At 44.7% G+C, this 288,358-nt stretch overlaps 3 protein-coding genes across 5 annotated transcripts; 2 read left to right on the forward strand and 1 right to left on the reverse strand.

Moving 5' to 3' along the window:
* Nucleotides 1–34,316: 34,316 nt before the first annotated feature.
* OMA1 (OMA1 zinc metallopeptidase) lies at nucleotides 34,317–160,340 on the reverse strand. Its single transcript, XM_068239412.1, has 8 exons — nucleotides 159,897–160,340; nucleotides 123,817–124,045; nucleotides 111,895–112,068; nucleotides 109,167–109,274; nucleotides 99,732–99,860; nucleotides 95,999–96,073; nucleotides 77,704–77,853; nucleotides 34,317–36,277 (listed from the first exon to the last, which is right to left on the reverse strand). The coding sequence occupies exons 1-8, from the start codon at nucleotides 160,328–160,330 to the stop codon at nucleotides 36,086–36,088; spliced, it is 1,491 nt and encodes a 496-aa protein (XP_068095513.1). The 5' UTR covers nucleotides 160,331–160,340; the 3' UTR covers nucleotides 34,317–36,085.
* LOC137522441 (protein kinase C delta type-like) lies at nucleotides 128,164–142,324 on the forward strand. Of its 3 annotated transcripts, none has more exons than XM_068242502.1 (9): nucleotides 128,164–128,341; nucleotides 132,196–132,434; nucleotides 132,516–132,607; nucleotides 137,196–137,258; nucleotides 139,810–140,074; nucleotides 140,165–140,293; nucleotides 140,367–140,579; nucleotides 140,672–140,761; nucleotides 141,375–142,324. In XM_068242502.1, exons 1-8 carry the CDS (start codon nucleotides 128,257–128,259, stop codon nucleotides 140,705–140,707), a joined length of 1,122 nt encoding a protein of 373 aa, XP_068098603.1. In that variant the 5' UTR covers nucleotides 128,164–128,256; the 3' UTR covers nucleotides 140,708–140,761; nucleotides 141,375–142,324. The 3 variants fall into 3 exon arrangements, with proteins under 3 accessions (XP_068098603.1, XP_068098604.1, XP_068098605.1); XM_068242503.1 differs by having other exon boundaries at nucleotides 139,810–140,005; XM_068242504.1 differs by lacking the exons at nucleotides 128,164–128,341; nucleotides 132,196–132,434; nucleotides 132,516–132,607 and adding an exon at nucleotides 135,160–135,351.
* Nucleotides 160,341–172,792: 12,452 nt separating the features above from the next.
* Nucleotides 172,793–256,091, forward strand: MYSM1 (Myb like, SWIRM and MPN domains 1). The gene is made up of 17 exons (XM_068242065.1): nucleotides 172,793–172,887; nucleotides 187,847–187,925; nucleotides 191,144–191,214; nucleotides 193,053–193,130; nucleotides 195,997–196,026; nucleotides 196,934–197,012; nucleotides 198,619–198,717; nucleotides 200,889–201,583; nucleotides 204,736–204,866; nucleotides 204,957–205,060; nucleotides 217,329–217,400; nucleotides 232,628–233,662; nucleotides 241,739–241,821; nucleotides 244,328–244,382; nucleotides 245,080–245,130; nucleotides 245,208–245,282; nucleotides 255,897–256,091. The coding sequence occupies exons 1-17, from the start codon at nucleotides 172,832–172,834 to the stop codon at nucleotides 256,089–256,091; spliced, it is 2,988 nt and encodes a 995-aa protein (XP_068098166.1). The 5' UTR covers nucleotides 172,793–172,831.
* The last annotated feature ends 32,267 nt before the right edge of the window (nucleotides 256,092–288,358 follow it).

A 288,358-nucleotide genomic window follows, 5' to 3' on the forward strand; every position in this document is an offset into this window, starting at 1 on the left:
TGATCGTGTCTTAAACGCGTTCTCTGTTGCGAATGAGTGCGGAGTTCGCGTTTAGCTAGCGTTTGTTTTTTTCCTTACTTTCTTATTTTACTGTGTGTTCCTCTATTCCTTTCTTGCTGTTTCTGTCTGTCTCTGTCTATTTGTGTTCATTTGTATTACTTGTTGTAGTTAGGGTGGCACGCTTGTCACTGGGCGACTAACGCGCGGTGATCGTGTCTTAAACGCGTTCTCTGTTGCGAATGAGTGCGGAGTTCGCGTTTAGCTAGCGTTTGTTTTTTTCCTTACTTTCTTATTTTACTGTGTGTTCCTCTATTCCTTTCTTGCTGTTTCTGTCTGTCTCTGTCTATTTGTGTTCATTTGTATTACTTGTTGTAGTTAGGGTGGCACGCTTGTCACTGGGCGACTAACGCGCGGTGATCGTGTCTTAAACGCGTTCTCTGTTGCGAATGAGTGCGGAGTTCGCCTTTAGCTAGCGTTTGTTTTTTTCCTTACTTTGTTATTTTACTGTGTGTTCCTCTATTCCTTTCTTGCTGTTTCTGTCTGTCTCTGTCTATTTGTGTTCATTTGTATTACTTGTTGTAGTTAGGGTGGCACGCTTGTCACTGGGCGACTAACGCGCGGTGATCGTGTCTTAAACGCGTTCTCTGTTGCGAATGAGTGCGGAGTTCGCGTTTAGCTAGCGTTTGTTTTTTTCCTTACTTTGTTATTTTACTGTGTGTTCCTCTATTCCTTTCTTGCTGTTTCTGTCTGTCTCTGTCTATTTGTGTTGATTTGTATTACTTGTTATAGTTAGGGTGGCACGCTTGTCACTGGGCGACTAACGCGCGGTGATCGTGTCTTAAACGCGTTCTTTGTTGCGAATGAGTGCGGAGTTCGCGTTTAGCTAGCGTTTGTTTTTTTCCTTACTTTGTTATTTTACTGTGTGTTCCTCTATTCCTTTCTTGCTGTTTCTGTCTGTCTCTGTCTATTTGTGTTCATTTGTATTACTTGTTGTAGTTAGGGTGGCACGCTTGTCACTGGGCGACTAACGCGCGGTGATCGTGTCTTAAACGCGTTCTCTGTTGCGAATGAGTGCGGAGTTCGCGTTTAGCTAGCGTTTGTTTTTTTCCTTACTTTGTTATTTTACTGTGTGTTCCTCTATTCCTTTCTTGCTGTTTCTGTCTGTCTCTGTCTATTTGTGTTCATTTGTATTACTTGTTGTAGTTAGGGTGGCACGCTTGTCACTGGGCGACTAACGCGCGGTGATCGTGTCTTAAACGCGTTCTCTGTTGCGAATGAGTGCGGAGTTCGCCTTTAGCTAGCGTTTGTTTTTTTCCTTACTTTGTTATTTTACTGTGTGTTCCTCTATTCCTTTCTTGCTGTTTCTGTCTGTCTCTGTCTATTTGTGTTCATTTGTATTACTTGTTGTAGTTAGGGTGGCACGCTTGTCACTGGGCGACTAACGCGCGGTGATCGTGTCTTAAACGCGTTCTCTGTTGCGAATGAGTGCGGAGTTCGCCTTTAGCTAGCGTTTGTTTTTTTCCTTACTTTGTTATTTTACTGTGTGTTCCTCTATTCCTTTCTTGCTGTTTCTGTCTGTCTCTGTCTATTTGTGTTCATTTGTATTACTTGTTGTAGTTAGGGTGGCACGCTTGTCACTGGGCGACTAACGCGCGGTGATCGTGTCTTAAACGCGTTCTCTGTTGCGAATGAGTGCGGAGTTCGCCTTTAGCTAGCGTTTGTTTTTTTCCTTACTTTGTTATTTTACTGTGTGTTCCTCTATTCCTTTCTTGCTGTTTCTGTCTGTCTCTGTCTATTTGTGTTCATTTGTATTTCTTGTTGTAGTTAGGGTGGCACGCTTGTCACTGGGCGACTAACGCGCGGTGATCGTGTCTTAAACGCGTTCTCTGTTGCGAATGAGTGCGGAGTTCGCGTTTAGCTAGCGTTTGTTTTTTTCCTTACTTTGTTATTTTACTGTGTGTTCCTCTATTCCTTTCTTGCTGTTTCTGTCTGTCTCTGTCTATTTGTGTTCATTTGTATTAGTTGTTGTAGTTAGGGTGGCACGCTTGTCACTGGGCGACTAACGCGCGGTGATCCTGTCTTAAACGCGTTCTCTGTTGCGAATGAGTGCGGAGTTTGTGTTTAGCTAGTGTTTGTTTTTTTCCTTACTTTGTTATTTTACTGTGTGTTCCTCTATTCCTTTCTTGCTGTTTCGTCCTGTTCTGTTTATCTGTCTGCTATCACGGTTCTTGCGATTAGCTATCTCGTTTTATCTGTTCTGCTCTTGAATGGGTGGCGACTAGATTGGCGGACATTCACCCAGTACCGCGCTTGCGCACGATCTCCTCTGTGTCAGCGTGCGCATTGCACACTGACTGTGGAGATTATCCCGCAAGCGTCACACCTTCAACCCGGAAGGAGGAAGTGTATGTAGTCACGTGACCGCCGCGTGGACCGCATCGTGGTAGGCGCCAAGGACGGACAAAGAAGATGTCAGACAGGTAAGATTGAAACACAGGTTTAATAAGAGATGTCCGGACAACAACTATCCGGGTGTCTCCCGAATGTGGATTTGAGCATCACTGGTGAGGATTGGCATGGCTGTAGGGGAGGAGGCGGCCATACTTAGGCGGCATAGTTAAATAATTTTAAATATGCCCCGCAGTAGTTTTCTGCAAGTTGCCACATTTGGTGACGATTAGTGATGCTCAAATCCGGATCCCGGAGACACCCGTATAGTTTCCATCCAGATATCTCCCAGTAAACCTGTGCTGGGTGGGCGGTGGGCTCAATATTACCTGTCTGACGTCTTGTTTGTCCATCCCTGGCACCTCCAATGATGCAGTTCATGCGCATCACTTGACTACAAACACTTCCTCCTTCAACCCAGAAGGAGGAAGTGTTTGTAGTCTCGAGACCGCCACAAGCACCGCATCATGGCAGGCGCCAGGGACGGACGAAGAAGACGTCAGACAGGTAATATTGATCCACCCACCGCGCACAGGTTTACTAAGAGATATCTGGATAGCAACTAACCGTGTGTCTCCCGGATCCGGATTCTAGCATCACTGGTGAGGATTGGCTTGGCTGTAGGGGAGGAGGAGGCCATACTTGGGCGGCATATTTAAATCATTTTAAATACGCCCCTGAGTGGTACTCTGCAGATTGCCACATTTGGTGAGGATTGGCATGGCTGTAGGGGAGGAGGAGGCCATACTTAGGCGGTATGTTTAAATCATTTTAACTATGCCCGAGTGGTACTCTGCAGATTGCCACATTTGGTGAGGATAAGCATGGCTGTAGGGGAGGAGGAGATCATTCTTAGGTGGCATATTTAAATAATTTTAAATATTCCCCGCAATGGTTTTCTGCAAGTTGCCACATTTGGTGACGATTAGTGATGCTCAAATCCGGATCCCGGAGACACCCGGATAGTTGCTATCCGGATATCTCCCAGTAAACCTGTGCAGGGTGGGCGGGGGGGGGGGGGGGGGGGTGTGAATCCTACCTGCCTGACGTCTTCTTCGTCCATCCCTGCTGCCTCCAACAATGCGGTTCATGCACATCACATAACTACAAAAACTTCCTCCTTCTGTCAGGATCATGTCCTGTCATGATCATGTTTGTGACTTATCCTGCTGGCCACGATGTTTCTGCGCCTGCTGTTGCCTGGTGTTAGGCAACCGATTAGCAAGTGTTTACGCTATCTGTTTGTCTGTGTTGATCGCTTGCTCTCGCAAGCGTTCATTCTGTCTGTCTCTGTCTATTTGTGTTCATTTGTATTACTTGTTGTAGTTAGGGTGGCACGCTTGTCACTGGGCAACTAATGCGCGGTGATCGTGTCTTAAACGCGTTCTCTGTTGCGAATGAGTGCGGAGTTCGCGTTTAGCTAGCGTTTGTTTTTTTCCTTACTTTGTTATTTTACTGTGTGTTCCTCTATTCCTTTCTTGCTGTTTCGTCCTGTTCTGTTTATCTGTCTGCTATTGCGGTTCTTGCGATTAGCTATCTCGTTCTATCTGTCCTGCTCTTGAATGGGTGGCGACTAGATTGGCGGACATTCACCCAGTCTGTCCTTGCTCTTTTCTGAGTTGCGCAGGTTACGCACTGCGCTGTGTTTGCACCGTGCAGCCATTGTTCATTGGGATTTGTGGGTCGCACAGAGGCACGTTTGCTTTGTGCTCCACAACTCCCCCTTGCGTCTGTTTCTGCTCCTCCACTATATTAGGGGAAATCCCTATTTCTCGTACAGCGCTTGCGCACAATCTCCTCTGTGTCATCGTGCGCATTGCACACTGACTGTGGAAATTATCCCGCAAGCGTCAAACCTTCAACCCGGAAGGAGGAAGTGCATGTAGTCACGTGACCGCTGTGTGGACCGCATCGTGGTAGGCGCCAAGGCTGGACGAAGAAGACGTCAGACAGGTAACATTGACACCCCCCCCCCCCCCGCGCCCACCCCACACTGGTTTACTAAGTGATATCCAGACAGCAACTATCCGGGTGTCTCCCGAATGTGGATTTGAGCATCACTGGTGAGGATTGGCATGGCTGTAGGGGAGGAGGAGGCCATGCTTAGGCGGCATAGTTAAATAATTTTAAATATTCCCCGCAGTGGTTTTCTGCAAGTTGCCACATTTGGTGACGATTAGTGATGCTCAAATCCGGATCCCGGAGACACCCATATAGTTGCCATCCGGATGTCTCCCAGTAGATCTGTGCGGGGTTGGCGGGGGGCTCAATCTTACCTGTCTGACGTCTTTTTTGTGCATCCCTGGCGCCTCCAACGATGCGGTTCATGCGCATCACTTGACTACAAACACTTCCTCCTTCAACCCAGAAGGAGGAAGTGTTTGTAGTCACGTAACCGCCACAAGGACCGCATCATGGGAGGCGCCAGGGACGGACGAAGAAGACATCAAACAGGTAATATTGACCCCCCACCCACCGCGCACAGGTTTACTAAGAGATATCTGGATAGCAACTATCTGTGTGTCTCCCGGATTCGGATTTGAGCATCACTGGTGAGGATTGGCTTGGCTGTAGGGGAGGAGGAGGCCATACTTGGGCGGCATATTTAAATCATTTTAAATACGCCCCTGAGTGGTACTCTGCAAATTGCCACATTTGGTGAGGATTGGCATGGCTGTAGGGAAGGAGGAGGCCATTCTTAGGTGGCATATTTACATAATTTTAAATATGCCCCGCAGTGGTTCTCTGCAAGTTGCCACATTTGGAGACGATTAGTTATGCTCAAATCCGGATCCCGGAGACACCCGTACAGTTGCCATCCGGATATCTCCCAGTAAACCTGTGCGGGGTGGGCGGGGGGCTCAATCTTACCTGTCTGACGTCTTCTTTGTCCATCCCTGGCGCCTCCAACGATGCGGTTCATGCGCATAACTTGACTACAAACACTTCCTTCTTCAACCCGGAAGGAGGAAGTGTTTGTAGTCACGAGACCGCCACAAGGACCGCATCGTGGCAGGTGCCAGGGACGGATGAAGAAGACGTCAGACAGGTAATATTGATCCACCCACCCACCGCGCACAGGTTTACTAAGAGATATCTGGATAGCAACTATCCGTGTGTCTCCCGGATCCGGATTTGAGCATCACTGGTGAGGATTGGCTTGGCTGTAGGGGAGGAGGAGGCCATACTTGGGCGGCATATTTAAATCATTTTAAATACGCCCCTGAGTGGTACTCTGCAGATTGCCACATTTGGTAAGGATTGGCATGGCTGTTGGGGAGGAGGAGGCCATACTTAGGCGGCATGTTTAAATCATTTTAACTACGCCCGAGTGGTACTCTGCAGATTACCACATTTGGTGAGGATTGGTTTGGCTGTAGGGGAGGAGGAGGCCATTCTTAGTTGGCATATTTAAATAATTTTAAATATGCCCCGGAGCGGTTTTCTGCAAGTTGCCACATTTGGTGACGATTAGTGATGCTCAAATCCGGATCCCGCAGACACCCGGATAGTTGCTATCCGGATATCTCCCAGTAAACCTGGGCGGGGGGGGTGTGAATCTTACCTGCCCGACGTCTTCTTCGTCCATCCCTGCCGCCTCCAACGATGCGGTTCATGCGCATCACGTAACTACAAACACTTCCTCCTTCTGTCAGGATCATGTCCTGTCATGATCATGTTTGTGACTTATCCTGCTGGCCGCGATATTTCTGCGCCTGCTGTTGCCTGGTGTTAGGCAACCGATTAGCAAGTGTTTACGCTATCTGTTTGTCTGTGTTGATCGCTTGCTCTCGCAAGCGTTCATTCTGTCCGTCTCTGTCTATTTGTGTTCATTTGTATTACTTGTTGTAGTTAGGGTGGCACTCTTGTCACTGGGTGACTAACGCGCGGTGATCGTGTCTTAAACGCGTTCTCTGTTGCGAATGAGTGCGGAGTTCGCGTTTAGCTAGCGTTTGTTTTTTTCCTTACGTTGCTATTTTACTGTGTGTTCCTCTATCCCTTTCTTGCTGTTTTTCATCCTGTTCTGTTTATCTGTCTGCTATCGCGGTTCTTGCGATTAGCTATCTCGTTCTATCTGTCCTGCTCTTGAATGGGTGGCGACTAGATTGGCGGACATTCACCCAGTCTGTCCTTGCTCTTTTCTGAGTTGCGCAGGTTACGCGCTGCGCTGTGTTTGCACCGTGCAGCCATTGTTCATTGGCATTGTGGGTCGCACAGAGGCACCGTTGCTCTGTGCTCCACAACTCCCCCTTGTGTCTGTTTCCGCTCCTCCACTATATTTGGGGAAATCCCTATTTCTCGTACAGCGCTTGCGCACGATCTCCTCTGTGTCATCGTGCGCATTGCACACTGACTGTGGAGATTATCCCGCAAGCGTCACACCTTCAACCCGGAAGGAGGAAGTGTATGTAGTCACGTGACCGCCGCGTGGACCGCATCGTGGTAGGCGCCAAGGACGGACGAAGTAGACGTCAGACAGGTAAGATTGACCCCCCCCCCCCGCCCCCCGCCCACCCCACACAGGTTTACTAAGAGCAACTGTCCGGGTGTCTCTCGAATGTGGATTTGAGCATCACTGGTGAAGATTGGCATGGCTGTAGGGGAGGAGGAGGCCATACTTAGGCGGCATAGTAAATAATTTTAAATATGCCCCACAGTGGTTTTCTGCAAGTTTCCACATTTGGTGACGATTAGTGATGCTCAAATCCGGATCCCAGAGACACCCGTATAGTTGCTATCCGGATATCTCCCAGTAAACCTGTGCGGGGTGGGCGGGGGGCTCAATATTACCTGTCTGACGTCTTCCTTGTCCATCCCTGGCACCTCCAATGATGCGCATCACTTGACTACAAACACTTCCTCCTTCAACCCAGAAGGAGGAAGTGTTTGTAGTCACGAAACAGCCACAAGGACCGCATCATGGGAGGTGCCAGGGACGGACAAAGAAGACGTCAGACAGGTAATATTGACCCCCCACCCACCGCGCACAGGTTTACTAAGAGATATCTGGATAGCAACTATCTGTGTGTCTCCCGGATTCGGATTTGAGCATCACTGGTGAGGATTGGCTTGGCTGTAGGGGAGGAGGAGGCCATACTTGGGCGGCATATTTAAATCATTTTAAATACGCCCCTGCGTGGTACTCTGCAGATTGCCACATTTGGTGAGGATTGGCATGGCTGTAGGGGAGGAGGAGGCCATACTTAGGCGGCATATTTAAATCATTTTAACTACGCCCGAGTGGTACTCTGCAGATTGCCACATTTGGTGAGGATTGGCATAGCTGTAGGGGAGGAGGAGGCCATTCTTAGGTGGCATATTTAAATAATTTTAAATATTCCCCGCAATGGTTTTCTGCAAGTTGCCACATTTGGTGACGATTAGTGATGCTCAAATCCGGATTCCGGAGACACCCGTATAGTTGCAATCCGGATATCTCCCAGTAAACCTGTGCGGGGTGGGCGGGGGGCTCAATCTTACCTGTCTGACGTCTTCTTTGTCCATCCCTGGCGCCTCCAACGATGCGGTCCATGCGCATCACGTAACTACAAACACTTCCTCCTTCTGTCAGGACCATGTCCTGTCATGATCATGTTTGTGACTTATCCTGCTGGCAAGGATGTTTCTGCGCCTGCTGTTGCCTGGTGTTAGGCAACCGATTAGCAAGTGTTTACGCTATCTGTTTGTCTGTGTTGATCGCTTGCTGTCGCAAGCGTTCATTCTGTCTGTCTCTGTCTATTTGTGTTCATTTGTATTACGTGTTGTAGTTAGGGTGGCACGCTTGTCACTGGGCGACTAATGCGCGGTGATCGTGTCTTAAACGCGTTCTCTGTTGCGAATGAGTGCGGAGTTCGCGTTTAGCTAGCGTTTCTTTTTTTCCTTACTTTGTTATTTTACTGTGTGTTCCTCTATTCCTTTCTTGCTGTTTCGTCCTGTTCTGTTTATCTGTCTGCTATCGAGGTTCTTGCAATTAGCTATCTCGTTCTATCTGTCCTGCTCTTGAATGGGTGGCGACTAGATTGGCGGACATTCACACAGTCTGTCCTTGCTCTTTTCTGAGTTGCGTAGGTTAAGCGCTGCGCTGTGTTTGCACCGTGCAGCCATTGTTCATTGGAATTTGTGGGTCGCACAGAGGCACGGTTGCTTTGTGCTCTACAACTCCCCCTTGCGTCTGTTTCTGCTCCTCCACTATATTTCCCTATTTCTCGTACAGCGCTTGTACACGATCTCCTCTGTGTCAGCATGCGCATTGCACACTGACTGTGGAGATTATCCCGCAAGCGTCAAACCTTCAACCCGGAAGGAGGAAGTGTATGTAGTCACGTGACCGCCGTGTGGACCGCATCATGGTAGGCGCCAAGGCTGGACGAAGAAGAAGTCAGACAGGTAAGATTGACCCCCCCCGCGCCCACCCCATACAGGTTTACTAAGTGATATCCGGACAGCAACTATCCGGGTGTCTCCCGAATGTGGATTTGAGCATCACTGGTGAGGATTGGCATGGCTGTAGGGGAGGAGGAGGCCATACTTAGGCGGCATAGTTAAATAATTTTAAATATGCCCCGCAGTGGTTTTCTGCAAGTTGCCACATTTGGTGACGATTAGTGATGCTCAAATCCGGATCCCGGAGACACCCATATAGTTTCCATCCGGATGTCTCCCAGTAGACCTGTGCGGGGTGGGCGGGGGGCTCAATCTTACCTGTCTGACGTCTTCTTTGTGCATTCCTGGCGCCTCCAATGATCAACCCGGAAGGAGGAAGTGTTTGTAGTCACGTGACCGCCAAAAGGACCGCATCATGGGAGGCGCCAGGGACGGACGAAGAAGACGTCATACAGGTAATATTGACCCCCCCCCCACCCTCCGCGCACAGGTTTACTAAGAGATATCTGGATAGCAACTATCCGGGTGTCTCCCGGATCCGGATTTGAGCATCACTGGTGAGGATTGGCTTGGCTTTAGGGGAGGAGGAGGCCATACTTGGGCGGCATATTTAAATCATTTTAAATACGCCCCTGAGTTGTACTCTGCAGATTGCCACATTTGGTGAGGTTTGACATGGCTGTAGGGGAGGAGGAGGCCATACTTAGGCGGCATATTTAAATCATTTTAACTACACCCGAGTGGTACTCTGCAGATTGCCACATTTGGTGAGGATTGGCATGGCTGTAGGGGAGGAGGAGGCCATTCTTAGGTGGCATATTTAAATAATTTTAAATATGCCCCGCAGTGGTTTTCTGCAAGTTGCCACATTTGGTGACGATTAGTGATGCTCAAATCCGGATCCCGGAAACACCCGTATAGTTGCTATCCGTATATCGCTTACATCCGAAAATGGCGCCTGAGAATAATGGCGCACGGTGTTGCCGCTAATCCGTTTGCCGCTTATCGCTATTTAACGTTAAAGCCTTATTGTTATTTAGCGTTAAAGCATTATTGTTATTTAGCGTTAACACACAAAACCCTCTCTGTACCTACCCCTAACCCATAAACCCCCCTGGTGGTGCCTAACCCTAACCACCCCCCTGGTGGTGTCAAACCCTAACCACCACCCTGGTGGTGCCTAACCCTAACCACCCCCCTGGTGGTGCCTAACCCTAACCACCCCCCTGGTGGTGTATATTGTACTGTAACTATACCTAACCCTACTCTCACACAGAACCCTCCCTTTACCTATCCCTAATCCTAAGACCCCTCTGGTGGTTCCTAACCCTAAGACCCCCCTGGTGGTGCCTAACCCTAATACCTCCTGGTGGTGCCTACTGCCTAACCCTAAGACCCCCCTGATGGTGCCTAACTCTAAGACCCACCCCCCGGTGGTGCCTAACCCTAACCTTGACAGTGTTACATTAAATCCATTCACCGTTTTGCAGTTAAATAACGTCTGCAGTTTGGCTTATGTAGGGCGCTATTGATAAATAATGTTAGTGTGTGCCACTATTGATAAATAACGTTAGTGTGTGCCACTATTGATAAATAACGTTAGTGTGTGCCGTTTTTTCTTCTTTTTTCCCTGTGTGCCATTATTATGCAGTACTAACGATAAATAGCGATAAGCGTATCTTTTTAATGTGGCGCCATTTTTATGCATAGGTGCTGTGCGCCATTATTCACTGATTCGTATCTCTTCACTGAAGTTAATACGCCTTTAAGCCCAATTCCTGCAGCGTTTGATACAGTCTGCAGCCGCTCCCCTGTCACCGGCGACCGCTCGCGGAAGGGCTGTGTTTGCTTTGCATTGGTAAACGTCTCACATGGGAAGGCTCCTGAGACTTCATCCATCATTTTAAAGCATTGCATCGTCTACAACTGCGAAGAAGAGAAAAAAAATCCCGCCAAACATTTTCATTTAAGCGTTAGACCTGTGTAAACTCTGCACGCTTGTCAAATTCTGCAACACTCCGCTAACAGTAAACTATGATAGATCTGCTGGCTGGCGGTGCCATGCATCAAATCTATTTATAATTAGCTGAGGAGCACAGAAGGTGGCAGAACTGGTAGTCCGCTGCATGAAGCACCCATTCATCTCCCTGGATGTCACAGCTTCCCACTGCGCCTCACAGCCGGCCACTTCACAGATAATTTGGGCCATTCAGAACTGAGTTCTTAAAACTCCCAGTTCAGGCTTGTGTTTTGTAATTGGCACTGCATATTGTGTGGAATTTAACATAAAGTGCAATATGCCAACTTTTGTGTATTTTTTTTCCTTATCTGGTGGGTTGGGTTTGCAAAACTGACTTCCTGTCCTAATGTCAGATGCTGCTTGGCTGAACTGAACAGCAGTTTGCGTTCTGTCTAAACGCCTCCCCTATCCAATCATCACCCACTGGAGAAAGTCAAGGAGGAGGTGGGAGGGAGCACCAGTCACTCTTTCCCTGTTAACACAGAGTTGACTTTGCACCCAGGAGCAAGCAGAGGGAGGAGGTGGGCACAGTCAGGTGATGCAGAGAAACTGCTGGCAGCTCTATACTTAGAGCACAGATTTAATTTGCCTCCCCGTGGTGACCTTCACAGCCTGGAGGCCCTTCTTGCAAGGGGCATAAAACAAATGTGGCCATCAGGATCTTCACACCCATAACAAGTGTAGCCTTAAGAACACCTGATCTGAAGGATGGACCCCTTTATCAGAGAGAGTAAAGTAGTAGTTGGAGCCCTCCTGCAGTCGCAGGGGCTGCTCCCCTGTAGTTACACCCATGTATGCTAGATGGTGGTTCTCTCAAGCCAGCTACAATCAGAATCAATTTATCTGGCCAAGTAAGTTACAAGGAATTTGACTTTGCAGTTGCTTAACAGACACAAACAAAACAATACAAGGATAGACTATATATAATATATATATATACACATACACATACACATACACATACAGGTCCTTCTCAAAAAATTAGCTTATTGTGATAAAGTTCATTATTTTCTGTAATGTACTGATAAACATTAGACTTTCATATATTTTAGATTCAAATACACACAACTGAAGTAGTTTAAGCCTTTTATTGTTTTAATACTGATGATTTTGGCATACAGCTCATGAAAACCCACATTTCCTATCTCAAAAAATTAGCATATTTCATCCGACCAATAAAAGAAAAGTGTTTTTAAAACAAAAAAAGTCAACCTTCAAATAATTATGTTCAGTTATGCACTCAATACTTGGTCGGGAATCCTTTTGCAGAAATAACTGCTTCAATGCGGCGTGGCATGGAGGCAATCAGCCTGTGGCACTGCTCAGGTGTTATGGAGGCCCAGGATGCTTCGATAGCGGCCTTAAGCTCATCCAGAGTGTTGGGTCTTGCATCTCTCAACTTTCTCTTCACAATATCCCACAGATTCTCTATGGGGTTCAGGTCAGGAGAGTTGGCAGGCCAATTGAGCAAAGTAATACCATGGTCAGTAAACCATTTACCAGTGGTTTTGGCACTGTGAGCAGGTGCCAGGTCGTGCTGAAAAATGAAATCTTCATCTCCATAAAGCTTTTCAGCAGATGGAAGCATGAAGTGCTCCAAAATCTCCTGATAGCTAGCTGCATTGACGCTGGCCTTGATAAAACACAGTGGACCAACACCAGCAGCTGACATGGCACCCCAGACCATCACTGACTGTGGGTACTTGACACTGGACTTCAGGCATTTTCGCATTTCCCTCTCCCCAGTCTTGACATGCAAAAGTTGCTTTCATCCGAAAAAAGTACTTTGGACCACTGAGCAACAGTCCAGTGCTGCTTCTCTGTAGCCCAGGTCAGGCGCTTCTGCCACTGTTTCTGGTTCAAAAGTGGCTTGACCTGGGGAATGCGGCACCTGTAGCCCATTTCCTGCACACGCCTGTACACGGTGGCTCTGGATGTTTCTACTCCAGACTCAGTCCACTGCTTCCACAGGTCCCCCAAAGTCTGAATTCGGTCCTTCTCCACAATCTTCCTCAGGATCCGGTCACCTCTTCTCGTTGTGCAGCGTTTTCTGCCACACTTTTTCATTCCCACAGACTTCCCACTGAGGTGCCTTGATACAGCACTCTGGGAACAGCCTATTCGTTCAGAAATTTCTTTCTGTGTCTTACCCTCTTGCTTGAGGGTGTCAATGATGGCCTTCTGTACAGCAGTCAGGTCGGCAGTCTTACCCATGATTGCGGTTTTGAGTAATGAACCAGGCTGGGAGTTTTTAAAAGCCTCAGGAATCTTTTGCAGGTGTTTAGAGTTAATTAGTTGATTCAGATGATTAGGTTAATAGCTCGTTTAGAGAACCTTTTCATGATATGCAAATTTTTTGAGATAGGAATTTTGGGTTTTCATGAGCTGTACGCCAAAATCATCAATATTAAAATAATAAAAGGCTTGAACTACTTCAGTTGTGTGTAATGAATCTAAAATATATGAAAGCCTAATGTTTATCAGTACATTACAGAAAATAATGAACTTTAACACAATATGCTAATTTTTTGAGAAGGACGTGTGTGTGTGTGTGTGTGTGTGTGTGTGTGTGTGTGTGTGTGTGTGTGTGTGTGTGTGTGTGTGTGTATATATACTGTATATATATATATATATATATATATATACAGTGCTGGCCATAATTATTCATACCCCTGGCAAATTTTGACTTAAAAGTTACATTTATTGAACCAGCAAGTAGTTTTTTGATGGGAAATGACATAGGTGTCTCCAAAAAGATAATAAGGGCCTGCACACACTGCTGCGCTTGCGCTGCATTTTTAAAATCTTTAAATCGCAAAGCCTTCATGAAAATAGAAAAATCACATCACACCAGTGTGTACAGGTCTTCATGATTTTCAAAAGACCTTGCGACTAATCTCCCTGGCGGTAAGCCCAAGCTATGCTCGGGCTAGCCGCCGCAGGGGATCACATGGCCCTGGGAGGTTTTTAAAAAAAATAAAAATGGTTGTATTTTGTTAAGCTAGCACTTCGCTAGCTAACCATGTCACATGTGGCCCAAGTCCCTCCGGTCCCCACCGATCGCCGTTATACGTACCCCCCAGGGATCCCGCAATGGTGCAGCCTCCCAATCAGCTCCAGGCTTCGCTATGTGGTGGATCGGGATTGCGCATGATGTCATGTCCGATCGTCGCCATAGCGACGAGTGAAGCTCATTGGTGAAGCTGCGGCTCTCCCGGGATCGCGGACGGGTAAATATTGCCGGCGGCGATCGGGGGGTCTTTGGGTTAGTGAGGTGCCGTGGGACTTGGGGCACATAGTTAGCTAGCGAAGTGCTAGCTAACAAATAAAAAAACACGGTTTATTTTAAAAAAATCCCTCCCGCGGACACAGCCACTGAACCTGCATACCGCCAGGAGGGTTAAAAAACGCATGAGATTTTAAAGGCACAGCGCAAGCACAGCAGTGTGTACAGGCCCTTAGACGATGTACAAGAGGCATTATTGTGGGGGAAAAAAATTATCAGCTTTTATTTACATTTGAGCAAAACATGTCCAGTTGAAAATTATTCATACCCTTCAAAAACTGTCACAGTCTTTTGGAAAATCCAAAGTGCTATACCATTCTAAATAGTCCAAGCTGTTCTAAAGCATCACAATTACCCTGATTAACTCAACAGGTGAAAAACGGAAGCTCTCTGAAGTTGGTTTGTGGACAGTCATGGCTAAGACAAAGGAGCTCAGTGAGGACCTGCGGCTGCACATCGTGGTTGCTCACAAGTCAAAAAAGGGCTATAAGGTCATTTCTAAATGTTTTCAAGTTCCAGTGGCTACAGTGCAAAGTATTATTAAAAAAATACAAGCTGTTCCGCACTATGGAAAATCTCAGGGGATGTGGTCTAAAGCCAAAAGTAACATCTGTGCTGGCCAGGACGTTAGTGAGAGAGGTGAAAAAGAATTCAAGGATCGCCACCAAGACCACCCTGGTGAATCTGGGCTCTGCTGGTGGCAATGTTTAAAGGCAGACAATCCAACGGACACTGCACACTGCTGGATTCCATGGATGCAGACTAAGGAGGATGCAGACCGAGGAGGACGCCACTTCTCCAGTTAAGGCACACAAAAGCTTGCCTTTGCAAATGTTCACAAAATTAATCACAATATCAACATGTTTGTAACTTATTTGAGTAGTTTACAATAAAAATTTAATAAAATGTAAATTGATTGAGAAATTATATAATCCCCTATTCACCTTTACACGCAATAAACAAATCTGGGAAAGTGAACTGAGGCTTTAAATCTGAAAACAAGTTGAAAACATAATTGAATCTTTTACGCTCAGCATGAACTAAGAAATGCAGGAAAATCTCCCCAGTAGAGACAAAGATAATAGGAATTATAAGCCTTACTCACTTCAGTCAAAACTAGTAAACATAATACTGTAATAATAAATTAACGGTTTCACCTACCCAGATGCTTATGTTTAGGGCTCGTTTTCACTAGGGGCAATTCAGAGCTATTACTCAGAGAATCACAGCCCATTGAAATCAATAGGCTGCTTCTATATTCCCATGTAGGAAAAAAAGATGACTGGCTGCATTTTTACACTATAAAGATTATCTTTCTATACAGCTGGTGAAATTTCCTTTACTCCATACACAGTTCATGTCCTCTTGTTTTTTGTAGAAACCTGGGGATAAAAAGCTAATTTGTCAAGCTCTTTTATTGCCCTTGAATTAATTTATGCATATTAATTAGACTGCCTCTTAAGGCTCATACACACATCAGACCATAGTCTTTGGAAAATGAAAGATCACAGACCAATTTTACCCCCCCTCCATGTAGTATGAGAGCCATACCTACACAGTCTATTCTATGGAGCTGAACTCCCCATCAGACAGAAATCTTTGCAAGATGCTGCACACACAGATGCTGTAGACATTCAAAAGATCAGTTCCTGCAAAAGATCAGTTCCTGCAAAAGATCAGTTCCTGCAAAATGCATTCATAGTCTATGATATCTGCAGTTCCTCATACACACCTTGTTTAACAGATATTCATCTGCAGATCAGATCCATCAGGATGGATTTTCAGATCTGCAGATGATTGTCTGATCTGCAGATGAATGTCAGTTAAACAAGGTGTGTATGATGATCTGCAGATCTCATAGACTATGAATGTAATTTGCAGGAACGGATCTTTGGCAGGAACGGATCTTTGGCAGATACTGATCTTTTGTGTTTGTACAGCATCTGTGTGTGCAGCATCTTGCAAAGATTTTTATCTGATGGGGAGTTCAGCTCCATAGAATAGACTGAGCAGGTATGGCTCTCATACTACATGAAGGGTGGTAAGATTGGTCTGTGATCTTTCATTTTCCAAAGACTATAGTCTGATGTGTGTATGAGCCTTTATGGTGTGTACACACTTGAAAGATAAATGAAAGATCTTAGACCAATTTTGCCACCTTCTATGTAGTATGAGAGCCATACTCTACACAGTCTATTCTATTGAGCTGAACTCCCCATCAGATAAAAATCTTCGCAGGATGCTCTACACCAGGCAAGGCCAAACTTTGCCCTCCAGCTGTTAAGGAACAACAAGTCCCACAATGCATTGCAGGAGTATGACAGCCACAGTCATGACTCATAAAGGCAAATGCATTGTGGGACTTGTAGTTCCGTAACAGCTGGAGGGCCAAGTTTGCCCATGCCTGCTCTACACAAAGATGCTGTACACACTCAACAGATCAGTATCTGCAAAAGATCTGTTCCTGCAAAAGATCCGTTCCTGCAAAATGCATTCATAGTCTATGATATCTGCAGATCCTCATACACACCTTTTTTAACAGACATGAATGGATCTTTTTGCAGGAACAGATATTTTGCAGATACTGATCTTTTGAATGTGTGCAGCATCTTGCAAAGATTTTTATCTGATGTGGAGTTCAGCTCCATAGAATAGACTGTGTAGCGTATGGCTCTCATACTACATGGAAGGGGGTAAAATTAGTCTAAGATCTTTCATTTATCTTTTAAAGGGACTCTGTAACAAAAATGTCATTGTGTTTTCTACCATCCTACAGGTTCCTAAGCCTATTATAATGTGCTCTGGCTTACTGGAGCACTTTATACTATCACCATCTCTGTAATAAATCAGCTTATCTTTCCCCTGTTGGACTTGTCATCCTGTGTCTGGAAGGCTGCCAACTCTTCAGTGTGATCTGCTATGCATGCCCCCTCTATGCACACTCCCCTGTGTGTGTGTGTTATTTACATTAGCCAGCTTTCCTCTGCTCTCTTATCTTTTGCAAGCTGGATAAATCCTCTGTTCACATACTGATGAGTCACATACTGCAGAATTACAGACAACCTGGCAGAGCTGTCTGCAAGAGTAAACAAACAATCAGCTTGCAACTCTTCAGTGAGATGGAGGGGGAAAGAAACAGACAAATGATCTCTTGAGATTCAAAAGGAAGGCTGTATACAGCCTGATTGTGTATGGATGTATTTTCTATGTGTGGACATACTGTACATCAACCTACTTCCTGTTTTGGTGGCCATTTTGTTTGTTTACAAACAAACTTTTTAAAACTGTTTTTGACTACTTTTAATGCGGCGGGGAGCGGCGAAATTGTGACAGAGGGTAATAGGAGATGTCCCCTAACACACTGGTATGTTTACTTTTGTGTGATTTTAACAATACAGATTCTCTTTAAGTGTGTACACACCATAAGTCATCTTTTCTCCATGCTAAATAACCCCCGTTTGTCTAACCTGTCTTGGTAAGTGACTTTTAATAGCTTTAATTAACTTGCGGGGTTTTTTTGTGTGTTTTCTATCTTTCCTGTAAGGAGGTGCCCAAAAAATATATAACATGTTCCAGAAGTGGCTTCACAAGTTAGTAGTAGTTTTTTTTTTAGCATCTTGTGTTTTATTTCCTTTTTATGCCTACAGTATTTTATTTGCTGCAGCTACTGTTCTTCGTTCTCATCTTGGAAAGTTTAGAGGTAAGTTATCCATCTGCTCGGAAAACTACTACTATAGTCTGCTGTCGCATCTTCATAGCTGGTGAATAGAGATGGCCAATAAGAAGGAAATTATTCCAACTTGCATGCAAATTTAATAGACAGCTTGGAATAAGGCCAATCCAAATCTATGCTAGACTGGTGCAACTGCAGGGGCATAACAATAGACCCTGCAAGGGATGCCTCCGCAGGGGGGCCCAGAAGCTTCAGGGGGCCCCGTGGGGGAAAAAGTTTGAGAGACTGACAAGCAACTAAGGGCATGGAGAGAAAACGTATTCTAATCTCATACCATTGTTATGTTGACTGCATGTCTCTTCCACACAGATAAGGAATCACACACACTTTGGAATTTGTACACTGTCCCTGCTCCCTAGGGTTCATAAAAAACATCTGTCTCACACTGCAGCAGTTCTGATGACTTCATGTACAACTTTACAAACAAAGGAGTCACAGGTTGAAAAAAAGTTGTAGACTGTAATGATCTGTATCAAGAGGACCGGGAAATTTGGGGGAAAGGACAGACAAATAATTTCAATTCCCTATTTTCACTTGGTATTTTACAACCCAACCGCCACAATTGTATATCAATTAATAAGCCGTGACCTAGTTGACGTGAAAAAAGGTATAAATATATTTATTGTATGTGACCCATCAAAGCATAAAAATGGTGTACAAGACACAATTAAAACCAACAGCGCTGTTGTACACACATGTGTCGGGGCGCCCACCAGACTCACCACACAATGTGCTAACACACACACTAGCCAACCTGAGGGCATAAAGGAAGGATTAGCAGTAAAGCATATTCACCCATATAGGATCAATGAGCTCAAGCATTGGCAACTTGATGTCGGCAGCATGCATCACAATAAGTCCTGCGCCATGCAGAAAGGCTTGTAAGATGGTAAAGCAATGATGTAAGCAAGCACATGCAAGGCAGTCCCGTCCCCTAAACTGCAGTTATAGGACTCATTGCATACTCAGCGCTGCGTAATATGTTGGCGCTTTATAAATACAACAAATAAATAATAATAATACTCACGACTCCATAGTCCACATCAGATTCCTGAGGGTAATGAAATCCCATCCTTATATATGCGCACATCAGGGGCCCCTGTGTAGTCCACACACTTAGTCTCCTCTCTTCATACGACCTCCCAGCAGTTAGAATTACAATCCCTGATCTGTGAAACGCACTGCCAGCTGCTTGAACTGTTCAAACTTCCGGGCACAGGAGCACAGACTGCCCCTGTACATCCACCATCACCAGAAATGTGGATCCGGTTTTCAGCTTCACCAGCAAGCCTGTGGGTTAAACATACAGGCAGGCGGGCGAGCTAATTCGCCTTCAACATCTAACCATGTCACACTCCGTAAGCTGGGGGACCCAGAGAGGGACTCGTGGTAAGTCCGAGGAGCGGCAGGATGCAGTTGAGCCGACTAGTTTCGACCGGTGCTTCCGGTCTTTATCAGGGCGTGGCTTACTTGCGGGGGGCTGAGAATAAGTATCCCTCTAGCTCCACCCGTTGCACGCTAGTTGGTGAAGGTGTTGCCGACATATTTGTCCGGGCTGGAAACCCTGACTGAGCTTTTCCATTCCACTGTAGCATTGACATCATAAGGCACAGTAAACTAGCTTCTAGAGGTAAACAGTAAAACGGGACAATCTCCAACAGACAGCACCAGGCACCCGCTGCGAGTATCCCTTCCAGAGACAGAGTGTACATCTTTGAGTAAATATAGCCTTTTCAGTTTGTATTCAGACTGTAATGATCTGCTCAGCTGCTCAGCTGTCTGCACGGGCAGACAGCTGTTTGTCCATTCTTTAGGTCTGAGTGCTGCAGGTCTCTGGAAAAGAGATCTGTCTTCACTTTGCAAGTTTCAGAGTTGCTCTGCTGGTGAGGAATTTGCATACACTTGTCATGCAAATTGCTTAGCTGCTTCCTTTGATGGCTTGCAGTATAAATACCTTTTGCTCCCAGAATTCCTTGCTGGTCATAATGGTTTGTTCCTGCTAACTCACCTGGAGTATCAGCCTTTGCTATCGTTTGCTAAGATTATTTTAGAGTAATTCCTTGGGACTGCACTAGGCATCCCTTCTAGCACAGTCAGGTTGTATTACCTGTTTTGTCTTGTACTGTCTATCTGTTGCGATTGTCTTGTCACCAGCGGCGGTCGACAGGAAATCGGTCTGTCTGTACTCCGTCTTAGGGGTGCAAGCCAGAGCAGCGGTTGCTACTGGTTGACTCATCTGTTTGTCTGTCTGGATCGCATCCGCTCTAGCGGTAGTGGCGGTGGTTCCTTCTGTGTTCTGTCTGGGAGTGTAGGCCAGAGCTGCGGTTGCTGCTGGCTACTCCTTCTCTCTGTCTTGTCTGGTATGAACGCGTTCTCTATTTCGTGTTTGTGTTACATTGGTTAGTTAGGGTGGCACGCTTATCACTGGGCGCCTAACGCGCAGTGATCGTGTCTTTAACGCGTTCGCTGTTGTGAATGAGTGCGGAGTTCGCGTTTAGCTAGCGTTTGTTATTTTCTTTGACGTTCTGATCATTGTTATTTGCTATGTCTTTCTTGCTACACTTGTGCTCTGTCTGATTCGGTCTTGTGTCACTATTGGCAATCGCCACTCTTGCGATTGCGTTCCCACTTCGTTTCCGCTGTTGTGTGTTCACCGTCGCTGGGTGGCGACTAGATTGGTGGACACACATACATTCTGTCTCTGTGCTCTCTCTCTCTAAGGGCTATCTTGCCCTGCATTGCTTAAACTCGTTCAATTCCCATCTGGCATCTGTGGCAGGGCAGAGGCTGTGTTTCCTCTGCACTCCACAGTTCCATCTGCTGATAGGAATTTCCCTCTACAGGTGCATAGCACCATAGCTGGGTTCTGTTAAATTACACGCTTGTGGAGGATTTCATCTTGTGCGCTGACCACGGAAATAATTCCACAATCGTTACATAGACCTTCCCTTAGAAGAGATTCCTAGATTCTTATCACACACACACACAAACAGTGACCTTATGGTGTCTGATTACTGGACACAGTGGAATGGGAAAGATTGATGTCTGACTGTTGCTGCCTCATTGAGAGCTTGTTGTCTCACAAGGAGTACCAGATCCTGTAATAACAGTATCAACAGTGGCGTAGCTAAGGAGCTGTGGGCCCCGATGCAAATTTTACAATGGGGCCTCACAAGCACTCTATACATAACAATTGATACGGCACACCAAAACCTGCCAATGGCAACTACAGTGTCAGAGGTGCAAGAAGGAGATGGGGAACAGCTTGTTAATGATTACCACCATTCAAAGCATCTATAGAAGTGATTATTATGAGCGCAGGACCAATAGAGAGCTAATACTGTAGTTGAAGGAGGGCCCTTCGGGGCCCCTCTGGCCCAAGGGCCCCGATGCGGTCGCTACCTCTGCAACTCCTATTGCTACGCCCCTGAGTATCAATCAGTGACATCCTGAATGCTTTGCCAAAGTTACAGTGAATATATCTTATGTTCAGCATGTCAGTGTTGTTCCTCCATATAGCATGTGCTCTCATATAGTAAAATAATACGGCTGTGTGTGTATGTATACTGGGAGCAGAGCTGCAACGAGGGACTTGTCGGTTGCAAGGGGCTGGAGAAAGCGCACGGTAAGTAGATCTTGGAGTAGCATAGAATGCCTGACATTTCCTTTAAGTCTAAAGGTGGCCATACATGGTACAATTTTTCTTTTTTTTCGATTAGATAATTTAGTTTGATTATTCCGTTAGATCGAATATAAAGATTTTTCCAGCATATCCGATCTGATTTTTCTTGAAAAAACGGGATAATCGTTCAAATTTCTTGATAAAAAAAAATATTTTCAACTTTCATTTGATTCGATCATTTAGATCGAATAAACGATAATCGAACGTTTTTATTGTACCATGTATTGGCTACCATAAGTTTTTTTCTCTGCGTGGGGAAAACACATTGGTCCTCAGTTTTCCTGTGCAGAAAGCGAGGGGGGTGGGGGGGCCCCTTCCAACGTTTCGCAGGGGGGCCCAGTGATGTCTAGTTATGCCCCTGTAACTGCATTCAATTTACATAAAATTTGCATGCATGCGTCTCATTGGCACGTGGGAGGAGGTGAAGGCACATGGAAGCTGCAGAGGCAGACTGTACTAGAAGAGCACCACTCACATGGATGCCAGGTTAATGCAGCGAGTAATTATTCACTCGCATATTACTTTGCAACAGAGCTGAAATTCGGCATCACGACAATTATACTCACAGTTCATTATCAGCTCTGGAATTTCTGATTAGTCCGACAGGCCTTGGGAAACTTCCCCAGCCGAACACTTGCCTAAATAACTTGCTCGGCGATCGCCATAATTAGTGCACAATTTAGAGACACTTTTCTCTGACACGTAACCTTGCGTGAAGGATCCAAAGTCTAATGAAGGTCCAGGATGGACAGGAGTGGAATTTATGATTGATGGTTCCTGTGAATATTCATGCCATGTCCTCTTCATGAATATTGATCAAATAAACTGTCTTATGTAACGGGGGGGGGGGAGGGGGGGTAGAGCTGGGGACCAGAGAAATAATTATTAATAGGCCTCATGGAGGTGGCGATGTGCGTCTTGGTCTCGTGACTATCCATCATGTTGTCGGATGAGATGCTGGGTCTTAACGAGTCGCTCTGGGATTACGCAGAGGGTCTGATTATGTTCAGCGTTGGCTGCAACCATTCCCGTTTCTGTTTGAACCTTGAATTTTCAGCGTGCTGGAATTTTGTAAAAGCAAAGAATATATGGAAGCTGTTTGTTAGAGGATAACGGTAATCGTCTAAAGCATTATCCAGCAGCATTAAAGCAGCTTCTGTTTAGATATGTAAACATGGTGATTAAAAAAAGTGTTTTCTTCTTGATTTCCCCTTTTATTGCATATTTTTTATTTTTCATTCTTAAAGCAGACCAGAACTTCCTCTCTGCTCTAAAAGATAAGCAACATCATAACATTTCTTTGTTACACCTGATACAGATCCTGCAATAAACCTGCAGTGTCTACTTCCCGCTTTCATGGAAGCAGACATAGGGTCAACAGCCTGTGTTTTCAAATTAGCTGCTCAGGCAGCCAACTGACACAGCTAAGAGATCAAAGTCCAGTTGTGATTACTTGTAGATGAGGGGGAATTTGACAGTATAAACTCTCTAAATAAACACAGGGTGCATTTCTCTTTGTTTTCCTTCTGTCCTATGCAAGAGTTCAGGTACACTTTAAAGAACACCTGAACTGAGAGGGATAAGGAGGCTGTCATATTTGTTTTCTTTTAAAGGACAACTGAAGCAAGAGGAATACGGAGGCTGCCATCATTATTTCCTTTTAAGCAATACCAGTTGCCTGGCTATCCTGCTGATCCTCTGCCTCTAATACTTTTAGCTATAGACCCTGAACAAGCGTTCAGCAGATCAGGCGTTTGACATTTTTGACAAATCTGTCAAGATTAACTGCATGCAGGGGGCGGAGCCGGCCATGGAAGAGTGAGGACGCATGCAAGTTGAGCTCCCGTCCCTATGTGCTCGATATAGCCTGATAATCCCATAAATTTTAGCGAAAACTCACCCTAAGGGGTATGAGGAGAGCTGGGAAGCAGACCTCTACGGATCGGTGCCAGAAATCCTTGCCGCAGAGACCGCTGACCCGATACTTCCAGGCCCAAAGCCGAACCGAGTCTCCCAAGATGGCGGAACCTGGAGAACATGTGGACCAGGCCGCAACATCCTCCTCCATGAAGTCAGGACCCTCGGCGCTCTGTAATTTGGAGGACATTTGGCGCTACCTCCGCAGTCTGCCCACCAAGCAAGACTTAGACGAACAGACGGAGAGGATAGTCACATCCACCAAAACCGAGATTGCTGCCATCCACGCGGACATCACAGGCCTCTCGGAGCGTGTCTCTACAGCTGAAGCCGACATAGTTGCACTCAAAGCTGAGGTGGCGTCTCTCCGCGCGGCAGGAGAAAAGCAACTAGCAAGATCGCAATCCTTTCGTTGGCAGCTGGAGGACCTTCAAAACAGAGGGCGGAGGAATAATATTAGGGTCCGCGGCGTACCGGAATCGGCACAAACGGAGGACATTATACCTACGCTGTGTTCCATATTTAATGATGTCCTCAATAGGCCGGATGATCAGAGGATAAAGTTTGACCGTGCGCATAGAGCCTTACGGCTGTGCCTTTCGCCCAGGAACCGCCGAGAGACATCATTTGCCGCCTCCATAACTATAAAGAAAAAGAAGAAATAATGGCGGCCGCCCGAGGAAGAGAACATCTGAGCTGGCAGGGCTCCTCCGTTTCGCTCTACCAGGACCTGGCACCTTCCACTCTGGCCCAGCGTTGGGCCCTTCGTCCGCTGATTAAAGCCCTGCAACAGGCTGGTGCCACTTATCACTGGGGGTTCCCCTTTCAGCTTGTGGTTCAGAAGGGCTCGAAGACAGCCATCCTACGCCATCCCCGCAAGCTTACCACTTTCTTTGAGGATATCTCCTTACCCTCGGTGGATCTTCCGGAATGGGACCCGGACTCTTTCGATCCCTCTCAACAACCGAAGGGCCGTAGGCCCAGGCGCCAGTAGTGTGAGTACTTTGCGGTTTTGAGCCTTCCGTGCCCCCACCGCCTCCCCCCTGGGAATCTGTGGCAGACATTTCTTTCCCTCTGAGTCTACTTGGCTCGGTTTCCCCCTCAAGACTGTTAACTTAGCAGCCGGTGACTCGATTGGCTAGGCCTTCCTGGCATATGCCCCCTGACTGTATGATGATGGCCCTCACCTAGGGGAGTGTATGAAAACCATCCAGGACTCCCTCTGTTATTGAGCCCAAAGGGAAGGACGCGATGGAGGGGTCTGGCTGTGGTGGGGCCCTGTGTCTCGGCCCTGCGCCCCCGCTTTCCCTGCAGTGATAATGGTACCCCGAACCCCCCTCCCAGTACGATCTCCCGTTGCCCATGCTCTAATCCTCAGGATGTGTTTAAATGTTGTTTATACATGCTCTAACTGAATATCTCACTGAACAGACTCTGGGGAATAGTATGCCTTCTTAATCCTACGCTATATGGGGGTGACGTCTGGCCTGGGGGGTGTGGAGGGAGGTGCCTAGCTCGTGGGGGTGGGGGGGGGAGGACGGGGGGCTCTGCTGGGGCCTGATCTTCTTTGTGTCTGGAGGAAAATTTAGGAAACCATGAACTCCATATAGGTGCTGTTCCTGATACTCCGCTGCATCCTTTACATAGGCCCTCAGGCCGCTTTGGAGGACATGGGTGGAGCTGATAGCAGTCTAGCTGCTTGAATCCATCACAGACTCATGGGGGTCTAGTTCTGCTATAGGGGGGGGGGAGGGAGTTTCGATTGATCAGGGTTTGGGACCGGGTCAGTACTCTTTTTTGCATTCTGGCACAGTACTTAGATCTTTGTTTTAGTTAGCCACTGTTCAGGTTTTCTACATGTATGCTTCCCTCTCATAGAAGGGGTATTTATCTTAAGAAGGGTTGTACATGGGGCCACGGGGGCAGCGACTTCACTTCTCTCCATGGAGTGGACTCTCTTACCCCAGGGCATTTTGCCACCCCGATTCCGTAAGTCATTCGGGCTTTCGGAAAGAATGGCTTGGTATTTCCACGTTAAGGCCAGTTTCCGGCCAAATGTTTGGGAGTTATGGCCACCCATATCTCCTAAGAAATTTCTGTGGTGTGTTACACAATCATTTAAACTGTATTTTCTTCTTCTTTCTGTTCACTTTTTCTTTCTCTCCTGTTCTCTTCTTCTAAGGGGTTGTTGGTTGCGGTGGGGGCTTGGGTGGTTTGTGGGGCCCCCTGGGTCACATCCATATGTTCAATCAGACTCTTAAGGTGCTCTCCCTGAACGCTAGGGGATTAAATGTACCAGAAAAGCGGTCGGCTGTTTTGTGTCTGTGCCGTAAAGAGCGAGCCAACTTCATATGCCTGCAAGAGACCCATTTCAAGGGCCCCTTGGCACCTAAGCTATTTAATAAATATTACAAAACCGCCTTCTACAGTATCCCACAGGATACAAAAACCAAAGGAACGGCTATCCTAATCGCTAAAGATACCCCATTCACTCTCATAGAGGAATTTCGTGACAAACTGGGTCGGTTTAATCTGATCAAAGGTATACTCTACAACCAAAAAGTAACGATTGGCTCATTTTACGCCCCTAACTCTCAGCAGACCTCTTTCCTCCAAAGTTTCCTATCCAAATTAAGTAATTTTGCTGAAGGAAGTATTATCCTGGGGGGGGACTTAAACTTGACCCTGGAGCCCTCCCTTGACTCGTCCTCCCAGAGGTTCCCTATCTCGAAAAAACTCCTCCGCAAGTGCAAAACTCTGCTGCATGACATGCAGCTGGTGGATGTCTGGAGACTACACAACCCTACGCAAAAGGACTACACTTTTTTTCTCTTTCCCTCACAACTCCTATACTAGGATATATTATATATTCATATCGCATAATCTACTGTCCACTTCTACTTCCCCAGGTATTGGCAATATTACTCTGTCGGACCATGCGCCGATATGGGTTGATTTAGCCCTGGAAGACAATAGAGCCAGACCTCCCACGTGGAGAATCAATAACTCTCTATTACAAGATGAGAAAATATTCCAAAAACTTAAAACTGAGATAGAGGAGTTCTTTCAGATGAACGTGACTGAGGACATGTCTCCCATGACCATTTGGGAAACTCACAAATGCTTCGTCCGGGGTTTACTGATACGGGAGGGGGCACGTCGCAAAAGAGAGCGGGAAAAAGACGTCCAAGAATCCCTTAAGCTAATAAAAGAACTTGAGAGCAAACATAAGGGGGACCTGTCCTCAGACACGATGTCTGCCCTCACAAGGGAGAGAGAACGACTTAAATCTCTACTGTTCCACAAGGCAAAATTTGCTGCGGAACGGTGCAGACGCACATTTTATGAATGGGGAAACAAGTGTGGTTCCATGCTAGCAAGGGCTTTGAGATCTCAGCAGTCTTCCAACTACATCTCTTGCATTAAGGATAGGTCATCCACCCTACACTACAAATACAAAGATATATCAAACATCTTTCAAGACTACTACTCGGGTCTATACAACCTCCCTTCATCCTTGCCCAATAATTCATTGGCCAATAGACGTGAGTTGATTAAATCCTATCTGAAAGATTCACAGATGCCCCAACTGCCGCAGACTGACTCCCAAAATTTAGAGGAGCCTTTCACGGGGGATGAGTTGAGGATGGCTCTGTCCCAAATGCCCTCAGGTAAAGCCCCAGGCCCAGATGGTTACTCCACAGAATATTACAAAAAGTTCAGACAGTTACTTTCACCCCACTTGTTAAAATCCTTTAATACAATCACAGATATGCCACTCAACCAGCACTGGTTCCCGTCTCAGATGCTTGAATCCCATATCACAGTTATACATAAGGAGGGAAAAGACCCGGCCCAATGCCAGAGCTATCACCCAATTTCTCTCTTAAACGTGGACCTTAAGATATACTCCAAAATGTTAGCTAATAGGCTTGCCCCTTTACTGCATAAGCTAATCCACTTAGACCAAGTGGGATTCATTCCGGGTCGCGAGGCAAGAGACAACACCATCCGCACCCTGAATGTCCTGCACTGGGTGAGGTCCCGGTCCACCCCCACTTTGCTTCTTTCTACCGATGCAGAGAAGGCTTTTGATAGGGTGGACTGGGACTTCATCGAAGGCACTTTACGCCATATTGGGCTAGGGGGGATGATGCGTAAGAGAATTCTGGCGTTATACAATGGCCCCAACGCAAAAGTTAAAGCAAACGGTGTCCTGTCAGAATCTTTTAATATTCAGAACGGTACCCGTCAGGGGTGCCCGCTGTCCCCGCTCATTTTTGCTCTGTCCCTGGAACCCTTTCTCTGCACAATCCGCAACAATATAGACATTAGAGGGGTGGACTTCCCGAAATCCCATCATAAAGTTGCCGCCTATGCGGACGATATGCTTTTTTATCTGACTAATCCGCATATCTCTCTGCCTATCCTCCTCTCAGAATTCCAAAAATATGGGCGCCTCTCAAATTTATCGATCAATTATGATAAAAGCGAGGCCTTGGGAGTCCTTCTCCCGAATCCTCTCAAAATCACCATCCAAAGCAATTTCCCATTCCGCTGGCCCCCAAGGTCGCTGAAATACCTGGGCATACAAATCACTCCTGACCCAAAAGACCTAGTGTATAGCAATTTCACTCCAGCATTGAACAGAATTAAACAAGACCCACAGAACTGGAACAAACCTCAGTTCTCTTGGTTTGGCAGAGCCAACATTATAAAAATGACAATTATGCCACGCTTGTTATATCTTTTCCAGACCATGCCTATCCATATCCCTGCTACGTTCTTTAAAGCAGTTTCCCAGTCCTTCTCCAAATTTATCTGGAATGGCCGAAAGCCTAGATTAAAATATCAGATCCAGACAGCTCCCAAGGAATTGGGGGGAATGGCGGTACCTAACCCCAGATTGTATCATGCAGCAGCGGTCCTTATCCGCATCATAGACTGGCATAGGCACGCAGAACTTAAAAGGTGGGTGGGGATGGGAGAGGAACTTTCACAGAGTAGCACCAAATCCATCCCCTGGGCCACTCAATCTTTGAAAATTGTAGATCCAGCAGCATCCCTAATTGCCTACACGGCTCGTACTTTTGCCAAATATAGAAAACTATCTCAGGTGTCCCCCTGGCCAACACCACTCCTCCCCATTTTGGACAATCCTGCCTTCCCTCCAGGCCTCTCCCCCAGAAGCTACATGCACTGGCGTGGGGGCACGACACTTCGAGCACAGCACCTTCTCGAGGGTGGGAATTGGGTTCATCTCCACACGTTGAGTGGACTCATAGGCTCTCAGAACCTGGACCACTGGAGCTGGGCTCAGTTCAAGCACTTCCTGGTGTCCCAGGGCTCCAAAACAAGCTTTAATAGGTCCCTTACCGTATTCAAGAAAACCTGTCAGGGGGAAGGCCAGATAAGGGGAACAATATCTCTGATGTACTCTTTATTGAATGAAGCTGAATCCCCGACAGCTCCACTTAAATACAAATGGGAACAGGAGCTAGGCACTACATTTAGCAATAAGCAATGGGATAAAATTTTGGTGTTCGCCCACAAATCTTCTATAACTTCCAAGACCCAGGAGTCGGGATACAAGTTGCTCACCAGATGGTACTTGACTCCCTCCCGCCTACATGCCATGTTTCCTAACACCTCTGACCAATGCTGGAGATGTGAGCAGGAGGTAGGCACTATGCTGCACATTTTCTGGTCCTGTGATAAGCTTACCCAGTTTTGGCTAGATGTAAGAAATATTATGCACGAATTGACCGATTTTCTTCCTCCTGATTCGCCAGCATTTTTTTTGCTCCATCATAATTCATGGTCCATCAGAAGGTACAAGAAAACGCTTACCAGACACTTAGTCAATGCGGCTAGGTCACTAGTCGCAAGGCACTGGAGATCGGTGAATCCTCCTACAATTGGGGAATGGCTCAGGCTGATAAACCAAACACAAAAGATGGAAGACCTCACTGCTACCTTACAGAATAGACACGAACAATATTGGAAAACTTGGTTTGGATGGTTTGAATTCCAAGAGACGCAACGCTACCGAGCACTCTTGATTAGTTAATCGGTAGTCACAAATTACAACCTAAGTCGGGTGGAGAGATGTCTTGATAATATCTCTCCCCTGGCGGGTGGGGAGCACTATTGATAATGTGCCCGTGGGTCCCCTTACTGAGCTGCTCGAGATCCCCTCTGTGACCACTCTTACCCCTCTTCCTCTATTCTTTTCTCTCTCTCGCTTCCTTTCCTTACTCTTTATCTCTTTCACATAATTTGGTTATTCAGTCAGGAGGGTTTATGTATGTATGGGCCCCTCGGCCATGATCCTCATCTAAACATGCTTCGGGTCCTCGATCGGTGGGTGTGGCGCGCTTGATGAGTCCGTCCATTATTATCTTTATAGGCTCCCTGGTGTATGTTCCCTCTGGGCCCAGGGTAGCATTGATACTTCTACAACGGGCTGATCTGGTGTGCGGCGCCCGCTTTTCGTCACACCCTGTTGCTGACTACAGATTGGCTATATATTGTCTTAGACTGATGCGTTATATTTCTTGACATATATGCAATTCCCATCTAGTCAATTGAATGTATAATATTGCACTAATATGACAATCGCGATTCCTGTTACAATTTTTATGCTGATCCTGACAAATAGACTTGTAATCCTGTGTTATATTTTCTTATAAAATAAAAGAATCTTTAAAAAAAAAAGATTAACTGCATGCTTGTTTCTAGTGTGATTCAATTTCAGCCAAAACGACCAGCAGGGCTGCCAGGCAGGGGCGCCTCTAGGCATAGGCAGTACAGGCCATTGCCTGGAGTGCCATTGGTCCTGGGGGCGCCATGTTGCTGGATTAAGCCACGCCCCTGTATGAAGCCACGCCCCCTGACTAAGCCCCACCTCCACGGGTGTTCTATTACTTGTTTCTGCTGCATCTGCTTAGCGTAAGTTGCTGGCAGCTGCCACTGTGTCCCTCTGTGCCTTGTACATCATTTCCCCCCTCCCTTTGTGCCTCCTTCTGTCCCTTTTGTGCCTCCTTCTGTCTCCTTGTGCCCCCTTCAGTCCCTTGTGCCATGTTTAACCCCCTGTTTGTCCTTCTGTCTCTTTTTATGCCTCCTGTCTCCCTTTTTGATCCATATGCCTCTTTCAGTCCCCCTGTGCCTCCTTCTGTCCCCCTGTGCCTCCTTATGTCCCCTTGTGCCTTTCTTTGTTCCCTTGTGCTATCTCTGCCCCCCTGTTCATCCTTCAGTCCCACTCTGCCTCCTTCTGTGCTCATGTGCCTCCTTCTGTCACCATGTGCCTCTTCAGTCCCCATGTGCCACCTCTGTCCCCTGCGTCTTCCTCTGTCCCCCTGTGCCTCCTTCTGTGCTTTCTTCTGTCTCCCTGTGGCTCTGTCTGTCCCCCTCTGCCTCCTGTCTCCCTGTGCCTCCTTACATCCCCCTCTGCCTTCTTCTGTCAACCTTTTGTAGCTCCTTCTGTCCTCCTTTGTGCATCCTTCGGTTCCCCTTTGTGCATGCTTCTGTTTCCCTTTGTGCCTCCTACTGTTTCCCTGTGCCTCCTTCTGCCCCTTGTGCTTTTTTCTGTCCCCCATCGTGCCTCCTCCTTTCCCCTGTGTGCCTCCTTTAGTCCACCTGTGTCTCCTTCTTTCCTCCTGTGCCTCAATCTGTCCCCCTGTGTGCCTCCTTTAGTCCCCCTGTGCCTCCTTCTGGCCCTCATGTCATTTGTTGTGCCTCCTTCTGGCCCTCATGCCTTCTTCTGTCCCCTTGTACCGCCCACTGACCCTTTTTGTACCTCCTTCCGCCCTCCTGTGCCTCCTTCTGTCCTCCTTTGTGTTTCATTCTGTCCCCCATTGTGCCTCCTTTTTTTGCCCATTGTGCCTTCTTTTGTCCGCTTTGTGCCTCCTTCTGTACTCCTTTGTGACTTCTTCTGACCCTTCTTATGTCGCTCTGTGTGCCTTATTCAATCCCCCTGTGCCTCCTTCTGTCCCCCTTTTTGCCTCATGAAAGTGGAGCCCTGCCTATGTGTATTTTCTGTTGAAACGCTGCTGCAATAAGTGTCATTTCTGATGAAACGCTGCCGCATTATGATTATTTTTCTGGTGAAACATTGCCGCATTACGATTATATTCTGGTGAAACGCTGCTGCAATACGATTATTTTCTGGTGAAACACTTCCGCAGTACGTGTATTTGCTGGTGAAACACTGCCGCATTACGATTATTTTCATGGGGGACGGGGGGTTGGGGGAGGCGCCATAGGTTTTCTCGTCTGGAGTGACAAAATGGCTAGAGGCGCCCCTGCTGCCAGGCAACTGGTATTGCCTAAAAGGAAATAAATATGGCAGCCTCCAGATCCCTCTCACTTCAGTTGTCCTTTAAAGAGTAACTGTCAGGCTGCAAAAGCTAATTTAAACCTCTATTCTCCTGTGTTAAACAGTTTAGAAGGAAGCCAAAAAAGCAATACTGAAGTTAAAAATCTCTTACTTTTGATGTGTGTATTCCCAAGCCCTTAAAAAGGACGAGGGGCCGCATACCATACTGCAAAGCATTCTGCCCCCCCCCCCCCTCGGCTGCTATTGAGAAGTTACAGGCTCAAGTTACAACAGCGTGTAACGCAGTCCAGCTCACAGCACTGAAAAATCACAGGGCAGAGTATACTGCATGAGTCCGCTATTGTTCCTAGCCACATGGCTAATTAATATTCACTGCACAGTAGTGTTGTCCATTAGGACATTTTTTGTGAGTCGAATCATCAGGAAGCAGGGAGGACATGACAACACAATTGGCTTTATAGGAGACAGACAAACATGGAACCTGCCATGAGCTGTCAGGAGCATCATTCTCTGCAAATACTATATACAAATTCTGTGAAATCCAAACGTGGACAGTGAAATGCATATGTAATGTAAGTACAGCCAATATTTAGCTACTGATATATGTGTTTTTTCTCTCTGAGACCCTTTACCTAACAGCTCCTCTTTAAGTCGTCTATGGCTCCTTCTAATCCCAAATAGTGTATACACATACAAACATATAGAGGGTCTTAGGCTTACTAGAAATTGCAAATTACAATCGAAAGCGCTTTTGTAGTGATTCTTGCAGTGTTTTCCAGAGCGATTTCTGCCAATTTTGAAGCATTTTTTTTTTTTTTTTTTACAAATTTAGTGCTAGAGATTTGTATAGGGAATACACTTTTCCATTAGCACAAGGCTTTACGGGTACAGCAAGTGGTTTTCGATAGTGAAGTCGCTTCAGATTTGCTTTGAACAACGTTTGCAAAGAGATTTTGCATTGATCCTATACTTTGTATGGAATTGCAAATGCTCCAAACGCTATAGCGATAAATGTAAAGTGCTCTTGTGGGTCCCAGGCCATAGTACTGATGGCATAAAAATTAAAGGTGTGTACCAGGTTTAAAGTGTACCCGAGGCAGCACAGGGGGGCAGATAGGACACAGAGGCATGTTCCCTGCTCCATGACATGCCTGTGTCTCCCCCCCCCTGGCCACTCTCTGCACCCCCCCCCTCCCCCAGCGACATGCTGTCTACCCCCGAAACTGGTTTACAAGCAGCCTGTCGGCAGATAACAGCGGCGTCCCTTGCAGTAGAGGCGTTCCTTAAAAAAGCCCTCTGTGGCATTAGGAACGCCCCTTTCCCAGCTCTGAGTGGGTAGCTCTGCCTCTCCCCTGCCTCCCTGCACAGCACAAGGCTGAGACAAACAGAGCCAGAGCTGCTGCGTCATGACCCCAGGGGTCACAGTCATGTTTTTTTTGCTGGAAAATCTGTGATTGTTGGACGTAGGAGCGTCAGTTATTGACACTACTTGATCCCATGAATCAGGTAGCATTTAAAAAAAATTAAAAATAAAGATCCACCTCAGGTTTGCTTTACTGCTACTGCCGCAGGCAGGGACATGATAGTCACGTCCGTGCTGCTTGGGGGGCTGTGCAGGCGATCGTGGGGCAGATGCCTGCGATCTCACTGTTACCAGCAACAGGGGGGCATTGGCTGCAGGGTATAAAAGTCCCCTGAGCCAATGCGTACATGTCCACCGAGAATGAACACTGTTTTAGTTCAAAAACAGTGTTCATTCTTAAATAGAGCCGCCACGCTTCCTCCCGCTGCCGATCGTTACATTTATGAATGGGAACAAAGTTCCCATTCATTTATCTCACCTCTAGGTTGTTTGCAGGCACCCATTGATGCCTGTGTCACTTCCTTAGTTACAATGTAGCAACACATTAATTCCTATTGCGTACTTATACTTATTGTACGCAAATAGGAAGTACTCAGTGGGGACATCTTGTGGCCAAACAGTAAAATTACACCTATTGACTTTGGGGAAATAATTTTTTTTAATATGTATGTCAAGAGGGCATTTTATTAGTAAATTATGGGAAACAATTTAGTGATGGATGTGAAACTGAAAAAATGCACCTTTATTTCCAAATAAATTATTGTTACCACACATTATACTAGGGATATAATTTTAACTTTGCAATAACCCGGGACAAATGGCCAAAAAAAATGTGTAGATTTTAATAACGGTAACATGTATTATTTTAAAACTATAATGGCTGAAAATTGAGAAAGAATGACTTTTTTCATCTTATTATTCCCATTATAATGCATTTAGAATAAAATAATTCTTAGCATAATGTACCACCCAAAGAAATCCTAATTGGTGGTGGATAAAACAAGGTTAGATCATTTCATTGTGATAAGTGTTGATAAAGTTATTGGGGAATGAAAGGGAGGATCGCTGAAATGTGAAAATTCCTCTTGTCCATAAGGTGAAAAATACTCGTGGGCTGAAATGGTTAAAGAGAAACAGAGACGAAGCACCCTCATGTATTTTATTACATGTATCAGTGGAAACATGACAGTAAACACCCTGCTTTTTGTTTCATTCTTCTCTGCTAAATCTGCCTGTTATCAGCTCTGATAAGAATCCCTGACTGAGCGTTCAGTCTAGGTTTGACCTGGAATCCTTATAGCTGAGTCAGTCTTCAGTGAAGTCTTTTCAAGCCCACATCCGCACCCTCTTGGCTCTGCTTTCCTGCTTTGCATGCTCAGAGCTCTGATGACTGGGAGGAGCTGCTCCTGCCAAAAAAGAAGCTCTGAAACAACAGACAAGTGTGGCTGTGTGCACTGACTGTGCAGTCATCATTATTATCTATGCAGTTTCATTCCCATGAGAGACACTTCCTACAGGCAGCTGCACAGCATACCTGAATAATGGAAGCACACAGATGAAAGGCTGCAGCTGCAGCCCTGCTTGTCTATAGTCTCATAGAGCCTAGACAGCACATCCAGAACAGCTCATAACCTGGCAGCAGAATGGGTATGAGCCGGCAGCCATATTGGATTTTTCCTGGAGCAATAATGGATAAAAAAACACTCAAAAAGGCACACCAGAGTGGCAAAATTATCAGGTAGAGCATTTATTCTTTACAAGCTTTTGACTGATGTTTATTTTGTGTGAAACGTTCATCTCTGGCTCCCTTTAAGTGTCACCAGGTTAATGTAATGCATCAGAAAGGGGTTAAAATTGGGTTTATGGGTTAGATGTCAGGAAGGGGTTAACCTTCCTGGCGGTAAGCCCGAGCTGAGCTCGGGCTATGCCACGCAGGAGGAGATCTCAGCCCCTGGTGGGGCGATTTGCACCATTTAAAGTGCTGTACGCGCAGCTAGCACTTTGCTAGCCGCGCGTACAGCTTGATCGCCGCCGCTCTGCGTCGATCGCCCCGCACGCAGCGGCGGAAGAGGGCCCCCCCGCCAGAGCCCTGCGCTGCCCCGACCAATGAGTTCCGGGCAGCGCTATGGGCTGGATCGGAGGCGTCTGACGTCAGCTGACGTCCATGACGTCATTCCGATCGTCGCCATGGCGACAGGAGAAGCCAAACAGGGGAGCGCGTTATATACGCGTTCCCCTGTTTGCTATTGATGCCGGCGACAATCGAACTAGAGGGACACATGCGCCCTCCAGTGGCGTTTCATGTAGCTACCACTCTGGTAGCTTTACATGAAACATAATAAAAAAAAATTGGATTTCTGCAATTTTTGCAGAAAAAATAAACCGCCAGGAAGGTTAATAATAGTGGGGTGAGGTTATGGTTTGGCACCAAAAATGTGTTCACATTGGGATGTTAAATATCCCTGTATATATATATATATATATATATATATATATATATATACTGCATTATTCATGTTTCTCCTTTATCAATACTTTTATAAACACTGCCATTCCTGATAGTTGTGGGAAGGTAGGTGGAGCACCAACCTATCTGTATGTGCAGGTACATTCAGGGCACAGCAATCACGTTAATGTGAAGTCACAACAAACAGGACTTTTAGGCAACACATAATAGCCCTTTAAAAACGCTCAACTGCTTCGCTACAAAATTGTCCTGTGTTCACTGTATTAAAGCTGGAAATGTAGCAACCTTTTTATAAAAGAAATGACTAGAAATCTGAGCAGAGCTCTGGCTTGTGAATGTTCAGACATGATTAGGCTCCGGGTGTCTGGGAAGGGATCCGGTCTGCGCTGCAGAATACTGTCACTTTCCAGAATGGATGCGGAAGGCTGTGTAATGCTGAATAATAGGCTATGTCGCTCTGATTGCCGTAGTGAGGAGGGCACTGTCATCCACGGAGACAGGCGGGAGGCCACCTTTTATTGCTTTGTCATCCTGCTCTTCAGAGGCCTTCAGAAGATGCTTCTTAGTCATCTCAAACACTAATCTGGGGTCAGGATAGGGGAGAGCAGGACAATCACAGGACTCTCTCAGCTTCAGGGCCTAAAGGAATACAGAGAAGAACAAGGTTAGTGCTGAGCAGGAGAAGAGTGTGACCAGCAGCAGTCCTACTAATGAATAACGTCCCGTCATGCAGAGAAGAACTGCAAAAAACATTCTCTTCAAGGGATATGAGCACTAAAATCACAAAGTATATAAACCAAACCTAAGAGGACCATTGGGGGAGGGGGGGGGGGGGGGGTGTCGAGCAACTATCATGGCTAATCTTGCATACATCAGAGTGTCATGACTACTCTTTAGAATTCAGTCTTAAAAATTCAGATCTTAAAGTGAAAATTAAAATATGAGCCTCTGTTCCATGTTGCTAATGTCCCATTTACGATTTGTACCACACATACAATTAATAACTTCCTACGCTTATATTCAGTTCAGGTTTGCTTTATTTATACTGATATACCACCCTCGCTATAATATTAAGATATGTTCCATCACGATTTGCCATCTAGTAGCAGACCATAAAAAAAAAAGCAGGCCAGGTTTGCTGGGTCACACGTCCCCCCATGGTTTCCAACCCAGAAGGACCTAAGAAAAACCAGCCCCGATGTGAATGGGATGAACGCACAAGCTGAAGGGATGAGCACATGGATTTCACGGGGTTCCAAATTATGACTTTATCACAGAAATTTCACTATTTTGAGTCAGAATTCAGGAATTCAAATGTCTAAATTCTGAACGTTATGCAAACTTTTTTGCACAGTTAGCGAAAATGTCTACCGAGCATGTTCAAGGAACACGAATTAAGAAGTTTTATGTGATAAAGCGAACATTCTAAGCAAAATTGTAAGCTTTTGTGAACATTTTTTTTTTTTTTTTGCAAATTTGCACTAACAATCTCATGCTAATGCAAAAATGTATTCACAATACATTGCATTTTGAAATGCAAACTCAAAATTCGCTAAATTTGGAGCTCAATCGGATTTCCATGCAAAATTATGTAGGTAGGAAAAACAAAGTTTAAAAATTGCAACATTTTGGAATTTCGTTTGATTCGGATTTGGCAATTACAACCATCCTTACAAAAGGAGGCTCTAATACATACAATCACTGTTCACTTTATTAGGTGTCCCTTGCTAGTACCGTGTTGGACCCACTTTTGCCCTCAGAACTGCCTTTATTCTTTGTTGTGTAGATTCAACAAGGTGTTGGAACCATTTTTCAGACACTTTGGCCCATATTGACATAACAGCATCGTACAGTTGCTGCAGGTTTGTCGAGTGGACATGATGCGAATATCCAGTCCCACCACATCACAAAGGTGCGCTATTGGATTGAGATCTGGTGACTGTGGAGACTTTGGAGGCTATTGGAGCACAGTGTAACTCATTGTTATGTTCCAGAAACCAGTGTAGGATGATGTGAGCTTTATGACATTGTGCATTATGCTGCTGGAAGTGGCCATCAGAAGACAGGTACACTGTGGTCATAAATGGATGGACATGGTCACCAACAATACTCAGGCTGTGGTGTTTAAATGATGCTTAAAGGAATACTTAAGTCAAACTGAAAAAAATGACTTTTACTCACCTGGCTAACACGGTACAACACTTTACTGCTTCTACTCACCTGGGGCATCCCTCAGCCCCCCGAAGCAGGATGGTGCCCTCGCAGTCCCGCTCCGATCGTCCTATCCCCGCTGGCGGCTACTTCCGGGTTCGGCGACAGCCGCCAACAGGCTGGGAACGCGGCTGATTTTCCGCGTTCCCAGCCGCTATTATCACCCTCTATGTTGCTATAGCGTATATATATATGAAATACATATAAAATGCGCAGAGAAAATGTCCTCCAAACCATTACACAACCAGCCTGTCAAAAGACAGGATTGAACCATGCTTCTAAGTTGTTTATGTCAATCTTGGTTAACCCTGGGAAGCGCTGTATCATAGTGGTGAGCACTCTTGAGTTTGTATATTCTCCCGTGTCTGTTTCCTCTGGGCACTAGACTACGATACATACACTGCATGATATACTGTATACATAGACATATGACTATGGTTGTGATTAGACTGTGAGCCGCTCTGAGGGACAGTTAAGCAGCAAGACAATATACTCTGTACAGCGCTGCAGAAGATGTCGGCGTTATATACAGTAAATACTAAATAATAATTGTTAATATAAAAGATTATTGCTTGAGATAGCGCAATCATCTTAACAAATTGACACACAAGTACGGGAGCATAACAATACAGTATATAAACAACGCAAAGGTTGCAATGATTATTGTAATTGAGCGATATAAAAAGGGCACATAAAACTTACCTAGAGTTACACAAACTACGTAACACATGTTATGTAAATGCATGCCTATGAATGGGCCACCTGGAGATTTGGGCACAGGGTAACGCCGATAAACATCTCACCCTGCTCATGTCCGGGCGGCATTAATCAGTATTCCCCCTCCAGTCCGCCATGGATAGTGGGGGTAAGATGTAATTGGGTTTCCAGCTATTGCTGGCGGACGAATTAGTGTTTTTGTAGCAATTTGCGCTCCGTCCTTTGACGGCACCCAAATCACTCCCTGAGCGCTGCTATAGCCGTAACTCCTATTACAGCCTCTGGTGGCGCCGGCTGTGCCAAAATCTCCTGCGCTGTTTTCACAGCTTTTGATGTAAACAGCATAACTGAGGATTATACAAGCAGCATATACGCAACAGAGTAAGTATGCTTTGTGAAACAACCCCTTTGCTTTTTTTCTTAATTCTATAAATTTAAACATGTATAACACAAGAGCCCTTGAGCTAAAGTAAAATTGTTGTTAACCGTATAGCCGACACTGCCGCTTATATCATAACATGGTTTATTTAGGTGCATTCATCCACTTTGGGAAGTCCACTTATTCTGTTGGATTCTCCATGTTGGATTATAACAACTGTTGCCAGACTGTAGCACTCGATCACAAAATTCCTTCCATCGCAGCCCCCCCCAAGCAGAGGATGCCATTAGGAGGTTTTACTATCTAAAATTCACCAAATACCGAAATATCAAACTAAGGGTGTTCTAATCTTTTAGGCGGCTGATGATAACATTTGTGAGTCTCTGTATCAGATGTGAGATTTCTGCAATCAAATGAACTGTAAAATTGCCGCCAGTTTGCGCAAACACGAACGTCCTTCAAGGCTTTGCAGCTTCTGCGCCGCCATGGATGAAATGGCGATGTAGTCGGATAATTCATCCCTCTGCCGCGGCCGTTAGAGGTGGTGATAAAGCACGTTAATGGCGATTAATAAACACTCAGCGCGTCAATCAGCAAAACATATATTGTGTGCAATAAAATATGACCAGATGGGCTTTGAAAATGTGATATTCCCAGTTCACTGTCCCCGGGGATATTTGTGGGGTCTTAAATGTACAATTTACAGCAAAATCCCCTCCAGACAGAGAAAAGGGAGGAGGTGAGGGGAGTCGCGTTGTTACTATAATTCTGTTATCGAATAGGACACGCCACATTAAACTGTACAAACCAGCTACAAGGCGGATCTTATCTGTACACTCAGTCGCTGAATGCACCCACTGGCCTTGCTCATTTAAGGGTCTGAACAACAAACAGTTTAAAGGACATCTGAGGTAGTGATGGGCTCATGGGTAGAAAACTATCCGAATCTGTGATTCGTATTCGCGGCAGGTGTGTGCATGGAGGACAGGGGATTAATTACCCAGATGTCCTTGCACTTCTATGCGTATCACATGGTCGCACGTGTCCAATGGAACGCGTTCCACAGCTCAATACCGCGCACCTCCTCCTTCGGCTGGAAGGAGAAAGTTTGCGGTATTGAGTCGTGGAGCGTGTCCCATTGGACACGTGTGATCGTGTGCTACACATAGAAGCGCAAGGACATCTGGGTAATTAACCCCCTGTCCCCCATGCACACACCTGCCGCAGTTAAGCTTCATTAGAATCACGGATTCGGATAGTTTTCTACCCATGAGCCCATCACTAATCTGAGAGGAAAATAAACTGATGGGATAAACAATTGTATGTATCCTCCTGCGTACACACCTTTGACTTGTGTTGCCTGTCAGGGATTCGGACCCAGCCCCCTTGGGAGATATCAGATTCGCGTCAGCTGTATAGCTGACGACAGGTACCGTTGCTCTGCGGTCGGGCAGAGATACGACAGAGCAGAACGTGCGTGATGTAATGCAACAGGGAGCAGCGTCTTCAAAGAATTTGTCCGCCTGTCGTCGGAAGGATTGCTTATGAGTTGGGGGCTGCCGTACACATGCTTGATCATCGCGGTTGTTATCGGCCACTTCAGCGCACTTTAGTCAAGCGTTTGTATGAGCCTTAAAAATGACTTTTTTTCAGATATCCTACAGTTTTATTTTATAATTAAATCTACTTTTTAAGAGCTTACTATTTCATTGTATACGCTTAACGGCACATTGATGTTTGCCAGAGTTAAAACCTATGAACTAATGACCCTTTCTTTCCTTTCCTGCTCTCAGAAGCCATTTTCTGGTAGGAATGTGTTTTATGGCTGTAATTCCTTATCGGTGAGTGTTACGCTATAGTCCGCTCAGGTCCCAACTAGACAGAAACAGTCACTTGTATTCCTGATGCTTAACTCTTTCAGGCAGAAAAAAAAAAGAATGCATCATAGTTATTTGTGTGCTTGGCACTGCACATACACGTCTATCTCATCATGTTACATGTCACCTCGGGTATCCTATATGCCCCAGTTCAAGCTATTTCCTGAATGACAAGGACCTATAGCAGAGGAACCAGGAGGCGGAAAGTGAGGGAGCGATTAGCCTGAAGGGGTTTGTAGGAAGCCCCAGGCATGTATAATTTTTATAATTTTTTTTTCATCTCAAGTACACTTTAAGGCTAGTTGCTGGTAGAACCAATTAATGATATTTTTAGGATGTGGGAGGAAACCAGAGTGCCTGCAGGAAATCCATGCCAACACAGGGCGAACATACAAGCTACATGCAGATTGTCTATAAGAACAGTGGCACCCAATATATAGTAGATAAGTTACTAAAAGAATGTTTTTTAGAAAAGAGGTAAGTGTTGGCTTACAGAGGGGGGCGCACAGAGGAGGTACAGGAAACAGAGATGGCACAGTGTTCCAACTAAAGAACAGATTCAGGTTAAGAATGAACCTGCAGTCCCTATATCGTTCATTAACAGGGGACTAGCTTTATATAGAATATAGGTGTACCTGTATAGAATATAGGTAGAATATAGGTACACACCCTATCTAAGATAAATAGGATTAAAAAAAAAATCTCAAATAAGGATTCTTTCCTCAGTAGATGAAACAGAAGAGATTTGTTCCACACACTAACAAGATAACACTTGGCTGTTCGAATCCCCAATTCTGAGAAGCGGCCCCTGAAAATGTCTCTTCCACAACTATTTTGGGAACTCTCCGGTTGCCAAGAGACGGGTCCTGTGTTTAACTACTACCAAGGCAACTGGAGTGCCCCCCATGCCATTAAAGATGCAGTGCACAAAAGCGGGATTAAAAGGTTTTCTACGTCGCACATCAAGACAAGGAGGAGGAAATACAGGAAAAACAGTGGAAACATGTATCAGGAAGCTGTAACAAGATGTGATTGATGTGACACCAGCATGATGGGGAATGGAAAGGGAGGGGACAGAGGAAAAGGTTATACGAGGTACGAAAAGAAAGAAGTTTCACTTGGCGTAATCACACTGAAGAACTATGAGGTGCAATTACAGGGAATCTGAGAAATCAAAATGGAGGTATTGCTAATGGCAACAGAAGGGTAAAGAGAGGTAACTGCAGAGAGATCTTCCAGGCAAACATAAGAAAGAAAAATCACCATTTAATCCAGTTAAATTAAAGTGAACCTCCAGACTAAAAATCTACTCAGCAGCACTGAAAAGGCTTGGTGTTTCTTTACCAGTTTCACAGCATCAGAACTTTGTTTTTCTTACCAAAGCCTTATTTTTAGCTGCACAGAAGATGAGCTCCGCCCCATCTCACCTTGGGTTCCCTTTAAAGGACAACTGTAATGAGATATATTTATTTCCTTTTAAGCAATACTAGTTGCTTGGCAGCCATAATAGTCTATTTGGCTGCAGTAGTGTCTACTGATAGTGTCTACTGATCTGCTGCATGTTCAGGGTCTATGGCTAAAAGTATTAGAGGCAGAGGATCAGCGGGAATGCCAGGCAACTGGTATTGCTTAAAAGGAAATACATATGGCTGCATGCATAGCCTTCTCACTTTAGGTGTCCTTTAAAGCATACCTGAAGTGAAGAAAAAAAATAGTCCAAAGGTTTCTCCGATGTTCTTACGCACCTCCGATCCTATGCTGGGTCCCTCTGAAAATATTTACCCTCTTTACATACATATTAAAAAAAAGTTCAGTGCCTAAGGTAAATTGTATTTTTTTTTTTATTTGTAAAATTGTTTAATATGGTAGCTAATGGGGAGTGTGGGAGGTCAGGGGTTAATTTTAAATCTAAAAATATGGTCAAAATATGTCCTTTATTGAAACACAAAATATAGATGTAATTTTACTTTTTGGCCACAAGATGTCCTCGCCACACACTTTCTCATGCTTTGTAATACACATAGAGGAAGTGATGCGTTGACGGTCTTTGTGGATGGCGGAGCAGTCTCGGCTGCGGTCATTCACACGAGGACTTGAATAAATGAATGGGAGGGGATGAGCGGAGAACATGCGTCGGGGAGGGACGTAGTAGCTATGCCATTTTTCAGGGACATAGTTACTCGTCCCGGGGGAGGGGAAGTGGTTAAAAGGAAATAACTATGGCAGCTTCATAGGTCTCACAGCTCGGGTTCCTTTTAAAACAATCACTGACTGAACTGCAAAAATGATTTCTGTCTTGAAGAAAAACAAAAGTTTGCTTTCCTAAAACAGAAAGAATTTGCAATAATTCAGGTTAGAGTGAGCTTGAGATGTCTCCCAGGCACCACTGCTGAATATATGCAAATTAACCATTGTACCCTTAGAAGCTAAACACACCTCCAGAACCGCTGTTGGTCCTACAATGGTCCTTACACACCCCAATGAGTTCTGGGTCACCATGAGCTTGCTGGTTAGTCTGTGCCTCTTGGATTTACAAGCCCTACTCCATAGAGCCAAATTAATCCATGCCATGCACTGATGAGGATCAAACAATCCGAAACAGTCTGTATGCATGTTGGATTATTATGGCTCTGTACACATTAACAAGCTGACACATCATTGCATTCCAGCGGTTCTGGAGGTGTGTTTAGCTTCTAAGGGTGCAATGGTTAATTTGCATATATTCAGCAGTGGTGCCTGGGAGACATCTCAAGCTCACTCTAACCTGAATTATTGCAAATTCTTTCTGTTTTAGGAAAGCAAACTTTTGTTTTTCTTAACATCTTAGTAAGGGGGCTTTTAGGACCATTGTAGTCCCTTACACACCCCAATGAGTTCTGGGTCACCATGAGCTTGCTGGTTAGTCTGTGTCTTGAAGAAGTAACACAACTGATACAAGAGTACATTTTTTATCCATTTGCCTGGAGTTGCCCTTTAAGATCTCTGACTCATAATAGCTGGTATTGAAAACGCGACTTGGAACCTTTTAATGTGACTGCGGAGCGTGAATGTTTGTGCGCGTTTAAGCTCAGCGAGTGGAAGGAGTGTGACGGTCTGCAGCTATCAAGATTAGCAGCATCTGCGAGCAATTTATTTACATGCGGGCGCACATCATAAGTGGATGGCCAGCGTCACATCAATTGAAGCGGAGCCACGTGTATACCCAATTATATCTGTATTCCCAGGCATTACTCGCTTCAGCCACAAGGAAAACCACTCAAAGGAACGAGATGCTTCTGTGTGTTATTATTAGCCTGTTTGACTGCTTTGCCAAAAAAATAAACAAATGTTTGCAGTGGAAAAATTTCCTTGTTCGGAATGTCTATTTTTATACGGTTGTTTTGTTCCCACGTTCAGATAGAAAGGAAGGTGTTAAAGTGACCCTGTAGCGAGTACAAGCATGTGCATGTAGGTACTGAAGCGTGTTAGGTAGGCCTGAACGATTTTAGGAAAAGATTAATTTGCACAATTTCGGTGAGAAATTGCGATTTCGGTTCGATTCACAATTTTCAATACACAACGATGGATCAGCACACTGATGGTGAGTATGAGTTCCCCCAGTATAAGTAGCCAAATATAGGTGCCCCCAGGATAGTTTAGCCAACTATAGGTGCCCTAGGAAAGGTTAGCTAGCTATAGATGCACCAGTATAGGTAAGCCAGCTATAGGTGCCGCAGTACAGGTTAGCCAGTATGGGTGCCGCAGTATAGGTTAGCCAGTCAAGGTGTCACACTAGAGATTAGCCAGTATAGGTGCAGCAGGATGGGTTAGCCAGTGTATAGGTGCCGTAGTACAGGTTAGCCAGTGTATAGGTGCTGCAGTACAGGTTAGCCAGTGTATAGGTGCCGCAGTACAGGTTAGCCATCCAAATCCCTCTTCTCTTTGTGCATATAGGCAGATCCCCTCGTGTATATAGGCAGATCCCCCTCGTGTATATAGGCAGATCCCCCTCGTGTATATAGACAGATCCCCCTCGTGCATATAGACAGATCCCCCTTCCTGTATATAAGCAGATCCCCCTCCTGTATATAGGCAGAACCCTCCTACCTACTTTGCTCTTGGCCTTCCCCTCCTCTCCCGGCCCTCTCCTCCGGTAAAATTTTAATTCCAATCGGCCGCACCACATTGCATAGCTGCAGGGGGAGCCGCGATGAAGAGCGAACGAGTGCTCGCACATCACTTCCTGGCGGCCAGCGTTACTAGGCAACGCTCGCCGCCTCTTCACCGCGGTGCAATGCGGTGCAGCCGATTGGAATTGAAATTTTACCGGAGGAGGGGGCCGGGAGGGGAAGGCCAAGATCACAGTAGGTAACAGCGGCGGCAAAAAACGCCATTTTGACGATCTGAAGATAGTCTTGAGCCTGATCACGATTCTCGTTTTAAAACCGAAAATCGTTCAGCCCTAGTGTTAGGGCACTTCTGACTCAGCGTCCCGCAATGTAGGGAGTGTGAACTCCCCCAATAGACTAAAGGGCTGTGGTACAGCACCGTCTCAGTTTGGAAGGGCCTTCAGAAACACCCATGAAGAGATGGACTAATCCAAAACCAGTCGGTTCTGTCAGATTTCTAGTACTTACTTTAAAGGATACCCACGGTGACATGTGACATGAGGAGATAGACGTGTATATACAGTGCCTAGCACACCAATAACTTTGCTGTGTTAGGACTGGGTCAGACTACAGTGTGACCCTCACTGATAAGAAATTACAACTATAAAACACTTTCCTTGCAGAAAATGGCTTCTGAGGGCAGGAAAGAGATAAAAAGGGTCAATAGTTCATAGATTTTAACTCTGGCATACTTCAAAGAATGTGTCATTGAGCAAAATTAATTAAACAGTAAACACTTAAACAGTAGCTTTAAATATAAAATAAAACTCTGGAATTTCTTAAAAATACATTTTTAGGAGAAGGAGGATAGATACAATTGTTTATTTCATTCGATTATTTTCACCTCGGGGGTACTTTAAGTGACAGCACCATAGGAGACAAGTAATTTATGGTTCATTTTACTCAGAAATGCACTTCTTATTTGTATGTGATTACATGTATTTTACAATTTTTTATGACAGTGGTCCTTTAAGAAACATTATATTCATTTTATATTAGACACACTAGCTTCTGATCATTTCTCTGCATAATCACCTTCTTTAATTAAGCATTAATTATATATTTTACAAGGTTTTAATTCCTTTTTTATAATAAGAAAAATCCCACTTGTTTTCCAGCTTGGTCACCTCCTCTCTCGCATTTAGGACTTCTCACGCGTGTCACCTCTACCTTTGGTTCTCTCTCCCACAGCCAATCAGTCATGCTCCGAAGTTTTCAAACATACCCTCAAGATAGCTTTTCAGACAAGCTATAATTGGCTTCAGCTAGAATTTAAAGCTCACTACCTTATCTGCTAACCCCTTTGTCTACTCCCCCAGTGTGTCAACCTAACTACCCTCTAGATCAGGCATGGGAAAACTCGGCCCTCCAGCTGTTACGGAACTACAAGTCCCACAATGCATTTGCCTTTATGAGTCATGACTGTGGCTCTCAGACTCCTGCAATGCATTGTGGGACTTGTAGTTCCGTAACAGCTGGAGGGCCGAGTTTGCCGATGCCTGCTCTAGATTGTAAGCTTGCAAGGGCAGGGACTTCCCCATTTTTGTTTCCTGTTTCTGTGCAATTTATCAAATGAACATCTGTCAGTATTGGTGATGGTATTCAAACTACACATCAATTGTATAGTATCAGTACTTGTGTCACTGGCTGTCCTGACTGCACAGTAGGTTGACCTGCTCATGCATCTATGCTCCCCATTGTTGTAGGATATGCACATTGTACAGTGCTACAGTATATGCTGGCGTTTTCTAAATAAAAATAATAATAGTAGTATCACATTCCTCACTTAAGGGTAGGATGATTTGACAAGGGGGCATGTTAATGCTGCTGAACAAACAGGTACCAGCTTTCCACAGTCATGTGGCAAGCGGTACAGGGAGAGAAGGGGTTAAATTAACAGATGCAATTTAAATTGCACAGAAAGAATACATTAGGGTTGAATCACTATAACAAATAGCATGCCTTATCAGAGTTAACATGCCTTATCAGAGTTAAAGAGCCTTATTAGAGTTAGTGTGCCTTACCAGAGTAGCATAGCTTCAAACTTATGCCTAATTGGCGATGACGAGAACTCCACTCGTCCTGCCCTGAACCCCTGCAGGTCCAATCATTATCCCCACATTATGATTGGCCCAATAGGCTGCCTGTCAAATTTACTGTCAATTGCCAGGCAGCCTATTGGGCCAAAGTGCGGGGATAATGTCCTTTAAAGTGATTGGACCCGCAGGGGCTCAGGGCAGGACGAGTGGAGTTCTCGTCATCGCCAATTAAGCATAAGTTCGAAACGCTCGCTATGCTACTCTGGTAAGGCACGCTAACTCTAATAAGGCTCTTTAACTCTGATAAGGCATGTTAACTCTGAACTCTGATAAGGCATGTTAACTCTAACTGCGGAAGTTTGGCATGGCGCAGGAGATCCTTACTTGTTTCTACTCTGCCACCATTGAATCAATCATCTGTTCCGCCATCTTGGTCTGGTATGCAGGAGCCACTGCCAGCGACAGGCACAAACTACAGAGGACCATCAGGTCGGCAGAGAGAATCATTGGGAGACCTCTGCCTCCACTTGACTTTCTGTACAATACAAGACTGCGTGCCAGGGCACTGAGGATCGCAAGTGACCCCTCACACCCGGGCTACTGCTTTTTCACCCCACTTCCATTGGGCCGGAGACTCCGGGCTATCCCCATCAAGACCACCAGACACAAGAACTCTTTCTTCCCTAGGGCCGTTAGCCTCCTAAACTCCCTTAATATTCTCCCACCCTCCATCAGTGCCCTACCACCTGCATAGCAACGAACTGGAAAATATCCGGCACCTTTGGTAGACTTCGGCAGCGTTTCCTTGAAAGGCGCATACGGATGTGAATGCATATTTTGATTTGATGTTGATTGTTTATCTGTGTAGGTAAATATTGTCTTGCTTATTCTGACGCTTTGTCCTGCCTTTCTGTCTATGTACTGCTCAGTATTGTGCCAAACCCAGTTCCGGGCATGACCCAGTCATGCTTGGCGAAATAAAACGATTCTGATTCTGATTCTATTTGTTATAGTGAATCAACCCCCTTGTGTGGTACATAAAAGCAAATAGCTGTTACTTTCTGACATAGAGTATGTAGGCAAGTTGGATTTTGTATAGATGTTGCGGTAAGTAAGAAGATTAATGATGCATGTGGTGTCGGAGTGAGGGTTTCTGGGGTATGTAAGTAGGTGCATAAGGATATGTGGCACTGTTGAAAGGGGGTGGTATATAGGATGGTGAGAATAAAGGGGTGGGGAGGTGGTATCTGGGAAAAGGAAAATAGAAAGGGAAGGTAGTGGAGATATTTAAAGTAGGGGTTATTAGAAGTACTGTATATATCACTAGACAAGTAGGCCGATACGCAATTTACTTTTTCTCTTGAGTTTTCTCCTAGGTGATATTTTCACAACTTGTCATAAAATGCCTTTTAAGCCACCAGCAAGCAAAACAAAAAAAAATACAAAATAAATACTTAAAATAAATTTGATAGTACTTTTTAACCATTCTCCCTCCCCCGGGACGAGTAACAAATTCCCTTTTCCTCTTTTAGGGACGTATCTACTCCCGCTTGCCCCCCCAATCCCCTCCACCCATTACACGGGAGATGAGTGAATGGGGATACCCATTCATTAACATGTTGTGGCCAAATAGTAAAAATACACCTACACACATTTAATTATAAAAAGATTAATTTTAAATTAACACATTACCTCCCACACTATCCCATAATTGCCAAATTTTTATAGATACCGTAAACAATAGGAATAGCCAAACAAAATTGGTGTATTTTTATCTACAGCAGCGCTTTTTATTTTTAAACTGGAATTGGTATAACTGAGAAATGTGTTTTTTTTTTTTTTCAAATTTTTCCTCTTTTCCCATTAAAATGCATAGAAATCAAAATTGTTTGAGGTAAAAAATGCCGTACAATGAAAGCCTAGTTTGTCCAGAAAAAAAATGATATATATTTAATTTAGTTGTCATATGTAGGGATAAAGTTATTGCTGGTTAAATAGAGACATAGCTAAAGGGTCAAAACGGCTCTGGTCCATAAGGGGTAAATAAGGTCTGGATGAGAAGTAGTTAAAGAGCTGAAAAGTATCTCCAAGGAGATGACTCCGGTGAAAAAGTTAATGTAAGAGACTTAAGGCTAGTACACACTAGCAATTTTGATTGACCAATGATTGCTCAATTTTACCACCTCCATGTAGTATGAGGGCCAAACAGATTTTCAATTCTATGCAGATTATATAGGTAAATGGTAATACTACATGGAGGTGGTAAAATTGAGCAATCATTGGTCAATCAAAATTGCTAGTGTGTACTAGCCTTCAGGGCCATATGAAATGAACGGGCGCTGGAACCGATGATGGACAGGGAAGAGGACCTGTCTGTATACAGAGATACAGGTGACACTAATAAGACACTGTGTATACAGACATGCAGATCTATGTACGCAGAAAAATAGTTCTAGTGCCCGTTAATGTAATGGGCTTAAAGCAGCAGGGACAGTTGCAGGGACAGTTATACTAGCCTAGGAAAAAAGACAGGGCTGTGGAGTCGGTCCAAAAATCCACCGACTCCGACTCCTCAGTTTAGGATTCCACCGACTCCGACTCCACGACTCCGACTCCTCTAATTTGCATATTACAATTTTGTTGATTAAAAGTATGTAACATGAAAATCGTCTCTTAACTGCCAACGCTTAGGAATTTTACAAGACAACTGAAGTGAGAAGGATATGTAGACTACTATATTTATTCCCATTAGACTAAAACTAGTCCTTGGTAAGAGTACTTGTAAAAGGTACAAACCGGAACAAAGAACATCTATCAGGCCCTAGGCAGTGTAAGTGTGGGTACATGTAAGAATGATGTGCAGGTGCTCTGCAGGGGAATGAGGAGATTGTAAACAGACAACACCTCTGTGTTCAATGTGCACAGCATTCTCAGTGGATTCCCTGCAGCTCTGTGGGGAGTGCATATGTAGAGTATAGTACTACTGTGTAACAAAGTAAACCTGAGACAGATGAAATTAAAGTTTTATACATACCTGGGGCTTCCTCCAGCCGCCTTCAGGATAATCAGTCCCTCGTTGTCCTCCTTCGCCACCTGGATCTTCTGCTATGAGTCCAGGTACTTGAGCCAGTCAGGCGTAATGCGCATGCACACACTCCGCCGCCAGGAGCATATTGTATACCTGTGCAGCACTATTGCGCAGGTGCAGAATGTTCCTGGCTGTGGGAGCGGCATGCGGCCGGACAGCGCTGACTGGCTGAATTACCAGGACTCATAGCAGAAGATCCGGGTGGTGGAGGACAGCGAGGGACTGATTAGCCTGAAGGGGGCTGGAGGAAGCCCCAGGTATGTATAAAAAAAACTTTACTTTTCATCCGTCTCAGTTACCCTTTAATTTGTAGTCACCAAACCAAATTTTAATAACATATCAAATTATTTGATTTCATCAGCAAAGGGAGTGCGTACATTTGCATAAATCAGCATCAATGCGGAATTATTTCCATCTCGTTGACCATCTCTATTAGTGACACAGCTACACATCAGGCTTTATTCTTACAGCATAGATGTTATTTAGTATATATAAGAGATTCCTGTGTACACATTATATATAGTCACAATCAGATATGTATATCTGACCTTAAAAATACGGGGACTGCTTTATTGAAGCAGCACAAGTAACTAATTTTGATTGGTTTATTTCATTTTTGTGGACTAAGCACAGCTATTACTGTATATATACATTATTTTTAATGACTATTATCTGAGAAATAGAACATTTTAACATATTTTCTATTTTAATTACAGTTACAAATTCATTAGGAGTCGGAGTCGGTGCATTTTTTCCCGACTCCGACTCCAGGCACCCAAAATTGCCCGACTCCACGACTCCGACTCCACGACTCCGACTCCACAGCCCTGAAAAAAAATCCATATATAAGTAGATAACTACTTGTTCTACTTACATAGTAAACATATTGTAATGTCCACATTTTGATTTCAGTGAATTGTATATAGTAAATACAGAGAATTCTGTTCCTGGAATTTTCCATCTTGAATCCCTCTGACTGACGCCAATCCTGATGTCATTTCGTCCCCTCCCACATCCCTGCTCCTCACTGATTGGGTGAGGGCAGTTCAGTGTGAAGCTGCTGAAATCTGATCTATGCTGTATTCTCAGTCTTTTACAAAGCAAGCTAGATATGACAGTGCATTTTCTAGGAGGGAAAAAAAGTAAGGGAGGAAATTACATCAGGATTGGCTTCAGTCAGGAGGAATTAAGATGGAAAATGCCAGGAACAGTTTTCTCTTTATTTACTAAATAAAATTCACTATATAAAGCTGGCATCGCTCTTATACTGGCCTTGAGTGCTGCCCGAGCTTGATGCAAATCTATCTTATTTTACTTCATTATTATTTCAATGGAACTGGCCAAGTTCAATACAAAGTCAAGTTCAGGCAAAACATCTCGCTCAATACTACTCAGCTAAATGAGCCGGGAAAATAATACCTGACCAGTAAGCCAGGGGCAATTCATGGTATTTAATATAGCAAAGCATAATTACTGAAAAAATAATGCAGTTAACCTTCAAAACAGCATGGAAAGCAGGTACAGCCTCCTCTGAGTTTTACTGCAGTCTGTGTCCCTATTAAAAAAGATCTTCCTTCATTTCCTGTACCTGGAATCTGCATGGAATCCTGCCTGTGGTGTGGACCAGTGTTTTGAACATGTCATGGGTATGTACCCCTTCTGAAAGCCTGTGCTGGCCAACTACCCTGTGGTATGGTAAAGATTTACCCTTTGAGAGAAACATAAGACCTGATCTCTGAACTTCCTCTGTGCTCTAAAAGATAAGCAACAGCATAATAACCTTTAAAGAAAAACATTTATTTGTTACTGCTGATACAAATACTGCAATAAGTGTTCAGTGTATCTACTTCCTGCTTTCATGAAAGCAGACATACTGTATTGTTAACATCCTGTGCTTTCAAATTAGCATCTTTGCCATGGCTGAGAGATCAAAAAACAACTTCTGATTAATCACAGATAATAAGGAATTAGATAATAGGCTAAACTCCCTAAATACATACAGGGTGTATTTCTCTAGGTTTCCCTTCTGTCCTGTGCAATAGTTCAGCTCCACTTTAACTGTAGTACATGGCAATTGTTTCTAAACAGTTTCCAAGCAACTAGTATTGATTTTAATTATTGTAGCTAAAATACTAGATTGGTGTTATTTATATAGCATTTATTATTTTTTGAAACTCTAAGGCCTCTTTTCCACAGACTGTTGGCAGGCAGTGAAATGCCTCTCAAACTCTCACAACTGCTTGCTGCTACTTGGTAACTGCTAACTGCTGCCTGGTAACTGCTTGCTGAACACACAATGCAACTGCTCGTGGAAAAGAGGCCTCAATGTGTTAAACTTTATTAAATATATTATGCCCAGTACACCCTGGACCCATCAGAAAGAACCCCTTGGGGTATGCGTACCCCACGTTGAGAACCTAGGGTGTGGACATTAGTGTCATAGCCTCAGACCGGAGGACCCCGATGCAGAATTGCTAGCCAATGCTGCGAAGCTGGGAGTGTCACCCTCATGTGAGGGTGCTGCCCTTCTGGGGGCGGGGCTTTGTGTGTCCTGTACGGAAGCCATCATCCTTGTGAAGGGAGAAGGGGATGCAGTGGAAATGGGGCAGAGCATTCAGGGAGCAGGGGTTGGGTACAGGACCTAACAGAAGCACAGGCCCAGGAGTAATAGCGATCGCTGCAACCCCTGCTCTGACGCCAGGAACAGAACATGTCATGGGTGTTAACAGGAGATGGTAAGTGAGGTGCACATAAATCTCGAAAAAGGTGGCCACTAATGATCCAATCTTTTCCATCCAATTTTACCAAATCTATGTAGTATAAAGGTAAATTGAGTGAATGTATTCAATGGATAATGTAGCCGATCCCTTATATTACATAGAAATGGTAAGATTGGATCATTAGTGGCCCCCATTATATGCAAGTTACATTAAGTTTGCATGCAAATTGGAATTATTAGTATCTAATTGACCATCTCTAGTAAAAAAGAAAATAAATTACCGGTACAGTATTCCAGATATTTACCCACTTCCTCTCAGGAGATGACATAAGGAAAGTATTTGTATAAGGGGACACAAACAACAACAATAAGAACTCAAAAAGACCTAGTCCTTTTCCACACTATCCAAAATAAAGGGAAAACATAGTTGCTTTAAGAGAAACCGTAACCAAGAATTGAACTTCATCCCAATCAGTAGCTGATACCCCCTTTCCCATGAGAAATCTTTACCTTTTCTCAAACGGATCATCAGGGGGCTGATGTATGGCTGATATTGTGGTGAAACTCCTCCCACAATGTGATGTTGGCGCCTCACAGCACTGAGGTGCTGACATCACACTGCGAGAGCCTTGTTGCATAGCGGGAAATATTAGCGATTTCCAACTGCTTAAAAAACCAAGCAGCATCTCCTTCCACTGACGTCACCTGCCAGCAGTAAAAATGTCAGCATGTGATACATTTCATAATGTAAATCAGGGAGAGGAAAGATTTTACAATGGGCAAACACTGACAATCATTTATACATAATTATTGTAAAAATTAAGCACTTTTTTCATTACGTTATTTTTACTGGAGTTCCTCTTTAACCACTTAAGTACCAGCGATCTCTGCCCCCTTAAGGACCAGAGACCGCTGGTACCAGCAACGGCGGAAACCCGACACATCGCCATACGTCGGGAACCTGGGCCACCCACTCTCCAGTCTCTTAGACGGCAGAGTTCCTGTGAGCCGGTCAGGAGCCGCTTTCATTGGCTCCTGACCGTGTCTATCAATGTAAGCCAATGGGAGCGGCTTACATTGAAAGACTGACCTGCTCACAGGGCTCTGCCATCTTAGAGACAGGCAGAGCCAGTGTGATGCGGCGAGAGACTTCGGGTTTGAGCGGCGCGATCGGCTGGAGCGGCGGAAACCGCTGATGCGCGCAGCGGCGGCTAATTAAAATCTACGCCCTGCCAGCCAGGAGCCCACCAAAACAGGGCGTAGATTTCAATTAGCTCGGTCCAAAAGTAGTTAAAAAGACCACTATCATGAAAAATTGTAAAATTCAAAGAGAGTCTGAAGCCATCTAAAATTCTTCTTTCTACTGTTTTATCTTTAGCAATATGAGCATAGGTGAAACGCCGCATTCCCACGGCAGAACGCTGTATTTAAGCCCCCCAAATCCCGAGGCAAAAATCCATGACTTTCCAGGTCGTGGATTTTGCTGCCTGGGGAGGCGGAGCTTTGTGCTGTAGCTCTGCCTCTGCTAGAGTCAATCCTCCGCTGATCTCCGCCTCTCCCAGTGAAAGAAGACAGAGGGGCGGGGAGAGGCGGCGATCAGCAGATGTAGAGCTTCAGCATAAAGCTCTGCCTCTGGGATTTGGGGGGTTTAAATACAGCGTTCTTCTGCGGGAATGCAGCGTTTCATCTAGGCTCATATTGCTAAAGATAAATGAACAGTAAAAAGAAGAATTTTGGATGGCTTCAGACTCCCTTTAACATGCAGGAAAACACATACCGGTAAATTAAAAGTACTTTTCTCTCAGAGTAAAATGAGCCATAAATTACTTTTCTCCTATGTTGCTGTCACTTACAGTAGGTAAAAGAAATCTGACAGGTTTTGGACTAGTCCATTTCCTCAAGGAGATTCTCAAGTTTTCTTTATTTCCAAAAGCACTTAGTGAATGGCAGTTGCTCAGTCCAACTGCCAGAATATTGTGCAAACAGGTATGGGGCAGCCTGCATCTTTGTATAGATCCTTTCCAGGGACTGCTTTTGTAAAGAAGAAATAAAATACTGAGAAACCCCCCCCCCCCCCATAAAGAGATAGACTAGTCTAAAACCTGTCTGTTCTGTCAAATTTCTTCAATTACTGTAAGTGATCGCAAAAGAGGAGAAGAGTAATTTATAACTCATTTTACTCTGAAAGACATATGCTTCATGTTTGTATGCGTTTACATGTATTTAAAATTTGACAATTTTCTTGCGATAGTGGTCCTTTAAGTTCTGCTTTAAAAATAAAAATAAGTCAGCCAACAAATCATAAAGTGATTAAAATAAATCTATCGTGCTCCAGAAGAAAAAGAGCAGAGGGGAAGCAGCTCATTAAAATGTGGGCCGGCTGCCCCGGGATGCATTAGCCCAGAGAACGAGGAATGTTGGCTCCAGGAGGGAGATGGCACTTTGCCTTCTGGAGCGGGTGTGAGCCAGTGTGACCGCAGGGACCGGGGCACAATGCAGCTCAGGGAGGCTGGGGTCCCGTGATCAGGACGGGGGAAGGCTTGTATCTCGCTGCATGGACTGTCTGCTGTTATCAGAAAGCTACAGGAGAATCGGCTCTGCGCAGAGGGAGAAGGCTGTCAGCACAGCCTAAGTGGTGGTAAAATGCAGTCCAGTGAGACTGACAGCAAACAGCGCCAGCTGATGGCATAATATGGTAATGCACTCATGCCACAAAATACAGATTTAATATGATATAAACAGGCAGAAAAATTGCTACTGTTATTCAGAGAAACAGAATTGCGGCAAAAAAATGTAATGCTGGCGACTTTAATACAAGATTGCCGCTTTTATTGTTGTTTTTATCAATGGCAGATCCCAATGGTTTCTACTTTATTGCTTACCGTGGTTGTCATGGAAAATGTCGGGAAGAATATAGAGGCTGACACATTCATTTCCTTTTAAACAATACCAGTTGCCTGACAGCCCTGCTGGTTTATGTAGCTTCAGTAGTGTCTGAATCACACCAGAAACATGCATGCAGCTAATCTTGTCATATCTGACAATGTCAGAAACATCTGATCTGCTGCATGCTTGTTCAGGCTCTCTGGCTAATAGTATTATGCTTCATACACACTTGAGATAAAAGTCTTTGGAAAAGGCCAGATCACAGACCAATTTTACCCCCTTCCATGTAGTATGAGAGCCATACTCTACACAGTCTATTCTATGGAGCTGAACTCCTCATCAGATAGAAATATTTGCAAGATGCTGCACACACAGATGCTGTACACATTCAAAAGATCATTATCTGCAAAAGATCTGTTCCTGCAAAACGCATTCATAGTCTATGATATCTGCAGATCCTCATACATACCTTGTTTAACAGACATTTAGGTTAGTAGGGAGGCTGGCTGGTATCTAATGCTGGGCATAGACAGTACAATTATGTGCTGGAATCGAGCCAGCGGCTCGATGCCGACGTGTCACCGCTCGCCCGCGGATCGATTCCCGCTTGTCCCCGCGGGCACTTCCTTATCAGCGCTTCGTTTTTGCCCATTGTCCGCTCGCGGGGATCGAGCCAGGAATTGATCTACGCGGTGATCGGACACGTCGGAAATTATCAATCGAGCCATCAGCGGCTCGATTGATAACAAAAAAAACGTACCGTCTATGCCCAGCATAATTATTTTGGCAGTTAAATTGCTGTTCTGGATAATGCTATTGAAAACAAAGAAAATCCCTGTATGCACAGCCGCATCCTCCCTCACCTTCAGACATTAAATCCTTTCTAGACTCGGTCCCACTCCCACAAATTCCTATGGACTCTATAGAATCCCTTAATGGAGATATAACATTGGACGAAATACTGGAAGCCATTAAAACAATCAAAACCTCTAAAACCCCAGGGCCTGATGGCTTCTCTGGCTTATTCTACCAAAAATTTGCCACAGCACTGGGACCTCTCCTAGTCTCACTTTTTAATGCCTATAAGAGAGGCCAGACCCCTCATATTAGTTCCCTGCAAGCTGACATAGCAATGCTTCCTAAGACGGAGCAGGAGCCTCTAGATCTCCAACAATTCAGACCTATATCCCTGCTGAATATAGACAATAAATTACTGGGAAAGGTTCTGGCCACCCGAATAAATAAGTTTTTAGCAAACATAATCCATAAAGACCAAACCGGTTTTGTACCAGGGCGCCAGGCCTCTGATGCTACGTTACGAGCACTCCAAGTATTTGAGTTATTACAATCCAGGAAAATTGAGGGCATGTGTCTATCCCTTGATATTTACAAGGCCTTCGACACAGTCTCTTGGGAATACTTATTTGCAGTGTTGAATAAGTGGGGGCTAGATGGCTCTTTCTCTTCTTGGGTAAGAATTTTGTATTCCAATCCCTCAGCCAGCATTCATTACGCAGGTCAAACCTCTCCTCTCTTTCAAATAAATAGAGGTACTAGACAAGGGTGCCCGCTGTCCCCTATCCTTTTCATCATGGCCATGGAGCCCTTGGCAACTGCCATCCGACAGAACAATGGAATTTCAGGGGTAGAACTGACAGGTATCCACCACAAACTCAACCTATTTGCGGATGATTTATTAATATTTGTCACTAAACCAGAATCTTCTCTCCCAGAACTTATGTCCTTATTATCCAGATTCTCCGAGGTCTCAGGGCTCCAGGTCAACGCCGCCAAATCTAAACTCCTCAATATCACCTTATCTCCCAGCACAAGTGAATCCTTAACCAGCTGAGCGGTCTGGACGAGCTCAGCTCGTCCAACACCGCCAGCGGCTGCCGCTCAGGCCCTGCTGGGCCGATTTTAACGAAATAAAAAGCAGCACACGCAGCCGGCACTTTGCCAGCCGCGTGTGCTGCCTGATCGCCGCCGCTCTGCGGCGATTCGCCGCGAGCAGCGGCGAAAGAGGGCCCCCTAGCCGCCTGAGCCCAGCGTAGCCGGAACAAAAAGTTCCGGCCAGCGCTAAGGGCTGGATCGGAGGCGGCTGACGTCAGGACGTCGGCTGACGTCGATGACGTCACTCCGCTCGTCGCTATGGCGACGATATAAGCAAAACAAGGAAGGCCGCTCATTGCGGCCTTCCTTGTTTATTCTGGGCGCCAGAGGCGATCGGAAGATCGCCTCCGGAGCGCCCTCTAGTGGGCTTTCATGCAGCCAACTTTCAGTTGGCTGCATGAAATAGTTTTTTTTTTTATTTAAAAAAAACCCTCCCGCAGCCACCCTGGCGATTTAATCAGAACGCCAGGGTGGTTAAATACTCAGTTCCCCTTCTCATGGTCAGATACTTTTATTGATTACCTGGGAATAAAACTGACGGCCTCCTATCAAACGTTGTTTCGACACAATTATTACCCCTTAGCAAAATCAATCACCCATTCCTTGGCACAATGGTCTTCATATAATCTCTCCTGGTTGGGTCGGATAAATTCCATAAAAATGACGCTCCTTCCTAAGATCCTCTACTATTTCAGGTTGTTACCGACCTACGTCCCCCCCCCCCCCCCCCCCACTTTCTCAGGATGCTACAGAGCAAATTAAACAGTTTCATTTGGAATAAGTCCCGTCCCAGAGTTCCTAAGGCGACACTTTATGCACACAGGAGGGATGGAGGCCTGGGGGTCCCCAATCTTGCCAATTATTACAGAGCAGCACAGCTGAATCACCTTATCTCTCTTTATAAAGGGCCCAGGATGCCCATGTGGACTCTATTTGACATCCCGGCAGCTGCTCTCCAATCGATCCAAACCCCTGTCTGGCTTCCCAAGAAGCTTCGCTCCAAGAATCTAAGTGTAATTATGCAGCACTGTCTAACAGTCTGGGACACGGTACGCTTTTCTTCAGGTTTGATGTCACCCACTTTACCATTGATATCCTTCATAGACAACCCACTATTTACCCCAGCACACGACAACCCTAGGAGTTTTAAATGGTGGAGGGATCGGGGATTGGAGCAAGTCAAAGCTCTGACCAATAGCTCAGGCATATTGACCTGGGATAATCTCAGTGAAAAATACCAAATTCCGGCAACAGAAAGATTTCGTTACATGCAATTAAGTTACTGGCTGAAATCTTTACTTCCACCCCAGACACAATTTCCTCTTACTATGACCAGATTTGAGAGATATTGCACTTCAGATCCTTTTGCTAAGGGAGCAATATTGGAAATATATGCTTTACTTAATGACCCACCCCAATCCTTCCGCCATGGATATGTGCAAAGATGGGAATCTGATCTGGGTAGTATAAAAACTAAAGAGGAGTGGGGAAAGATATGGGACATAACCCCTAAACTCTCTCTTAATTTAGCACTGGTCGAATCAGCCTATAAGGTGATGCTACGATGGTACTGGGTACCCTCCAGACTCCGACATCTCTCCCAATCTAACACTGGCAACTGTTTTCGAGGCTGTGATACACACCTTTTGGCAATGCCCCATGCTCTCAAGGTTCTGGTCTCGGGTGTATAGATTGCTCAGATCACTATTCAACAAATCAATTGCGAAAGATCCATGGTCTGCTCTCTTGCACTCCAGACTAGAAACACTTAATAAACCTCAAAACATTCTGGCTAACTTTATTTTCGTGGCAGCTTCTCAAGTAACAGCACGAGCATGGAGGACCCAGTTTGTTTCATTTGAGGAACTGAAGAATAGAGTAACAAATTTTATGATCCAAGAGCAGATGGCTGGAGTACTGGAAGATAGGGTGGAGAGACATTATAAAATATGGAATCCTTGGCGCTCATATATAGGCCTGCCTCAAATTACATAGGCAATCACTGATTACCCTTATGTATATTGCTCTCTTGCAATAGATAGGAAGTTAAAAGAGGGCCCCAGATACCCTCAACTCTCCTTTCTTCTTTCCTACTTTCTTTCCTACTTTTCTGTTTTCCCTTTTCCTCTATTTTGGAGGGACCCTCCCCCTTCAATCTTTATCTGTGGGTCTTAGCGCCCGATTTAGTTATGTTAAATTTAAAAGTCGATGGAAAACAGCACTTTGTCAGACGATGTTACTTTGGTGTAGATGTGAGCCTTAGGCTAGACTGTTGTGCTGGTCCACCAACTTATAACATGTACATCATTATGTTCAGTTTGTTCTGTGCTAAGTCTGCAACAGACGTTATATTGTATTGTGAAAAATTTTAATAAAAATTTTGAAAGAGAGAAAACAAAGAAAATCCACACAATCCCCCATGAGGAGATGGACTAGTCCAAAACCTGTTGGTTATGGATGATTTTAACAACTTACTTTCTTTTGCTGGAGTGGTCTCCTTTAACAGTCATAAGTGGTGGTCAATTATACAGGGAACACAGTCGTCAGAACTGTGCACCGTCACACTGGCCATTGATGTGAATGGCCTGCTCAGGGTTCACATATGGATTGCGTTCGTTCGTGTTTTGTGTTTTTTTATCTGCATTTTTACAATCAGAAAGCTCTTCTTTTACCACGAAGTTTCCAATTGCAATGGACTTCATTTTTTAAAATATAGGATTATTATACTAGATTTATCAGTAATAATAATGTGCTGGTCATATAGTACAGAAAAAATACATGAAAGGACCACTGCCACGAAAATCTTAACGTTTAAAATATATGTAAACATATACAGATAAGAACTGCATTTCTCCCAGAGTAAAATGAGCCATACATTACTTTTCTCCTATGTAGCCGTCAATTACAGTAAGTAGTAAAAATCTGACAAAACCGACAAGTTTTGGACTAGTCCATCTAATCATGGGGGATTCTCAGGGAATTCTTAATTATCAATAGCACTTAGTAAATGGCAGTTGCTCTGTCCAACTGCCAAAAAAAAGCGTACAGAGAGCAGGCAGGCTGGCCAGCATCTTTGTATAAATCCTTTTCAGGGAGTGTCTTTATAAAAAATAAAGGCCATGCTGAGAATCCCCTATGGAGAGATGGACTAGCCCAAAACCTGTCGGATTTTTACTACCTACTGTAAGTGACAGCAACATAGGAGAGAAGTAATCTATGACTCATTTTACACTGGAAGAAACATACTTTTTATTTGTATGTGTTTATATATATTTTAAATGTAAAGATTTTCGCGACAGTCATCCTTGAACTACTTGCCGACCTGCTGATGCGTGCTCATCTCCGCTTGATAGGCAGAGCTCCGTCCCGACTTCAGTCTCCCATCGGCGATCGGCGCTAGTGTTGGGCGAACACCTGGATGTTTGGGTTCGCGAACGTTCGTCGAACATGGCCGCGATGTTCGGGTTTTCGCGCCGAACTCCGAACATAATGGAAGTCAATGGGGACCCGAACTTTCGTGCTTTGTAAAGCTTCCTTACATGCTACATACCCCAAATTTGCAGGGTATGTGCACCTTGGGAGTGGGTACAAGAGGAAAAAAAATATTTGAAAAATAGCTTATAGTTTTTGAGAAAATTGATTGTAAAGTTTCAAAGGAAAAAATGTCTTTTAAATGCGGAAAATGTCATTTTTCTTTGCACAGGTAACATGCTTTTTGTCGCCATGCAGTCATAAATGTAATACAGATAAGAGGTTCCAGGAAAAGGGACCGGTAACGCTAACCCAGCAGCAGCACACGTGATGGAACAGGAGGAGGGCGGCGCAGGAGGAGAAGGCCACGCTTTGAGACACAACAACCCAGGCCTTGCATGAGGACAAGAAGCGTGCGGATAGCAATGCATTTTGCCGCCATGCAGTCATAAATGTAATACAGATAAGAGGTTCCGTAAAAAGGGACCGGCAACGCTAACCCAGCAGCAGCACACGTGATGGAACAGGAGGAGCCGCAGGAGGAGAAGGCCACGCTTTGAGACACAACAACCCAGGCCTTGCATGAGGACAAGAAGCGTGCGGATAGCAATGCATTTTTCCGCCATGCAGTCATAAATGTAATACAGATAAGAGGTTCAATAAACAGGGACCGGAAACGCTAACCCATCACAGATGTTCACTGTTCATGTTACTTGGTTGGGGTCCGGGAGTGTTGCGTAGTCGTTTCCAATCCAGGATTGATTCATTTTAATTTGAGTCAGACGGTCTGCATTTTCTGTGGAGAGTCTGATATGCCGATCTGTGACGATGCCTCCGGCAGCACTGAAACAGCGTTCCGACATAACGCTGGCTGCTGGGCAAGCCAGCACCTCTATTGCGTACATTGCCAGTTCGTGCCAGGTGTGTAGCTTAGAGACCCAATAGTTGAAGGGTGCAGATGGATTGTTCAACACGGCTACGCCATCTGACATGTAGTCCTTGACCATCTTCTGCAGGCGAGCGGTGTTGTAGGTGGAACTGGGCGATTGCTGTTCTGTGGGCTGCTGCATGGGTGTCAGAAAATTTTGGCACTCCAAGGACACTGCCGATACCATTCCCTTGTGGGCACTAGCTGCAGCTTGCGTTCTTTGTTCCCCTCCTCGTCCTGGGTTTGCGGAAGTCAGTCTGTCGGCGTGGAACTGGCTAGAGGAGGAGGATGTCAATCTCCTCTCTAATGTCTCCACAAGGGCCTGCTGGTATTCTTCCATTTTGACCTGTCTGACAGTTTCTCCAATGAGTTTGGGAACATTGTCTTTGTACCGTGGATCCAGAAGGGTATAAACCCAGTAATCCACGTCGTCCAGAATTCGAACAACGCGCAGGTCGCGTTCGATGCAGTCTAGCATGAATGTCTGCCACAGTCCTAACAGAATCCTCATCATGTTCTTCTGAGCTTGATGCACCCTCATCATCATCACCAGCATCACGCCGTCGCCCACCTTCTTCCTCGTCTTCTTCTGCTGTCCATTCCCGCTCAATCATGGAAGTCCAACGTGCACCGCTCTGTCCCTCGGCAGTGGGGGCGTCCAAGTCCTGCTCCAACCCCAGCTGTTCCTCGTCCTCTTCTTCAGCATAGCTGCTGGGAGGACCAGCGTTTCCTGAGGCAGATTGCCTGATGTTGGTATCATCATCACGCTGATCGTTGTCCTCTTGAGATTCCCCCACTTGCATCCTGACTGCGGCTTCCTTGATCTGCAGCATTGATTTTTTCAGCAAACACAGCAGTGGTATCGTAATGCTAAGTGAAGAGTTGTCACCGCTCACAAGCAACGTGGATTGCTCAAAATTTTGGAGGACTTGGCAAAGGTCCAACATGGTGGCCCAATCAGATCCACAGAAGCTTGGTAGCTGTCCGGATGCGCCTCGGTACTGCGCCGTCATGTACTGGACCACTGCACTCTTCTGCTCGCAAAAGCGTGCTAGCATGTGCAGCGTCGAATTCCAGCGCGTGGGTACGTCACACACCAAGCGATGGTTCGGTAGATTGAACCGCTCCTGCATCTTGGTGAGTCCCTCCGAAGTGGTACTGGACTTTTGGAAATATTTGGCCACTCGTCGCACCTTCAGCAGAAGATCTGCCACGCCTGGGTATGTCCTCAGGAACCGCTGAACAACTAGGTTCATAACGTGTGCCAGGCAAGGGATGTGTCTCAGCTTAGCCAACTTTAAAGCGCGAATGAGATTGCTCCCATTGTCACACACAATCATGCCTGGTTTCAGGTCCAGCGGTGCCAGCCACAAATCGGTCTGTTCCTTGATTCCCTTCCAAATTTCTTCACCTGTGTGCTGCTTATCTCCAAGGCAGATCAGCTTCAGTAAGGCTTGCTGACGCATGGCAACAGCTGTGCTGCACTGCTTCCACGACCCTATTGCTGGGTTACCGATGCCGGATGAGGTACCGCTTTGAGAGGCGTTGGAGGAGAAGGAGTCAGAGTCGAGGTAGGTGCTGCTGTTATCTCTGAGGGACGCCGGTCCAGCAGTTTGCGGCGTGGGCAACACCCGCGCCGTAGCCGGTGAGAAGTCGCTGCCAGGCTCCACAAGGTTCACCCAGTGCGCCGTCAGGGAGATGTATCGACCCTGGCCAAAGGCACTCGTCCAGGTGTCTGTGGTGAGGTGAACATTGAAGGCAACGGCATTTTTCAAGCTTCTGGTTATTTTGCTAACCACGTGCTCATGTAACGCTGGCACTGCAGACCGCGCAAAATAGTATCGGCTGAGAACCACGTAACGTGGGATGGCCAGCGCCATCATGCGCTTGAAGCTGTTTGTCTCCACCACGCGATATGGCAGCATTTCGCAGGCCACAAACTTGGCTATGCTGGCTGTTAGTGCCACGGCCCGGGGGTCATTTGCTGGCAATTTTATCTTGCGCTCTAACATCTCCAGGACAGACAACTGAACCGTAGGATCGCACACCGAAGGACAGTTGGTTGTTGTTGTCGTGGTCGTTGAAGACTGGGAAACGTCAAGAGGACTGTTGCGGAAACTGACATCGTCGTCTACTACGGATGTTTGTGTACCACGTAATGGCTGGGCTGCTGCTGAGGAGGGTCTGGTGACAACGGAGGCAGTGTTGCTGGGGGCTGGAAGCGAGCCGCTACCCTGGCTTTGCGTGTTTGACCACAGAGTGCTATGTTTGGCTACCATGTGGCGGCGCATGCTGGTGGTGGAGAGGTTGTTGATATTTTTCCCCCTGCTCAGTCGGGTCCTGCACACCTTGCAAATCACCATGGTAACATCCTCCTTGCAGTCGTCGAAGAAAGCCCATACTTTTGAGCTCCTGCTTTGCTGGCGAGTTTCTTTCGTGCCTCTTTGGCGTCTCACTTCTACGGCTATGCCTGTTGTGTCCGAAATACCCCGCCCCCGCCTACTTTGTGGCACACGGCGAACTCTTCCTGCAGTGGGTTCTGCAGCAGACTCATCTGTACTGCTGCTATCCCGACAGCGAAGTTGTACTCGATAATCCGGGTCTGTGTCCACATCGTCCAAAACCTCCTCTTCCATCTCCTCATCTGTGACTGTGTGTGTGTGTGCAGTGGACTAGAGCTCCCCAGAACACCCTCTGCGCACCTCACTCCCATGTCTTCAAGATGTTCTTGGTGGACCTCCTGCAATTCAAATTCCTGCACACATTGCTCAGGGATTTGGGTGTCTTCGTCCTCGCCTTGCATTTCAGTGCGTGGTGCATTTACCTCGCACACACACAACACAAATAACATTTATATTGCGCTTTTCTCCTTGCGGACTCAAAGCGCCAGAGCAGAGCAGCAGCCACTAGGGCGCGCTCTATTGGCAGTAGCAGTGTAAGGGAGACTTGCCAAAGGTCTCCTACTGAATTAGTGCTGGCTTACTGAACAGGCAGAGCCGAGATTCGAACCCTGGTCTCCTGTGTCAGAGGCAGAGCCCTTAACCATTTCACCATCAGCGCACAATGGTTGTGAATCCGGGCACAACATTTCTGGCTGTTCCATTGTTTGTGGGGGTAGGAGTGGGAATAGCTCCTCCGAAGAGGCCATTGTGTCCGGAAATAATTGTTCGGACTGGTTATTCGGCCATTGTGTGCATGGTGTAGCTGCTGGTTGTGTCACCGTTGTGCCCACTGGCTCCTTGTAACTGGCAGAGGACCTCGTGCGTGACAACAAGGATGTGCTGGTGCTGCTTCTGCTTAACCTGCTGCTGGACGCTTGAGAGGTCATCAAATTCATTATCCGTTCCTGCTCTTGTGAATCAGTGAGGGTTGTTTGTCTGGCACACATGGGTGGTATTGAGTGGGTTTTCTTAGGTGCTCCACTGCGGCCTCTACGTGAACCGTCAGGGGAAACACCTCTTCCCTTGCCCCTCCCTCTTTCACTGGATTTCTTAATTATGGTTGTACTGATCCCAGCAGTACACGCACACTGACTGGCAGTACAGTGGCAATAGACAATGCTATATAGTATGTTATAAACTGGTGATGGACGGAAGTACTACTGATCCCAGCAGTACAGTGGCAATAGAAGACAATGCTATATACTATGTTATACACTAGTGATGGACGGAGGTACTACTGATCCCAGCAGTACAGTGGCAATAGAAGACAATGCTATATACTATATTATACACTGGTGATGGACGGAAGTACTACTGATCCCAGCAATACAAGCTGACTGGCAGTACAGTGGCAATAGAAGACAATGCTATATACTATGTTATACACTGGTGATGGACGGAAGTACTACTGATCCCAGCAGTACAGTGGCAATAGAAGACAGTGCTATATACTATGTTATACACTGGTGATGGACGGAAGTACTACTGATTCCAGCAGTACAGTGGCAATAGAAGACAATGCTATATACTATGTTATACACTGGTGATGGACGGAAGTACTACTGATTCCAGCAGTACAGTGGCAATAGAAGACAGTGCTATATACTATGTTATACACTGGTGATGGACGGAAGTACTACTGATTCCAGCAGTACAGTGGCAATAGAAGACAGTGCTATATACTATGTTATACACTGGTGATGGACGGAAGTACTACTGATTCCAGCAGTACAGTGGCAATAGAAGACAATGCTATATGTTATACACTGGTGATGGACGGAAGTACTACCGATTCCAGCAGTACAGTGGCAATAGAAGACAATGCTATATACTATGTTATACACTGGTGATGGACGGAAGTACTACTGATTCCAGCAGTACAGTGGCAATAGAAGACAATGCTATATACTATGTTATACACTGGTGATGGACGGAAGTACTACTGATTCCAGCAGTACAGTGACAATAGAAGACAGTGCTATATACTATGTTATACACTGGTGATGGACGGAAGTACTACTGATCCCAGCAGTACAGTGGCAATAGAAGACAGTGCTATATACTATGTTATACACTGGTGATGGACGGAAGTACTACTGATCCCAGCAGTACAGTGGCAATAGAAGACAGTGCTATATACTATGTTATACACTGGTGATGGACGGAAGTACTACTGATTCCAGCAGTACAGTGGCAATAGAAGAAAATGCTATATACTATGTTATACACTGGTGATGGACGGAAGTACTACTGATTCCAGCAGTACAGTGGCAATAGAAGACAGTGCTATATACTGTGTTATACACTGGTGATGGACGGAAGTACTACTGATCCCAGCAGTACAGTGGCAATAGAAGACAGTGCTATATACTATGTTATACACTGGTGATGGACGGATGTACTACTGATCCCAGCAGTACAAGCTGACTGGCAGTACAGTGGCAATAGAAGACAATGCTATATACTATGTTATACACTGGTGATGGACGGAAGTACTACTGATCCCAGCAGTACAGTGGCAATAGAAGACAGTGCTATATACTATATTATACACTGGTGATGGACGGAAGTACTACTGATCCCAGCAGTACAGTGGCAATAGAAGACAGTGCTATATACTATGTTATAAACTGGTGATGGACGTAAGTACTACTGATCCCAGCAGTACAGTGGCAATAGAAGACAGTGCTATATACTATGTTATACACTGGTGATGGACGGATGTACTACTGATCCCAGCAGTACAAGCTGACTGGCAGTACAGTGGCAATAGAAGACAATGCTATATACTATGTTATACACTGGTGATGGACGGAAGTACTACTGATCCCAGCAGTACAGTGGCAATAGAAGACAGTGCTATATACTATATTATACACTGGTGATGGACGGATGTACTACTGATCCCAGCAGTACAAGCTGACTGGCAGTACAGTGGCAATAGAAGACAATGCTATATACTATGTTATACACTGGTGATGGACGGAAGTACTACTGATCCCAGCAGTACAGTGGCAATAGAAGACAGTGCTATATACTATGTTATACACTGGTGATGGACGGAAGTACTACTGATCCCAGCAGTACAGTGGCAATAGAAGACAGTGCTATATACTATATTATACACTGGTGATGGACGGATGTACTACTGATCCCAGCAGTACAAGCTGACTGGCAGTACAGTGGCAATAGAAGACAATGCTATATACTATGTTATACACTGGTGATGGACGGAAGTACTACTGATCCCAGCAGTACAGTGGCAATAGAAGACAGTGCTATATACTATATTATACACTGGTGATGGACGGAAGTACTACTGATCCCAGCAGTACAGTGGCAATAGAAGACAGTGCTATATACTATGGTATACACTGGTGATGGACGGATGTACTACTGATCCCAGCAGTACACGCTGACTGGCAGTACAGTGGCAATAGAAGACAATGCTATATACTATGCTATATACTGGTGACGTACGGAAGTACTACTGATCCCAGCAGTACACGCTGACCGGCAGTACAGTGGCAATAGAAGACAGTGCTATATACTATGTTATACACTGGTGATGGACGGAAGTACTACTGATCCCAGCAGTACAGTGGCAATAGAAGACAGTGCTATATACTATATTATACACTGGTGATGGACGGAAGTACTACTGATCCCAGCAGTACAGTGGCAATAGAAGACAGTGCTATATACTATATTATACACTGGTGATGGACGGATGTACTACTGATCCCAGTACACGCTGACTGGCAGTACAGTGGCAATAGAAGACAATGCTATATACTATGCTATATACTGGTGATGGACGGAAGTACTACTGATCCCAGCAGTAAACGCACGCTGAGCTGACTGGCACTACAGTGCAGTGGCAAATATAGTATAGGAGGCTGGGGGGCCCTGGCTAGCCTAGCTGGTGAGAGAGAGTCTAAGCTGCCTGCCTACCCAAAGCTAAACCCAAACGCAAGTGGCGGAGAAATGACGCGGTTCGGGTATTTATTTACCCGAACCACGTGACCCGCTCGGCCAATCACAGCTCGAACCAAACGTTCGGGGAACGTTCGGCTATGCGCTGTCAGGCCGAACATACGTTCGACCGCATGGCCGAACACATGGCCGAACACCACGAGGTGTCCGGCGAAGCCCGAATCGAACTCGAACAGCCCGAAATCCGGGCGAACCCGAACAGTGGCGAACACTGTTCGCCCAACACTAATCGGCGCTAGGAGACTGTTAGACGTGAAACTGCTGTCTAATTACCCCGTACAGCGCTGCGATCTAAGGCAGCGCTGTACTGGGGACAGCCGTGTGACACGGCTGTCCCCTCCAGAGGCTCAGGGGTGGTCGGCTGCCGATCACAGTGATTGGCTGGCGGGGATAAAAAAACAAAAACAAATAAATAGTAACATTTATTATAAAAATAAGATAAATATTGATAAAAAAATAAACAAACATTGGCGGAGCGATCAAACCCCACCAACATAAAGCTCTGTTGGTGGGGAGAAAATGGGGGGGGATCACTTGTGTGCTGTGTTGTGCGGCCCTGCAGCGAAGCCTTAAAGCTACAGTGGCCTATTTCTTGAAAAATAGCCTGGTCTTTAGGGGGGTTTAACACTGCGGTCCTCAAGTGGTTAATCTACAGAAAGCAAAGGAAATAAATGATTTTTGGCAATTACATTTTATTTTTATTCTTTAAACTTTTTTTTTTAGATATTCTTTTGCATGAATTGCTTCAAACGGTTTTCCTACAAACAGACATTGAATGTAGTGTCTTGTAAGGAAGCCCACTGTGGGATGCAGACCTGGAGGCACCCTCTGACACTGCAGAGAGCAGGAGAGAGTCTGGTTTCCTTGAACTGAGAGAGAATCCCTCCTGCATGAGTCAGCCTGCAGCATGGTATAATCTCATCTCACAGCAGCCGGTTATTACCTGCGCAGGAGAACCATCAAGCTGGTGCCATCTGTTCACTGTAATTGGTAAAAACCCAACTGCAGTCCTGTGTAGGAAAACATTGGCAGAGCTTGTCTGTGCATAGACTCCCTGACTAGCTGCATGCTACAATCTTCTTGAAAGGCTCTGTCTGTGCCACACTCCCTTTGAACTCTGACCAGTATAAGGAGGCTGAGCCAAGCAGCAGTCTTGCCCAGAGAGCCTGCTGTTAACTGCTCCAGTTGGACTGCTTAAGGTCAGGTGACCAATTATTAGAACAGCGATAGAGTTTTGTCACCTGAGCTAATCATTTGTGATTGTCTAGGGCAGACGTGCCCAATGTGTCAATCACAATTTACCGGTCGATCGCGAAGAACATGCTGATGAGAACGCCAAAGTCGTGCTGGACACTGAGCTCCAAATCTGCCGGAGTGAGTGATCGGACGTGATCATTCGCCTATCAGCACCGCCAGGATCAGCCTGTTGCTAGGCCATCCAGTGTCATCTCTAATTACAGGGGCCGCTGGAGGGGTCACAGAGATGAGACTGAGGACAGTAGAGCTGAAGAGGAATCCTTGCTGCTCTGATAGGAGAACATTTGGAAGCAGCATAAACGCACTGCCCCTGTATTTGTTAAAGTATAGTAGATAGCGAGCCAAAAAAAATTGTGGGCACCCCTGGTCTAGGACAACACTAGCATCAGTACAGGTGTCTATCAACGATCTGACATGCCAGATCCCTAAACCACTTAAGCCTCTGCTGGAGGGGGTCAAACTGTTGGACTTTGATCCACACAGGGGGATGCTGCACCGGCCCAGATCCATTTATGGGTCCGGCAACGATTAGAGAACCAGCGCCATCATGCGCTTGAAGCTGTTTGTCTCCACCACGCGATATGGCAGCATTTCGCAGGCCACAAACTTGGCTATGCTGGCTGTTAGTGCCACGGCCCGGGGGTCATTTGCTGGCAATTTTATCTTGCGCTCTAACATCTCCAGGACAGACAACTGAACCGTAGGATCGCACACCGAAGGACAGTTGGTTGTTGTTGTCGTGGTCGTTGAAGACTGGGAAACGTCAAGAGGACTGTTGCGGAAACTGACATCGTCGTCTACTACGGATGTTTGTGTACCACGTAATGGCTGGGCTGCTGCTGAGGAGGGTCTGGTGACAACGGAGGCAGTGTTGCTGGGGGCTGGAAGCGAGCCGCTACCCTGGCTTTGCGTGTTTGACCACAGAGTGCTATGTTTGGCTACCATGTGGCGGCGCATGCTGGTGGTGGAGAGGTTGTTGATATTTTTCCCCCTGCTCAGTCGGGTCCTGCACACCTTGCAAATCACCATGGTAACATCCTCCTTGCAGTCGTCGAAGAAAGCCCATACTTTTGAGCTCCTGCTTTGCTGGCGAGTTTCTTTCGTGCCTCTTTGGCGTCTCACTTCTACGGCTATGCCTGTTGTGTCCGAAATACCCCGCCCCCGCCTACTTTGTGGCACACGGCGAACTCTTCCTGCAGTGGGTTCTGCAGCAGACTCATCTGTACTGCTGCTATCCCGACAGCGAAGTTGTACTCGATAATCCGGGTCTGTGTCCACATCGTCCAAAACCTCCTCTTCCATCTCCTCATCTGTGACTGTGTGTGTGTGTGCAGTGGACTAGAGCTCCCCAGAACACCCTCTGCGCACCTCACTCCCATGTCTTCAAGATGTTCTTGGTGGACCTCCTGCAATTCAAATTCCTGCACACATTGCTCAGGGATTTGGGTGTCTTCGTCCTCGCCTTGCATTTCAGTGCGTGGTGCATTTACCTCGCACACACACAACACAAATAACATTTATATTGCGCTTTTCTCCTTGCGGACTCAAAGCGCCAGAGCAGAGCAGCAGCCACTAGGGCGCGCTCTATTGGCAGTAGCAGTGTAAGGGAGACTTGCCAAAGGTCTCCTACTGAATTAGTGCTGGCTTACTGAACAGGCAGAGCCGAGATTCGAACCCTGGTCTCCTGTGTCAGAGGCAGAGCCCTTAACCATTTCACCATCAGCGCACAATGGTTGTGAATCCGGGCACAACATTTCTGGCTGTTCCATTGTTTGTGGGGGTAGGAGTGGGAATAGCTCCTCCGAAGAGGCCATTGTGTCCGGAAATAATTGTTCGGACTGGTTATTCGGCCATTGTGTGCATGGTGTAGCTGCTGGTTGTGTCACCGTTGTGCCCACTGGCTCCTTGTAACTGGCAGAGGACCTCGTGCGTGACAACAAGGATGTGCTGGTGCTGCTTCTGCTTAACCTGCTGCTGGACGCTTGAGAGGTCATCAAATTCATTATCCGTTCCTGCTCTTGTGAATCAGTGAGGGTTGTTTGTCTGGCACACATGGGTGGTATTGAGTGGGTTTTCTTAGGTGCTCCACTGCGGCCTCTACGTGAACCGTCAGGGGAAACACCTCTTCCCTTGCCCCTCCCTCTTTCACTGGATTTCTTAATTATGGTTGTACTGATCCCAGCAGTACACGCACACTGACTGGCAGTACAGTGGCAATAGACAATGCTATATAGTATGTTATAAACTGGTGATGGACGGAAGTACTACTGATCCCAGCAGTACAGTGGCAATAGAAGACAATGCTATATACTATGTTATACACTAGTGATGGACGGAGGTACTACTGATCCCAGCAGTACAGTGGCAATAGAAGACAATGCTATATACTATATTATACACTGGTGATGGACGGAAGTACTACTGATCCCAGCAATACAAGCTGACTGGCAGTACAGTGGCAATAGAAGACAATGCTATATACTATGTTATACACTGGTGATGGACGGAAGTACTACTGATCCCAGCAGTACAGTGGCAATAGAAGACAGTGCTATATACTATGTTATACACTGGTGATGGACGGAAGTACTACTGATTCCAGCAGTACAGTGGCAATAGAAGACAATGCTATATACTATGTTATACACTGGTGATGGACGGAAGTACTACTGATTCCAGCAGTACAGTGGCAATAGAAGACAGTGCTATATACTATGTTATACACTGGTGATGGACGGAAGTACTACTGATTCCAGCAGTACAGTGGCAATAGAAGACAATGCTATATGTTATACACTGGTGATGGACGGAAGTACTACCGATTCCAGCAGTACAGTGGCAATAGAAGACAATGCTATATACTATGTTATACACTGGTGATGGACGGAAGTACTACTGATTCCAGCAGTACAGTGGCAATAGAAGACAATGCTATATACTATGTTATACACTGGTGATGGACGGAAGTACTACTGATTCCAGCAGTACAGTGACAATAGAAGACAGTGCTATATACTATGTTATACACTGGTGATGGACGGAAGTACTACTGATCCCAGCAGTACAGTGGCAATAGAAGACAGTGCTATATACTATGTTATACACTGGTGATGGACGGAAGTACTACTGATCCCAGCAGTACAGTGGCAATAGAAGACAGTGCTATATACTATGTTATACACTGGTGATGGACGGAAGTACTACTGATTCCAGCAGTACAGTGGCAATAGAAGAAAATGCTATATACTATGTTATACACTGGTGATGGACGGAAGTACTACTGATTCCAGCAGTACAGTGGCAATAGAAGACAGTGCTATATACTGTGTTATACACTGGTGATGGACGGAAGTACTACTGATCCCAGCAGTACAGTGGCAATAGAAGACAGTGCTATATACTATGTTATACACTGGTGATGGACGGATGTACTACTGATCCCAGCAGTACAAGCTGACTGGCAGTACAGTGGCAATAGAAGACAATGCTATATACTATGTTATACACTGGTGATGGACGGAAGTACTACTGATCCCAGCAGTACAGTGGCAATAGAAGACAGTGCTATATACTATATTATACACTGGTGATGGACGGAAGTACTACTGATCCCAGCAGTACAGTGGCAATAGAAGACAGTGCTATATACTATGTTATAAACTGGTGATGGACGTAAGTACTACTGATCCCAGCAGTACAGTGGCAATAGAAGACAGTGCTATATACTATGTTATACACTGGTGATGGACGGATGTACTACTGATCCCAGCAGTACAAGCTGACTGGCAGTACAGTGGCAATAGAAGACAATGCTATATACTATGTTATACACTGGTGATGGACGGAAGTACTACTGATCCCAGCAGTACAGTGGCAATAGAAGACAGTGCTATATACTATATTATACACTGGTGATGGACGGATGTACTACTGATCCCAGCAGTACAAGCTGACTGGCAGTACAGTGGCAATAGAAGACAATGCTATATACTATGTTATACACTGGTGATGGACGGAAGTACTACTGATCCCAGCAGTACAGTGGCAATAGAAGACAGTGCTATATACTATGTTATACACTGGTGATGGACGGAAGTACTACTGATCCCAGCAGTACAGTGGCAATAGAAGACAGTGCTATATACTATATTATACACTGGTGATGGACGGATGTACTACTGATCCCAGCAGTACAAGCTGACTGGCAGTACAGTGGCAATAGAAGACAATGCTATATACTATGTTATACACTGGTGATGGACGGAAGTACTACTGATCCCAGCAGTACAGTGGCAATAGAAGATAGTGCTATATACTATATTATACACTGGTGATGGACGGAAGTACTACTGATCCCAGCAGTACAGTGGCAATAGAAGACAGTGCTATATACTATGGTATACACTGGTGATGGACGGATGTACTACTGATCCCAGCAGTACACGCTGACTGGCAGTACAGTGGCAATAGAAGACAATGCTATATACTATGCTATATACTGGTGACGTACGGAAGTACTACTGATCCCAGCAGTACACGCTGACCGGCAGTACAGTGGCAATAGAAGACAGTGCTATATACTATGTTATACACTGGTGATGGACGGAAGTACTACTGATCCCAGCAGTACAGTGGCAATAGAAGACAGTGCTATATACTATATTATACACTGGTGATGGACGGAAGTACTACTGATCCCAGCAGTACAGTGGCAATAGAAGACAGTGCTATATACTATGTTATACACTGGTGATGGACGGATGTACTACTGATCCCAGTACACGCTGACTGGCAGTACAGTGGCAATAGAAGACAATGCTATATACTATGCTATATACTGGTGATGGACGGAAGTACTACTGATCCCAGCAGTAAACGCACGCTGAGCTGACTGGCACTACAGTGCAGTGGCAAATATAGTATAGGAGGCTGGGGGGCCCTGGCTAGCCTAGCTGGTGAGAGAGAGTCTAAGCTGCCTGCCTACCCAAAGCTAAACCCAAACGCAAGTGGCGGAGAAATGACGCGGTTCGGGTATTTATTTACCCGAACCACGTGACCCGCTCGGCCAATCACAGCTCGAACCAAACGTTCGGGGAACGTTCGGCTATGCGCTGTCAGGCCGAACATACGTTCGACCGCATGGCCGAACACATGGCCGAACACCACGAGGTGTCCGGCGAAGCCCGAATCGAACTCGAACAGCCCGAAATCCGGGCGAACCCGAACAGTGGCGAACACTGTTCGCCCAACACTAATCGGCGCTAGGAGACTGTTAGACGTGAAACTGCTGTCTAATTACCCCGTACAGCGCTGCGATCTAAGGCAGCGCTGTACTGGGGACAGCCGTGTGACACGGCTGTCCCCTCCAGAGGCTCAGGGGTGGTCGGCTGCCGATCACAGTGATTGGCTGGCGGGGATAAAAAAACAAAAACAAATAAATAGTAACATTTATTATAAAAATAAGATAAATATTGATAAAAAAATAAACAAACATTGGCGGAGCGATCAAACCCCACCAACATAAAGCTCTGTTGGTGGGGAGAAAATGGGGGGGGATCACTTGTGTGCTGTGTTGTGCGGCCCTGCAGCGAAGCCTTAAAGCTACAGTGGCCTATTTCTTGAAAAATAGCCTGGTCTTTAGGGGGGTTTAACACTGCGGTCCTCAAGTGGTTAATCTACAGAAAGCAAAGGAAATAAATGATTTTTGGCAATTACATTTTATTTTTATTCTTTAAACTTTTTTTTTTAGATATTCTTTTGCATGAATTGCTTCAAACGGTTTTCCTACAAACAGACATTGAATGTAGTGTCTTGTAAGGAAGCCCACTGTGGGATGCAGACCTGGAGGCACCCTCTGACACTGCAGAGAGCAGGAGAGAGTCTGGTTTCCTTGAACTGAGAGAGAATCCCTCCTGCATGAGTCAGCCTGCAGCATGGTATAATCTCATCTCACAGCAGCCGGTTATTACCTGCGCAGGAGAACCATCAAGCTGGTGCCATCTGTTCACTGTAATTGGTAAAAACCCAACTGCAGTCCTGTGTAGGAAAACATTGGCAGAGCTTGTCTGTGCATAGACTCCCTGACTAGCTGCATGCTACAATCTTCTTGAAAGGCTCTGTCTGTGCCACACTCCCTTTGAACTCTGACCAGTATAAGGAGGCTGAGCCAAGCAGCAGTCTTGCCCAGAGAGCCTGCTGTTAACTGCTCCAGTTGGACTGCTTAAGGTCAGGTGACCAATTATTAGAACAGCGATAGAGTTTTGTCACCTGAGCTAATCATTTGTGATTGTCTAGGGCAGACGTGCCCAATGTGTCAATCACAATTTACCGGTCGATCGCGAAGAACATGCTGATGAGAACGCCAAAGTCGTGCTGGACACTGAGCTCCAAATCTGCCGGAGTGAGTGATCGGACGTGATCATTCGCCTATCAGCACCGCCAGGATCAGCCTGTTGCTAGGCCATCCAGTGTCATCTCTAATTACAGGGGCCGCTGGAGGGGTCACAGAGATGAGACTGAGGACAGTAGAGCTGAAGAGGAATCCTTGCTGCTCTGATAGGAGAACATTTGGAAGCAGCATAAACGCACTGCCCCTGTATTTGTTAAAGTATAGTAGATAGCGAGCCAAAAAAAATTGTGGGCACCCCTGGTCTAGGACAACACTAGCATCAGTACAGGTGTCTATCAACGATCTGACATGCCAGATCCCTAAACCACTTAAGCCTCTGCTGGAGGGGGTCAAACTGTTGGACTTTGATCCACACAGGGGGATGCTGCACCGGCCCAGATCCATTTATGGGTCCGGCAACGATTAGAGAACCAGACTTAGTCTAAAACTTTGTTTTAAAGAGGATGATGCCGTTTCCAATGTTGGACTATGTCTGACATTGGACCTATGGAAGAAAAGGCCAATGCCGGACATAGGACTGAAAAAGGTTAAAGTGAACCCGAGATGAGAGTGATATGGAGGTTGCCATATTTATTCCCTTTTAAGCAATACCAGTTGCCTGACTATGCTGCTGATCTTCTGCCTCTAATTTTAGCTATAGACCCCGAACAAGCATGCAGCAGATCAGACGCTTCTGACATTATTGTCAGATCTGACAAGATTATGTGCATGCTTGTTTCTGGTGCGATTCAGACACATCTGTAGCTAAATAGATCAGCAGGGCTGCCAGGCAACTGGTATTGTTCAAAAGAAAACAAATATGGCAGCCTCCAAATCACTCTCACCTCGGGTTCACTTTAAAATGAATGAGCACTATTGCTCAGCACCTCCCAATCATCCATCTTTCCTATAACACTAGGGGTACCCTCTTGTAGGGCACAAAATACTTTGACTTATTTTGATATAGGGTCCCATGATTTCTACCTACACCCCTGGCTACTTGCTATAGCAATTATTATGAAGTACGTTAGGTGTTATAACACACAGTGGAGAGCAATACAGCATTAAAGCGGTATGAAATCCTGACATAATATTTAATAAAAACATGTTTTCCTACTTTTTATATGCTATACGGTTATCATATTTGCTTTTGTGCATAAGTATTTGTATTCATTTAGAAATTATACGTTCCCAAAGTACACTTTTTTTTGCTCTGAAAGCTGACTTTACATTTTATTCATAACTGCTTTATTCATGTTCTAACAAGAAGAAATGCTTACTAAATTGTCTGACTTTGTTCAGAGGACCCGGCAGTGTAGGAGAAGTGTTTATTTACATTCCTCACTTGATACAATTAAACACAAGATAACATTATCTACATCTTTGGATGGGTCCAGATTTCTCTGCATTGAACTTTTAAGTCCTGTGTGTAACCCTTTGAATGCTGTTCTAGTAAAAAAAAATGCTGGTTGTATAGAATATCCTGTAAATATTCTATTAAAGCAAAGATCCTGGCTATCTATGCTGCTGCCACCTACTACTGACTAAATCCAGCAAATGCTGGATTTCATTCCACTTTAATTATTGTTAACCTTATCAGTACCTACCACCACATCCCTCTGCTCACCTTTGGTATGAGACGCTCCAGATGTTCTGCACGCCGCTCATTGGACGGGTGCGTGGAGATCCATTCTGGTAAGCTAGGGTTACCCTCTATAGTGTTCACCAGATCCATCTGTTTCCAGAACACTGAGCTGCCCCTCACATCCGCGCAGGCCTGAGGAGGACACACAGGGCTACCAGTTAAGACAACATTGAGACGATCAACTCAACAGATAACTTAATAAAGTATTAGAGGAGCAGACACCAAAAGCCAACTAGCAGTCTGAGGAGCACAAACTCTGCCATCTTAACTTCCTTTAAATAAAATAAAAAGAGCTAATTATCTTGAGGTGATGAAAATATTCCGGATAAACGGGACTCTACTGTATCTGAGTTTTCAGTATACCGGCTTAACTGACCAGGATGCAGATGATAGACCAGCGCTTGGTGCTTGAACCTGGTTTGTTTTTCAAAGCATTGTAATGTGCTAGAAATATGCAATGGTAGGTTCATCAGAAGCATGTTATTGTTTAGTATGTTTAATAAGAAAATCTTATGATTGTTTACTTTATGCTTTTTTTTTTTTTTTTTAAAGATGTTTGAAAACTAAAAAAAAAAAAAAATGAAAAATCCAGTCAGATTTGTGTACTTGGTGGCCCTGACCACATTCCTGAGCTCAATATTTCATAAAAATTACAGGTTTTGGGGAGAATTACAGGTAGTCCCTAGTTAACGATAGAGATAGGGGCTGTAAGTACGTTCTTAACCTGAATCTGTTCTTAAGTCGGAACACTGTGCCATCTTGGTCCCCTGTACCTCCTCTGTGCCCCATGTGCGTTCAGTGCCCCCTGTGCCTTCAGTGTCCACCTCTGTGTCACTTCTGTTCCCCCGTGCCTTCATTGTCCCCCCCTGTCCTCCACTGTGTTCACCTATATCCCCCTGTTCCCTCAGCGTGTCCCTCAGTACCACCTCTGCCACCAGCCCCCTTTTGTGCCTCCTTCTGCCCCCCTTTGTGCTTCCCATGTCCTCCTTGAGACCACCGATGCAGCACTGGGCCCCTCTGGACGTTTGCACCTGTGCTCCCATACACGAACAAGCGTAGTCACACTGAGCAGGATGCCTCGCGCCTGCACAATAGCTCGGAGCCTGTGGCTAAAATGTGCAGAAAAAGCTGAGTGTCTCAATGGTACTGCATAGGTGCAAAGTGTCCTGCTTAGTGGGGCCGTTTGCAATTCGTTTACGGACGGGTGCGCAGACTCAATGTTGGATCACAGGTTTGCTGTAAAATATATAAAACGTGTATGCAGAACTCGGAACTGCCTACATAGTAAAATGTACCGCAGCAAAATGTCATTTTACTGGTCTAAAAACCATTTTTTTGAAAATCGATTTTCTCAAAAATGTTGGGCCTATTCGTATTCACAAGTCGGGAACTACCGGTATACATAATTGGACTTTTGATTTTTTTAATGTACAGTGAGAGCACAGGACAAAATAAAAATCTCACAGCACAACCTTTAATTTCCCAATTAAACCTTGACGGACGACAGAAAAAGTGGCGATAGCGAGGGAAGCGGCAGCACAGATGGCGACTATGATTTAATACGACAGACACACACATAACAGTGATACATCGCAGGGTAATATTGCATAAGCAGCGCGCTATTCCTCCCCACACCCCCATCCTGCGTCTTGATGAGGGGAATGACAAAATGGCCGTCACATCATAATCTGAGGTGATGGATGGTACTTGGCGTCTCAGCTGCTTACTACAGATCACTATATCAGCCTGATCACTGCCTGTTATCAGTCTATTATCATTATGATTCCCAGCTTCCTGGAATTTCTGCTTAGGTGAGGATTCTGAAATGAATCGCAGATAAAATATGACATATATATGCACGGTTTATATTTAAGGTGTAACTCCTGTCACGGAAATGTCTAGAAGCAGAAATCCAAAAGCCTTTTAGTATGAGAAATGGTTGTCATTACATCCCGCGGTTGTTTGGAATGCTGTGTTGTGCATTCTACTGTCTGACCTTGATTCCTGCTTGCATAACCTCTGAATAGAGCAAGTCAGAGGAAAGCAACGTTAGATTCACCTCTAATGCTGGGCATAAACTGCTCGTTTTTGAGACATTAAGATGGCTCGATAGATAGTTTCCGACATGTCCGATCTCCCACTCAATCCTTTTGCCGCTCAATTCCAGATAGCAGTGAATGTAAAAAGATAAGAAAAACGAGCGGAAGATAAGAGAATTGACATTGGAAAGGATTGAACGGGAGAATCGAGCGGCAAAAACGAGTCATGTATACCCAGCATGACGCCTCGTAGATCGGGTACATGGAACTCAGCCGAGACACCCATCCAGGGCCATCTCAGATGAGACTGTAGTTTGTGTACCGGTGTCCCAAAAGTTGGCAAACGCGTGACTAAAATCGGCTGTGGTAGCGGATAATGACCGCCTCAGCTGATAAACAGGCGAATGTACAGAGGCTCAAAACCCACGATCCACAAGTGATCTTTCTTGCGGATCAACTCACCCCATGCAAGGGCCGATCCCACTGTTCATGGAACTCCCCTGCCTGCCGCGTGATGTCACTCTTGTGTAGATCCGTCGACCCTCCGCCTTCCCATATAGCAACACAGTGCGTCGTCAGCTACACAGATGACACACGTCTGTGCAGCCCGGTCCAGCGATGTCACCCAAGGGGATCCTGATTCCTGACGAGCAACAACAATCAAAGGTGTGTATACTGCTTTAACTGGTTTTCGTTCCATGGCCTTTACACCTTAAAGTTCCTGACATGTTTGACACTTTAGCCGTGTCGTTTTGATACAACAGTAACTTTTTAATTATCTATGCCATCTTAGTGATACAGGTCTTGTTTTTATCAGTACAATCTAGGCTTTTTTTTGGGTAATATTTTTCTCCTAAAACTATTTTGTTTTATAGTCCATTTATAGGGAAAAATTAGGCGTAAATGCAAAAAAACAAGCATTTTTTCATTTTTCACCTTTCCTAATTTTCACATCACAAGTCCCACAGTTATAACATTTATTTACAAATAAATTATTTGGCCCTTCCCGATTAAAATGATACCCCATATGCCACATTTTACTTCTAGCTGAGCATGTGGTAGACCGTTATCCCCAGTCTGCGCATCTGTGGCGATCGAATGCGTTCGCTAGGGCGACAGTTCAGGGGGCCAGAGGCCAGAGAGCTGTGCAGATGCATCACTAGGCAACGGCAGAGAATTACATCTATAGTGTATTGGGGCCTGAAACTTTCTCCCTAGCGATTGCATCTGATTCCTACTGGCGGCAGTCATTAAAAGTTTATAAACAGGTTTAGATATTGTAGGAGTTAATAATGGGTTAATAGGCTAGGTATGGGTTAAAAATTAATGGGGGGGGGGGAAAAGACAAAAAACTTTTTATTTTATTGGGACGGTGTCACTTACATTTTTTTTTTACTTTTACAACTTTTTTTTTCCAACTTTATTGAATGGTTGTTGCTAGCTAACAGCAACAATCATTCACTTGACCATTCACGTGACCATGCACGTGCGGCGGCAGCAGACATCGGCAATTAATGCAAGAAGTAGATTCTATGTCCTAGAACACACAGGGGGGCTAATTAGGACGCAGAATCTACGTCCTGAAACTTTAATCAGTTAGACATGTGGCACAATGGATCTTTATGCCGCATTAATGAGGGAGAGCATTGTCTCTTCACCCCGACTGCTGGAAGCTGTTTCACTGAGTGCCATGCTGTTGTCCCACCTCCTTTCTCCATAGCAACAGTATTGTTTTTGCGTCAGACCTGTTGCCCTAGGGGCTGGTAGATGTCCCAGGTAAGTGAACCCTTTTTTTTTCCAGGTGACTTAAGGATCCCTTTAAAGTGTACCTGAGATGGGGCCTAAGGAAAAATGTATATATACTTGGGGCTTCCTCCAGCCCCCTCCAGCCTGATCGCTCCTTCGTTGTCCTCAGTCGCTGCCTGGATCCTACACAATTGGCCCCGGTAAGTCGTCTAGTTGGTGCAGTCCGGCCGTGCGCACTCCCCCGTTGTGCTCCCATGGCAGGGAGGGTTCTGCTCCTGTGCAGTAGTACTGCGCAGGCAAAGAGTGCTCCTGGCCATGGGAGAACGCTCGCAGCTGGGCATGCACAGTGTGCCCGGGACCGGAGGACTTTCTGGGGCAATTTGCAGATGATCCAGGCGACAGAGGATGACGAGGGAATGATCAGGCTGGAAGAAGCTGGAGGAAGTGCCAGGTATCTATACAATTTCCCTTTGGCCCATATCAGGTTTACTTTGAAAATAAGAATATCGGATTCCAGGAAAGATCAATTTACCACTACTACTAAACATTCAATTCAGGATCTCATATTATTATTTTCAGTTCAGGTTTGCTTCAGTAACATTTTTGCACTGAGCATCAAAATCCGTGTATAGTCAACTCAATAATGTCTTTTACAATAATTTTTCAATTTTGGATTAATTGGCAAAAGAAGAAGATCCTCTTATATTCACACTAAAAGGGTATGAAGTGAAGCAATATTCCAGTGTGACTGGTGTGAGATCTGCCTATAAGACAAGCTATTATGTGACTTCTAAAATTGATTTCTGGAGTGATTGAGTAAAGTAGGTCATTTAGCGAGGACTCTGCTGCCAGAGCAATCAGAAGCAGGGATTCTGCAGGTGGATGTGAGAGTTGCTAAGCAGCTTAGACTCGGGAATAGTCGTCTGAAGACATCCTCCTTGCCGCCGCCCGCAATGACAGCGCATTTGAGAAGGGAGCAAAGTGCAGGGAATTTGGAAGGACGGCAGTCTTCTCTCTCCCTGGAGGTCTCTAAACTGGAGAATTCTGTTCTGCCAAATGCTATGTGCTTCCTTTTGTGCTGCACAGCAAATTGGTTTTAACTCACCTCTTGGTCAGACAGCAGAGCTTGGATTAAAGGAACTGCTGGCAGCCAGTGGAAAGGCCTGGGAAGACACACTGCCAGTATCAGTGGCACGGAGGCAAATATGGAGGAGCCCAGTTCTAGAAAAAGAAGAAAACCTGCCTGTTCTTGCGTTCAGTTCCATATTAATCCTCTGCTTTTAAAGGGAATTCTAAGTTAGCTGAAAAAAAGATATAGCATTTCCAGTTTGGCTCTCAGTCTGACTGTTAGGGCTCAAACACACATGCAGCGCTTTTGCTATCGTTTTTAAAAGCTCTCCCATTCACTTGAATTGGATTTAAGGTAAAATCGCAGCAAAATCCCTGTGATTTAAAAAAAATCCTGGCAAAATCGGCACAAACGATTTAATCTCAATTTTACTAAGATTCTAATTCAAGTGTGCGTAAAAGTAGAAAGAAGTATCCGTTCACCAACAGCAGCACTGATGCTAGTATACCTGTAATTCATCCCCATGCCAAATGACACACAAGTGTGGAGGCCTGACAGCCGTTTCACAGGATTAACCTGCTTCCTCAGAGGCAACCGGTAACGGTTAATGGTTGCCTCTGAGGAAGCAGGTTAATCCTGTGAAACAGCTGTCAGGCCTCCACACTTGTCTGTCATTTGGTATGGGGATGAATTTCAGGTATACTAGCATCAGTGCTGCTGTTGGTAAACGGATACTTCTTTCTACTTTTACGCATGGATTATAGTCTATTGATCTGGAGGCACAACTAGAGTAACCTGCTACCCCCTACCTGTCTACAGCCTGCAAGCATCTTGTGGCAATCGACCTCCTTCCTTTATTGACCTTATTCAAGTGTATGGGAGGGTGTCTTCAAAACGCTGACAAAAAGTGCTGCAAGTGTGTTTGAGCCCTAAACATTGCAAGTATTAACCCTTTGCTACCCTGTGCCCTTTTCCAGCATACAGTAGGTCCAATGCCAGACATGTAGTTTGACATAGGAAAAATGGCTGTCGCTGTTGGCCGAGAAAAAAAAAACACAGAAAAAAAACACAGCATGCAGCACAGATTAAAAATCAATCTGAATCGCATGTAAAATTGCGACAAAATCGCATGTAGTGTCAGGGCTGTGGAGTCGGAGTCGTGGAGTCGGGCAATTTTGGGTGCCTGGAGTCGGAGTCGGGAAAAAATGCACCGACTCCGACTCCTAATGAATTTGTAACTGTAATTAAAATAGAAAATATGATAAAATGTTCTATTTCTCAGATAATAGTCATTAAAAATAATGTATATATACAGTATATATACAGTAATAGCTGTGCTTAGTCCACAAAAATGAAATAAACCAATCAAAATTAGTTACTTGTGCTGCTTCAATAAAGCAGTCCCCGTATTTTTAAGGTCAGATATACACATCTGATCGTAACTGTACAGTATATATGATGTGTACACAGGAATCTCTTATATATACTAAATAACATATACTAGCCAACCCGCGTCGTAGCATACGCCGCATCTATCTATCTAATAGAGTACGTGCCTCAACCTTGAAGCAAGAAGAAGTAGGCTTTCCATGAGAAAATGTATGCGTGCTCAAACACCAAGTTTAAGGCCTGGAACCCACTGCAAACCGCAAACGCTAAACGCAACCGCTAGCGTTTTGTCTGAGCGGTTTGCAAGCGGATTCATGCGCGTTTTTGGTCGTGTTTTGCAACATTGTATTTTTTTCCCCAGCGGGTGCCTAGCGTTTTGCGTTTTGCGTTTTTATCCTGATTGGTCCTGTGAATTATTTTTCATTTTGTTACAGTGTGCTGAACCGCAAAACGCTAGCAAAACCGCTCAGTTTAGGTTTTGCTGAGCGTTTCTGCTAGCGTTTCAATACTTTGCATTGAAGCGCTAACGCTCCCAAAATGCTGCATGTCCTGCGTTTGCGTTTCTGAGAAACGCAAACGCTCCTGTGGAAGTTGCCCCATCCATTAACATTAGCCCAGCGTTTTGGCAAACTGCTAGCGTATCGCAGTGCTGCCAAAACGCTGCCAAAAGCGCTCCTGTGGGTTCCAGCCCTTACTGTAGCAAGTCTGGCTTTGCAAATCCGGCCTAATTGGCTATTTATGAGGCAATGCTCATGCAAATATGCATTTGCTTTCGCATGCCAAACTATGCAGGGTCAAAAAACCAATACTGCAAAGCGCTCTCTCGCTGCCTGGGAACCACAGCGGCACCCCGGAGTGGGAGGCTGGGTTGCGCAGCTGCCCCCCCTCAAGCGTGGCCAGCGCTGGGGAGAGCCGTCCGCACCCACCTCCTAATATTAAAAACATCCACTTACCTTAACGTCCATTGGGTTCTGCTACATGCGCATTAATTTTCTCATGGAAAGCATTTTGTGCAGTTTGTATCCATTGGAGGCAGGTGGTGGATGGCTTGCTCCGGTGGTGTGAACCCTGGAGTGAGTGTGCCTGTCCTCCCCCCCCCCCCCCCTCTGGAGTGCTGTATGTGAGCCAGCCCTGAGCTCTAAAGCTCGGGGTGACCCATGCTTCTCTCCTTTCTCATGTGGTGCCCCAAAATTAATGCGCATGTAGCAGAACGCAATGGACGTTAAGGTAAGTGCCTGTTTTTAATATTGGGAGGTGGGTGCAGACGGCTCTCCCCGGGGCTGGCCAAACTTGGGGGGGGGTCGTCCACGCCACCCAGCCTCCCCCTCCGGGGTGCCGCTGTGGTTTCCAGGCAGTGAGAGAGCCTGGGACCCTGCGGTCCCCCCAGTTGTATAAAAAGGGGGCATTGGGAATCCTCCCCGTTGCGCTCTGGAGGCCTGGAGCACACCAAAAACTGCTAGCAGATCCGCAAAATGCTAGCAGATTTTGAAACGCTTTTTCTTATTTTTCTGTAGCATTTCACCTAGCATTTTGCGGTTTTGTAAAGCGTTTTTGGTGTAGTAGATTTCATATATTGTTACAGTAAAGCTGTTACTGAACAGCTTCTGTAACAAAAACGCCTGCAAAACCGCTCTGAACTGCCGTTTTTCAGAGCGGTTTGCGTTTTTCCTATACTTAACATTGAGGCAGAAACGCATCCGAAATCCAGAAAAATGCCTCACCTCGGGAGTATGCGTTTCAGCAAAACGCCTCCCGCTCTGGTGTGCACCAGCCCATTGAAATACATTACCCAAGCGTATCCGCAGCCGCAAGTGGATCGCAAAACGCTGCCGAACCGTTCTGGTGTGCACTAAGCCGGATAGTGCTAATGTAGCATGTAGCAGGGTGACTGCTTTGTGGTATTGGTTTGTGCATGCATTTGCATGAGCATTGCCTCATGAATATCCAATTAGGCCAGATTTGCAATGTCAGACTTGCTAGGGTAAGGCCTCTTTTCCATGGACTGTGAATAGGCAGTGAAATGGCTCTCAAACTCTCACAACTGCTCGCTGCTGCCTGGTAACTGCTTGCTGCTGCCTGGTAACTGCTTGCTGCTGCCTGGTAACTGCTTGCTGCTGCCTGGTAACTGCTTGCTGCTGCCTGGTAACTGCTTGCTGCTGCCTGGTAACTGCTTGCTGCTGCCTGGTAACTGCTTGCTGCTGCCTGGTAACTGCTTGCTGCTGCCTGGTAACTGCTCAGCCTGGTAACTGCTCACTGCTGCCTGGTAACTGCTCACTGCTGCCTGGTAACTGCTCACTGCTGCCTGGTAACTGCTCACTGCTGCCTGGTAACTGCTTGTTGCTGCCTGGTATCTGCTCACTGCTGACTGATAACTGCTTGCTGCTGCCTGGTATCTGCTCACTGCTGCCTGGTAACTGCTTGCTGAGCACACAGCTCAACAGTCCGTGGAAAAGAGGCCTTAAACTTGGTGTTTGATCACGCATACATTTTTTCATGCAAAGTACTTCTTCTTCTTATTTGAAGGTTGAGGCACTTAGTCTATTATATATATAGATGCTGTAAGAATAAAGCCTGATGTGTAGCTGTGTCACTAATAGAGATGGTCAATGAGATGGAAATAATTCTGCACTGATGCTGATTTATGCAAATGTATGCACTCCCTTTGCTGATGAAATCAAATAATTTGATATGTTGTTAAAATTTGGTTTGGTGACTACAAATTAAAGGGTACCTGAAACAGATGAAAAGTAAAGTTTTATACATACCTGGGGCTTCCTCCAGCCCCCTTCATGCCAATCAGTCCCTCACTGTCCTCCACCACCCGGATCTTCTGCTATGAGTCCTGGTAATTCAGCCAGCGCTGTCCGGCCGCATGCCGCTCCCACAGCCAGGAACATTCTGCACCTGCGCAATAGTGCTGCACAGGTGTAGTATGCTCCTGGCGGTGGAGTGTGTGCATGCGCACTACGCCCGACTGGCTCAAGTACCTGGACTCATAGCAGAAGATCCAGGTGGTGGAGGAGGACAACGAGGGACTGATTATCCTGAAGGCGGCTGGAGGAAGCCCCAGGTATGTATAAAACTTTAATTTCATCTGTCTCAGGTTTACTTTGTTACACAGTAGTACTATACTCTACATATGCACTCCCCACAGAGCTGCAGGGAATCCACTGAGAATGCTGTGCACATTGAACACAGAGGTGTTGTCTGTTTACAATCTCCTCATTCCCCTGCAGAGTACCTGCACATCATTCTTACATGTACCCACACTTACATTGCCTAGGGCCTGATAGATGTTCTTTGTTACGGTTTGTACCTTTTACAAGTACTCTTAGGGCTCGTTTCCACTAGTGCGGTGCGGAATCGCCTGCATTCCACCGCGGACAAAATCGCATGCGGGTGCGATTCCGCATGCGTTTTTGCCGCGATTCCGCATAGGTAAGGCTGTATGCGATTTTAACCATGTCACTGCCTGAGTGAAATAACATTAATACCTATGCGAAATCGCATGCGATTTCGCGTCAAAAAACGCATGGTCACCCCGCATGCGATTTCCCTATTAGTTACATTAGCGGCGATTCGCGCACATTCCTTCTGCACGCGAAATCTGACGGCCCTGCCGTGCGGATTTCTGCCGCACCAAAAAACGCTGCTGCAGCCGCACAAGTGGAAACAGCCCCATCCACTTACATTACCTATGCGAATCCGCGTGCAGTGCCCGCATGCGGATTCGCTATAGTGGAAACGAGCCCTTACCAAGGACTAGTTTTAGTCTAAAGGGAATAAATATAGTAGTCTACATATCCTTCTCACTTCAGTTGTCTTGTAAAATTCCTAAGCGTTGGCAGTTAAGAGACGAATTTCATGTTACATACTTTTAATCAACAAAATTGTAATATGCAAATTAGAGGAGTTGGAGTCGAAGTCGGTGGAATCCTAAACTGAGGAGTCGGAGTCGGTGGATTTTTGGACCGACTCCACAGCCCTGTGTAGTGTGCAAGAGGCCTGACCAGTGTTCTCCCCAGGCTCTTTTATCCGGGTGTTCCACCCGACTAGTTTCGGTGAGCACCCGGCTGTCATTTGCTCACCTCCTCCTATGCTGTAAGCAGAGTTGCTCACAGATGCACCGGCCCTGCATTCTCTCATCTCACCCTACCCAGCTACTTTTTCATGCCACCCGGCTACTTTTTCATGCCACAGGGCTGGAAAAAAATCTGGGGAGAACACTGCTGACCAATGTACCACACACTTTTGTTCAATTTTTCCCCAATCATGAATAAAATAATTGAAAGCTCAGAAAAAATTGATTGGAACTGTACATCAAGTAATTGACAATCCATTACACACCATACAATTCTTGATAAAGTTGGTCTGAAATTTCCAACAAGTCCAATCTCCAAAAATCGAAAAAAACAACCCGGGAAATTAAATCAAATTTATTGATCGAAAATAAAGAAAAGCTCTCGAACGAAACTATCGAATTGGTGAAAAATTTGATCTTTTACATGTATGGTGTGTGGCCGCCTTTAGTCTGCTTCGCAATGTGGGTGCATTTGGGCTTGCTGATGGGGATGCCGTTGCCGGATCTAGTTTGGCACGGCATCACCCTACGTGGATCAAAGTGTCAGACAAGGTCACGGTTGATCGGAAAATTGAATTGGAAAGGGTTAATGGCACACAATTTCAGCTTGTACACATATTAGTAACATGTATCCTTAGGAGTATTAGTAATAGAAGGGGGCTCGGTCTTTGTTATCGCAACCCCACCGCCATAAACCCCCTTCCCCCCCATGACACAAACACTAGATCAGGGGCATAACTAGAAATTACTGGGCCCCCCTGCGAAACTTTGGATGGCCTATCCTGACACAAATCTCATGATCTGTTGGGGATGAGTAGTAGGGTGGGTAAGAGAAGAAGGTGGGTGTCTGGAGGAAAGGTGCAGAGAACAAACATATTCTGTTGTTTATAAATTTCTGCCCAATGGATACAACCACAGTGGACGTGTCACTTATGCCACTAAACTCAGGAATATACCAAATTAAAGGTATACCACGTTTGGATTTAATTTATGGTCCCACCTTACTTGGTACTGCCCTAAGTCCGTCAAACATCAATGTTACAACACATTGATAATCTATTATCATTTTATGATGCCCAGTTATTTATTTATTAAATAGCATTATTCATTATACTTGTTTTTACTAGTTAAAAATCATCTTTATTTTGTAATTTTGCACAACAGATGTCCTTTAATAGAAGCAAAACGCTGAGCTGTACATAACCATCGCTCCACCACGGTGGATCCCCTCCTAGAATCCCTCCACTGGCTTCCTATCCAGTCCAGAATCAGATTCAAGATACTGTGTCTGACCTACAAATCTGTCCACAAAACCTGTCCAACCTACATTTCCGATCTTACTCAGAGGTACACTCCGCTCTTCCAATGAACTTCGCCTAACCGCCCCCCGCATCACCCAGTCCCATGCACGCCTCCAAGACTTCTCAAGAGCTGTTCCAACACTATGGAACTCCCTACCTACACCCATTAGGGCAGCCCCCTCCTTCAACATCTTCAAGAAAGCCCTCAAAACTCACCTTTTCACTCTGGCCTACTACCCCTCACAAGTGCTCTAAACCTACAGCTGAACTCTGGTCCCCTACCATTCGTGTCCTTACCTCTCCCTTTAGATTGTAATCCTTCAGGCAGGATCCTCCTCCTTTTGTGTCCTACCTGATCTTGCACCTCCATTACTGTGAACCCATGCTATGCTATGCATTTGAGTAAACCTAACTTGCCTAATCTCCATGCTCCATCCAGTGACTAAGCATTACCTTGTAATCATACTGTGCTGTGTGATCTGGTTTTCTTGTATTCCTGTATTGTCATATTGCTGTATGTCACCCCTAAATATTGTCTGTAACCTAAATTAATGTTCAGCGCTGCGTAATATGTTGGCGCTTTATAAATAAAATAAATAAATAAAGCTTGCCCTATGCCAGTCATTGTATTGCCCCTCCCACATGCACCTCCCCCGGGCAGTTATAAAATAAGAAGCTGCCGTTTCCCCATTTGTAGCCTGCGTAGGAGACTTTTACGTGCACAGCTGCTTGTGTGCGCCACTGTGACAGGGGAATTAGGAGGATCTACTGCCCATTACATCTCAGTTAGGATTTTCATTGCTCTCATACATTTCCATTACATTTACCTCTCCTGCCTCCTACAGACAGCACAGGAAAAGTGTGGTGTATTTATAGCTAGTTCTCAATTATCTGCCGAGTTCCCCGAACGCTGCCCGGAATCCACAAACATGCTGAGGCCCAAAATTCGGAGATAGTCGAGACAGCTGAGGAGGCTGACTGCGAAACACACAAAAGGTAACAAACCCAAATAACAACCTACAGTAACCAGTGGTCCATCATCCGTGAATGAATATCTGACTTTTTACTGTGCCCATAGAGCTGTGCTTTGCCTTATTGAACAACATATACAGCGATAAAAACAAGGAACACCAAGAGCCCCAATAGTGTAATATGTACTGGTAAATGGTTACGACAGAGGTGCCTGGCTCTTCTACTGACCACATATGCTATTGCTCTGTTATTGCCTGATGAAGCGAGATCAAACCTGCGAAACGCGTTGAGTTCATAAATAAAATATATTGACTGTCTTTACTACAGTCGTTGTGTGTCTACTTGGAGGAATAGAAGAAAAAATACACTTGCTAAAGGCCTGCTGGCTGAAACGTCGTGTTGTTTTGTCACTATGGTGCAATAAAATAGTGCTACAATTGCATTTATCCAGGTGGAGACCCAGTCTTTTTCTCCTATTGCTGTGGATTGTTGCACCTTGAAGGATCCGGGTGTGGACTGGTTGACTCCCTGGCTCAATTATATTATTGCAGTTGAGCTTCTAGGACTGCTTCTTTTTTTCCTTGTCTACTTGGAGGAGGCAAGTCCACCACTACCTCCTCTATTTACCAAGAATTTGGTTTTTTAAGCTCATTTACCTTCCTTTTATCCTTTTGGCGCCTCTGTTCTCCTGCATAACATATACAGCGAAGTCCCCGTTATTCAGGGCTCAGGCAACTGGAAGTCTCAATTAACTGGCATGCCTGAGGGGGATAAATGGGACAGTGCTTTTGACATTTTGCATGGCATTTTAGGGCAGAAAATACTTAGCAAGTTTCCAGGTGTGATCTTCTACTCTTCCTGCTGCTCACAGGGGCTTTCCGGCATCCATGCATGTCACCTGGCATGTCACCAGACCCGATGAGAGGCAGGTGACACACCTGGAGCTTTGTAAGACTGGTCACACTAGCAACTGGTAAGTACACATACCCGACATCAGGCAATCCCCACCTGATACTAAGGGTCTTGTTGTACTGAAATCCAAACCCCAAGCAAAAGGCTTTGTGGAAGAGGATTTTTCTGCTATCTGGCTCCATGACAGAGCGAAACCTTCAGTCAATCCTTGTTCTATTTATTACAGGGGACACAGACAGCATTAAATAGGAACTGTAGTCAAAATAGAATAATGAATACACTTCTTACAATATTAGTTTTTTTTTTTATATTTAGTCAGTGTTTTGCCCATTGTAAAATCTTTCCTCTTCCGAATTTACGTTCTAAAATTTAGCAATGGCAGATGATCTCTGCAAAATGTTCTTTCAGGGCTGGTGCACACCAAGAGCGCTTCTGAGCGCTTTTAAAAACGCCATCGCTTTCAAAAGTGCTTGGCTAATGCATTAGAATGGGATGGATTACACCAGAGCGATGTGATTTTCTCCCAAACACAAACACGGGTCCTGCAGCATTTCTGCTGATTTCTGAAGCGATTCAGCCTGATTGTTAGATCAGAGCGATTTTCCAAGCGTTTTTGTTACAGAAGCTGTTCAGTTCCAGCTCTACTGTAAGAAAAAATAAAGAACGCTACACCAAAATGCTCCAAAAATCGCTAGGCACATGCCTAGAATAATCACTTCAAAAAGCGCTGAGCGTTTGCAATTACTAGCGCTTTCTGGTGTGCACTGGCCCTTAATGAGCGTTCTAAAGCCAGTAGAAAATATTGCTGGTCTCCCAGAATCCTCTGAGGGATGGATTCAACATAATAAAACAGCCTAGCCTAATCGTGTGTGTGTGTGGGGGGGGGGGGGTACACACCAATACACAGCAATATACAGCTATAGGAAGTGTTTCTGATGCTGAAACCGGGATATTTAACATAAAAGTGGGTATCCTGAATAATTATATGTTGCTACAGTTCCTCTTTACGTATTTCTACAGTGAAAAATGTGAGGTTTTATAGTTGTTAGTGTTCTTGCAGAGGCAATATCACTTACTTGCTTTAAAAGAAAAGTCCACTTATTAAAAAGTGAAATAAAATGGCATTGATGTATGAAAAAGATGACCGCCAGGGATGTTATTCTCCTGGCAATCCCCTCTGGGTAGCCCTTTGCACCTAACAAAGAATTCCCCCAACGCCACACATCAGGTGATTTCTGGTGAATGTCCTACAGTGTCAGAATTCTAGCGGTTTTATTTATGCAGGAAAAGCTGTCATATGTGTATGTTTTAAGTTTTAATGTTCTATGCAAAATTTCATTGTAAACTGTAAAGTTAGAGTACTTTTTTTTAAAATATTGCTCTGTGACATATCAGCATATTTCAGGCAGTGAAACTCATAATTGGATTATTCTAGTTACAAAAAGCTAGAACATTCTTGTTTATGTTAGTGCGTTTGTCTGTGGCCTTGACATTTCAAAGATGCTTCTGTGTAAAGACTGGGAACAAGTTCAAACTCACATTACTGCAGTAATTATATATGTACATTTTCTTAATTATTACACATAGATATTATTCATCTAAATATTAATAATCAATACAGTCCTTTTAAAGAAATAAATAGTTATTGCTAAACTCTATATAATATAATTGAATACTTTGAAATACATTTAAAAACTGGATTCTACCAGTGATGCTTTGAGACAGTAAAACATTCTCGTGAGATTGTTATGATTCTGGAGGATTGTTGACGTGTTCTAGTCTCAGCTAGCTGATACCACATGATGTTTTGGGAACAGGCTTTATAAAATATAAAACAAAGAAGGTGTTTTCCCAATTAGTTAAAGATGATTCAATGATGCCACCTGGCAGTTTCATAGTCTTAAAAAATTAATATTATTAATACAGATTGTTATTACATGATGAAATGCTGACATCTGCTGGTTGAAGTTATTATATTTATTCATAAGAAAGGCAAATATATAGAACATGATTTTATATTATTAAGATTTACTATGCAATTATTTCTTATATGATTAATTATTTTAAGAAGAATTATATAATAAGCTTTATATTTAAATAAGTATATTAGAAGCCCTGTATGTTTCAATAAGCCCTAAATTGCTGAAGACTCTCACAGGTCTGTGTTAGTGTCAGTTTGACCAAGCTTATGTCTGGGAAAGTACCGAGACATTCCAACCTAATTAGCAGAGAACACTTTATCAGAAATGCGTCATGAATGATAATGTTTAGTCTCAATGTCTGGGGCAAAAAGTCAACCAGCAGACAAGATGGCTGGTGACGTCCATTTTTAATCAACAGCATGATAAAGCATTGACACATGGAAGCTTTAGCCAATTAGAACCTGGGATTCAGGGAAATTCCAGATTAGGCAGCCACATTGCATCCAATCCCTATAAAAGTAGGAGCTAAAAGCTCATAGTTTGCAGAAACCCAACAATCTCCTGAGAAGATACATGAGGCAGAAGCTACCTTCCCACACGTGGTTGTAGATGCTGAAGAGATGACAGAGAAGGGGTAATATACTTAATATTCTGGTGATTTACTTTATTAATTTTTCAGCATTAAGTTCTGTTAAGATGTTAGCAAGAAGTTTTTTTAGAAGCTATTTTTTATGCTATCTCTTTAAGAAGATTACTACAAGTTTTACACAGCTATTATATACAGATGAGACTACTTTTGATCTTATTCTACATAACACAACTGTTATATTCTTTTTTGAATGTACTTAGAAGATTGATAATTGCTTGGCTATAAAGCCTTGATAAGATGGAATACTGTTAGAAGGAAACACAACTAGGAACTGTTTATATTTTGTATATATGCTGTATGATAAGCAAATACAATTTTTTCTATAAAATCATATACTGAGTGCTCTGATTCATTTCAAGGTACACTGTCAATCTATAATTACTGTTATAGAGGGTTCAGACACCGCTATGCCGGATTTATATGATAGCAATGCTTTAAAGGCTGGTACTTTACTGAGTTAGCAATCATGAAAAAGGCAAGAACCGCTCAGGTTTTTGACAACAGCATCTTCTACCCTGAGTCCTGGAGGCTGCAGATTCTTTTATAATGGTTGCAATATACAGCAACGTAAATTGCAAGTAGCAGCTTGGCAGGGTTAGGCAACACTAGGGAGGGGGGTTAGGGTTAGGCAACACCAGGGGGGTTATATTTAGGCATCGGTAAAAGGAGGGTTCTGTGTGAGAGTAGGGTTAGGTTTAGCCAAAATAAAATATTGATAAACATTACCGATATTTTACTATTGGAATCCAGCAGAAGAATATAATTTCAGCGATATTTTACTAGCAGCAATTTTTTCATGTATGTGCCACTTACTCTCTGTATTGGAGCCCCCAGCTGGAGGCATTGCAAAGGAAGTAAAATTACACCGGTGTACATTTTTTTTTTTTTTTTACACACTTGTACGCATAAAAGGAAATTATTGTAAGGCAGGGCTTTATAAATGTTACTTTAACACAATACAGTGTTTATTTAGATTTTTCATTTTTTAGCTGTCAGATGGTATATTTAGAATTGTGGTTGGAGTACTCGGCTTTGCTTCTGCATCCTGGGTGCTCCAGCTATGCAGGTTAATTCTCCTTCCTATTCGTCCATCATCAGCATATTACGTCTGCTGGCAGCAAGGATGGTGGCTGTCTCAAGGCGTCCCCATAAATGTGAATCTTGCACACGGTCCCCACTGAAGTGACATTTCTCAGGCGGAATTCCAAGCGCCACATATGTGAGATGATAACACGGGCAGAGAGAGACCCAGGAGAAGCAGATGTTATTCAGGGCAGGCCTGGTATTTGCATGTGTACAAGCTCCCTGACAAAGGCGTTCCTTACGCTGTGGTTTGTACATCACGCCAGACAGACGAGCTGTGAAGGGAACCTTCCATCACACCGCATGTCCCACTTTTACGGAAAGCTGCATAAATCATTGCATTATGGGACGGCGGCTCATGCCTGTAACAATCCTTCCTGGCCATAATTACCACAGGCCCACACTCGCTGGCATACTGTGTATTGTGCTATATTGGGCTAAACAATTAACCCTCAATATCTTGTTAAAGGACCATTAAATAGTAAAATTCTAAATTCTTACATATAAAAAAATGTACATTTCTCCCAGAGTAGCATGCATCATAAATTACATTTTATTCCCATGTTATTCTCACTATCAGTAGGTAGCCAAAAAGCTGACATAATTTGGACTAGTCCATCTCCACATGGGGTATTCTAAGCATTGCCTTTATTCTTTACAAAAGCACTCCCTGGAAAGGATTAATACAAAGATGTCAAAGTTTCCCTACTTACTTGCACACTATTTTGGCAGCTGGACTGAGCTACTGCAGTTCAGTAAGTGGTTTTGTAAAGAAGGAAAAACTGATAATCCCCGATGAAGAGACGGAATTGTCCAAAACCTGTCACATCTGTCACATTTTCACTGCCTACTGTAAATTACTGCGACACAGGAAAAAAGTAATTATAATCTGAGAGAAATGTGCATTTATGTGTATGCATTTTAAATTTTACCATTGTATGCATTAGTTTCCCTTTAAACACAATTTGTACCTCACTCTACAGCCTGTTGGCATACACATGGTTTTCTTGAACCAAAAAAAGAAGAAGATTTTGATTGGCTGTTAGGAGTAGTCTGCTTTGCCTCTTGCAATAAACACGCATTGTGTATCCTTTCCACTATGAAGCTCTCTTACCTCTGCAGCAAGCTGCAGTCCCACTTTATCAGCCTCGGCCTCTAACGTCCTGCTGAACGGCCTCTCGAACATAAACTGCAATAAAGAAGATGGCAGGGCTCAGGCTCCAGTGGGTTCAAGGCCTCAGACAATGCGTTAATGTCAGCGTCTCCAGAAAAAGAATGAAAATCCCCTGAAGAGCAACATTATTACCATCAGTGTGGGTCTAGGATGTCAGGCCTTGACCTTCCAGAGGCCAAAGTGGAAGCTGAGGAAAGAAATACATCTAATAGAAGGCATACATCAGCTTCTGGTATTGCTGCAGTCAGGCAGGAGCAGTAAAGTCACTAATCAATCCCACCACACACGTACACACATGTATATATAAATGCTTAGTTAATAACGCAGCATATAGTGGGAAAAATACAGCTCTGGCTTTAAAGCAGAGCTGAACTCAGAATTTCCTCACTGCTCTAAAATATAAGCAACAGCAAAATAACCTTTAAAGAAAAACATTTCTTTGTTACAGCTTACAAAACTCAAGCAATACATCTGCAGCATCTACTTCCTGCTTTCATGAAAGCAGACATAGGGTTAACATCCTGTGTTCAAAAATTAACTGCTCTACCGCTGCAGCCAGCAGACATTGCTGAGAGATCAAATTACAGTTGTGATTAGTCCCAGATGAGAGGGAATTAGATGGGCTAAATTCTCCAAATACATACAAGGTGCATTTCTCTACTGTCTTATAGTCTTCTAAAAATGATATGTATAACAATTACACAGTACACAGATAATATGGGAGAGAGAAAAACAGACTGAAACAAATCCTGTGATATATATTCGGCAGCAAGTAAACTGTCAGCTCTTAAAAGTGATGTGTTAGAAGCAGGAAAAAATGGGCAAGCAAAGGTATCTGAGAAACGTTGTCGAGGGCTAAATCGTGAAAGCCAAATGATTGGATTACAGCATCTCCAGAAGAGTAAAATGCACTTATAAAAAGTCTGCAAGAGAGAAATGTAAGCTGAAAGAGAGGTTATGCTGTTTGCAAAGCATGGTGGATTTCCGAGAAAGAAAACGCAGATTTGCAAGCCAAGTTAACAGAATAGGACTTGTAATTTTTAGTATTGCATCAGGAACTCAGTATAGGCAGCTGGGTTGCTACAGAAGAAATCTGAGGGTGCAATGAGGATGTGAAAACACTAGGAGAGTTTTAGGGCTGCGGCCCACTACGAGCACTTTTACAGCACTTGATGATCGCGGGCGACTGGCAAAACACTGCAACAGTGAAACACTGAGTATGGTATTGCAGATCATCACAATGCTTAATCACCAACACTAGCATTTTGCGATTGCTCAAAAGCGCTGTAGTGAGCCCCAGGCCTAAGGGTTGGCTTTCTTATTAAAGAGGACCTGAACTCAGAACGTCTTTTCTGCTCTAAAAGAAAAGCAACAGCATAATAACCTTTAAACAAAAACGTTTCTTTGTTAGGGCCAGAGCCCACTGACGCAGTTGTATCCGCTTCTGTCCGCTTTTCAGCATCTGTAACACTGATGTGTAACTGAAAAGCGGACACAGCTTCATCAGTGGGCTCAGGCTCTTACACCTGATATAAATACTAAAATAAATATGCACTGTTTCTACCTGATTCATTGAAGCAGACATATTGTTAACCTCCTGTGCTTTCAAATTGCCTTATCTGCCATAGGCAGTCATGTGACACAGGAGAGAGATCAGATTACAACTTGTGATTAGACACAAATGAGAGGGGATTAAACAGGCTAAACTCTCTAAATACATACAGGGTGCATTTCTCTATGTATTTCTTCAGTCCTGTGCAAGAGTTCAGGGAGTTCAAGCTCATGTTAGCATACTTCCAGAGGCAGTGTGCTAACAACATGATCAGAGTGTAATGTACAGTATGGCAGGAGGTAGTGGTGTAGACAGGTAGTGCAGACGGGTCCTTAACAGGAGCTGTAGGTAAACAGTGGGGTTCAGCTGCCTTGTTGAATTTTATCCTTGTAGCAAAAACAATATTGCATTATATTTCATGAGTCAGAAAGTTGAAAGCAAACCTGAAGCCAAAAATCACTAAAAAACAAAACAAAAAACAAACAAACAAAAAAAAAAAAAACAGTGACAACCCCTGAAAGATTGTCATGTCTGATTGAACTAGCAGTCATTTTCAGCCAAATTCACCCAACTACTTCCTTGTAGACAGCTCTATAAAGTTTCCTTTTCCATTTTAAAAATGGCTGCAATTCCAGCACCGTTTCCATGCCACCTTGCGGCCACTAGGCTATAAACGCTTGTGCATTTCTTTTTCCTCTTGTGTGTAAATGGGGTCTCCTTCTATGTGCCTGAATAGTTATGTGTACTGAGTGTATGTGTGCTGGGAGGAGCTTGACAGAAGATGGAGGGAAAAGTGGAGGACCTGAACTCTCGCACAGGACAGAAGGAAACCAGAGAGAAATACACCCTGTATGTATTTAGAGAGTTTAGCCTGTTTAAGGCCTCGTTCCCATTGCGTTCCGATAGCGTGTCTGGTCGCCTTGGCAGTTTTTTGAGGCATTTTTTTTTCTTTCCCGGCGCTTGGGTGGGCGATGTATTTTTGTTAAAAGAGCATTTCTAATCGCTTTTCCAGAGCAGTTTTTTTAATTCACTCCCTGACTCGAGTCTCTTTGATCCAGAAAAGAATAAATACAATGTATTTATTCTTAAAAAACGCAATCGGTGCACAAACCGATTTTGTGAGCGTTTTGCGTTTTTCCTATACCTTCCATTCCGGGCAAATCGCCCTGAAAATGGTCCATGCCGTGCTTATGTCAACTGACAGCGCACAGAACGTCCCTATAGGAAAGCATGGTGTAGCCGCTTTTAGGGCGCTTTTGGAAAATTGTCAGCGCTTAAAAAAGTCCAAAAGTGCCTCTAGTGTGAACGAGCCCTAATTCCCCCTCATTTGTGTCTAATCACAAGTTGTAATCTGATCTCTCCCGTGTCACATGACTGCCATTGCAGAGATGGCAGATAAGCTCATTTGAAAGCACAGGCTGTTAAAAATATGTCTGCTTCCATGAATCAGGAAGTAGAAAATGTGCAGATTTATTTTAGGAATTGTATCAGCTGTAACAAAGAAATGTTTTTTTCCTCTGTGTGGCCAGGTGTCCCCCCTTTAGTCAGCAGCAATCACTCACCTTCCAGGCTCCAGCGACGAGCCGCAGCGGATCCCTCCTCTCTAGCCGGCATCTCAGCTCCTACTGCTGCTGAGTTCTGGGTCGCGGCTTGATGACGTTATCAAGCCGGGACCCAGCGCTGACGTCAGAAGGAGCAGAGATGCCGGCAAGAGCGGTGGGGGGCGCCGATCGTCGCGGGAACGGCAGGGAGGTGAGTGGATCCTCTTCTTTCCCCCCTACCGCTGCAGCTGTCAAATTAATCACTACAATCCGATGGCGATCGTAGTGATCACATGATCAGCAGCCATACGCGATGGCTGCTGATCACTGAGGGGAGATGCCAGCTGTCATAGGACAGCTTAATCTCCCCTCTCCGGTGCGCACGATCGCGTCGGGACGGTTCGTTAGCACGGACGTTGAATCAACGTCTAGTCAGAACGGTAACGGTAGAACCACCTGGTGGACGTTGATTCAACGTACTTGGTCCGAAAAAGGTTAATGTAAATGAATGTTGAATAAGACAGGATCTAATGTCCACATTAGAACAAGACTTGTGTGACAACAGTCGCCACTCCCTTACCTCTCGTAATCTGTTCTGTATCCACTGACCAACCACCGCAAGGCTGTCCATAGGGCAGACTGCCCAGATCATGGCTAGGGAGATCAAGAACAAGAAGTCTAAGAAATGGCTGACGCTGGCCTTCTCAACCTGCATGAAAAAGACATGATAGTTTTACTAATCCAGACTTTAGTATACACTGGAGAATAGAGAGCTACCTACAATCAGGGCTGCTCATCAGGATTCCGGATATCCGGGTAACCCGGATATCCGAACTTTTTTTCAGCTATCCGACCGGATTCGGATTCTGGATACCTGGGCCCAAATCCGGATAGCTATCTGCGGATATTTGGGCGCATACCGCGGATATTCGGATCCGAAATACTGTAACTAAGGAGATGACGTCCTGGAGCCAATCAGAGGGCTCCCAGCAGAAGCCCTAGCAACCAATCACACTGGGGAACCTTGGCCAGCCCCATCTGACCTCATTGAGCTAATCAGAGGCCTCCCAGCCTAAGCCCTGGCACCCAATCTCAGAAAGGAACACTGGCCAGCCCCCCTGTATAATAAGGAGGGCTGCCATGATGAGACAGATCGTCCTAGCTTGCTGAATGCTCGCTGAGAGACATGCTCCAGTGCTGGTGGCCTACAAAGGGCTGAACACAGTGATAAACCTAAGCTGTTCAGTGATTCACGCCTTCACTACTATCACTACAGTATTGTTAAATCATTAATTAGCTTGATTGATGTTATAGACTAGTGTGACAGTTAGAGTGCGTACTCCAGTGCTGCTGGCCTAGGGCTGAACACAGTGATAAGCTGTTCAGTGATAAACCCCTTCACTATCACTACAGTATTGTAAAATCGTTAATTAGCTTGATTGATGTCATAGTGTGACAGAGTGTGCTCCAGTGCTGCTAGCCTAGGAAGGGCTGTACACAGTGATAAGCTGTTCAGTGATTAACCCCTTCACTAACACTACACTATTGTTAAATCATTAATTAGCTTGATGTCATTTGTGTGACAGTCAGTGTGTGCTGCATGCAGCTGTTATGTGTCTGTGTGTGTGCTGGGCACAGACCAGGCCAGCTGCTGCCTGCTGGCAAGCTATTAGCCTTAGGTATAGGTTAGTTTAGGGATTAGGGGATAGGATTACTGTGTTATTGTGTAGTTAGTACCAGTGGCGGACACAGCCAGCAGTGGGCCCCTGTGCAAAATTGTAATTGTGGGCCCCCTATGACCTGCGGCGCGCGTAGCGCGCCGCGGCAAAATATGGGCGTGGCTACAACCTGCGGCGCGCAAAGCGCGCCGCGGCAAAAATTAGTGGACAGAACCTGCGGCGCGTAGCGCCGCGGCAAAAAAATGGGCGTGGCAATGACCGGATGAGGGCGGAGCTAACTGTAACTTAAAGCGAACCCGGGGTGAGGGTTTATTTCCTTTTAAACAATACTAGTTGCCTGGCGGCCCTGCTGATCTATTTGGCTGCAGTAATAAACTGAATTACACCAGCAACAAGCATGCAGCTAATCTTCTCAGTTCTGACAATATTGTCAGAAACCCCTGACCTGCTGCATGCTTGTTCAGGGTCTATGGTTGAAAGAATAAGAGGCAGAGGACCAGCACGGCAGCCAGGCAACTGGTATTGCTTAAAAGGAGAGAAATATGGCAGCCTCAATATTATTCTCACCTCAGGTTCCCTTGAAAAGTGCAACGCAAAGACAGTGGGCCCAAGTTTTGGTGACCCTTTCCCCAGAAAATTCACATAATTGTGCAGGTTTTCTCAAGAAAATACACATATATGCCCAGAAAATACGTGCAATCATGTCGGCAGATATGCCCAGAAAATACGTGCAATCATGTCGGCAGATATGCCCAGAAAATATGTGCAATCAAGTCGGCAGATATGCCCAGAAAATACGTGCAATCAAGTCGGCAGATATGCCCAGAAAATACGTGCAATCAAGTCGGCAGATATGCCCAGAAAATACGTGCAAACAAGTCGGCAGATATGCCCAGAAAATACGTGCAAACAAGTCGGCAGATATGCCCAGAAAATACATGCAATCAAGTCGGCAGATATGCCCAGAAAATACGTGCAAACAAGTCGGCAGATATGCCCAGAAAATACGTGCAATCATGTCGGCAGATATGCCCAGAAAATACATGCAATCATGTCGGCAGATTTGCGAAGAAAATACATGCAATCATGTGGCAGACCTGCCCAGAACATACACCTGCTAATATAAATAAAACAAAAACATTTACTCACCTGCAGCAGCAGACCTCCTGTCCCAGCCTCCATCCGGCGCGCAGCTCCCATGGGTGGTTGGGTGGATAGGTAGCCTAGTGGGTGGGTGAGTGGGTGGGTGGGTTGGTAGCCTGGTTGAGTGGGTGGGTTGGTAGCCTGGTGGGTGGGTGGGTTGGTAGCCTGGTGGGTGGGTGGGTAGGTAGCCTGGTGGGTGGGTGGGTGGGTAGGTAGCCTGGTGGGTGGGTGGGTGGGTAGGTAGCCGGGTGGGTAGGTAGCCTGGTGGGTGGGTGGGTAACTAGCCCGGTAGGTAGGTAGGTAGCCCGGTGGGTGGGTAGGTACGGAGCAGTGCTTTTCAGCGCTGCTAGATTTGGGCGCAGCCGGCGCCTTCATAGACTTCAATAGGAATCATTCCTATTTAAGCGCTCAGTGAGTAACGTCGGCTCCGTCAGAAGACAGAGCCGAAGTTGCTTAAAAACATAATAATTCGGCCTCCAGCAATCGCTGGAAGCCGAATTATTTCATTCCCCTACTATCCATGTCGGCCTGGAGGGGGAATAGTAATTTAATCGGCCCGGACTTGTGCAGAAGCAGGATCAGCCATATAGCGCTGTATCCTGCGCCCAAGTCTACCGGCGCCGACTTCAAATGTACGCGGGTAGGTAGGTAGCCTGGTGGGTGCGTGGGTAGCCGGGTGGGTGGGTAGGTAGCCTGGTGGGTGGGCTGGTAACTAGCCCGGTAGGTAGCCGGGTGGGTGGTTAGGTAGGTAGCCGGGTGGGTGGTTAGGTAGGAAGCCTGGTGGGTGGGTAGCCGGGTGGGTGGGTAGGTAGGTAGCCGGGTGGGTGGTTAGGTAGGTAGCCGGGTGGGTAGGTAGGAAGCCTGGTGGGTGGGTAGGTAGCCGGGTGGGTAGGTAGGTAGCCGGGTGGGTAGGTAGGAAGCCTGGTGGGTGGGTAGGTAGCCTGGTGGGTGGGTAGGTAGGTAGCCTGGTGGGTGGGTAGGTAGCCTGGTGGGTAGGTAGGTAGCCGGGTGGGTAGGTAGGAAGCCTGGTGGGTGGGTAGGTAGCCTGGTGGGTGGGTAGGTAGGTAGGTAGCCTGGTGGGTGGGTAGGTAACCTGGTGGGTGGGTTGGTAACTAGCCCGGTAGGTAGCCGGGTGGGTGGTTAGGTAGGTAGCCAGGTGGGTGGTTAGGTAGGTAGCCGGGTGGGTGGTTAGGTAGGTAGCCGGGTAGCCGGGTGGGTGGGTAGGTAGCCTGGTGGGTGGGTTGGTAACTAGCCCGGTAGGTAGCCGGGTGGGTGGTTAGGTAGGTAGCCGGGTGGGTGGTTAGGTAGGTAGCCGGGTAGGTAGGTAGGTAGCCGGGTGGGTAGGTAGCCGGGTGGGTAGGTAGCCGGGTGGGTGGTTAGGTAGTTGAGTGGGTGGTTAGGTAGGAAGCCTGGTGGGTGGGTAGGTAGCCGGGTGGGTAGGTGGCCGGGTGGGTGGTTAGGTAGTTGGGTGGGTGGTTAGGTAGGAAGCCTGGTGGGTGGGTAGGTAGCCGGGTGGGTAGGTAGGTAGGAAGCCTGGTGGGTGGTTAGGTAGTCGGGTGGGTAGGTAGGTAGCCGGGTGGGTAGGTAGCCGGGTGGGGAGCTATCCGGGTGGGGGGCCCGACTCCTATCCTCCCTCCCTCCCTTCCTTCCTCACCTCGGGGGGCCCCCTCCCGATATGCGCGGCGGGAGAGTGAGCGGCAAATGCAGGAAGTCTTCAGGGCTCTCCAGGCATCCGCTAGAGGCCCAGCCGCTGAGTCTCCAATATGTCTCCAACTGGAGACATATTGGAGACCAAGCGGCTGGGCCTCTAGCGGATGCCTGGAGAGCCCTTCCTGCATTTGCCGCTCGCTCGCTCTCCCGCCGCGCATATCGGGAGGGGGCCCCCGAGGTGAGGGAGGGAGGGAGGATAGGAGTCGGGGGGCCCCCGGGAATAAAATAATAAAAAAAAAAAAAATATTAAAAAAAAAAAAAAAAAAGTACTTAATGCCATGGGCCCCTGAAGAAAACGGAACTTCAGGGGCCCTCGTGCGGCGGCACGGCCTGCACGGCCGTATGTCCGCCCCTGGTTAGTACTGTAGTACCGCAGTCAGTGCTAGTAGTTGTTAGAGTAGTAGTACCATCTGGTTAGCTTTCTACAGAACTGTTGTGCTGTGAGCAGTGCCAGCGTGACAGTTAGTGTGCACTAGTGTCTTCTCCTCTGCTGTCTGACTGTCACTCGGCACTTGTCACGTGCCACTTGCCAAGTGGCACGTGTCACTTGAACTCGTGAACTCTGATATCCGACCCGGATTGGATATCTGGGTATCCGGATCTGAATTAGTTCCAGATAGTGAAAAGTGGTATCGGAGCAGCACTGCCTACAATCTGATTGATTGCTTTGGCAATGCTTTCATTTTGTTCAAGCTAGGCAGGGCTGCTTCTGGCCATTTTGGTGCCTTAAGCAGGACAACCCACAGTACTCTCCAACCCCTCCCTACAGATCTGTAGTGGATAAAATAGCAGCATAGACATTAGTGTTAGGTGTAGGTAGGGTAGTGCTAGGCATAAGTAGGGGTAGGTTAGTGCTGGTTGTAGGTAGGGGGAAAGCTAGTGTTAGGCATAGGTAGGGGTAGGCTAGAGTTAAGCATAGGTAGTAGGGAGGTTAGTGTTAGGCTATGTTAGGTATAGTTAAGGGGGAAGGTATAGTTATGGGGTAGGTTATTGTTAGGTATAGTTAGGGGGTAGGTTATTATTAGGTATAGGTAGGGGTTAGGTTATTATTAGGTATAGTTAGGGCGTAGGTTATTATTAGGTATAGTTAGGGGGTAGGTTATTATTAGGTATAGTTAGGGGGTAGGTTATTATTAGGTATAGTTAGGGAGTAGGTTAAGTATAGTTAGGGGGTAGGTTAGTGTTAAGCATAGGTAGGGAAAAGGCTAGTGTTAGGGAAATCTACGTAGTGTGAGAATTAGTTGAGATAGACAACAGTAGAATATCGGTAGTGTTACTGATATTCTACCATCAGTAATATCTCGTGCCTATTTTTATTTGTAGCGCTTTTAACTGAACTCTCCCTCACACTCAAAAGCCGTACAATAATGTATTTAGAGTGTCTAAACTGCAAAAATAACCTCAACACCAACTTGTGGCTTTTTACTACCCTTCCTTCTCTCTGGTTTCTCCAGTAACCATCCTTCCTACATTTAGTTACTGTTGGAAAGCCTCCATTAGCTCATTCCTTGCATCGGAATGCAGAAGGTGCTAAAACGATAACCAAAGCACAAGAAAGGTCTTCTCATGTCACCAGCATTAGACTCCACCATGGTAAAGGCTAGGGCTGTCTGGCATGACAGCTCTCTCCCCACAGTCACACCACACAATGCAAGCCTGTGGACCAAGCTCGGCCTGTCAGTGGGGGAAGGAGCTAGTATTGATCTTCAGCCGGTTCATAATTCCCCACATGCCTCAGCCAGATGGCTTGGACATATATCATTACCATTAAATGCTCCAATTAGGTTTTAATAGTAAGCGCCTAAAAGAGGATATGAGGTCTAGAGCACAAGACCTCAAGCCAATACCGTTCCTTCCCCCACAGCAGATTCATGTACATAGTGAGGGAGCTAAAAGCAAAGGTAATCATTCACTGGTGACAGGAATGTTCCCAACAGCTCCCATTCCATACATTCACTTATAACCTACAGGCCATCTATCCTCTTTACAGTTTTTCTAAAACCAGGAGATGTGTTTTAATTGCCTTTATGTTCATTTTGGGTCCATGTAGAATGGATCTTCACTTTTTTATTTTATCCAGCCTCACTTACCTGACCCACCAAACACCCCAAGGATAAAACTTACATAAAATGAAATGAGGATTTGAGGGTGAATGACAACGCATGGACCGGGAACATCAGACAATGCATTCTATGCACTTATGATGTCCCCACATACTGCGTTGCATCGGTTGCCACAAATCCTGGTTGATAAGAGGCCCTAAATGGAGATATTATTGCTGTGTACACCTGAATGGATGTAAAATAGGTGAAATGTGTTAGTTACCTAATGCCCTGAAAAGACAAAGAAATTGCTGTCTGTGCCGCCATCTTACTTCTCTTTGTGCCCTCCCATCACAAAAACAAACCAGGCAAATCCCGAGCATGCTCAGTACAGCTTGTAAGCAGGCATGTCCTCTAGCAGAGAGATGTGGATCATAAATTGAAACATCAAACAAATGGACCAGCACCATACAATCAATTTAAATATAATGATGCAGAGTGTGCTAGGGGCTAGACAAGAATCAGCAAAAGGGAATAAAAAGATGCCGCCTAAAAAGCACCACACTGACAATATAGTAATTTTGTAACCAATATATCACAATCTTTATTCAATTCCAAACACAAACATAATAAAAACAATTAAAAACTACTAAAAGTGAGAAATCTGGGGTCCATAAATGTACAATAGTTCACAATGATTAAATAATATAGGTTCCCCTCTCAAAAATAGGATAGTATGAAATATACAAGCATGTGGAAATAGAGCTATTACATTATAAATAATGACCAATCTACCAAGTCAGTACGGTAATTGGATTGAGTGCACAAAGTGCTGGCGATAATGAATAAAGTTCCAAACCGGGAATAACAAAATTAATTAAATTGTGAGCAGCAATAATGATGAAGACCTATAGCCTAGTAAAGTGCAATACAGTGGGCTATATAAGAAAACCACAGCTTACGTGAGAGGAGAGAAGACACCAGTGGACCAGCAGAGTAGAGCCTTAGTGCACCTCATCCCACGCTTCTGAAGAACGCATTTCCCGCGAGGTGCACTAAAGGTGGGTACACACATCAGATACAAGTCTTTGGAAAAGGCAAGATCACAGACCAATTTTACCCCCTTCCATGTAGTATGAGAGCCATACCTACATACCGTAGTCTATTCTATTGAGATGAACTCCCCATCAGATAAAAATCTTTGCAAGATGCTGCACACAAAGATGCTGCACACATGCAACAGATCAGTATCTGCAACAGATCAGTATCTGCAAAATGCATTCATAGTCTATGATATCCAGGGCTGTGGAGTCGGTACATAAATCTTCCGACTCCAACTCCTCAGTTTCTGAAACCACGACTCCGACTCCGGGTACCCAAAATGGCTCCGACTCCTCGACTCCGACACCTTAGTCTAATACTTAACAGGGTTATGGATTTTGAACAAAAATCATACGACTCAGACTCCTCAGTTTATGAAATCAACGACTCCGACTCCGGGTGCCCAAAATTGCCACGACTCCGACTCCCTAACCCTGATGATATCTGCAGATCTCATATACACCTTGTTTAACCACTTGCCGACCGCGCACTCATACCGTGCGTCGGCAAAGTGGCAGCTGCAGGACCAGCGACGCAGTTCTGCGTCGCCGGCTGCAAGCTAATTATAATCAGGAAGCAGCCGCTCGCGCGAGCGGCTGCTTCCTGTCAATTCACGGCGGGGGGCTCCGTGAATAGCCTGCGGGCCGCCGATCGCGGCTCGCAGGCTAAATGTAAACACAAGCGGAAATAATCTGCTTTGTTTACATTGTAAGGCGCTGCTGCGCAGCAGCGCCGTAAGGCAGATCGGCGATCCCCGGCCAATCAGCGGCTGGGGATCGCCGCCATGTGACAGGGGACAGCCTGTCACTGGCTGCACAGGACGGATAGCGTCCTGTGCAGCCCAGATCACCAGGGGGAACAGGGAGGAGAGGGAGGGGGGGAATCTCGCCCCGGAGGGGGGCTTTGAGGTGCCCCCCCCCGCAACACCCATCAGGCAGGAGCGATCAGACCCCCCAGCACATCATCCCCCTAGTGGGGAAAAAAGGGGGGCGATCTGGTCGCTCTGCCTGCACCCTGATCTGTGCTGGGGGCTGCAGAGCCCACCCAGCACAGATCAGCTAAAACGCCGCTGGTCCTTAAGGGGGGGTAAAGAGTGGGTCCTCAAGTGGTTAACAGACATTCATCTGCAGATCAGAAAATTATCTGCAGATCTGAATATCCATCCTGGTGGATCTGATCTGCAAATGACTGTCTATTAAACAAGGTGTAAATGAGATCTGCAGATATCACAGTGACGGATCGATCAGCCTGGAGGGGGCTGTCAGAAGCCCTAGGTGTGTATAATTTTGTTCTTACGCACCATCTCAGGTTTCCTTTAAAGCACTCTTGTAGTGAGAGGGATGTGGAGGCTGCCATTTGCATTTCCTTTCAAACAATGCAAATTGCCTGGCTACCCTGCTGATCTTCGGCCTCAACTACGACTAAGAAACTACACTCGCTCCGATGCGCATGAGCTTTTTTTTGTACTATTTGTCCGGCTATACAAATAAAGATTGGAAATTTTTAGGAATCAGTGTCTGGTGGGGCGGAGTTCCTTTCCAAAATTGCACTTTCAACCACAGACCGTGAACAAGCATGCAGATCAGAAATTTCTGACTGAAATCTGACTGGTTTTGCCACATGCTTGTTTCAGGTATGTGATTCAGACACTCCTGATGCCAGAACGATCAGCAGGATGCAACTGGTATTGTTTAAAAGGAAACAAATACGTCAACCTCCATATTCTTCTCACTGGAGTGCTTTAAAGGAAAACAGAGGAAACCTCGGGTCAAAAAAACACATACCTGAAAAGGAAAGCCTCCGCATCCTCCACAGGCTTCCCATAACCACCATACTGCAGCTCTCTTTGGACCCTCAGGAAGATCAGGGCCGCATTCCTCTTTATGCATGAGTGTGGCCGCGCTGCACCAGCGTGAGCACAAAAATGGCTGTGCAAGGCATGTGGCCGCTCATGCACAAGCGGTTCCTGCTTACTGCGCAGACGTGACCACACTTGTGCATGAAGAGGAGCGCAGCCCAGAGCTTCAATCTGACAAGCTCTTGTCAGATTACTTTGGGTGGTCTGCGCTCTGCAACAGAGGTCCAGACGGCACGGGAATTATCGACAGGATCCAGAGGCTTCTCTCTTCTTAGAGAAGTGTGTTTTTTGACCCAAGGTTTGCCCTGTGTACACTTTAAAATGGAATCTGCAGAACACAGAACCGCCTATGTCAGGACTCCTCAGCCAGAAAGCAGACCTGAGGTGCGGCCATAGTGATGCTCAAACATGTCACATGCTTCTCCTATCATTTCCTGTGGGCAGTGAGGAAGCTGAATGATACTGCCTGTATCTCTACTTACCATATGATCCAAAATAGCATGTGCCAATTCATGGCCGAGAATGAAAGTGAGCTGGTCATCATTGCCTGTCGCATCCAGCATGCCGGTGAAGACAAACACCTGGCCGTTCTGGAAAACAACACACAGTCAATAGTGTAATTAATGCAGCAAACGCAAACTCAAACCCTGAGTCATTATAAGCCCAGCAGATGGGTTGGTGTGCTGGAGCTTTAGTACATTTACATCAGTGATCAGACTGTAAGTGGAGCTTGCTGTTACTTTGGGCAGCACACAAAGCACAATCTCTACTTTAGAGCATTGTCTAGATTTCAATTATTGGTACAATATACTTTTTTTAAGTACCTGACTGAGCTTGCAAAGCAGTTTGTCTGTGTCAATGTCAGATGCTGCTTGCCTGAGAGAAAATTCTATGAGCTCTCAAAACTCCCCCCCCCCCATGCAAATATCATGCACATGAGGTAGGCAGAGGATCGAGAGGGGGAACCAGCTAGTCTTACCCTCTGATCCTGCCAACCTCCTCCTTGTCCTCTACAAGAGGGAGCAGAGAGGGGGAGAAGGGTGGGTTATGGCTCTGTGCTGGGGAAGCATCTCCCACTCTACTGGCAGCTCCATGCTTTACGGAAGGAATGAGAATTGCTGCATCCAATCCAATGGCTGCATCCAATATGAAAATTGAGTGAATAATGGCATAAGATTCCTATCAGCATTTCTTTTAAACCATTCAACTGAATTCTCTGATCTTATCCTCTCCTTTCAGAATACAATAATGCATACTGATAATAGTATTGTCAGCGTGCATGAAGCCAAGTACTGTACTTGGTACAGCCCATAAACCCACCTTTGGCTGCCATGCGGGGTGTTGCAGTCTTATGCTGAGAACACATGATGCGTTTTTTTTTTTGTTTTTTTGTTTATTTTCGGTCCGATTGATTTTCGATTCGTTTTTCCTCTCAATTTCCCTTCTCGTATCTTTTTTTATCTATTTCCATTCACTTCTATCAGAAATCGATCAGAAAATGATCAAACAGAAGTTTGGACATGTCGGAAATTACCTATCGAACCATCTATCTGCTGAAAAAAAACGTATGGTGTATTCCCAGCATTGTTCACACAGAAGTCACATGTCCAGTGCGCCAGAATACTGCTGGATGGACCTTTCTAGGCAGACCGGAATATCAGCAGCCTGGCCAGAAGTCATCTGGAGAAGGAGCTGAGCAGTAAGCACAGCTCAGTAGCACTTGCAGTGTGACCTTGTATGTATATGGAGAGGATATGAGAGCATTCAATGTATCAATGATCCCGCAGAATGCATCACGTTATTAGGCTCTTGCATTGTAAGGGCCCTTTCACACTAGCAATCACAAAACCATTTTGCGTGAGTGATTTTACCACGATTAGTGCAGGAAAATCACGAAACACTCTTGCGAATGCTGTGTGATCACAATCAGCACTGTATCGTCATCGCTCCAGAATCACGGAAAAATGCTGCAGGCAACACAATTTGTGATTGCAGCTAATCGCGAATCACCCGCGATCGGAGGCAATCGCGGCAGTGAGATCACTGCCATTGAATTTGTATTGTCCTAGCACTTTAAAAAGAATTAGAGATTGGGCCATTAGTGGGCATCACCCGCAAATCGCCCAGGTCAGAACGGGTTCCTCAGCCTTTGGGAGGGCTCCCCCCTACTCGATCCTCATCATTGCACACCGCTCCCATGTACTGACTCTGACTTAATGGGTCTCTAAGACCATCTATCAAATCACATGATCAAGTATATTGTGCCTTGTTTTCGTTCTGACCCTGTGCATGCTTAACATCGTGCGGGTTCACTGCACAGCTCATCCGTGCATGAGATGCGCTGAAATGCAGGACAGGCAGGTGGAGGCCGAAGGGAGGGTTTGGTGGGCGGAGGCTGAAGCGGAGGGTTTGGCTTGCGAGCGAGGATGGCAAGTTCAAACATGCCTCCAGTGGCTACAGTACATGTGCACCGCCGTACATAAGCACACTAGGGGCTTGATTCACTATGCGGTGCTAACCTACCAGGGTGCTAAGTAGATTAGCACCAGTTTTCTCAATCAATTGCGCGCTAAGTACCGCGCGCAAAGTCCTATGCGCGCGCTAAGTCCCATAGGCTTTAGTGGGCACTTCGCGCGGAGCGCCCTGCGCTCTGTGCAGTGCGCGCGGTACTTTGCACGTGATCACTACTTGATAAGGGCCAGTGCTAACAGTTAGCACTGCTTTGTGAATCGAGCCCTAGGTGTTCAACTGCGCCAGTGTTCCGCATATAGGAAATGTGTACTGTGCCTGTGTGGAGCATTGAAGTTTCAACAGGAACGAATCTCCCCATTTGCATTAACATTGGTTGCCTGAATGGTAACCCGTGTTTGTGAGTATTAATTATTCACTAAAGACATTTATTCTTGAACCTTACAACAATATTGTGGTCTCTCTGTTTCCCTTTTGTGTCTTTTTGTACAAATAAATCCATACAGTAGGGCTATCCCCCTGATATCTGTATGGGGATCCTCTGAGCTCCTGTCCTGAGTAATGCTGACATGTGTCCTATTGATTCATATGAAGTGATTTGAATGACAGGTCCCCTTTAACGCCACAGTCCATTACATGTAACTGAAGAGATCCTGTATCGCGCTGGTTTCTCTCCAGCGTGACATGAAACAATGACCCCGAGGAGAGGAGATTATAAACGGTCATCCCTGCGTATCTCACCGGCAGCATCATGGCGTTAATGACCGGCTTGTCCACCACATGCACCGTCCACTCAATCTTGGCCACTTCGGGCAGATCGCTGTTGCGGGCGATAAGGTGTCGGAGGGTCTTCTGTACCAGCTGATAACGTTCGTCCTCCTTGGGAAGCATTTTATCTTGAAACTCTTCAATCAGCTGCAAGAGGTAACAAGAAAGAGATAGGTGGAATCTACAAACACTTGGCTCAGCACATTCCTCGCCTTAATCTGCCTTCTGCTGAAAATAGTCATATCTGGTCTCGGTTGGGAGCAGCAGGTGTCGCCGGCGTGACTGAACTGGGAAGACCCTGAAAGGAGACACGGCAGACGGATCTGTCAAAGCCAGTTTATCTCTGGGAGGAAATGAAAATGGAGGACGGAGGGATTTGCTGTGTTCGGAGAATCTATAGGACGGGGCGATGTATTTTTCCATATGAAGGGAAGACAGGATGAAACAAAATAAATAACTTTATTGTTCGGGGCAGGAGGTAATCTGCAGGCCTATGTGCTACCCTGCGGACAAGCTGAAAGGAAATCTACAGGCTTTTTAATATGTATTTCCTTATAAAGTATGGTTTAAAAAAAAAATTATATTGAGGAAGTCCGGGATTCTATAAAAAAAAAGAAACCCTGCATAAACCCCATCCACCCTTATATGATTCAATATTACTATGCAGCGATTCTAACTGTGCCTCATTTGGAAGAATAGGTCCTGCTTTGGAGCCAAATCTATTTGTCCCTCTTTCATACTTTAAGGCTACTTGCACACCAAGACGTTGCGTTAGGTGCCACGTTAAGGTCGCATAACGTGCACCTAACGCAAGGCCTGGTGCTCTTCGATGTGGACGTCAGAGTGAGCCGCATTCTGTAGCTCACTCTGGCGTCCGTGATGCGTACTCTTGGACGCATGCGGCATCACGTGGTCCCGCCGGCCAATCATCGCACAGAGCGGCCGCACCAGGAAGTAAACACTGCACGTCACAACATGCAGTGAATAATAATTAGCCATGTGCCTGGCCCCTCTCCGCTCCTCCCCAACATGACTGAGCATGTGCAAACAGTCTAACGCGGCTTAGGCCGCTGTAACGCTACAGTATGCTGCACTTTCGGAAGAACGTGCATCGTTACATGTAACGCAACGTGGGCAGTGTGAACAGCCCACTTGTGTTACATTGCTGTGCGTTGGGGGATCTTAGTGTGTAAGCAGCCTAAGGGCTTGTTCACACTTTTCGTTTTTTGAAGCGATTTTGTTTTTTTAAGCGCTGGCAATTTTTAAAATTGCCTTAAAAGCGATTCTGCAATGTTGCTGTTTGTGAGTGTTCTCACATGAGCGATGAGCTTGCTATCCAATCGCAAACACAGGTCCTGCACTATTTTCAAAGCGTTTGCGATTCAATAGAAAGGATAGGGAAATTGCTAAGCATTTGAAAAGGCGCTTTGAAAAGCGATTTTCCAAGCGCTTTTAACCACTTCACCCCAAGGCGGTTTTTACCCTAACAGACAAGAGTGATTTTCACCTTTTCCGTGCTCATCCCTTTCATTTGCCAATAGCTTAATCACTACTAATCACTATGAAATGATCTAGATTTTGTTTTTGTTCACCACCAATTGGGCTTTTTGGGGTTGATATTTGTTAAATACACTATTTCTCCAATTTCCTCCTCTGTGGTTTTAATATAAACACTGCTACTGTACATAAAACCCACACATTTTATCTGCCTATTTGTCCTGGTTATCACAAGATTTTATTTATGTTCCTGGTACAAAGTGTGGTGACAATACATCATTTGGAAATAAAGGTGTATTTTTTTGGGGGGGGTTCACTATTTTCACGTGCACGGGGATGCACGTGCACCCGCGGGAGCGCGCACATGCACCCGCTGGAGTGCGCGCGCACTTGCATGCGCACAGCGGCAGCAGCACTGTCAGACTTATAAAAATGTCTTGGAGTCATTAAGAGGCTCTAGCAGGACGTTTTTATAAGTCAGCTCGTCATTAAGTGGTTAATGAATAAATACATTGTATTTATTCATTTGCGGGACAAAGAGTTCACTTCCTGAATGACGTCAGGAAGTGAACAAAACAAAGCTACACAAAAGCGCTTAGAAAAGTGCTTTTCTAAGGGCAAATCACTATAAACGCCCTTAGAAAATCGCTTTCAAAATCCTATACAATAAAACTGAAGTGTCGCTGTGTCCAGCAGTTTGCAGCGTCCATGTCCCAGGTTTTTTGTTAACGGACAGCTGGGGCCAGGGAGCTGGAAGGGCGAGCGAGATGGGCGGGTGCGGGTGAGCGGCGAAAGAGGGCCCCCCCGCCAGAGCCCTGCGCAGCCCGGACCAATCAGTCCCGGGCAGCGCAAAGGGCTCGATCGGATGGGTCTGACGTCAGGACGTCGGCTGACATCCATGACGTCATTCTGCCATGGCGACAGGAGAAGCCAAACAGGAGATTGCGTTCTATACGCAATTTCCTGTTTACTTTTGTTGCCGGCGGCGATCGGACTAGAGGGACACATGCGCCCTCTAGTGGTGTTTTATGTAGCTACCACTCAGGTAGCTACATGAAACAAAACAAAAAATTCAAAAAAAGTGCAATGCAGCCTCCTTGGCGGAAAAATTGAACCGCCAAGGAGGTTAAGAATTTTTGTGAAAACAGAACACAGAAAGATTTTTTTTGCATTTCTCTGGCCATCTCTAGTAAGTAGGAACAAAAGCACAATTGCTTGAATTCTGTGGTGAATTGGAAGCCAGATAAGAGATCGGCAGAAAGGAGCAGCAGATGAGAAGTGAGAATGACACATGATGGGTTCGATTCATAAAACATTACCGCATTTGGTAATGCAGAAAACAGCTGACTTTACAAAGCACTTAGGAAAATGTAAATTCATAAAAGCTGTTACCGCATGAAAAACTGAAGTTACCGAGCAGTTAAGTAAATTACCGACTTGTGCGGTAAATACCTCAACATACTGTATCTTGTGTGGTAAAGCCACTGTTTAACCTCTTGGGTTCGTGTTTGAAAATATGTAGGAGCTAGTTACCAAACTTCTACCGCTCCAGTGAACATTTTTATGAATTGGTCCAAGTCTAGAATACCGAATGCAGTATTTTATCAACCAGATTTATTTTTTTCGCACAGCCTTTTATGAATCGACCCCAAGATCTTTTCCACAGACGGCTGATCTGCTCATTTGTCAGGCAGTTCAGCTTCCTGGTTGCTGGCCACAAGCGCAATTCAGCTGCAATTACATGCAGCCACATGGCAGCATTTGGTGATACCACGCGTGTCACGTTTGACACGCAGTGGCGCTACCCGGCAGCAAAATAAGTCTCACTGTGTCACAACATTTCCAGTGTTTTGGGCCCCTGTAGCTAATTTTTTGTGGGAAAATTTGCATCAAATATAAAGTTAGCATATACCGGTATATCTCATAAAACAATACAGTTTCCACTTTGAACATGTGATGTATTATATAGAACAGTCATGAAAAAATAATAATACCTCCTTTCACCTCACAGATTTTGCTTATGAGAACATGAGCTGTAAATATTTGATTGGCTGCTGCAATTTCTATCCTGTCTGTGAGTCATGCATCGGTTTAATAGAATTCTCCCTTATCTGCTGACAGGTATGACAACATCCTGTACTGTTATTTACACGTCGTGCGCAAATGAGGTTTTCATCTGCTTCTGGCTTGATGGGGTGTGAGTGGCCCCCTCTGGTGACAAGCGAAAGCCACAGCAGGACTCGTCCTTCCAAACAAAAATGGGCACAAAAGAAAAATTGCTTCATGCCAGCAATTGAAGAAGGAATGAAATGGTGCAGATTACAGACAGCGACAGATGCGGAATTAACAGGAAAGGGAACAATCATATCATTACAAAATGACTCCAGTCAGAGGCAGGATAATTTTTTTCCCCACTTTAAATTAAAGTGAACCTGTCCCTTACAAGACTAAGGGAGCATGGCTGACAACCACTTGAAAAAAGTGTTACGAACATTGGGACATCAATCTAGAAGAACATAACACTTATAATACAATTAAAAAAAAAAGTGTTGTAGATCAAAACCTTTATTGCATTTTTGAGGGCCCAGCTCACTTCCTCAAGTATCAGTGTCTACAGAAAGGTAAACCAGGTGGAAGTGGACCAGTGTTGCCAACTCATCCCTTTAATTACTGACATATCTAAGTTATACAGGTTCTGGGGCTACTTACACATAATCATTGCCTTAAGTGCATCTACCTAGCCACGAAACTTGTATAATTCATATGTGTCAGTAATTAAAGGGATGAGTTGGCAACACTGAAGTGGACTCAGCTTGCATGGGCGTGTACATTTAAAAATGCTGCTAGTGAAAAAAAAAATCAGTAAAATATCAGCAATCTACAAATATTTTACTATGGCCTAAAGCAGGGGTGGGCAAACTTTATCCACTGCGGGCCACATCCTGTCGCAGGCCGCATTCTCTTCTCCCTCCCTGCAGGCTGCGAGCAGTGCGTAATGACAGGTTTAACTCACCCAATCACACCTTCCAGTGGCGATCTCCATGGCAACTGTGGCTTCATGTGACAAGCTGGCACATACTGACAGTGAGTAACATTATGCCACTGTGGCCATGGAGACTGGTGCTGAAATGTGTGATTGGAGAAAGGAAGAGAGGGAGAAGAGGACAGGAAAGAAATATAGTCTATTATGGGCACTAATGGGACGGATATGGCTCACAGGATGTAGTTTGCCAAGCCCTGGCCTGACCTCACCATCACACGAGCCCTGCTTCCCGATGCCTAACCCTAAGGCATCCCCCTGCCGGTGCCCAACCCCAAGAGACTTCTCCCGCCAATGCCTAACCCTAAGACCCTCCCCTGCAAAGCCAAACCCTAAGACCCTCCCCTGCAAAGCCAAACCCTAAGACCCTTCCCTGCAATGCCTAACCCTAGGGACCCCCGCCTCCACACACACACCAATGTCTAACCCCAGCTCCATCGACGGGTGATGGTTAAGATTAGGCATACGGGGATTGTGTGGTTAGGGTTAGACATTGGAGGGGCGGAAGTTAAGCATTGGCTATCGTTATTAGCACTGCAAAAGAGTTGAATGTAGGTACAGTTACCGAAATTCTACTATCAGCTATTTCTGAGTGTCCAAATTTCCGCACGCCCTTTTAGCTCACTCATATAACAGTGGTTGAGAGGTTGGAAGGCAGAGGGGAAGCCAGCAGCACCTATGTCTCTTCTCTACACTGTGCACAGGAAGCAAGAGGACAGAAAGTATAGTCAATGCGGGGTTCTCAAAGAGACTTCAGATAGGGGGTCCTCAGATATCTCCAGGTGTCTAAATCAGTCATGCCTTCAACAGCACCACTAATCAAGGAGCAACTAAGGTCAATTCTACCATCTCACTTTAACATAAGTTCACTTATCCTTTAGATTAGAATACAAGCCAAACAGATGTCTCATCATCTCTGCCTTTAAATTTCCCATCTCCCCCCCCCCCCCCCCCCCCCCAACGCTGCGATATTCTGGAAGCTATAACTTAATTAGGAGCCACTGGTGCCTGGCTAGGTAATACCTTCTGACAGCAAGTTCACATTAGACACAATCAAACATCAAAGTCTCCCAGCAGCTCTTCACAAAACAGCCCTTGCGTTACGGTTCAATGTCTCCATTCTTTGGAGCCTTCTTCCTTTTATGTAGCTGACAATGGGTCATCCGTTCTATTATGAGTCGAAGAATTCGGCTTTGTGCTCCGTAGAGTTATCTAAGAATATCTGAGACGAAGGAGATCACTCGGCTGCGCTGTAAAGTCAAGACGCGGCAGCGAGGAATACGAGATCGCCTTTATTAGCGCATTAATGTCCCGCTGCCTTTTACTGGTTTGGCCTTGACAAATGTTAGTTTTTCCCCTTTTCTTTACAATGGCAGTTCTTTCAAAATTCATTAGCTTTTCATCAAGGGAAATTGTTCACAGCTGGTACTTAACAACACAAACACAAGATCCTTTCTCTGCTCCTTAAGTACACGGCGCTTATGCCTTCCTCTCGTCTCCGACGAAAGCAGATAATATTAGTAACTGCAGTAACAATTACATATAAGTGTGTCAAGAAGACCTTCTACCACCTGTAAAAGCATATACTGTACATGATCCTAGTTGTATGCATGTAGCTATGGATGGATGGATGGATCCATTTAACACTTTTTGAAGTCATTAAAGCCGGAATCCCATGATTTATCTCTTTGAAATATAACCCTATCCAATTCAGGATAAGTTTCAAGATTCTATGCCTGGCCTATAAATATGTGCGCAAAACCTGCCCTACCTACATCTTGGAGCTTGTTCACAGGTATATACCAAGCCGTCCCTCCAACGACCTTCGCCTAACTGTCCTGCGCACTTCCCACTCCCATGCGTGCCTGCCAGATTTCTTAAGAGCTGCCCCACCCTCTGGAACTACCTTCAACCACGCATCAGACTCCCCCCCCCCCCCCCGTTTAAGCAAGTGCTTAAAACTCTCCTCTTTAAGATGGACTACCCATCCCCTACCACAGAGTAACTCTCTACTGAATACTTCTTCTACAGCCTTACCAAGTGTGTTCAATTCCCCTCCCCTTAGATCAGAGGTGTCAAACTCAAATGCGAAGTGGGCCAAAATTGTACACTAGGACCTAGTCGCAGGCCAACCTCAATGTCTACTGGCCACCTTCCTCCCTTATAAAGTTCTCTGGTGTCTAGCGGTCCTCCTTCTCCTACACAGTTCCCTGGTGTCTAGAGACCCCCACCCTCCCCTTTGCAGTTCCATAGTGTTTAGTGCTTTCCCCCTACCTACCCATATGGCTTCCCTGGTGTTCTAGGGCTTCACCACCAATATAGCTTCCCTGGTGGTCTAGAGTGGGCCATACCATACATAATGCAAAGTGGCAAAACCACTTGAGGGCCAAATTTAATGGCTCTGAGGGTCAAATTTGGCCCACGGGCCGGAGTTTGACATGTATGCCTTAAATTGTAAGTCTTGGCAGGGTCCTCCCTTCCCTAGTGTATTCTACATGATAGTGTGCACCATCATTGTGCTCCTTTCCTATGACAGTCCTGTAATTGTATTACTGGACCTACCTATCAAGCCCAAAATTGAATGATCATGTATTTTGTACCCTGTTTGCCTTGTACGGCGTTGTGCTATGTTGTATAACCTTGTTGCATCTGTCATCCTTTGTATCATTGTATGTATTTATTGTCCAGTGCTGCGTAATATGTTGGAGCTTTATAAATACAATATTTAATAAACCTCCTTCCGCTCAATTTCTCTCAGAGTGTACAGCCCAAAATCCCCTCTGTACCTACCTATGAGGGTCTAAATCTTCAGAGGACAATCATCAACTAGGCATGCAGGCCCTGGGTGTAAAGCCACCTCTGTCCCAAAGCCACCATCTTCTCACATAATCCCACCCAAGACATTGTGAGAACTCCGGAGTAAACTCCCACACTACACTCAACCCCACTACCACAAATTTGCCACCACCAACAAAACCACACATCCCCTCCATCACAACCATGCCCTCTGCTTCTAGAAAAACTGGAAGGGAAGCCTATGGCTATACCAGCGACGCCTCCCCTCCAATCACCAGCAAATCAAATTTGTGAGCAGCGTAAGCCGTATGCCCCATCCTAGATGTCACTAGGGGTGGTTGCGCTGCTGTCATGAAGCATCAGCCCACCTCCAGAAACTGCAATGATTACGTAGAAGAAAGCACTCCAGAGATGTCAAACTTGCGTTGTTTTATCGAGCAATTCAGACACACTACATGTTATGGGTGCAGAGCCACACGTCACACATGTGCCCAATGTGCTATATGCCAGTAGCCACATGGGGCTCCAAAGCAAAAGATGTATGGGCACCTTTGTCACGTAGTAAAGGCAGACAGGTAAAGTATTATAATGGGCACATGGAGCACATTTACATTTGGGGGGCATCGACAGAGGTGGTGTCACGACACGAGACCCATTCCCGAAAGATTTCATATTGAAATAGATCAAGAAACAGCCTACAGCGTATGGGCAGCCAACTGATCTCTTTCTGATCAGAGTCAATCAGAGAGATCTGTCTCTTGGTCGAGCGGCCCATACATCTCTAATAATAATAATAATAATAATTGCAGTATTTGTATAGCGCCTTTCTCCTGTCGGACTCAAAGCGCTTGCGAGGCAACCACTAGAGCGCACTCAGTAGGCAGTAGCAGTGTTAGGGAGACTTGCCTAAGGTCTCCTGCTGAATAGTGGCTGGCTTACTGAACAGGCAGAGCCGAGATTTGAACCCAGGTCTCCTGTGTCAGAGGCAGAGCCCTTAACCATTACACCATCCAGCTAATGCTAGATGCAGTGTTCTCCCCAGACTCTTTTAGCTGGGTGCTCCACCTGGCTAATTTTAGTGAGCACCCAGCTGTTATCAGCTCACCTCCTCACCCCCCCCCCCCTTATGCAGTAATCAGAGTCCTTCATTCCCACGTCAAGCCCCACCCACCTATTTTTTCATACCACCCGGCTGGGAGAAAAATTCTGGGAAGAACACTGTAGTTACATGGGCACCTATAGATTTGGTAAAATTGTACCATGCAGATTGTATTATGGGCACCTTTAGGATGCATACACACATCTATTCTTTTTTGGGGCCAATTTTATCACCTCCATGTAGTATGAGATATTATCTAATCTGTTCACAGTATTCAAAATCTATTGGCCGTAATACTGTATGGAGGTGGTAAAATTGGCCAATCACAATTAAATGTGTGTATGAACCCTGAGGGCTCTTTTATACCAGATACTATTTGCTACGCTTTGCAATCTACTGTATTTCGGACTCCATGCAAATCGCAAAACGTAAGGACATCTTCACAGTAAAGAAAATCACAGGAACCCTTTGATACTACTGTGATCCAACAGTAATCTAATTTTCCCAATCGCAAAAGGTGATGCATTTTTTCTGCATTTCTCCTTGCGTTTCTGGCAGCCACAGAAAATTGCAAATCGCAATTGCAGAGAAACCGCATTGCAAAATTGCGGTGATAGGGGCTCCGGGCGGCAGCGGCGGTGATGGGGGCTCCGGGCGGCAGCGGCGGTGATAGGGGCTCCGGGCGGCAGCGGCGGTGATAGGGGCTCCGGGCGAACTGGTCAGTTCGCAGGTATCACCGACTCTCTGAAAAGCTCCTCTTCCCACAACAGCGGTGGCTGACACCTGTGGCCTCTAGTATAGACGTCACATTGCAGTGTCAGTCAACCAGGGAAGAGGACAGATGTGGGTGGGAAGCAGGGGAGGGGAAATCAATGAATAAATTATAGATAGGAGATCCCCGGTGTGCCAGCCGCCGGCGAAATATAGGTCCAGTGCAGCGTTATGCTGAAACATAACTGCAGACATATTTATAAAAATTTTGAATGCAGGATTAGCATCTTTATCACTTAATACACTCAGACCAGTTGCTTTTGAAATTTGATTTTTATGGTGACAATACCGCTTTAAAAAAATTAAATAAATTGCGTTGCATTTGCAATCTGCCGTATAAAATAAACCCTTAGCATGTAGAACCCTTTTCTAAACAGGTGTTAAATGCGGAGCTGGGAAAAAAGGGCGCATGCCGCTAGTGGACAAAAAGGGCGCCGCCATTCACTCCCATAATAAATAGCGTTTAATGGGCGCCGGGTAGGAAAAAAGGGCGCCGGAGCTAAATTAAGTTTATAAACGGCGCCAGGAGCTAAATAAAGTTTACAAACGGCGCCCGGAGCTGTTTAATGATTTATAACTGAACTTGTGGTGATTTACGTTTATAAAATGCACCCGTGCCGAATAACGTTTATGAAAATACTAAACATATTTATCTTATTTAAATAATTAAAACATTATTTAAAGTTTTATCCCTTACTGTTTGTAAAACATTATTATTCACAAAATAAAGCGATTAGTACGTAACGTAAATTGCAAAATATTTTTTTAATCCACAATTAGTAAAACATAATTATCCACATAATAAAGGGGGGTCTTAGGTTTAGGCACCAACAGGGGGGTCTTAGGTTTAGGCACCAACAGGGGGGTCTTAGGTTTAGGCATTAACAGGGGGGTCTTAGGTTTAGGCATTAACAGGGGGGTCTTAGGTTTAGGCACCAACAGGGGGGTCTTAGGTTTAGGCACCAACAGGGGGGTCTTAGGTTTAGGCACCAATAGGGGGGTCTTAGGTTTAGGCACCAAGAGGGGGGTCTAGGGGTTAGGGGTAGGTACAGGGAGGGTTACTTAGGCACCAACAGGGGGGTCTTAGGTTTAGGCACCAACAGGGGGGTCTTAGGTTTAGGCACCAACAGGGGGGTCTTAGGTTTAGGCACCAACAGGGGGGTCTTAGGTTTAGGCACCAACAGGGGGGTCTAGGGGTTAGGGGTAGGTACAGGGAGGGTTACTTAGGCACCAACAGGGGGGGTCTTAGGTTTAGGCACCAACAGGGGGGTCTTAGGTTTAGGCACCAACAGGGGAGTCTAGGGGTTAGGGATAGGTACAGGTAGGGTTCTGTGTAAGAGTAGGCTTAGGTATAGTTTTAGTAAAATTTTAGTAATAATTACTAATGTATTACAACATTTATTACGAACGTAGTTATATTTATATCATCTTTATAAACAATATTTTCAAATTTTATTATAACAACAAACCATAAATGACGGTTATTCACAATAATATACAATTATAACAATTAAACATATATTATTGGTTTTTTTATAAACGTAATTATAAGTTTAACTTTTGAAACAGGGAAGATTAACGTTTTTACAATTTCCGATTTCATAAACATTATTTAATGATTTATAATTTTGTTAAACATTATTTGTAAACGAAATATAGCACACTATATTTATAAACCCTATTAATGATTAATTATTATTTAGAGTTTACACCCCGCGCCCTTTTTGTCCAGGCGCCCTTTTTGTACGTACGCGTTAAATGCTCCTGTCCTCCATATGTAGTTTTCTCTCTGTCCTGTCTGTATACATCTAGAGATAAAAGAGATAAAGTTGCTATAAGAGTGGCCTCTGTCCTTCTGCCTGACCTGAAATCATCAGTCTCTAGTCACTTTTAAAGGAAATAGCCAGGCAGATGAAAAAAATGACATTTACTTACCTAAACTGCAGCTACTAAGTGCACTCAGTAGGAGACCATGCAGAGTCTTGTCTAAGGATCCATGTATGGTAGCTATAATCATACAGGAGTCTATTATAACCAGTTATACCAAATCAATCTATTCCTATCTTGTTGGAATTTGGTTTGTTTGTGACGGATTCCTTCCCTGCACAGGAAACTCTGTCTCTATAGATTTTAGCAGGAATATGCATTTAGAACCTCTTAAGAACAGACCCCTAGATCATGAATCCACAGTCTAGTACATCCAGTTCCTTAATACCACAGAAGAGAACAAGATTTGTCTTATAGGTTGTGTTGCGGTACAGTGGTGTAACTACAATTCATAAGACCCCATAACAAAACTTTGATGTCCCCCCCCCCCCCAATGTTCCCACCCCTTTCCCCTTGGTGCCCTCCACAGCCTTGGGGCCCATCTCACAAGGGTCATAAAACAAGTGTGGCCATCATGATCGTCACACCATAACAAGCCCAGCCACAAAAACGCCTGATCTGAATATAGTCTCCTGTATTGGAGGAAAGGAAGGTTGGGGCTCCCCGCAGCTCTGGGCCCTCTAGGGATCGCAGGTGCTGCCCCTTCTAGTAGGAAGGTACAATGGTTAAGGGCTCTGCTTGTGACACAGGAGACCAGGGTTTGAATCTCGGCTCTGCCTGTTCAGTTACACCCCTGTTGTAGTACACTTTTTAAATCAACTTTTCTTGATCATTGGCGCATTTACTCAGATATTTGTCTACTCACGCTTTCATACTCCAGCGTAGTCAGCAGGTCATAGTGCTCCTTCCTAAAACACAGGAGCCGGATCCGCCCAGTGATTGGTGCCTCCTCCAGGTTGGTGAACCAGAAGATAATGAAGGCAAGTCCCACGCCTGTGACACCAAGCCACACTTTCCACCTGTTTCGCCACAAGCTCTCTTTGAAGAGTTGGCGTTTGTTTGCCGGCAGAGCTTTCCACCACTTCCTTACGCTCCTGGTATAAAAAGGCAGAGAGGATATGTGCTTAGACCAGGACAAAAACATCTACAAAAAGAAATGAAGCGGCACACAAAAGGTGGTCAAACATCATTTGATGGGCCACCAAATCAACTATTAGATAGGTCCCTCTCTGATCAAATCTTATGAAAGAGGGCTCTATTGCCTGCCCACACACTGCATACCAATTTCCAATAGATTTCAGGATGAAATCTATGTGGACACTCTCCAAGTGTATATGTGTTGACAACTTACTCTGGTTTTCTCTTTCACCCCAAAAACATTCAGATCAGTTAAATTGGCTTGCCCGAATATTGGCCTTGGATTATGATGGACAGATGACAATGCTAACACTCAGCACACACTCGCCCTTACATAGACGCAAACTCCTGCAGGCTCAAGCGCCCCACCGACCTCAGCCTCCCCAGTAGCTGGGATCACAGACGCACGCCACTGCACCCAGCATATGACAGGTGACAATAGTATGGATTACACTGTGAGCCCCTCTGAGGAACAATAAGTATGAAAATTACATACTCTCAAAAACGCTATGGAATATGTCAGCACTCTATAAACACATAATAAATCAATTAGAACATAAAAATGGGTTTAAATGTAAATACAACATCTATCTGTTATCGTAATAAATCCTGACTTGATTTCCATCAATCGCATGGTCAGGCACTTTATCATGTTGAGCCCGAATGACACTTCCAGGTATATTCAGCAAAGAATGGCAAACTTAAAGTGTACCAGAGATGCTATAAGCTAAAAGTTTTATACATACCCGGGGCTTCCTCCAGCCTCATGCGCACGGATCGCTCCCACGCTGACATCCTCAGTCTTCTGTGTCCCGTAACTTCGGCCAGTCGCGGGCAGTCTGCGTAAGAGAAGTGCGCCCTCTAGATATCTCTCTGGCAGCAACAGTGAAATAAAGTGACAGCGCAGAAACGGCAGATTTTCAGTCTCAAGAAAAGTACTTGTAGTGCAGAAAAATATGGGGAAGGGTAGGTGTATACATCCGAAGCAGGAAGAAAGGGCGCAGCAGCCCTAATGGAAAAACGGCACCGTCATAGGCGCCTATCATAAAAGCAGCATTTAGCAGCAAACTAACACATTTTCTATTGTGTTTTAACGCAGTGCGCCTTAGAACACCTAATTTAAAAAAAATTCCCGCGTATCTCAGCCTTGCGTAAGGGGGGCAGGTGGATTAGGTTACAGAGGGGTATTTAGAGTTAGGTGCCACTGGGTGGGGGGGGTTATGTTTAGGCACCACCAGGGGGAGCGTTTAGGGTTAGGCACCACCAAGGGAATCATAGGGTTAGGCATCGATAGAGGGGGGGGGGGGGTTCTGTGTAAAAGTAGGGTTAGGTTTCACAATAGAAAAATATCAGTACATCATACCAATATTCTACTACAGTGTTCTCCCCAGAATTTTTTTCCAGCCGGGTGGCATGAAAAAGTAGCTGGGTGGGGCACGACGGTGGAATGTGCAACTCTGCGTACCAAATATGAGGAATTGAGTTGATGTTAGCCGGGTGGTCACCAAAATTAGCCGGGTGGAGCACCCGGGTAAAAGAGCCTGGGGAGAACACTGTACTATGGAAACTGAGCAGCAAAATATTGCTAATTTGAGTGAAATTCGACCACTGGCAAACCCTGCGCCCTTTTTTCCCCATACGCTTTTTTTCATGTAAAGCGTTTACATCAGCAAACATGTCTACTAACAAATTTTCAAAAGTCCAGGAGGATAAAGAGAGGGAAAGCTCCTCATATAGGCTGCACTAGTGTCACAGCTGATGCTGTTTTTCCAAAAGGGGGAAGCTCCATAATGGTGCTATGCTCTACCAGGTTTAAAGCACATGTGAACTGAGAGGGAAATGGAGGATGACGTATTTCCTTTTAAATGATCCAGATTGCTTGGCTGCCCAGCTGAGCCTCTGTTTCTAATATTCTTAGCCATAGACCCTGAACAAGCATGCCAATCAGGTGTTTCTGACTGACGTCTGACTGGATTAGCCATATGCTTCTTACAGGTGTGTGATTCAGACACTACTGCAGCCAAAGAGCTCAGTAGGACTGTCAGGCAACTGGTTTTGTTTAAAAGGAAACAAAATATGAGAGCCGTCAAGGCAGAGCAGGGCTGCAGGAAAATGGCGGCCGAAAGCCCAGCACAGGAAGCACAAATAGTCTCCAGCGTTGGGTCCCTATTTTCCTATGGGCCTTCTCCTGGCATACAGGCTCCTGCAGCTCACCAGCCTGGAACAGGTGAGCTGCGGCGGGTGAACTGGCCTGGTATCCATTGGACTTCACAAGCCAGTTCTCCTCCTGGGGGATAAACAGCCTGGCCCTGCATTGGCTGAAATCACCAGCCTGGCCCACGGGCCGTAGTTTGCCCACCTATGCTCTATGGGGATAGGGAGCGTGGTTTATAGTGTAGGGCTGGGTTCTGATATGTGTGAACATATATACATCAATGGAGTTACCACATGTCTCAGTAGACATAAAGGCTTTGTAAGATTTAGGCTGCATACACACTTCTCAGTGCGTGAAAGGTCGCCTTTTCTGTCATGTCCTTTTTTGTATTTTTTGTGCGTTCGCCTTTTTTTCCGCACATTCGGTTTTTTTGCGTTTTACATGCGTTTTTCTATTGTGTTTTATGCAAATCACTAGGAAAAAAACAGGAAGCGGAAATACATCAGAAAACCTTTTTTTCTCTCTAAAAAACGCATATTAAATGCATACAAAACGTGTTACATTGTGTCACCATTGACTTCCATTATGTGCGTTTTTGAAAAATATGCAACAAAACCAGCGGTTTTTAAAAGGCATATTATAAAACGCATATGCGTTTTTTTATATTCGTTTTTTGATGCAGCACATTGACTACTATTGCAGGCAAAAACGCTGCATTTTCTACAACGCTAGCATTTCTGCGAAGTGTGTTCCCAGCCTTAGATACAAAATATAACACATTATTACATATAGTAGATTGCAGAAACCGCAGTTGCGTGATTAGATGAAGCCATACAAATAAACATATAAACACAACATCTTTTATGCTTCTACAACATCCATGTCATAGATTTCCAAACAAAATATACCGGTATTTCCACAACTGCAGAAATCTAAGGCCTCATTCACATCACACATGCTTTCGTGCGCATTTGGAAGCGCGTATGATGTGCTGAAACGCAAGGACGGCAGAAGGGTAAAGACAGCCTTCTACCGTTCACATCTACTACGCTGAGCAGCAGTACGATGCGTTATGAAGCACTTGCGTACTGCTGCTTGCATTTTGCCCGCAAGCGCAGAACTAATCCCATCACTGTAATGGATGGGATCAGCAGCACATCAGGCAGCGGTGCAGATGGCGTGCAATCATACGTGTTGCGTTCTGATCGCACGGCCATCTGCACTAAAGAGATGTGAACGAGGCCTAACTGCCCCACAGACTGCCAACAAACGGATGAGTCTTGTTGGAGGTGACAAAACTGATGACAAATCCATTGAGGTAATTTTTAATTCAGGGTAATTCTGATGTTTACCTACACAAAGTATATATAATATATTAAAATACACTGCTGCTTGTTAAATATAAAGCCCTGAATGAGTGAACCAGAAACCAACAGTTGTGTTTTCTCATTAAAATACAATATAAAATTGTCAGTAGCCCTTTAAGCTTTATAGTGGAAATAGCAGATAAATGACTAAATATATAGAAAAGTGAGGCTAGAGCACTTAGAGGCTAATTAGTAAAGTCTGTTTGCAGTACCTATATGGATTACAGTGGCCAGTCACATGATGCTGCACAGGTGGCAGTTGGCCGCATCCAGTCACCAGCCATCATGTGACCAGGCAGAAGTGGGAGGTGCCAGCACCAGCCATCCTGACACCAGTCAACATATTTTGAAAATAAACAAAAGTGGCAGGTGCCAGCACAAGCCATCATGTCACCAGGCAGAAGTGGGAAGGGCCAGCACCAGCCATCATGTGAGCAGGCAAAAGTGGGAGGGGCCAGCACCAGCCATCATGAGACCAGGCAGAAGTGGGAGGGGCCAGCACCAGCCAACCTGTCACCAGCCAGGACAGTTGGCCGCATCCTGTCAGAGAGAAGCGGAGAGAGCAGCAGCAACATTTCTTGCTACAGAATCTGACAGGTAGAAGAGGAAATCGTTCACAGGTAAGTAGATAATTCTGAGGAGAAAGATGAAGAGAAGAAGAAGCAGAAGAAGCAGCAGCAGCAGCCAAGAAGGAGGCGCCTCGAGTCCAAAGAGAAGGATGATGGAGAAAGGTAAGTGGTGCTTATCAGGTTATCTTGATCATTTGGGACATTTTGAACAGAACAGTAACTAATTAGATAAATCACTATCCACAGTAAGAATCCTAATAATATCCAGCAGTGGTTGGATGCTGTAATGATAATAATATCCAGCAGTGGCTGGATTTTGTAGCACCTTTTGGGGGGTCCTCTAAGGGCTGCAGACAAAATGGTGGATCTCTCCCCAGGTTTGACGGTGAGGTGTCCGGCACAGCTGGGAGAGTCTCGGCGGTAATACAGCAGAAGGCCTATGGGAAATAGCGCCCGAAGCCAAACACTGGAGTCTACTTGTATCTCCAGTGCTGGGCTCCGGCCACCATTTTCCTGTAGCCCTGAACTGCCTGCCAGTGCAGGAGATCTGCAGCAGCTGCTGTAATTAGAAACGGAGACCAACACTGGAAAAGAGAAGAGGAGTCACCTGTTAGAGGAGTAAATTGTTTTTATTTTCAGGTGCCACTGCCACCAGGGATATTAGGGAGCACTAACTGCCCCACTACGTGTATCTTGGAGGAGGAAACACTGCCACAATATGCCTGTTTTGGAGGAAACACTGCCACAATATGCCTGTTTTGGGGGAAACACTGCCACATCATGCCTGTTTTTTCAACAGAAAGTAAATGTCCGCAAACACTAGCAAACTGTATGAGTGTGCTTGGGCCCAACAAGAGGAACTATACATGTAGAAAAAGAAAAAGAAAGCCCATATGTACAGCACCACTCCAAATATGAATTAAATTGATACAAATTTTATTAACAAAGATAACATCTGATAATTGACACATTGGAAAGTTCAATATATAAAAACAATTAAAAAGACCACATTGTCCTAAAATTCCAGCTGCAATAATCAAAATCCACCATGCAAATGAATACATGCAAATATAAGAGAATAAATGTCAATATGATGTATACCAACTTGGTGGGCTGCAATATAGAGCCCACCAATGGTAGAACCCGGGTTCAGTATAACCTAAAGTGCATATAACATGTGTAAACAAATATACATATCTAAAGTGCTAATAAAATTTGTATCAATTTAATGCATTATGCCTGTTTTTTGGAGGAAACACTGCCACATTATGCCGTTTTTTTGGAGGAAACACTGCCACAATATGCCTATTTTTGGGGAAAAAGCTACCGCGTTATATGTATTCTGAGGGAACCACTGCCTAATTACAAGTATAATGGGGGAAACGCTGCCGCATTATTCTTATACTGGGGAGAGGGGGGGAACGCTGCCACATTATGTGTATTTATTTAAAGGGGTAAAGGAAAAGATCTCACAACGCACCAATTGTATAGAAGTACAAATACAACATTTTTACTGATCGCTTCCATAGACAAAGACCAAAAAGGCCCACAATAGGGAAACCAAAAATGGGGGAGACAAAAACAATAAAACCATGAATGGAGAGGGGTGGCTGTGAAAGATATACATATACGGCTGGAGTAATGCATTATGAGCAAGGCAGGATAATATATTACAATATAAATAAATAAATAATATGTTACAGCAATGCAGGCGCCTAAAAAATAGAGATATCCAAGAAGAGGGACCCCCCCCCCCCATAACAATCAGTACATTTGTTCTATAAAACATTTGTGTCTCAGATGAATATCCGCAACAGCTACATTTATATCTAGATTGGGTGCAACCGTTGAAGATGCATCAACACCAAACACCTCATATTTTGCCACAAAGATTCGGGTGGCCCTGCACTTGATGCGCCAATTTGTACAAAGGCAGATTTGAATTTATCAGAAATTTCCATTTGTTTTGAGTGGGAACAGTGTGAAGCTTCCATTTTACCAGCAACATCTTCCTAGCATAGAAACATGGGGCACGATTTCACTAAGCTGTGCTGCTACAGTCACTGGACAGTCAGGCTACTGGGCCAATCAAAGTGCAGCAATGCCGTTCTTTGAAACTACTGGACCTGCCTGGCTCCAGGCAGGTTCAGTGGAGCGATGGTTACATGTAACTAAGCGCTCTTTAAACACAGCATAATACTGCGCATGCTAAATAGCGCACTCCTCTTACGTTAGGGATGCCTGTGCAAGGGATCACATGGGAAGTAGGAAGTACCATGGGAGTGTAATCAAACAATTGGTATGCTCAATTCCTGTACAGCCTAAAGCCCAATCTACACGATACGATTATGTGTGCGATTCGATTATGATTCTATTTATGATCCGATTAAATCCGACATGTCCGATCGGTATTTGATTCAATTCGATTTGCCATTGCAAAACAATGGCAAATCAAATCCCTATCGGACATGTCGGACTTAATCGGATCGTAAATAGAATCGTAATCGAAAAACACAAAGAATCCTATCGTGTAGATGGGGCTTAGCCTTCCTGGCGGTAACCCCGAACGTAGTTCGGGGTAAGCCGCGCAGGAGGTTTTCTCAGGCCCTGCTGGGCCGATCTGCGCAATTTTTTTTTTGCTGAACGCAGCTAGCACTTTGCTGCGTCAGCATACCGATCGACGCCGCCCCGCGCCGATTCGCCGCCATCCGCGTCACCGTACAGCACCCCCACCCCCGTAGACCCCTGCGCTGCCTGGCCTATCAGCGCCGGGCAGCGCTAAGGGGTGGATCGGGACTCCCTTAGACGTCACGACGTCCATGACATCGGTGACGTCATCCCGCTTCTTTGAACGGGATTTCCTGATCGCCTATCGCCAGAGGCGATCGGCGGGGCTGGGGGGATGCCGCTGAGCAGCGGCTATCATGTAGCGAGCCCTAGGCTCGCTACATGATTTAAAAAAATAAAAAATAAAAAAAAACGGCTGCGCTGCCCCCTGGCGGTTTTTAATAGACCGCCAGGAGGGTCAATAGGTTAAATATGCTTGGAGAAAATTCAGTTGCAATAAACATTAGTACATATGTATAAATCTCAAAAAATGCATATTTAAATAAGGCAATTGCATGTATAATAAACACCACTGTCTCACATATAGCAGTTAATAAAGGGCCTGATCACACCCATATTTAGAGTCTCTGGTTCATGACTTCTGCAGAAGTCCAAATTTAAAGGGCCAAATCATTGTTAACCATCAGCCATTATTTAAAGTCTCTGGTGCATAAGTTATGCGGGTAGGTAAAAGCACACAGTCCAAACAGAATAAATGAACAGAAAAAACAGTCCTGATAGAGCACAAGTGATCGCCGATGGGTTGGCGCCTTCCGTGCAGGTGTGGGGGTGCGCCCGCCCCATGTGACAACGTGTCCACGTCACCAGGAGCATACTGAGCCAGCTCCCGATCATATATATAGCGAGGTAACAAACAAACCGATTAGTATTTTCTAAAGCCGCATCTGCACGCGTAGATGCGGCCGCGATGCTCCTTATCCAATCTTCATTTTTTAATACAAAAAGTTTCCAATACAAAAAATGGACTTAACATCTCTCTTCCGTAATAGATACAGCAAATACAAAAATATATGAGGTCTCCTGTGGGGTGTACAGAGTTGCTGATGTGTGTGAAATGTGCCTAGAAGCTGTGCAATGCTGATAAAGTGTTGGGGGTTTGACGTGTAAAAGCTGCATCTGGTCCATGATAGTCACTGACTGCTGCACTCACTGTGAAACCAGAAGTGACATGTGATAGTTGCACTGATGTCACTGTCCCTAGTGTGGGTACCACACTCTGCACTTAGTTCCTTGCACTGCACTCCTCAGATTCACACCTGACCTGACAAAGAAAGCTAATATGTGTCCTAATCTTTTATTTGCAATATTATAAGATAACCAATAAATAGCTGAATTAAATAATTGTGATCTGGTGACACCTTAATGTGTTTTGTATTTAATCCCAACAGATGTCCCCGTGTCCCTCGAGACCCTCTTCTTCCAGCGATGGCTTGGAGAAGGCAGCTACGGCCAAGTCCTGCAGGCAACACACTCAGCAACAGGTAGGGAATACGCAATCAAGGTCATCAAGAAGAGGACCCTGGTATCCCGTGGGGGGATGAAACGCGTCATTCTGGAGAGCCGGATCCTAAGAAGCGCATCAGGATGTCCCTTCCTCATCCAAGGAAGGTTTGCTCTCCAGACTCCGGTAAGTTCACCCACTATGGTAAATATCACTGAGTAATGACTGTTACAGTATAAAAGCGAACTCTATGTTCTCTTTTTACAGGATCTGCTAATGATGGGAATGGACCTTGCCCGAGGTGGAGATCTGCATGACCTTCTACGGAACAGAGGACCTCTAGACATCAGCACAGTGAAGTACGTAATAAATATGATTTGTGTCTTGTCTTTATAGGTGTGGCAGGCATAGCACTTGCTATAGGAGCGCTATGCCTGCACGTAGGGCTCAGAGACACTACAAGCGGTTTTAGTTCATGAACACGTTCTGAGTGCTTTTAAAAAAAACTGCTCCCATTCATTTGTATTAAAATGGCAGTAAAAGCATATAAAAATCGATGCGATCGCGTAAAATCGCAAACGTTGACAATTTTAAGGGATCGCATCGATTTTTACGCAATTTTAGAGCGATTTTAATGCAAGTTAGTGGGAGCGATTTTTTTAAAAGCACTAAGACTCTGATGATCTGAAAGTGCTCAGAAAAACGCTTATAGTGTGTCTGATCCCTTAGCGGCTTAGAGGGCCCATGTTCTGACTTCTCAGACGCGTTGTTAGGGGCAGAGACTCAGTGCCCCAATTGTTGCTGTCAGCAGCCTGAGCCCCATGCTGCAGCCGCTGACACATCACATAGCTCCTAACTGTCCCTCTTTTGAAGGGACAGTCCCTCTTTGAGAACCAAATCCCTCTGTCCCACCTTCTTCCTTATTTGACCCTCTTTCAAGATTGATGTAGAGATCTGCTTGGTATATGTATTTTTCTACTGAAAAATGTGCTTAAAGTGACACTGAAGCGGAAAAAAAAGTATGATATAATCAACTTTGTATAGTGTGGATAATTCATAGAACATTAGTAGCAAAGAAAATAATCTCATTTTTATTTTCGGTTATATAGCTTTTCTTTATAACATTGCATCATTCTCTAATATTTGCTGTTTAAAAACGACACTATATTTTAAACTATGAAACAGAGCAGAGCTAATGACCCTTTGAACTTAACTGAAGTAAAACCTTAAATAAACAGGAAACAGTGAGAGACAGGTTGAGATAAGTGCTTCTGAAACAGCACTGTAACCAACCAAGTTTGGTCAGAGAGCTCAGAGAAGCTCTTTTGCATAGATAATTTCCTGTACTGGAAACAATATGAGACTCCTGTCTGTGCTACCAATGTTTTATAGCTGTACTACACATACAAATTATTATATAATACGTTTTTATTTTTTTCACTTCAGATTCTATTTTAACTGACTCTAATGCTGCGTACATACTGGCGACTACGGTCGTTTGAAATAGCTAATTAACGATCGTTCCGCCGACAATCGGGGAAAAAACTTTACCCAACGATCATTAACTCAAACGACATCGGGAAGATGGAAATATCCAACCTGACGGATCGTATCTACCGAGAATCGTTGCAAAACTATAGTGTGTACAGACATCGGCCGAGAACGATCGTTACAAGGGCCAATGCGCCTGCGTTGAATTCTGCCCAGCTTCAGTACTTCCTGTGTAGCGCGGCCGTAAAGATTGTTACATTGCTCATTTCAATTAAACTTTGTTTTCAAGTTAACAATCATATATTTGTATCTATTGTAACTCCATGTCAGTGTTTTTTTTTTTTTTTTTTTATATAAATATGTACGCAACATTTCCTTCTGATCGTTCTTTTCTGCGAGAACGATAGTTAAAATGTGTATGATGATCGCTGCATCCCATCGTTGCATTCCTATCGTTGCCGTATCGTTCGTCTTTCAATTATCGTTCCTAGCGAACGATAGTTATCGCAAGTGTGTACGTAGCATACACTTTATTCCCAGCAATTAAACTGATGTTTCATATTTTCAAATATCAAGCACAGGTCAGCATTTAAAATGAAGAAAAAATAATGATTATAGAAAGGAACAGTCTGGTTAGAATGATAAAACTACATGTTTTGATTTTGAAGTGTGGCGGGGGTGTGGTTAGAGGTGTGTCTTAAAGAGGATCTGTACGAAGAAAAAATGCCACTGGGGGGTACTCACCTTGGGAGGGGGAAGCCTCTGGATCGTATCGATGCTTCCTCTTTCCTCCTCTGTCCCACGGTGGTCTCGCCGCAGGTCCAGGAACGGTGGGCATGTAAATAATTACCTTCCAAGCTCCAGCGCAGGCGCAGTAGTGACTCTCAGCTCCGAAATAGGCGGAAATAGCCGATTCCAGTTGGGTAAGCTCTACTGCGCAGCAGGCGCAAGTCTCCTGCCCTTTAGGCCTCGTTCACATTGGGTGCGTTGAAAAACATGTAAAAGCACATGATAAAAAAAGCATGCGTCTCTGTGCGGGTTTCAGTGCGCTGCGCTGCCCTTTTTTACGCATGTTTGGCTTATTGCGGCAGTAGCAGTTGTCAAGAAAGCTTTGTTTTCATATTAAAATGTATTTTTTTTTTTGCAATTAGGGGTAAAAAACGCATGCACTTGTATGCGCTAAAAAAGCGCACCGATTCACTTGCACTGATGTTCGCTTTACAGCTCAACGTGCAGAAATGCATGCAACACTATGTTTTTGTAACGCAGCTCAGCGCAGAACATAGATGTAAACCAGGCACACTAATTACATGGGAAAGTCAATACTTTGCAGAACGCACAGCGCAACGCACTGTGAAAAGCGCACAGAAACGGCCCTGTGTGACCGAGGCCTTTATACTTTCCTAGTAGTTCTGGGTCACCACGAGCTATCTGGGCATTACTTGATGTATATGTGGTGGTGGTGTGCTTTGTTGTTTTTGTCGATTTCTTTTATATTTCAGGTTGATGGGGCTGTGAGGCAACAGTGGGCGTTCCTACAGAAAAAGCATGTTGGTCTGGGATTGGTCATCAAGAGGAGTGCGGGAAATACAGCATCCAATGTGAAAGGGCGGTATGGGTTATATAAATGGCTTCTTGGGGGCTGTCTGCAGTTTTAGGAGCAGCCATCTGAACTACCCCCTTGTCGCTGGCACAGATTTGTTTGGTAGTATTTTAGAGTCTCTCATTTGGTGTGAGAGGGCTTTGATATTTTTATCTGCTACTTGGTTTGGATCTTTGGGGATTTATTGTTTGGGTAAATTTGCCAACTAATGTGGGTTGGTTTTGAATCTCTGAGTTATTGTTTTACACAACTAGGCCTGGTGCACACCAAAAACCGCTAGCAGATCCGCAAAATGCTAGCAGATTTTGAAACGCTTTTTCTTGTTTTTCTGTAGCGTTTCAGCTAGCATTTTGCGTTTTTGGGAAGCGTTTTTGGTGTAGTAGATTTCATGTATTGTTACAGTAGCTGTTACTGAACAGCTACTGTAACAAAAAACGCCTGGCAAACCGCTCTAAAGTGCAGTTTTTCAGAGCGGTTTGCGTTTTTCCTATACTTAACATTGAGGCAGAAACGCATCCGCATTCCAAAATCTGCAGCAGCCCGGGAGTATGTGTTTCTGCAAAACGCCTCCCGCTCTGGTGTGCACCAGCCCATTGAAATACATTACCCAAGCGTTTCCACATCCGCAAGCGGATCGCAAACGGTATCCAAACCGCTCTGGTGTGCACTAGGCCCTATTGACTATTAATATTGGTTTCAGTGTTCTGGAACTGAAAGTTAAAAAAGTTGAATAAAACTTTTAAATATTTTATCAATACCCTAATAAAAGCCTGTGACCAGTTTTATATCAAATAAAAAAAAGATTTAACCACTTCAGCCCTCAGTCGTTTTCACTTTATGCATCCGAGCAATGTTCACCTCCCATTTATTAGCCTATAACTTTATCACTACTTATCACAATGAACTGATCTACATCTTGTTTTTTCCACCACCAATTAGGCTTTCTTTGGGTGGTACATTTTGCTAAGAGCTACCTTACTGTGAATGCATTTTAACAGTAAGAATAAGAAAAAAAAATTGAACAAATTCATTATTTCTCAGTTCTCGGCCATTGCAGTTTTAAAATAATACATGCCTCCATAATTAAAACCCACGTATTGTATTTGCCCATTTGTCCCGGTTATTACACCATTTAAATTATGTCTCTATCACAATGTATGGTGACAATATTTTATTTGGAAATAAAGGTGCATTTTTTCCATTTTGAATCCATCACTATTTACAAGCTTATAATAAAAAAAAATATAGAAATATTTCATCTTTACATAGATATTTAAAAAAAAGTTTAGACCCTTAGGTAAATATTTACGTGGGTTTTTTTTGTAAATTTTTTTTTATTATTATTAAACATTTTATTTAGGTATTTTTGGTAGGGTGGGATGTAAATAGTAATTTTTTTAACGTAAATATATGTTTATTTTTTTTTAGGTAGATGTAGTTTTACTTTTTGGCCACAAGATGGCAACTTTAGGTTTGTTTACATGACGTCACTCTAAGCGTAACATGTACGCTTAGAGGGACCTAGGGGGCCGTAGGAGGCAGAAAAAGCGAGGCTTCCGAGAGAAGCGGTCGCTTTTTCTGCGGGGGAGAGGAATCAGTGATTGGGTACCATGGCCTGATTCATTGATTCCTGGGCTAACGATTCGCGGCCGGGAGCGCGTGTGCACGTGCCTGATCAGCCGAGGGAACGCACATGGCCTCCTGGACGTAGCTTCTACATCCAGGAGGCTTAAATGGTTAATATATTTAATCAACAGCATGAGTTTTTTAATGGGGTAAAGTTTATTAAAAGTATAAGTAAATGGTACCTGAATTCCCAGGCACATGAGACTCACCTGTATTTCTATTTACAGATTCTATGCTGCGGAGATCGTCTGCGCCCTCCAGTACCTCCATTCTAAGGGCTACATTCACAGGTAAGTTACCCCTTTCCCATGTGCAACAATCCCCCTTCCATGTGTAGGTAACCCCTTCTATGTGCAGCTACCCTTTTCCACAAGCAACAGTCACCTTTCCATGTGCAGCTACCCAGGGCTGGGCTGAGGCAGAGGCTGGATAGGCTCCAGCCTCTGAGCACAGAGCTGTGAGGGCACGGGGAGCCCAACTACTTTCCTCCCTCCCTCTCCTCAGGCCCCCTGCCTGTCACTGTTTAGCAGCATGTTCGCTCACCCCATCTGCAGCATTATGGAGTGCAGAGGGAGAGGATTACAAGCAGCAAGCACTCACCTCCTCTGGGTTCCAGGTGCTGGAGGTCCTGTCTGTCTTCTCTGCACCACCACCGCTCTGTACTTCCTGCTTCTCAGAACAGAAACTAGAGCCCAATCTGAGAAGCAAGGAGTACAAGGCAACAGCAGTGTAGAAAAGACAGAAAGTATCTCCAGCACCTGGTCCACTTCACAATGCTGCTGATGGGGAGGTGGGCTTCCTGTTAGTGTATGGGGGCACATCTGGCTATTATTCTGGGGAGTGGGCAGCCTGATCCTAGGGGCACACCTGGCTACTACTGTTGAAAGGGCTGACTAATACTGGGAGCACATCTGGCTATTAGGGAAGGGGGTGCACTTTAGAATGTCCACAACTGTGCTGGAAAACCTTGTTCCAGCCCTGCAATTACACCCTTCCATATGCAACAGTTCTCCTTCCATGTGCAGCTTTCCCTTTCCTTGTGCAACAGTCCTCCTTCCATGTGCAGCACTCCCATTTGCATGTGCAGCTACCCCCTTCCATGTGCAGCAGCCCCCCCCCCCCCCCTTTTAGTATACAGTCCACATTTGCAGTAGACCAATTCTATGTGGACTCTCCCCACGGCTGAATGTAGTCTCCACATGGGCAATATTACAGTAAGTTCCTGAATAAGGACCCATGGGACTAATTCACAAAGCTTTTCTGTTGCATTAACTCACCTTACTTATTAAAGCGGACCCAAACCAAACATTTTTTTAATTCAAAATATTTAGTTGCACCACTCTGACACATACAAATATAAATAAACACTCCTTCACGCCTATGAGCATTTCAGTGCATGCTTTTCACCCTTCTCTTTGCATACCTTGGGTAATACAGGTGGCAGCCATTAGCAATTCCTCCTTTGCTGGACACCATCTACTCCACCAGTTTGCCGGATTATTTGCCGGCAATATGAAAGGAAGGGAGGGGTTTCTCCAATAAAAGTAAAATAGTTTATATTTGTCACCATGCAGCTGAAAAAAGGCTGCAATTTATTATTATAATTTAGAAAATAGATTTTATTTCTGAAATCTTGTATTTTTAGTTTGGGCCCACTTTAACTAATTTATCTCTGCTTAAATTTACTTAACTCATGGTTTATCTCTCCTTATCTGTTTATCTTATGCATTAGCTCTCCTTAAGGTGCGTACACACGCACTACCAGCGGCAATGACTGATCCGCTGGACCCTCCCGCCGGGCGGATGTTCAGCCGACAGTATTGCGTGTGTACGCACTGTCGGTGGACTGATTTAGCGGTCAGCGGATCGTTCAGAAACAGCCTTATCAGTCCGCCGACTCCGCGTACACACGCACTACTGTCGGTTGAACGTCCGCCCAGCGGGAGGGTCCAGCGGATCCGTCGCTGCCGCTGGTAGTGCAGGTGTATGCACCTTTACAGTTAGGGGCCTATCACACATCAGAATTCATAGAGCGTTTTCTGAATTCGCATTCGCCACACTCCTAATGGAAATCAATGGCACCACACTAAATGTTTTGCGATTTAACACAAATTCTTGCATTTGATTTGTCTGCAGATAAAAAAAGGCCTACATGCATGAATTTTTTCCTGACAAACATGGGAATCCCATATCATGCAAGTCAATGGATATGCAAATTAAAAGTTAATTACATACAAATTCATGTTAATGAACTCCATGAATACACATGGCAAACAACATAATATGAAAATTTGCATATAAAACGTAAAAAAAAAAAAAAAAAAGAAGACTGATAAGAAACAGCACAAAATGCAGAATCACAAATACAAAAAAGGGTCCATAAATGGTCCAAAAATCACAGGGATAAGCGTGAAGACACCCTTTAGGGTAAAAAAAAAAAGTAACCTTTGTGAATGATCCCCCTTGTGAGTTATCTCCTTATCTGAATATCACCTTGTTTATACAATAACTTTGTAGTGCTCAGCAAGCATGCAAATCACTGAAAGTGAAGGATTAAGTGAATGTTAAAAGTTTGGTATTACTTGTTTCCTGTTTTTACATATTTTTTTACTTACTAGATGATAAAAGGGTATTGTTCCATTAAGGTGAGAAAACAATAAGGAGTGATAACTTATGACAAAAGCTTAGTACATTAGGGTGTAAATAGATTAATTTCTGATTGGTTGCTGCTGTAGGCTGCTACATTGTGATCTGTCCTTTTACAGGAACCGCAGTGCATTACATGTTATATTGATAACTTACAATATGTCACAGTTGTATGACAGAATGTCTATTTTACAGGGACCTCAAGCCCGCAAATATCCTTCTCGATGGTACTGGCCATATCAAGTTGGCGGACTTTGGGCTGGCGATGGAGGGAACCGCATCCAGGATATGTGTCGGCACCCGAGACTACATGGCCCCAGAGATGAGGCAACGCCTGGAATACGACGCTGCAGTGGATTGGTACTCCTTCGGCGTGGTCCTCTACGAGATGGTAAGTGGTATGTCACGTGATCCCGACAGTGTGTACTTGGACTACGTCACCCGGGACCTCCTTACAAAGGTTAGTATATTATTACAAAAGTTAGTATAGCAAATATTGCAGAAAATATACGTTTATTTCATTTACTTTTAATGTTTTATTATTTTTCAGCTCCTCTGGGCAGATCCACGTGTGCGCCTGGGAGCCAACGGCGACATCAGAAGACACGCATTCTTCAGAGGCATCAACTGGGTGGCGCTGGAAGGACTTCATATGGTGCCACCAATCATCCCTGAACAAGTAAGCATGGAGACCTGAAATACTATAAACTCCACCTATGAAAACGGTAGCTAAATCTTTTCTCTCATTGCAGCCCCCAGAGACGGCGAACCTCCCTCACAGGACACTTCAGGAAATGATGACAGCAATCGGTGAGGACCAGATGGACCCAACTGGACCAGAGGACCAGCAGCTTCTCCAGGTATTCTCTTTTCAGGGCAGAGAAGGGCAGAGCCGGCTCGTGGACCCCGACTGTTGGAACCTCAAGGCCTTGGAACCCTGGCAGGAGCGCAGACTGTGGCACATGGTACGGATTTAGCACATTTAGCATATATGTTTCTGTCTGGTGCATGTATTTGTTTAGCTAATTACTCTTTATTCCTGTTTCTCCATCCTTAGAGGACCTGTGTCGTGAAGCTCGCCAGATGTGACTGAGGAAATGATGACAGCGGTGGACGAAGCTTTGTGCTCAGGACTGACAACATGTCGGTAAGATTTCTCATCTCTTTACACAAGAAATACAGGGAATAACAAACACACCTTGGGCTCAATTCTCACAGAAGTCGGACTACTGAAAAATGTAACAACTGTTCTCCTCCCCGCCTTTGTTAGCAGGCTCAGATTTACCTCACAGGAGCCTACAAGCACAAATGTCCTGGCACCTTAGACATAGCCCTCCATGAACCTACAAGCCCCCACCGAACCATACCACAAGTCGGCTGGCTGGCTTAGCTGTCACTTCTCCCTTATTTTGCTTGCCCGTCATAGGTAGCTACAGTTGCAGCTTTGCGACACGATTGACCAGCCAACTCGATTATGCTATCCAATCTGATAAAAATCAGTGCTGCAACAAGCGTGCCCGATTGGCTATTTTGACAGATTTTGAGCCAAAATCGGTCAAATGTATCAGACTGGGAAATCTCTGGCCGATGGGGTGCATCGAGGTAATGGTGTGCGATATCAGGACCAGATCAAATGAAATCTGATTGGTTAGTACAAGTGAATGCACTAAAAATGTTTTTGTTTGTTATTCATCTTGATAAAGGAGCCCCAGTGAACATTATTTCTTGCTAACACCATATTACTGTTTTTTCTTCCATAGAAGACCTCTGTGCGGAAGAAGACCAGACGATGACGGACGCAGAGACCAGAGGTGACAGATGAGGGACCTGGAGGCATCGTCCAACAGAAGAGGACATCGGGGTAAGTCCTTTTCTTCTTCCCTTTGACAGACATACACTGACTGAGAAACACACATTGGGCTCAGCTCATAAAGAATGGGAGTTATTGGAAATAACAGCTTTTTTTCTTCTTAGCTATCTTAAAAGTTCTTCAACAAACATCTGTTTATTTTATCTACAGTCCCCTGCTGGAGATAGAATAACGCTGTTATCATTTCATCTAACTCCCATTCTTTGTGACTTGTGCTCCATGACCGGTATACGCCAACACTGTCTGACATTCACCACAAGACACAGACACACAGGAGCTGATTTACTAACACAGTTGCAGTAAAAACTGGAGCAACATAGATTCAGCTGCTTGGAGCAACCAATAAGATAGCGTGTTTCCTCCAGCAGCTGAACCATGATTGGCTGGCTGCACTGTTTAACTGCTCCAGTATTCTTTACTGCAGTGTTGGTAAATCAGCCCTTTGGACATTCACTGACTGACAAACACTGACAGATTTAGCTCGACTCTTACAGACCAACATTCATAGGGGCTGATTCATCAAGATGGGTGAAAAAAACTGGAGGAACCAATTAGCTTCCAGCTGCTAAGTGCAGGAAAGGCTCTGAATGGCAGCTCAGGCTACCTGCCTCACTTTTGCTCCAGTTTTCTTTCTTTCTTGATAAATGAGCCCCACTGACTGCAGAGATGTAGGGAAAGTTAGATTCCATCCACAGACAGGGCAGTAGTTTAGAGAGTAGCTAGGGACACACACACACACACACACACACACACACACACACACACACACACACACACACACACACACACACTAAGGCATAGGAGATGATGATGACTAGCATCAGTTAGTATAGGTTAGTGATAGTGTAGAGTAGGTCCTGCCCCATGAGAGCCTACCTTGTCGCTGGTGGGCAGGCTTACGGTCTTTTTGGTCAAAAATGCATGTTTAAATTATCAAATTGGGTAATGCCAGACACACACAGCCAGATTTGTTTCTGATTGGTTAGTAGTAGGTCAACAAAATGTTCCAACATTGCTTAGTGCCCCACCCAACTGAATGCAATCTTATGCCTGGCTATATAATATGGGGGGGGGGTTACCATTCATAATTAAGCTACCATTTGGATTCAGTGACTGTCATCTCATGTCTATATGCTCTATTCTATCGAGATGACTTTCTTCTGCATACAGCTGTTTTCCTTCTTATTTGAGAAAAACTGGGCAACCTTTAGGCAGCTGGGCCTTTTTTATAGTGTGAAGTGGGTAATAATAGAATTGCTTATTGGTTGAACAGGAGAAGCTGTATAACCCGTATGGTGGATGGGGTTATTGCTTTCATCACAGAATTGCATTTTTGGCCAAGATGATTAACCAAAGGGCTCTTAGCTGTGTAAAATATGAAATAAAGGTGCTCAATGGGGCCTAAGTTCCAACATGCCTCAAAAGTAATAACGTTATAGAAAAGCAGCCATAATGCCTACTGACTCCTTTTATTTCCTGCTTGGTCTGTCTATATTCAGCCTGAGGGCTAGCAGGAGCATGGTGCTCTTCACAGGCTAGGATAGGTCTAGCAACAGGGAGAATTTTCATTGGTCCACCATGAACCAATCAGAATTATCCCTGTTGCTGAGGATTCATATTGGTCTTTTGCAGTCCAATGGCGATCTCTATGCTTATTCCCGCTGCTGGGCTGTGTAGGAGAGATCGATCGGCAGCGGGATATGTATTATGTCACGGTAGTGATCGAAACGGGCGAAGCGGATGCGCTACTAGCCTAGTGAGAATGGTCAGTATTCGTTCTCATAAGCTTTCATGGCATACATTTTCCTGTCTGGTCCGGGAAAATGTGACAAGTTCGGACTCTACGTTCCACTTGCGTTACGCTGCAAGCGAATACATTTTTTTATTAACATTCGGCGGATTAGGTGGAGACGGATCCTATTTTTAACATTAGAATCCACTTCCTGCACTAAGTGGAGCATTAATAGGCATTACTGCAATGATAAAACACCACAGGAGAGGTTAGTGTAATAAAGTAAAAATAGGATATTTAAAAATTGCAATTCTTGTAGAGATGATGGGAGAGTCGGACCACTGGTCAGACTCTTCTCCAGCACAGATTCTCAGTAAGGTCTAGAATCCCTGTGTAAAAATGATGTCTCATGCTCTTTCACAATTTCAGCCCATTGATTTCTGGCACTGTCATCTTGGAATATGCCCATGCAATCAGGGAAGAAAAAAATTATCTGATGGTCATTCCGTATATTCAGGTAGCAAGCTGGCATACTTGAGATGAAGGCGTCTGAAAAAAAGGGCGCAGAGGTTTGCCGCTAGTAAAATATTGCTGCAATTAGCGATATTTTACTGATGGTTAAACCTAATCCTACTCTCACACAGAACCCTCCCCTAGTGGTGCCTAACCCTAAGACCCCCCCCCCCCTGTGGAAGACCCCTCCTAGTGCCTAACCCTAAGACCCCCCTGGTGGTGCCTAACCTTAAAGGAAACCCAAAGTGACATGTGACATGATGAGATAGACATGTGTATGTACAGTGCTTAGCACTCAAATAACTATGCTGTGTTCCTTTTTTTCCCCTCTGCCTGAAAGAGTTTAATATCAGGTATGTAAGTGGCTGACTCAGACCTGACTCAGACAGGAAGGGACTACAGTGTGATCCTCACTGAAAATGGCTTCTGAGAGCAAGAAATAGGTAAAAAAAAGGGGGAATTTCTTATCAGTGAGGGTCACGCTGCAGTCACTTCCTGTCTGAGCATAAGTTATTTGTGTGCTAGGCACTGTACAAACAAATGTCTATCGCATCATGTCACATGTCACTTCGGGTATCCTTTAACCCATTCGCGTTCCGTCGTTTTCACTTGAGCAATGTTCACCTCCCATTGATTAGCCTATAACTTTATCACTACTTATCACAATGAACTGATCTATATCTTGTTTTTTCCGCCACCAATTAGGCTTTCTTTGAGGTGTACATTTTACTAAGAGCCACTTTACTGTAAATGCATCTTAACAGGAAGAATAAGAAAAAAAAACGGAAAAAAATTCATTATTTCTCAGTTTTCAGCCATTATAGTTTTAAAATAATACATGCCTCCATAATTAAAACTCACATATTGTATTTGCCCATATGTCCCGGTTATTATACCGTTAAAATGATGTTCCTATCACAATGTATGGCGACAATATTTTATTTGGAAATAAAGGTGCATTTTTTCCGTTTTGCATCTATCACTATTTACAAGTTTCAAATAAAAAAAAATATAGAAATATTTCATCTTTACATTGATATTTAAAAAGTTTAGACCCTTAGGTAAATATTTACATGTTTTTTTTATTGTAATGTTTTGTTTTGTTTTTTATATTAAACATTTTATTTGGGTATTTTTGGGAGGGTGGGATGTAAACAATAGTTTTATAATGTAAATGTGTCTTAAGTTTTATTTTTTTTACTTTTAGTTGTAGTTTTACTTTTTGGCCACAAGATGGCGGCAATGAGTTTGTTTACATGACGTCACTCTAAGCGTAACATACGCTTAGAGAGACGAATGGGGGAGGCAACAGCCAGAAAAAGCTAAGCTTCCGAGAGAAGCTGTCGCTTTTTCAGCGGGGAAGAGGAATCAGTGATCGGGCACCATAGCCCGATTCACTGATTGCCTGGCTAACGAACCGCAGGCCGGGAGCGCGCATGGTTCCTGGACATAGTTTCTACGTCCAGGAACTAAAGTAGGTTAAGCACCCCTACCCAGTGGTACCTAACCCTAGCCCCTCTCCTAACCAGGCACCAGGGGTTTGTAGTAAAGAAAATTGCAGCATTGCATAGTGGAAAACAGAAACAGCAGACCCAGAATGTTGTAGTTGCCTCCTCAAGTGTGTACAGGTGTTCCCTGACGTCCGCTGAGAACATTTTAACAATTGAACATGCTAGAAATTCATACCCACTGGCTATTGTCATGTATCACTGCTGGCACTGGCAGCTTGTTCCCTGCATTTCTGAAGTAGTGCACATGCTCCGTACGTCATGCGTGACCCCAGTGCACGCGCTCCACTAGGGTCACCCAGAGAACTATTAATCAGGTAGAAGAGCCGCCCAGGAAGAGTGGAGGACCGTAGTTGTAAAGCGCAGGTGTCCGCTGTGTACAGAAACTATCGGAGGAGAAGAGGACCATGTGTGGAGCTGCAGGACCAGAGCAAGGGAGAGAGGAGCGCGGCAAAATACGCGAGTATTATGTTACAGCGAAGCGGATGCGGCAACTAGCCTAGAGAGGACAGTATCTGTTCTCATACGCTTTCATGACATAGATTTTCCTGTCCGGTCAAATGTGCCAAGTTCAGACTCTACGTTTCACTTAGCGTTCTGCTTGCCCCTGCCTCTCCCCTCCCCTCTCAGGGAACCTAAACTGAGAAGGATGTGGATTTTTCCTTTCAAAATAATACCAGTTGCCTGACTCTCCTGCTGATCCTGTGTCTCTAATACTTTCAGCCACAGCCCCTCAACAAGCATGCAGATCAGGTGCTCTGACAGAAGTCAGACTGGATTAGCTGCATGCTTGTGTCAGGTGTGAGATTCAGCCACTACTGCAGCTAAAGAGATCTGCAGGGCTGCCAGGCAACTGGTATTGTTTAAAAGGAAAAATCCATATCCCTCTCAGTTTAGGTTCCCTTTAATTAAATCCTAACTAAAGTCAGCAGTAATACTATGTACGCACGTCACGATTTTACCAACAATTTTTTGCGCAACAAGTGGTTGTTTCCTTGATATTGCAACGTGAGTACAGGCACACGACCAACAAAACATCTCTTAGCGTTTTGCCTCAATTACAACCGTCACGGCCGATTGGATGGTTAAGATCCCTGACGACTCCCGCAAAAAGAACCGCGATCGCCTCGTTCACTCCCAACAGGTAAATCGCGCTTAGCCCACCGGCAGTAAGAAGCGTCGCTAACGACCATCGTTAAGGGGGCATCGCTGGTCCTGTCGGATGGAAAGTTTGGAGCTTAATTCATAGCTTTGGCTGCCTGGGCAGATGAGGACAGCTGTAGGTTGCTGAAGATGTATGGACCAACACAATAGCCATTTGCTTTTTTTTTCCCCTTTCAAACTTTTCAGTGCACACTTATTGTTTTAAATGCATGTTACAGTAAGCTGTGCCTGAACTGGTTTTACAAAACATCCAGTGTAGAATAGTAAGGGGGGGGGGGGGAGAGAGAGAGAGAGAGAGAGAGAGAGAGAGAGAGAGAGAGAGAGAGAGAACTCAGCTTGCCGGGCAGAGCTAGGCAGATTCCCACTATGGCTGACTATCCAGCAGAGGGCTGCTCGTTTTAGGACTACCGAATCAGTCTCCTGTTTATGTACCGTATCTGTCTGTGTGTTGTAGACCTGGCTTGCCCGACCTCGAGAACTATCTTCCCTGTTGGAAGATAGTTCACAGACCTGTCAGTGACACTTCACCTTTGGTGTCACTCACTCTCTGGTCCTTCCCACTCTCAGCCTGGCTCCGCCCCTTGGGGAGCATCAGAACTTTGGAAGGAACCAGATCTCTAAGCAGTATCTCGTACTGCCTAGCACCTTCTATACGGGTGCTCTCCTCAAAGTACTACTGTTGCACCAAACACTCATACTACTCAGGTGTCCAGAGGTTAGAGGATATATCTGATTATCGGTGATACTGCAGATCATCAACAATCGGGTATATATCTGTATTCTCGGTGATACTGCAGATCACCGGTAATCAGATCCTCTCTGTGTTACACCGATCGTTACAGTAAGTACATGAAAACATATTAAAAGCATATTTAAAAAACAACAACAAAAAAAAACATTTTTTGGGGTGAGGGGGGCAGCACTGGAAGGAGGCAGGGAAGACTCAGCAGGATCCAGAGCCTTCCCTCTCTATAGGTAAGTATCTGACTTTTTTTTGTTTTCTGTCACTACAGATTTGCTTTAAAGAGGATCTGTAACAAAAATAAACAGCCCCTGGAGGTACTTACCTCGGGAGGGGAAAGCCTCGGGATCCTAATGAGGCTTACCCCGTCCTCTTCCCACTCTGTGATCCCCCCCCCCCCCCTGAAAAAACAGGTGCATGTAGAGGCGTAATATTTACCTTTCAGCTCCAGCGCAGGCACAGTAGTGGCTTTCTGAACGCCTCCGGTGGAAATAGGGTCTGCCGGACTGCGCGACTCACGCCTGCGCAGTAGAGTGGACCGTATCGAGCTTCGGCATTTTTTTCAGTAAATACTTACATTGCCGCTTTTCAGGGCTGCCAGCGCTGGATGCCGGAGGACGAAAAGGATGGAGGGGCCTCAGTAGGATCCAGAGGCTTCCCCCTCCTGAGATAAGTACCCCCCAGGGGCTGGTTTTTTTTTCTGTTACAGATCCTCTAAGGCTAGGCATCAGGGAGGGTGTTTGCACCAGGGAGGTTAAGGTTAGGCGTCAGAAAGGGGGGGTTGCGCCAGGGGGAAGTTAGGGTGCGGGTAAAGGAAAACTTAAGTCAAATAAAAAAAATGACATTTACTCACCAGGGGCATCCCTCAGCACCCCGAAGCTGGATGGTGCCCTCGCAGCCCCGCTCCGATCGTCCTGTCCCCGGCGGCGGCTACTTCCGGTTCGGCGACAGCCGCCGACAGGCTGGGAACGCGGCTGATTTTCTGCGTTCCCAGCCGCTGCTATCACCCTCTATGCTGCTATAGCGCATATCCTTCCCCTGACATCACCTCCCAGCAGTAAAAATGTCACTATGTAATAAATGTCAGAATGTAAATCAGTGAGAGGAAAGATTTCACAATGGGCAAACACTGACTACATCATTTATACATAATTATGTATAATGTATATAACCGAGAATTAAACTTCATCCCAATCAGTAGTGAATACCCCTTTTCCAATGAGAAATTTTTACCCAGGGATGTGGAGTCTGTACAAAAATCTTCTGACTCCTCAGTTTAGTATTCCACCGACTCAGACTCCTCTAATTTGCATATTACAATCTTGTTGATTGAAAATATGTAGCATAAAAGACATCAAATCAATGCCAATGCTTAGGAATTTTAAAGCTGTGTTGAGATGGCATCTTCTTTTGGGAACAAAAAGCTCCTGGCCAGGAAGCTGACACTTTACTCATTTCAGCCATCTTGGCCCGTCATTTCCAACGTGCATGCCTCAGCATCAGGGCTGGAGCTACCATCTATATCTGATAGAGAAAAGGCCAAGGCCATTTTCTGCAGTCAGGTGGAACTATGCACCGGAACCCATCTGATACGGCTTCCAGTGAATCTTGTTAGACAGACAATGTGTTGGGACACCCTAACTTTTAAGCATTAGAGTACCTGTGTGTTTTTTTATTTTTACCAGCCGCTGCTATCACCCTCTATGCTGCTATAGCGTATATACGCTATAGCAGCATAGAGGGTGATAGCAGCAGCTGGGAACGCGGAAAATCAGCCGCGTTCCCAGCCTGTCGGCGGCTGTCGCCGAACCGGAAGTAGCCGCCGGCGGGGATAGGACGATCGGAGCGGGGCTGCGAGGGCACCATCCAGCTTCGGGGTGCTGAGGGATGCCCCAGGTGAGTAAATGTCATTTTTTTTATTTGACTTAAGTTTTCCTTTAAAGAGACTCCGTAACAAAAATTGCATCCTGTTTTTTATCATCGTACAAGTTCCAAAAGCTATTCTAATGTGTTCTGGCTTACTGCAGCACTTTCTACTATAACAGTCTCTGTAATAAATCAACTTATCTCTCTCTTGTCAGACTTGTCAGCCTGTGTCTGGAAGGCTGCCAAGTTCTTCAGTGTTGTGGTTCTGCTATGAACTCCCCCTTCCAGGCCCCTCTATGCACACTGCCTGTGTGTTATTTAGATTAGGGCAGCTTCTCTCTTCTCTCTTATCTTTTACAAGCTGGATAAATTGTCCTCTGAGCTGGCTGGGCTTTCACATACTGAGAAATTACAGACAAAGGCAAAGCTGTTTGCAGGAAGAAAAGAGCAGCCTGAAACTTCAGTGCATGAGAACAGGGGGAAAGAAACACACAAATGATCTCTTGAGATTCAAAAGGAAGGCTGTATACAGCCTGCTTGTGTATGGATGTATTTTTTTATGTGTGGACATGCTGAACATCAACCTACTTCCTGTTTTGGTGGCCATTTTGTTTGTTTACAAACAAACTTTTTAAAACTGTTTTTAACCACTTTTAATGCGGCGAGGAGCGGCGAAATTGTGACAGAGGGTAATAGGAGATGTCCCCTAACGTCCCCTAATGTTTACTTTTGAGCGATTTTAACAATACAGATTCTCTTTAAAAGGTTAAGTGTCAGAAAGGGGGAGGGGGGTTGAACAGTCATCAGGGGAAGTGGTTAGGGTTAGTTGGTAAATGTTACCAATATTCTATTATCGGCTATTTACCAGCACACACATTTTGCAGCTTTCCTATCCTTTACATTGGAGCGCAATTGTTCCAAAAATGCTGCAGGACCCACAATTGCAATTTGGCCAATTTGCAGTCACCCCTGTGGGTTCACCACAAAGTACTTTCATCGGCATAGTCCTTTTCGGGAATAACCGGCAATTCCAAAGCACGGCTGAAATCACTTTAGTGGGTCCCAGGCTTTAGAATGTTTGTAACCACATAACTTAAGAGAAACCGTAACCAAGAATTGAACTTCATCTCAATCAGTAGCTAATACCCTCTTTCCCAGGAGAAATCTTTTCCTGTTCACAAACAGATCATCAGGGGTCTCTGTATGGCTAATATTGTGGTGAAACCCCTCCCACAGTGTGATGTCAGGACCATGGTTCTGACATCACACTGTGGGAAATAACAGGTGGTTTCAACTGCCAAAAAAGCAGCATATCCTTCCCCTGACATCACCTCCCAGCAGTAAAAATGTCACTATGTAATAAATGTCAGAATGTAAATCAGTGAGAGGAAAGATTTCACAATGGGCAAACACTGACTACATCATTTATACATAATTATGTATAATGTATATAACCGAGAATTAAACTTCATCCCAATCAGTAGTGAATACCCCTTTTCCAATGAGAAATTTTTACCCATGGATGTGGACATGGGCGTCCGCACATATGGCAAAACCGGGCATCTGCCCGAGCCTGGCCGCCCGCTGCCCCCCCTGGCCGCGTGCCCGTGCAGCCAGCAGGAGGGGAACACGCAGAGAAGAGAGAGATCGCTATGGGCACAGTGGGGAAGGGCGGACGTCTCCCCCCCCTTCCCTCACCTTAGGGGTCTCTCTCTCCCTCGCTGTCCCCTCCGGAATGAAGTGTGCAGCGGCTGGCAGCGGTGGGCGGAACTTACCTCCTCTCGCTCCTGCGCCGGAAGTTCTGGTGCCGCACTCTGGTCTGGATCAGGCCAGAGTAGCGGATAATCCATCCGGCGCGTGCGACGAGAGGAGGTAAGTTCCGCCCACCGCTGCCAGCCGCTGCACACTTCATTCCGGACTCCGGAGGGGAGAGCGAGAGAGGGAGGGAGAGCCCCCTAAGGTGAGTGCCCATAGCTCTCCCTCTTCTCTCCGCTGCTCCCCTCCTCCTGCACACATGGCCACTTTTTCTGGGGACATATCCCCCTGGCTACATATACCGGGACATATACCCCTGCCTACATATACTGGGACATATACCCCTGCCTACATATACTGGGACATATACCCCTGCCTACATATACTGTCTGGGACATATACCCCTGCCTACATATACTGTCTGGGACATATACCCCTGCCTACATATACTGTCTGGGACATATACCCCTGCCTACATATACTGGGACATATACCCCTGCCTACATATACCCCTGCCTACATATACTGTCTGGGACATATACCCCTGCCTACATATACTGTCTGGGACATATACCCCTGCCTACATATACTGGGACATATACCCCTGCCTACATATACTGGGACATATACCCCTGCCTACATATACTGTCTGGGACATATACCCCTGCCTACATATACTGTCTGGGACATATACCCCTGCCTACATATACCCCTGCCTACATATACTGTCTGGGACATATACCCCTGCCTATATATACTGGGACATATACCCCTGCCTACATATACTGGGACATATACCCCTGCCTACATATACTGGGACATATACACCTGCCTACATATACTGGGACATATACCCCTTGCCTACATATACTGGGACATATACCCCTGCCTACATATACTGGGACATATACCCCCGCCTACATATACTGGGACATATACCCCTGGCTACATATACTGGGACATATACCCCTGCCTACATATACTGGGACATATCCCCCTGGCTACATATACTGGGACATATACCCCCTGCCTACATATACTGGGACATATACCCTTGCCTACATATACTGGGCACATATACCCCTGGCTACCTGTTCTGGGGACATCTCTACCCCTGGCTACCAGTTCTGGGGACATCTATACCGCTGGCCACCTATTCTGGGGACACCTATAGACCTGGGGCTACCTATTTTTGGGGAACCACTGCTGTCAGATTGAGTGTATTTTGGGGAACTGCTGCCAGGTGAGAGGTGTCTACATATTAAGGGGGCATTCTGCCTATTTATGTGAAAAGCTGTCTATTTATGTGCCTCATGACTGCTGAATTTGTCTTGTTGCGGGCCTCATGGTTACTGACTTTGTCTTGTTGGGGGCCTCATGATTTGTTGGGGGCCTCAAGATTGCTGAATTTGTCTTGTTGGGGGCCTCATGATTGCTGAATTTGTCTTGTTGGGGCCTCATGATTGCTGAATTTGTCTTGTTGGGGGCCTCATGATTGCTGAGTTGGTCATGTTGGGGGCCTCATGATTGCTGAATTTGTCTTGATGGGGGGGGCCTCATGATTGCTGAATTTGTCTTGTTGGGGGTCACATGATTGCTAACTGCGAGACTATGGAAAAAGCTGAATCATCATCATATGAGACAATAGCATTAAACCTACTTTTTCTGCTTTTTAAAACAGAAAATGAAACTGGGAGGTTCTAAAAAAAATGAATAATTTTTTTCAGGAGTACGATGGATGAAATTGTTTATCTTCACAGTTTATTTTCAACTTAATTTTCCATAATGTTCATGTATGAGTTAAAACGTTTGTATTTAGTTTAAATTGCTGTTGGCACTTTGTGATAGTAAAGTGACTTTGCAGTTTGGACACTCGACCTCCAAAAGGTTCGCCACCACTGTCCTAATCTAATGTCCCACCATTGCTTAGTTCATGTAAACTTGTCTCCACCCACGACCACACCCACATTCTGGTTCATGACCACACCCATTTTTCGGCGCGGCGCGCTACGCGCGCCGCATGACGTAGCTCCATTTTTTGGCGCGCGTACATCAGCCCAAATTTTTAACTCCCCACTTTTTGCCCCCCCCCTGGAAAATTTTCTGCGGACGCCCATGGATGTGGAGTCTGTACAAAAATCTTCTGACTCCTCAGTTTAGTATTCCACCGACTCAGACTCCTCTAATTTGCATATTACAATCTTGTTGATTGAAAATATGTAGCATAAAAGACATCAAATCAATGCCAATGCTTAGGAATTTTAAAGCTGTGTTGAGATGGCATCTTCTTTTGGGAACAAAAAGCTCCTGGCCAGGAAGCTGACACTTTACTCATTTCAGCCATCTTGGCCCGTCATTTCCAACGTGCATGCCTCAGCATCAGGGCTGGAGCTACCATCTATATCTGATAGAGAAAAGGCCAAGGCCATTTTCTGCAGTCAGGTGGAACTATGCACCGGAACCCATCTGATACGGCTTCCAGTGAATCTTGTTAGACAGACAATGTGTTGGGACACCCTAACTTTTAAGCATTAGAGTACCTGTGTGTTTTTTTATTTTTACCAGAGAGGTATTTTAACTAAATGTAGGCTATTACTGTAGAGTAGCTGTTGAAGAGACTCTGAAGCGAGAATAAATCTCGCTTCAGAGCTCATAGTTAGCAGGGGCATGTGTGCCCCTGCTAAAACGCCGATATCCCGCGGCTAAACGGGGGTCCCTTCGCCCCCAAACCCACCCCCGCAAACCTTGGTTGTAGACTTGGTCGTAAATCTTCTCTTCCTAGAGGCAGGGCTAATGGCTGCAGCCCTGCCTCCAGTCGCGTCTATCAGACGCGCATCGCCGCCTCTCCTCCGCCCCTCTCAGTGAAGGAAGACTGAGAGGGGCGGGGGAGAGGCGGAGATACGCGTCTGACAGATGCGCGTGGGGCAGGGCTGCGGCGGTTAGCCCTGCCCCAATGCGGAAGCGCTCCCCCGCTGTACGGAGGGGATTTGGGGGTGAAGGGACTCCCGTTAAGCCGTGGGATAGCGGCGTTTTAGCAGGTGCACACATGCCCCTGCTAACTATGAGGTCTCTTTAAATAGAAATCAAAACTAGTCCTTGGTAAGAGTACTTGTAGAGGGTCAGACAGGAAGAAATAACATCCATCAGGCCCCAGGCAATCTAGCTGTGGGTACCATAAGCGGTACAATATTTTCCAGGGCTGTGGAGTCAGTACAAAAATCCACCGACTCCTCAGTTTAGGATTCCACCGACTCCGACTCCTCTAATTTGCATATTACAATCTTGTTGATTGAAAGTATGTAACATGAAATTCGTCTCTTAACTGTCAACGCTTAGGAATTTTAAAAGACAACTGAAATGAGAAGGATATGGAGACTGCCATATGTATTCCCTTTAGTCATAGACTAAAACTAGTCCTTGGTAAGAGTACCTGTAAAAGGTACAGACTGGAACAAAGAACATCTATCAGGCCCTAGGCAATGTAAGTGTGGGTACATGTAAGAGTGATGTGCAGGTACTCTGCAGGGGAATAAGGAGATTCTTCCTCTGTTACACATTCTTCATGTACAATCTGAACCAGGTTTATGGGTGATAGACAACACCTCTGTGTTTAATGTGCACAACATTCTCAGTGGATTCCCTGCAGCTCTGTGGAGAGTGCATATGTAGAGTATAGTACTACTGTGTAACAAAGTAAACCTGAAAGTAAACCTGAGACAGATGAAATTAAAGTTTTATACATACCTGGGGCTTCCTCCAGCCCCCTTCAGGCTAAGTCACTCGCTGTCCTCCTCTGCCACCTGGATCTTCTGGTGAGTCCAGGTACTTGAGCCAGTCTGGCGTAGTGCGCATGCACACACTCCGCCGCCGGGAGAGTACTAAACTTGCGCAGCACTATTGCACAGGTGCAGAACGCTCCTGGCTGTGTTAGCGGCATGCGGCCGGACTGTGCTGACTGGCTGAATTACCGGGACTCATAGCAGAAGATCCAGGTGGTGGAGGAGGACAGCGACTTGATTAGCCTGAAAGGGGCTGGAGGAAGGCCCAGGAATGTATAAACCTTTTCTTTTCATCAGTCTCAGGTACCCTTTAATTCGTAGTTACCAAACCAAATTTTAACATAGCAAATTATTTGATTTCAGGAGCATAACTCGGCATAACTTTGCATAGCTCGGCATCAACGCATAATTATTTCCATCTCATTGACCATCTCTATTAGTGACACGGCTACACATCAGGCTTTATTCTTACAGCATAGATGTTATTTCGTATATATATAAGAGATTACTGTGTACACATCATATATACAGTCACAATCAGATGTGTATATCTGACTTTAAAAATACAGGAACTGCTTTATTGAAGCAGCACAAGTAACTCATTTTGATGCACCTTTAATGATCAAATTGTACAGAAAACTGTGCAGAGTGTTGTGAATATCAATTTAAAACATTTCTTTGGTCGATTGGATAAGAAAATGTTATCAATCCGTCAGTTGGATTTTAGGATCGTATCTTGTGATGATCCGCTCAGCTGGCTGCACTGGCAGACAGCTGTTTGACCATTCCTCTAGTCTGTGGGCTGCAGGTCTCTGGAAGAGAGACCTGTCTTTCCATTGCAAGTTTCTGGACTGTTCTGCTGCTGAGGAATTTGCATACATTCGTTATGCAAATCCCCTACCTGCCTCCTTTGATGACTGGCAGTATAAAGAGCTATGTTTCCCAGAGTCCTTTGCTGGTCATTCCTTCAGGGTTTGTAGTAAACACTCCTTGAGTGTCAGCCATGCTACTTCTTGTTAAAGTTATCTTAGAGTAATTCTTGGGACTGCACTAGGCAGGTTCCCTAGTGCAGTTAGGATTGCATATCTGTTTTGTTTGTCTGTTGCGATTGTCCTGTCCCAGCGGTGGTCGACAGGAAATCGTTCTGATCTTTGTTCTTGGAGTGTAAGCTGGAGCAGCGGTTGCTACCGGCTACCTCATCTATCTGTCGTGTTTGGATCGCACAAGCCTCTAGCGGTAGCGGCTGTGGATCCTTCTGATCTTTGTTCTTGGAGTATAGCTGGAGCAGCGGTTGCTACCAGCTATCTCATCTGATCTGTCTTGCCTGGATCGCACTCGCCTTGCGCTAGTGCTGTGGATCCTTCTGTTCTGTCTTCCTGGATCGCACTAGCCGCTAGCGCTGTGGATCCTTCTGATCTGTTTTCTTGTTCCTGAGTTTAGATCGCACTAGCCGCTAGCGTTAGCGGCTGTGGATCTTTCTGATCTGTGTTCCTGCTTGGATCACACTTGCTCTGGTGGAAGAGCGGTGGATCCTTTCTGCCTAGTTCTTGTTTCTCGTTTGTCTGTCTTGTCTGATACGGGCGCTTGCCGTAGGCTCGGTGAGGTAACCGTTAAGCAAGCGTTCACGTTCTGTTTTGTGTTTGTCTGTCGGTGGTTAGTTAGGCGTGCTTGTCTCTGTTGTGCTTAACACGCGGAGACCGCGCATAAACGCGTTCGCTGTTGCGAATGAGTGCGGTGTTCGTGTTTAGTTAGCGTTTGTTATTTTCTTTATCATTCTCATTGTATTATTTGCTGTGCCTTTGCTCCTCGTGTTCTGTTCTAGTCTGTCTTGTGTCACTTGTGGCGATCGCCTTTCTCGCGATCGCGTTCCTACTTTTTGTTTCTGCTGATGTGTGTTCACCGTCGCAGGGACGCGACTAGATTGGTGAACACACATTCGTCCTGTCCCTGTGCTCTTTCTCTTTATGGGCTGTTCAGCCCCGCATTGTCTTGATCTGTACAATCCCCATCTGGCATCTGTGGCCGTGCAGCGATTGTACTCATCTGCACTCCACAACGCCATCTGCCGGTGGGAATTGCCCTCTGCTGGTGCATTGCACCTAGCCTGGGTTCACCCAATTATACGCTTGTGGAAGGTTTTCGCTGTATCAGTGCGCATCTCGTGCGCTGACCACGAAAACGATCCCACAAACGTTACATATCTGAGGAGAGAATGTGATATTTGACCCGTTTTTGAGAACAATCAATTACCTTCTGATTACTTACGATTGTAGAAAATGTGTCAAAAGATCTCATCTGATGAAAAGAATTGTACCATTAAAGGGGACAGCCAAACTGAGAAGAGCAGAGTACTGCACATACAGGAGAAGACAGCATGACTCATCATAAGGGACAGTGTAAAGGTGGAGTTAGCAGTAAGGCTGAGCGAAACTTCAGGTCCAACCATGCTATGCCACATTTCTAGACAATTTTTCACTGGCTGGATCAGGAGGTGGAAACATTTCTCAGGGAAAGAACACTTCTCTTTCAGAATATAGCTGTAAATATTTGAAACCACTACAAGCAGCATCCATTGTTGAGACTGCTTGCCAGTCGCCACAAGGCATCACCCCTGGGCAATAGCGCATATGTCAAAGTATTCCACTGAATACGTTCACTACAAACCAGTTAAACGACAAGTGACCTCACTCATTTTACTGCCTAACAACAGCCTGCTTTACAAATAACACCAACAAATATTTGCACGCAGAAAAAGGCTTTTTACAGCCTTGTTACCTGAAGATAATCTAAAAATAAAGAGTTTCGGTTTCGCTGTCAGGCCACTGCGCCTGCGCGGCTCTGTCCACGCGTATCCTTCTTCGCGTTCCAGTCCCCGCTATTGCAGACTGGAATGCGTAAAAAGGATACATTTGTCAGGTCCTCCACGGAGTATCATGGAAGACCGGCGCAGGACAGGATGGCTGCAAGGGGCTTGCAGAAGCCCCAGGTGGGTGAAACTCTTTATTTTTAGATTATCTTCAGTTCTGATTTAAAGGAATACTTAAGTCTAAAAAAAAAAAAAAAATATTTACTCACCCGGGGCATCCCTTAGCCCCCTGAAGCTGGATGGTGCCCTTGCAGCCCCGCTTCGATCGTCCTGTCCCCGCCGGCGGCTACTTCCGGGTTCGGCATTTTCCGCGTTCCCAACCGCTATACCACCCTCTATGCTGCTATAGCGTATAACATTTACGCTATAGCAGCATAGAGGGTGATATAGCGGCTAGGAACGCGGAAAATCACTCGCGTTCCCAGCCTGTCGGCAGCTGTCGCCGAACCCGGAAGTAGCCGCCGGTGGGGACAGGACGATCGGAGCGGGGCTGCGAGGGCACCATCCAGCTTCAGGGGGCTGAGGGATGCCCCGGGTGAGTAAATATTTTTTTAGACTTAACCACTTCATCACTGAGGGGTTTTACCCCCTGAGCACCAGAGCATTTTTCACCTTTCAGCGCTCCTTCCATTCATTCGTCTATAACTTTATCATTACTTATCGCAATGAAATTAACTATTTCTTGTTTTTTCCGCCACCAATTAGGCTTTCTTTAGATGGGACATTATGCCAAGAATTATTTTATTCTAAATGTGTTTTAATGGGAAAATAGGAAAAATGTGGGAAAAAAATTAATTATTTTTCAGTTTTCGGCCATTATAGTTTTTAAATAATGCATGCTACTGTAATTAAAACCCATGAAATTTATTTGCCCTTTTGTCACGGTTATAAAAACCGTTTAAATGATGTCCCTATCACAATGTTTGGCGCCAATATTTTATTTGGAAATAAAGGTGCATTTTTTTCAGTTTTGCGTCCATCCCTAATTACAAGCCCATAGTTTATAAAGTAACAGTGTTATACCCTCTTGACATAAATATTTAAAAAGTTCAGTCCCTAAGGTAACTATTTATGTATTTTTTTTTTATTGTAAATTTTTGAAATTTTTTTTAATTACAAAAAAAAAAAAATGGGGAGTGTGGGAGGCAATGAGTTATTTTTTTGTGTAACACTAATTTATGTCTATGTAAAAAATGCTTAGGGTGTAGTTTTACTATTTGGCCACAAAATGGCAACAGTAACTTTTTGTGTATTGCGACCTGCGAGCGTCCTTCTGGACGCGCGCAGGAAGTAGTAGGAGGCTGTGAGTGTTTGTTTTTTTTCACAATGATCGCGCTGCCCATCGGAGAGCAGCGGATCATTGTGGGGCTTAGATCAACGAATGGGAATGGATTTTCCCGTTCATTGATCTCCGGGCGAGCGGGCGGCGGCGTGTTTACTAGCGGCGGGCAGCGTGTTTACGAGCGGGAGCGTGGGCAGCGGCGGGAGCGCGGAAAGTATGGATTTCTCCGTCCGTGGGGGTTAAAGGATGGAAAAAGGGACGGAGAAATTCGTACGGGCGGGGGTAAAGTGGTTAAGTATTCCTTTGAGGCCACTTTTACACTAGGCCCATTTCACTGCATTGTGTTACCCTTCATGCACGCAGGGTAACGCAGCAGCAATGAACGTCCTAGGGACCTAGTACACTTACCCGGTTGCATTGCGCTGGAAATATCCAATCGGCCATTGACCCACCGCAAAGTCAAAAGCGTGTTACCGTCTGACTTTCGCGACAACAGAATGCATGGAAGTCAATGGGCGATGCAGAAATGTTAAATTTGTTGTTGATGGAGCGACACGCATGTGCAGAACGACGTAAGTACGACGGGGAAGCTGGGAGTCCCAGTCACATATTTCCTGTCCAGAATGGAATACACAACTGACAAGGGGCGGCAAATCACATGGAGGGGGCAGCGCTATGCATATGACCCAGTCGGCGCACTTTGCTACAGGGTTATATGAATGACGATTTCTGCACTGCAATGCAATGAGGGTGGAGTATCGCACTGCAAACACACCAGCTAGGTATAAAACCAGCCTACAGTAAACATGAAATAAAAAAAAATTCTGATACTTTTGAGCTGGTTCACATGGGCTCTTGCGGGTGGCGCGTTTAGCCAATACTGAATGCTTTTCTGCAACTAAGCAAAAAAAAGTGTTTGGCATCGCTTCCCGTCGCGGTTTGAGCACCAAGGGAACTGCCAATCGCAACCCGCATTGGACGCTACATGCAGTGTCCCAAAAAATTTCACTCAATCACGATGTTCGCGCAATTAGCAGTAAACGCAATGAAATGAATGCTCCCATTTATCTCAATGTGGACATCAGTCCATCCCTGTGGTAAAAAGCGTTCCTTGAATGCCACCAGTATCCCGTGTGAACCAAGCCTTATTCATATAAAACACAACATGCTGAATATCGACAACAATAAATCAAAAAAATTCTGACCTGCCCAGGATGATGGCGAAGAGTTTCTGGATGGGTTTAATGAGTAGCCACAGGTGTGGAGGTAACAGGACATTCAGCCGGGTGGAGGTGTGGAAACCATGAGCAGACAGGTTGAGGTTCCGGGCTACAGTACCAGTCTGAGGTAGTCTTGACAGAGACCCAGAATGCCGTACAGGATTATTCAACAGGATTTGTCTTTTCCCACAAACTCCGTCTGTCTTACGCCAGCCGGGGGAAAGTCTGCATGATGAAGGTGAAGTACGCTGTGTGCAGAAGATACAATTCTTAAAAACTTCAGTCTTTGTGCTGTTGCTGGGTGTGTTAAAGTTTGTGGTGTTTGAAAAGCATCTGTGCTGGGTTATTCTTGAAGAGACCAGTCTGTGCAGCAGTAAGTTCTTCCGACCGGCAACCCAGAAGTAGCGAACGAACTCCATCTTTTCTGTCTTTCTAGGAGAGATCAGAGAAAGTTGTTCCGATAAGAGATCTGCAACTAAACTCCCACTTCCTTCAAACAAACAAGGCTGGACTGACCTGAAGTCTTCTGTAAGGCGTTACACAATACTCCAATCCTGCTATGTATAATTACCTAACAGAAGTAAAACCTCATTCACACGTTCATCCACCTGGCCTATTTTTGGCCCATTTACCCAGCCAGGAAATCCCTGAGAAATATTGTACACATCTATAGTAATTCTGGAGTCAGTTCAGTGAATAATCAGCATCACATTTACACATGCAGGAGAGAACAGCTGAATGTAGGGGTGTCAAACACTGTTTAAAAGAAACCCGAGGCAAAAATAAATTAATGAAATAAACTATTGCATCTATCTCCCTTTTCCTAAAAATGACTTTTTAAGATATTCCACAGTTGTATTTCATGTTTAAATCTACTTTTTAAGTTTTAACTGTCTTATTGTTTTTTCTCAATGACACATTAATTGAAGTATGCCAGAGCTAAAAATCTATGAACTATTGGCCCTTTTTATCTCTTTCCTTTCTTCAGAAGCCATTTTCTGCTAGGAAAGTTTTTTTTATAATTAGAATTTCTTATCAGTAAGGGGCGCACTGTAGTCCCTTCGTTCTGAGTCAGGACAGCCACTTATATACCTGATATTTAACTCTTTCAAGTAGAGAAAGAAAAAAAACGAACACAGCATAGTTACTTGTGTGCTGGGCACTGCACATACCCATGTCTATCTCATCATGTCATATGTCACCTCGGATATCCTTTAACGGGCAACTGAAGTGAGAGGGATATGGAGGCTGCCATGCTTATTTCCTTTTAAGCAATACCAGTTGCCTGGCAGTCCTGTTGATCTTTTAGGCATTAATGGTCTCTGAATTACACACCTGAAACTTCACAAGCATCTCCTCAATACCTATCTTCAGGCGCTCACATTCATGATCAAAAGTTCTACAGGTACTTGAATTGACCTGAGGAAGCAGGCCAAGTCCAATGAAACGCATTGACTATTGTGCATGAATAAACATTACTTTTTCCATTAAAAAATGGTTTCTCTCCAAACCTACTGGATCCCGATGGTCACTTAATCAGTCGCTGTTATCTGACCCAGCCATCGCAACCAAAATAGAATCACACATAAAAGATTATTTCGCGCTAAACCCGAGTAATGATGAAGTTCCAGACTATATCATCTGGGAAGCGCATAAAGCAGTACTCCGGGGCCACTTCATAGCCCTCGCTTCCAGCAGGAAAAAGAAATGCACACAGGAATTAGCTCTATTGGAGCAATCCTATATTGAAGCAGATGAGAATTTCAATATTGATCCTTCCCCTTCTAACAAGCATGTAAGGTTCAAGGCAGAAGAAGCGCTGAATATTTTTCTCACTAGTAAAGCTGAAAGACACCTAAGATGGAGCAAATATAGATTGGCAGTTAACTGTAATAAGCCCTCCTCTATGTTTGCTCGACGCCTCAAAAGACCTGACCCTTGCTACAAGCCAAATCAATCTAAATATAGGTAATGGTGCACATACTTGCAACCCCCAGAAAATAGTAGAAGTCTTTCATAAGGGACTAGCTAAGTTATACCAGCAATCTACATCTACTAACTCCACATTACTCTTAAACACACTAAATAAGTTACCCCTGCCTACTATTGACGAAACATTTAAGCAAACACTCGACTCTGCAATCACTGCGGAGGAGGTCCTATACGCGATTCAATCCTTTAAGATCAACAAAGCGCCAGGTCCAGATGGCTTCCCAGCCCTATACTACAAAAAATATGCGGACATCCTTGCTGCTCCGCTGACCAGGGCTTTTAATAAACTACTGCATGCTGAGAAACCCGGCTCTGAGTCTCTGCTAGCTAGTATTAGCATGATTCCCAAACCAGACTCGGATCATACACAATGGGTAAATTACAGACCTATTTCACTATTAAACAACGACATCAAAATTTTAGCCAAAATGTTAGCTACTAGGCTAAGTAGAGACATCGGAAATATAATTGGGCGAGATCAGGTGGGCTTTATGCCACACCGCCAAGCCAGCGATAACATAAGAAGACTACTACACCTTATATCTTCAGCGAAATCCAGGGATGCTCCCATGATGCTGCTGTCTCTTGATATCCAAAAAGCTTTTGACACAGTATCCTGGGAATACCTATTCGCACTGCTATCCATCTGGGGCTTCGGCCCCAATTTCCTCAAATGGATTAGAGCTCTCTACTCCTCCCCTAGCGCCATTATTAAATATAGCGGATTTAAATCTACTACGTTTCCAATAGGCAGGGGCACCCGTCAAGGCTGTCCTTTATCCCCGTTGCTATTTGCCCTCATTATGGAACCATTGGCCCTCTTAATAAACCACCATGATAACATTGACGGAATTGAGTTGGCAGGCAGGCAACATAAGCTATGCATGTATGCCGATGATGTTATCCTAACTTTAACGCACCCACGTGAGTCCCTAACTAATCTAGCAGACATTTTCCTCACCTTTGAAGACATCTCTGGACTAAAAATAAATAGCCTTAAATCTAAAGCGCTAAATATCACCTTACCTCAGGAGGCCATGCTGGACCTGCAAAACTCTTTTGAATTCAAATGGGAGCCTCACAAATTAAAATACCTAGGCATTTTTTTGACTAACTCCTATAACACTCTCTTCGAAGCCAACTACCCGGGACTGTTGGCAGGGGTAACACAACTTCTGGAATGCTGGAAGCATTATGCAATTTCTTGGCTGGGTCGGATAACAGCGATCAAGATGTCCATATTACCGAAATTCTTGTATGTGTTTAGAGTATTGCCAATCCCTATATCTCGCCCCTTCCTTAAGAAAGTGCAAACAATTCTACTCTCTTTCATTTGGAAAGGCTCTGGGCCCCGAGTATCCTGAGAGACCTTATACAGGTTGCGTTCAGATGGAGGCCTGGGAGTACCAAACTTATTAACTTATTACAAATCGGCCCAAATTGCGCAACTAACCCTATGGCATGAAGAAAAACACGTACCATTATGGTGTGAAATAGAGAGATCCATATGTTCGCTTGTATCTATTCGCAATTTGCTCTGGCTCGCGCCCCCTCAGTACAAAACTATCAAAAACCCAATAATATTGCATTCTTTGCGTGTTTAGGGCCAGACCAGATAAGCTAATTTCCCCACACTTACCACTCTTATCATTCTTGGGTCATCCGGATTTCCTACCTGGGTTACATAATGCACACACCTTTAACTGGTGGCGATTAAATAGTCTAACAATAATTTATAGTTTAGTAACCGATGTGGCACTTAAGTCATTTTCCTCTCTTAAAGAACATAAACATATACCGAATGCTGAGCTCTTTCGCTTCCTACAGATTTCTCATTTCATTAGTAAATACATTAGGTCTTGCAAATCGCTTCTCACTAAAACGTGCTTTGAACATGTCTGCGCCACAAGTCCGGGCTCCCCAGGCCTTATCTCACTATTATACAAAAACGCAATCTCACCCTCAAATTTGCCTAAGCCACAATACATCTTGAGGTGGGAGAAAGATCTCAATAACGTTTTTGATATAGAGGACCTGCAGCACGTGTGGAGAGATACAACTGGCCTCTCCGTAAGCTCTTCTCTAGTGAAAACCCAATATAAAGTGCTTTTACGTTGGTATCTGACTCCAGATCGTATTGAGAAATTCTGCCCAACGAATAAAGGATTATGCTTTAGAGAATGTGGCCAGCGGGGTACCTTTTTACATGTGTGGTGGTCTTGTCCAAAAGTGCGCAGATTCTGGATTAGAATATATCAAGTATTATACACCACCATCCGAACACAAGTACCTAAACTCCCAGAGGTTGCCCTTCTGGGCATAAAACCTCCCGAACTTTCAAAATCCCAGTATAAACTACTAACACATATATGCCTGGCAGCTAAAAGAGTGATTGCAGATTCCTGGAAGTCCCCTTCGCTTCCATTCAACTCATTTAAAATCAACCTTAGCCACACACTTTGTTTTGAGAAGATGAAAGCCATCTTGGACGACTCGCTTCGACAATTCGATAAAGTGTGGAGACCATATTTCACTTACTACTCACATTGGCTCCCAGCCTCTCTTACCACAGTCTAATCTTCCATGTCTATGACCAGGGGGGTGACAGAGTGGCAAATGGCTTTTCTTCCCTTTCCCTTTCCCCCTTCCTTCTTTCACCCTCCTTTTTTCCTTCCTTTGAGTGGACCTGTCCCACTTATCTTTCAAATCCTACAGCTTTTAGCTAAGAGAATATTAGAGTCTGAGTACATTCCCCTCCAAATCGAGCTGATAATTTAACGGCACCTAGACTATACCACCGGAAATAGGGTACTCTGAGTCAAAAGCCTTTCGGCCACCCAGACTGTGTAGTGGCCCCCATTATACCACTGATTCTTAAGCTATTTGTTGACTTTCGGGGAGTTGGTGAATGATGCTTCGTGCCACCGACTCCCATGTTCATTTTTACATTGTATATCTGCTATTGCAGATACTGTTGTACCTTTTGTATTACACACATTATTGACTATGCATCTGTTATACATGTTTTGTAAGGATTTGTTTAATTTTATATTGAAAACAATGAAATGATTGTGAAAAAAAAAAATGGTTTCTCCTTCTGAGAAGGTAAGCAATAACGCTCCTCCTATATACAACATTATACAACACAGTGTTCTCCCCAGAAATTTTTTTCCAGCTGGGTGGCATGAAAAAGTAGCTGGGTGGGACACGATGGGGGAATGTAGGGCCATTGCAGCTCTGCATACAGGATTGGAGGAGAGCCATTGACAGCTGGGTGCTCCCCAAAATTAGCCGGGTGGAGCACACGGCTAAAAGAGCCAGGGGAGAACACTGCAACATCTAGTAGTATCATATCATCAAGAGCGCCTTAAACAGTGTTTTTTAGTATCTTGTTACAACAGCACCTGTTAAGGAGTGATATATACTGTATTTGGCAGCAAGTGATGAGTATTCTATCAAACTCTTATTAGACCTGGGGCCCACAAGATGTGCTTAACCTCTAGTAGACCACTCTACGCCAATTGGCGTGAAGTCCTGGGGGCGCAGATTACAGGGGATCGAGCGCTGATGCGCATGCATTCTCGTTTGAATGACGGAGCAGAGCTCCGTCATCAGTCTGCCAGCAGTAATAACACGCTAACAGACTGTTAGATGGCAAAACTGCCGTCTATTTACATTGTACAGCACAGCGTTCTACGGCAGCGCTATACTGGGGACACCCGTGAAGCTCGTCTGTCCCCTTGGGAGGCCCAGAGAGGCTTATGTCTATGACAGCCGATAACTGTTATTGACTGGCGGGGGGAGGGAGGTGGGTAATAAAATAAATACAAATAATATGCATTTTTATTAAAAAAAAAAAAAAAAAAACAGCCCGCAACAGAAATCTCTGTTGGTGGGCAGAAAAAAGGGGGGGGGCTATTGGTTAATTTGTGTGCTAAGTTGGATTGCTCTACAATGAGCCATTTAAGCGGCAGAACATTAGATTGTAAAAAAATAGCCTAGTCACTAGGGGGTTGTAAGCCTACGGTCCTTAAGAGGTTAAAGAACAAGCGACACCCATACTAACCTAGACATAAAAAACACATATATAAGTAGATAAATACTACCTTTACTTACATAACAGATGTATTGTGCTATCCACGTAATGATTCCTGTGAATTTTACAAAGGAAAAGCAGAAAATCCTATTCTAGGCAGTGGCCATCTTGCCAAGCTAATGCTGACATCATATCCTCCCTGACTCTTGTTTTCCCCCTCCTTTCTCTTGCTCATTGTGTATTCATTAGCTGCCCTCCTCCCAGAGTCTTCAGACACTCCTGAGTTGTATACTAACAACTGCGCTGTCATTTTTTTATTTACACATCCAATCACTGAGTCACCTCAGCCTTGCTTGTAAACACAAGTGATCAGCTAGGCAGGGAAATAAATGGAAGAGGAGGAATATATTATAGATATAAAGAACTCCCAGCATTCAAAAGAACTCCCAGCATTCAACTTTTTGGCACTGTTTGGCACTAGGTAGTATGTAATAACTCCAAAGCATAGTTACATAGTTATTTTGGGTGAAAAAAGACATACGTCCATCGAGTTCAACCAGTATAAAGTACAACAGCAGCCTGCTCCCTCACATATCCCTGTTGATCCAGAGGAAGGCGAAAAAACCCTTACAAGGCATGGTCCAATTAGCCCCTAAAGGGAAAAATTCCTTCCCGACTCCAGATGGCAATCAGATAAAATCCCTGGATCAACATCATTAGGCATTGCCTAGTAATTGTAGCCATGGATATCTTTCAACGCAAGGAAAGCATCTATGCCCCCTTTAAATGCAGGTATAGAGTTCCTGTGGCAATGCATTCCACATTTTAATCACTCTTACTGTAAAGAACCCTTTCCTAAATAAATGGCTAAAACGTTTTTCCTCCATGCGCAGATCATGTCCTCTAGTCCTTAGAGAAGGCCTAGGGACAAAAAGCTCCTCCGCCAAGCTATTATATTGCCCTCTGATGTATTTATACATGTTAATTAGATCCCCTATAAGGCGTCTTTTCTCTAGACTAAATAAACCCAGTTTATCTAACCTTTCTTGATAAGTGAGACCTTCCATCCCACTTATCAATTTTGTTGCTCGTCTCTGCACCTGCTCTAAAACTGCAATATCTTTTTTGTAATGTGGTGCCCAGAACTAAATTCCATATTCCAGATGTGGCCTTACTAGAGAGTTAAACAGGGGCAATATTATGCTAGCATCTCGAGTTTTTATTTCCCTTTTAATGCATCCCAAAATTTTGTTAGCTTTAGCTACAGCGGCTTGGCATTGAGTACGATTATTTAACTTGTTGTCAATGAGTACTCCTAAGTCCTTCTCCAAGTTTGATGTCCCCAACTGTATCCCATTTATTTTGTATGGTGCTAGACCATTAGTATGTCCAAAATGCATGACTTTACATGTGTCAACATTGAATTTCATCTGCCATGTATGTGCCCATATAGCCATCCTATCCAGATCCTGTTGCAATATGACACTATCTTCCTGAGAGTTGATGATACTGCACAATTTTGTATCATCTGCAAAAATAGCAACATTGCTCACTACTGCATCTACTAGGTCATTAATAAATAAATTGAAGAGCACTGGACCCAGAACAGACCCCTGTGGGACCCCATTGCTAACAGTCTCCCATTTTGAGTACGATCCATTGACCACAACTCTTTGTTTTCTGTCCATTAGCCAGTTCCCTATCCATGAACACAGACTCTTCCCCAGTCCTTGCATCCTCAACTTTTGCACCAGACTTTTGTGGGGAACAGTGTCGAAGGCCTTTGCAAAGTCCAAGTATATCACATCTACAGCATTCCCAATATCCATATTAGCATTCACTACCTCATAAAAGCTGAGCATGTTAGTCAAACAGGACCTGTCTTTAGTAAACCCATGTTGATGCTGAGAAAATAGATTATTTTCTACTATGAAGTCATGTATAGTATCTCTTAGTAACCCCTCAAATAGTTTGCATACAACTGATGTTAAGCTTACAGGTCTATAATTTCCTGGATCTGATTTTTTGCCCTTCTTAAATAATGGGAAAACGTGGGCTGTACACCAATCCACTGGGACTCTGCCAGTTGCAAGAGAGTCACAAAAGATAAGATAAAGGGGTTTATCTATAACTGAACTTAATTCCCTTAGGACCCGAGGATGCATGCCATCCGGGCCAGGTGCCTTGTCTATTTTTAATTTATTTAGTCTTGCCTTCACTTCTTCCTGCGTTAAGTATTTATTACAGTTAGAAGATTGAGACTCTTCCGTCTCTGTAGTTTGCAACAGTGCTGTTTCTTTTGTGAAGACAGAAGCAAAGAAAGCATTTAATAACTCTGCCTTACCTTGGTCATCCACCATTGAGTTCCCACCCTCATCCATTAGGAGTCCTATACAGTCAACCTTTCTTTTTTTAGAGTTAATGTACTTGTAAAACTTTTTTGGGTTAGATTTGATATCCTTAGCGATTTGTTTTTCAGCTTCAATCTTTGCCTGCCTAATTTCTTTTTTACAATTTTTATTGCACTCCTTATAATTGCTTAGTGCAGCCTCTGTCCCCTCCTGTTTTAAGACCTTATAGGCATTCTTTTTCCTCTTCATTTTATCTTTAATCTTTCTATTCATCCATAGAGGCCTTTTTTATTCCTAGATATTTTGTTTCCATATGGGATATACATACTACAATATTGATTGAGTATAAGTAGAAAAAAGTTTTGAATGCAGGATTACCATCTTTATCACTCAGACCATATAAACTCAGACCAGTTGCTGTTGAAATTTGGTGACAATACCGCTTTAATGCGGACCCAAACTAAACATTTTTTTTATTCAAAATATTTAGTTGCACCACTCTGACACATACAAAGATAAATAAATACTCCTTCAAGCCTATGAGCATTTCAGTGCATGCTTTTCACCCTTCTCTTTCCATAACTAGGGTTATACAGGGGGCAGCCATTAGCAATTCCTCCTTTGCCGGACACCTCCTACTCCACCAGTCTGCCGGATTCTGTCCCGGCAATATGAAAGGAAGGGAGGGGTTCTTCCAATAAATGTAAAATATTTTATATTTGTCACCAAAAAAGGCTGGAATTTATTATTATAATTTAGAAAATAGATTTTATTTCTGAAATCTTGTATTTTTAATTTGGGTCCACTTTAAGCTTTTCTGTAGAATTGCCAGCGATTCCAAAAGTGTTAGGACAATTAAAGTTAATGGAGGTGATTCCACAGGAACAATTGTGATTTCCTGAAAACGCAGTTGTGGATCCTGCAGCTTTTTTGGAGCATTTGTGCTGCAATACAAAGTATACGATCGCTGCAAAATCACTTTGCAATATCTGAACAAAAGCAGTTTTGCAGCAATTGTACTACTTGAGCCACAAAAATAAAACAAAATACAGTGGAACCTTGGTTTGGGAGCATAATTCGTTCTGGAAACATGCTTGTAATCTAAAGCAATAAACTGTGAATTCCAATCACCATACAATTACTACTGTTACATTAAAAAACATTTTGAAGTCACCAGATAAAAAACTGCTACACAAAGCAAAAGCACTACTTGCAGTGGGTTCAAGGCCCTACAGCAGGGGTCTCAAACTCGCGGCCCGCGGGCCATTTGCGGCCCGCGATACAATATTTTGTGGCCCCAGGGCCCCAGAGCTTGTAGGGGCCCCCAGTGGCTACAAGAGGAAAAAAAAATTTTTCAAATCGGCCTTATAGTTTTTGAGAAAATTGATTTTAAAGTTGCAAAGGAAAAAAATACACATTTAAAAACCCGCCGACTTTAATGGTTAATAGCAAATCCACCTTAAATGCTAGAAACCCTAAATTTGCAGGATATGTTAAGGAGATCATTAGGAATAAGAGGAAAAAACAATTTTTCAAAAAGACCTTATAGTTTTTGAGAAAATCGATTTTAAAGTTTCAAAGGAAAATAGTATACTTTTAAATGCGGTAAATGTCACTTTTAGTAGCAAGCCTAACGGTAGTGTAATTTTACATGTATCAAAAGAAAGAGCAATACATTTCCTGACGGGGTTTCCAGGGGGTCCATACGCAGCCGCAGCGCTTTGGCCAGGGATCGCTATACAGCCGTAATATGGCTGTATGAAGATTCCTGGCATTTTTTCCTATTTTCCCAATTTTTTTTTTTATGTTTAGAGTGGGCGGGCAGAGGCGGCGATCCGCCGCGATTGACTTCAGGAGGGGCAGAGCTGAAGCTGAAAGCTCTGCCCCTTCCAGGAAATGCCGGCGGATTGCCCCCCGGGGCGATTTGGGGGCTCTGCAGCCCTCGTTTTGCGGCGGGGACATGTGAACTCCCTTATGCGGCCCAGCCTCATCCTGACTTTGCCTCCTGCGGCCCCCGGGTAAATTGAGTTTGAGACCCCTGCCCTACAGACACTCCTAACTCACTACTCAAAGGAAACTCAAAGTGAAAATAAACTGATGATAGAAACAGTTGTATATAAATCCTCCTACTCCTAAAAAAAATAACTTTTTTCTTAGAATCCCAGTTTTATTTTCTTTTTAAAAGCTGAAAAGGTAGGTTTAATGTTGTATTGTCTCATATGAATGATACAGTATTTCACGCAGTCTCAATGCCCCATAACTAAAATACATGAACGGTTGACCAAAAAGAATTTAATGGCTGTAATTCCTTATTATTGAGGGTCACCCAACTAGGTCCCAACTGGAGAGAAACTGTCACTGCTATAAATGAATGGTTAACTCTTTCAGGAAGAAAAAAGGTCCAATGCCACCCCCCTGCTCACCCCCACTTTAGATCTCCCGCAAGTAAACTGTGGTGGTCCTCCGGGGCTTGTGCAGAGTATTCTGCAGCAAAGCGAACTCACTTGTCTGGCCACCGCACTCCATCAGTCTGTGCACTCCTGTCTTCATCCTCTCCAATGCCTTTTCTCAGTGACCTTGCAGATCTTGGAGAAGTGGTGGCCAGTGGAGTTAAAGATGGGAGTGCACAGACAGATAAGAGTGTGCCGATGTTCTTAATGGGTTAATTAATGTGCTTTATGACTTTGCACATGCTCAGTAGCATTTGTTTGCCATTTTTTGATGGGTAAGCTGAAATGTTGGAACAGGGGAAAACTGGGCACATAATTTCCCTATGAGGTTTCCTGCTGGGTCTCCTAAAGTAGACTAGCGCCCTCCGGCGCCCCTGAAAAATATTCTCTGCTGGTGTTCTGACTTTCTATCATACCCGTCGAGGGATCATACATTTTCTTCTGTGCTTGCGCAACCTCCTTAATTTACTGCACAGTGCATGCAAAGCACCGCCCCCAGCATATGGGGTTATTAGTTGCCTACACGGAAAGGGGCGGGGGGGGGGGTGTTATAAGTAGCCCACAGGGGAAAGGTTCTGTTTGAGGGTAGTGGCAGGTCAGGTCATACTAGCATACAGGTATACTATTTCGTCAATGTTTGCTACTTTGTTGGAAAATCCCCATGGAAGCGCTTGCCTGTCTGCTGGCATTATTGCAGAGAGGTGCAGTAGAAACACAATAGTGATAAGAAAAACAGACTTTTAATGCATGCAGATTATGAAATGATCAGGAAAAAAAACTGTTCAGGGGATTGGGGGTGTCAATGCCCAGGACTGTTAAGTCGATACAAAAATCATACGACTCCAACTCCTCAGTTTATGAAACTGACTCCGACTTCAGGTACCCAAAATTGCTCTGACTCCACAGCCCAGTCAGGGCTATGGAGCGAGTACAAAAATCATCAGACTCCTACTCCTCAGTTTATGAAACCACCGACTCCAGGTACCCAAAACTGCTTAGACTCCACAGCCCTTGCAGGACAATGGACTGGATACAAAAATAATCTGACTCTTCAGTTTATGAAACCGACTCTAGGTACTCAAAATTGCTCCGACTCCTCGACTCCGAATCCACAGCCCAGTCAAACCTATGGTGTGGGTACAAAAATCATCCAAGTCCTCAGTTTATGAAACCACGGACCCTAAGAACCCAAAAATGTCCCCGACTCCCCTGTCAATGACACTTACACCCCTTTCACAATGGTGTGGTATTTTTACCGCACCCCGCCACAGGGCAATGAAAGTCTATGGAGACTTTTATACTGCCATGGTACGGCGTGATGCTATGGAAGTGACGTTTTACCGCATTCCAGATGCTAGGAAAAAAAATATGTTACCTCACGGATCTGCGTCGCCCTGCATCGGACCAGAAGTCATGTTACTCTATGGCGTTGCGGGGATTTTAAAAATGTCATCGCAGCGTTACTGCGCGCATGCACGGAAGTGTATTTTAACAAAACGCTTCCGTGCACTTCCGCAAGTAATGACCGCAAGCGCATGTCACTTCCTGCTTGGCTGGTGGTCAGACAGAACACCGCATACCATGCGGCATTTCCTGAAGGCCTGTTGCCAGATTACAGTGTGAAACCAGCCTAAATCAATCACTGCTTAATCAATCATTGGTGACCCCAGCTGCTCCAGCAACACATGCCAGTCACTCACTGTTGCTTTAAGTCCTGCAGTCACACATAGACACTATATACAACCCTCTGTCTATACTGTACATACACAGCACTAGGCCTATAATGTACATACATAACCCTCTGCCTGTAATGTACATACACAGCACTAGGCCCATAGTCACTTCACGGGAGTCACTTGTAAGTGTTGTTGACATTCACTCACTTCTGCTCCACGCACAGACGCAGAGCCTGACAGGCTTCAGCAGCGGATAGGTGGGCGGCGGTCACATGACTCGGACACGTCATGCAGGTCCTCTAGCCTAAGCCCAGTAGCCCACTAGGATTCAGCACAGCATCTCATCTGTACTGGTTTACTTTTCTGTTCCCACCGGGGCCTTCAGCAGCGGCTCTACGCCTGCCCAGCCCCCAACATGGCTGAGGAGGCGGATGTGGACATTGAGGGGGATGCGGCGGACAGCGACAGAGGGTGAGGCTCTCCAATCACTGGATATGGGTCTTGTTGTGATGATGCTGGTTGTTGAATGGCTGGCAGCTATTCACCAGGCTTTGCCTTGCAACAAGCCTTGCGTAATAGAAGCTGCATGTATGATTACATTATAAACAGTGTGGGAAGTGCAGCTCCAGCAATACTGTTGGTTAATGGAGTTATCACTCTAAGGACCAATGGGGTGGCTTGAAAGGAGGGGGTGGGGGTCATGGTAAAGAAACTTTAGGTTTGAACTCCATCCCAATCAGTAGCTGATACCCCCTTTTCTCACAAGAAATCTTTACCTTTTCTTCAATAGATCATCATGGCTGATATTGTGATGGAACCCCTTCCACAGTGTGATGTCATGGCCTGACAGTTTGCTGTCTGTGAACCTCATTGCATTATGGCAAATAACAGATTTTTTTTTCGTGTGTCCCCTCCCCTCCATGTGGTCAGTTGCGGGCAAACATTTCACCAGAACATAAACGCAATGCGGGCAAACATTTCACCAGAACATAAACGCAATGCGGGCAAACATTTCACCAGAACATAAACGCAATGCGGGCAAACATTTCACCAGAACATAAACGCAATGCGGGCAAACATTTCACCAGAACATAAACGCAATGCGGGCAAACATTTCACCAGAACATAAACGCAATGCGGGCAAACATTTCACCAGAACATAAACGCAATGCGGGCAAACATTTCACCAGAAAAGAAATGCAATGCAGGCAAACATTTCACCAGAAAAGAAACGCAATGCAGGCAAACATTTCACCAGAAAAGAAAAGCAATGCGGGTAAACATTTCACCTGGAAAAGAAAGCATTTACTCACCTGGCAGAAGTCTCCGGCCTCTGGCGCGCTGCTCCCAGGACCACCGTCCTCCTGCTCGTCTCCCGCACTGACAGGGCTATGGCAAGATGGCGCCCGAAGCCCTGTACTGGAGACACAAATAGTCTCCAGTACAGGGCTTCGGCAACCATCTTGCCGTAGCCCTGCTCGCCTGCCGGTGTCGGAACAGACACCGGAAGAAGCAGGAGACTGGAGTGGGGCTGCGGGCAATGAACTGGCACGACCTCTATAGACGCCGCTGCCAGTTCATAAGGATAGAGTGGCCAGAGTCCCGAGGCCGGGACGTCCCGCTGCTGAAAGCGGGACGTTTCCCGGGACCTCATGCAGCCTGGGACAGCGGACCCCGAATCCGGGACGCGACCCGAGCAATCCGGGACGCGACCCGAGCAATCCGGGACGTCTGGTCACTCTACTATAAGACTACTTTTTAACCCTTGAAAATCTTCTGAAAAGTCTGGGGTCATCTTATATTAGAGTGACCAGATTTTTGTTGGTACAACCTGGGATGAGGGGGGGAGGGGCAGAAAAATGGGTGTGGTCATGACATTGTATGGGCGGAGCTAACATAATCATGCAATAAAGTGACCAGAGTCCAGAGGCTGGGACTTTCCGCTGCTAAAAGCGGGACGTTTCCCGGGACCTCATGCTGCCTGGGAAAGCGGAGCCCGAATCCGGGACGCGTCGCAGGCAATCCGGGACGTCTGGTCACTCTACTTATATGCCGGGTGTCATTGATGCCGAGTGATACACCCTATCCTGTTACCGCCTCTCAGATCTCACTGCTGAGGACTGTTGTGAAGCGGCGCATCTGAGAGGCAGAGAAGGAGGTAAATAGGATACAAGGGTGGGCCAGACGGGTGAAAGAGGCGTGTTTTATGGGCACAGCGTGATCTATTTTTCCATACCTCTCTGATAAATGTTTATTTGGTGAGCGTTGGGAGAGGGGTAGTCTTATACGGCGAGTATATCCCAAACTCTATATTTTAACTGGAAAAGTTGAGGGGTCGTCTTATACGCCCAGTCGTCTTATACACCAGAATATACGGTGTATATACAGTATATATATATAGAGAGAGAGAGCAAAACTGGTTGTAGGCTCTACTATTTCGTGCCATCTTTTAATAGGCCACCATTACATGCCCCCATTCTGTGCATTGCATCCCCTCTTCCTTATTCATCTCCCATTTTTTTCATCCCCAGAGTATGTTTCCCTGTTTTTTTTAGATGAGACATAAGGACACCTTTTAGACACACACTGCTGGTCATACATACCATGAAGCATTCATCTGTAAACAATGTATTTTCATTATTCAAACCACACTTCATCTGTCCCTCTTTCCTCCCTATTTGTCCCTCTTTCAGGACTTTGTCCCTCTTTCTATCTAAATATATGTATTTCCCTACTGAAAAAAATGTGTTTAATTGCCTTTAAACTTTATTCTCATCTTTTAAATTGATATAGTTCTTATATAAATGTTGATATGAAGGAAAATGCACCAGGATAGAAAGGACCAGTGTGGTTTAAATGATAAACCAACATATTTTTCTTATGAAATCTTTTTGGTATGAGTGACTATGGGTGTGCCAGGGTCGTGATTAGGGGTGTGGCAGGGGCGTGGCTTAATTGTCCATTTTTCTCATCTCAAGAAGTTGGGAGGTATGTACTTATAATGGTGCTGGGCCAGGACCTGGACGGTTACTATATCAGAGTTTACTAGAAGAGATTATACTGTATAAGAAATATGCACTGAACACCATCAGTCATTCTTGGATAGATAAAGCAATTTACAGTAATGTGTTTAAAGAGAACCAGAAGTGAGATGTATATGGAGGTTGCCATATTTATTTATTTTTAAATAATACCAGTTGCCTGGCTGTCCAGCTGAACCTCTGCCTCTAATACTTTTAGCAATAGACCCTGAACAAGCATGACGATCAGGGGTTTCTGACTGACATCTGACTGATTTAGTCAAGTTTGTTTCAGGTGTTGTGATTCAGACACTACTGCAGACAAAGAGATCAGCAGGACTGCCAGCCACCTGGTTTTGTTTAAAAGCAAATACATATGTCAGCTTCCATATCCTACAGGTTCCCATAAAACTATGTCTGTGCAGTTTCCAAAGGTGCCCACTTATGATCCAATCTTACCACTTCTATGTAATATGAGGAACAGCCTAAATTATGTATTCAATATATTCACTCAGATTACCCTTCTACCGCACATATTTGGTAAGATTGGACACAAATATTGGATCATTAGTGGCCACCATAAGAGGGCAAATACCCTGCCACTGAGATGTGCCATAAGTGACCACTTATCAGAGCTACTAATAGACTGTTATGGTCTGGGGTTCGCTGGCCAATGGCAGAGCCAGATCATCCGCAAGGCAAACCTAGGCAGCTGCACCAAATCTTACTACAAAAGCCAGGTGACCATCAGCGGTGGGCAAAAACTGCTATCTTGCCAAAGGCTTCATTTCATCTTGATCCTTTTCTGGCCAATGGAGGATGCGGAGTGTATCTGACTGACATGCTATGCATGACTACCAGGCACTGCGTTTCCTCTCTCATGGCCCGCATGATACCAGACTGTATAATGGACAATTACTGGCCTCTGATGCACTCAGCATCACTGATTAGATGCTCTGGTTTTCCTGTTTGAAATTCCTTTCCTTCCAACTATTTGGAAAAAAGGCTCATTTTTTGATACCAAGAAGAAAAAGCAAATGAACATAGGCCTCTAATTGGCCGCCAGTTGTGACTCCCAGCCCTGACAGGAAAATAAAAAGGAAGAAAGCGCTTGCTCTGGCTTGAAAACCTGTAGTAAAGAAAAAAAGTACAATTATTAGGCATCTTTCACACCTGACACAATTTCTGTGCAAATTGCGTTTTTTGCGTATTTACATTTGCCGCATACCTAATGCAAGTCAGTGGCATCACATTGGACATGCGTTGTGTGAATTTTCGCATTCCAATATTCTGTAGAAAAAACTGCCTACATGCTTGCTTCTTCTACACAATGGACATGCACGTCGTATATAATTCAAAATGTGAAAATGTAAAAGCGAATTTTAGTTGATAATAAATATATATATATATATATATATATATATATATATATATATATATATATATATATATATATATATATATAATCATTTACATTAACTTCCTTGGTGTGCATGGGAACATCAGAATGCGAAAATTTGCATAAAACACAGCTTAGGAGTCTTTTAGTTAATCAATTGGCCAAAAAATGATACTGTATAAATAGAGGTGGCCTTGTTATTCACTGGTGTAACAATAGGGGATGCGACCCCCCCCCCTCACCTCGGGCTCTCCTCTCAGCGCTCCCCCTCCTGCAATCATTGGTGGTGTTCGTGGCAGCAGCGGCGGTGGCGGCAGGATGAATACATTACCTCCTTCTCGCCCGAGCTCTTCCGTTCTCTAAGTGCTTCATTCAACTTCTTGTGTAAACAGGAAGTTGCACTTAAAGAACTAAGAGCTCCGGCGAGAAAGAGGTAATGAGTCATCCTGCCGCCACCGCCGCTGCTGCCACAAACACCACCAATGATTGCAGGAGGGGGAGCGCTGAGAGGAGAGCCCGAGGTGAGGGAGGGGGGGAATTTCCCCCCCTCCCCACCGATCTGCCACACTCTCCTCTTATGCTGCGACCCCTGCTGCCCCCCAAAAGTCCCCGAGCGGGCCCTGGGGGGGGGGGATAATTTTTTTCCTTTCATGTTGTCACCCTTCATAGGCTAAATTAGGCCTGCAGTGTCCGTGAAGGGTATTGCTGGCAGGAAGCCACTTGTGTGCACTAAAATGCCTCCCTTCAGGATCAGCACAAACGGGATACAGCCCCAGGGGAACACATTTTAGATGGACGGGTCCCTTTCTGTCTGCAGAAATCGATAGCATGGATTGATTTCATCTGGAAAACGTTTCAAATTATGATCGGACAGCCATATTATGGCATCGATCTCTAGCAGATTTAATCATAATGATCGAATCTGCCAGGTAACATTGATAAGTGTATGGGCACCTTATTCCCTGCAGATAACATGAACATCTTTGGCCAAAAGATTGTAAGCCTGCCCACCAACGCCAAGGTAGACTCCTCTCGGACAGGTCCTACACTACACTACGCTACCCTACTCTAATAGATGCTAGTCATCTTTTACCTTGTGTTTTTTTTTTTTTTTTTGTAAAAAGTATTTGTATATTCTATTCTGGGGCATGATTAGCTGTGTGCCTTTACTGTGTCTCTGTGATGTTCCATTTCTGAAATATTCCCTCTTCCTCTGTGAAGATCAGATTACTAAAGAAAGTGGACTTCACAGAGACAAATGTAAATAGCTAATTATGATTCATAGGAAAATAGCATGTTTACTTTGTTTGATGTCCCATTTCTCAGGAATTCCCACTTCCTCCTGCAGGCTAGCAGAAAATGGGAATATCTGCAGAATGGGACTTCACAGACACTAAACAAAGGTAACCATGCTTCAGATGAGAACATACAAATACTGTTATCTAACACTACATCTCCCAACCTGTATGCCCTACCCTATCACTACAGTCACTGTGAGTCTGTCTAATAATTCATCTCCTAACCAGTATGCCCTACCCTATCACTACAGTCACTGTGAGTTAGTCTATCCCAACATCTCCCAACCTGTATGCCCTACCCTATCACTACAGTCACTGTGAGTCTTTCTATCCCTTCATCTCCTAACCAGTATGCCCTACCCTATCACTGCAGTCACTGTGAGTCTGTCTATCCCTTCATCTCCTAACCAGTATGCCCTACCCTATCACTACAGTCACTCAGTGAGTGTGTGTCTGTGTGCGTCACTCTACTTCAGTCAGGGTATGTCATTCAGTCGGTGTAAGTCTGTATGCCTGGCTGTGTGAAGGTGGGCAATCATCATTAGACATTTGTAATAATTTAGACATTTGTTTGTATGGACAAATTGACAAAATCTATTAAAAATTAGGTCATTCTCACATAATTTTTTTTATCAATATATGAATCAGACATTAGTTAAGAAAGTTATTTCTTTTCCTGATTACCCAGGGGTGCAGGGGTCACCCGCCAGTTTGTGCAGGGTGGTACTCAGATAAAGGATCAATATTAGGGGGATATCGATCGTTTATCTGATCTCCAAAAATATCTAATAGTGTATGCCCAGCTTCATTGTGAACCCTGATTTGTCATTTGGTCAGTCTGTCAGTACAAACCTAATACACATTATTTATAAAAACAAACAAAAGAATGTTCAGGGTAAGGGAGAGAAGAGGAATTTTTTTTTTGCATTTTTGTTTACTTCTTTTTTTTGGGGGGGGGGGGGGGCTACAACAACAAAAAAGTAAAAATAAAGAAGAAGGTTATTGCCCTAAGGCCCCGCTCACAGTGGTCAGTTGCGTTGCAGAATAATTGCTAAATAATTCTGCATGTCAGCTCACTGCCCATACAATTCTATGGGGCTGTTCACAGTACTGCGTTGTAACAGATCACTTTATTCCAACTCTATGCATGCAAGCTTTGTATTAAAGTCTATGGCCAGTCTCCATTGCAGCTCACAGTAATCATAACACATTATAACACATGCATTATGCAACTGACCACTGTGAACCTAGCCTGAGTGAAGGATAATACTCACCTAGCATGTTTATTAGATACTCACCTAGTTTTTTTTTTTTTTTAGATACTTACCCATACTATTTTATAGATACTCACCTAGCTTTGTTTTTTTTAGATACTTACCCAGACTGTTTTATAGATACTCACCTAGCTTTGTTTTTTTTAGATACTTACCCAGACTGTTTTATAGATACTCACCTAGTTTTGGTTTTTTAGATACTTACCCGGACTGTTTTATAGATACTCACCTAGTTTTGGTTTTTTAGATACTTACCCAGACTGTTTTATAGATACTTACCTAGCTTTGTTTTTTTTGTAGATACTTACCCAGACTGTTTTATAGATACTTACCTAGCTTTGATTTTTTTGTAGATACTTACCCAGACTGTTTTATAGATACTCACCTAGTTTTTTTTTTTTTTTTTTTTGATACTTACCCAGAATGTTTTATAGATACTCACCTAGTTTTTTTTTTTTTTTTAGATACTTACCCAGACTATTTTGTAGATACTTACCTAGCTTTGATTTTTTGTAGATACTTACCCAGACTGTTTTGTAGATACTCACCTAGTTTTTTTTTTTTTTTTTTTTTTTTAGATACTTACCCAGAATGTTTTATAGATACTCACCTAGTTTTGGTTTTTTAGATACTTACCCAGACTGTTTTATAGATACTCACCTAGTTTTGTTTTTTTAGATACTTACCCAGACTGTTTTATAGATACTTACCTAGCTTTGTTTTTTTTGTAGATACTTACCCAGACTGTTTTATAGATACTTACCTAGCTTTGATTTTTTGTAGATACTTACCCAGACTGTTTTATAGATACTCACCTAGTTTTTTTTTATTTTTTTTAGATACTTACCCAGACTGTTTTGTAGATACTTACCTAGCTTTGATTTTTTGTAGATACTTACCCAGACTGTTTTATAGATACTCACCTAGTTTTTTTTTTGTTTTTTGTTTTTTTTTTTAGATACTTACCCAGACTGTTTTATAGATACTCACCTAGTTTTTTTTTTTTTTTTTAGATACTTACCCAGAATGTTTTATAGATACTCACCTAGTTTTGGTTTTTTAGATACTTACCCAGACTGTTTTATAGATACTCACCTAGTTTTTTGTTTTTTTTTTAGATACTTACCCAGACTGTTTTATAGATACTCACCTAGTTGTTTTTTTTTTTTTTAGATACTTACCCAGACTGTTTTATAGATACTCACCTAGTTTTTTTTTTTTTTTTAGATACTTACCCAGACTGTTTTGTAGATACTCACCTAGCTTTGATTTTTGTAGATACTTACCCAGACTGTTTTATAGATACTCACCTAGTTTTTTTTTTTTTTTTAGTTCCTCTCCAGACTGTTTTATAGATACTTACCTAGCTTTGATTTTTTGTAGATACTTACCCAGACTGTTTTATAGATACTCACCTAGCTTTGTATTTAGATACTTTCCTAGCCTGTTTATTAGGCTGCTTGTAGAGGGGTGTTTAAGCTGAGCTGGATGCTTCAGCATGGAGACAGAGGCGATTAGGATGTTGGAGTGGAGCGGATAGATGTTTGCAGCGTGGAAGCAGAAGGTATGGCTTGGGTCGGGTGGACAATCCTTCTTACATGTAAATCATCACTAACCCAGGATGATGCCATTATAAACTATTTTCATTTATACATTTGATGGTATAGAAAAAAAATTGAACCCCCCCAAGAAAAAAATTAGGGCATTAGCAAATGAATTCCACCTGCCGGTTAGTTATTAAGCGGCTAGTTCATTAATAAGCGGCTAGTGGCTTTCATTTGCTAGCATGGCATCTCATTCCTGAGTTAGTAAAGATTAACATGTTAGGTGAATAGTCAGCTACTACTTACGTAACCGGTGACTGTATCATTGCAGAGATGCTAGTGTTGCAGGTGATGGGAGGCAAGCAATGCAATGGAGAATCCACTCTAGCTTCAGGGCTTCCATTTAAAAGGTTTCACTGAAGGTTGTCCTGCTGGTTTGTAATCCTTGGGAAATTCAGTTATCTTCCTGTTGGTGAAGCACTGCAGCAGATGCGGTCTCATAAGTTGCTTGTTGTACACACACTCCGGGTTCCCATCTGCTGCCAGCAGCTCGTAGGCATTTGCAATGCAATGGATGACGCAGTCTTTGTTGGTGCTTGATTGTTGGTCCACCGCTAGATACTCCATGTTTTTTGTTGGGTCCTTCATGTAGTTTTTGTAGCTGTCTTTTATCTGCCTGATGGCCATACTTCCAAAAGCCATGGCCTTGTAGCTGTCTGCAACCACCACCTTTGTACCTTCACATGCGGTGACAAATCCATGCTGATGTTGGCAATCCACGTGGAACTGAACAGTGGGCACTGTTCTGGGTCTGACCGGAAAGCACACTGCTCTGATGCAAGGAAGACCAGTCGCATCCTGGAACTGTTGTCTCAAGAGTTTCACAGCTGCCTCTAACACTGCGCAGCGGAGCATCCCAGTGCCTTGGAGATGCATCTTGTCCTCCATGGTCAGCCGCAGGTCTGGCAGCCAGGGCTTTGGACCCCTCCGTCTTCTTTTCTTCGCCCTCTGCTTCCCTGTTGCGGCCTGGCTGCTGACAGCCGGCCCTCCTCTGCTCCTCTTCTTCCCCCTCCTCCTCGATGATCCCTGCCCATGGCTTGGGCCTGGTCCAGTCATCATGATGTCCTATTCAGTCCTCTTGTCAGGTTTTTCTTCTTCCAAAAGCCTTTTTTTTCTTCTAAAATATAAATTCAGCTGGAGACTCGCAAACTGCTGCAGTTTCCAATGGCATTTAACTGACTAATGACTTCCAACTGCCATCTCTGGCAGTTGAGCTCATGCCATCTCCGGCAGTTGAGCTCATGCCAGTGGTCTCATGCAGGCATTTTTTGAATCCTGGTCAGTTGGGAGCCATGAGGATGATCTCATGCAGGCATTTTTTTTAAGCCTAGTCAGTTGGGAGATGGCTCATATGTCCAAATACTACTAATTCCTTACGTTTCCTCTACTGTTTACAAATTATGAACATCTTTTTATCCAATTTTGTTAATAACTGTATTATAATTTTGGCTATAATTGTAATTAATGTATATTGGAAAACATTAGCTGTTATCTTGATTTATGGCAGGTGCACACTTAGCAGAAATGCTAGCGGTGCGGAAAATGCTGTGTTTTGCTGCTAATGGAAGTCTATGGGCAGCAGGAAAAACGCATATAAAAAAACGCATTTGCATTTTCTAACGCCTTTCAAAAAAATGCATGTTTTGTTGCATAATATTAAAAAACGCATCAAAAATGCACATAATGAAAGTCAGTGAAAACACAATGGTATGCATTAATCATGCGTTTTTATATGCGTTTTTTGTTATTGTTTTGTGATGTATTTCCGCTTCCTGTTGTCTTCCTAGTTATTTGCTTAAAACGCAATTGGAAAAAGCATGAAAAATGCATACAAAACGCATATGTGTTTTGTATATGCAAAACGCAAACGCATCGAAACGCACGCAAAACGCTTGAAAAACGCATCTGCGTTAAAAAAAAACCGCTAACTCAAACGCACCAAAAATGCAGTAAAAACTCAGCAAAAACGCACACAAAAACCCCCCGAATGTGATATAAAACGCGACCTTTCATGTTATGTTATCTGTGCATCCAGCCTATATCAGTTTTCAGTAGAGTAGCAATAGAGGATGCAGAGATTGTGACCATACCGGGTCTCAGTATTAGCTCTCTATTGGTCCTGTGCTGGTAATATTCTCTTCTATAGATGCTTCAAATAGTAGTAATTAATTAATTAGTAGATGCTTTCATTAAAGTGGACCTGAACTCAGAACTCCTCTCTGCTCTAAAAGATACACAATAGCATAATAACCTTTAACCTTCCTCGGGGTAAGCCGCGCAGGAGGTTTTCTCCGGCCCTGCTCGGCCGATTTTCTTAATTTTTTTTTTTTTTTGCTGGATGCAGCTAGCACTTTGCTAGCTGCGCCAGCACACTGATCGCCGCCGCCCCGCGCTCAGACCCTGTGCCGCAGCCCCCCCCCCCCGACCCGTGCGCTGCCTGGCCAATCAGTGCCAGGCAGCGCCGAGGGGTGGATTGGGACTCCCAATGACGTCACGACGTCGGTGACGTCATCCCGCCCCGTCGCCATGGCGACGGGGAAGCCCTCCAGGAAATCCCGTTCTTTGAACGGGATTTCCTGATCGAAGCGGGCGGGGGGATGCCGCTGAGCAGCGGCTATCATGTAGCGAGCCCTGGGCTCGCTACATGATTTAAAAAAAAAAAACTGCCGCGCTGCCTCCTGGCGGAATTTTTCATACCGCCAGGAGGGTTAAACAAAAACATTTCTTTGTTACAGCTGATACAAATCTTAAAATAAATCAGCACAGTTTCTACTTCCTGATTCATGGAAGCAGACATATTGTTTACAGCCTGTACTTTCAAATGGGCTTATCTGCTTGCTCTATAGGGCATGCTCTATAGGCAGTAGCAGTGTTAGGAAGACTTGCCTAAGGTCTCCTACTGAATAGGTGCTGGCTTACTGAACAGACAGACAGAGCTGAGATTTGAACTATGGTCTCCTGTGTCAGAGGCAGAGCCCTTAACAATTACACCATGCAGCCACTGCTTACAGATATGTAGCCAGACATGGCCTTCTCTTTTGTGTTCAACAGTTGTCCAAAGAGAACCCCAGATAGCCAGGTAGATTCATCTCTCTCTCTCTTCCTAACACTGCTACTGCCTATAGAGCATGCCCTAGTGGCTGCAGCTCTGGTGCTTTGAGTCCGCCAGGAGAAAAGTGTGATATAAATGTTATTTGTCTTGTCTACTTTTTCTCTTGTATTGAGCATAAATGGTAATTTTTAGGCCAGCTTCAATTGGTACAGTGGTTAGGGTGCATGCCCACCACACAGTGAGACCCAGGTTCAAATCTCAGCCAATGTGAGTTGGCTTTTATGCTGCAAATCCTTAAAGGGAACCTAAACGGAGAAGGATATGGATTTTTCCTTTTTAAAATAATACCAGTTGCCTGAATCGCCTGCTGATCCTGTGTCTCTAATACTTTTAGCCACAGCCCCTGAACAAGCATGCAGATCAGGTGCTCTGACTGAAGTCAGACTGAATTGGCTGCATACTTGTTTCAGGGTGTGATTCAGCCACTATTGCAGTCACAAAGATCAGCTGGACTGCCAGGCAACTGGTATTGTTTACAGGAAACATCCATATCACTCTGTTAAGGTTCCCTTTAAGCAACCTGTTTCTATTGCATTGAGCATAAATGGTAAATTTTAGGACAGCTTCACTTACTACTGTAGTGGTACAGTGGTTAGGGTGACTTGCCCACCACACAATGAGATCTGGGTTCGATTCCCAGCCATGGTATGATGTATACTGTTTATTAAAATAGTATAATTCCCTGGCAGAAGAGACCCTCCTCCCTCCGGTAGGAGGGAGGAGGGAATGGGTAGAAGGGAGGAGGGAGGTGGGAGGAGACCCACAAGAGGCTAATTAAAATCTCCCTAGCAGAGTGTGTAGCAGCTGTCCCATAACTAATTAGTGTAGGCAGACAACTGAGTCAAATGGTATAAGGACCTTGCTTGGAAGAGGGAGGGTGGGTGGGCTTACAGCCGTGAGACCAGTGTGTTTGGCAATAATATGTCTGCTGACAGTGATATGGAGGGTCAAAGTTTTGCTCAATAGAGCATTATGGGGGCGAATAAAACTTCCGCAAAAGTTCGCCTGATGCAGGCGAACGCGAACCCCCAAAGTTCGCCTGGAACCGTTCGCAGGCGAGCCGTTCGCGACATCTCTACTTATAAACCATGATAAAATCCCTGACTGAGCATTCAGTCTGGCTTTGCTATAATGACTCAGCTATGATTCCTGAGCAGAGCCAGCAGGGGGCAGACTTGGGCTTGAAAAGACTCCAGAGAACACAGACTGAGCTATAAATATTCCTGAGCAAAGCCAGACTGAATGCTCAGTCGGGGATTTTATCAGGGTTGATAAGAAGCAAGCTGTGCAGTGCAGAATGAAACAGAAAGCAGGGTAGGTGTTTTCTCTGTTTCCGCTGATATATTTGGTAAAATACATGAGGGTGCTTTCTCTCTGGTTCTCTTTAAAGAGACTCCGTAACAAAAATTGCATCCTGTTTTTTATCATCCTACAAGTTAAAAAAACTATTCTAATGTATTCTGGCTTACTGCAGCAGGTTCTACTATCACCATCTCTGTAATAAATCAACTTATCTCTCTCTTGTCAGACTTGTCAGCCTGTGTCTGGAAGGCTGCCAAGTTCTTCAGTGTTGTGGTTCTGTGATGCATCTCCCCCCTCCAGGCCCCTCTCTGCACACTGCCTGTGTATTATTTAGATTAGGGCAGCTTCTCTCTTATCTTTTACAAGCTGGATAAATCCTCCTCTGAGCTGGCTGGGCTTTCACATACTGAGGAATTACATACAGGCAGAGCTGTCTGCACTCTGCAGGAAGAAACAGCACTTCAGTGGAAGATAGCTGCAGGGGGAAAGAAACACACAAATGATCTCTTGAGATTCAAAAGGAAGGGTGTATACAGCCTGCTTGTGTATGAATGTATTTTCTATGTGTGGACATACTGTACATCAACCTACTTCCTGTTTTGGTGGCCATTTTGTTTGTTTATAAACAAGCTTTTTAAAACTGTTTTTAACCACTTTTAATGCGCCGAGGAGCGGCGAAATTGTGACAGAGGGTAATAGGAGATCTCCCCTAACGCACTGGTATGTTTACTTTTGTGCGATTTTAACAATACAGATTCTCTTTAACAATGAGTAAACACTAAATAATCCATAAATGAATATTGTAAACCATAAGCAATTTTATTCATTATTTTTACTACAGTTCCTCTTTAAAAGTGGCTATGTTACCCCACACCATAGAAAGTAAAGACATTGGAAGGCCTTCTTTCTAGTAGCTGTGTGTTTGTTTTATTTTTGTACGTATATTAGACTGACAGCTCTTGATAATCAATGCTGTGGGTTCACATTTAATGTGTTTGTACTAGGAAAGAAATAAAAGGTTGCGGTGTGCAGTTTTTTTTTTTATGTACCTGTTGCTTGTAGTTTAAATTATAACCTCCTGTTGCTGCAGATGTGTGCATTCTTATATAATACATGCATGGTAGAACATGCATAATACAGAAATGAGTACATATTGAGGTGTCACTGTGTGAGTTGGCACACACTTCTGTGATATAGGGGTTGATTCATCTACACTAAAGTGCTCACATAGCGTGAGATGAATTGAGCGCTACGCATAATGCTTTCATTGTAGCATGTGCTGTTAAGATATGCTCGCTCGTGATAGTTCAATACTACGACCGCAATACTTGAGTAGTGTGCCGGCTACTATGTTAATTGACGTAGTAGCAGCCACGTTAGTCAAGTATCGTTGTCGCAGTACTACACTATTGCAAGTATTTCACACGTACTTTAACAGTGCACGCTGAAAGGCAAATGCAGGGGGGGATTGCAGCTGCCCAGAATCCCCCCTCAGACCAGGACCGGTGCAGTGTCTGGGGACAGGCAAAAGCTGAGATACCAGAATATCTGCAGGCACCCTGCAAATTATAGCACTGCCCCCTGTCTTTCCCTGCTACAGTAGACTTTGGATGGAGCAGCAGCATCTGTACAGAACATGGAGCAGCTCTGGGAAACTTAACAGAGTCAGGTATGCGCACAGCTCTGTGCCCTGCTGTGTGAATGCTTCACTATCCTCTTCATTAGCAATGTCGGCTGTCCTCATTATTATCTGTATCCAAACTACTCCTGATCGATCCCATTGTCGATGAGGAGCTGATCGGACATTTAGGAAATAATCGTCAGATCCTACCATATTATTATACTGTATTGTGCAGGGCTGAGGGAGTCCTTTCAGGAATCCCCCCCCCACTTGACAATCCTTGGTTTGCCCCTGCTGCATGTAGCGTGCACACACTCAATATAACTCGTGCTATGTGAGCCTGTTAATGTTAATGAATCAATGCCATATTGCTGCATGTGATATTATTAATTACCATATTTATATAGCGCTGACATCTTCTGCAGCGCTGTACAAAGTATATTGTCTTTGTCACTGTCCCTCAGAGGGGCTCACAATTAGTCATTTGTGCATTGTAGCCTAGGGACAATTTTTATGGGGAAGCCAAGTAACTTATCTGTATGTTTTTGGGGTGTGGGAGGAAACAGGAGTGCAAGGGGGAAACCCACGCAGACACAGGGAGAACATACAAACTGTGCAGATAGTGCCCTGGCTGGGATTGGAGCCGGGGACCCAGCGCTGTAAGGTGAGAATGCTATCCACTACACCCCCCTCGCTGACCAGTAATTTGTAATAAAAGCCCTACTTAGTGCGAGCTATCAAACAATCTAATCTTCACTTATCTCTATAAAAAAAGATTAATGTATTTATTCTGTTTATAGAACCTATGAAGACCTGAGTGCTGGTTTTATTCCAGATCACTATCTGGATTCCATGTGGAAGAGTGCCGATGCCCTGACTGTGAGTCGTTTCTTAGCAGATTATTATTTCCTTTCATTTTGATTTCCACATGTCTGCTTTTATTTGTGTATTGGTTCAACTTTTTACCCGGTACTGAAAAGATTTAAAGTGGACCTGTAGTCAGGATGAAAAAAGTAAGATACTTAACTCAGTAAGGGCTCGTTCACACCTAGGGCGCTTTGCATTTTTTTTAAGCGCCGGCGATTTTCAAAATTGCCCTAAAAGCGCTTGTGCAATGATTCCCTATGAAAGAGTTCACATCTGAGCGGTTTGTTTCTGATCCGCTCAGCAAAGTGCTGCCTATACCATTTTTATTTTTTGGGGAGAAAAAAGGAAAAATCGAGAGCCCCCGATAGTGTGATATTGTTGGTATAGTAATTCTGAAAATTAGTGAAAATATACTCACAATTGAAGGTTGCCAAGTTAGGCAACCACTTATATCGCAGACGGGGAGATTAGGCCTGTCCCCGCTCAGGCTAAAAAGTCGCTCTCTGCGTAGAAGAAGAAAAAGGGTGTCCACACCCATCCACCAGGTGGATATCACGTAACAAGGAAAACAGAGGCGCCAAAAGAGTACTACATTTTTATTTTTTGTTTTGTTACAGTGGAAGGTAACGTATAGGAAAAACGCAAAACGCTCAGAAAATCGTTTTGTGCGGTCGATTGCCTTCTCGCTTTTATGAATTGTATTTATTGATTTCCGGGTGAAAGAGTTCACTTCCTGAAATCGCTCTGCAAAAGTGCAAAAACTTTTCACTCTGAAAAAGGAACAATGCACCCCAAATAGTATTGGGTAAAAGTGGGTAAACAACTGGTGAGAGCATCTCCAGATTGGTCAGTCCAGTAGGGTGTTCCTGGTATGCAGTGGTTTGTGCCTTCCGCTAGTGGCCCAAGGAAGGACAGCTGGTGAACCAGTGGCAGGGTGATGGGCACCCAAAGCTCAATAAGATCAGCAAAGCTGAATACTTACCACCCAACATAGGAAGATGGATCCAGAGACGTCTCCCTGAAGACGAGCGCTCCCCGATCCATCTTCCTGCCGGCGGGTATGCGGACGTCTTGTGACAGCACATGACAGGCACGAACAAGACTTCAATCAATCGCGGTACTTTGCGTGGGAGTCGACCGGGATCTTAAACATCTAATTCATAGTGATGGTTGTTAACGCCACGCGACACTAAACGATGTTCGCGTGATCATGCACCTGTACCCTTGTCTCAAGATTGCGGAAACAACCGCTTGATGCTCAAAGGATCGCCAGTCGTTGGGAAACTCATTGCAAAAATTGGGAGGTGGGTACAGGCCTTTACACAGATCGATGACCCTGTGTCATAGTGTGCTTTATACTGATTTTATGGATTGAATTTGATGCCACAGATTGCTTTGTGAAATAAAGTAAAAGTCTAAAGCCCAATCTACACAATGCGATTCTTTGTGCGATTCGATTACGATTCTATTTACGATCCGATTAAATCCGGCATGTCCGATTTGGAATCGGTTCAATTCGATTTGACATTGCAAAACAATGGCGAATTGAATCAAATTGAATCCCGATCGGACATGTCGGATTTAATAGAATCGTAAATAGAATCGTAATCGAATCGCACAAAGTATCGTATCGTGTAGATTGGGCTTTAACCACCTTAGCGGTATGGACGAGGTCAGCTCGTCCATTACCGCCAGAGGGTGCCGCTCAGGCCCTGCTGGGCCGATTTGGATGAAATAAAAAGCAGCACACGCAGCCGGCACTTTGCCAGCCGCGTGTGCTGCCTGATCGACGCCGCTCTGCGGCGATCCACCGCGAGCAGCGGCGAAAGAGGGTCCCCCCAGCCACCTGAGCCCTGCGCAGCCGGAACAAATAGTTCCGGCCAGCGCTAAGGGCTGGATCGGAGGCGGCAGACGTCAGGACGTCGGCTGACGTCACTCCGCTCGTCGCCATGGCGACGAGGAAAGCCAAACAAGGAAGGCTGCTCATTGCAGCCTTCCTTGTTACTTATGCTTGCCGGAGGCGATCGGAAGAACGCCTCCGGAGCGCCCTCTAGTGGCCTTTCATGCAGCCAACTGTCAGTTGGCTGCATGAAATAGTTTTATTTTAATAAAAAAAAAACCCTCCCGCAGCCGCCCTGGCGATCTCAATAGAACGCCAGGGTGGTTAAAGAAAATGTTAAGTGGCTCCGCGCTGAGCATGTGCGAGTGTGCAAAACACACAAGAAGCAAATGCTCACTCCAAGCCAGCAATTTGCCATTTTATATGGCCCACAAACAGCCCGTCAGCCAATCAAGTGCAATAATATACACCGTGTCTGCAGTACAAAATCTAGCATTAATTGCATAAGTTCAGCAACATTCAGGTGAGAGGGTTTGGGTCGGACATCATCACAGATTATGTCACCAGGAGGGGGCACCACGTGCAGGTATACCTCTCACTTTGCCCCCCTCCCTAACTAACCACTTATCTGCATGCTGAAAGCTGCACAAAATACATTTTAAAACACAAACACTGGTGCGCATGACAGATGGGGGCCCCGAGCTCTGCCACCGCCCGCGACTCCCCGGTCCCTATGCAACACCAAGAGGGAGAGTGCAGGTCAGCCCCGGTGCTCTCACCACCAGGGGATTCACCCACCCTGCCTCTATATAAATGCAATACACACGAGATGCAAATCGTTACTTCCAGTCAGCAATCTGGCAGGGTGGGTTAATCCCCTGGCGGTGGGAGAACCAGGCCTCAACTGCACTCTCCCTCTTGGTGTTGCATGGGGACTTTGGGGGTCCTGGGCGGTGGTAGAACTCGGGGGCCTCCATCTGCCATGTGCACCAGTGTTTGTACAGTGTTTGGCCCCCGCTCACGCATGCACAATTTGGAACGGTCCGTCTTTGGGAGCACTCGGGAATTCAAGTGAGTGATGTTCCATCAACCTCTCTCTTGCTGTATATTCAATAAAAATTTGGTTGTTTGAGCAGCAATTTGTTACGTAAATCGATTTTCTCCCATAGGACCCAAAGGGCATAAGCTTGTCTCAAATCAGTACATAGTGATGTGTACAGGGAAAAAGTTATGTGATCATAAATGCCAAACTTAACAGGTGGCTTTTCAGTTTTGATTTAAACGTGTCCAAGGTTGGAGCTGATGCAGGACTTTCCTTACCTACAGGCTTGTGGGGTGTGCAATACTGACCACATCTTGTTAATTGAAGTCTTTCTTCCTTTCCTCCTAGCCATGGACCTTGGACAGTACCATCAGCGATGAAAACCGGGCTGTTATTGAGAAAATGCTGCTGGAAGAGGAGTATCCTTCTAGTTAATATACATTTACAGTATGTGAAAGGGGGTATTTGAGTCAGAGAGCCATTATTAAATAATTACATCTTCAGTATCCAAATATATGGGCGCTTTCACAGGAAAGTCCACAAGAAATTACTCTGCAGTTTTGTGTCAGCTTTCCTCTGCAATTCACTTTCTCCACATTCCCAGCTGTTTCCTCCGCTCCTCCAGGTTCAGTGATGTAGGTTAGTGTTATGGTAACTAGGACAAAACCTATTGACCCCAGCACCGGTGGCTGGCTCAGGTAGAATCTAAGTGACTACAGAGTGCCCTGCATGGGATGATGTCTGGATTACCCCACCAGAGACGAAGAGAGCAAGCTAGCCTACAACTGGGATACTTGATGGAAGAGTCTTTAAACAAGCCAAGATCGGGATAGGCAGCAATCGGAACACAGTCGGAAAACAAGCCAAGACCAGGGTAGGTGGCAGACCGGGGAGAGTTGGTAAAAGTCAGGAAATAGTTGGTAATGGGATCAGGAGTGCAGAAAAAGTCAGTGCTAAGCCTCTTGCAAACTACGTGCGATTGCAATTTTTTTTTTTTTATATCTCATCCGATTTTTGATTCCAATTAAACGTACTGCATGCTGCTACGTTTTTTTTTAATCGGAATAAAAAATCGGACTTATAAAAAAATCAGAATCACATGTAGTGTGCAAGAGGCCCTAGCCAGATCGTAACATTAAATCAAACAGAATAGCAATAATGCAGAGCATCAAGGACTACCAGAGCTGGTCAGAAGCATCAGCACTGGTAGTAAGGCAGAAAGGGTTAAAATGTTATTCAAGTAAATAAATATGCTATTCAAGGAAGCACTCTGGGTTAATTTGCACCATGTGTTGGGCCTGTGTGAGCGTTTATGCAAGTTTAGGTAACAGGTGTCGCTGCCGCATTGCACAAAACCACAAACATATGACCCTGCAGCAGAGTGCGCCGACTGGGTCATATACATAGCGCCGCCCCTTGCCCAGTGATGTACTTCCTGCCGGACAGGACGTACATTACTGGGATTCCAGTCACATTCCCATCGTTCTGCGCATGCGCACTGCAACGCCGCCGCCAACCTTTTTAAAAAGTATGTGTCACCCATTGACTTACACTACTTCCACCGCCGCAAAAGTCCGACAGTAACGCGCTGTTGCCCCTGCATCGGCTCGGCAGCGGATCGGGTACTTCCGGTGCGATGCGCTAAGTGTGCTAGGCCCCATTGCCTTTCATTGTCGTTACGTTACCCATCCGTAAAACAGGGTAACGCAACGCAGGTTTTAATGCAAGTGTAAAAGGGGCCTTAAAGAGACTCTGAAGCGAGTCTAAATTCTCTTTTTTAACTTGTATTCATTTTAAGCACCATAGGTCCTGCTAAACTGCCGCTATCCTGTGACAAAACGAGGAGTTTATACCCCCCAAATCCCCTCTGCAAAATCCACAACTTTCTTGGTTGTGGATTTTGCTGCTCATGGAGGCAGAGCTTTGAGCTGCAGCTTTTCCTCCATGTGTGTCAATCTGCCTGTGGATCTGCTCCTCTCCCCGCCTCTCTCAGTGAAGGAAGAGTGGGAGAGGCGGGGATTGACGTGTGAAGAGGCAGAGCTACAGCCCTAAGCTCTGCCTGAAGCAGGAAGCGCTCCCCGGACAGGAGAGAGGATTTGGGGGTATAAACCCCTCGTTTTGCCGCGGGATTGTGGCGGTTTAGCAGGGCTTATGGTGCTTAAAATGAATACAAGTTAAAAAAAGAGAATTTAGACTCGCTTCAGAGTCTCTTTAATGCTCTGGCGTCCACCAAAAGCTATCCTTAGCACTTCTTAAGATATTATTTATCTAACAAGCCGCTTCCAGCAAAGTTTTGGTCGGACTCTACAAATGCAGAAAAAAGCCCTATAAAGAGGTGAGTATCCCTGTATGTGTAATATACATGCATGTAAACCTGGGGCAGGTTTCCTGATAGAACAACACCAGTTGTCATAGGGCCTAACTATAAAAAAGGCCAAGAGGTTGTCTATTTTTGTTTCTTTATTTAGTTGCTCTGGCCTCCCTCATTCTTCCTGGCAGCTTGTCCTAACCCCCCCCCCCTTTTTCTACTCGCCCCCCATGTTCACACATGCATAATTATATCATTGTATGCAGCAGTTAAGGACCTGACTGAGATCCAGTTTAGTGACAATTATCATGTTTATAAAATGGTGATCCACCCACTTTGTAGATCTTGGAGTTCACCATTTTGCTTAAAGAGAGTCTGAAGCGAGAATAAATCTCGCTTCAGACCTCATAGTTAGCAGGGGCATGTGTGCCCCTACTAAAACGCCGCTATCCCGCGGCTTAACGGGGGTCCCTGATCCCCCAAATCCCCTCGGTGCAGCGGGGGAGCGCTTCCTGGTTGGGGTCTGTCAGACGCGTATCTCCGCCTCTCCCCCGCCCCTCTGTCTTCCTTCACTGAGAGGGGCGGGGGAGAGGCGGCGATGCGCGTCTGATAGACGCGACTGGAGGCAGGGCTGCAGCCGTTAGCCCTGCCTCCAGGAAGAAGAAAATTTACGACCAACTTGCGACCAAGTCTTGCGCGGGGGGGGGGGGGGCTAGTCTACTTTAGGGGACCCACCGCAAATCCCCATAGACACTTTCAGCTGGGCTGCAGAAACGGAACAACTGTCCACTTTCACCTTGTTTAAACCCCCACAAGCCTTATACCCATGGATAGGTAAGCATATCCTCTAACGAATTGTGAGATTTTCGGTCAAAAAAAGAGTTGAAATGGGCTGTGTAGGAGCCGCCGAACGGCCTTCATCTCGGTTCCGTCGGCCATCTTCGTTCTGCTGTGCAGGTCCTTTCTTCCTCCTCATTGGAGGGTTTGTTAGCTGCTGACAGAAGCTGGCACGCCCCCACCCAACAATCCCTCCAATGAGGAGGAAGAAACGACCTGCAGAGCAGAACCAAGATGGCTGACGGACCCGAAATTGCGGCCGTTCGGCGGCTCCTGTACAGTCAGTTACAACTTTTTTTTGACCGAAACCCGCAAAATTCGTTAGAGGGCATGCTTAGCTACCAGAGGATATAAGGCTTGTGGAGGTTTAAACAAGCAAACAGAAGACATTTGTTCCATTTTGCAGCCCAGCTGAAATTGTCTATAGGGATTTGCGGTGGGTCCCCTAAAGTAGACTAGCTCCGGGGGTGGGGGGGGGGGGGTTGGGGATGGAGGGACCCCCGTTTAGCCGCGGGATAGTGGCATTTTAGCAGGGGCACACATGCCCCTACTAACTATGAGCTCTGAAGCAAGATTTATTCTCGCTTCAGAGTCTCTTTAAAATCCCCTGTTTGCCGTAGATCGCCAGTTTAATTAAAAAGTAACAGACTATAGCAGCAATGCCTGTCAGTGGGCTACATGCTGCGTCATTTCCTGACCAGACGTAACTCCCACAGCTAGCAATCCATTTCTGCTTTCAAGTGTTTTGAGCTGTCAATCACTAATGTTTTATTCTTTGGCCACCTCTAGAAATTTTTCAGCAGAAATACAAGTAAAGAGAGAAATTTCTGCAGCAAACCTGAATCGAAATTAAACTTATGAGATAATGAAGTGTATGTGTAGTACAGCTAAGAGAGAGAACATAATAATAGTAGCAAAGAAAAAAAAAGTCTCATTATTTTCCAGTACAGGAAGATTTAAAAAAAAAAAACTTCAGTTATCTATGCAAAAGAGCTTCTCTGAGCTCTTTGACCCACTGGGTGCTGTTTTCTGTTGCACTTAAACAACAAAGAAGCAGAGACCGCTTGAGATAAGGTTTTACTTCAGGAAAGTTCAAAGGTCATTATTTCTGCTTTGTTTTATAGTTTAAAAGACAGTGTGCTTTTTAAAACTGCAACATAATGATACAGGGTTGTTTAAAAAGGTTATATAACTGAAAACGATTTATATCGTACTTTTTTTTCGCTTCAGGTTTGCTTTAAGACTGGATCAGTTAAACTGAGCTCCGTGATGGGCAGCCATCTATTAGAAGCCTGTGTTCATTTTCGGTAATCAGGTGCCCACATGGTCATTTGGGCACCCAATGCGACTAATAACCGACATTAGAAGAGCATGTATTAACATTTTAGTAGTGTCCTGGCCTCCTGGGTGAGAAAGAGTCGGATGCAAGATAAGGTTTTGAGCTGGGGGTGACAGGAGCTGGTTAGAGTAAATGTGAGGAACTAGTCCAAGCTAACAAGCTATAGGCTTGCTATACACCAGCGGTTCTGAATGCTTGCTTAGCTTAACAAGGGCGAAAAGGGATAATTTGCATATTCAGTGGTAGTGCATTGTGGGTAACCACAAATGTTCATTTATAACTGAATTATTGCAAATTTCCTTCTGTTTTAAGAAGGCTAATTACACCAAGCTTTGCTTTTTTTAGTAGGAGGGCTTTTTGGTTCCTTTTATCCCCCTATACATTCTTAGTAGTTTGGGTCACCCTGAGCTGCTTGGTTACTCTGTAAGCTAACCACAGTGGTTTACTAATTACACACAGATTTTTAAATCCATATTTCTATGTTACTGTTAGGCAGGGCTATCAATTTGAAGCATTAGTTCCAAATGCACATAGGATAAAAAAACCGTAGCCAGCCTTTGCATATTTTCTTGGTGTGTACATATTGGTAATATATCAGGTTCTCTTTACATAATTGTGATGATGTTTATCAAGTATTAGTATTAAATGATCAGTCCTCAGATTCCTTTATACTTGTATTCAATGTATGTCATATTTTTTTGTGTTGTGCTCTTTCAGCAGTCCACAGAAGAAAGCCACCCGAGTGATGTAAGTATTTGATCTTTCATCACCTTCTTACCATAACGGCCGATGCTGTAGAGTGGCCAGTCTCATTTCTCTATGGCATGCCCAGTCTCTCTTCTGGTATTTAGAAATGTGCTGTCAGGGTCCTGTTGACCTCGGCACCAGTGATTGGTGCGGGCACCCCAGGGGCGGGGAGTCTAAGTGAATACGGGTCTTCACCGGCACACCCTGCAAGGGATGATGGGCCGTCACCCCTAGCGGGTGACTGACTACTTTGCTGCCTGGTGCCCACCAGATCACGACCCCCAGGGCTGCCCCACCAGAGACGAGAAGAACCGGAGGGGTGAACCCTGTGATATGGGAAGGATGAACAAATTATGAACCTGGTTAAAGACGGGATTGGCAGTAATGGTAACTGGACTAACAAGCAGTAGGACTGACTGAAGGCGGGACTGGAGGACATGCTTTATAAGATTACATGACTAGGCTAACAGGCGTGGCAGGACTGGCGTGACAGGACTGACTTGACTAATCAGACTGAAGTGACAAAACTGGCTGGTGTGACAGGACTGACTAGACTTGACAGGATTGATGCAACAGGACAGGCTGACTGCATGGAGACACGCCGCGGCTGATCACCAGACGTGACAGCACTGAGCGCTAAGTGACCAGGGTTTAAATACCCTGGCCTTCGTGCCAGTGCTGTTGCTCTGCCCCCTACTGCAGCTACAATTGGTTTGAGGAAGCGCACATGTTCCTTAGAGCTGCCGCAGGAGGAGGATGGCATCTGAAGAGGCCTTCGTGTATAAGGTGCAAAATGAGAGTGATTTGTGCTCGGGCTAATGAAATCTCGAATAAGTGTAGTGGTTATGGATGATTCCATATTGCTGATCCCCTTGCATTGTGGTAAAAGTATTTTTTCTGTTTATAGGGTCCGTTCTCCTAGTAAACCCAGCAGTGGAGCTGTGAAGTGGACAGCTGAAGAGAAAGACCTGTTTGAGCAGGGGTTGGTAAGCACCCATGTGATTCCTGCTGCATCTTTTAATCTTCATAAACGGCATTATACAAAAGCATTCACCACATGGTATCACAGTTAAGTTTTGAATGCACTTGGCCATTGCCTGTAGTGTTGGTGCATTAGATATAAAAAAAACCTTGTTCCAAATTCTGCAGATCTGAACCTGAATCTCTGTGCATGTGCACTGTGGAAAGGGGTGCTAAATCACTCGTCACTGCTTCTGTGCACTGTCCCCCATGTTGGATATTTTTCACTTGGGGATGTACTCACTTTTGTTGTCGGTGGTTTAGACATTAAAGGGAACCCAAGATGGGGCTGTAAATTAAATAAATAAATGCTACCTGATCCGGAGGGCTGGACGTATCAGGTAGTCACCATCTCAGCCGCTCCAGTGGCCTGCAGTCTAATGCTTTCACTTTCTTGACTCCTGGGGTCACGATGCTGAAAGAGCTGCTCTCATAGAGCAGCGTGCAGGGAGGCAGCAGTAGGGGGGAGAGGCGGCAGGCACGGCCGTGAAGAGACAGAGCTGCCCAAAGGCAGCTTTGGAAGGCCTACAGGAACAGCCCTAGTGGTTGTTTAAGCAGGGAATACCTCTCTTCGATTACCCTCCAGAATAGCGAAAATCGCTTGTCGGTAATTTTGGGGGGGTGTGGGGGGGCAGAGAGCGGTGTAGGGGGAACACTTAGGCATGTCCTACAGCAAGGAACATGCCTCTGTGTCCCATCTGACCCTACCCCAGCCCCCCTCTACCGCGCACTGCCTTGGGTTCTCTTGAATGGCAGTGTGTTGAGTTATTTTCACGGGACAGCAAATTTACACTCCATGTAATTTGCCCTCTGAAAACCGAAGGTAGCAACTTTGGATTCCCATGATGCATCCCTCCTGAATATGCAAATCATCTCTTTATGCCCCTAGAAGCCAGGCTGTACTGTACATCTAAAACAGCTGGTGTAAAGAGAGCCTATATAGCTTATACATTTAACAGAGCTGTAGGGCTGTAAAATTATCAGCTATAGGCTTGCTATTATCAGGAGTCTTCGTGCAGACAGATAAACGTGTTTTTCCTTCTATATAATCTTCAGGAGGGCTGAATTTGACTGATGCTTGACTCCCTCATTTGCACACATAAAAGCACAGGTTTTTTTTCTTTTTTTTCTTTTTTTTTTTTTTCTTTTCTTTTTTTACCTTTAGCAATGTCACAAAATATAAAAATAAAAAGTTAACACAGGCAAGCTAAGTAGGCTTGGTACTACATGTACCAATGTTTGCCACCTTGTAAGGTTGATTCTAGCGACTACGGCAAAATTGCTGTGCGCATTTCCAGCTACATCAGTAACGCTATACATGTTACATAACTTGCGTGAGTATCAAGTCTCCGGCGTCAGTCAAGCACCTCGTCACTTCCAGGAAAGCCCGAATTAGATTTAGGACAATAGATAAAATAGTTTTAACTCCTCAGTTTATTTCCACTTCTGGTTTGCTTTAATGTAATGTGTTTGGAAAACCTATGCATTTTGGTAAAAGGCAGAAAAGTGAAGTTAAATAAATGAAAGTTGTTGCACAATTTCTGAAAACATTTGTGCTGCTGTGCCCTGCAGGCTCGGTTTGGCAGAAGATGGACGAATATTGCCAGGCTGATTGGAAGTCGTACAGTGTTACAAGTGAAGAGCTATGCCCAGCAGTATTTTAAAAACAAGGTATTTTTTTTTTCGGCTTCTAATAACGAGTATGTAGTTTAACAATAACAATAACAATATTTCTATAGCGCTTTTCTCCCTGGGGACTCAAAGCGCTGTGACCCTGCATTATGCAGTCTCAAAGGCTAGGGAAAAGAGGTGAGTTTTTAGCCTTCTTTTAAAGCTGTCCAGAGAAGGAGCTGGTAGTCCCTGGTAAACGAACAAGCTGGGGACTGTAGGTTTGTTCTTCACCTGAATCTGCTCTTAAGTCGGAACACTGTGCCATCTCTGTCCTTTGTGCCTCCTTTATCCCCCCCCCCCCCGAGCCTCCAGTGCCCCCCTCTGTGTTACCTCTGTCCTCCGCTGTGTCACCTCTGTCCCCCTGTTCCCTCAATGTCCCCCTTTATGTCCCCTCTGCTTCTACTTTGTCCCTCTGTACCATCATTGCTGCCTTCTTTCCCCCTTTGTGCTACCTCTGCCCCCCGCTGTGTCACCTCTGTCCCCCTGTTCCCTCAATGTCCCCCTTTATGCCCCCTCTGCCTCTACTTTGTCCCTCTGTACCATCATTGCTGCCCCCTTTCCCCCTTTGTGCTACCTCTGCCATCCGCTGTGTCACCTCTGTCCCCCGGTTTCCTCAGTGTCCCCCTCTGTGCCATCTCTGCCTCCTTCTGTCCCCCTTTGTGCCTCCTTCTGTCCTAGTGGTGATTGAAATGTGCTCATTTCGCTTACCCTTACATTTTGTAGCATATCACATGCAAATTCCCATTGATTTTCATTAGCTGAGGTAAAAAAGTGAAAATTTGCATAGGAACGTGAAAACTTGTGCAGATTTTCACAATGATCAGTGTCAGAATCATAATCTCCTTTATATTTCCTCCTGCAGCAGGAGAGCCCCTGGGCAGGAGTGTGAACCCTGTCTTAAAGGGGAGAGGGGGGGATTCTTTTAGGAGCATATTCAGTTAGAAAACTAAAGTTTTCCTATAAAGAAAACGTATATGGCCACTGCTACCATGATCGTTCCTTTACACTTACCAAATAGACTTCCATTGCTTCAAATCCTGTGCGGTAGGCAGGGATCATTCGGCAACGCACTGCAGAGTTTGCAGCAGGCTTGCTGTGATTTTGCTACTTCTGTCGCGTTGCAATAGTCTCCATAGACTTACATTGCCCTCACGGCGAGCTGCAGCAGGGGAAAGTACCGCAATTTATGGCGACGCTGTAAGTGTGAATGTAGCCTGAACAGAAATTGAAAAATATCTCCTAGGAGAACCGTAGGAGATAAAACGAGTTGGGTCCGGCTCCATGTGTGCTACATCATGATCATGAGAAACTCATTTTTGCGGTATTTTCTAATGTAATGGAAGTACATTTTTTTCACATACAAACTTGTATGTGGTTTGAGGTATACCTTACTTCTGTAATCTTTTGATGAAACTTTGAAGATAAAATACTGTCATGGATATTTATAGTGAACCTAAACTGAGTGAAATTATTTAAAATAAGCACATGGTGTAATTTGTAAATGAATATTACATACTTACCTCAACATCAGTTCCTCTCAGAAGCTCACCATTTTCTTCTAACAACTACTCTTTCCAGTTCTGACAAAATCTTGTCAGACTTGTATCTCCAGAAGCTGAAAGCCTAAGTGCCCATTTACACTTAATGCGTTGCATTTTAATGCCTTTTTTTTACCTAGCATTGTGAAAATTCTTCAGTTTTTCTGCATATAGTGTGAAAGAGGCCACAGGGAAACGTGGAGCCTGTACATCAGTTGTCCTTTCAGTTAGAACTGACAGCAACTGATATAGTGCAAAAGGACCCTTAGGGCCTTTTTTCACTATAACATTTGCTGTCAGTTATAACTGAAAGGACAACTGATGTGCAAGGGAGTTTCCATTTTTCTCTATGGCTCACTGAGTGCTGACCCAGAAGCTGTTACGGGGTAGTGGCCATTTTTAAAATGGAGAACAGAGAATTCCATTGATCTCAGGTGACAAACAAGACGTGGGAAAGGAGAAAGAAATTAATAAATAGATTATGTGGTAGGTAAGTATGATGTGTATATGTTTATTTTGACTTTTTATTTTTCAGTTCAGGTTTGCTTCAAGCTTCTGCCATATTGTGGTTTGATTTGCAAGGTAAAACAAATTAAAATCCTCTGAAATAAAGCATATGTTGTGTGTCTGCAGTGCAAAACTGAGGATGGAGAGAAAGATGCCAAGATGACTGCAACAGACCTTCCTGTTTTCCACCCAGACAGCTTTGAGGGGGAAGCTGCCACAGGAGATGACCTGTCAACATTCCGAGGGCGGGCGGACCCCAACCTTAATGCTGTTAAAATTGAGACCTTATCAGACGATGAAGAGGTCGACATAACGGATGAGATGGATGAGGGGTTTGTTAAAAGAGGAGACCGGACTGACACAAAGATAAATCCAGCAGATAGGACCTGCCAGGTGAATGAAGGGGCCATCCATTCCCTCACAAGCCAAAGTCACCTCACACCAGAACAAACACACATAGATATTCCACAGCCATTTCCTCAGATAAAAGACTCTGATGACGGGGATTCTCTCTGTTCCTTCACACACGCGACCCATGGTGAAACCTCAGTGTCCTTGCAAGATGAAGTGCTCAGTCAGTCCTCCCCAAGTTTAAACCTTCAGGATACTGACACAACCATAGCTTATTCATCTCCTCCATACGAACATGAGGAGGTCCATTACGACACAGAAATGCTGAGACCTCCTGATCAGGAAGTGGTGCTTGATCCAGATTTTATTCAAGAAGAAGAAAAACAAGCCATCCCAGAATTCTTTGAGGGACGCTTAGCCAAGACTCCGGAGCGCTACCTGAGGATCCGCAATTACATCTTGGATCAATGGTAAATCTTTTTCCTTTTTAGGGGTAACGCCATTACCTTTTAAATAAAACAAATATCTGTATCACAGGCTATAGTGAAGCAAAGCATACTGTTCCTATGGAACGGTGAGGAGGGACAACAGCACTGTGACCAGTGGATTAGCTTCTGGCAGGGAGCGAGGTTGTGGAGATCAGAGTCACGAGAAATTAGGGCCTGCTTATGCTAGTTGAAGTGGTTCAATAGTACAACAGACAAGCAAGATGGATATCAGGATTACAAATATTCTAAAAGTCGCCTTACTTGCACTGGATACACTGTTACTGATAAATCCAGCATGTAAAGAGGAAGTTTAGTGAAAAGGGGAAAAAAAATCAATACACAGCAAAGTGAGAAGTTAGGAAAATAGAGGAGAGGTCAAGAAATGTTGATATTCAACATGTAATTTGTTCATATTTTTTGATCCACAATGAGCCTGCACGTAATCATCTTTACTACTGGCAGACATGAAAACTAGCCAGCACCAACTGCCATTATCTTTAACCGCGCCCCCTAACAATGCGATACACTAAAGGTGGCCACTAACTGTCCAATTTCTAGTGAAAAATCGTTCGAGCGATCAGAAATTCTAATCGGACGAAAAATTGTTCACTACACCATCAACTAACCAATCTTTGCTGACATTTTTTTCACTCGTTTATAATCGATTGTGTCCACCAATGGAGATTATTTACAACCAATCCGATCAGAATTTCTGATCGCTTGAACGATTTTTCGCTAGAAATTAGACCGTCAGTGGCCAGCTTAAAAGGCTGTTTTTTTTATAGATATACATATGTACAGGGGGAGATACTGGTTGCTTGGCAGTTGGAAACCGATGTTATTTCCCACAATGCAACAAGGTTCACAGACCGGAAACTACATCACACCGTGGAAGAGGTTTTACCACAATATCACTCCTGGCCCCCACGGTTGCTGTGCAAGTGACCCCCAGAACATATCCGATAAGAGTGTAATGGGGCCACTCTCCATGTACGAGTGCAGCCCTACTGCTCCTGCACAAGTCAGAGCCACTTATCTACGAGCGGCTCCGTGCTACTGTGCAGGTGCAGGCGTGCATGAAGAGGAGCATGGATGTGATCATCAAGAGGGTCCCGGGCAGCGGCTGGAGGAGGATACTGGAAGCTAGGGATGGTCAATTAGATGCAAATCATTTCGAGTTGATGCAGGATTGTGCAAATTTTGTATTCAAATCTATGGACTAATCAAATTTTACCTCAGCAGGATTTGATTGCAAGCTGCAAAAATTTGCATGCAAAATCTGTGTAGTGCTGCATCAACTAGGAATTTGCATCTCATTGATCATCCCTTCTGGAAGCCACTGCAGGATCCAGAGGTTTCCCTCTTCCTAGGTAAGTATCTCTCTTTTGTGTTCCCGGATGCCGTGGGTACTCTTTAACAAAATTGATGGCAGTGGGTTATCTAAGGGGATAGTGTACATGGAACCTTAGGTGTGTGACACTTTCTTATGATAACCTGGACCAGAACTAAAGCAGAACATCCATGTACACATAGAGAAACAAAGAAACTGACAAACCGCAGCTGACCTGTAGTAAACCTGCATTAAAACTAATAATAAAATGACCGTGACGTGAAAGGTCCTTGTACACTAGGCTTTATTTAAAGAGGAACTCCAGCCTAAACAAACATACTGTCATTAAGTTACATTAGTTATGTTAATTAAAATAGATAATATAATCTCTTACCCACACTGTTTTAAAAGAACAGGCAAATGTTTGAGTTCATGAGGGCAGCCATCTTTTTGGTTGAAAGGAGGTGACAGGGAGCATGAGACACAATTCCAACTGCCCTGTGTCCTGAGCACCTCTCCCAGTTGCTAGGCAAAGTGAATAACAACATAGAAAATCCCATTATGCTTTGCACAGCATCAGGGAAAAAAAAGCCCAGGCTTTTTTTCTTTGATGGGTGGAGCTTAGCTAAAAATGCAGCTAAAAATTATGCTTTGGTAAGAAAAACAAAGTTCTGATGCTGTGAAACTGTTAAAGGAGAACTGTAGTCAGAGATATATGGAGGCTGCCATATTTATTTCCTTTTAAGCAATACCAGTTGCCTGGCTATCCTGCTGGTCTATTTGGCTGAAGAAGTTTCCGAATCACACCCGAAACAAGCATGCAGCTAATCTTGTCATATCTGTCAAAAACACATGATCTGCTGTATGCTTGTTCAGGGCCTATGGCTGAAAGTATTAGAGGCAGAGGACTAGCAGGATAGACAGGCAACTGGTATAGCTTAAATGGAAACAAATATGGCAGACTCCATATACCTCTCACTACAGTTCTCCTTTAAACACCAAGCCTTTTCAGTTCTGCTGAGTAGATGTTTAGTCTGGAGGTTGACTTTAAGGTTCATTTTCACACAGTAATATTTGTCACCCAACACAATTATTACTATTTAGTATTTATAAAGAGCCAACATCTTCCACAGCGCTGTGCAGAGTCGTGTCACTTAACTGTCCCTCAGAGGGGCTAACAATCGAATCCCTACCATAGTCATAGGTCTATGTATGTATCATGTAGTGTATATATCACAGTCTCGGGCCAGTTTTTAGGAGGAAGCCATTTCACTTATCTGCATGTATGTTTTTGGGATGTGGGAGAAACCCACGCAGACATGGGGAGAACATACAAACTTCATGCAGATAGTGCCCTGGCTGAAATTCGAACCAGGCATCCAGCGCAGAAAGCCAAGAGTGCTAACCACTACACCACCATGCAGTCCTACATCTACTAATGTCCTTTGGGGACACCTGTGCAATTTTAATCCAGGTGTCCCCAAAACACATTTGTAGATGCAGCATAACAGATGTCCAATGATGAACATCCATAATTGCTTTAATATTATAGTCCTATCAGCAGGGCGCCTCGCACTCGCTTGTCTCCCTCCCCTCTTAATAGAACAGAACAGGTTTCTTTGCAGTAGGCAGTCAGCATGTCTGTACAGCCGTCGTCTAATACTGTCACCTTAACGATAACTTTACAATAGATTAGAGTTACTAATAATAAGCATATGCATGGGTCCTTTATGTGCCACTTTTTAAAGGTACCATTTCTCTATCCTTTATCATATCCTCTAAATCCGCCCACCATGTTTTGCAGGAAAAACTGTAAGCCAAATTACCTGAACAAAACCTCCGTCCGCCCCGGGCTGAAGAACTGCGGCGATGTGAACTGTATCGGTCGTATCCACATGTACCTGGAACTAATTGGTGCCATTAACTTTGGATGTGGTATGAACAAAAATTGCTGTTTTTTTTATTTTATTTTTTTCCTCTGTCTCGAAAGTGACAACTTTTACTTACATTTTATACAAATTTCAGAGCAAGCTGTTTACAATCGTCCCCGACCGCTGGATAAAACAAAATGCAAAATGGTGAAAGACACATTGGAGGCGTACGAGCTCGCCCACCGCCTGCAGACTATGGTGAGGGGATGCTGAGCCTCACAACTGGTAGTGTCTAGCGGGGGGGGGGGGGGGGGGGGGGGGGGAATTAAAGGTCCAGGTCACATACAGTGATAAGAGGAAAATGTGCCTAAACTGCTGGCTTTACCACTTGTAAAACAAAAACAGAAACAGAGAGCCCAATATAGAGTAGTACCATTGTGATTCACAGTATAATAATGCGAGAAGTAGTAGGTATACTCACAAACGTGGGTTACCACACAGGTAACCACTAAAAACGGCAGGTGGGGAGAATTATGACCTGATCCCACTCAGGTTCTAAGAAGTTGCTCTCTGTAGACTAAAAACAGTCTAGAGGGGGAAGTTGGTGGACTTGCCTCCCTTGAAGAAAACCAGACATAGATTTGTTATTTTCCCCACAATCCTTCAGGGCAAAGGTGAGACGTAGCTCCTCCCAGGAACAGACAGCACTTCCCCTATAAAAAAGTCACATGGTTAGTCCACCCTCAGTGCTGTTTGTTCCTGCGTCCAGGCAGGTCGGCATCTCCCCTCTGGGTGAAGCCTGTGTGCTGGGCTGCAGGTGGATCCTTCTGGGTGGCTGAGACTGTGGTACTGAGGCAGTCTGGCCATGCGCCCCAGGCTGGATCTTTACTGGGGTTTGCCTACCTTTCTCTCCCGCTTCCAGGGAGAGCAAGAGTGGAAGGCGTGGGTTCTCCTTGGCGGCCTTGAGGCGGAGTGAGCAGGACGGAGGTAAGCCGGCGGCCATGTGCAGCGTGGAGCGCATTGCGGCCATTAGGACGCTTGGCCGCGACCGGATGCGTACTTTCCGGCGGGTATGCCGAAGGTAACAATTTGTAGTGCCGGCTCATTACTCTCTCTGCAGCTTCCGGGCCGCCACTCATCCATTCGCGGCAGGCTAGATATGTTTAAAGGGGAAGCTGCGCGGGCCTGTAGCACTGTTGCTCAGAGAGAGTTTGTCCTGCGCTGGATGTGTCAGCTGGAAGCATGTCAGACGCTGAGAGGATTGAGAGCAACCAGGCCGCCCAAAAGGTGAGATAATGGTTTCTCTTTCTGGGCTGATTGTGCTATAGCTGTGAGCAGAGTTACGTGCCTTGTTGTGTTGTTAATTATGCCAATACTAAGGCTTCTGCTAAATCTGCTGCTGCTGCGGCTGCAGATAAGCATAGGCATCCTCCTAATGATAAAACATTCCCTTTGTGCAATTTTATGTTGCCCTATGCAAAAACTCTGTCAGTTGTGCATACAGAGGGTTGTAGGGGAGGAGCCGGGTCACTCTGTTCAGGATACATTAAATCCTTTAGAGAGGAGATTAATGCTTCATTGGAATCAATTAAGTCCTCATTATTGAATGCTAATCCATCCACTTCTCAGGTTGCTGTATTTGGAGTATCTGTGACTGAAGTTGATATTAGTCAGGCTGAGTTTGCAGCTAGTTCTGAGGATTCAGACGCTAGAGAAATAGAATTTGAATCTGTTTCAAAGTTTAAATTCTGTATTGAGGATGTGGTAGCTGTTTTGTTTATTCATTATCAAGTATACAAAGCTGAAGGATCCACTTAAAAGGTGGATGTTTATTTGAAAAGGTCTTGGGAGGCTAGTGTGGCTATGTTTAGGCTGGCTTTTACCTCTACATGTGTGGCCACAACTTTGGAGCTGTGGATTATTCAGCTCAAAGCTAACATACTGGCTGGTGCACCTGTTTAGCAATTGTTGAGTTCTATTGCTATTCTCATTTTAAACTGCTGCATATTTAGCAGATGCTTCTGCTGAAGCAATTAGGTTTACAGCCAGACCCATTGCTCTAATGTTTCTCTTAGAGCCAGGGCCGGATTTCTACTTTTTGGTGCCCTAGGCCAACTTTTAACAACCGCGCCCCCCCCCCCCCCCCCCCCCACACACACACACAATATATTATGCTACTGCCTCCCATGCCTGCTGCCAGGACGCCCATATGCATTGATTTTCCTGGGAGATTTGAACAAAGTTATCTAATCTGCAGGGTATTAATTTCTAAAATGATTCCTTTTAGAATCCATAATAAAATTTTGATCAAATCAGATGAAAGATTTAGATTAATTGGCCTGGTGTTGCAGTTGATCCACGGCCAAAAGCCTTGCACTGCACAGTGTAATGCTGCAGTTCAATCTTTTTTCAATTGATGTTCTGCTGGAATATATTGAAAATCTTTGTATTGTGTGTGGTAGGAATCGATTCCACTCTGATTCGATTTTGATCAGAGTAAAATCGTTTATTTCGCCACATTGCAGGCTCATGTCAGGGCGGCGTGAATTCTCGCTTCCTCCTGTGTCTGGCAGCTTTTTGAATAGTGATGTTAGTACATGCGGCAGTGTCATGTAGTACAGGTGCTCCAGCAGCAATAAAGAAATATGCTGGACACAGGAGGAGGCGAGGAGTCGCACTGGTGAGACAGGTGTGCTGCTTACACACACTTCCCACGGGCTTGGGGGCAGAGGACACATGCACTTGGAGGGAAGACTGGCTAGGGGCAGCACGGTGGTGTAGTGGTTAGCGCTCTCTCCGTGCAGCGCTGGGTCCCCAGGTTCAAATCCTAGCCAGGTCAACATCTGCGAGGAGTTTGTATGTTCTCCCCGTGTCTATGCGGGTTTCCTCCGGGCACTCCGGTTTCCTCCCACATACATAAAAATAGGTTAATTGGCTTCCCCCTTAAAATTGGCCCTAGACTACAATACATACACTACACAATACATACATAGACATATGATTATGGTGGGGACTAGATTGTGAGCTCCTCTGAGGGACAGTTAAGTGACAAGATAATATATACTCTGTACAGCGCTGCGTAAGATGTTGGCGCTATATAAATAGTAAATCATAATAATAGGGGGTCCGTTGGTCTTTCACGATACCACTGCGCACCCAATCAAGCTCTGTGGACACACATTTTTACACCTTGGAGGATTGGTGGTTTTAGCAAGAAATCAATGGAAACATTCAATGGAGTGACCATGCTGTGGCATCAATCTCAGCCAGATTCGATCACTATGATCGAATCGGCTGGATATTGATGCCAAAAATCAAATAATGTGTATGGGCACCCTCAATCATATAGGCTGTCAGCTGACAGACAGAGCATTCAGCAGGCAGCAGCCCCCATCCCCAGCAAGGCAGCTTATCTAAATTGCATCTGAGTGCAGACAGGCATTGTTTGTTTGTCCTCCCAGGTCCCTCGGTCCTCATTACACTCACCACAGCTGGGATGTCTGTGCTAAAACTCCAAATGGTGGAAGGAGTCGGATCCGAGGGAAGGAATAAAGTTTACACATGTCTCCCGGCAGTTCCTGCAGTGGAAGAACTTACTTGTGAGATGCACCCGGGAGAGAGACAGAGGAGGCGGGGCGGCAGAGCTTGGGACAGCGAGGAACACAGAGAGCCGTGCCCTGCAAGATATCTCTGTGCTGCTGCTCTCATCCTCCAGTCCCCCACGATGCGGAATGGAGATCGGATTCGGCGAGCGCACACTATGGAGGACAGTCAGCTGAGCTGCAGCCAGGCAAGTAGGCAACATGTGTAAGTTGCCTGACCTGTTGCTGTGTGTTAGCTCGCTGGCTGCCTCCAAGCTCTGGGCATGATCTCTGCCTGGCCCCTGTGCCCCGCCGGGATATTTTAACCCCCGCCAGTTGCCCCCACATGTCGGGTCACATGCCAGACTCGCCCGCGGCTATCTGCAAACTTCAAACAGCGTAGCTGCGGGCGGACTGGGTCTGTCTGCTGTCACAGCAGATGCAGAGTATGTTCCATGGTGGAGGATGAGAGCGCACACTACAGCTGGCGGGCAGGGGGCATTAATGATAGCGCGGTCGGGCGCTTTGATCTGCTTGTGTTTCATCACACTTTATAGCCACTCTGCCGCCCTAAACAACACTAATTTTCTGGCGCCCTAGGCCATAGCCTAGGTTGGCCTTGCCAGAAATCCGGCCCTGCTTAGAGCCTTGTGGTTTAAAATATGGGATGGTAATATCTCATCCAAAAACAGGCTGTGTGGTGTTCCTCTTTCAGCTGAATTGTTGTTTGGTCCAGAGCTGGATTCAGCTCGAATAAAAATAAAGTTTTGTTTAAACAGAAGACTGTGGTAACAATTTTTTCGTAAGCCAAGGAGTGATCAAAAGGATGCCTCTAAGGATCAAAGTAAAGGCAGGAGGTGGACTTTTGACAAGTCCAGGAAAGGGGGCTTTAAGTCTAAAGCTCTAGAGATCCAGTCAGAATCCCAATGACTCGTGTCAGGTGGTGGGAGGAAGGCTAAGATACTTTCTATTAGGTGGGCAAAAGTGGCAAAAAATCCATTTATTCGTCAGACAATAATGTTTGGTTTCCAAATAGTTTGCCCTTCCTCCACCATCAAGATTTGTGATCTCAAAGGCCCTAAGAGATCCCACTCTGTTTCCAGAGATTTTGAGCATATTGCAGAACATGCTAAGACAGAATTAATAATAATAATAATAATAATAATAATAATAATATTGATTTATAAAGCGCCAACATATTCCGTGGAGCTGTACAAAGTAATGGAATTCATCCTGTGCCTGATTCTGAACCTAACAAACCTGAGTCGGTTTATGGAAAATTTTTCGGATGGAATCAGTAAGGGAGTTATTGTTTCCAGAAGCCTTTATGGCATCTCTGGATCTAAGAGATGCATATTGGCATGTGCCGATTCACCAAAAAATCACAAAAATTCCTAAGTTTTGCAGTGAGAATAAATGGGATGGTAGAACACTACCAGTTTGTTTGCCTCCTGTTTGGGATCACTTCTGCCCCAAGAATGTTCACACAAATTCTGGGAGAAGCATTAATTCTGTTAAGGGAACAATCGATTTTAACCATTCCGTATTTAGACGACTTGCTTATTCTAGGAAGTTCAGCAGAACAGCTGAAAAGCCATTTGAATCTGGTATCGGAACATCTCCGATCCCTAGGTTGGATCATCAACCCAGAGAAGTTCTCTCTAATTCCAAGTCAGAGAACTCAGTTTCTTGGCATGCTAGTGGATTCAGTAAAACAGATGATTTTCCTTCCTCCCAAGAAGATTCTGAAGATAAGTTTGGCAGTGAAATCATTACAAGGGGAAGACAAAGTTTCCCTAAGAACGATTTTGTCAGTGTTTGGGTTAATGTCATCTACGATGGTGGCAGTTCCCTGGGCATTAGCGCATATCAGGAAGATACAGAGGTTCCTCCTAGAAAATTGGGACGGTCGTCCACAAACATTAGACTTCAAAGTCAAAATCCCTCAAACTGTGTGTTGTCTCTGCAACAGTGGTTGGAGGAATCCTACCTTGTGAAGGGCAGGCCTTGGAAGGGGCCTGTAGACAACGTAATAACTACGGATGCAAGCGCCTGGAGCTGAGGAGCTCATATAGCTCACAGAGCCTTTCAGGGGAAATGGACAAAATCAGAGTCTCAAAGGTTATCCAATTGAAAGGAATTAACAGTAGTAAGGCTGGCTTTATTTCAGGTGCAATCGATACTGTTGCAGTCCAATGTTCTGATCCAGTCGAACAACGTTACGGCAGTAGCGTTTATCAACAAACAGAGAGGCACGCGATTCCTGTTGTTGCAGGAGGAAGCGGAGGACATCTTGTTTTGGGCAGAAAAGAATGTGTCATCCTTGAGAGCTGTTCATCTCAAGGGAACACTCAATATAGATGCAGACAAACTGAACAGAAGCAGGATTCTGTCATCAGAATGGTCTCTAAACAAGGAGGTGTTTTCTCACACATCATAAACCGATGAGGAACACAACGTCAATCGATCTGTTTGCAACAGAAGACAATACCCAGATTCAGACTTTTTTCTCTCTCAATCCAAGAGATCAAAGCCGGGGGGTGAATGCGTTCATTCAAGAGTAGAACTTTCCACTTCTGTATGCGTTTCCTCCTCTCAATTTGATTCCGGCGGTCATCAGCAAATGGAGAGGTTGTCAAAATTGGATGATTTTGATAGCACCTTGGTGACCGAGAAGGAGCTGGTTTTCAGCTCTCAGGAGGTTAGCATCAGAAGACCCTTGGAGACTTACTTGCAAGCCGGATCTACTGCTACAAGGGAACCTGTGGCATCCGCATCCGGGCAGATTGAATCTGTTAGTCTGGATCTTGAATTAGCCTTACTCAAAAAGTTGGGAGTATCTGAGAAGGCAGCCTCTACATTGGTTACTAGCTGTAAGGAAGTTACTAGGAGGATCTATCTGAAATACTGGAAGACTTTCCATCTTTGGTTATCTGGCTCTGAGTTTGATAGCTTGTCAGTCCCAGCAGTCCTGGTTTCTCCAGGACGGTTGGGATAAAAATATTTCTGTGAGTACGCTTAAGGTGCAGATTGCTACCTTATCTGCCTTTTCAGGTATCCCCTTGTCTTCCTCTCCAATACTGAGATTTCGGAAGGCTCCATCTAGGAAACTGCCAGTTTACAAGCCATAAGTTTCTCCTTGGGATTTATCGTTAGTATTAGAGGGGCTGTCCAAAGGTCCTTTTGAGCCGCTAGGGGACAGTTCTTTTAAATTTCTTACATTAAAGACGGTATTTTTTAGTAGCCATCACTACAGCCAGAAGGGTTAGTGAGCTACAGGCCTTGTCTATGAAAAGTCCTTATTTTCAGGATAGGTTAGTATTACAGATGGATCCAAAGTTTTGTCCAAAAGTTATGTCTAGGTTTCACAGGTCGCAGGATATTATTTTGCCTACCTTCTGTGTGAATTCAAGTTGTGGAAAAGAGAGGATTTTTCACTCATTAGATGTTAGAAGATGTGTTCTGGAATACTTGAACAGAACTGCAGATGTCAGGAAGACAGATTAATTATCGGTTTTATTTCAGGGAAAACTGTAGGTCAAAGAGCTTCTAAATCTACTATAGCTAATTGGATTAGGTTAGCTATTATAGAAGCTTTCAGAGTTATGGGAAGTGAGGCTCCTGCCTCATTTAAAGCTCACTTTTCTAGAGCTAGGGCAGCTTCTTGGGCTAATAATGCAGGGGCTTCACCTGAGCAAATATGTAAAGCAGCAACGTGGTCAAGCTTTTCTACGTTCATCTGTCATTACCGAATTGATGCAATGTCTGCACACGACCAGGCGGTTGGTAGAAACGTTCTCCAAGCAGTGGTCCCACCCAGTGGCGGACACAGCCAGCAGTGGGCCCCTGTGCAAAATTGTAATTGTGGGCCCCCTATGACCAGCGGCGCGCGTAGCGCGCCGCGGCAAAATATGGGCGTGGCTACAACCTGCGGCGCGCAAAGCGCGCCGCGGCAAAAATTAGTGGACAGAACCTGCGGCGCGTAGCGCCGCGGCAAAAAAATGGGCGTGGCAATGACCGGATGAGGGCGGAGCTAACTGTAACTTAAAGCGAACCCGGGGTGAGGGTTTATTTCCTTTTAAACAATACTAGTTGCCTGGCGGCCCTGCTGATCTATTTGGCTGCAGTAATAAACTGAATTACACCAGCAACAAGCATGCAGCTAATCTTCTCAGTTCTGACAATATTGTCAGAAACCCCTGACCTGCTGCATGCTTGTTCAGGGTCTATGGTTGAAAGAATAAGAGGCAGAGGACCAGCACGGCAGCCAGGCAACTGGTATTGCTTAAAAGGAGAGAAATATGGCAGCCTCAATATTATTCTCACCTCAGGTTCCCTTGAAAAGTGCAACGCAAAGACAGTGGGCCCAAGTTTTGGTGACCCTTTCCCCAGAAAATTCACATAATTGTGCAGGTTTTCTCAAGAAAATACACATATATGCCCAGAAAATACGTGCAATCATGTCGGCAGATATGCCCAGAAAATACGTGCAATCATGTCGGCAGATATGCCCAGAAAATATGTGCAATCAAGTCGGCAGATATGCCCAGAAAATACGTGCAATCAAGTCGGCAGATATGCCCAGAAAATACGTGCAATCAAGTCGGCAGATATGCCCAGAAAATACGTGCAAACAAGTCGGCAGATATGCCCAGAAAATACGTGCAAACAAGTCGGCAGATATGCCCAGAAAATACATGCAATCAAGTCGGCAGATATGCCCAGAAAATACGTGCAAACAAGTCGGCAGATATGCCCAGAAAATACGTGCAATCATGTCGGCAGATATGCCCAGAAAATACATGCAATCATGTCGGCAGATTTGCGAAGAAAATACATGCAATCATGTGGCAGACCTGCCCAGAACATACACCTGCTAATATAAATAAAACAAAACATTTACTCACCTGCAGCAGCAGACCTCCTGTCCCAGCCTCCATCCGGCGCGCAGCTCCCATGGGTGGTTGGGTGGATAGGTAGCCTAGTGGGTGGGTGAGTGGGTGGGTGGGTTGGTAGCCTGGTTGAGTGGGTGGGTTGGTAGCCTGGTGGGTGGGTGGGTAGGTAGCCTGGTGGGTGGGTGGGTAGGTAGCCGGGTGGGTAGGTAGCCTGGTGGGTGGGTGGGTAACTAGCCCGGTAGGTAGGTAGGTAGCCCGGTGGGTGGGTAGGTAGGTAGCCTGGTGGGTGCGTGGGTAGCCGGGTGGGTGGGTAGGTAGCCTGGTGGGTGGGCTGGTAACTAGCCCGGTAGGTAGCCGGGTGGGTGGTTAGGTAGGTAGCCGGGTGGGTGGTTAGGTAGGAAGCCTGGTGGGTGGGTAGCCGGGTGGTGGTGGTAGGTAGGTAGCCGGGTGGGTGGTTAGGTAGGTAGCCGGGTGGGTAGGTAGGAAGCCTGGTGGGTGGGTAGGTAGCTGGGTGGGTAGGTAGGTAGCCGGGTGGGTAGGTAGGAAGCCTGGTGGGTGGGTAGGTAGCCTGGTGGGTGGGTAGGTAGGTAGCCTGGTGGGTGGGTAGGTAGCCTGGTGGGTAGGTAGGTAGCCGGGTGGGTAGGTAGGAAGCCTGGTGGGTGGGTAGGTAGCCTGGTGGGTGGGTAGGTAGGTAGCCTGGTGGGTGGGTAGGTAACCTGGTGGGTGGGTTGGTAACTAGCCCGGTAGGTAGCCGGGTGGGTGGTTAGGTAGGTAGCCAGGTGGGTGGTTAGGTAGGTAGCCGGGTGGGTGGTTAGGTAGGTAGCCGGGTAGCCGGGTGGGTGGGTAGGTAGCCTGGTGGGTGGGTTGGTAACTAGCCCGGTAGGTAGCCGGGTGGGTGGTTAGGTAGGTAGCCGGGTGGGTGGTTAGGTAGGTAGCCGAGTAGGTAGGTAGGTAGCCGGGTGGGTAGGTAGCCGGGTGGGTAGGTAGCCGGGTGGGTGGTTAGGTAGTTGAGTGGGTGGTTAGGTAGGAAGCCTGGTGGGTGGGTAGGTAGGCCGGGTGGGTAGGTAGCCGGGTGGGTGGTTAGGTAGTTGGGTGGGTGGTTAGGTAGGAAGCCTGGTGGGTGGGTAGGTAGCCGGGTGGGTAGGTAGGTAGGAAGCCTGGTGGGTGGTTAGGTAGTCGGGGTGGGTAGGTAGGTAGCCGGTGGGTAGGTAGCCGGGGTGGGTAGCTATCCGGGTGGGGGGCCCGACTCCTATCCTCCCTCCCTCCCTTCCTTCCTCACCTCGGGGGGCCCCCTCCCGATATGCGCGGCGGGAGAGTGAGCGGCAAATGCAGGAAGTCTTCAGGGCTCTCCAGGCATCCGCTAGAGGCCCAGCCGCTGAGTCTCCAATATGTCTCCAACTGGAGACATATTGGAGACCAAGCGGCTGGGCCTCTAGCGGATGCCTGGAGAGCCCTTCCTGCATTTGCCGCTCGCTCGCTCTCCCGCCGCGCATATCGGGGAGGGGGCCCCCGAGGTGAGGGAGGGAGGGAGGATAGGAGTCGGGGGGCCCCCGGGAATAAAATAATAAAAAAAAAAAAAAAATATTAAAAAAAAAAAAAAGTACTTAATGCCATGGGCCCCTGAAGAAAACGGAACTTCAGGGGCCCTCGTGCGGCGGCACGGCCTGCACGGCCGTATGTCCGCCCCTGGTCCCACCCTAAGGTTGTATTACTTGTTAATCGTCTCACCTTTGCCCTGAAGGATTGTGGGGAAAAAGCCGAGTTAGTACATGCTAACAATGTTTTCAACAATCCTTCAGGGCAACGATCCCACCCGGGTGTTAATTGTCTGTGTCTGATAGTTGCACGTTTATGGGTTAGTGGAATGTTCACCTGTCGGGTACTTGGCTAAACGCACTGAGGGTGGACTAACCATGTTGACTTTTTTTTATAGGGGAAGTGCTGTCTGTTCCTGGGAGGAGCTACTTTTCACCTTTGCCCTGGAGGATTGTTGAAAACATCGTTAGCAGGTACTAACTCTGCTTTTTTAGCACAAAAAAATATGTATTTGTAGCTCCAGTTGTGGAAACTGGAGCTACAAATAATTGTGTTTGTTATATTTAGCACAAAAAAAAATAAAAAATCTATGTCCGTTTTCTTCGAGGGAGGCCATCAACTTCCCCCTTTTTAACTACCTGCCGACCGCTCCACACTAATTGGCGTGAATACCGTGGCAGCCTCAGGACCACTCCATGCCGATTGCGCGCATCTCCGCCTTCAGTCTTCCATCGCCAATCGCCGTTCGGAGGCTGTTAGATGGCGAAATCGCCGCCTAATAACCCTGTACAGCGCTGCGATCTAATGCTGGGTACACACTATGAGATTTTATGGTCGATTTACTGTCAGATCGATTATTTCCAACATGTTCGATTTGCTTTCCGATCGATTTCCGAGTATTTTCCGATCGATTTCTGTTAACTTGAATAGGAAATCGATCGAAAATACTCGGAAATCGATCGGAAAGCAAATCGAACATGTTGGAAATAATCGATCTGACAATAAATCGACCATAAAAGGGGGGTTTAAACACTGCAGTCCTCAAGTGGTTAAACTGTTTTTAGACGGTTTTATTCTATTTTGGTGCCTCTGTTCATACTTCTATGCTGACTTCACCAGAAGAGGAAGAGTTGTCTAGCAAATCCAAGCCACGGACCAATTAGCCAGCAGCTAATTAATCGGCATGACTTCTGGCTTATTGAATTGTAGCTTGTCCTGGATTTGCTCTTCACGGCTTCCTCTTCTGGAGTGATGATGACTGGCACATTGACAATTTCACAAAAAAATAATGCACTCCTGCTCTAGCGCAGCAGTACATTCTTTTTTTTTTTTTTTTTTTGTTTCTTTTCATCTCATAGAAGTGTTGCTTTCCTCTATGATTCCCTTGACTGCTTTCTCTAATACACCTGGTGTGCTAGCGTCACAACTATAGTTACCGGTATTTGTTTTCCATTGACAAATTCACCATTCTTCCCTGTTTATATTTTAAAAAGACTTTCTAATTCCCTAAATAGCCAATACAATTTAAAGTGACACTGAAGCGACAAAAAAAAGTATGCTATAATGAATTGTATGTTTAGTTCGGATAATTATTGGAACTCTAGTAGCAAAGAAACTAATCTCATATTTTTATTTTCAGTTATATAGTTGTTTTTTTTTTTTTTTTTAATAACATTGCATAATTCTGGAATATTTACAATTACAAATCACACTCTATTTTAAACTATAAAACAGAACAGAGCTAATAACCCTTTGAACTCCCTTGTAGTAAAACCTTATTAGAAGCTGTCTCTCTCTGTTTCTTTGATGTATAAGTGCTTCAGAAAACAGGACTGTCTCCCTGGAAGAGCTCAGAGAAGCTCTTTTGCATAGATAACAGCTGAAGTTTCTTAAAGAGACACTGAAGTGAATTTTTTTTTTTTATGATATTATGATTTGTATGTGTAGCATAGCTAAGAAATAAAACATTAAGATCAGATACATCAGTGTAATTGTTTCCAGTACAGGAAGAATTAAGAAACTCCAGTTGTTATCTCTATGCAAAAAAGCATTAATCTCTAGGACTTTCAAAGTCGTAGAGAGGGCTGTCTTCTGACTTTTTATTATCTCAACTGTAAGTGAACAGTTTTCTTTTTTCTCTGCTAGAGGAGAGGTCATTAGTTCACAGACTGCTCTGAAAGAATCATTTTGAATGCTGAGTGTTGTGTAATCTGCACATATTAGAGAATGATGCAATGGTTAGAAAACACACTATATACCTGAAAATAAAAATATGAGAATATTTTCTTTGCTGCTAATCTTCTAGTAATTATTCATAGTACACAACCAATTCATTATATCATATATATTTTTTTCGCTTCAGTGTCTCTTTAACTCTTCCTGTACTGGAAAACATGTGACTCTTCTTTGCTACTAATGTTCTATTTCTCAGCTGTACTGCACATACAATTCATTCTCATAAGTTTATTTTCACTTTAGATTCCCTTTAGGATCTAAATTTCATTTTCATTTTAGCGTACGAGGCGGAGGCGTGTCAGAGACCCATGGGGCAACTGGTGTGACGCAAAGGACCTGGAGGGACAAAACGTTTGAGGTTAGACAATAAATTTGATTTCCCTCTCTTCTGATGTGTTTCAGTTTTATGAAATGTATATTTTGTTGTCAAGCATACAATTACTTCTGTACTTTCTAAACCCCAACACCTTACAGTAATCATCAGGCAAAAATAAAAAAAATCCGCCTTACTCACCTGGGGCTTTCTCCAGCCCCTTGCAGCCGACTGTCCCACGCCTATCACTCCGCTCTCCACCACCGCCCCGAGCTCCCCGCACACTGTTCAGTCTGACCTCGAGGTAGTCCTTACTGTGGCTGCATGAAACGCCGCTGTCAATCATGGCCACGTTGTCCGCAGCGCACTGCACAGGCGCAGAACTACTGCGTGCGGGGAGCACGGGACGGCGGCAGAGCGGTCGGCATGGGAAAGTCAGCTGCAAGGGGCTAGAGAAAGCCCCAGGTGAGTAAGACTGATTTTTTTTTTTTTTTTTTTTTTTTTTTTTACTTTTGCCTGATGATTCCTTTAACCACTTGCCGACCGCCCACAGCCCATGGGCGGCGGCAAAGTGGATGCCTTAAGGACCGCAATACGCCTGACGGCGGCGGGTCCTTAAGGCGTGTACGGGGAGCGATCGCGTCATCTATGACGCGCGCTCCCCGCGGCGATAGGCCCCGCCCACCTTGCCCGATACCCCGCCGGCCAATTAGCAGCGCCGGCGGGGTTTAAATTTACGATCTGGCCAATAGAAATGTATAATACACTTTGTTTACATGACAAAGTGTATTATACAGGCTGCCTCCTCCTCCTCTGCACGCAGCTTCGCACGGATCGTCCGAGGAGGAGGCAGCCCTGTAGTGAGAGCAGCAAACAGGTTTTTTGCACCCACAGACCCCCCGATTACCCACCCCAGCCCTCAGGACCCCCCCTGACTACCCCAGCACGCCCCTGTGTACACCCAAGCACCCCCTAATAAACCCATCAATCACCCCCTGCCACTATCTGCCGACGCTGATCTGTAGATTACGTCCCTAACTGCCCCCTAGGGTCCCTTGATCACCCCCTCCCCTACCCTCAGATCCCCCCAGACCCCCCCCCCCAGACCCCCACCCCTGTATACTGTATAATTCTGCCTCACCCACTGACCACCTGTCTATCACCTGTCTGTCACTTTTCTATCACCCCTTGTCACCACCACCCATCAGAGCAGACCCTAAACTGTCCCTTGGGGGCACCTGATCACCCACCCAGACCCCCAGATTGTCCTCAGACCCCCCCCCTGATAACCTCCCCAGTGCATTGTTTACATCGATTCTCCCCTGTAATCACTCACTGACCTCCCATCGGTCACCCCCTGTGTCTGCCACCCATCAGATCAGGACCCAATCTGCCCCGTGCGGGCACCTAATCAACCCCCCTCACCCTCAGATCGCCCTCAGACCCCCCCCCAATCACCTTCCCAGTGCATTGTATTTGATTGTGCTGTCATTGTATTTCATTGTGCTGTCATTGTATTTCATTGTCCCGTGATTGGCCTGTGATTGTCCCGTGATTGGCCTGTGATTGTCCCGTGATTGGCCTGTGATTGTCCCGTGATTGGCCTGTGATTGTCCCGTGATTGCCCTGTGATTGTCCAGTGATTGGCTGTGATTGGCTTTGATTGTCCCGTGATTGGCTTTGATTGTCCCGCGATTGCCCTGTGATTTGCTTTGATTGTCCTGTGATTGCCCTGTGATTGGCCTGTGATTGTCCCGTGATTGGCCTGTGATTGGCCTGTGATTGTCCCGTGATTGGCCTGTGATTGGCTTTGATTGTCCCGTGATTGGCCTGTGATTGCTTCTGATTCCCCACTCGCCACCACCCCCCTGTCACTATCCTAGTGATCTAAAAACAGTGATCAGTGGAAACTGTCACTTTTTTAGTATCACTAGTGTTAGCAGTTAGGCCAGTTAGCTAGGCCCCTTTGTTAGTGTCAGTTAGTACTCAGCCCACTGCACCACAGTCACTAATTAGCGTCATCACTGTCGCTAATCAACATTGTTACTATATAGTATCTGTAAGTGATCATTACTGATCGCAGTCAGATCCATTAGGGTCACTAGGATCCACTAAAAAACGCAGTGTTTGCCCGATCAGGTCTGATCGTTCGCCTGCACTTGCGTTCAGCCCACCCCACCGCAGTGACAGAATTTTTTTTTCTGATCACTGCAAAAACCACTGTACACTAGCTGTGCACTGTAAACATCAGTTTTGATTTTTTTTTTTAATCAAAACTCAGTGATCACAGCTTTCTACCGCTCAAATACTCCCTTTCGCTAAGTAGGTGCTCTTTTTTCTGGGTAGTCTCAGAGGAATACCCCCTAAATTTAGCAGTCCACCATGGCAAGAAAGGGGTATTCCGATGATGAGGTTCTCAGGTACATGGCCCAGTCGGATGAGGACGATTGGGACGAACCATTCGACGAATCATCTGGGTCAGAGTTTGTACCTGAATTGAGCAGTGGCTCACTGACCGATAGTGATGACGAGGTTGAGTTCCCGGCTAGAGCCAGGCGTACCACACCCCATGTCGTTGGACTGCAGGTGGCGCAGGATCAGCCTCAAGGGCAGCAGAGTGGTGCTCGTGCTGGTCTGAGATTTCATGGTGGGGCAGGCAGCACAGCATCTCCTGGACCTAGAACCAGTACTTCCGTACACCCTGGTGAAGTGGCGAGCACCAGCGTGGAAGTTGAAACTGGTTCGGTGGCACGTGTAGTAACACCCCAGTCGCAGCCATCAAGTACACGGGCCCGTACTCAGGGCCGCCATCAGAAATTTTGGGGCCCCTCACACATCATCAGGCTTGGGCCCCCCTCCCGTGCCCACTCACTGGCTGCTGTGCCCGCCCAATAGCCACCCCACCCCTGTAGCGGTGAAAAATGTACGTGGTTCTGACGCCAAAGAAAGTGGCACGCGCAGCACGGCGCAGCGAAAAAGTGTCCCTCTGTGTGTCACCTCAGTGTGTGCAGCAGTGAGGTTAGTGTTAGGTGTAGAGATGGGAAGGCTTGTGTTAGGTGTAGCGTTACGTGTAGTGGCAGTGAGGTTAGTGTTAGGTGTAGTGGTGGGAAGGCTAGTGTTAGGTGTTGTGTTCAGTAAAAGTAGTGTTAGGTGTAGTGGTGGGTAGGCTAGCATTACAGGTAGTGGCAGGTTCCTTCTCTGCCAGGGTCACACACACACACACACACACACACACACACACACACACACACACACACACACACACACACACACACACACGGTCAGGAGAGAGAGAAGGGTCAGAAGAGAGAGAGCGAAAGGGGTGGTCAGGAGAGAGCGAGAGGGGTGGTCAGGAGAGAGAACGAGGGGTGGTCAGGAGAGAGAACGAGGGGTGGTCAGGAGAGAGAACGAGGGGTGGTCAGGAGAGAGAACGAGGGGTGGTCAGGAGAGAGAACGAGGGGTGGTCAGGAGAGAGAACGAGGGGTGGTCAGGAGAGAGAACGAGGGGTGGTCAGGAACGAGGGGTGGTCAGGAACGAGGGGTGGTCAGGAACGAGGGGTGGTCAGGAACGAGGGGTGGTCAGGAACGAGGGGTGGTCAGGAACGAGGGGTGGTCAGGAACGAGGGGGGGGGTCAGGAGAGAGAACGAGGAGGGGTCAGGAGAGAGAATGAGAGGGGGGGTCAGGAGAGAGAGAACGAGGGGGGGGGTCAGGAGAGAGAGAACGAGGGGGGGGGGTCAGGAGAGAGAGAGAGGGGTCAGGAGAGAGAGAGAGGGGTCAGGAGAGAGAGAGAGGGGTCAGGAGAGAGAGAGAGAGAGAGAGGTCAGGAGAGAGAGAGAGGTCAGGAGAGAGAGAGAGGTCAGGAGAGAGAGAGAGAGAGGTCAGGAGAGAGAGAGAGAGAGAGGTCAGGAGAGAGAGAGAGGTCAGGAGAGAGAGAGAGAGAGAGAGGTCAGGAGAGAGAGAGAGAGAGGTCAGGAGAGAGAGAGGTCAGGAGAGAGAGAGGTCAGGAGAGAGAGAGAGAGTGAGAGAGACGAGAGTGAGAGAGACTTAACCGCACAATTTACTTCTACCTTATACAATGATGTAGTGGCTCAGCTCAGGCCCCTCTGTCCTGTTTTTCCACCAGTGTAACTCTCCTCTCCATCCATGGGCAGGCTGGCTTTACTCGTTTTCTCCCCCTCCCTTCAGTGGCTTGTTTCATCCGTCTACTGGGCTGCATTCCTCTCTCGTCTGGCTGACATAGGGCAGCTGCCTGCAGGAGCACACTATCTGTGTGTGCTGATGGCTGGTCTCCCCTCCTCCCTACTGTTACTTCTCCTGATCTGCACGCTGGAGGATGAGGGGAGACTGTGGTGCAGGCTGCACTGCATAGAGGTCTCCTGTCCTGTCCTGTCTAGCACAGACGTCGGCACCTGGTGTGGTCTCCTGGGGATTGGAGCTGGGCAGACCGTGCAGCGTTCAGCAGGCACACAGGGACACTGCTACTGTAGGAATCATTAGGCATGGCAAAGATCGCAGTGATGCCTGGCTACACTGGGATTTCTCACCATCACAGAGCTCAGAAGCGCCTCTTTTTAATTGTTACTCCGCCCTCCCTCTGTGATTGGCCACAGCGCACCAGGACGAGTTAGCTCAGAGCAGCAGCTGTCCGCAGGCTGCTCAGATATAATCACAGACAGTCACACATGAGTGAAGAGGGCCTGTAGCGGAGCCGCAGTGAGTGAACAGGGGGGCCGGGCCCCCCCTGACAGCTCCAGGCGGCCGGGCCCGTGACTCTTGTAACAGTTGTCCCCCCCTGATGGCGGGGCTGCCCGTACTACCCCTAGTTTACCAGAGGTGCTGGCAAATCCAAATTGGCAATCCCCTGATACCGCCGCACCTGTACTGCCCCCTTTCACCGCCCAGTCTGGAGTCCAGGTGATGACAGATAATCTAGGATCGCCCCTAGACTTTTTTTATCTGTTCATCACCCAGGATCTCTTAGACCTAGTCGTGGCAGAGACCAACCGTAAAGCCACACAATTTCTAACCGCCAATCCGAATGTCTTCCTTGCCCAGCCATTTCGGTGGAAACCAGTCCAAGTTTCCGAACTTAAAATTTTTTTGGGCCTTCTCTTAAACATGGGACAAATCAAACAAAATGTGTTGCGGTCTTATTGGTCTACAGACCCATCACAACATGTTCCCTTGTACTCTGCTGCCATGTCCAGGACACGATTTGAGAACATCCTGCGCTTCCTGCACTTCAATGATGATGAAACCTGTCATGAAAGTGACCACCCTGCTTTTGACCGGCTCCACAAAATTCGGCCCCTCATAGACCACCTGTCATCAAAATTTGCAGATGCTTATACCCCTGAACAGCAAATCTGTGTAGATGAGTCCCTCATACGTTTTACCGGGCGCCTTGGCATCAAACAGTACATCCCAAGCAAGCGCGCCCGGTATGGGGTGAAACTGTATAAGCTCTGTGAAAGAGCCACAGGCTATACATCTTATTTTAGGGTCTATGAGGGAAAAGACTCCAAATTGGAGCCGGTCGGATGCCCTGACTACCTGGGGAGCAGTGGAAAGGTTGTGTGGGACTTGGCGTCACCCTTGTTCCAGAAGGGGTACCATCTTTATGTGGACAATTACTACTCAAGTGTGGCCCTCTATCAGCACTTAAAGTTAGAAGGAATCCGATGCTGCGGCACCGTGCGGCATAGTCGCCGGGGCTTCCCCCAACGGCTCATTACCACCAAACTTCAACGGGGGCAGAGGGCCGCATTGAGTACTGACGACCTGCTCGCGGTGAAATGGAAGGACAAGAGGGACGTTTACTTTCTGTCCACCATTCACGCAGACACGACAGTCCAAATTCAACGGCGCACTGAGGTCATTGAAAAACTCCTTGTCGTCCACGAGTATAATACCAACATGGGAGGGGTGGACTTCAATGACCAGAGGTTAGCGCCCTATTTACTTTCCCGCAAAACAAGGCGCTGGTATAAAAAAGTGTCCTTTTATTTAATTCAATTGGCAGTTTACAACAGCTTTGTTCTCTACAGTAAGGCTGGGAGAACTGGATCGTTTCTACAATTTCAGAGACAGATCACTATGGAACTCCTGTATCCAGGAGGTGCCCGGGCCCAACCCCAAGATGCAACTAGCAGGCTGCATGGAAGGCATTACGCCTATCCGATTCCGAGTACCCCAGGTCACCGAATCCGAAGAAAACGTTGTCGTGTCTGCAGCAGGGCTGGAACAAGGCGTGACACCACTGTTTATTGTCCCCGCTGCCCTGACCAGCCTGGACTATGCCTAGGGGAGTGTTTTGAGAGGTACCATGAGCAGGTACACTATTAGAGAGTAGGGAACTACAGACACAGCGGTAGGCACACAAGGGTCTCTCAGTGCTATTTCACACTGCTGCGATGCGTTAGGGCAAAATGCCTAGCGAAAGTCACACTTTGCGGTCCCCCCCTACGCCGGAAGTGCTTGACTTAACGCTAGTGCATGCCTATGTTACTGCGTGGCTTCTGTGGCAATTTCGATCGGCCCGGAAGTCATGTTAGTCTATGGCGACGCAGTCCATTACTAGGCCGAATGCTACTCTTGTGGTATTCCCTGAAGGTCTGTTTTGGACGATACGGTGCGGCGGGCTCAACCCACCGGATATGTCAATATGCAGTGTGAAACCAAACATCTGGTTTTGAGAGAGCGTAATACACAGGGCTGCCAGAAACCTCTCCTTTCACTTGGGACAAAATGCGTAATGTACTTCGCCACAACTCTGTGCGATTTGCACTTCGCACATTGTCCCATGGGGGAGGAGAGGTTTGTCCTCGGGAGGTAAGTTAAAAAAAACAAAACAAAAAAACAAAAAACAGGTAAGCAAAGAAGCTAATGTTTAGTTTGCAATGTTAAGGTTTTTATTAAAAAAAGTTCAGTTTTATTAATGTTAATGAAGTAATTGCTTTGCTGCTTGCCTGTTTTTTTTGTGTGTTTTTTTTTCCTTTTTCCATCCAAGAACCTTCCAGGTGGACCGAGCGAACGACTAACCAGCTGCAGCACTGATGGTGCATCCTGACAGAACATTGCGCGTCTGTCAGCTTACACATAAGTCGGTGCATGCAGCGCTGCAGGACGAGATTTCTCCTCCGCAGTCAAAAAGATACGTTTGCCGAGGCATATGGGCCGAGGAGTGGTGTTGGGGATTCATATGCTTTGGCAAACACTTTGTATCATCAAAAAAGAACTCTGGCAATGATTTGTTCATCCACATCGATCGGTGTGAATGGATAAATCAGGTTTGCCAGGGCATACGAGCTGGTAGGTTTGGATTTTTGGGGCGGCAGCTCCTATGTCCTGGCAGACGCCTTCCTCCTCTTTTTTTTTTTTTTTTTTTTCCAAATTTTTTTGGCAGATATTTTTTCATCCACATTGATTGATTGTTTGACGTTCATTTTTCCTTTCAGCCCACAGTGCATTACCCTTATGCCCAATATAAGGAGTATAGCAGAAACTCCTAATACTGGCCATACATGTAATGATTGCAGAGACCCTAAAATGCCAGGACAGACCCCACGAATGATGCCATTTTGGAAAGAGGACACCCAAAAGTATTCCGTGAGGTGCATGGTGAGTTCATAGAATGTTTTATTTTTTGTCACAAGTTAGCAGAAATTGTGGTTTTGTGTTTTTTTTTTTTCTTCACAAAATGTCATTTTCCGCTAACTTGTGACAAAAAATAAAATTTTCTATGAACTCACCATGGCCCTCATGGAATTCCTTAGCGTGTATTCTTTCCAAAATGGGGTCATTTGTGGGGTTTGTTAACTGTCCTGGCAAGTGGGCGGGGTGCTAAATTTTGAGCACCCCTGTAAAGCCTAAAGGTACTCATTGGACTTTGGGCCCTTTAGCGCAGTTAGGGTGCAAAAAAGTGCCACACATGTGGTATCGCCGTACTCGGGAGAAGTAGTATAATGTGTTTTGGGGTGTATTTTTACACATACCCATGCTGGGTGGGAGAAATACCTCTGTAAATGACAATCTTTTGATTTTTTTTTACACACAATTGTCCATTTACAGAGTTATTTCTCCCACCCAGCATGGGTATGTGTAAAAATACACCCCAAAACACATTGTACTACTTCTCCCGAGTACGGCGATACCACATGTGTGGCACTTTTTTGCACCCTAACTGTGCTAAAGGGCCCAAAGTCCAATGAGTACCTTTAGGATTTCCCAGGTCATTTTGCGGAATTTGATTTCCGGACTACTCCTCACGGTTTAGGGCCCCTAAAATGCCAGGTCAGTATAGGAACCCCACAAATGACCCCATTTTAGAAAGAAGACACCCCAAGGTATTCCGTTAGGAGTATGGTAAGTTCGTAGAAGATTTTATTTTTTGTCAAAAGTTAGCGGAAAATTGATTTTTATTGTTTTTTTCACAAAGTGTCATTTTCCACTAACTTGTGACAAAAAATAAAATCTTCTATGAACTCACCATACTCCTAACGGAATACCTTGGGGTGTCTTCTTTCTAAAATGGGGTCATTTGTGGGGTTCCTATACTGCCCTGGCATTTTAGGGGCCCTAAACCGTGAGGAGTAGTCTGGAAATCAAATTCCGCAAAATGACCTGTGAAATCCTAAAGGTACTCATTGGACTTTGGGCCCTTTAGCGCAGTTAGGGTGCAAAAAAGTGCCACACATGTGGTATCGCCGTACTCGGGAGAAGTAGTATAATGTGTTTTGTGGTGTATTTTTACACATACCCATGCTGGGTGGGAGAAATAACTCTGTAAATGGACAATTGTGTGTAAAAAAAATGAAAACATTGTCATTTACAGAGATATTTCTCCCACCCAGCATGGGTATGTGTAAAAATACACCCCAAAACACATTATAGTACTTCTACTGAGTATGGCAATACCACATGTGTGGCACTTTTTTGCAGCCTAACTGCGCTAAGGGGTCCAAAGTCCAATGAGCACCTTTAGGCTTTACAGGGGTGCTTACAATTTAGCACCCCCCAAAATGTTAGGACAGTAAACACACCCCACAAATGACCCCATTTTGGAAAGTAGACACTTCAAGGTATTCAGAGAGGGGCATGGTGAGTCCGTGGCAGATTTCATTTTTTTTTGTCGCAAGTTAGCAGAAATGGAAACTTTTTTTTTTTTTTTTTTTTTGTCACAAAGTGTCATTTTCCGCTTACTTGTGACAAAAAATAATATCTTCTATGAACTCACTATGCCTCTCAGTGAATACTTTGGGATGTCTTCTTTCCAAAATGGGGTCATTTGGGGGGTATTTATACTATCCTGGAATTCTAGCCCCTCATGAAACATGACAGGGGGTCAGAAAAGTCATAGATGCTTGAAAATGGGAAAATTCACTTTTTGCACCATAGTTTGTAAACGCTATAACTTTTACCCAAACCAATAAATATACACTGAATGTTTTTTTTTTTTTATCAAAAACATGTTTGTCCACATTTTTCGCGCTGCATGTATACAGAAATTTTACTTTATTTGAAAAATGTCAGCACAGAAAGTTAAAAAAATCATTTTTTTGCCAAAATTCATGTCTTTTTTGATGAATATAATAAAAAGTAAAAATCGCAGGAGCAATCAAATAGCACCAAAAGAAAGCTTTATTAGTGACAAGAAAAGGAGCCAAAATTCATTTAGGTGGTAGGTTGTATGAGCGAGCAATAAACCGTGAAAGCTGCAGTGGTCTGAATGGAAAAAAAGTGCCTGGTCCTTAAGGGGTAGAAAGACTGTGGTCCTCAAGTGGTTAAGAAACTTCAGCCTAAGCAAACAGTGTCATTAAGTTTACATTAATTATGTTAATTAAAATAGATAGGTAATATAATCTCTTACCCACCCTGTTTTAAAAGAACAGGCAAATGTTTGTGATTTCATGGGGGCAGCCATCTTGTTGGTTGAAAGGAGGTGACAAGGAGCATGAGACACAGTTCCAACTGTGTCCTGATCACCTCTCTCAGCTGTGCGCCCTAAGCTTCAAATTCAAAATAAAAAAATAAAATAAAAAAAATTGCGCCAAAACAGCAGAATGAAAACAACATCAGAAATCCCATCATGCTTTGCACAGCATCAGGGGAAAAATGCCCGGGCAGTTTTCTTCTGTGCAGCTAAAAATGAGGCTTGGGTAAGAAAAAAAAAGTTCTGATGCTGTGAATCTGTTAAAGAAACACCAAGCCTTTTCAGTGCTGCTGAGTAGATTTTTAGTCTGAAGGTTCACTTTATGTAGCCAATAAATCAGTGTCAGGTTTACAAAGTTGTATAAGAGGTCTGAAGTGTACCCTTAGTGTCAGAGGGAAGCTGTTGGGTCCTATAGAGGCTTCCCACACTTCTTCCGGTTCCCTGTTGCCGAGTGCGGATCTCCTGAAGGGCTTGTTGGTAATTACATCGGGCCGAGCTCCTCTTTACACACAAGCGCAACTGTACTGCTCCTGCACACATGGGGACACGCCTGTGCAGTGGGAGCTGATCCGTGCTTCTGCGAAGGCACGCTGATGCGGGTGCAGCATCGCTGCGCTCGTACCAGATGAGGAATGCGGCCCCTATGTTAAAGAGGGTTCAGAGTACTGTGTGGGAAGCCCCTGAAGGATCCAGGTGCTTCTCTCTCCTTAGATAAGTATTTACTTTTAACCTTGTGATACCTCAGACTCTCTTTAGAGCTGGGACAAGGTCCTCCAGCATCCTCCCATGAACTCCATTCTTGCTTAGTGTTTTACGGATCCTAGATTCGCTAACGGATGTGATGATATACTAGAGACTTTTGTAAGTCTTTAGCTGACATTCTAGGATTCTTCTTCACCTCATTGAGCATTCTGCGCTGTGCTCTTGCAGTTAACTTTACAGGACCGCCACTCCTAGGAAGAGGAGCAGCAGATCTGAACTTTATCCATTTATAGACTATTTGTTTCACCGTGAACTGCAAGTCTTTTGGAGATACTTTTATAACCCTTTCCAGCTTTATGCGAGTCAACAATTCTTAAACATAGGTCTTCTGAGAGCTCTTTTGTGGGAGGCATCATTTACATCAGGTAATGCTTCTTGGGAAAAGCAAACCCAAACCTAGTGTGTGTTTTTTATAGGGCTGTGCAGCTGTAATCAACACCTCCAATCTCATCTCATTGATTGGACTCCAGCTGGCTGACACCTCACTCTAATTAGCTCTTGGAGATGTCATTAGTCTAGGGGTTCACATACTTTTTTCCACCTGCACTGTGAATGTTTACATGGTGTGTTCAATAAAAACATGGGAACATTTAATTATTTGTGTGGTATTAGTTTAACCACTTCCATACCAGCAGTACGGTAAAACACCGCCTCCTGACAAATCGCCGCACATACCCGCAGCTCTTGCCGGTCACAACACTGCTCCATCCCTATGACGGCAGAGTGCGCACAGCCGGTCAGGAGCTGCTTTCATTGGCTCCCGATGCTGTCTCTCAATGGGAGCCAATGCGATTGGCTCTCCGGGATCACGCGGTCAGAAGCCAATGAAAGCGGCTCCTGACCTGCTTCTAGACGGCAGAGCGAGCGAATTGTGGTGGGTGCGATTCATTGCTGCATTGAAACTACGACCAGTCAGCGCCGCAGCACCACCTACTAGACGTAGATTCTGACTGCATTGGTCCGGAAGACTTTAACCACTTCCCGACCGCCTAACGCACAGAGGCGGCCGGGAAGTGGACGCCGCAAGGACCGCCGTATAGACAAATGGCGGCGGTCCTTGTAGGGGCATGGGCGGAGCGATCGCGTCATCCGTGACGCGATCCTCCGCCTCCGCCTGGCGCCGCTCACCCGCCGCAACATCCCGCCGGCCATACGGAAGCGCCGGCGGGATGTTAACCCGACGATCGCCGCATACAAAGTGTATAATACACTTTGTAATGTTTACAAAGTGTATTATACAGGCTGCCTCCTGCCCTGGTGGTCCCAATGTCCGAGGGACCACCAGGGCAGGCTGCAGCCACCCTAGTCTGCACCAAGCACACTGATTTCCCCCCCCCCTGCCCCAGATCGCCCACAGCACCCATCAGACCCCCCCCTGCCCACCCCCCAGACCCCTGTTTGCACCCAATCACCCCCCTAATCACCCATCAATCACTCCCTGTCACTATCTGTCAACGCTATTTTTTTTTATCCCCCCCTGCCCCCTGCTCCCTCCTGATCACCCCCCCACCCCTCAGATTCTCCCCAGACCCCCCCCCATGTACTGTATGCATCTATCCCCCCTGATCACCTGTCCATCACCTGTCAATCACCCGTCAATCACCTGTCAATCACCTGTCAATCACCCCCTGTCACTACCACCCATCAATCAGCCCCTAACCTGCCCCTTGCGGGCAATCTGATCACCCCCCCACACCAATAGATCGCCCGCAGATCCGACATCAGATCACCTCCCAAATCCATTGTTTACATCTATTCTCTCCTCTAAACACCCACTAATTACCCATCAATCACCCATCAATCACCCCCTATCACCACCTGTCACTTTTACCTATCAGATCAGACCCTAATCTGCCCCTTGCGGGCACCCAATCACCCGCCCACACGCTCAGATTGCCCTCAGACCCCCCCCCCTTATAAATTCGCCAGTGCATTAATTACATCTGGCCTTCCCTGTAATAACCCACTGATCACCTGCCAATCACCTATCACCCATCAATCACCCCCTGTCACTGCCACCCAACAATCAGCCCCTAACCTGCCCCTTGCGGGCAAACTGATCACCCACCCACACCAATAGATCGCCCGCAGATCCGACATCAGATCACCACCCAAGCGCAGTGTTTCCATCTATTTTCTCCTCTAAACACCCACTAATTACCCATCAATCACCCCCTATCACCACCTGTCACTTTTACCTATCAGATCAGACCCTAATCTGCCCCTTGCGGGCACCCAATCACCCGCCCACACGCTCAGATTGCCCTCTGACCCCCCCTTATCAATTCACCAGTGCATTAATTACATCTGTTCTTCCCTGTAATAACCCACTGATTACCTGTCAATCACCTATCAATCACCCATCAATCACCCCCTGTCACTGCCACCCATCAATCACCCCCTGTCACTGCCGCCCATCAATTACCCGCTGTCACTGCCACCCATCAATCGGCCCCTAACCTGCCCCTTGCGGGCAATCTGATCACCCACCCACACCAATAGATCGCCCGCAGATCCGACGTCCGATCACCTCCCAAGTGCAGTGTTTACATCTGTTCTCTACCCTAAACACCCACTAATTACCCATCAATCACCCCCTGTCACTGCTACCTATCAGATTAGACCCCTATCTGCCCCTAGGGCACTCAATCACCCGCCCACACCCTCAGAATGCCCTCAGACCCCAGCCCTGATCACCTCGCCAGTGCATTGCTTGCATCTTCCCCCCTCTAATCACACCTTGAGACACCCATCAATCACCTCCTGTCACCCCCTAGCACACCTACCCATCAGATCAGGCCCCAATTTGCCCCGTGTGGGCTCCTGATCACTCGGCCAAACCCTCAGATCCCCCTCAGACCCCCTTCCGATCACCTCCCCAGTGCATTGATTGCATCTATTTTCCCCTCTAACCACCCCCTGAGACACCCATCAATCACCTCCTGTCACCCCCCTAGCACTCCTATCCATCAGATCAGGCCCAATACAACCTGTCATCTAAAAGGCCACCCTGCTTATGACCGGTTCCACAAAATTCGCCCCCTCATAGACCACCTGTCATCAAAATTTGCAGATGCTTATACCCCTGAACAGTCATTTTGAGACATTTGGTTTCCAGACTACTCACGGTTTTGGGCCTGTAAAATGCCAGGGCGGTATAGGAACCCCACAAGTGACCCCATTTTAGAAAAAAAAAGACACCCCAAGGTATTCTGTTAGGTGTATGACGAGTTCATAGAAGATTTTATTTTTTGTCAAAAGTTAGCGGAAATTGATTTTTATTGTTTTTTTTTTCACAAAGTGTCATTTTTCACTAACTTGTGACAAAAAATAAAATCTTCTATGAATTCGCCATACACCTAACGGAATACCTTGGGGTGTCTTCTTTCTAAAATGGGGTCACTTGTGGGGTTCCTATACTGCCCTTGCATTTTAGGGGCCCTAAACCGCGAGGAGTAGTCTAGAAAACAAATGCCTCAAAATGACCTGTGAATAGGACGTTGGGCCCTTTAGCGCACCTAGGCTGCAAAAAAGTGTCACACATGTGGTACCGCCGTACTCAGGAAAAGTAGTATAATGTGTTTTGGGGTGTATTTTTACACATACCCATGCTGGGTGGGAGAAATTTCTATGTAAATGGACAATTGTGTGTAAAAAAATCAAACAATTGTCATTTACAGAGATATTTCTCCCACTTAGCATGGGTATGTGTAAAAATACACCCCAAAACGCATTATACTACTTCTCCTGAGTACGGCGGTACCACATGTGTGGAACTTTTTTTTACACCCTAAGTACGCTAAGGGGCCCAAAGTCCAATGAGTACCTTTAGGATTTCGCAGGTCATTTTGCGACATTTGGTTTCAAGACTACTCCTCACGGTTTAGGGCCCCTAAAATGCCAGGGCAGTATAGGAACCCCACAAATGACCCCATTCTAGAAAGAAGACACCCAAAGGTATTCCGTACGGAGTATGGTGAGTTCATAGAAGATTTTATTTTTTGTCACAAGTTAGCGGAAAATTACACTTTGTGAAAAAAAACAATTAAAATCAATTTCCGCTAACTTGTGACAAAAAAATAAAATCTTCTATGAACTCACCATACTCCTAACGGAATACCTTGGGGTGTCTTCTTTCTAAAATGGGGTCATTAGTGGGGTTCCTATACTGCCCTGGCATTTTAGGGGCCCTAAACCGTGAGGAGTAGTCTTGAAACAAAAATGACCTGTGAAATCCTAAAGGTACTCATTGGACTTTGGGCCCTTTAGCGCAGTTAGGGTGCAAAAAAGTGCCACACATGTGGTATCGCCGTACTCGGGAGAAGTAGTATAATGTGTTTTGGGGTGTATTTTTACACATACCCATGCTGGGTGGGAGAAATACTTCTGTAAATGACAATCTTTTGATTTTTTTACACACAATTGTCCATTTACAGAGGTATTTCTCCCCCCCAGCATGGGTATGTGTAAAAATACACCCCGGGGGGCGTGGCCTGCATGGCAGAGTGAGAGGACGCATGGCGCTGAGCTCCGCTGCCCCTGTTTAATTAGAATTGTTGTTACTGGATCCAGACGACTACAAACCAGCCTAAAATTCTTCTAAGGCTATTACTAGACACCACAAAGACACTGGCCGAGTGGTGTGATCCTCCGGTGAAGGACTCGGAAGATATAGTCCTCCCCGGATCTGCCTGGGACCCAGCACCTGGCCCGGTCTGGAGTGACTTTGCAATACAGCGCCCTTCACCATACGGCTGTCCCATGGCCCAGCGCGCCAAAAACAATAAGGAGAAGGGGGATAAGATCAAACCACCAGATTACCCTCCAAATACCCCGAGCACCAGCAAAAATAAGACTAAGCCAGATAAAGAGGTGACTGCGGAGGAAGAAGAGGAGGAAGCGGACGGACCTCCAGCCTTCGTTGAGGACATCATGACAGCTATTAAAACATGCCAGACAACTCTAACTATGAAGATAGAACACCTGGAGACTGGCATGGGACTGATAAGGCAAGATATGTCTAAAATAAGGGATCGGCTTACCGAAGTGGAAAGACGCACTTCTGACACTGAGGACCGGGTGGCAGATCATCAACGGGCCATTCCTGACATGCAGAAGCGCATCAGGACTCTCGAGGATAGAGCAGAAGATGCTGAGAATAGGAACCGGAGGAACAATCTCCGTCTTCTAGGGCTCCCGGAGGGCAAAGAAGGAAAAGATGTGCCAGCCTACATTGAAACACTCCTCCGGCAACTGCTACCCGCTGAAACCTTCTCACCATTCTTTGTGGTGGAGAGAGCACACAGAATACCCAGCAAGCAAGGCCCTCCCGGGGCACCGGCTCGTGTGCTCATCTTCAAGGTCTTGAATTATAAAGATAGAGATGCAATCTTGATGGCAGCTCGGCAGGCAGGGGACCTGAACTTGGAAAACTCCCGACTGATGTTATTTCCTGATTACACAACGGCTACTCAGAAACTGAGGAAAACTTTTATACAAGCTAAAGCCAAATTGAGGGATCGTAACATTGAATACTCCATGGTGTTCCCGGCAAAGCTGAGAGTGCAATTTGACGACCAAGTGCACTTTTTTGAGAAACCTAGTGAGGTATTCACATGGCTGGAAAAAAATCCTGATTTGTCCAAGTAATCCTATTTTTCTGTTCTATTACTCACCTGATGACTCCTAGATCCTGTAAGTACTATCACTTTTGCAGCGTTATGACAGTGACCCAGATGCTCCCGGGAGGAGGAAAAATATATTTCCTAATTGTTTCCCCAGTATGGAACTTGTTTATGATTTTTCTCTGTTACGTTATTCCCAAAGAAGCTTATAACTGAATGATGATAATTCGCCTGGTTGGCTCTTATGGAAGTCCTGTACTCTCCCTATCGTATGAGGCTAGTGTATCATGCATATACCACTGCCACGGAGCATGATCTGATCCTCTGTATTATTAATCCCTAATAAATGTATTAATCCATAGAGTTTGGGAACTGTCTTAAAATGGCGACAAGGCGCGAAAACAGTTTTTCACGAGCTCCTATTACAACGTGCAGATGCCCTGTTTAGTTCCTTAAGCACACTGTTGAAAATAGCCGGCTACTTGATATTTATTGCAGCTCAAGCAAGGAATATTCTACATGAACGTGCTTTGTACAGAGGACAAAGATTCCCTGATGTACAATATGCTAAAGGCAGAGTCGGCATAATAACTGTTATATGCAGAATCTGGATTTTTTTACCCGAACGCTGAACACTCTGAACTACAATATATGCCACATTTATAACTGTATAGGGAAGGGAAGATGCTGGAAGTAGATAATGGGGGATCTGATACTCTATAAAAACATGAATGTTAAATGGCTGTAAGCTGACGGGATATAGTTATTGAACAACCTATTATCATCTCATCTGTATTGAATAGTATTCCTGTAAGGGGGGGGGGGGGGGGGGGGGATTATGATATATACTATGAATGTTTACTGTAACGCTGGGCAGTTTGTTGATAAAATATATACGGGCCGTCCCTAGTAACATTCACCAGTTGTTAACATTAATACTCTGACGACACTCTCAAGGAGGATTTTTTATTTTTTGATCCTATGCTTTCTTCTCTAAGTCCTTCCTGTATCGTTCTACTGTTGGTAATCCTAAGCATATCTAATATCAAATTAATACTGGCAACTATAAGCCTACCTAATAATATACTAATATCTGAATTCTATCATAGATTCATTGCTAAATTAACTCCTTTAAACTCTGTATACTTCTATTCTTCTACTCCGTTGTATGCTATGACTCTAACGTGGCATTGCCCACTAGGTGGAGACAGAGCCCTAGCAATATAATATATGTCTACTTCGTACTAACTTTATATCCTATATAATCAGAGTGCAATAAATGCAACAGTGTTGAATGAGGCACTGATTCCAAGGTACAACGTGAATAAAGCCAGATTCTTGTTTAACATGAGAATGCAGCTCACATGAGCAGAGACTAGCTGCAATAATATTACTTATGTTTATAAACAAATAAGATCACTGTTTTATATTTATCTCTTGCTCTCTAGGGGATTAGAGGACACCTGAGGTGTGTACCGACATATTAATATATACTTCTAAACTAAGTCTTTGGCAGTGACTCCGTGGCTGGAAGACACTTTAATTTAATTTTTTAATTGATGCCCCTGGTTGGAAGGATCTGGCAGTCAGATTGGGCTACAGCTTTTATCTGAAGAACTGACCGTTTGAAAATGATTAATATTTTCACCTTGGGTCTCCTCCTGGGATAAGGAAGGCAGTTCTCCCTTGCAAACATCTGGTAAATATCTGCTATTATTAGTATACGCTAGCAAACAATTTAGGTTCATCAGGTACCTTTTTGTGTTTATCACATGTTTGTAGAGTTAAACTTTAAGATTGTATTTACCACAGTTACTGTTAATTTTGCAACATGTAAGTTATGGACCCAATACTAATTGGGGATTTTGTTGGGCAGCGGAGCTCACGTTTGAAGGAAACAACCCCCAACAGGAACAGACAAATATTTAGATAAGTTGGTTTTAAGTGGGTGTTTAGGGAATAGATATCCCTTGTTGGGATATAGGGTGGAGTTGAGGGGAGGGATTATGTTTGTTAAAATGTTTTTCTTTAAGGGGGGAGGGGGAGTTCTCACGGTCTTGACTTGCGTGGTACCTATGCAGAAATGTATTGACTATATAATTGATCACATATATACCTGTAATGATGACCAAAAGTGATTGTAAAGTTCTTTCTTGGAATGTAAGAGGGCTTAATGACAAATTTAAAAGATCCCTAGTCTTTAACTATCTCAAACAACATCAACCAGACATCTGTGTACTACAGGAAACACATCTCACTGGTAGCCGAGTCTTAGCTATAAAAAAGCCCTGGGTGGGAAGCTGTTACCATGCTACTTATTCTTCCTACTCTAGGGGTGTCAGTATTTTGGTGCGCAGAACGCTTCCGTTTCAGCTCCTGAACCTTAAATTAGACCCGCAGGGGAGATTCGTTGCGATGCATGCATTAATCCATATGCAGGATATCTTGATTGTGGGTATTTATGTGCCACCTCCTGCTACAACGACTCTTTTAGACAATCTGACTCCTATGATAGCAGATTGGGCTCCGGAAAAAATAATAATTGTAGGTGATTTCAATATGGTCTTGCTACCGCAAGACAGGCAAAAACCCAACCTAAGAGAGCCTAAGGAATTAAAAAATTGGGTAGATAATATGGGTTTTACAGATGTCTGGAGATGGAAGCACCCAGATATCCCTAGATACACGTGCCATTCTGCATCACACAAAACTCTGTCCAGGATAGACTTGGTTCTTGCCTCCAACACATCCTTACCTAATATACAATCCATTCAACGGCTCCCGTGGGCTATCTCGGACCATGCACCACTTCTAACTACTCTTACCCTTAGAATACAACTATCTAGTAGACCGTGGAGATTGTCCGGATACTGGGTCCATGATCCAATAGTGGGGGAAAAAATTCCTGGGGCTATTACTCAATTCTGGAGCTCCAATAAAGACTCTACAGAGGGACCAATAGTATGGGACGCTTTTAAGGCTTATATGAGGGGGGAGTACATGATGCAAATCAAACACTGTAAGAAAACGAGACTCAGTGACTATCATGCAGCAGAAAATAAAGTCAAAGAGACTGAAATTGCATATCTTACGCAACCTGACCGAGCTTCATACTCGGCTTGGCAGTTGGCTATAACCAGTCTTAAGCTCCTCCATGTTGAATCCACTAAAAAGGCCAACTTATACCAAAAACAAAGAGTGTTTGAATACGGGGATAAATGTGGGAAAATGCTGGCATGGATAACTAAAGAACACACTCCTGCAGTGACTATCCCTGTGATTGTTTCGGAGACGGGTAATACCCTAACCACAGTTGAAGAAATAAACACAGAATTTGCTAATTACTATAAAACACTATATGCCACTAAATTTAATTCCTCAGTCAATGACTTACAAAACTATCTTGATGGTATTTCACTGCCAGAACTATCTATGGAACAAAGAGAATCTCTTGACCTACCAATTACAGGGGACGAGATAGCCAATGCCATTGCTACATTACAATCAAATAAAACTCCAGGCTTAGATGGCATCCCATCAGAGTTTTACAAACAATACTCTGAAACCCTCACCCCCTATCTTCTTGACCTCTTTCAAGACCCTGATAATATACAATCCTTACCTGACTCTATGCAAGAGGCGTTGATAGTTGTTCTTCCTAAGGGGGGAAGGGATCCGCGATTGTGCTCTTCTTACAGGCCCATTTCTCTAATTAATATGGATGCGAAAATCTTAGCCAAAATTCTGGCAAACCGACTTAAGCCATTATTAACCACTTTAATACATCCTGATCAGACAGGATTCATGCCAGGGAGAGGAACGGATGTCAATCTTAGACGACTATATGTCAACCTCTCTGTTAAACATGATAATCCTGGCCATAGAGTAGTAGCCTCGCTGGACTCAGAGAAGGCTTTTGACTCTGTGGAGTGGCCTTACTTGTGGCTGATTCTTCAAAAATTTGGGGTGGGATCTAAATTCCTGCGTTGGGTTCGACTATTGTATGCCACTCCCAGAGCGAAAGTACTCACTAATGGCATGGTGTCGGACACCTTTAATTTACAGAGGGGTACGAGGCAGGGGTGTCCCCTGTCCCCCTTTTTATTCGCGCTGGCCATTGAGCCACTTGCACATGCGTTACGACAAACAAAAGATATCCAAGGGCTAAAGATCGGTAATCTGACTGAAAAGGTTGCACTTTATGCGGACGACCTTCTCCTCTTTTTGGGAGATGCTAATAACTCACTAACAACTCTTCTATCTATTATGGATAGATTTGGAAAGTACTCCGGTTTGAAAATTAATTGGGGAAAGTCATCGCTCTTCCCAATAGATCTAGATGCCCAAAAAACAGCTAACGACTCCCCCCTTCAATGGGTTTCAACATTTAAATATCTTGGTATACACATCAAATACCCCCTAGAAGATTATATTAAGTTAAATCTTAATCCGATTATTGAATCACTTGACAGACACTGTCATACCTGGGCTGGTCTACCGCTGACAGTTATGGGATGGTCTAACCTGATTAAAATGTTGTACTTGCCACGATTTACATATGTATTTCGGCAGACTCCCATCTGGATCCCTAACGCTGCCTTCAAAAAAATTGAAAAAATCCTATTGAAATTTTTATGGGCTGGAGGCATGCCCCGAATATCTCTAACTACCCTTCAGTTGCCTACTGCACTTGGAGGTATGGCCCTTCCAAATTTCAAGCTATACTTTTGGGCGTCAACACTTGTAACGGTCCGGTGGTGGTTTGCCCAGGATGACAGAAATACAGCTTCCATGCTAGAGGCTGCGGTGGTGGGGTCACTAGAGGGACTTACTTTGTTACCGTTTAGGGGGGCTAAAGCAATTGCTGAATTACCTGGACCCATGGTCTTCACTATTAAAATCTGGGAAGCTGCTAGGAAAAAATACTCACAACCTGATGTCTACTCACCATTTACTCCTCTTTGGTGTAATCCTTACCTGGCACATTTTCAGCATATACCTGATCCTATACAATGGTCACGATTTGGAATTAAATGGCTTAAACACATAATCACAGAGGGACAATTGTCCTCTTTTGATAATCTGAAACATGAATTCTCCTTAACCAACAAGATGTTCTTCAGGTACCTCCAAGTACGACATGCAGCCAATTCACAATTCGCTACCAATATCACACTTAAAACTGATCCGTTGGAAGCCCTTCTACTACAAAAACACTTAGACTCTCCTCTTTCCGCAATCTATTCAACCCTAATTGACACCACCACCCCTAGAGTAACTAAAGTGCTTCAAGAGTGGCAGATCGATGTGCCAGACCTGGAAGAGTCGGAATGGAGGGATGTGTTGGAGGACACAGGGTCTTATCTGATCTCCATAAAAGACAGGCTTATTCAACTTAAATTTACATTTAGAATATATTATACCCCCATAAGATTGGCACGCATGTATCCAGGGAGAGCTGACAAATGTCCTAGATGCGATCAAAGTTCAGCAAACTTTATTCATATGACATGGGCATGTCCCTATTTGCAGACCTATTGGACGCAAATAAATGCCTTTCTCCAAAAAATCTTTGAAAGGCCAATCACTCTTAATCCCAAAACGCATCTTTTGGGAGTTGCAGGAGATATAGCCCCTAACAGGAGACTGACATTACTGTGGGACCTTTTGTGTTTCTATGCCAGAAAGAATATTATATTTCACTGGATGCGACAGGGACCTCCAACGGTTCCAGAATGGATAACAATGATAAATACTGCTTTGCCATTTTATAAGTTAACATATCTGCAGAGAAACTGTCCCCTCAAGTTTGACAGCATTTGGATTCCATGAATTGAACATCTCAAAAATCAAGGTATCGATCATGATTCACAGAATCAATAGCTTATACTGAGCTATGTGCTGGTACCAGGTGACTGTGCGGGGTCGAGACCGTGGGCTAGAGGGTGGGGGGGAGGGATATTCAGATACTTTAGGGGAATGTTCTTTTTATGTACATGTACCTGTATGTGTTCATGTTCTTTGTTTTCTTTTGTGAAACACTCAATAAAACGTATTTGTTAAAAAAAAAAAAAATACACCCCAAAACACATTGTACTACTTCTCCCGAGTATGGCGATACCACATGTGTGGCACTTTTTTGCACCCTAACTGCGCTAAAGGGCCCAAAGTCCAATGAGTACCTTTAGGATTTCACAGGTCATTTTGAGAAATTTCGTTTCAAGACTACTCCTCACGGTTTAGGGCCCCTAAAATGCCAGGGCAGAATAGGAACCCCACAAATGACCCCATTTTAGAAAGAAGACACCCCAAGGTATTCCGTTAGTAGTATGGCGAGTTCATAGAAGATTTTATTTTTTGTCACAAGTTAGCGGAAATTGATTTTAATTGTGTTTTTTCACAAAGTGTCATTTTCCGCTAACGTTTGACAAAAAATAAAATCTTCTATGAACTCACCATACTCCTAACGGAATACCTTGGGGTGTCTTCTTTCTAAAATGGGGTCATTTGTGGGGTTCCTATACTGCCCTGGCATTTTAGGGGCCCTAAGCCGTGAGGAGTAGTCTTGAAACGAAATTTTTCAAAATGACCTGTGAAATCCTAAAGGTACTCATTGGACTTTGGGCCCTTTAGCGCAGTTAGGGTGCAAAAAAGTGCCACACATGTGGTATCGCCGTACTCAGGAGAAGTAGTATAATGTGTTTTGTGGTGTATTTTTACACATACCCATGCTGAGTGGGAGAAAGATCTCTGTAAATGGACAATTGTGTGTAAAAAAAATTTAACAAATTGTCATTTACAGAGATATTTCTCCCACCCAGCATGGGTATGTGTAAAAATACACCCCAAAACACATTATACTACTTCTCCTGAGTACGGCAATACCACATGTGTGGCACTTTTTTGCAGCCTAACTGCGCTAAGGGGTCCAAAGTCCAATGAGCACCTTTAGGCTTTACAGGGGTGCTTACAATTTAGCACCCCGCAAAATGTCAGGACAGTAAACACACCCCACAAATGACCCCATTTTGGAAAGTAGACCCTTCAAGGTATTCAGAGAGGGGCATGGTGAGTCCGTGGCAGATTTCATTTTTTTTTTTTTGTCGCAAGTTAGAAGAAATGGAAACTTTTTTTTTTTTTTTTTTCTCACAAAGTGTCATTTTCCGCTTACTTGTGACAAAAAATAATATCTTCTATGAACTCACTATGCCTCTCAGTGAATACTTTGGGATGTCTTCTTTCCAAAATGGGGTCATTTGGGGGGTATTTATACTATCTTGGAATTCTAGCCCCTCATGAAACATGACAGGGGGTCAGAAAAGTCATAGATGCTTGAAAATGAGAAAATTCACTTTTTGCACCATAGTTTGTAAACGCTATAACTTTTACCCAAACCAATAAATATACACTGAATGGGTTTTTTTTATCAAAAACATGTTTGTCCACATTTTTCGCGCTGCATGTATACAGAAATTTTACTTTATTTGAAAAATGTCAGCACAGAAAGTTAAAAAAATCATTTTTTTGCCAAAATTCATGTCTTTTTTGATGAATATAATAAAAAGTAAAAATCGCAGGAGCAATCAAATAGCACCAAAAGAAAGCTTTATTAGTGACAAGAAAAGGAGCCAAAATTCATTTAGGTGGTAGGTTGTATGAGCGAGCAATAAACCGTGAAAGCTGCAGTGGTCTGAATGGAAAAAAAGTGGCCGGTCCTTAAGGGGTAGAAAGCCCTAGGTCCTCAAGTGGTTAAGCAGACTGTGATCGTCTATTGTTGTGACTTAGATGAAGATCAGCTCACATTTTATGACCAATTTGTGAAGAAATCCATAGAATTCCAAAGGGTTCACATATTTTTTTATTACGAGTAAAGAGAATATCATAATGGAGCTCCTCCAAACTTTCGTATATGTTTATATTCACTTATCATCGTGATTGCTATTAGAATCTGCCTTGTTTAGTTTTGGATTTATTGCAATTAAAGCATAGTTAGTGTTTTCCTAAGTAGTGTAATGAAGATTGAGTGCATTTTAATGAGTGTGATGTTTTGGTTTGTCAGCATCTTTCAGCTGAAGAATTATCACAGAGACGCGACAAGATGAAGCTATCAAGATGTACCAGGGGGCCAAGACCTTCCAAGAGGTGGGGTGCAAATATGAAAGTCATCCTGTACAGCAACAATGGGATCGGTTGAAAAGGGCGCCCGAGCTGCCTGTATGAAAAGGGCGCCGCCATAGACATCAATGTTATTTCTGGAAATATGGGCTACAAGGTGTAGAAAAGGGCGCCCGAGTTTTGATATAGGCTACAAGTGGGCTCCCCTTTGTAGCCCATATTTTTTCGGCTACAAGGTTTTCGGCTACAAGCGGGCTCCCCTTTGTAGCCCATATTATTTTCGGCTACAGTAAGGTGCCCCTCTGTAGCCCATATTATTGACTATTTTTTTGTAGCCGAAGTTTCTATATGGGCTACAAGCACTGTAAGCCGAATTATTTCATTCCCCCACTATCCATGGCGGCCTGAAGGGGGAATAGTAATTAACACATCCCGGAGTTTTTTTCTAGCCGAAGTTTGCATATGGGCTACAAGCGCTGGAAGCCGAATTATTTCATTCCCCCACTATCCATGGCGGCCTGGAGGGGGAATAGTAATTAACACATCCCGGAGTTTTTTGTAGCCGAAGTTTTTATATGGGCTACACCAGGCGCCTTGGTTTTTTTGTAGCCCAAGTTTTTATATGGGCTACACCAAGCGTCTTTTTTGTAGCCGAAGTTTATATGGGCTACACCAGGCGCCTTTTTTGTAGCCGAAGTTGGTATATATATGGGCTCCACCAGGCGCCCTTTTTTACCGGCGCCCTTTTCATGTAGACCCGCAACAATGTTATGTTTACTTGTGTGCTGATAGCATTGATTTCTGTGCTCGCTCAGACAGTTTACAGATAATGTTAGCGTAGTTACGACACTGTAAAGGCGCATACACACGCACGACAGCAGCCAACGGCGGGTCCGTCGGCACCTCCCGCTGGGCGGGTTTTCAGCAGACTGTAGTGGGCGTGTACGCACAGTCGGCGAACTGATGAGGCTGTTCCTGAACGATCCGCCCGGCAGATCGTTAAGGAACAGCCTTATCAGTCCGCCGACTGTGCGTACACGCGCACTACAGTCTGCTGAAAACTCGCCCAGCGGGAGGTGCCGACAGACCCGTCGTTGGCTGCTGTCGTGCGTGTGTACGCACCTTAAAGAGCACAGAAGTCACTCCGACCAGTTAACGGTTGAAAAGGGTTACAACTTAACGTGATCTTTTATTGGTACTCTGTTCTCCCTCTCTTGGTACCAAGGTGACACCCTAGGCTCACACCAGATGCATTGATGTTATGGGCACAGGCAATGGGGCCACAGCAACAACAGTTTTGGAAGGGTTGTAGAGCCATGTACATACACTAGGTTGTCCCTAGCTGAACATTGTAATCCACGCACCAGATACCTAGTGTGTCCAGGAGTCCCTCAACCTCCTTCAAGAAGTTGCTAGTTATCCGTTGTGACTATTACTTTCAAAATGTACCTTTTATTTTTATTTATTTTTTTACTAACACAACTGAAGGCAAGCAGGGGCGTAGCAATAGGGGGTGCAGAGGTTGCGACCGCATCGGGGCCCTTGGGCCAGAGGGGCCCCAAAGTGCCCTCCCTCAACTGCAGTATTAGCTCTCTATTGGTCCTGTGCTCTTAATAATCACTTCTATAGATGCTTTGAATAGTGGTAATCATTAACAAACTATTCCCCATCCCCTTCTTGCACCTCTGACACTGTAGTTGTCATTGGCAAGTTTTGGTGCACCGTTAAAATTGATATGTATAGAGTGCTTGGGGGCCCCATTGTAAAACTTGCATCGGGGCCCACAGCTCCTTAGCTACGCCACTGAAGGCAAGTCAAGTCGAACTGCACTGACTGCAAGCTTTTTTCAGGCGTGTGATTCAAACGCTACCAAAGCCAAAACATCAGCATGACCAAAGCTGTGTTAAGGCATAGGCAAACCAGGCATATGCCTAGGATGATAGGTAGGGGCTCCAAAGAAAGGGATCAATGGTAATTTTGTCACCTAAATGGGCACTGCTTGGCATAAAAAGGAGGCCTCAGTCAGCTGAGAAGTTCCAGAGGAACTGCCTCTGTCTGTGAAGCACGAGTTCGACTCCGGAGCCAGAAAGAAAAACAGAGGAAGCCTGAGTAATAACAGTAATAACAATAATATGTTGGGTGCTGTTACTTGTGTAATTTATTCAGATTTGGTCTGTATTGATTATTGCAAGTCTTTGGATTCCGAAGACTCTGACCTGGTGTCTGCAAAAGTAATTAACAAAGTCTCTTTGCTCTGCTGAAGTGCTTGTTTGCTTCAGCTCATGGCATGAAGTGGTTTAAAGTAGGCTATGATCTTACTATTTACAAGATTAGGGTGGGGGGGAGGCAAAAACTGTCCTGCATGGGGCACTGCAATGTCCAAAAACGGCCCTGATTGTGACTACGAGAAAATTAAAGATGTCTGCCACCATATTCTTCTCCCACTTCAGTTTGTGTACCCTTTTATTGGTGTATAGACAATATATCTTTTCACTTGTTATTATTATTAACACAAAGGTTTTTTTTCTGACAGCTCATTTGACCCGTTCCAGCTCATTCCGTGCCTTGAGTTTACTGCAGAGAAAGAGGTAGTAATCTTTTTATGCCTTCATTTACTACTGGAACTTTGTGTCTGTGTTCAGTGTGAAAAGGACAAACTGACTGCAAATCACGTAAAGAGGAGCTGTCAGCCATACTAGTTCAGAAAAAAAACACAGAAGTAGATAAATACTTGCTCTACTTACATATGTATTGCACTGTCCACATTTTGATTTTAGCGATTTTTCTACAGTAAAAAAAGAGAAAATCCTTCTTAGCATTTCCCATTTTAATTGTGGCTATTTTGAAGCCAATCCTAATGTCATTTCCTCCCTTAGTCTCCTCTGCCTGATTTGCCCGCCCTTCACTATAGAAAGTGCATTGTCTCAGCATGAGAAATATTGGCCTATCAGAGAGGAACAGAGGTGTGGGAGAGGAAAACAGGCTTCAGCCAATCAGGCTGCATTAGTTAAGTCTGAGGGGAAGTACAGAAGCAAAAAAGGACAACCCAGCATTCCCTGCAACTTCCTTTTTGTGTACCAAATTTTGTGTGTACCAAATAAGAGTCAGGTAAACTAGGGAATTATCATTTTTCTACAAGAAAAGTAATAGAGATTTTACCTTTGGGGTTGCCTGGTTAGCATCCTTATTACTTGTTTACCAGATAAAAATAAAGAATAGATTTTTCATTTTATGCCCAACAGTTACTGCATTTGTTGTGACTTTCGTTTTGTGTTTTTGTTCCAGGCACCTTTCCGGGTGAAGGTGTCAGCAGAGGCCATGCTTATATTGGATTTGGTGAGTATGGAATGTAGAGCGTGAGTTAGCGTGGCTTCCTGTGGACAGTAGTCCTGACGTGCTGCTTTCTGTTGAAGCATTCTCACGTGTCCCTGGCGGAAGTTATAGGATTGCTGGGAGGAAGATACTGTGAGGAAGAGCATGTCGTAGAAGTAAGTTGCTTTCTACTTTATAATGTTGTCCAGAATTATTTCCAAAGTTAATAAATATACATTTAGGCAGAGCCAGAAACTAAACTTAAAAAAACATACTGCCTGATCTGGGGAGCTACCCGGATTGGGTAGTGTCCTGTCTCCTGTTATCCTTAAAAGACAACTGAGGTGACATGTGACATGATGAGATAGACATGTGTATATATACTGCCAAGCACACAAATAACTAGGCTGTGTTTTTTTTTCTTTCTCTGCCTGAAAGAGTTAAACATCAGGCATGTAAGTGACAGTTTCTATCCGGGTCAGACTATAGCATAACCCTCACTGATAAGTAATTACAGCCATAAAATAATTTCCTGTCAGTAAATGGCTTTCTGGAGCAAGAAAGAGATACAAATGATCAATAATTCATAGATTTGAGCTCAAGCATACTTCAATGAAGGTGTCATTGAGCAGATACAATGCAACGTTAAAAACTTAAAAACTAGATTTAAATATAAACTAAAATTGTCGGATATCTAAAAAAGTTATTTTTATGAGGAGGAGGACAGATACAGTTGTTTTTCTCATCAGTTTATTTTCACCTTGGATGTCCTTTAAGTTTCATGTTCAGCTAAAAAAAAATAAATGGCCGCAATGTTAGATTCAATGCATCTCTGTGTTCTCCACCGAAAGCACAGAGAGGAAGGGAAGGGGTGAGGGAGCCAGTGAGATCACTTTGAGAGGCGGGAAAGGGGAATTACCAAAGAGTGGCTCTGCAGGTGATGAAGATGTATAAACTCGACTCCACCTGGTTGTCCAGAAGGTACTCTCTTTGGAAAAAAGGTTATTCTGGTACTGAGCGTGGCTGAGCCACGTTGGACCAAAACATGCCCCCTTTTTGTTAATCATAATATAATATTGATGTGAAAAGAGCAGTACATTTTTGCTTTGTACTGACTTTTGCACCAATGAGACAAATAGAGAGAGGAGGATTCTGGGTATATTTTTCGCCTAGACGTATAATTTTGCCAGAGTTTCCTGAAAGTTTCATTAAAAAAAAAACTATACCAACTGGGAATCTGCAGCATGAAGTTGAAAGATAATATACTGTATATAAAATGTTATTCATATAAAAAGGACTTATCTAGTGATCATCTATAGATTTTTGTACTAAAGTTGAATAATGTGAAGCCTGTCTTCCCTACTTCTGACAGATTCTCAGCTCCGCTTTCCATTCTTATATCGCCAGTTTCAAAAGCTTCGAGCTTCTGTACGCTTTTAGAACTTCAGAAATGTTTCACATTTCAGAAACTTGTCTCATCTCTGGTAACTAGAATTTATTTCTCTGTGAATCTGTCATGCAGAAAAATCCCTGTCTGAAGAAGGCTGACATTGCCTTAAAGCCGCACGCAGATCCAAATGTAATACAACTTAAATTTAGCAACAATAGGAGTCAGAAAATGGTCTTGAAATCCAAGCGCCTGTCCAATAAGGGCTCGTTTCCACTATTGCGGTGCGGAATCGCCTGGATTCCACCGCTGATGAAATCGCATGCAGATGCGATTCCCCATGCGTTTTTTTAACCATGTCACTGCCTGTGTGAATTTACATTGGTACCTATGCGAATTCGCGGCAAAAAACGCATGGGGAAAAGGCATGGGATTTCCCTATTAAATACATTGCATGCGATTCGCATGCATTCCACTCGCAGGCGAATTCTGCGGCTCTTTTGTGCGTTTTTTCACCGCTGAAAGAAACGCACCTCAACAACGCTACAGTGGAAACAGGCCCATCCACTTGCATTACATGTGCGAATCCGCATGCGTTGGACGCATGCGGATTCGCGATAGTGGAAATGAGCCCTAACAGTTTTTATAAGGCCAAAGCCTCCCTCTGCATGCCTTTTATTTTCTTGAAACCCCCCCCCCCCCCCCCCCCATACAGTGGAGTTGCACGGCCAGCAAGGGGGAGGAGTTTTGATGGCAGGCTCTTGTAGTCTGCAAATTAGTCTGCCCATCACCATCATGTGAGGAGTCGCAGTGGCACCCTGTGACATCCACTGTGTTCAGCTCCAACCCTGGACCTGTTTAAATCAAAACTGAAAAGCTACCTTTTTAGTCTGGCATTTATAACAGCTTAAATCACATGTGTCGAACTCCAGGCCTGGAGGGCCAGATCCATGCCAGTGTGTGGTAGAACAATGGCACCTTCCATCAGTCAGAACAAGCCTTGTACAGATGTATTATTAAAATTGCACATCAAAGAAGAAAAAAACAAAAGAAAAATGAAAAGGACTGGCACTGCGGTCATGAGACAAATCTAGAGGAATTTTCCTGGTATGGGGTGGAAAAACAGGGTATTATCCTTTCGTGTGCTCAGGATGCTGAAAGGGTCATCCAATATATATAACACTGTGAGATAAACCATCCGGCACTACGTTTAGGTAGACATAGGTCCAATTGTCCTTAATTTATTTCATCATTACATCCAAGCCATGCACAACTCCATGATTGGTGATACACAAAAACAGTTCATATAAATAGTTGTTTCATACCCTGTCCAATAGCTGCTGTGGGGCAATGTGGGAGCAGCAGTCCGCCTGACGACCGTTTTGCTCAAAAACGAGCTTCTTCCGGGGCTCCGTGCGCGGTGTTAAGCCCATTATCGGGTCTTTAAATATGCTGGGCATCTGCTCCAGCTTCTGCGCACGTCACGCCGCTACGTCACTTCCCTCTTCCGTTGTCGCGTCAATGCGCATGCGTCAAAAAACCCGCGTGACGTGTAGTGGATTACCATGCGCATGCGCAATCTTTTCTGCCTATGATGCAGACATTGCGGAAGTGTAAAGACAGTGGGGAGGTAAAGATGATAATTACGTTGAGTTTGCGTGTGAATGCCTCTTGTTTGTGCTCACACACAATGCTTTCACTTTTGATGGCCAATGGTACTGGCAGTTGTCGAGAACAGCCATGGGGACATCGGTGTCATGCACATATGCCAACTTGTTTTTGGCATGGTGGAAGAAGAAATATGTGTATAGCCCCGGTGTCCCTCATGGTGGGTGCCTCAGGAGATGGTCCAGGTTTGTGGACGATGTCCTGGTGTACTGGTCCGGGACGCGTGATGCCTTAGAAGAATTCATGATTTATCTAAACTCAGGAAAAGAAAACATGCAATTTGCTCATGAGTATAGTGAGGATAGAGTAGCATATCTAGATTTGGAATTGCGAATAGAAGGGGATAGGGTTATTTCGAAGGGCTATAAAAAACCAACAAGCAGTCATTTATTACTGCATAGGGAGAGTTACCACCCAGAGCATACATTTAAGTCCCTCCCATATGGACATTTCTTGAGATTAAGGCGAAATAATACCCGGAAGGAGGACTTTGTGGATCAAGCATTGGAATTGAAATTTAATTTAAAAAAGAGAGGCTATGAAACTGAAAATTTGGATTTGGCGTTGCAACGGGCTAGTGAAATGGAAAGAAGTGCTTTGATTGGGGAAAAAACAGTCAGGAGAAGAAAAAACGAAAAAGTGTAGAAAATGACAGATTAACTTTTTCTTTTGAGTATACACCTATGCACAGGGAGGTACGGCAAAGTATCATGAGAAATTGGAGAATAATACAGAGAGACCCAGTGTTGAAAGATGTATACAAGCAACCACCAATGATAACTTTTAAAAGGGCGCCAACTTTGGGAGACAAACTTACATCTAGCGAATTTAAGAGTCCAAAAGAAACCACCTGGTTAGACCAGGCACAGCCTAAAGGTAACTATAGATGTGGCCATTGTTCTTAAGGCCCATACACACGTTGGATTTCCGCGAACGACGGGTCGTTTGAACGTCCCGTCGTTCGCCCGCTAAATCCGGCGTGTGTACAGGCTGTCGTTTGCTTGATAAGGGCGAGTTTGAGCGATCCACCGGGCGGATCGCTCAAACTCACCCTTATCAAGCGAACGACAGCCTGTACACACGCCGGATTTAGCGGGCGAACGACGGGACGTTCAAACGACCCGTTGTTCGCGGAAATCCGACGTGTGTATGGGCCATAACTGTCCTCATATGGAGCCTAGAAAACATCTAAAAGTAGGACCGGTGGAAAATAGAATAAAAAGTTTTATAACATGCAGGACTAAGTACGTAGTCTACATAGTGTGGTGCCCATGCAAGCGCTTTTATATTGGTAGGACAACCCGGGAAATAAGCGAACGAATACGGGAACATATAAAATCAGTGGAAACTGGAAAAGGATGCACTAGATTGATTGAACATTTCAGAATGGAACATGGAGGAGACACCACTTGTTTGTCATTTGCAGGCTTGGAACAGGTCCAAGCCCCCTCGAGAGGAGGAAATAGGGAACAAAGTTTAGTAAGAAGAGAGAGTAGATGGATAATTAATACAAATGCGATGAGGGCATTGGGCCTGAATGACTGTGTCGATATGGCCTGCTTCTTGAATCCTTAGGTTTTGTAGAATAGTATAATGGACTTTCTTGATGTGGCTTGTTTGCTATTCCAAACTTTTTTGATTCTTTGTTGTTTTTAACACAAGAAAGGAGTATAGATGGGTTTTCGTGTGGGGTTATGTGGGATGAGGAAATCATTTTTTGAGGTGCTATACCTAATATATATAAAAATATATGTCTGATAATGGATATAGATGTAGAAAATTACTGATATAGTTAAATGACCTAGATCCCATAATCCTGTTCTAACCCAATATATATCCCTTTTCTCTTTTTTAGCAGTTAAATCATGTAATAATGGTATCTTTTTAATAGGATATGAAATAAAGGTGTGGTTTTAAAAAACTTTGATAATGTTCACAGATGCCCTCTCTTAAGTATAGCACCATCTAGTGGTTTCTTTGAATATCCATATTGAAATGGAATCAAGAAACCGCTATGGAGCGCACATCATTTCCCTGTCTTTACACTTCCGCAATGTCTGCGTCATAGGCAGAAAAGAGCACGCATGCGCATGGTAATCCACTACGCGTCACGCGGGTTTTTTGACGCATGCGCATTGACGCGACAACGGAAGGGGGAAGTGACGGAAGTAGCGGCGTGACGTGCGCAGAAGCTGGAGCAGATGCCCAGCATATTTAAAGACCCGATAATGGGCTTAACACCGCGCACGGAGCCTCGGAAGAAGCTCGTTTTCGAGCGAAATGGTCGTCAGGCGGACCGCTGCTCCCACATTGCCCCACAGCAGCTATTGGACAGGGTATGAAACAACTATTTATATGAACTGTTTTTGTGTATCACCAATCATGGAGTTGTGCATGGCTTGGATGTATTGATGAAATAAATTAAGGACAATTGGACCTATGTCTACCTAAACGTAGTGCCGGATGGTTTATCTCACAGTGTTATATGTATTATTAAAATCTCTACATGACCTAGGCCCCAGATACCTGAAGGATTTGTTGCAACTGCATCACCCCTCCCACAACCTCAGATCAAAAGGATCCAATAATTTGATCACCACAGAGTTCAACCTAAAACCGTTGGAACCAGAGCTTTCTGTCATGCTGCCCCAACTCTTTGGAATGCCTTACCAAACTTAATCAAGACAGCTCCAACCCTGGACCTGTTTAAATCAAAACTGATAAGCCACCTTTTTAGTCTGGCATTTATAATCACTTAAACCACATGTGTCGAACTCCAGGCCTGGAGGGCCAGATCCATGCCAGTGTTTAGGATGGACTGAGAAAGAGAGGAATGTGTTCTACCTGATGGACCACACCTTTCCTGATTCAGACCCATCAATTCATTTCAGCTGTATCAAAAATGTGTGAGGATCTTGGACCTTGTAGGACCAGTTTGACATCCCTGACTTAAAGGGAACCCAAGGTAAGAGGGGCATAGAGGCAGGGCTGTGGAGTCGGTCCAAAATACACCGTCTCCTCAGATTAGGTTTCCTCCGACTCTGACTCCTTGACCCAGACTCCTCTAATTTGCATATTACAATCTTGTTGATTGAAAGTATATAACATGAAATTCATATCTTGACTGCCAACGCTTAGGAATTTTAAAAGACAACCGAAGTGAGAAGGATATTTATACTGCCATATTTATTCCCTTTAGTCATAGACTAAAACTAGTCCTTGGTAAGAGTACTTGTAGAAGGTACAGACAGGAACAAAGAACATCTATCAGGCCCTAGGCAATGTAAGTGTGGGTACATGTAAGAATGATGTGCAGGTACTCTGCAGGGGAATGAGGAGATTCTTCCTCTATTACACATTCTTCATGCACAATCTGAACATGGATCAGGCCCTAGGCAATGTAACTCTGGGTACATGTAATGGTGCCCATACACGATACTATAAAAACGTTAGATTTTCCAGTTTTTGTCGATTGAAATGATCGAATCGAAAGAAAGTCGAAAATATTAATTTTTTTCCATCAAGAAATTCGAATGATTATCCCTTTTTTCGACAAAAATCAGATCGGACATGCTGGAAAAATCTTTATATTCGATCTAACGGAATAATCGAACTAAATTATCTAATCGGAAAAATATGAAAAATTGTACCATGTATGGGCACCTTAACCACTTGCCGACCAGGGGATTTTTCTGTGATCGGTGCTGCGTGGGCTCTACAGCCCGCAGCACCGATCAGGAGTGCAGCAGGGCGATCAGACTACCCCCCTTTTTTCCCCACTAGGGGGATGTCCTGCTGGGGGGGTCTGATCGCCGCCGGCTGCATCTGCTTAGCGGGGGGGGCTCTTCAAAGCCCCCCTCCGCAGCGTTCTCCGCCATCTTGCCCGCTCACTCCCCCTCCCTCCCCCTGTGAGCTGCGCAGGACGGATTTCCGTCCTGCGCATTGAAGGATAGGCTTCAGCCTATCATATGCCGGCGATCCCCGGCCAATCAGAGGCTGGGGATCGCCTATCTGCCTTACGGCGCTGCTGCGCAGCAGCGCCGTATGATGTAAACAGCAGGGATTTCTTCCCCGCCTGTTTACATTTTGCCGGCGAGCCGTTTCCATGGTAACCCGCAGACGACCAGTTTACGCCAATCAGCGTTAGCTGGTTGTCAAGAGGTTAAGAGTGATGTGCAGGTACTCTACAGGAGAATGAGGCGATTCTTCCTCTATTACACATTCTTCATGCACAATCTGAACCAGGTTTATGGGTGACAGACAACACCTCTGTGTTCAATGTGCACAACATTCTCAGTGGATTCCCTGCAGCTCTGTGGAGAGTGCATGTGTATAGTACTACTGTGTAACAAAGTAAACCTGAGACAGATGAAATTAGTTTTATACATACCTGGGGCTTCCTCCAGCCCCCTTCAGGCTAATCAGTCCCTCGCTGTCCTCCTTCGCCACCTGGATCTTCTGCTATGAGTCCAGGTACTTGAGCCAGTCGGGCGTAGTGCGCATGCACACACTCCGCTGCCGGGAGCATACTACACCTGTGCAGCACTATTGCGCAGGTGCAGATCGCTCCTGACTGAATTACCTGGACTCATAGCAGAAGATCCAGGTGGTGGAGGAGGACAGTGAGGGACTGATTGGCCTGAAGGGGGCTGGAGGAAGCCCCAGGTATGTATAAAACTTTTCTTTAATTCGTAGTCACCAAACCAAATTTTAACAACATATCAAATTATTTGATTTCATGAGCAAAGAGAGTATACATACATTTGCATAAACCAGCATCAATGCAGACTTATTTGCATGTCATTGACCATCTCTATTAGTGACACAGCTACACATCAGGCTTTATTCTTAAAGCATAGCTGTTATTTAGTATATATAAAAGATTCCTGTGTACACCTCATATATACAATCACAATCAGATATGTATATCTGACTTAAAAATACGGGGACTGCTTTATTGAAGCCGTACAAGTAACTATTTTTTGATTGGTTAATTTAATTTTTGTGGACTAAGCACGGCTATTACTGTATATATAAATTATTTATTATGACTATTATCTGAGAAATAGAACATTTTATAATATTTTCTATTTTAATTACAGTGTAAATTAATTAGGAGTCGGAGCCTGACCCCACAGCCCTGCATAGAGGCATATTTACTTTTAAACAATACTGGTTGCCTGGCAGCCCTCCTGATCCTGTGTGTCTAGACATTGAACAAGCATGCAGATCAGGTACTCTGACTCAGCTGACTCAGGTTTCAATGGATTAGCCATATGCTTGTTCCAGGGTTTTGACTTAGACACCACTTATGCCAGGAGATCAACAGGGTTGCCAGGCAACTTGCATTGTTTACAGGGACATAAATATGGTAGTCTCCATATCCCTCTCGCCATGTGTTCCCTTTAACTTTTTCCGCTGTACACATCTATATGTACTGATGTGAGAGAAGCGTATGTGCTTTGGGTCTTACGGGAGAAATGTGCTTTACAAATGTTTCGGTTTTTTTGTTATGTGTAACCACAGAAGTAGTAAGAGGGAGGAGTTGTATGTAAAAGGTACAGTGTTCTCCCCAGATTTTTTTTTCAGCCGGGTGGCATGAAAAAGTAGCTGGGTGGGGCAATATGAGAGAATGCAGGGCCGGCGCTTCTCTGCACAACTCTGCTTACAGCATAGGAGGTGGTGAGCTGATGATAGCCGGGTGCTCACCAAAACTAGCCGGGTGGAGCACTAGGGTAAAAGAGCCTGGGGAGAACATTGAGGTATAATGAGTGGAGTCATATTCTATGTAAAGGGTGCAACTAGAGGGGGGGGGGGCTAATACATATGCACTAGGCATGTCAACCAGCAGGTATGGGGTCTGGGTCACTTGGGTGTGGGGCCGAGGCTGTATAGATGCCTCTAGGCTCGCAATGCATTCTGTTACTTTGCAAGAGGGCTGATTATGAAACATGCAGGACAGTGCGGCACAGAGCAGGTGGGGCAAGTGGGAGAACAATGCTCTTGGCTAGCACTCATCCAAGTCCATCCTGGCTGAGGCACTGAGGGATGTCAGGGGCTGCTGCACACATGCTAAATTCTGGGCAGAGGCTGACCCGACCAGCTGCTTTGGTCGAGAACCCTCTAGTGCAGGGTGTCAAACTCAAATACAAAGTGGGCGAAATTGTACACTGAGACCTAGTCATGAGCCAACCTTGATGTCTGCTGGCCACCTTTCTCCCATCATAAAGTTCCTTGGTGTCTAGTGGCCCCCCTCCAACCCCTGTACAGTTTCCTGGAGTCTAGAGGCCTCCCTAGTGTTAAGTGCTTTCCCCCTGTCTCCCCCATATGGCTTTCCTGGTGTTCTAGGGCTCCACCTCCAATATAGCTTAACTGGTGATCTAGAGTGAGACAAACATAATGCAAAGTGGGGAAACCACTTGAGGGCCACATTTAATGCCTCTGAGGGACAGATTTGGCCCACGGACTGGAGTTTGACATGTATGCTCTAGCATGTGTTCAAGGCTTTAGTCTTAAAGTGTAGGTGTAGTGAAAAAAAGCACCTTAAATGGGTATTTACCTAAGTAAAGGGAAGCTTAGATGATCCAGAGGCTTCCCCTAATCCCCTTTCTCCCTGCTATCTTCTTCCCTCCCCGAAGCTTTGTTGACTGACTGGCACAGACAGCTCACGCCTGCGCAATAGCATGAAGCCGAACAGCTCGGCCAACCAGTCTGTGCTACTGTGCAGGTGCGAGCCGACCTCATTCCTGTACAGGTGCATGGAGGGAGAAGGGGGAAGCCTCTACCAAGGTAAGTATATCATTTTTACTTTTGTAAATCTCACAGGTTGCTTTAAGGGCATTGAGAATTTATCGCCTGGGAAGTGTAGTTATGCTTAGAGATGGTCAGTGAGATGCAAATAATTTTGAGTTGATGCAGGATTATGCAAATTTTGTGTACAAATTGATGCAGCTTGAAAATACACCAATTGAATTTTACCTAAGCGGGATTTGATTGGTACATGTTCAAGCTGCATAAATTTGCATGCAAAATTTGCATTATGTTGCATCAACATGAAATTATTATCTCATTGACCATCCCTAGGTAACGTTATCTGGTTTATAATAGGTTTTGGGTGAACTCTGCCGAGTGGAAAAGAAATAGATTGCATTTATCATGACGAGTGGATGTTATTCTGCATAAGGCTGGGTTCACATATGACATAGCGTGGAAGGCTGTGTTTTATATCATGTTTTATGTTAATGTTGTGAGCGGTTTTGGTGCATTTGTGATGCGTTTTTCATGCATTTTGCCTGCGTTTAATGCATTTGCGGTTCGCATATACAAAACGCATATGTGTTTTGTAAGCGGTTTCAGATTTCCATTCATGCAAATCACTAGGAAGACAACAGGAAGCGGAAATACATCACAAAACAATTATTTTTGGGAAAAAAACACGTATAAAACGCATACCATTGCATTCCCATTGACTTTCATTATATGCGTTTTGGCAGCATTCCTGCATAATATGCAACAGAACCAGCGTTTTTGAAACGCATACTGTATTTTTTTTCTGCGTCCCATTGACTAACATTGCTGCATAAAACGCAGCGTTTTATGCAACACTAGCTTCTGCTATGTGTGTACCCGGCCTCAAGAACCTAATTTTATCTATACATTCAGCCTGACCTTGCCTGAACCTTCATCCATGCCGGTGAATTTCTTCCTGATGTGTCTTTGTGCATTCTCTCTGCAGATTTGGGCAGCGGAGCCCTGTAACAGCCTGAGTACCGGCCTGCAGTGTGAAATGGACCCCGTCTCACAGACGCAAGCATCAGAAGCCCTGTCGCTGCGTGGCTACAGCATCATTGGCTGGTACCACTCTCACCCTGCGTTTGACCCTAATCCATCCATCCGGGATATTGACACCCAGGCTAAGTATCAGGTGTGATATTGGTTTCCCCCGTGTATCTAGAACGGTCATTAGTGAGTGACTCCACCATATTAAAATTGACATTGGCCAGCCACAGTATTACTGTGTATTCACAATAGTTTATAGGGCGGGGGGAGCGTATCAGGTAGCGTCCATTACGGCCTCTTCCCACTGCTCCTACATGCTGTGTTTATTCAATTTCATTTCTGTTAGGATGGGGAGAGGCAATAAGGAAAAGATTGCTGATTTATTGTAGTAATGATGTGCTTGAACTGCAATTACAAGTGCATGAGCTTGGCCGAAACAAACAATGGAGGTGCACATACAGGTCCTGTTGGGCAGCAGTGGGGTGGTGGGTGCAGGGCACTGGTTGCTTGACGGCCGTTTCACGCAAAACAGCACTTCTATGGAGACTTCGGTGTTTTATCCCGCTTTGTTTAACGTGTTCAGCCAGTGCACCTTAAAGCGGATCCAAGATGAAAAACTAACTAGAACAAGTAACTTGTCTATATATCAAATCTAAAGTTTAGATAGTTTACACAGCAAATCTAGCTGCAAACAGCTTCAACAGAATATGATTATTTCTTCCTGTGATACAATGACAGCAGCCATGTTGTTTGTAAACATTACACACAGGCAAAGCTGATAGCATCTCCAGCTCTCTGCCTGTGGCAAATTCACTCTGCTCTCCTCCTCCCTCCTCCCCTCTGCCTCTGAAATCTCTGACTAGTAACCTCCCCCTCCTCCTGCCCAGACTGAGCTCCCATAAGCCCTTGCTACAGTGCCAAGGCTCTCTGTTAAACCTGTGGGCGAGGCTTGTTTAGTTTATAGGGAATTAGAGTATTAAAACCAAAACAAATAAAGTATTTGGCTTGAGGAATGCCCTATAAACAATAGGAAAGGAGCACAATTATGCAATGAGTAAAAGTTCATCTCAAATCCACTTTAAAGCTTATTGGTATTTACATAGCGATTAACAGAGATTACGTAACTCACTACATGCATCATTTACATTGCCTGTTACACAATTAGTAGTTGTTGAAAGTAGAAACAGAGTTATGCAATTTTCATAGATGTAAATTCCATAAATGCCATTAAACTTAACATGCGCTATGCAGGGCGCTTTTGTGAATATACCCCAATGACAGGTAATGTGAATAACTTTAACCACTTAAGTACCAGCAGTCCCTGCCCCCTTAAGGACCAGAGACTAAATCAAAAAACAAGAGCTAAAGGCCAAAGTGTCTGCAAAGAATACGTTATTTAATAATACATAGGTGATAGACATGTTCCCATATAGAAAATACTCAAAACTTCTCAGCAAAATACACCATAACAATTAGACATACATATTAAAAGCAACAAATAGAAGTCAGCCACATAAACCATCTTTTTATGCTTGCCAATGCGTTATAAATTTAATGCAATACATTCTGGCCAGAATTCATATCACACAAATGCACACGCCTGCGCATTCATACACTAAAGTGCTCTCTGTAGTACTGTAAATAAAGTTGGGGTGCTCCCTTAAGTGCATTCACTTCATATATATAGCAACATTTCTGCGTAGTTTTAGCGGTGCTAGGGCTCCGGTCACTGTATGTGTAACATATTGTGGAGTTCATCACTGTGCTCTATAAGTGGGGTCAATCTCACGCGTCGGTGTATTGAAATTACGCCCTGCCAGCCAGATTTCAATTTGCGCGGCCCTAAAGTAGTTAACTATTTTGTTACAGTGGCATCTGTCAACGTATGGACTGTATTATGCAGTAGTTGAACAGTCTGTTCTATAAATTGATGTAATGGAAGCAGAAAAAATGGCAGTGATGTGGACGATGTTAGTAAACGCCAAATTGCGATGATAGATAATTGGGTTAGCACAGGAAAGCTTCAGAGGTCTTGTAGCATCTGATTGGGACAGAGCTGTTTGTGGCACTAGGGGAACCTGCACATTACTGAAGCAAACCTAATGTGAAAATAAACTGAGTTAAAGAGACTCCGTAACAAAAATTGCATCCTGTTTTTTATCATCCTACAAGTTCCAAAATCTATTCTAATGTGTTCTGGCTTACTGCAGCACGTTCTACTATCACCATCTCTGTAATAAATCAACTTATCTCTCTCTTGTCAGACTTGTCAGCCTGTGTCTGGAAGGCTGCCAAGTTCTTCAGTGTTGTGGTTCTGTGATGCATCTCCCCCCTCCTGGCCCCTCTCTGCACACTGCCTGTGTGTTATTTAGATTAGGGCAGCTTCTCTCTTCTCTCTTATCTTTTACAAGCTGGATAAATCCTCCTCTGAGCTGGCTGGGCTTTCACATACTGAGAAATTACATACAGGCAGAGCTGTCTGCACTCTGCAGGAAGACACAGCCTGACACTTCAGTGGAAGATAGCTGCAGGGGGAAAGAAACACACAAATGATCTCTTGAGATTAAAAAGGAAGGGTGTATACAGTCTGCTTGTGTATGAATGTATTTTCTATGTGTGGACATACTGTACATCAACCTACTTCCTGTTTTGGTGGCCATTTTGTTTGTTTATAAACAAACTTTTTAAAACTGTTTTTAACCACTTTTAATGCGGCGAGGAGCGGCGAAGTTGTGACAGAGGGTAATAGGAGATGTCCCCTAACGCACTGGTATGTTTACTTTTGTGCGATTTTAACAATACAGATTCTCTTTAAACAATTGTAGCAATAGTCCTACTCCTAAATAATACTTTCCTGGAGTCCCACGGTCTTATTTTAAGGGCCTGTTTCTACTTGTGCGCGGCATGCGCCTTGCGAGACGCGATTCTGGCACAGTGAGGCATGCAATTATGGTGCAGGGCCTCAGATTTTTCATCAGCCACAAATTCGGATGCTCTGCATAGACTTCTACAGGCTGCTAAATTCCAACAGAATTCCTGGCCGAGGAATCGGCCCATTTTTGCAGAAGTGGAAACTTAGCCTTAAGCACACCTGAACTGGGACAAATAAGATTATATTACCTGGGGCTTCTCATAGCCCCTGTAGTCTTTGAGGCCCCTCAGTGTTTTCAGGGTGACCTCCGCTATGCCGCATCCCTCCCGGATGGTCGCAGGCTATCAAGAGCACAGTCTAAGAGGTAAAACAAATTTACCATGACAAGGAGGCCACATCTCTGTATTGCTGTTATTAAACCTGGAGCTTGCTTGATGATTTAATGGTCAGATCATCCAAGAAACAGATCTCTCTCTGATGGAATCTAATCAGAGAGAGATCTGTTGCCTGCTCATACACCATAGGCCGATTCCAGGGGCAAATGCAGGATTTTTAAGGGGGGGGATTCCTGAAAGGTCCGGAAGCACTTATGTCCCGGAGTGCTTCTGAATACAGGTGGCTCCATACTGCCCATCCACAAAAGTGCGCTGGCGTATTACGGAGCAGCCTATCTTTGGATGTACTCAAGGACATAAGTGTTTCTGAGGGCTTCTGGAAGCAGCAAATTTGAACAGGGGACAGCGCTGGCACAACTCCCCGAGAGAGGAATGGGAGATAGACTTAGTTTGGACAATTCACTGAAATATGCCACAAAGGCTTTCACTGGCCTTTTCAAGCTCTGTCCCCTTCACATTTGCGCTTGCACAGTAGCATGAACCCGATTGGGTGTCGACCAAAAAAGCAGAGCCTGATAAGGTCCATAATACTGCGCATGCGTCTCGGCACTGGACAGCCGGGAGGAGGAGGAAGGGGGAAGCCTCTGTAGGATCCAGAAACTACCTGTGATGATTTGCTCAGCTGCCTGCAGGCAGGCAGCTTATTTGCATGCTGGAAAGAAGAGCTTCTGTCAGTTTTGCAGCTTGTGCTTGCAGAGGAATTTGCATACGTTGTCATGCAAATTGCCTGGCCACATTCATTGGAGGCGTGTACTATAAGTACTATGTCTTTCCCACAATGCTTCGCTGTTCATAAGGATTTCGTCCTATGTAACACTCCTGGTGGGCATTCATCAGAAAATGGCGCCTGTGAAAAATGGCGCACGCCATTATCGCTAAAATCTTTACTCTTAACGCAATTTAACGTTAAGAGTCCGGGCATCATCGATATGACGATAATTGCTTAACGATATTTACTGTTAATAAATATTTAATGTTGTGACAGAAACGATTCTTAACGCTATTCACCGTTTGATTCTTAACGCTCTTCAACGTTCTATTTATCGTTCGAAGAAGAGTCTATATATATTTATAAACGCAATTTTCCGTTAAGTGAAAAACGTACAGCGTTACATTCGTTAACATCCGCAAACGAGAATTTCCGTTAGTTGTTCTTCAGCTTAACGCTAATTATCGTTAAGCGACTTTGAACGCAGGTCAAGGTGCGTGGAAAGTTACGTGTCAACTAAGCAGAATATAAATACATCGTTTGATACTGATAAAATGTGTCTTTTACATCACCAATTCAGGGCCTTGCAGAGGATCCTTGTTTCCATGCATGAACTAGTTGCTGGTTATGTGTGGGCTTTGGATTTTTAATCCATGGATTATTTGGGAGCAGATATTTGTTCTCATATGAGTGTCAGATGTGGGTACCAGCTATGAGGCGAATGGGTGGCTAAATTGTGTATTTAACCACTTGAGGACCTAGGGCTTTCTACCCCTTAAGGACCGGCCACTTTTTTTCCATTCAGACCACTGCAGCTTTCACGGTTTATTGCTCGCTCATACAACCTACCACCTAAATGAATTTTGGCTCCTTTTCTTGTCACTAATAAAGCTTTCTTTTGGTACTATTTGATTGCTCCTGCGATTTTTACTTTTTATTATATTCATCAAAAAAGACATGAATTTTGGCAAAAAAATGATTTTTTTAACTTTCTGTGCTGACATTTTTCAAATAAAGTAAAATTTCTGTATACATGCAGCGCGAAAAATGTGGACAAACATGTTTTGGATAAAAAAAAACCCATTCAGTGTATATTTATTGGTTTGGGTAAAAGTTATAGCGTTTACAAACTATGGTGCAAAAAGTGAATTTTCCCATTTTCAAGCATCTCTGACTTTTCTGACCCCCTGTCATGTTTCATGAGGGGCTAGAATTCCAGGATAGTATAAATACCCCCCAAATGACCCCATTTTGGAAAGAAGACATCCCAAAGTATTCACTGAGAGGCATAGTGAGTTCATAGAAGATATTATTTTTTGTCACAAGTAAGCGGAAAATGACACTTTGTGAGAAAAAAAAAAAAAAAAAAAGTTTCCATTTCTTCTAACTTGCGACAAAAAAAAATGAAATCTGCCACGGACTCACCATGCCCCTCTCTGAATACCTTGAAGGGTCTACTTTCCAAAATGGGGTCATTTGTGGGGTGTGTTTACTGTCCTGACATTTTGGTGGGTGCTAAATTGTAAGCACCCCTGTAAAGCCTAAAGGTGCTCATTGGACTTTGGACCCCTTAGCGCAGTTAGGCTGCAAAAAAGTGCCACACATGTGGTATTGCCGTACTCAGGAGAAGTAGTATAATGTGTTTTGGGGTGTATTTTTACACATACCCATGCTGGGTGGGAGAAATATCTCTGTAAATGACAATTTGTTAATTTTTTTTTACACACAATTGTCCATTTACAGAGATCTTTCTCCCACTCAGCATGGGTATGTGTAAAAATACACCACAAAACACATTATACTACTTCTCCTGAGTACGGCGATACCACATGTGTGGCACTTTTTTGCACCCTAACTGCGCTAAAGGGCCCAAAATCCAATGAGTACCTTTAGGATTTCACAGGTCATTTTGAGAAATTTCGTTTCAAGACTACTCCTCACGGTTTAGGGCCCCTAAAATGCCAGGGCAGTATAGGAACCCCACAAATGACCCCATTTTAGAAAGAAGACACCCCAAGGTATTCCGTTAGGAGTATGGTGAGTTCATAGAAGATTTTATTTTTTGTCAAAAGTTAGCGGAAAAAAGACACTTTGTGAAAAAACACAATTAAAATCAATTTCCGCTAACTTGTGACAAAAAATAAAATCTTCTATGAACTCGCCATACTACTAACGGAATACCTTGGGGTGTCTTCTTTCTAAAATGGGGTCATTTGTGGGGTTCCTATACTGCCCTGGCATTTTAGGGGCCCTAAACCGTGAGGAGTAGTCTTGAAACGAAATTTCTCAAAATGACCTGTGAAATCCTAAAGGTACTCATTGGACTTTGGGCCCTTTAGCGCAGTTAGGGTGCAAAAAAGTGCCACACATGTGGTATCGCCATACTCGGGAGAAGTAGTACAATGTGTTTTGGGGTGTATTTTTACACATACCCATGCTGGGTGGGAGAAATACCTCTGTAAATGGACAATTGTGTGTAAAAAAATCAAAAGATTGTCATTTACAGAGGTATTTCTCCCACCCAGCATGGGTATGTGTAAAAATACACCCCAAAACACATTATACTACTTCTCCCGAGTACGGCGATACCACATGTGTAGCACTTTTTTGCACCCTAACTGCACTAAGGGGCCCAAAGTCCAATGAGTAACTTTAGGATTTCACAGGTCATTTTTGTTTCAAGACTACTCCTCGCGGTTTAGGGCCCCTAAAATGCCAGGGCAGTATAGGAACCCCACTAATGACCCCATTTTAGAAAGAAGACACCCCAAGGTATTCCGTTAGGAGTATGGTGAGTTCATAGAAGTTTTTATTTTTTTGTCACAAGTTAGCGGACATTGATTTTAATAGTTTTTTTTCACAAAGTGTCATTTTCCGCTAACTTGTGACAAAAAATAAAATCTTCTATGAACTCACCATACTCCGTACGGAATACCTTTGGGTGTCTTCTTTCTAGAATGGGGTCATTTGTGGGGTTCCTATACTGCCCTGGCATTTTAGGGGCCCTAAACCGTGAGGAGTAGTCTTGAAACCAAATGTCGCAAAATGACCTGTGAAATCCTAAAGGTACTCATTGGACTTTGGGCCCCTTAGCGTACTTAGGGTGTAAAAAAGTGCCACACATGTGGTACCGCCGTACTCAGAAGTAGTATAATGCGTTTTGGGGTGTATTTTTACACATACCCATGCTAAGTGGGAGAAATATCTCTGTAAATGACAATTGTTTGATTTTTTTACACACAATTGTCCATTTACATAGAAATTTCTCCCACCCAGCATGGGTATGTGTAAAAATACACCCCAAAACACATTATACTACTTTTCCTGAGTACGGCGGTACCACATGTGTGACACTTTTTTGCAGCCTAGGTGCGCTAAGGGGCCCAACGTCCTATTCACAGATCATTTTGAAGCATTTGTTTTGTAGACTACTCCTCGCGGTTTAGGGGCCGTAAAATGCCAGGGCAGTATAGGAACCCCACAAGTGACCCCATTTTAGAAAGAAGACACCCCAAGGTATTCTGTTAGGTGTATGGCGAGTTCATAGAAGATTTTATTTTTTGTCACAAGTTAGTGAAAAATGACACTTTGTGAAAAAAAACCAATAAAAATTAATTTCCGCTAACTTTTAACAAAAAATAAAATCTTCTATGAACTCGTCATACACCTAACAAAATACCTTGGGGTGTCTTTTTTTCTAAAATGGGGTCACTTGTGGGGTTCCCAACCGCCCTGGCATTTTACAGGCCCAAAACCGTGAGTAGTCTGGAAACCAAATGTCTCAAAATGACTGTTCAGGGGTATAAGCATCTGCAAATTTTGATGACAGGTGGTCTATGAGGGGGCGAATTTTGTGGAACCGGTCATAAGCAGGGTGGCCTTTTAGATGACAGGTTGTATTGGGCCTGATCTGATGGATAGGAGTGCTAGGGGGGTGACAGGAGGTGATTGATGGGTGTCTCAGGGGGTGGTTAGAGGGGAAAATAGATGCAATCAATGCACTGGGGAGGTGATCGGAAGGGGGTCTGAGGGGGATCTGAGGGTTTGGCCGAGTGATCAGGAGCCCACACGGGGCAAATTGGGGCCTGATCTGATGGGTAGGTGTGCTAGGGGGTGACAGGAGGTGATTGATGGGTGTCTCAAGGTGTGATTAGAGGGGGGAATAGATGCAAGCAATGCACTGGCGAGGTGATCAGGGCTGGGGTCTGAGGGCATTCTGAGGGTGTGGGCGGGTGATTGAGTGCCCTAGGGGCAGATAGGGGTCTAATCTGATAGGTAGCAGTGACAGGGGGTGATTGATGGGTAATTAGTGGGTGTTTAGGGTAGAGAATAGATGTAAACACTGCGCTTGGGTGGTGATCTGATGTCGGATCTGCGGGCGATCTATTGGTGTGGGTGATCAGTTTGCCCGCAAGGGGCAGGTTAGGGGCTGATTGATGGGTGGCAGTGACAGCGGGTGATTGATGGGTGGCAGTGACAGGGGGTGATTGATGGGTGGCAGTGACAGGGGGTGATTGATGGGTGGCAGTGACAGGGGGTGATTGATGGGTGATAGGTGATTGGCAGGTGATTGACAGGTGATCAGTGGGTTATTACAGGGAAGGACAGATGTAAATATTGCACTGGCGAATTGATAAGGGGGGGTCTGAGGGCAATCTGAGCGTGTAGGCGGGTGATTGGGAGCCCGCAAGGGGCAGATTAGGGTCTGATCTGATGGGTAACAGTGACAGGTGGTGATAGGGGGTGATTGATGGGTAATTAGTGGGTGTTTAGAGGAGAGAATAGATGTAAACGCTGCGCTTGGGTGGTGATCTGATGTCGGATCTGCGGGCGATCTATTTGTGTGGGTGGGTGATCAGATTGCCCGCAAGGGGCAGGTTAGGGGCTGATTGTTGGGTGGCAGTGACAGGGGGTGATTGATGGGTGATAGGTGATTGGCAGGTTATTGACAGGTGATCAGTGGGTTATTACAGGGAAGGACAGATGTAATTAATGCACTGGCGAATTGATAAGGGGGGGGGGGGGGGTCTGAGGGCAATCTGAGCGTGTGGGCGGGTGATTGGGTTCCCGCAAGGGGCAGATTAGGGTCTGATCTGATAGGTAACAGTGACAGGTGGTGATAGGGGGTGATTGATGGGTGATTGATGGGTAATTAGTGGGTGTTTAGAGAAGATAACAGATGTAAACGATACATTTGGGAGGTAATCTGACGGCGGGTTTGCGGGCGATCTAATGGTGTGGGTGGGTGATCAGATTGCCCGCAAGGGGCAGGTTAGGGGCTGATTGATGGGTGGCAGTGACAGGGGGTGACAGGGGGTGATTGATGGGTGATAGGTGATTGGCAGGTGATTGACAGGTGATCAGTGGGTTATTACAGGGAAGAACAGATGTAATTAATGCACTGGTGAATTGATAAGGGGGGGTCAGAGGGCAATCTGAGCGTGTGGGCGGGTGATTGGGTGCCCGCAAGGGGCAGATTAGGGTCTGATCTGATAGGTAAAAGTGACAGGTGGTGATAGGGGGTGATTGATGGGTGATTGATGGGTAATTAGTGGGTGTTTAGAGGAGAGAATAGATGTAAACAATGGATTTGGGAGGTGATCTGATGTCGGATCTGCGGGCGATCTATTGGTGTGGGGGGGGTGATCAGATTGCCCGCAAGGGGCAGGTTAGGGGCTGATTGATGGGTGGCAGTGACAGGGGGTGATTGATGGGTGATTGACAGGTGATTGACAGGTGATTGACAGGTGATCAGGGGGATAGATGCATACAGTAAACAGGGGGGGGTGGTCTGGGGGGGGGGGGTCTGGGGAGAATCTGAGGGGTGGGGGGTGATCAGGAGGGGGCAGGGAGCAGGGGGGGGATAAAAAAAAAAATAGCGTTGACAGATAGTGACAGGGAGTGATTGATGGGTGATTACGGGGGTGATTGGGTGCAAACAGGGGTCTGGGGGGTGGGCAGGGGGGGGGGTCTGATGGGTGCTGTGGGCGATCTGGGGCAGGGGGGGTACAAAATCAGTGTGCTTGGTGCAGACTAGGGTGGCTGCAGCCTGCCCTGGTGGTCCCTCGGACACTGGGACCACCAGGGCAGGAGGCAGCCTGTATAATACACTTTGTAAACATTACAAAGTGTATTATACACTTTGTATGCGGCGATCGTCGGGTTAACATCCCGCCGGCGCTTCCGTATGGCCGGCGGGATGTTGCGGCGGGTGAGCGGCGCCAGGCGGAGGCGGAGGATCGCGTCACGGATGACGCGATCGCTCCGCCCATGCCCCTACAAGGACCGCCGCCATTTGTCTATACGGCGGTCCTTGCGGCGTCCACTTCCCGGCCGCCAATTGTACATACGGCGGTCGGGAAGTGGTTAATATCCCCTCTCCAGAAAGCATAATGCAGTCTTAAAGAGACTCTGTAAGTTCAAAAAGATGCCCTGGGGTGTACTCACCTAGGGTGGTGGAACACTCCCGATCCCAATCAAGGTTCCCACGCCGTCCTCTTTCCCACGTGCCACGCCGTCCTCATTCCCACGTGGTTCTCTCTGCAGCCCTCTGAACAGTTTGCGACAGGCCCGACTGTAATTTCAATATTTAGTTTTCATGTCTCCAGCTGGTGCACTGCGGCTGTTTTCAGTTCTGAAATATACGGAAATACCCGATCTCCGTCGGGTCCGCTCTACTGTGCATGCGCTGTAGATTTGCGACTGTGCATTAGAGCGTACCCGACGGCGATCGGGTATTTCTGCCTACTTTGGAGCCGACAGCCGTCAGAGCGCCTGCGCAGGAGCCAGGAATGTAAATATTATGTCACGTCTGGGCTACAGCGAGAACCCCGAAGGACGGAGGACGGCGTTGGAAGCCTGATTAGGATCCTTAGTCTTCCACCCTTCCGAGGTGAGTATCCCCCCAGGGCATGTTTTGCCGTTGCACTTCCTCTTTAAAAAACCACACCCCTAACACACACACACACACACACACACACATATCTTTTATAGCAGTATCATGCAGACTTTGTGTCATAGGGGAGGATGGGTACTGGGATGCTGTTTTGGGTGCTGGCCATGGACGGGTACTATGTGCATAAAATGGCTTTGTGACTTGTTGACGTGTGAGTACTGGGCAATGTGGTGGTTGATTATGGGGGTATGTGGGTCTTAGGTGCAAATACTGAATGCCAAGTGGGTACTTGGAGTGAGTACATGGTGGTGACATTTGTGTCATGGGTGCCGATTAGTTGGGTATTTATTGTCATGTGGGTGCTAAAGTTAGATGCTGTGTGTGTGTCTTGTTGCTTCTGGGCGCTGGAACAGGGTGTCTTGAGGATTCTGGCTGTATGGGTGTGTATCAACCATCATGTACATGTTGATTACAGGTACTCAGTGCTTTTGGAGTTGTTGGTGCAAGGACTGGATGTCCTATGTGAGTGTTTGCTGTGGGTGCTGGGCATCAAGTGTAAGCTTATTGCAAATTTTACTACTGCAGATGAAACGTGTTTTTTCGGTTGCAGGTATTGTGTATAACATAGGTTCAAATATTTGTCATGGCGGCACTGGGTGCTAGCTCTTGGTGTGTGTTGTTTGTCATGTTGGTTTTGAGTGCATGTACTTCGGATGCTAGTACTGGTTATGTGAGTGGGTGCCATGTGGAGGCTGTGCGCAGGTGTGAGTATTGAGTGTCATGTCAGACCTTGCTGCAAGTACTTTGCCATGTTGGTGTAAGTACTGGGTGCCATCTATAGTGTAAAGGTTTTGAAGGTATTCGTTTTAATGTTGGTGTTTCGATGCAATTTCAATGTGCCAAATTGAGTCTGGATGTGAGTATAGGTTGTATAGTATAGGGCGGTCGCGAACTTTTTCAAACTTTAGCGGAAGTTCGGTTTGCCCCATAATGCACCCTGAGCTGTCAACTTTGACCCTCTACATCACAGTCAGCAGGCCCAGTGTAGCCAATTAGGCTACACTAGCCCCTGGAGCCACTCCCCCCCCCTAAGAAAAGGCAGGCAGCGGCCATTACGCTCACTCGTGTGCCTGCGTTAGTGAGAGTAGGGCGAACTGCTGCAGACTGTCTCTCATAGGTAAAGATTAGTTAGGCTTAGCTTGTTCCTTGCTGCATACCTGTTCTGTGAACCCGCCACTGCATACCTGTTCTGTTCAGTGAACCCGCCACTGTTCAAAACATTTCCCACACTCAGCACATGAATACGGCATCTCACCAGTGGGAGATCTCTCATGCCTGATAAGGTTTCCTTTCTCTCCAAAACATTTCCCACATTCAGCACATGAATACGGCTTCTCACCTGTGTGAGATCTCTCATGTCTGATAAGGTTTCCTTTCTCTACAAAACATTTCCCACACTCAGCACATGAATACGGCTTCTCACCTGTGGGAGATCTCTCATGCCTGATAATTTTTCCTTTCTCTACAAAACATTTCCCACACTCACCACATGAATACGGCTTCTCACCAGTGGCAGATCTCTCATGTCTGATAAGGTTTCCTTTCTCTCCAAAACATTTCCCACACTCACCACATGAATACGGCTTCTCACCTGTGGGAGATCTCTCATGTCTGATAAGGTTTCCTTTCTCTACAAAACATTTCCCACACTCAGCACATGAATACGGCTTCTCACCTGTGGGAGATCTCTCATGCCTGATAATTTTTCCTTTCTCTACAAAACATTTCCCACACTCACCACATGAATACGGCTTCTCACCAGTGGCAGATCTCTCATGTCTGATAAGGTTTCCTTTCTCTCCAAAACATTTCCCACACTCACCACATGAATACGGCTTCTCACCTGTGGGAGATCTCTCATGTCTGATAAGGTTTCCTTTCTCTACAAAACATTTCCCACACTCAGCACATGAATACGGCTTCTCACCAGTGGCAGATCTCTCATGTCTGATAAGGTTTCTTTTCTCTCCAAAACATTTCCCACACTCACCACATGAATACGGCTTCTCACCAGTGGCAGATCTCTCATGTCTGATAAGGTTTCCTTTCTCTCCAAAACATTTCCCACACTCACCACATGAATACGGCTTCTCACCTGTGGGAGATCTCTCATGTCTGATAAGTCTTCCTTTCTCTTCAAAACATTTCCCACATTCAGCACATGAATACGGCATCTCACCAGTGGGAGATCTCTCATGCCTGATAAGGTTTCCTTTCTCTCCAAAACATTTCCCACATTCAGCACATGAATACGGCTTCTCACCTGTGGGAGATCTCTCATGTCTGATAAGGTTTCCTTTCTCTACAAAACATTTCCCACATTCAGCACATGAATACGGCTTCTCACCTGTGTGAAATCTCTCATGTCTGATAAGTTTTCCTTTCTCTCCAAAACATTTCCCACACTCAGCACATGAATAAGTCTTCTCACCTCTGGGAGATCTCTCATGTCTGATAAGATGTGATTTACATAAAAAACATTTCCCACATGTGTAACAGGAATGAGACCCTCCAGCAGGTGGAGAGCTGTGCTGGGTATGGGGCCCTTCATGGTTAGACAGGTGAGTGGAGTCTGGGAGAATATTTGGGTTAACCAGGATATCTGCAGGAGACTCTTGTCCAATGACATCATCATCCGTTGTACAGTCTGTGGATACAGAGAGACGAGTCTCTGAGAGGTTCCTGATGCCGGGACTCCACCCAGTTTTGCTCTCTGTAACAGTTTCCTCCTCTTTATTTGTCCTCATCATTTCACCCTCCTCCACAGACTGCTGATCACTCCTCACATACATCTCTTCACAGAACAGGTATGCAGTGGCGGGTTCAATGAACAGAACAGGTATGCAGTGGCGGGTTCAATGAACAGCACAGGTATGCAGTGGTGGGTTAAACTGTTCTGTTCAGTGATACCGCCACTGCATACCTGTTCTGTTCAGTGAACCCGCCACTGCATACCTGTTCTGTTCATTGAACCATATGGGCTGTAAAGCCACTAAAACCTGCACTCTCGCCATGGTGCTCGCACCAGTCCAGCACGGCCGTCACTACACAAACAGCTGTTTGCGGTGCGTTACACGGTGAGTTTGGTGTGTCGGTGTGAAGCAGTACCTTAATTACACTACCTGATTGATGTATACACATGCAAGATGTTTTAAAGCACTTTAGGCATGTCATTTAGCATTCAATGTGATTTCTGCCCTGAAAACGCTGCTTTGCGTCAAATCCAGATTTTTTCCTGGGACTTTTGGCATGTATCCCACTACGCCATGCACCCCTCCAGTTCTTAGACCCCTTGAAACATCTTTTCCATCAGTTTTGTGGCCAGCATAATTTTTTTTTTATAAGTTCGCATCCCCATTGAAGTCTATTGCGGTTCGAGAACTTTACCGCAAACCGAACCTTCCGCGAAAGTTCGCGAACCAGGGTCACGAACCGAAAATCGGAGGTTCGGACCATCTCTAGTGCTTGGTGCAAGTAGTGGTGGCTTGCTATAGTGTGGAGTAATGGTTGAGTTTAAGGTGGTTTCTGAATATTTATGTGATTGCTGTGGGTGCAGGGTGCAGGAGGTCACTGTGGGTACTGCTATGAATGGCATAGTTGTTGCTATGGGAGCTTGAGGTCATTGTGGTTGATGGTGGAAGAATAGGTCACTGCGGGTGCTGGGGGGATAATTAACTGTGGGTGCTTTTAAAATTAAAGGTCAGTATGTGTGCTGGAGGAAAGAGAGTTCACTGTGTGTCCTTTTGGTGAGCTCACTGCTACTCTCTAGAGGTAGAGGTCATTGTGGGTGCAGGGGGTGGGAGGTCACTAGGTGTGCTGGTATGAATGGCATAGTTGATGGTAAGGGAGTTAGAGGTCATTAAAGTCAGTTTGATTACTGGAGGAGGAAGTGGATGCTGGATGTTGAAGAAGCCACTCTGGGCCCTTGCAATTGGAGATATCACTAGAGGTGCTGCTTTTTGGATGGCAGGTACCTGTGGGTGCTGCCGTGGACAGGAGTCTAACCATTTGTGTAGGGTTAAATCAATGTTGGTGCTGGGGGTGGAGGTAGAGGTCACTGTGGGTGGTAGGTGGAGGTAGATTTCACTGTGGGCTGTAGGTAGAGGTCACTGTGGGTGGTAGGTGGAGGGAGAGGTCAGTGTGGGTGGTAGGTGGAGGTAGAGGTCACTGTGAGTGCTAGGTGGAGGGAGAGTTCACTGTGGGTGCTAGGTGGAGGGAGAGTTCACTGTGGGTGGTAGGTGGAGGGAGAGGTCACTGTGGGTGGTAGGTGGAGGGAGAGGTCACTGTGGGTGGTAGGGGAGGGAGAGGTCACTGTGGGTGGTAGGTGGAGGGAGAGGTCACTGTGGTTGGTAGGTGGAGGGAGAGGTCACTGTGGGTGGTAGGGGAGGGAAAGGTTACTGTGGGTTCTAGGTGGCGGGAGAGTTCACTGTGGGTGCTAGGTGGAGGGAGAGGTCACTATGGTTCCTGGGGGAGGTAGAGGTCACTATGGGTGCTGGGGAGGCATAGTTCACTATCGGTCCCAGGTGTATGGAGAGGTCACTGTGTTTGGTAGTTGGATGTAGAGGTCAGTATGGGTGCTAGGTGAAGGGAGATGTCACTGTGGGTACTTTGTAGGGAGAGTTCAGTATGGGTCCTAGGTAGAGATCACTGTGATTGCTAGGGGAGGGAGTGTTGACTAAGTACTAGATGGAGTGAGAGGTCACTATGGGTGCTGGTCTAGGTAGAGGTCAGTATGCCACACCAGGATTCCTGTCTGTCCCTCTTCACCGGAAATTGCACCAGGCTGGGGCGGTGTTTCCAGCGGGTGGGTTTGGTTTATTGCGGGCGGTGTAGAATCTTATTTTGTGCCTCGATAGGGGCGTTTTTTTACTTTTTTTAAAAACGTTTATACCTGGGCACCCAGAGCACCCCCCCTGTGCACGTGCCTGCAACAATCATTTTTCATTTAACCACTTACCGGCTGCCCACTGCACAGGGGCGTGTTGAAGGTGAATCACCCAAGGAACGCAGCATCTACAATTATCTTCGCTCTTTGTACGGGCATAGACGTAGCAATGGTGTCATCCTAGACGCTATCCTATGCCGGTGATCAATGGCCATGGATTTATCCTCCAGCACGTCGGACAATTAGCAGCGCCGGTGGGCACCGTAATACAGATTTCTGCGTCGTAAGCTTATAATACCTTTCTAATATAATATAATTTGTATAATATGCTTAGGAATGTAAATTAAGCATATTATACAGGCTGCCTCCGGACCTGGTGGTACCAGTGTACAAGGGACCACAAGGGCATGCTGCAGCAACCCTAGTCTACACCCAATCTCACTTACTTCACCTCCTCCCCTGTCCCCTTATCTACCACAGCACCACAACTGACCACCCCCCATACCCCTGTTTGAACAAAATCACCCCCCTAATCAACCGTCAATCACTAACTTTCACTATCTCTCAACACTACATTATATTTAATATCCTAAACTGCACTCTGCTCCATTCTGATAAAAGACAACCCCCCCACCCCTTATATTCTACCCAAACACCTCCCCCTCACCCCCGGCCCACCCTCCTGTGTACTGTATGCATCTATCCACTTATCACCTTTCAATCATCCATCAATCATCCCGTCACTGATAACCATTAGATTAGACCCCTATCTGCCCCTAGGTCACCCAATCACCCGCCCATACCCTCCCAAATCCCTCAGACTAAAACCATGATCATCTCGCCAGTGCATTCCGCCACTGCATTGCTGCAATCCGCCAGTGCATTGCTTGCATCTATTTCCCCACTCTAATCAAACCTTGATGCACCCAATAATCACCTCCTGTCACCCCCTAGCACACCTACCCATCACATCAAGGCCCTAATTTGAACCGTGTGCGCTCATGATCAATCGTCCGAAACACGCAGATCACCCTCCAAGCACCCTCCGATCACCTCGCCAGTGCATTCATTCCATCTATTTTCCCCTCTAGCCACCCCCTGAAACAACCATTATTCACCACCTGTCACCCCCTAACACTCGTATCCATCAGATCATGCCCAATATAAACTGTCATCAAAACGGACACCCTTCTTATTACAGTTTCAACAAAATTTGCATCCTCTTACACCACCTGTCAGAAAAATTTGCATATCCTTATACCCCTGAACAGTCATTTTGTTACATTTGTTAGCCACAGTATTTACGGTTTTTAGACTCGTAAAATTTCGGGGCGGTATAGGAAGGAAACACACAACTTACCACATTGATGAAAAAAGACACCCCAAATGTATTCTGTAACATGTCGGACTAATTCATATACGATTATGTTTGGTCTTAAAATGTATTGGAAAGTATTTATAATAAAAAGTATAATCTTTCACTATCTTTAGATAAAAATAACATCTTATATGAACTCACCATATACCTAAGGTTATACCTTGGTGTGTCTTATTTCTAAAATTTGCTTATTTTTTAGGTTCCTATACTGCCATTGCATTTTATGGTCCATAAACCTAGAGGAGTATTCTTGTAAACAAATGCCTCTCAATGACCGGTTCAAGGGATTTTTGGCCCCCTAACCGCACCTATGATGTAAAACAGTGTCACTCGTGGTATCGCCGTACTCAGTTAAATTATTTTTTTTTTGTATTGGGTTGTATTTTAACACACACCCAGGTTGTTTTGATTAAATATGTATTTAATTTACAATTGTTTTTTTAAAAAAATTAAAAAAGAATGGTCAACTACAAACTATTTTCGCACAGCAACCATGGTTAAGTTTAAAAATACACAGATCACACAAAACACGTTATAATGCTTCTCCTCAGTATGGCGGTACCACATGTGTGGCACTTTTTCCCACCATAACTGCGCTAAGAGACACCAAATCCAATCAGTAGCTTTAGCATGTCACTGTTTATTTACCGATATTTTTTTTTAACACTAGTCCTCAAGGTTTAGCGCACTAAAAATGCCAGTGCACTTTTGGAATCCCACTAATGTACACATTCTACAAAGGCAACACAAATAATTCCCTTCCAAGTATTTTGAGTTCATGGCATTGTATATTTGGTGTGGCAATTTACTTGAAAAATAGCCTGCATGGAAAAAAAAAAAAATTCCACAAACTTGTATAAGAAAATAAAATCTTCTATGAACTCAACTTACTCCAATAGGAATAATTTGGCTTGTCTTTTTTAGAAATTGTGGTCATTATTGTGCTTCCAATACTGACATGGAATTTTAGGGGCACTTACTATAGAAGAATATTATTGAAACTAAAATGACCATTGTAATTATATAGGTACTCTTTGCACTTTGTGCCTCTTAGCGCATTTATAGTGTAAAAAAGTGCAAAACATGTGGTTACGCCATAGTGATGATAAGTTGTGTAATGTTTTTTGAGGTGTATTTTTATACATACCCATGCTGATTTGGAGATATAGCTTTGTCAATGTATTATTGTTTATGAAAAATGTATTACTTTACAGAAATATCTATGTTTCACAAACAGCATTGGAATGTGAAAAACAATAAAACTCAAAAACCATTACACTACTTCTCCAGAGTATGTCAATAAAACGTGTGTCAATTTGTGGCAGCATTCATGCGCTACGGGGCACAAAGTCCAATGAGCACCTTTAGGCTTTACAGTTGTTCTTACAATTAGGCAACCCACAAAATTCCTGTACTGTTAAAAAAATAAAAAAATGTATAAGATAAAACGACAAGATATTCGTAGAGGGGCATGGTGAGTCCATGGAAGATTTAATTTGTGTTTAGTTTCAATGTTGTAGAAATTTATTATTCTTTGAGCCTTTATACCTACTTGTCATTTACCTTTCACTTGTAACAAATATTAATATCTTATATGCACTCACTATGCCTCTCAGTAAACACTATGTTTCATTTGTAGTTGATAGCGCTCATGTCACCAGGACCATACTGTACACTCCAAATATGCTCTTTAAATTACCAGTATGCTGCTGATGGCATCACCAGTACGGAGTACACGCCAACACATGTTCATTGTTTTGAACACTTCATATTATACATTTACATAATTGAAAACTATTGATTCTGGAGCATTGCTCAGTGTTTGTCTGCCGTTCAGTACTATAAGCCAGAAATGCGGGACCTACAGGACCGCTGTAAGTTTTTTACCTGACCTGTGGGGAGCGATAATGTTGCTATTTTTAGGCTTTGATATGGGACTTCTACCGGCACCTCTTACCTTCCATTATTTAATAAAAATGAACTCCAGCTTAAAAAACTATTTTGTCCTTAAAGGGATACTTTAGGTGTTTGGTGGACATGATTTGAAGTTACCTGGGGATACTAATTGTCCCCCGCAGACATCTTGTCCATGCGCAGCCGTTCACCGATGCTCCAGGTTCCACCTCAGGTTCACTTATGGAATGTGATATTTTAAATTCAGAAAACCCAGAAGCCTGCGTAGACGTGGCCTAGCTTAACCTGTTGTCAACAGAAGTGTACTGCGCTGGTACAGACCATATTGGGATCGTGCTATACACAGAGCTTACTGTGACTGTACAGTACACTACTTGTGACACCAGCGAGAGCGAGTACATGTCAAAGCATGTGCAGTTGTTTTCGTACTTGTAATTTTGATTTTCAATAAGTGAACCGGAGATGGTGCAGGACCATCGATGAGGTGCTGCGTGGCCATCGGATATATGCAGGGGACAGTTACAAAGCACGGTAACATTCCATTGAATTTCCAGTAACCCATACATTTTTCCTTAACACAACACTACTACCACAGATAACACGTGTGAGAGGTACATTATGATTTGTAATCCATTACTACTTGAAGTAAGGAAAATTTCTTCAAGTTTTATAATATTGAAATGAAAAGATAATGCTTATAATGTCAACATATTTTTATTGCTCAATGACAATTGAAAATAATGTACTATTGCACATGTATAAAATCTGTAACGATAGGCTTGATTACAATTAACTATTAATGGGCATAAATACAACTGTATACATTGAAGTATGATTTAACTATGATAAATAAGGTATATGACAATATTCAAAAATATTCACTAATCTGGAATATACTGACATAGTTGAATTATTAACTACTACAATGGATACCCTTATTTATATTGGTGGTGGTGGTGGGGGGGGGGGGGGGGGTGGTTGTATTCAAACAATACCTTGTCAACTGTGTGGCATCAAAGATTATATTAACAAACTAAATTCTCATTTTTCAAATATAAAATTCTATTCTAAATACCAACTGCTAGTAATGAAAAATTCCATGGTTCATCACATTTGTTGACTGCATAAGGATGATTACACACATTGGATAATAGTCTTAAGGATTGTACACATATCACAATATAGTCTTTAGAAAATGAAAAATCACATAACAATTTTATACACCTTAACTAAGTGTGAGAGACATATCTTCATAGTTCTCAATGGAGCTGATCTCCTCATCACAATTACATCTTAGTACAATGCAGCACACACATATGCAGTACAGGCAGAAAATATTAGTACCTTCAACATCTTAGCCATGCCAAAGATCCGTTACTGCAAATTGCATTTATATGGTATGAAATCTGCATATCATCATACACACGTTGTGCTAAAGACATTGAGCTGCAGATCCAAAAAAATCATCTGCAGATCTAAAAAAACGTCGAGGTGGATCACAGGTGGATATGAATGTCTGTTCAATAAACACTTAAACATGGGAAAAATTTTTTTTACTCACCTTGGGCTTCTACTAGGCCCCTGCAGCCACTCACCAATCCTCTGCTCCCCTGCTCCAAAATATGTTTGTTTTTGCCGACAGGCCCATCAGGACTGGCCACGCCTAGCTTTTTCTAAATTCCATACTATAATGAACGCTTTTGAAGGCAGCAACGCAAAATTATATACGCGTTGATGCATTACGCATGCATAGATAAGCAGCAAAGCGTAGTTTTGTATGCGTGGCTGCACGTAATGGCGCTAATTATAGTCGGTAATGCACGAAAAACTACACGTGGCCTCTCTAAACGGGCCTGTCCGGAAATACGTCAACAGTTTACAGCAGGGGATCAGAGGGTTGGTGAGTGTCTGCGAGGGCACAGGAGTGCTGTGTTGGGCTAGTAGAAGCCAAAGGTGAATAAACAAAATTATTTTTTTAAAGCTTAAGGTTCACTTTAAAGAAGGTGTGTATGATCTGCAGACATCATAGACTATGAATGCATTTTGCATGAACGGATGTTTTGCAGGAACAGAAGTTTTGAATAAACTGTACACAACGTCTTTTTTTGGTGCATCATCTTTCTGTCTGATGGCGAGTTCTGTTCCATATAATAGACTGCACAGGTATGGTTCACATATTACATGAATGGGTGTATAATTGTTCTGTAATTCTTCAAAAGAGTTTGGTATGATAGTTGTAGGAAGTAAGCCTTTATTATGAATAATCTGTACTATTTTCAACCTCCCCATTAAACCTCTACGTTCATACACACATCAAAAAACAGTCTGTAAAAAAAAAAAAAGATAAATCTGCCCAACGTTCAAGTAGTTTTCTAGCTATAGCTTTGCAGTCTTTGCTAGACAGCAGAATTTAGGCTGCTTACACACCAAGACGTTACAGGCGCACGTTAGTGCGCCTGTAACGCTCCCCCAACGCACAGCAATGTAACACAAGTGGGCTGTTCACACAGCCCACGTTGCGTTACATGTAACGTTGCACGTTCTGTGCAAAGTGCAGCATGCTACGGCGTTGGAGCGGCTATAGCCGCGTTAGACTGTTTGCACATGCGCAGTGGGGGGCGGAGAGGAGGCGGGGAGAGCCAGCTACAGTAGCCGCGCACATGGCTACTTAATATTCACTGCACTGGCGGGCGCTGATTGGCCGGCGGGACCACGTGATGCGGAGTGTCTCGCTCCGCATCACGTGGTCCCGCTGGCCAATCAGCGCCACTCTGGGAGACATTATAGGACTCGAGCCGCCTAACGTGGCTCACTCTACCGTCGGCTCTTGCAGCACCATACGTTGTGTTAGGTGCACGTTATGCGACCTTAACGTGCCACCTAATGCAACGTCTTGGTGTGCAAGAAGCCTTACACGAAAAAAAAAAATTGGCAAGAAGTTGCACACATATACCAATACAAAATGTTAGTATCTGCAAAAGATCGGTTCCTTAAAAAGAACCTTTTCCGAAACTATCATTAGTAGTGCATAAGATCTTCATATCCTCATACACACCTTGTTTAAATGATATTCATCTGCAGATCAGACATTCTGATCCATATTGATAAATATTTCTAGGTTGAAATAATCTGCAGAAGATTTTTTCTTAAAAAAGAAAGGAGTGTACAATGATATTCATGTATCACTGACTATTAATGCAATTTGCATGAAAATTTCGCTGGAATGAAAAGATCTTTTGAAGATACTATTCTTTTGCATGTGTACATAACCTTTTGTTTGCAGCATCTTGCAAATTATTTTTTTCTTTATGTGGAATTCTGCTCATTATAATACACTGTACGTTTCGTTAATAATAATAATATATGGAGGAGTATAAAATTGGTCTGTGTACTTTCATTTGCAAAATACTATTGTCTTGTTTTTGAGTGTGGCCTTAGCTAAATTAAAGATCAAAGAGACAAACCTACACAGTCTATTGTGTATAGATGTTATACACATCAGATTGAATTCTTTCACATATTATGTAAAAAAAAAGAGGAAGTGGTTAAACAGACTTTCCCAATTTTTATCAAAACATGATAAAATGGTATTTTGTTTTCATATTTTCGTATAAAGTTTTTGTTCTTTTTAAAATTTTTACTGACTGTATTGACATTGGAACTTTCAGATACCCTTAGAAGATTTTTTTTTTTTTTTTTGATTGTTAACAAAAACCGAAAATTATATGAATAAACTACTTCGCAATAATATTAATAACACTGGATCAGTAATCTCCATTATTTTTATATTACTGATTACTTGTTACAATTTGTTTTCCAAATAAGCAGCACTGCCTGCAGGTACCGCCTAGTTTGAAGCATTATTAACTTACATTAACATTACACTATTACAAGACTGATTAAAACAAAATTCTAGTAGTGTGAAATCTGTGCTTCAATACAATATTTGTCTTTACTATATTAAACAATCTATACCTATATGCCTATTAATAAAGTTCGTACTGTTCAACTTTCTATTCCAATAATTTTTTTAAACGTAAATTTAGCTTCGGTTACTTCTATGCATGTCCTATGCCTGTGTGGGCAGAAGTGGAAAAGGGTGTATATTACTAAAATTAAAGAAGGTCTAAGTGCATGGAGGACACAGAAGTTTTCATACATGATTTTTTTCAGCATGCATGTACTATATATTTATGTACCTTTCATACTTTTGAAATCCTTACTTCAAAGTAGAAATAATAGACATGCTTTTCGGACAGCATATGAATAATTACACAGGTAAAATGCATGTTATGCTGGTGGATTAATTTTAAAAGAATAAATCTAAAGGCAAACCGTCCACTGGGGGGTACTCCCATCGGATGTGTGAAGGCTCAGGATCCTAATGAGGTTTTACAAGACTTCTTTTCTCCCTCGGTGGTCTTGCTGTTGCCCTTCGTACAGGCGTAACGTAATATTTAACTTCATGGATCCTGCGCAGGCATTCTGACGGCTGTTGGCTCAGAAGTATTTGGAAATAATCGATCGCCTTCTGGTCCACTCGACTGCGCATGCGCAAGTCTTAAGCGCATGCACAGTATAGCAGACTCGATGCTGATTGGGTATTTCGGTCTATTTCATAACCTAAAGCAGCATCAGCACCCCGGCTTGATCCAACAAAGGTAAATTTTGAAATTACAGTTCTGCCTTTTGCAGGCTGTTCATAGGGCTGCAGCTATACCACCGTGGTACGCAGGATGGCGTAGGAAGCTTCTTTAGGATCAGGAAGGCTTCCACCACCCAAGGTTAGTACCCCATAGGGGATCTTTTTTTAACTTACAGAGTCTATTAAATTTGTGAATTTTTTATACACAGCATCACAGCATAGGTTTAAACACTGGACGTCAAAGAATAGTGTTTACTTAGCTAGTAATTATGTCCACCTTCATAACCTTATAACAGTGTTTATTTTGTAAAATAACAGACTATTATGTTCAAATTTTTTAATATGTTGTTTAGTTTATGAAAAAACGCAATCATTAATACCACAATGTGGATAGTAAATAAAATAATAATTGTTAGTTTAACATTATTTTAAGGGATACTGTAGGGCGTTCGGGGGAAAATGAGTTGAAGTTACCTAGGGCTTCTAATGGTCACCCGCAGACATCCTGTGCCCGCGCAGCCACTCACCGATGCTCCGGCCCCACCTACAGTTCACTTGTTTAAATTCAGAAAACCACTGCACCTGCATTGCCGTGTCCTTGCTCCCGCTGATGGCAGCAGGAGCATACCGCGCATACCAAAGAGCATACTGGACTTGTGCAATACACTCCTGGTGACATCAGCGGGAGCGAGGACTGATCAATGCAGGCGCGGTGGTTTTCAGACTTTAAATGCCGAAATTACATAAGTGAACTGTATGCGGGGCTGGAGCATTGGTGAGTGGCTGCGCAGGCACAGGATGTCTGCGGGGGAACATTCCAAGCCACGGGTAACTTCAACCCATTTGCCAAAAAAAAACATTACAGTATCCCTTTAAACTTAGTTATAAAGTTTTCATATTTTCCTATTTTTTATTTGGTGGATGATATACAATGAGTCTTTATACACACATTGTCACTATTAGAAACATTGTTTACTCATGACTTTGGAAAGAATACATCTGATTCCTAATAAAAGTTATTGGAACATACATTATTTATCAGAAATAAAGTACTCATCTTCTGTTTGAAACTACATTAACATGTATTTTACCTGTGGTCATTCTATGTTCTACACTATTGCTACTTTACAACTCACTACTTTAATTAGTAAACGTAACTCTAACTACTCGTAAATGCTAGGCACCACCAATTTTTTATTTAGCATATTTATATATTTGACTGCCTGTCCATTATTTTGTTTTGACGTTTCAATATTTCAAGCTGATTTTCCTGCACAAACTTCACATTTTCAAGCAAATGATTCAGTAGCTCGTAAATATTTTTCGAGAAACCTAACATGCGTTCCATCAGCAACGAGTTGTTTCTCAACAGAACAGCGTCAGAAATCTCAAGCTCAACATTTGATTTGTTCTCCATTTCACTGGTTATTTGTGTGCAGTTGGGGGTAAGATCAACATTTGAACTTTCGTCTGCAACACTGAACGATTCCAAAATCAGGTTTTTTTCAACCTCACTATCTTTTGGTGTATAATCATCACATGTACTCATTTTCTGAACATTACTGTTAGAATTCTCATCTTCTAAGGAAGAGTTGGCATAATCAACTAAACCTCGTATTTTCCTTTCTTGTACTTCTTTATTGGTCCTTTCTAGGTTGTAAATTGAAGGACTATACACATAGTCAGAGGATTTTTTATATGTTTGTGTTGCATGACGTATAGGCCTAGTTGATGGGGGGGCAGGTTTGTGGGTAGTGCCTATCTGTTTTATAGACTCCTCGTTTAATGCTACAGCCACATTGTGAACCTCTACATTAACATTCACTGTTTGCGGAACCTTTGTGCACACCGTTGCAATTGGTTTGGACACAATAACATTGTCAATCTCTACATCCTTGTTTGATTTATTTTTCGATATACATTTACCTACACCATTTTTCTTTTTTTTTTTGGCCACAGAAGATAACTGTGAATGTATGTTTTCATCTCTTTCGTCGTCCATTTCCTCTTCGATTGCTAGATCTCCATCTGGGTTTTTGTCCATCACAGTACTTGTAGAACTCTTCATTTTCTTATGTTGAACATCTGTTTCCTTTGTAATTTTGGGATCTGTGAACAATTTATTAAAGTGTATGATTTTTTTTATTAACATTTACATATTTCTATTTTATGTACAATGTATAACGAAATATATACTTATTAAACACTACATATGGATTATAATTAACAAAAAAAAGGGAAACAGAGCAAGCAGTACCATTACCTCTGGAAATAGGAAAAAAATTATTTTGTTTTCGGGTATCAATATGGAAAGCAGTGCTTTGTTCTCTGAACCAACAACAAAATTACTAAATTAAGATTTGTTCAATTTTCTGCGTAATTACTAGTCCACAATTAGTCCAAAAGAAAGGAAACAGGTGTCAGCCATGAAATTTATTAGCATAAATGGGCATACACACAACAGACTATACTTTTTGAAAAATGTAAGATCAACGACCAATGATACCACCCTTAATGTAGTATAACAGCCATAATCTACAAAGTGATTTCTATGGAGATGAACTACACCTCTGAAAAAAAGCCTTTGCAATATTCTGCACACAGAGATGCTGTAGAAACAAAAAAGATCAGTATCCTAAAAATATTTGTTTCTTCAAAAAAAAAAAAAATTCTAAAAATTACAATAGTCGATTATATCTTAAAATCAACATTCACACATGATTTAACTGATATTCATCTACAGATCAGATCCACCAGGAAGGATTTTCAGATCTGCAGATGATTGCTTGATCTGCAGATGAATGTCTGATAAAGAAGGTGTGTATGATGATTTTCAGATCTCAAAGAATATGAATTCAATTTTCAATAATGGATCTTTGGCAGGAACAGATCTTTGCAGATACTTATCTTTTGGGGCTGTACAGCATCTGTGTGTGCAGCATCTTGCAAACATTTATTTTTTCATGTTGAGTTCAGCTCCATAGAAATGACTGTGTAGATTATGGTTGTGATACTACATGAAGTTTGGTAACATTGGTGGGTCATCTTAAATTTTTCTAACAATATAGTCTGATGTGTGTTTATGCACCTTAATTGTAAAAGATAATGAGGTGTCCATTCTATGTAGAATAGTAAGTTTTAAAGCATACTTAACGGACTCACATAGACATCAATGCTTACAGTAGCAGCAGGGCGGCGTGGTCCGCTTAACAACTAGCGTCCTCAGCTGGTTTGGGTGCAGAAAGGTGTATCTTTAAGTAATTTTTTAAAATAGGGTACGTGCTACTTTCAATTTGCGGGAGCATTGATAATCTAATATAAGTAGCGCCTACTAGACTCCAGTAGTTCAAAAATTTTGATAATTTGCTTGGGTGGGTATTAACAGTGCTCTGGCTACATATACTGCAAGCATGTCTTTCGCAGGTTTTATGCTCTCATGACTAACTTGTGTGCTAGCACTAATAACGTACACTATATCCAAAGGGGTTCATGAAAATGAGTTCACAGAAAGACTATAGCATTGCGTAAAATTCAGAATCAGAATCAACTTTATTCGCCAAGTGCGGCCGAAGCCGCACCCGGAATTTTTTGTGGACACACGGCAGTTGGCATAAAAAGCATCAAAACAATTGGCATAAAAAGCAACATCAACATGGTACATATATGGCTACATAGACATAACCACAGTTTGACAGACAGTGACAGCAATAACACACATGGTACAGATTCTTAGCTACAGAGACACCCAGACGTCAATTTAACAGACAGCAGCAGTTCAAAGATCAGGTTGGCAGGACTATCTTATGCAAAGTGGACATACTGTACGGTGACATGTGGTACTGCGTGGCCAGCTGGAGACAGTTCCTTCTGTGCACGTATTCCGCAGGGGGGTGGCTGGGAGAGATTAGGGAGATCAGTTGGGAGAGTGCATGATTAAGTAGAATTAAGTAGAGCAACCGCTTGGGGAAAGAAGGTGTTTTTGTGCCTCGTGGTTTTGGTGAGAATGGTCCTATAACGGCGACCTAGAGGGAGGGGGACGAAGAAGCGACTGCCAGGGTGGGAGGGGTCCTGAATGATCCTGTTTGCCCTGGACCTCATTCTAGATGACTGCAGGATGTCCAGGGGCGGCAGGGGTGACCCGATGATCTTCTCAGCAGCACTGATTACCCTTTGGAGTTTGTGTTTGTCCCTTGCATTTGCCCCGGAATACCAGACAATGATGGAGGAGCAAAGGATAGACTCGATGGTGGCAGAGTAGAAGCTGATCATTAGCTCTTGCGACATCCCGAACTTCTTCAGCTGCCTGAGAAAGAACAGCCTCTGCTGGGCTTTCTTTTGAATTACGGAGGAGTTCGCCTCCCACTTCAGGTTGTCTGTGATGGTGGTACCGAGGAACCGAGCGCGGTGTACCCTGGAGACCTCTGTACCATTAATGGAGACTGGACTGGGAGACGGAGCGTTCCTTCTGAAGTCCACAATTAGTTCCACGGTTTTTGCTGTGTTTAATACGAGATTGTTTTCCTCACACCACCTGAGGATCCGCTCAATCTCCTTACGATATTCGTGCTCACCGTTTTCATCTATGAGGCCAATTATGGTGGTGTCATCTGCAAACTTGATGACCTTGACAGAGTCTGCGGATGAGGTACAGCTATTCGTGTACAGTGAGAAGAGAATCGGGGACAGCACGCACCCTTGCGGGGCGCCAGTGTTGGTGATTCTAGCACTGGAAGAGCAGCCGCCGATCCTGACTAACTGCGACCTGTTGGTCAGGAAATCCTTGATCCAGGTGCGCAGATTAGGGTCAACACCGAGTCGTGCCAGGTTTTCATACAGGATGGTTGGACAAATGGTGTTGAAAGCGGAGCTGAAGTCTAGGAGCAGGATCCTGGCGTAGGAGCTTGGTTTATCCAGATGTTCCATGATGTGTGCTAGACTGATGTTGATAGTGTCCTCCACGGACCGGTTAGCCTTGTATGCAAATTGCAGGGGATCCGTTTTGGTGTCGGTGTGCTCCTTCAGATAGGGAAGAACCAGCCTTTCAAAGGTTTTCATGATGATTGGAGTTAAGGCAACCGGTCTGAAATTGTTTAGTTCCGTAACACCTGGCTTCTTGGGAACCGGAATGATATTCGCTTTCTTGAAGCAGGAAGGGACCTTGCACACTGTCAGGGATTTGCTGAAGATTGACGTTAGGATCGGGGCTAGCTGGCTCGCGCAGGTTTTCAGGCAGGCTGGAGATATGCCGTCCGGGCCTGGAGACTTCCTGGGGTTGAGCTTCTGGAGGTGCCGCAATACGTCAGCCTCCCAAACAGTTACTGGTGCTTGGAGGGCAGTGGCAGCTTGGGGGGGTGTGGCAAGAGGCTTCCCGGGTGAGGATGAGATTGCTAGGTCCTCAGAGTGGGTGGGGAGGTGCTCGAACCTGCAATAGAATTTGTTGAGCTCCTCGGCTAGCGCAATGCTAGGAAGTGTGTGTTGGGGAGGGGGCTTGAAATTAGTAGCTGCCCTGAGGCCTTTCCAGACATCCCGTGTGTTATTGGACTGAAGGTCCTGTCTTAGTTTGTTTGAGAAGTCCCGCTTTGCCGCCTTCAGCTCTCGGTTTAGGGAGTTTCTGGCTTCCCTGTACTCCTCCGGGGTGCCCGATTTGTGTGCTTCCTCTTTGATTTTCCGTAGGTGGCGTAGCTTGCCATTGAACCAAGGTTTGTTATTTGGGAAGACTTTGACGTTCGTTGTTGGAATGCATGACTCTTCACAGAAGCGGATATAGGAGGTGACATTTTCCGTCCATTCGTCTAGGCAGGGAGCCTCGAGAACTGACCAGTCCGTGCTATCAAAGCAGGCTTGTAGTTGACCTTTAGCCTCCTCAGTCCACTTTTTAACACTTTTTAACAAAATTGATTTGATTACATATGTATTACTCCTGGCTACACTCTTAGTATCGTCCACCTTTCAGACTCCGTACTTCAGCCTATCATCCATTCTATTTTGCTATACCTTAGCATTATGACTGATTAATGTATTTTTTAATGATTATTAAGCGATACTTACCTCTCTATTGCTGAAACTGTGATAGTTAACGATTGCTATCTATACTAACGCTTTTTTTCAGATCATAAAATATGAATTAAGCAAACGCTTTCTTCTTTACATCAGCTGGTACTAAATTGGACTTTAGGATCATGCACACAGGTTGCATTACTATTAACTCACTACTGACATCTTGTGTTAAAATAGTCCAACTACACCCTACATTATTCTACATTTACATGGATATTAATTAGTATATGTGTTTTATATAAATTTGCTAAAGGTTAATTAGCAATGAAGTATGCATTTTGAATAAGTGTATGAGAATTAACAATTGAATGTACCTTTAAATCCAGTTTCCATTTGTTTACTTTGGGTCACAGAAGAATGTTCAGAATGAATTTTGTCATCTTCGTCTTTGTTTACTTCATCAAAACTTGATATATCTCCATCTGGCTGTTCTACCATCACAGTACACGTGTCTTTGCATTTTTTCTTAGTTGGTACTTCTACATCACTTTCTTGATCTTGACCTGTGTTTTGAAATTTTTTTTTTAGTTATTAGTGTAAAAAATTGAAGACATTACAAACATTTCTTTTTACAATGATTACTGTTAAACAAAAAGAATGTGACATAAATGTTTTTTTTTTTTTAACAGGATCTTGCATCAACCCCCTGCAGCCGATCTCTGCTCTTGCAGTGAAGCTATAATGTCCATGTAACGCCTATGGACAGTTCATGTTTGGTATTCACACACAGACAGCAATGTTAACGCAATTAATTTTTTGGATTTCCACCCTGTATATCAGCCTTTATTATGCTACTGCGGTCTGCTTGCGGATGAAATAGCAGCATAGGGGACAATATAACGCCTATTAATGAAATAAATTACTCGCTTTCCCATGTCTATCGGCCGGTGAGTGGTACAACAGATGTGTCTTCCGGCTGGTCCTGGACCTTCGGGACGGAAATTCAAGCACACCAATCGCATCAAGGCTTCTTGGTTAAAACCCATTTGAGTTTATAATACGGTTTTGATTTGCATATAATGTTAATAAAATGTACATTTTGGACACTGTTTAAGGCAATCACGAACTTTATCCAAAACAAAATTTGGAATACGACATGACATTTATATATGTATCAATTCTCACATTAAAAAATGAGTATATGTTAAATTCCTCTGCGTCTATCAGCAGCGCTTCGCCGCATCTATCAGGCCCCTCACAGTGTTGGAAGAGTTAGAGGGGCGGGAGAGAGTCTGACATAAGCGATGACAGACGCATGTGGGGCAGTGCCGCGGTGGTCAACCATACCCCAACTATGAAGCACTCCCCGACTTTATCGAGGGGTATTTGGTGGTGAAGGGAAAACACATTAAGCCACGTGATAGCGCCGGTTTACCAGGGGCACACGTGCCCCTGCTATCTATGAGGTCTTAAAGAGAACCCGAGGTGGGTTTGAAGAATATTATCTGCATACAGAGGCTGGATCTGCCTATACAGCCCAGCCTCTGTTGCTATCCCAAACCCCCCTAAGGTCCCCCTGCACTCTGCAATCCCTCATAAATCACAGCCACGCTGCTGACAAACAGCTTGTCAGAGCTGGCTGTGTTTATCTCTATAGTGTCAGTCTGCTGTTCTCCCCACCTCCTGCAGAACTCCAGTCCCCGCCTGCATCCCTTCCCTCCTTGCTGATTGGAGGGAAGGGACGGGGGCAGGGACCGGAGCTATGCAGGAGGCGGGGGAGCAGCTGAGACTGACACTACAGATGTAAACACAGCCTCACAGCATGGCTGTGATTTATGAGGGATTGCAGAGTGCAGGGGGACCTTAGTGGGGTTTGGGATAGCAACAGAGGCTGGGCTGTATAGGCAGATCCAGCCTCTGTATGCAGATAACATTCTTTAAACACACCTCGGGTTCTCTTTAAGGTTGATTTTTTTTTCACTATAGACTCTATTTAACTGTGTTAAGTTATAAACATTATGTTATTGTACTCAACTATCTACTAATCAAAATAATAATTACTATTGTAAATATAATATAAAATTTCGATACACTGAAGATAATAACAATTTTAAAGCATTATTGTACCTTAGATTATTTGTATTAAATATATGTAATGGTCAAATGTATTATTATATTATTAATCTTACCATTGTCTTCGCTAACATCAGAAATGTTTTGCTTCCTTATCACTTCCTCGATACTTTCATGTTCCATTTCTGAATCGTTTTCTGTACTCTCATTTTTCTTCAAAACTGTTGTTGAAAATGAACTTGGTATTTTTTTTCTTTTTGTACCTGACAGTATATAAAAGTAAATATTTTATAACATCAATTCTTAAGTTTAAAAACACATAACCTTGACTACTCAATTTTTTGTCTCTATTATATTGATTAATAAACAAAATAATATTTCAATTACAGAGAAATGTATTATGAATATGTATAAGCACACTACATTGTGTTTGCTACATTAAGAATAAATATATAAATTGGATGTACTATGTCACGATACATTGTTATTCTAAATTTAAAGTTTTCGGGACCATCATCCGCATAAATAACGTGTAATGGGAAATGTATAGCGGCACTCAGTGATGAATGTCGGCTCCATCACTATAATGAACTAA

The sequence above is a fragment of the Hyperolius riggenbachi genome, chromosome 6, assembly GCF_040937935.1.
Source record: "Hyperolius riggenbachi isolate aHypRig1 chromosome 6, aHypRig1.pri, whole genome shotgun sequence".
Classification (NCBI taxonomy): Eukaryota; Metazoa; Chordata; class Amphibia; order Anura; family Hyperoliidae; genus Hyperolius; species Hyperolius riggenbachi.

Bases quoted from the DNA above. Each gene is read 5' to 3' on its own strand.
- LOC137522441 (XM_068242502.1), top strand. From the start codon at position 128,257: ATGAAGAGAAGAAGAAGCAGAAGAAGCAGCAGCAGCAGCCAAGAAGGA. The intron at 140,294-140,366 runs GTAAGCATGGAG...CTCTCATTGCAG, and splicing joins CACCAATCATCCCTGAACAA to CCCCCAGAGACGGCGAACCT. The intron at 140,580-140,671 runs GTACGGATTTAG...CTCCATCCTTAG, and splicing joins AGCGCAGACTGTGGCACATG to AGGACCTGTGTCGTGAAGCT.
- MYSM1 (XM_068242065.1), top strand. From the start codon at position 172,832: ATGGCTGAGGAGGCGGATGTGGACATTGAGGGGGATGCGGCGGACAGC. The intron at 187,926-191,143 runs GTGAGTCGTTTC...CTTTCCTCCTAG, and splicing joins AGAGTGCCGATGCCCTGACT to CCATGGACCTTGGACAGTAC. The intron at 205,061-217,328 runs GTGAGGGGATGC...TTTTCATTTTAG, and splicing joins CCCACCGCCTGCAGACTATG to CGTACGAGGCGGAGGCGTGT.
- OMA1 (XM_068239412.1), bottom strand. From the start codon at position 160,330: ATGGAGTTCGTTCGCTACTTCTGGGTTGCCGGTCGGAAGAACTTACTG. The intron at 96,074-99,731 runs GTAAGGGAGTGG...TCTTTATTGCAG, and splicing joins TACAGAACAGATTACGAGAG to TTTATGTTCGAGAGGCCGTT. The intron at 36,278-77,703 runs GTGAGCAGAGGG...GTATTCCTTTAG, and splicing joins TGGAGCGTCTCATACCAAAG to GCCCTGAAGCTGAGAGAGTC.